This window comes from Thermobia domestica, chromosome 12 (genome assembly GCF_964235325.1).
Source record: "Thermobia domestica chromosome 12, izTheDome1.hap1.1, whole genome shotgun sequence".
In the NCBI taxonomy this organism is placed as follows: domain Eukaryota; kingdom Metazoa; phylum Arthropoda; class Insecta; order Zygentoma; family Lepismatidae; genus Thermobia; species Thermobia domestica.
The window spans coordinates 21,677,272-21,961,992 of record NC_137465.1 but is presented as its reverse complement, the minus strand read 5'-3'; the positions used below and the strand labels follow the sequence as shown (position 1 = coordinate 21,961,992).

The 284,721-nt window shown below is 36.0% G+C and overlaps 1 protein-coding gene across 12 annotated transcripts; it reads left to right on the top strand.

The window, feature by feature from the left end:
- Positions 1-54,150: 54,150 nt before the first annotated feature.
- On the top strand, positions 54,151-276,881 carry LOC145666354 (tsukushi-like). 12 transcript variants are annotated; one of them, XM_081733494.1, is made up of 4 exons: positions 54,151-55,272; positions 72,303-72,388; positions 93,746-94,263; positions 103,923-105,397. In XM_081733494.1, exons 3-4 carry the CDS (start codon positions 93,809-93,811, stop codon positions 105,184-105,186), a joined length of 1,719 nt encoding a protein of 572 aa, XP_081589620.1. In that variant the 5' UTR covers positions 54,151-55,272; positions 72,303-72,388; positions 93,746-93,808; the 3' UTR covers positions 105,187-105,397. The 12 variants fall into 12 exon arrangements, 11 of the variants coding, with proteins under 11 accessions (XP_081589620.1, XP_081589619.1, XP_081589626.1 ...); XR_014127725.1 differs by lacking the exons at positions 72,303-72,388; positions 103,923-105,397 and adding exons at positions 161,661-161,858; positions 229,808-229,853 and having other exon boundaries at positions 54,264-55,272; XM_081733498.1 differs by lacking the exons at positions 72,303-72,388; positions 93,746-94,263; positions 103,923-105,397 and adding exons at positions 161,661-161,858; positions 229,808-229,858; positions 275,400-276,881 and having other exon boundaries at positions 54,285-55,272.
- Positions 276,882-284,721: the final 7,840 nt, after the last annotated feature.

Below are 284,721 nucleotides of genomic sequence, written 5' to 3'. Positions count from 1 at the left end.
TATTTAACAAACATTTCAAATATTTGAATTCATTATTATTATACTTAATATTTATAGTATAAAGGAAAAATAAGTTAGGATTTTCTTATCATAAAAAACATGACTACACTAATTAGAAATCCTATCATGTTCAAGTGTATTATACAAAACAAAATAGAAATAAACATTTCACTTTCATTATATTTTTTTTATTGAATTTATAACTACTCTGTTCAGTATAAATCAATTTTCTTCTTTATGAACAGACGTCCACTTCGTCGATACCCTCCGAAGGTTGACAATTTGTTTCCCGCCACCATGGTTCTGTCTGTACAATATGAAATAAATCAGCCATAATTGAATCTATGAGTTTCTGTTCGCAAAATAATTTCCTTTCCAATTTAATCTTTCACCGTCAATGTTCACATCACTGTTCCTATCAAGAGAGACATTTGGAAAACTGGTGTCCATTTCATTAATAATACTCTGTTCATCTACATATGTTTGACTTCCGGAAGTCCTCTGCAAGCAAGATACTGCGATTGTACATGGTTGCGAATAGTATTTATACAAAAATCAAAATATTCGTGTAGCACAACACTGCAAAATTTACCGTTCTCCACAGCATGTTCAATACACGGTAATATTTTCAAGAAATAAAGCCATAATTTGAAGTTAATTACACAGTATTTCGGGAAGCATGAAGCGTTATTTCTCTAACTTCACTAATTTTTCACCCATTAGTTTTCGCACCACCAGTTCGTTTTTTCGTCCAAGGGGCTTCAAATAGTTATCCAATACAAGACGAAAAGACGAAGAAGAAGAGGAAAATGCATGTTTCATCTTGTTTCTACAACCGGTAGGCGTCCAAGAGTATGAGTATAGCAACATACTATTTTAGAAAGGTTTAGTATCCCTGCGAATGTTCCCACGGCCAAAATTCTCCCACGCGCTAACCAAGTTCCTGATCTCTACTTCGCACTAAAATTGCCATTCATACTACTCTTAAAATTGCCATTTATACTACTCTTAAAATTGCCATTCACACTACTACTCTACATTCAAAGAAATCATCTTCAGGATGAATTATATCGAAGAACATTCACACGGAAAGTGTGTGTGTGTGTGTGCGTTGGTGAATCCGCCAATCTTTGTAGGTCGATCGGTCTACACAGCAGCACTCTGAGCAATTTTTGCAAAGCGAGCATTTTGTAGTGGTTGCTCGAAAACTTTTTTACTTTTAACGCGTGCAAGACCATTATAGGGGTCCCCCCGCGAGTTCTTTTGACTCCGCTCGTTTATACGTATACAGCCGGTTGTGCGTGAAAAGTGTGTATTCAGACTGAAAAATTTCGTTTCTCGATCGGTGTGTATTCCGACGCAGTGCCATCTACGTGTGTATTGCAAGCAGGAACTAGAGCAATTCAAACTCGCAGCTGCTGCGTTCACCATTGTTGCCAATCAAGTATTTGTTGAAATGTTAAAGAAAATTAGCAGCTTTAGCAGACGACACGGTAAGAATTCGGATATAATAAATATAACGCAAAAATAACCCTATGCCTAAAATGTTTTTATTATAACTGAGGGGAGGGAGAGGTGTGTATATATAAAGATAAATCTATATAGGTAAAATCGAAAATCACTATGTTTGTGACTATAAATCTGCTGAACCGCCTGACCGATCTCGATCAATTTGTAACATGGATGAGGTTCGAGGTTGTGCTGGTTTTAGCCTATTCACTTTGATAGTAGAACTGGGGGATGGGGGAAGGGGAGGGGTATAAAAATAAATAAAAATTAATAACTCCCGAACCACTCGACCGATCATGATCAAATTTTCAACATGGATGAAGTTCAGGGCTGGGGTCGTTTCTATGATTTAAATTTGGCGGAGCAACGTAGGGGCGGAGAAGGAGGGGGAGATATGTAAAAATCAATTTATATAAGACTGAAAGTGACTATTTTTGTAAGTTAATAAATCTTGAACTATCCGACCGATCTCAATAAAATTTTCGAGATACATGGAAACATTTTTGTAAATTCACTTTAACGGTAGATCATACGAAAGCGGGAGGGGAGGAGAACTTATAGATAAAAATTAACAAAACTAATAACTTTTAAACCACGCATCAATCTCGATCGAATTTTCAACATGTATGAGGGTCGGGCCTTGAGGGCTGTTTATCGTGTCACTTTGACGAGCCAGCATAGGGGAGGGGGAGAGGGGATATATGTAAAAATAAAAATAAAAATGACTTCTTTGTGACTTCATCACTCTTGAACCACCTGACCGATCTCAATAAAATTTCCACATACATGAGTTTTGGGGGAGGGATTGCTTTATGCTATTCACTTTGACGATGCAACGTAGGGGAAGAGGAGGGGGTAGAAATTTTAAAATGATCAAAATGACTTATATTAGTGTTGAATCCATAGTTTTCGGGGTCGATGAGAGAAACAGTGACACTTCTGATGCTGTTTCAATCGAAGTTCAGCCCTCATACTTGGGGAGGGGAGGGGGAGGATACAACGTAAGGGAGGGGAATAAACGTTAAAAATGATCGGAAATGACTAAAATTAGCGTCGAAACCGTAGCTTTAAGATTAGCTGAGATGAACAGTGACAATTCTAATGCTATGTGCCGCAGCACGGTTAACGGAGGGGAGGAGTTATATATAATAATGGTCGAAAATGACCAATATTAGTGCCTAATCCATAGTTTTCGGGATTATTCAGATGAACAGTGACATTTCCGATCCGGTTTAAATCCAAACCAACCCCACCAGTTGAAGGAGGGGGAGTAAGAGAGATATATAAAAATGATCGAAAATCGCCAGTATCAGTGTCGAATTTATAGTCTTCTGGGTCGCTTAGATGAACAGTGATATTTTAGATCCTGTTTAAATTCAAATTTAAACCTTCGACTTGGGGAAGGGGGAGAAAGTGGTTTAAAAATGATTAAATATGACCCATATTAGTGCTGTGCTGAATCCACATTTTTTGGGGTCGCTGAGATGAACGTTGACATTTGCGATGGCATGCGCCGCAACATGGGGGAGGGGGTTATAATGGTCGAAAAGACCAATGTTAGTGTTGAATCTATAGTTTTTGGGATCGCCGAGATGAACAGTGACACTTCTTATGCTGTTTAAATCCAAATTCAGTCCCGCATCTTGGGAGAGAGGAAAGGGAAATAAATAAAACGCATAAAAGTAACCCATATTAGTGACGAATCCATAGTTTCCGGGGTCACTGAGATGAGCTGTGACACATCCGATGCTGTGCCGCGCAACATTGAAGAGGAGGAGGGGAGATATATAAAAATGGTCAACATTTTCCGATATTAGTGTCTGATCCGTAATTTTGAGGGTCGCTGAGATGAAGAATGACACTTCCGATCCCGTTTGAAACCAAATTCTGCCCCGTAACTTGGGAGAGGGGGAGATAATAAAATGAAAGAAAACGATTAATATTAGTGTCGAATTCATGGTTTTCGGGGTCGCCGAGATAATAATGTTCATTCCGATGCCTTTTAATTCGATGGCATTCAAAACAAAAACAGCATATATCACGGGTACTAAACACATGATGCCGTTCCGATGCCGTTTAATTTGATGCCATTAAAACAAGAAAAACAAATATTCACCTGTACGAAACACATCAGGTACGAAATTGTGCATTTAAGTATTCATTTCACCCAGCAAAGCGGGTAAATATATGCTAGTAAAACTTCATAATTGTGGAACCACTGAACCGATCTCATTCAAATTTTCAACTTGGATGAAGTTCGGACCTGGGATGACTTTTATCATTTACGTTTGACGGTGCAATGTAAGGAAGGGGTGTATATATATTGACAACCCAGCCACTCAGTGCCTAGTTTGGGGATGCAATTTTGAGTGCAACTGGATGCCTTCCACTCACCATCTAGAATGAGTGGGATAAAACTAATATTCATATGCGAGAGGCTTTCTTAACGGGGATAAATTCAAATAAGAATACGTTAACTTCATTAAATTGATATCACTATATTTCTCATAATTAAGATTTTACTGTAAGATTTCGTAATGCATTTAATGACGGATATTAGGAACGATTTGCCAGACGAGTATAGCAACGGTCGAGTATTGAGCCTTTGAGCCCTGAGTCGGCGTAACACATACCTGGAAAATCTGGTGTCGCTCCAACGATGACCTGGTGTCGAACCTAGCTCCTTTATGATGATACTCCTGATTGCTGAACTGCGAGGACGAGCATTGAGGTATGAAATCCTCTCAATAGCTTATCTGGACGTGACGTTCTACGTTGTTAATTAATGTAGTTTACGATGAATTTCCTTTCGCTGTCATCTGGCTGTCTGGCGATTTTAAACTCAGTTCTCCAACAACTCGATTTCCAAATACTGATCTCCAAATACCGATCTGCCAATACGGATCTCCACTGACCAAATTGGTATCCAAAGACTGATCCTCAAGACACCAAGGACTGATCCTGAACCTCTCTCATCCTCTGGTTTTGTTGAGCTTGATCCAACCTACGTCGTCTGCTTGTCGTCTGCTTGTCGGCACGTGCGACCCGTTTTCACATGGAAAAACAAATTCCTTCCATGTGTCAAGACTCAAAAACTGCAACTCTCGACACACTCTGATTTCTCGATTCTAAGCAATTTCCGCATATCCGTGATTTCGTGAAATTTGTGAAATCTTACAGATTCTCTTTGTACAATGCATAGAATCTGGCTAATGCGAGAATAGACGCATTGTCTACATTTCCTTCCTACATTGCCAGACTCTCAACGAAGACATTCTTATTGACATTTATTTACAACAGACTGCTGACACTGGAATTAACAACATTGTGCAGCTTGCATTATATTTCATACATAACATTCAATCACCTTAACCTTAATATACGATTCTTGTAACGCAAACATTAAAATAAAATTGAAAATATACAAAGTAATTAACTCGAAAAACGAGTGTTGCCACATGGCCCCCCTTAAAATCTTGGTTGCTTCGCAAACCAAAGTAGACCTCGTAAGAGGGCGATTTTTCATGAACACCCTGTACAATATACAAAATGAATCAGTAGTAAAACATAAATGTTAATTTGAAATTAAATAAAACATGAGTAACTTTGCAAAATAGTAATATAGACAATAATTGATATTCCTTCACCTAAAATATTAATAATATATATATTTCAATCTTTAATCATTTACTTAATTCATATAATTATAGGATACAAAACTTTTCAATGAATTACTTGCTCATCGCATTTGCACAAGCACTCTGTGCAAAATTATATATATGTTCATTTACAGGTACTCTTGGTTAATCTCTCTTCGCAACAGCGCTTTTAGGGTTTCGTATTACAAAAATCTTCCACTACTCTTTCTGTCCATACGTGCCAACTGCCGCATTTATTGGCCGTATTAGTACTGGTTAATCATCATTTATTTCCACTGCCATTAGATTGGAAATCTAGAAAACAAAACTCTTAACATAGTATTAAAACATAGTACGATGATATCTTTACGTAGCACTGTAAAAAACTGAAAATATAATTGTTTTATTTTCATCATAAAATTGAACCACAGATATTTTAAAGTTGACGGAAATAAAATCTTGCTGCAGGGCGTTGGCTACGCTGCTAAAAGTTCCAACTTGGTAACTGCTGGTTCATCATTTTTCGACCAAGGTTAATCTTATTTCCGCTCCAGCAACTCTGTTTGCGCGTCACTCTTGTACGGATAACACTGGATGTTAATATGCACTACCAAATATTTCGTTATTTGTCTTAAAATATTGTGTTTTATAGCACAACTACATCGCACGGATAAAAAACTCACTTTTCATGTCTTTCGGGCACTCGGTTTTCCCGTGTTTGTCGAAATTTTCAAGAAAAACGTCGGTTTTCGTGGTTTCATAGTGTCCCATTAATGTATTGGTGTGTTTCTCATCTTCTGTAGTGACGTGGTACAAGTGTGTGTTTTCCCACTCAGTTTCGGTGCTCTTACTACAATCTGCTTTACTACGATCTGGCAAATTATTACAAATAGTGATATCAGTGCTTTGTGGCATAGTTTTAAGTGTTGGTTTGTTCTTATTTAATATTGTGGCGTAGAGTGGTGAAACTTGTGAAAGTACGTAAGTCTCAGACTCATCTCTACCACTTACTTCTAAATCTATATTTGATCTTACATTATTTTTACTATTTCTTACACTATTTTCGTATTTTCTCTCTATCCTATTTAATCTTATCAAAATATAACACGTAATAATTACTATTACAACTAATACTCTTCCTAAAACTAACGCTGATACTAATAATAATATTGTATTGATGTCCATTTCCTTCGTTTTTGGATATTATCTGAAATAGACGAGAAATAGATAAAGTCGGGATAGGCCTACTTAAAATTCGTAGAAAATTACATTTATTATAGTTATTTAAATAATTAATATTCCTATCTTGTGTCTGCTTACACTTTTTGCGTCCTAAAATTCGCATATTTTTGAAGCAGTCTCATTTTGTTCTTTCTGTGTCGAGCACACTTGCTACTTTCTCAGTAATTCTCGTGCATGACCGTTAAAACTTTAACTATGTGTGAAATCCCTCTAACCATAACTCGGAGATTCTGTTTCACACTTAAAAACTCATCTTTTCACTCTTTTTCTACCATAAATATAGCACTAAATTATATTCGCTATATCTCTCTATATTTAAACTTTTATTACTTATTTCATACGTATTTATGTAGTTTAGACTTTATTTTAACCATCTACGTGATTAAATATCATTAATTTTATTAAATAGTAATTTTTCTGTAATTTTAAAAATATATTTCATAGATTTACGCTCGGACTGAGCTTTACGCAAAGCCTACGAGGTTCTCTGCGCGGCGGGATAATCACTGAATCCTTCGTGTTCGTTCGAGTTCACTCGGAACACTTCGTATTTCGTCTGCAGTGTTCCCTGAGACCTGGAGTGGAGACTAACCTAGCCTCTCACGGGGTCTTGTCTGTACTCTCGCGCCGGGTCTCTCTGTTCATATTCTTACCTCTTGCTGTTCAGAACGTCCAAAAGCTCTTTGACGCAAATCCATACTGAATTATATATGAGCATTGCTCGTAGCGTTTGCAAATTACATTCCACAATAAATTAAATAATTCTAATGATTCTTTTCAATCAATATTGATTGATTATTACTAATTGTAGTAAAATATATTATTTTCTTTTTTTTCTTTTCTAAAACTTAGAAAAATTTTTGGACTTTTAAAAATAATTAGTAAATATATTATTACTACTTAAACTAAACATTCTTCAATACTCTTTGTGAACTATTTCTAGCTTTATCTATGCTTATTCACATATTTTAACCCTTTAATTTACCATGTACATACTACATAAAATTCGTTATTCGTTATTTTATAGAAACACTCATAATATTTATGCATAGATATTATCTACTACTACCATAATAGTAATTTATTACTATTTTGTCTATTCTTATCTATTATTAACTATTTCTATTGTTATTATTACTAATATTATTACTTTCTACATTTATTTTCCTTATCCCTTCTTGAATGTTTGAATGTTTTTGACTTTATCTATCTTTGTTTGATGTTACTATCCTAGATTCGTCTAGGTTATCTATTCTCATCTATTTCTATCCTTATTTCACTATTTTTTTCATTTCTTTCACACTTAAAACGGAAATGGGACATCGTTCGGTACCGTATTACAATACAACCTATTCGGTTTGGGTAGTAAAACCTATTATGGACTATTATAGACTATAGACTTTATTTACTTGACTTCATACCTTCATTTGGTGATGGTGTTTACTATTGGTGATGGCTGTTTGGTGAGTACGGAATGCATGATTTGTATACACTTTTGACACTTTTTCATGTTTGTTTACATTCGACTTCATTGTTTTTTTTTTCAAAAATTACCAATACTTAATTCTAATGTTTACAACGTGGTTTACAACCTTTTCTAGACTTTTCCGTTCTAGTGCACGGAATATTAAAACATTTTTATACAATATGACACTAAATGATTTTATTATTATTGTTATTATTATTATTATGGTTCATTGTTTTCTACTTTATATTTTCTTATTGATTTATACAGTCTACAGTACAACGCTATTAATGCAACGACTGAAACAACTAATACTAATATGATGGCTGCTATTACATACATCATGTAATTTGTTTTGATTATTAATAGTGGTACAGTGATATCCACTTTCAGTTTTAATAAATTTTCCGCTAGATTATTGAGTTCTTCGTGGTGTATACTAAAATTTAACTGCTTGAGCGTCCAATTTCCTATCAAACTTAGATGTTTATTATTTACGCTTATTACTTTCCTCGTTGGAATCGCCAATTCTCCAAAAATTAGGTTATCAAATGAACTGTAATCAATGAAGTACGAACAATTATTCCCAAAATTTACCTTCGTCGATGTAACTTCATGATGTTTTCCTAGTTTAGTTACATATCCTTCTACCAATGATGAGTATAATACTCCAGCATGAGTATATTTATATACTACCTTGCCTAGGTATTTCTCCGTTTGTTGTTCGCAACCACTTAGCGATCCATTGACAATAATGTTGTTCAAGCACTTAGCTGCATCATCTAATGATATCTGTTCGCAAAAATACAAGAAACTCTTGAATTCGCATTTCGATCGATCTAGGGGGCGCGGTGGCTCAGTGGTAGAGCGTTCACCTCTGGTGCTTGGGGTCCCGGGTTCGATCCTAGCCCCCGCCAAGTGAACTTTGTGGTGGACAAACACCGTGCTCGTGGGTTTTCTCGGGGCTCTCCCGTTTCCTCCCACTTTCTTCATTCCACCATTTCACTCATCTCTCATCATCACCGTCTCCTTTAGCCTAACCGGCATAACCGTGGGACGTAAAACTTAAAGATTTCATTTCATTTTCGATCGATCTAACGTATGATACATTCCATTAGCTAAGTATACCACTTCCGGTAACTTGTAATATATTCGAAAATTGTTCATTAGGTAACCCATTGAAATTACATTAAACATCTTTGATACAGTATTTTCATAAACAATAGGCGTTTTTAGCAATAAGTCGATGTTGTTTTCATTATAGTTGTATTTCATTAAGTAAATCGATGACACTCGATAAAACATTCCTATGTCGAAACGATAAATTGAATGCTTCAAAATATCATGACTAGTTATAAATTTGTTCACATCTAAATTCGATAAAATATGATAGGATAATTGGTTACTAAGTATGTCGTTAAATATTTTATTAACTCTCTCTCTCTCGCTAAATGAGAAAATAGATTGGTTAAAATTTTCCTTTGAGCTTGCTGCAAGTAGCAATACATCTCTTGCAGTTTACTCCTTACATTCTGAAGAACATGATGCACCTTTACTACCACACCATGCATTATTGATATTTCCTCATTATGTGATATTTTTAACTTGTGAATTTCTTCAGCTAACACGTTTTCATGTTCAGACAGTTTCTGAATCGATGTTGACAATTGCTGCGTGTGTATTAGGTTATAGGCTGACAAACCTATAGACCCAAATCCTAATAACATAGACCAAATTGAACGTTTAGTTCTTGTTGACTCCATGCATTTAGAACTGCCGTTTATAAACACAAATTGACATGGTATTGAATTTATTATATTAATTCTAAATTGTCTTTCCCTTTCTGCGTACTCTTCTAAAATATCGTATGATTCACTACAAACTTTGTGCATAGGCACAGCTTCGTGAAAGTTTACATGTAATCTGATAGTTGTATAAACCATATTTGACGCATGAACCGCCAACGAATCTTGCGTTAGAGCTATTCCTACGTCCTTCATAGTTAATTGATGATGGTCGTCTGACTTTCCAAAATGAACCATAACTATCAACTTTATCCATTGTTGATTCCATTTTATACTGATTCCTTTTCAGTCTCGAATAAAAGTCTGTAATTAGTAAAACCTAATATTAATTTTTCTTGTTGCTATTCATTTATTTATATATTTGTGTTTTAACCTACTGTTAACAATTTATTTATTCTTATGTATTTTATATTTTATTTTATTTTCTAGGTGTCAACTGATTTTAATTTTAATTTAATTTCACATTCCATACATTTATTTATTTACTCAAAACTCTAGTAACTACAATTCAAAAAGTGTCTATCGATTCGGGAATTTTCCTGATGGAGATTAGCATTTCCTCCAATCTCGGGTTTAGGGTTTGGTTGAGAAAGTGCCCCCTTTCTGACACTTCATCGGTAGACCCAATTTGTACCATAGTTACATTAGACCCTATGTTCCCCATCAGGATGCCGCGGTCGGCAAGAGGGATTGCCGCCGTCGACGGTGGCAGGCCGCCGGTAGGCAGCCGGCACCCGTCCGCGGCGGCACGACGATCTACTTGTTCAAAATTGCCGACCTTTTGCCGAGGCGGCAAGCGGTCGAAAATCGTAAAAAATAATGCCCTTTGCCAACTCTTTGCCGACTGTTGCCGACCGCCAGAGTCGGCAAAACAGTCGGAAAGACCTCTTTCCGACCCTCTGCCGACTCCTTATGCCGGCCTCTTTTCGACGGCGGCGCCGGCGCATTTACTGCACCTTTCCGGCTGTTTGCCGACTGCTCGGCAAGGCAACTTTCCGACGGCGGCGCCGGCGCATTTAATGCTCATTTCCGGCTGTTTGCCGACTGCTCGGCAAGTGAACTTCTCGACGGCGGCGCCGGCGCATTTAATGCTAATTACCGGCTGTTTGCCGACTGCTCGGCAAGGCAACTGTTCGACGGCGGCGCCGGCGCATTTTATGCGCCTTTCCGGCTGTTTGCCGACTGCTGGAAAGGACCTCTTTTCGACGTCGGCTTCCCGATTCTCCCACTGGCGGCATCCGACTTCTTGCCGCCGTCGAAAAGTGGCCCTTTGCCGACTGGAAATCAACGCTTCAGGAAGGCAAAATTTTCATCAGCTTTTACATTAGTCTTGCCTAAGTCTTCCTCCATGCTATGATTTCTCGACAAGGAGCACCCTTGGAAGTTCTTGAAGTATAAACTTGCATTTTTTTGTGTGTCCCAGTACAAAATTTGTTCTTTTTGCTTTTTTGCAGCACTTTCAGCCAAAAAACAAGAAATTGAATGGGACATGGAAGTATTATATACTTTCAGAACTAGCAATTGTGCCCTTCATGAGAAATCATAGCACGGAGGCAAACTTAGGCAAAGCTACTGTAAAAGGTGGTGAAAATTTTGCCTTCCTGAAGGGTTGATATCCAGTCGGCAAAGGGCTACTTTTCGACTGCGGCAAGAGGTCGAATGCCGCCTGTGGGAGAATTGAGAAGCTGACATCGAAAAGAGGTCCTTTCGAGCAGTCGGCAAACAACCGGAAAGGCGCATAAAATGCGCCAGCACCGCCGGTGGAAAGTTGCCTTTCCGACCAGTCGACAGACAGCAGAAAAGATGCGTAGCACTGCAATGAAAATCATGGCGGATCCCCACCAGTAATAAAAATGAAATGAAATCTTTAATTTTACGTCCCACGGATATGCCGGTTAGGCTAAAGGAGACGGTGATGATGAATAATGAATGAAATGGTGGAATGAAGAAAGTGGGAGGAAACGGGAGAACCCCGAGAAAACCCACGCATACGGTGTTTGTCCACCACAAGGTTCACTTGGCGGGAGTAGGGTTTGAACCCGAGACCCCTAACACCAGAGGTGAACGCTCTACCACTGAGCCACCGCGGCCCCCCCGCACCAGTAATATTGCACTCGGTACATACGCAGTACATTTCTACAATTCTCAGTACGATTTAAGTGCTATATAGAGGAAAAGTATCTGGGAATGACTTACAAATGCTTAAAAGCGAACCAAAAATAACAACTGAGCAGCTAATAATGAACGTTAAGAATAATTCAATTAACATGTCTGTGCGCCTAATGTGAAAAACTTATAACAGTCAGTACATTTTCCCCCTGAAAGCACATCTTTCACTATCACGACCACTAGGAACAACACTGTTCTATGCAATCAAAATTTGCTTGTTGCAAACGCTTTCTTCGAAAAAAAAAAAAAAAAAAAAAAGCCGCAGCAATCCGTCGGAAATACGGTCTTTTTAGGTTGTCGTTTTCCCATCAACTATTGGAAAAGGATTTTAAACGTCAATGATTTTCTAAATTTTTTTAAAGTACAGGGGTCACACTCCCAATGGAAAATGAGATTTAAATAAAAATTAATGAAGTAAAAATTATAAATAAAAATACTGTAATAAAAGGTATGTGGTGGCGGAGAGATTCAAACCGAGCCTACACGCAAAAAAAAAAAAAAAAAAAAGAAGAAGGTTAAAGTAAACAAGAAAAAGGTGGAGAGTAACCATGTTAGTTTGTCAATATATGGAAAACAGAGACGTGTATCCAAGCAGCCAAGGCAAAATGTCTCTGCATTTGTTGTAACTTTGGTATTTAAAAAAAAAAAAAAAAAAAAAGTGGCCGGAGCGATCACTTGTCTGCTTACACCCATGACTATATTCGAAGAAACCAAACACTGAAATGCACTAAATACAAGTTCTAACGACTAAGCTGTCAGTTCTAACTCTGTGCCTTAAATATTTATTTAAATACACTTTAAAAGTGGAAATCATATTAAGATAAAATAACAATTAAGTAGGTAACTAATTGTTCATTTAATGCGTTCCTATATGATTTATACATTAATTGTATACAATGAAACAGAAAAATGTGAGAAAATAATTTATATCGTAAATGAAACAGCCACATGCACAGTATACTCATAGTGCATACCCATTATATAGAGAAAAAAGGTTAATGAAGTTATTTACATAAAAAATGAAGTGTTTTAACATAATACTTTGCAAAGATCCTTTGTTTTAAAGGAATTCTTTAAGAGAATAAATGAAGGGAAGATCACAATTTTTTCTGGTCTATATTAGCACTAAAAACACACCAAATTGTATTAACAAAATACAATGCACATCGTATTAACTTATATACATTAGCCTATGTAATGAACCTTATCATCATTTAGAAGTTATATGTAATATACCTTCGGATGTACTACTACTTTTTTTTTTTTTTTAAACAGAAATTTGTAGCATTCCATAACATTGAGTTTTAACACGGATAGCCTTCATACAGTATGTAAAATCAGAAAAGCAAATATATATGAAGTGATTACAATGTTCAAAAAAGCACTATATTATTCTAAAGAATTCCTGCTATCCATATTTTGTCTTGAATAACTCAGCCATTTTTCTTTTTTAGCCCATTGATATATACGAGGAAATCTTCCTCTGTTTCTTTGAGATTTTAAGGGTTTTACTTTTTATTATTTTTCTTCAGGTCTATTTAAATGTCTCTTACTTTGTGGAAATAAAATTCTGTGTTGTATGTTTTTAATATTCATAAATGACATCTAATTTAAATAATAATATACTTATATATACTAAAAGATCATTTTGACAAAGCAAGGGACATTTAAATAGATATTCAGAAGAAATCAGTAAAATCAGAACATCAAAAATTTTATTCATTTCAAAGAAAAGGAAGAATACTTCCCCTACAAATCAATGGGATAGAAAAGAAAGGAGGCGATGGTACTGAACCTCACCGTTAAGGAGCTTGTACTCTGAGAAATATAATTACACTTTCTCTCTTAACTGATTCCACGAAAAAAAAAAAAAAAAGTTAAGAACAATATCAAACAACAGTTGTCTTTATAATTGAAGAAAACTTCAAACCTATGAAATAGTAATGTAGAATTTAAATAGCTCAGAATCAGGATTGTGAGGATATAGAGAGATACAGAAAATTTTACAACACTGCATAGAAAAGATGAAGTAATAATAAAAAAAGAATTTAACGACAAAAACTGGGATAGGGAGACTAAGGTAATATTGGCAAAACAAAAATCAATTTCAAAGCCGTAATTCTCAATATTCGCTTCAAAGGTAAGTGATGACCATAATTCCCGTGTGATTTGAAATAAACCGCATTAAAATGGGAAATGTTTTACAAATGTTATGATTGAATGAAATTCACCCGTTCTAAAAGGAAAAAAAAAAAAAAAAACTGTAGTCCCACATATATCCTACCACTCTTCACAAATAAGTTTAAGGATGTTAGTACATATGATTTTTGTCAATACTCTCCGTTAGTGGCGTAGGGAAGGGGGGCCCAGAGAGGCCGGGCCCCCAAAGAGGTCCGACAATGTAGTTTGATGTTTGTAATTTTTTAGATATTTTTGTGTTTATATATTTTTTGTTTGGAATTGTTCCATATGTACCTATAACAGCACTTGCCCCACCAAACACACATCCTGGCTACGCTACTGCTCTCTGTGGGTCTTCTTCCATTGCAACACTTCTGTATTTCTTGAGCAACATTTCCCCTTGCTTCCAGAAATAAATGAACTATCTAAAATAGAACAAATATAATGCTTTGTAAAATATACTCTTCAATGTGTACGGCGTTGGCACATCACGTATATTTATTACAATCGAAAATATACTTCATCACACCAAAACCAAACCAAACTACACAGTGTAATAGACCTTGTTGCAATGAACCGGCTTCAACGCTATATGTTAGACGCTATATGTTACAAGAAAACCTGTAAGAGTAATGAAAACTATAGTCACTGATGAAGAATTCAATTACGTCGAAACAGTTAACTTTTACTTAACCTTTTGTCACTTGCGCTGTTGGAAAAAAGCAAACAGGTGAGTAAAAACTAATGATTTTTACGAATGGGGTCGCATTAGCGGAGTCACCCTCACTGCTATTCCTCAAGTGGCTCCTTCCCCTCTTTCACCCTAAAGCTCGCTGACGTGCTGCAATTGTAGTAGCTTCCAGTACAGGTTGAGGAAATAGTTTCGTCTGCGTTTGCTTTTTTCAAGCGCGCGAGTAGTTCCGTGATAACACTAGCAAACATATATTTTTATGGAGTTTGAAATTTTCCAACGCGCGATCGTTAATGTGATAATTATTGTTTATGAGTGAAGTTTTGTTTTTCTAAGCAACGTCTCGCTTCTTGAATAGAAGTGAGATAGAGAAGTGGCTTGACAATATTAGTGATGAGTCTGATGTTAACTATCGAAAATTAGTGGCTGCTGAAAGTGATGCGAATTGAAGTAATGAAAAAGTGAATGAAGATGATATTGATCATGATAGTGAAGCAGATAAGAACAGTGTAGATGCAGATTCAGATGCAAACGATATGGATGTGAATTACAGTTACAGTGAAAATATTGTTTCATTGGGAAAGACAGGAAAACAAACTGTAAATAGTAACTGGCAGCATCAGCAAAGACAAAGTGTAAAAACATTGTGAAAAAGATGCTAGAACAGAAGTTTACTGCTAAGGGTATCACTGAGTAAACAGTTTTTTTTTGTTTTTGTTTTTTTTTCGAAATTTATCGATATAGCCGTGATTGATGAAATTGTAAAATGTACTAACAATTATTTGGATAAATTACGAACAAGTTTCGGCGAAGAACGCACTGCAACTGTACAGCAACTTCAAGAGCAAAATTAATGACTTTATTTCGACGTCTTTATTTGATTCCCAAAAGAAAGGAGCACGTGATGATGTACGATCATTGTGGACATGTGACGGAACAGGAATTCTAATCGTAAGAGCAGCAATGAGTTACACGAGCTTTTTACTGCTACTCAGGGCATAAGATTCGATGATTTCGAAAGCCGATCTCAGAGAAGAGATATTGACAAGCTATAGACAAAACACACTGACTTGACACCTAGTTTTCTGTTCCAAGCGTTGCTATCGGCTGAAGGAATTCACTCCCTTTCGCCAAGGCTCTCTCGTTTAGCAACAGCTGAACCCTTATTGGCTCAACGCGTGGATGTGTCGATGGTTTGAACTTTAGTTCGCATTTTTGCCACGGATCAAGACATTTTGACAGCACTATAGCAACAATTTCAAATATCCTAAGTATTTACTCAACAATTGCATGCATTACTTCAAATAAGTTTACTAAATATATTGTTTGTATCTCAAAATGTCAATGTTGGAAAAAAGCAAACGCGCGAGTAGTTATGTTACTAAATTTGGCGCGAGTGACAAAAGGTTAATCTTTATTACAACAGTACGGTCGCCACCCCAAACGAGAATCAGAAAAGAAAAGAAATCCTGCCGTATATCCAATGGTAGGAATTTGAGTTTCTTGAGAAATCTTTGAAACATTACCTTGAAGCTGCAAGTTAAACAATAAATCCCTAAGTCCCTCACCAGACAAAAAGATGTATTAAAATAGAATATTATATTTAGTGAAGATAGCATTATATTACTTTGAAATAGAACTTCGATACGCGTCAGGGTTTTGCGACACTATTGTATTGGCAATTGAGAATTTTGTATTCGGCTGAATACAAAATATTACATCTTAAAATAAAACCTTGTTAATGGAGCAAATAAAATGCACATATACTTAAATAAACTACAGGTAAAATCGATCAGGTGAGCAAAAAGGATAAAAGTTTCAAAACAAATACATTTTATGTTCTCCTAGGAGTCAATTTGAGTAACATATCTAAAACACAAACCATCTGTAATAAGAATTCAATCGAATGAACATAACTTTGAGAAACGCTATAAAAAAATATCACAAAACTATAACTTTACATTTGTTCGTTTGTCTGCCGAGCTCCTTTATGGCTGGGCGTGGGTGACCCGGGTTTGCTTCCCGGAGAGAGCTCACGTGGTTCGGATTCTACTTTAATCAGTAGGTCCCGTCTTATATAGCCTCGCTGCTGAAAGGGACGTTAAACACAAAATCAACTCAACTTTCGGCCTTTTAAGTTAAAATTTTCAGAGTACAATCACGAGACACTCTAAATTCCCTGTTTAGATTTTGGCGGCATACCAACGTAATATATCAAAATGGCGGCCATTTTGTCAAATGAACGAGTATCTACGCTACGAAGCGCAATTTTCAGTCTTTTAAGTTGAAATTTTGACGGTAGAAGCACAAGATATGGTAAATTTGCTGTGTAGTTTTTCTCGGCGGTCCAATGTAAAAAAAAAAAAATCAAAATGGCGGCCATTTTTTCAAAACGGCAGTGAGTAGACAATTGTTGCAAGTTGTGACAATGACAATATTGAAATATAAATCACATTTTAACACTTTTACCCCAAAGACATTGAAATATTTCGAAAAAAAAACAATTAAACCCGAAAAAACCCAATTAAACTCGAAAAAACCCGAAAAAATGGGCCCAGGTGGGTTTGGCTTTTTCAAAAAAGCCCGGGTCTTTTCAAACCCTCGTTCATGATGAGCTTTCCTCCTCAAAAAAGTTTTAATAGTAGTCGCTAATGGTTTTCTACAGATGTTAATGTTAAATTGTTAAATTTTTTCAAACTTCCGATGTCCAAGGTTTTGTACCTACACATCGTGAAACAGTGTCAGGAGGAAGGGTTAACACTCGGAAAATGAAAATGAAATATTTGAGTTTTACGTCCCACGATTATGCCGGTTAGGCTAAAGGAGACGGTGATGATGAGAGATGAATGAAAATGGTGGAATGAAGAAAGTGGGAGGAAACGGGAGAATCCCGAGAAAACCCACGCACACGGTGTTTGTGCACCACAAAGTTCACTTGACAGGAGCAGGGTTTGAACCAGGAATCCCATGCACCAGAGATGAACGCTCTACCACTGAGCCACCGCGGCCAGCAAAAAATCAAAATAAGACAGTCTGGTGCAGGTGTAGTTTTGGTGCACTACATTTTGGAAGATTTACAGGTAAAATTCAATACTTTCCATGAAAAGACATGTTTATAAGGAACGAATTTCTACAGGTAACTTAATTACATACAATGTAATACAACTGTATCTTACGTTTACTAATGTTAAACCATTACAAGTGCTTTACGACGAATAAAACAAATGAGTGCATATGAAAAATGGCTCTATTAGATGTTATTTTCCACGGGCGGCTTATTTCTGCACCGTGTACACCGGCATCATATTTCTGCACAGTGTGCAGAACCTGTATTTTGTTTACAAGTGGAGAGTTACTAGTATGAAACAACAACAAGTGTTGTTGAAACTTGTATTATTCTCAAAACGCACTTCCTTCCACTACCCTCACTTCTCCGCATACACACTATCGCAGACGTGCCTGCTCCCTTAGGACGTATTCCCGCGCGGGCCCACCAGCGTCGCCCTATCTGACTCGGTTCGATAGCATTCGTGCTATTTAGTGGCCACCCAGCACAGATTGTTTTGTGCTTTTTTGCGCTGTTTTTATGCTAGACATCTGGAAGCCTTATTTATACGCAAATCGTAAAAGAATTATAATTTTTCAACAATTACTTCTAGAGGTCCCCTTGAATTTTATTTATGCCAAGTAAAATATATTCCGCCCATTTGAAACCGACTAGGGGACAATAAAAAAGAAACTGGTGAAAGAATTATAATTTTTCATTTTTTTTTTTTTTTTTTAGTATTGCGCCACAAGTAAACCTGTACACAAGAGCGTTTAACCACTACCTCATTTCTCCTTTTTTTTTTTTTTTTTTAATTGGAAGTTTTCGCTCACATGTGAAACAAGTCCTGCAGTATATAATCTAGTGGATCTTATTAGGTTACTAAAGATACACTAAATACTAGAGAATACTAAAGGAACACAAACCTTGTCATGGCACAAGCATTATGAGAAATTGTCCACGTTTCTCTAAGATAATTATCTTGCTTTTTGGTATTTCGGCTTAAAACTTATGTACAAATCCGAATTTGTGTTCGTTCAGGTTTATTTTCGGCGCACCACCCGGAATAATTGATGAAAACTTTTCATTATTTCACCAATTTCCTTCTTATTGCTTCTAAAATATTTCCACTGGGCGACATGAAAATATCACACCTGGCATAGATAAAATTATTAACTGCTTCTAGCAGCCATGTTATCCTTTAGCCTCCAGTTGGTTACCGATTAATTTTCTCAGTGTACCACTCACCGCGCTGACGTTTTCCCCTGGAGTAGGATTTCTGCTTGGAAATAGCGTTCCTTTGATTGTATTATAAGAGTGCAGCCTGTATACCACCTCGCTTTATTAAGTATTTTAGCCATAAGAAAAGGTTGCGGGTCACTTTCTCACTCTAGTATGCAACAACTATTCACAAAAGACAAAATCAAGCTAACATCTCTAGTAGTACGTCAGAGCACTTAATCTAAAAATTATTTAATCTAACCTAACCTAATTTAGGAATTTACTGTTGCATCGCAGATCCAATTTGAAAATCGAAAAAAAAAGTACCAAAACGTACTCCGATCGGTTATATTTGGTTGGATTAGATTAAGTTACGTTCGATTACTTTACATTAGCTTAGGGGCATAAAAACTACAGTGCAAAAACACGAACGAACCTGTGCTAGTCAGGGGCAGATCCAGGACGGATTTCTGGGGGGGAGGTAGGTTGTAATACTACTACTTTGAGCTACTTTTAAATACTCGAAACTCTGGAATGGGTTTTATTTATATATAAAGTAAGAAGGATTTCTGTTTGGGAGGGGCAATCGCCCCGATCCCTCCCCCTGGATTCGCCCCTGGTGCTAGTTGGCCACTAAAGAGCACGAATTCTATATAACTGAGTCAGAGCAGGGCAACGCTGATGGGCCCGCGCGGTAGCGCGGGGGTGTGTCCGAAGGGAACAAGTGCGTCAGCGACGGTGGGTATACGCGTAAGCGATGGTAGTGAAAACATATGGGCTTTGGTAATCATACATTTTTCAATATCACTTTTTATGGTTTCATACTAGTAACGCTTCAGTTGTAAACATAAAATACAGCTTTCGTACACTGTGCAGAAATACATTGGCGTTGAGTTAGAAGACACTTATCTTAAAAACTAAGACATGTAAACTTTTGCAATTTCAAGAAGAAAATAATGTACTACAGTTTCTTAACTGTCCCTCGTTTTGTAAATAAAAATTAAGTGAAACCTTTAAGTTTTTTGTCCAACGGTTATGCCGGTTAGGCTAAAGAAGACGGTGATGATGAGTAATGAATGAAATGGTGGAATGGAGAAAGTGTAAATAAACAGGAGAACCCCGAGGAAACCCACGCAGACAGTGTTTGTCCATCACAAAGTTCACATGGCGATGGCTGGGATCGAACCCGGGACCCCAAGTACCAGAGGTGAACGTTCTACCACTGAGCCAGCGCGGACCCTACAATTGTAAGCGAGTTCTTGATATACCGGTAACTCTTTACTTTGGGCAAGGCAATGATATCCTGTCAGTACATAGTATTGCCGAACGAGCGTTAGCGAGTGAAGGCGGGTTAGAGCCCCGCAGGGCACGTTGTTTTCTGTCTTTCCTTTTTGGGAACTGTAACTATAATTGCGGGAACCAGTTCAGATGACTTGGTTATTGTCACTGCCTTGCCTAAAGTAATGACTTGCCGATATACCTTAGGGGGTTCGTGAAGGTAAGCAGCAAGGCAACAAATAGAATCGAAGTTAATACACAGGTTGGGCTAGGTAGTACCATTTAAATTACTTTCTTTGATACCCGCCCCCCAAAAATTTTATATGCCAGAGACGCCAGTGCGCGGGAACATACTATAACCGAATCTTTTTCATGCGCAGCAAAAATTAACATATGTAACACAACATATAAAATTCATGACAATTTGAAATGTATATGCATAATATTAAATTAACTCACCAAATGTATATTGCTCTCTCCACTTAATACTCAATGAATTTTCCATAAAACGATGAGCGTCCTGCTCCTTCGGGAACTGTTGCAGCCTGATTTATATTTTAACGCAATATATTTATATTTATAAACATTTTATCGCCATTTGGAAACTCAACCCCAACGAACTTTATGTTTGAACTCTGGCCCACACTGCATCACCATGTGACAAATGAAGAACGCGAACCGAACATACAGGCAGCGCAACCAGACTACGATTTCTGCAATCAGGCTCTTCAGCGGCAAAGGCGGCTCGGCGCCTGTCCGAGCATCTTTTCAAGGTCGGTCCATCCGCTGTTTGCCGACCTTCTTTCGGCTCCTTTACTTGTCGGCACGCCGCCAACGTTTCGGCGTCTTTCCGACAATATTTGCCGCGGTCGCCGTCCGCTGTTTGCCGTCTCCTCGCAAAATGTTTGTCAAGGATCCTCTCGTACTTGTAATTTATTTTAAGTATTTACTTCTCATATACCCTTTACGTGCAGTCCCTTTACTACATTTCTTTTCATGCATTTACCTTTTTCGTGGTCGGCACGCCGTCAACGTTTCGACGTCTTTACAACCATCCTTTGACGCCGTCGTTCCGTCCGCTGTATGCCGACTTTCTGCCGACTCCGTTTTCATAAGACATATTTTATGGAATTAGTGCCCACCCACAAGAAAAACCTTCGGACAGTTTCAATTTTTACTTCATCATTAAAGAAGATACAGGCTCTATTCATTTTCCAAAATTCGACTCTTTGCCGCTGGTACGCGTTATTGTAACTTTCGCCGACGTCGTGCCGACGTCGCTTTTCAAGAAATTGCCGGCAGTCTCTTTTTGCAGTCGTCGTCCGACTGTCTGCCGACTGTTTCGAGAAAGCTTTATACGAGGGAAATATAAGCCCTAATTCGTATTTTAAAGCAACAAATTACCTTCTAACTCTCTTTGTTTTCTGTTGGTGAACGAATCTCTTTTTGCTCGTCGCGGTCGAAAATCGAGCGGAAAGACGCCGGTGTCCGGCGCCGGCAATCCGACCGCGGCATCTGGTCGGCATGCACAAATTGTCCGACTATAGGCGGCAGGATCCTGATGGGGTTAAATATTCCCAAAAAAAATTTTTTCACCAAATTTAAATTTACTCTTCGCCATCCGATGTTTGATCTATATCACCAAACTTTTCACCATTTTTACTCTCTACAAACAATTTTAATCGTCTTAAGTCTATAGTGTCACTCTTCTTTTCACCCTTTTTAGTTTCATACTGCACTTTGTATGAATTATTATTAATTTTGTCCACAATTACCCCTTTTGTATTGTAACGGTTTCCGAAACATGCCGGCAAACCTGCTCTTGGCATTTCTCTAATTAAAACTTTTTGACCGATCTCAAAACTTGGTTGGTCAAACTTTTTCTCTATTTGCTTCTTCTGAGATCTAAATTTTCTCTGCAAATTTTTATACGCCAATTGTCGTGCCTCTTTTATGCTCTGAAGTCTCACCTCATTGTCGACGAACTCGCAAGGAATGTCTAGGTCCTGCTCAAGAAACGTTCTTGGTTCGACTCCATGCAATAGATAGTACGGCGAAAAACCAGTACCATCATGCACTTGCGTATTAAAAGTAAATATCAAACTTGGTAGTATCTCATCCCAGTTTGAAAAGTCTTTATCAATGTACTGCTTCATTACTTGTTGTAATGAGCCAATGGCCCTTTCTGCGCTTCCTATCGAATAATGAGCACTTGTATTCGCAAAATGCAATGGCATTCCAAATTTCTCTGACATTTCCTCCAAGATTTTGCTGCGGTGAGATGACAACCTATCCAGATGGAGCTGAGAAGGGACCCCATGTTTCGTAATAAGATCTTCGAATATTACTTGAGCAACGATCTCTGCCGTTACTGCGGGTACCGCTCTAGCGATAACAAATCTAGTAGCATTATCTACAAATACTAGAACATACTTATTTCTATTATTACGAGACAACTTGAAAGGACCGACCTCATCCATTACAACTGACTGGAATGGAGCATAAGAGGGATACGTCTGCGCGTGAAATGGTACTCTTCCTGTTTTCCTTTTCTGTATCTGACAGCTTATACATTCACCTATTTTCTCCATAAAGAATTTCTTCATATTCGGAAAATATATTAACTTTAGTGCACGTTTGTAACACTTCGTGTAAGAGAAATGTCCACCACCATACACCGAACAATGTAGGTTCTTAAATACCTGTTCTCTTAATGTATAAGGTATACATAACAATAACTTTGTACCGCCTGCCATTCGTTGTGTTCTGTATAGCCTGTTGTCCTTCACCGTATACCATCGAGCTTGTTTTTCGGCTTTTACGTCTGCATCTTCTGGATGTTCAATTGCGTGCATTATCGGACCGAAAAATGAATTTTTCGCTGTAACTCGCCAACATCAATATCCTTGTCAAAGGTCAAATTGACTTGTAAATCTTCGGAATTCACTTTCAACGTTTCTAACTCAATATCATCCACTGTTGGTTCAATGTCGGTGTTCCTGGACAAAATATCACTAGGATTCTTTTCTCCAGGACAGTGCACCGGTGTGTACTTATACTGGGCTAAATCTAAACTCCATCTCACAAGTTTCGGAGCTAACTTCGGCGATGTTTGTAAATACTTTAACGCCTTACAGTCGGTATACAGTTCGAATTCTTTATTGAACAAGTAATAATTAAATGCTCTTAAAGAACTTATCACTGCCAATATTTCTAACTCCACTATATGTCTGGTCTTTTCTTGTGGACGTAACACGCGACTGTAATACGCAACTGGTGTCCATTCACCATTAGCCTGTTTCTGCAACAAGACGCCACCAATCGAACTAGTCGATGCGTCAGTGTACACTCTCGTGTCCAAATCTTCCCGAAACGGGGCTAATAATGGTGCATTCATTAACGCCGATTTCAATTGTTCAAAAGCCTGCTGATGTGATTCAGTCCATTCAAACTTGTGACCCTTTTTCAAAATTGGTTGAAACGTTGACGTGATTTTGGCATAGTCCTTGCAAAATTTTCTAACGTAATTCGTTAGTCCAAGAAAAGATTTTAATTGCTTAACATTATTCGGGGCCTTACACGCTTTAATTGCCTGTATTATCTTCGGGCTAACCTCATATCCTGCGTCACTGACAATGTGTCCGAGAGCCAAAATTTTCCTTTCTATGAACTGACATTTCTCTACTGATAGTTTGAGACCGTAATGCCTCAACCTTTTAAAAACTGATTGTAGTACGTCTACCATTTTCTCCTGATCATTCGTATAAAGAAATACATCATCCATATAATAGGAAACTGACTCCGGATTTACGTTTGCCAGGGTCATCGCCATTATTTTTGTATATATAGCGGGCGCTTGTAAATAACCCATCGGAAGAACTCGATATGAATAGGCTCCTACGCCTGGTATATTGAATGCGGTATACTCTCGTGACTCCTCAGAAATAGGCACTTGATGGTAAGCCGACTTCACGTCCAAAATGCTAAAGTATTTATGTCCTCCCATGCAAGTTAAAATTTGATGCATTGGAGGCAGCGCAATGCTATGCAACTTCACGCATTTGTTCAAAAATCTACAGTCGAGAACTGCCCGAATACCTCCTGACGGCTTTTGTATGAACAACATAGGAGAGTTATAAGCACTAGCACTTTCTTCTATTATTCCCTGTCTTAACAAAATATTGATTTGTTCCTTCACTTTATCTCTTAGCGCGATGGGAATGGGATATTGGTGTCTTCTAAACGGGACTTTCGTTTCCAACTCGATGTGGTGCTCGAAATGTTTAACCTGACCTAATTCATCATCTTGCCATGCAAAAACATCCGCAAAATTATAACATAAGCTCTCAATTCGGTCCTTAATTTCAGGTTTCGTCTCTGTTCCAAATTTCAATCGAGATTTGTCAAAATTCTTACGTGATCTTAAAATACCGTCTATATCCTCATTCGATAATCCTTCGCTCTTCAATTGATCTTCATCTACACATTCCTCAGCTTGTCCTAACGTTACATTTGGCCTTAATAAAATCGATCTATTGGATGGATTAATGATTTCAATCTTATTATTCTCAGCCGATAAAAGTGCGCGCGGGATCAATACATTGTATTGGGTTTCTATCTTTCTGTCTGGCTCTAACAAGTATTCCCTGTTATTCCAAGAACTAACCAAATTAACTTCCACAGTAGTCTTAGTCCTAGGTAACAACCGTACCTTATGACCTAGTACCCATCTTGGTCTAATACAATGTTTTATACCAATAGCTGCATTATCGGATACAGTTACAGATTCCTGTTCTTCCCTTTTCCTATACCTTGGCTTTCTAAATCTCTGCAACGTCAATTTATTCAGACCGTAATTTATTTGGCAATTCTGGCTTTGTAGAAAATCATTCCCGATCAAAATTTGATACGGAAAATCCTTCACTACACGAAATTCCAAATGAAATGTCTGTCCAGCCATTTTAAATCTTACAACAGCGATCTTATTCACTACTAACACATTCTGTCTTATTCCACGAATACGTGTTGGTCTAGGTGGAACTAGCTTTTCATTCACTATAGATATTTGCGACCCTGTATCGATCAATGCTTTATGACTTCTCCCGTCGACTTCTATCGGAACGTACAACATGTTATTCTCGGTTAATGTAGAGGCTACTATTTCTCTAATTTTCGATTTACCTCCTGTAAATGTGCCTCTGTCATTTACAGTATTACTCAGTTTAAATTATTTGCGCTCGTAGCCTGATAGTACGTTGGGCCATTAATTTGGTTTGGTACAACTGGTACGTATTGTACTTGACCGTTCACTTGACTATGATTCTGGCACCATGATGGACCATTAGAACCGTTAGCACAACAACTATTCCCTCGTTGTTGCCAAAAATTCGTTCTTCTTCCATTTCGGTTACCACGCCAATTATTATTCCTAAATCGTCTTCTGTTATTGTATTCATTAGGACCTCTATTTCTATTATAGCTATTATTATTATCCCGATTCCAATTCCTATTTCCATTGTTTCTATAAAAATTCCGTCCTCCATTACGAACATTTCTGTTTTCTCTAAAATTACTACTATTCTTCTGTTGCTTCGAATCTCTGTCGCTTTTATCTTCTTTACTATTCCGGTCCTGAAACTTAGTCGCTAATGTTAACTGTAGTTTTTCTCTAGCTCACCCAACTGAGTGATACTTGGTGGTTCCTGCTTAATTTTAACATCTTCCCTATTCCTAATCTCTTTCTTCAAAAGCAATTTATCTACTTCAACATCACTATCCTCATCTTCTACTTGTTCTCGCATTTTCTTAAGAAGGTCTTTGACGGTAATTTTTCCATTCTCTCTTTTGACACGTTTCTCTACTTTACACTTATTCTTTTCGACTTTCTGGAGATCTTCCACAAATTTGTCTATCGTCGAATACGAGTTAGTTCCTACTCTTTCCATGAAGTATGGCTGAAGGCCACCTACTATTATTCCTATTTTCTTTTTATCGTCCATGCTAGCATCTAATCTTTCGCACAATACTAACATGTCGTACACATAATTTATAATGGTTTCATCCTCAAGATGCAACCTCTCTCTTATTCTTTCTTCTATATCTAATGTCACGTTCGTTCGTGTAAATTCCTCTATTATACTTTTCTGTAATTGTTTGTAACCAATATCGCTAACATTCCTCCTCTTCAAAAATACCTTCATCCACTGCCTACCATTTCCTTTAAACACGCTTGGTAACAGTTCCTTTCTTTTGTCCTCACTCACGCCTGCCATTTGACACGCGTCGTCAAACTCGTCGAAAAATCCAACTATATCATTATCTACCTTTAAATCAAACTTCGGGAGTTTGTTTACGTCTGAATAGAACATTACGCCTGTCGCCATCTTATTTTCTTTTGAACTACTTGAATGCTTATCACCTATTACACTACTTTCAAACGGAAAGATGGATTCAAAATCTTCTGTGTACGATTTTGCTACAGGACTAGACGGAAAGTTTTCTACGGGTCCTAATTTCAAACTAGGTTTAACACTTTCTTGCTTTTTCTTACTCGAGGTAGCAATATTAAATAAGCTTCCGACTTGTACTCCTCTCGCGGCTCTTTGTGCTCTCGTACGAATACTTTCGTTACTCATTTACTTACTAATTACTTTAATTATTTATTCATATAAAACGTATACTTCGAGCTACTTTAACTAATTGGTCGGGAGGGTCGGATAAATTTTCTTCTTATTGCAAAACCTTAAATTCACATTACATAAACTAACACCTTATAAATAAGTACCTTAAACTAATTCGAGAAAATACGTTCAACATCCTTAATATTAAACTTCATTGTAGAGAGGGTGGGAAGGGTGGGCTTTATTTACGAATAAAACGTAATATAATATCATTCAAACTACGCCAACATGAAGGGTGGGAGGGTAGGGACTTATTATTTACTGAGAACTAAATAGTTCCGCCGGTAATCGAACCCTGAGCATACTCCACCATGAAGGGTGGGGAGGGAGGGCTTACTTACTTATTTACTGTATACACTAGAATCGAAACACAGCATCTCCTACCATGACAACCCAGCCACTCAGTGCCTAGTTTGGGGATGCAATTTTGAGTGCAACTGGATGCCTTCCACTCACCATCTAGAATGAGTGGGATAAAACTAATATTCATATGCGAGAGGCTTTCTTAATGGGGATAAATTCAAATAAGAATACGTTAACTTCATTAAATTGATATCACTATATTTCTCATAATTAAGATTTTACTGTAAGATTTCGTAATGCATTTAATGACGGATATTAGGAACGATTTGCCAGACGAGTATAGCAACGGTCGAGTATTGAGCCTTTGAGCCCTGAGTCGGCGTAACACATACCTGGAAAATCTGGTGTCGCTCCAACGATGATCTGGTGTCGAACCTAGCTCCTTTATGATGATACTCCTGATTGCTGAACTGCGAGGACGAGCATTGAGGTATGAAATCCTCTCAATAGCTTATCTGGACGTGACGTTCTACGTTGTTAATTAATGTAGTTTACGATGAATTTCCTTTCGCTGTCATCTGGCTGTCTGGCGATTTTAAACTCAGTTCTCCAACAACTCGATCTCCAAATACTGATCTCCAAATACCGATCTGCCAATACGGATCTCCACTGACCAAATTGGTATCCAAAGACTGATCCTCAAGACACCAAGGACTGATCCTGAACCTCTCTCATCCTCTGGTTTTGTTGAGCTTGGTCCAACCTCCTTCGTCTGCTTGTCGTCTGCTTGTCGGCACGTGCGACCCGTTTTCACATGGAAAAACAAATTCCTTCCATGTGTCAAGACTCAAAAACTGTAACTCTCGACACACTCTGATTTCTCGATTCTAAGCAATTTCCGCATATCCGTGATTTCGTGAAATTTGTGAAATCTTACAGATTCTCTTTGTACAATGCATAGAATCTGGCTAATGCGAGAATAGACGCATTGTCTACATTTCCTTCCTACATTGCCAGACTCTCAACGAAGACATTCTTATTGACATTTATTTACAACAGACTGCTGACACTGGAATTAACAACATTGTGCAGCTTGCATTATATTTCATACATAACATTCAATCACTTTAACCTTAATATACGATTCTTGTAACGTAAACATTAAAATAAAATTGAAAATATACAAAATAATTAACTCGAAAAACGAGTGTTGCCACAATATATATTGGCTGTTGTGGTGGACAAATACCGTGCTCGTGGGTTTTGTCGGGGTTCTCCCGTTTCCTCCCACTTTCTTCATTCCACCATTTCATTCATTTCTCATAATCACCGTCTCCTTTAACCTAACCGGCATAAGCGTGGGACGTAAAACTCAAAGATTTCATTTCATTTCAATATTGGGTGTATCAGACCACCAGTCTTAGGTATTTTTCTCAGCTCGTGGTGCATGTAGGCACTGGAAACCAAAAATTCATGACAAATGAAAAATGAAGAATCAAATGGTGATACTTCCATATCCAGTGGCGTAGCGGGAATACACCAACGGGGGTCAACTCCAAAAATTTTAATGAAACTGGTATCAATTTTGATTTCTTTAGAAGTAATATTGAAAAAAATAACTTTAACGGGAAACACTTTTTGTTATATTCTACGGTCTGGGATTTACATCTGTTATTTGTTGAATTGCTACTATCAGACCACCTGGTACAGGCATTTTTCTGTTCTTAGTTCAAGTACACACTTCAAACAAAAAATGAATGACTAAATCGTATGTGAAGAATATAATGGTGATACCTCCATATCCAGTAGCGTAGCGGGAATACATCAACGGGATTAATTTTAATTTTTTTAATGGAAACTGGTACCAATTTCGTCTTCTTTAGAAGTATTACTGATAAAGAAACAGCTTTTATGGGAAACACTTTTCGTCATATTCTACGGTTTGAGATCTACTTATATTATTTGTTGTTGAATTGCCACTATCAGACCACCCATTTCAGACATTTTTCTCTTTTCGTAGTGCACGTAGACACTTCACGGAAACTGAATGTCCAAATCGTATGTGAAGAATCAAATGGTGTTGCTTTTATATCTGTGTTGCTGCTTCTATAATGGTGCTGTTGAAATCCATATTTAGCCAATCCAGAAGAGGGGGGAAAGGGAAATACATAAAACGGATACAAAATAACCCATATTAGTGTCGAATGCATAGTTTCCGGGGTCTCTGAGATGACCAGTGTCACATCCGATGTCGTGCCGCGCAACACGGAAGAGGAGGAGGGGATATATATATATATATATATATATATATATATATATATATATATATATATAATGTTCAAAATTTTCCGATATTAATGTTGACCCGTATTTTTTATGGTCTCTGATATGAAGAATGACACATGTGATCCCGTTTAAAACCAAATTCAGCCCTGTAACTTGGAAGAGGGCAGATAATAAAATGATCAAAAATTATTATTAGTGTCGAATTCATGGTTTTCCGGGTCGTCGAGATGATCAATGTTCATTCCGATGCCTTTTAATTCGATGGCATTCAAAACAAAAACAGCATATTTCACTGGTACTAAACACATGATGTACGGAATTGTGCATTTAAATTTTCATTTCACCCAGAGAAGCGGGTAAATATATGCTAGTAAAACTTCATAACTTTGGAACCACCGAACCGACCTCGTTCAAATCTTCAACATGGATAAAGTTCGTACCTGGGATGACTCTTATCATTTTAGTTTGACGGTGCAATGTAGGGAAGGGGGATATATATATATATATCGGGTGTAACAGACCACCAGTCTTAGGCATTTTTCTCAGATCGTAGTGCATGTAGACACTGGAAACAAAAAATATCTGATCAAATGGTACATGAAGAATCAAATAGTGATACTTCCATATCCAGTGATGTAGCGGGAATACCTCCACGGGTGTCAACCCCAAAATTTTTAATAGAAACTGGTATCAATTTCGATTTCTTTAGTAGAAATATTGAAAAAGAAATAACTTTTACGGGAAATCCTTTTCGTTAAATTCTACGGTTTGGGATCTACGTCTATTATTTGTTGAAATGCTACTATCAGACCACCCGGTTCAGGCATTTTCTGTTCGTATTCCACGTAGACACTTCAAACAAAAAATGAATGAGTAAATCGTATGTGGAGAATAAAATGGTGATACTTCCATATCCAGAGGCGTAGCCGGGATACATCCACGGCGGTCAAGTCCAAAATTTTAAATGGAATTTGGTATAAATTTCGATTTCTTTGGAAGTATTATTGAAATAAAAACAACTTTAACGGGAAACAGTTTTCGTTAAATTCTGCGGTTTGGATCTACGTCTGTTATTTGTTGATTAATTGCTACTACCAGTCCTCCCGGCACAGAAGTTTTTCTACGTTCGTAGTGCACGTAGACACTTTAAGAAAACTGAATGACCAAATCGTATGTGAAGAATCAAATGGTGTTGCTTCTATATCCAAAAGAAATCCATTAACATTATGTGTACTTTACAAAGTTTATGACCTGAGCAAATAATACCCACTAGAAATGAAAATAACACTACAGAGTCATTGTATAATGCTTTCTGTATTGAAAGCCAAGACCATTAATGTCGCCTATACAGAGCTCTATATTTTTCTCCATATTAATATGTACGAAATAAGAAGTTGAAAATAAATTGTTTTAACTGCTCATATGCCGCGAAAATCTTACGGAGTATATTTCAACAAAATATTCCCTCGAAAAACTGAAGTTGGCAAAAAACGTGGAGATTGCAACACTTTTAGTGTTTGTCTCAAGCTCTAATATGAAAGCAGGATGCAAAAATAACAATAATGGGAATAAGAGCAACAGCATATTATTGAAACTTCAAAATTGCACTGAAGCTTAAGAGTTCCCGAGCCACTACACTCACCCCAATGCAACGCTGGTCGTGCCACGTGGCAAAGGTGATACACGAGGTTGTACTTCCTCACAATGAGTTTATTAAGTTGCGCAGAAAAGAAGTGCAGTAGCCCAAACGATTCATGTGATCGAATAATTCCCACTCAATTCATATGATCGAATAATTCATTTGCGTAAAAGAGATGCGCGGAAACCTAACTGATTCAATGAGCGAATCATTCCCAACCAATTCACTTGCGCAAAAGGGATGCGCGGACGACCAATTCATATGAACGAATTAAATGATCGAATCATTTTAGTGAATCAAAGTAAATGAATCGATTCTCCGAAATGAATCGTTTTGCCCATCACTACATGTGACAAATGAAGAAAGCGAAACGAACATACAGGAAGCGCGACCAGACGACGATTTCTCCAATCCGGCTCTTCAGCGGCATAAGCGGCTCGGCGCCTGTCCGAGCATCTTTGCCGAGGACGGTCCGTTCATTGTTTGCCAGCTTTCTTTCTGACTTGTTGGTACGCCGGAAGCATTTCGACGTCTTTCCGACATTTTCCGCGGTCGGCTTGCCCGCTATTTGTCGTCTTCTCCCAAAATGTTTGTTAAGGATCCTCTCGTACATGTAATATTATTTTAAATATTTACTTCTCATATACCCTTTACGTACAGCCCCTTTGCTACATTTATTTTCATACATTTCCTTTTTTATGGTCGGCAAGCCGTGAGCGTTTCGACGTCATTACATCCATCATTTTTCGCCGTCGTTCTGTCCGCGGCCGACTTTCTGCAGACTCCGTTTTCACAAGACATATTTAATGGAATTAGTGCCCACCCACAAGAAAAACCTTCGCACAGTTTCAATTTTTATTTCGTCATTAAAGAAGATGAAGGCTCTATTCATTTTCCAAAATTCGAATCGTTGCCGCCGGTACGCGATATTGAAACTTTCGCCGATGTCGTTTTTCAAGAAATTTCTGGCAGTATCTTTTTGCAGTCGTTGTCCGACTGTTTCAAGAAAGCTTTATACGAGGGCGGAAACTTTATTTTGAGCTCTAATTCGTATTTTAAAGCAACAAATTACCTTCAAACTCTCTGTCCCCTTTTGGTGAACGACTGTGATTTTGCTCGTTGCGGTCAAAAAAAGCGATGAAAGACGCTGGTATGCCTTCCTAGTTGACGAGAAAAACAGGAACTTTTAATCAATACTACACCATTTCTCGAGAATGCAGACCTATAGGGAAATCGGAACAGACAGGGAAGTAATGAAGGAATCCAGAAGTAGAAAATTAACTAACGTTGCGGAAGTTCTTTGGTAGGAAGAATATTTGCCTCATGTGTCATCGTTTATTGTTAACAGAAGAAAAGGAAGAAAATTACAACTTGCTCATCGAGCCTTGAGACTACAATAGTTAGAGAAAAAATAAAATCTTCTTTATGCAGGTTCATCACAGGGAATCGAATCCAGGACCTCTAGGATGAGTTACGGAATATGCCCAACCCCTGAAATTATGTGCAATATTTTCCAGAATACATGGAGGGAAAAGCCGAACCATAAAAACCTCTGAAAAAACTAAAACATTCTTTAAATGTCTCGTTTCAAGCACAATTCAAATAAAGAGCGAAAATTACAGTAAACATAGTACGGCATGATATACCTAGATTGCAGCAGGGAACAGCCTTACAACAGAGAAGCACTTTGTCGATCTCCATAGAATTTGCCCATGACATTAGTGCGCAAGAAGAATGGCTCTTATCGATTTATAGTTGGCCTTCGGGAGGTGAACTCTCACGTTATCGCCTCGACCTTTCCAGTACCGGCCATGCATATCTAAATAGAAAGTGTTTTTCTTTTCGGTATTTATTCGTAGACCGAAGAAGTATGTATCTGCAAATTTCGTCCAATCATGTCAGTCCTTCTAGGCTAGCTGTAGGACCAGACCTATAGGATTTTATTAGCACATACAGCCCCCTGCACTCCCGACAAATAAACCAAGATAAATTCTTTAAAATTATTTTCGTTCTCAAGATATTAGCGAAATTAAATTTTGCAAGCTTTATTACATTCGAGTAATTATTTTAAGGAGTATGCCCCCTGTTACCCGTTATATATATATATATATATATATATATATATATATATATATATATATATATATATATATATATATATAATAGATTTTTTATTCTAAGCCAAAGAATTATGGATTCTAGAAGTTTCGTTACAATCGTCTCAGTCCTTGTAGGTTAAGTAAGACCCGACTTATAGGATTTTATCGGGATATATACACCTTCCGCTCCTGCCAAATAATCAAAGAAGAATATTTTTAAATTATTGTCGTTCTCAAGACACTAGCGAAATTAAATTTTGCAAGCTTTATTTGAATATATATATATATATATATATATATATATATATATATATATATATATATTTCTTTTTTTAAGTATGCCCTCTGTCACACCTTATACATGTAATAGATTTTTTGTAGTCTAGAACAAAGAATTATGGATTCCTAAATTTCGTTTCAATCGTTTCAGTCCTTCTAGGCTAGCCCTAAGATCCGACATACAGGTTCTTTTCGGGAAATACGTCACTCTAAGGTCCCTCCAAATAGGAAAATTAGAATATTTGAAGATTATATTCGTTCTCATGCCGTCACGGGGATTAAATTTTATCTCATTTGGATAGTTTCATGTGTACGCCCCCTATCACATTTTATATACGTAAATAGAATTGGTTATCTGTTAATTATAGGCCGAAGAGCTGTTAGTCTTGCACGTTTCGTTCAGTGGCGGTTTTAACGGGTAGACCGGGTAGGCACAGGCCTACGCAAAAATTCTGAAAAATATATAAATGCTAAAAAATACAATAAAGAGTAAATATCTTCCACTATTTCTATTAATGGTAATTACTTATTTAATAAATAGAATCAACCACTAATATAAAAGTAATTGCCTACTGTCATTAAGCAATCAAATTGTATATGTGTCCATACCCAAAATTACAATCCTAAAGTAGCCCCTGGTTCCGTTCCAAGCGTCTCATCCTAGCCTTGACCCAAGAACCGAATATTTACTAAAGAGTATTCGCTAGAAACGTATTAATAAATATTTTAAATAAAGTTGGAAAGAAAATATACACTTCTCTGTTGAGATTCCACTACTCTTGCGTAGATTTAAGTAAGAGCGTCACTTAACATTATTCTAACTATTAAACTACGCACTCGAACACAAAACATAGCACCAATCTCCATAACAAACACGGCAGCAATCAGGCGCGCGCTTTGCAGTATCGGGAATTTCCCGTAAAGTGGTCAGCTGTGCTTAACGCAAAGATGCCAACCTGCAGTGGACGTTTCTCCTCAATGTTGTATTTCAACGTGTTTCCTTTTTGTGTTCCTTTGCTTCTTTCTCTTTTTCCCTAACTTTTGTTTTAGGAAAGAGATACGTAATAAGTCTACATAATGAGCCAGTAGGAAACGAGAGAAGAGTTGAGCTATTGATTAATATAAACGCATAAACTCAACAATGTATAATGTTAAAAGACATTTGAAGTAAAAGAACAATTTAGAAAATTTCCCCCAAAAAAATCACACTAAAAAGGTTCCCCATCCTATTTCCAATTGATTCGGATACTTCTCCAAACTTGAGAGCAAATCCCGCAAGTTGACAACACTGATTGAGGAAAGATAACTGTAACCCCTTCGTCTCCACCTCACCTCTTTGTGTGTTTTTCGAAGGGTATGAAGTTTTATATACATTGTTGGTACTGAAAGCTTTTACACTCTGCAGGCGTTTTTGGTTCCAGCCCAGGACCCAACAAACATAGAGAAACACTACATGGGATATCTTGAAAACTACTTAATATAAGCTTCAGATGTCTCCACCATCGTCAACAAAATATAATGAATAACATGTCCAAGCTCTCTACGAGCATTATTTCTGGTCGAAGAATTGATCCCAACGAGGTCGGTTTGACAGCATGTGCCTGACGAGTTACGTATATATATATATATATATATATATATATATATATATATATATATATATATATATATATATATATATATATATGAGTGTGTGTGTGTGTGTGTATGTGTGTGTGTGTGTGTGTGTGTGTGAGAGACATAAAATCTCAAGAGCTGCTTCATGAGTCATCACCTGATTTGGTCAAAATATAGAGTCGAATGTTAGGAATTGTGCTTGTTTTAGAACCATCTTTTTAAACCGTAAGTGGTTTAAATAAACGATTTCCGTCCCGATCATTGATCACCATAGAGCAAAAACGGTAAGACGTGCCGTCAGTCGGTTTTCTACGACCTAATAACATATTTAATCTCTGTTATCTGTTCTCTACTAAAACTGGAAATGGTTCAAATCAACTATAATATCTAGCGTCAATAGATATTGAACTACATGGAGCTAAATCTGTACAAGATAGATAAAAGCAATTTCCTCTAATCAAGTAAGTCTCAAGTGTCTCGAGAGTAATTTTTAACTCGTCCATTAATCTTAAACTGATACCATAGATCGTAGAAATTAACTACTTCCGGTGCCAGTATTAACTTCAAAAAACAAGAGCCAGAAGTATATTTTTGAGTTTGCATTATTTTCAGAGTTCTACAAATAGCTGCGACCTATGATTGATGGCTATAGAATAAAACTATATAATAGATAACGAGAAGCTATTAAGCGTGCTAAGAACATATTTCGTATCCAGTCTAATCCCTCCACTAAAACCGGAAGTGGTAGAAATCTATTACCGTTTCCGTTTTCGATATTATCTATGGAAATACCAGGGGGTCTACACCTGGTACTGCTTCGCGTGGTGTATACAATTTAACCTGTCAAGTTGGCCACCTGCTTATCTTGGTCTGGTTGGTCTTGAACCTGCATTCTCCCATAAGAGATTCGTTACTTATTACTCTATAAGTTGGCCACCTGTCTATCTTGGAAGTTGCCCGCATCGAAGCCCATGATGATAATGACAAATTTACCTCCGTATCTTGGCCTCGCAAAATACCGTTTTGTTATTTTTCTTAACTTTTTCGAACTTACATACGAGAGGCAGATGTTCTGTATTTGGGACTGGAGACAAGAAGCATAGATTCCCACGATTTGTTCTTGGACGTCAATGGCCAAAACACTACCCCGATAAAGGGGTGTTGAAAGAAGATGAGAATAAGAAAAAGCACGTACAGGAATTCAGGAAATTGTTTAGCCTGTCTGTTTTGGTAAAACCATTAGGTATATCGGCTCATTTTATCAGTGGGAAGCTTTAGCAATTCCGGGAAATTCTCAAGGTCAAAGCTAACCATATCAATTGTCACCTATTGGCACCTGACGACATGTCGAAAGATAGCGGAAATTCTGAATTCCCTTAAGATTTTCCCAGTGCATATCTGCCAAAAAGAATAAAAGAAATACATCTAGAATGAACCACGATAAAATGTTTGTCACTGTTTAGTCAGTTTAGAGCAAGAAGAAGAGAGAAAGAAAAAAGTATTTCCGATTTCTGTGTGTGTGTTCAGTGGAAGGGGACGTGTTGAGTTCATGAATTCATAATGTATTCAAAAGTAGGAAGTTGAATGAACTGTGCGTAAAGAAGAAAAAGAAGTGTTAGATTTGATAAAGGTGTGAGTCAACGCTCAATATCGGTACAATTTGGGGTATCAAAATCTACGGTAGGGAACATTAATAAAAACAGGGACTCAATTATTAAAGCCTGGAAAGAAAACTGCAATAATGATAGGAAAAGAAAATTACGAAAAACTTATCACGAAGTAGTCAATTCGTTAACCCTTGAATTTTTTCATAAGTGTCGAGAGATGGACATTCCTGTTATAGGGCCGATGCTGCAGGAAAAACCAAAGGAAATTTCCCGAAGATTTCAAATTGAAAACTTTCATGCTAGTAATGGGTGGTTAGAATCATTTAGATCCCGCCATAACATTAATTTTCGTTTCCTTTCCCGTTGATCTGCAGGAATAGACACAAAAGTAGTCGAAGACTGGAAGTTAAAATTGCATGAAATTAAAAGTGGTTACCCATTAGAAAACATATTGAATGCTGATGAAACGGGATTATTTTACCGCCAACTCCCACGGAAAAGTTTGGTACAGAAAGGCGAGAAATCCAAAGGAGGAAAGCTTGCTAAAGAAAGATTAAGTATCCTTTTGAGTTCTAGTACTACTGGTGTAAAGTTGAAGCCATTAGTGATCGGTAGTGCCGCACGTCCAAGGGTGTTCAAAGAAAAGCAAATCGACGTTAAGAATTTGCCAGTTCATTGGTACTCGAACAAAAAGGCATGGATGACATTGGATAGTTTTGAAAACTGTCTTGAAAATTTAAACAGTTCAATGAAAAAGTAAAAAACGCAAAATTTTGTTGATTATTGTAAACGCAACCAGCCATCGCAAAAAAAAAAAAAATGACTTTAGCAATATCAAAGTGAAATTCCTCCCTCCACATGTAACAGCAGAAGTTCAGTCTCTTGACCAGGGAATAATTAAGAACATGAAATCTCGGTATCGTCAGCACATGCTGCAATATGTTGTAACTGCAGATGAAGCTAGTATCAATAAGGCGGACTCTGTAAAGTTAATAACAGTGTTGGACGCTATCCGTTGGTTAGTCAGTGCCTGGGATCAAGTTTCAATGGAAACAATAAAGAAGTGTTTTGGTCGTGCAAGATTTTACAGCGAAGTGCAAAGTAGTGAATCTGGTGATGCAGAGATTGTTGAAAGACTAAATGAAGTCATAAGTACGTTTCCGTTAAACACTCAAGCAGATTTAGTGCCAGTGGATGAAATAAGTCGAATCGACGATGTTTTATTTGTTCACGAGGAAATCCCAACTACACCAGAAGACATCTTAGAAACTATAGTAAAAACAAGGCAGCATAAGATGTCAGTGTCTGAAGATATGAAGATGATCCGGAGTCGCAAGAGATAAAAGAACAGGTTGCACTAATGAGTCATGCAGAAGCTTTTCAAAGTGCGTCTCAACTTCTTGTATACACATCCACTTATGAACCTCAGTTTACAGATGAGAGTTACATTGGATTTTTTCAAAAATGAAAAAGCAGACAAAAATAGTTGACTATTTAGCAATAGACAAGAACAGTAACAAAGGAAAAAAGGTCGTATAAACTGAATAAAAATGTTCAATTTATAAACTTGTTTCCATTTTTTTTAAAGCTGAATAACTCAGTCTGCTACAATATTAATTTCAATGAACTGCGTACATGTATTTCTATTTTGTGGTTGTTTGTGTTATTGTGTTTTCAGTGCGAATAATTCAGTGTACCAGACTAGTTTTCAGGAAGGGAAAGGTATGTACACATATTAAATAAATTGTTGTTTTTTCGAGTTCTGCATATTGTTATGATTACCCAATATACATTATTTAAAAGTAGCTTTCGTGCCATTGCTTATTAGAATTTTACAATCAAGTAATACTAGAAATCCTATTCTAAAAATACACCAATCACACTTATTTTCTGTAAGTTGGCTACTTTTCAATGGAACCGATGGTGGCCAACATTGATAGGTTGCACTGTAAATGGTACTGCTTCGCGTGGTGTACACCTGGTACTGATAGTTGTTATTTGAACTTTTTCAGAACCCGTGATCTAATTTTTAAATCAAATAAGGCAAACTAGAGGTCATATGTAAACTAGTTTTACAGATAATTTAGCAGTAGAGCACAAATTATTTACCAGTTTGCCCATTCAGCACTGTTGAGACTTGACTAAGGCAAACAAAGTATAGTTCAGAGAAAGTATAGTTCACCTGGAACCAAGTTGAAGCCATTCAATTACACAAAGAACATTATTGTCTTTATGTTAAGTTTAGTGCCCCTAGTACTTATGATAATTTTTTGCGGAGAACACCTGAAGAGCTGATTTTTAATCATTCCGATGGGACAGAAAGTTTCATCCATATTTCCAGCGAACTGAAGATGTCACATGAGTGCGAGTTTGAGAGTTGGCCATTGAACTCAGTCTGGAAGTGATTCACGCAACATTAAGTCCTTATGGAACTATTTCTAAAGTAATCAATGGACAATGGTCTGATAAATTACATTTTTCAGTGTCTAATGGAGTTCGTGTTTTGTATATGACTCTAAATAAACATGTTCCCTCTAAAGTGACATTTCAAGGTCATCGTGCTACAATTATGTATCCTGGTCAGCCCCCTACTTGATTCTATTGTAGCAGTAGTTCGCATGTTTTTTAGTCATTGTAATAAACGTCAGCCTCGTAATCTACCTGGCCGACATTCGTCTGGTACTTTACAGGTGACTAAGTTGTTCGTGGGACTCTTACCTCAAACGCCTCAGTATTCAACCTCTACTTCGTCTCGTCCCACCACGGCCTCGTCAGAAGCTGTGAATATGACTGAACTTGAACCAGGTGTTCCTAACACACGAGATGTGCAACTTTTACCCTCCTTACGACCACCAGATTTACAAGCGTTATCTCCTGTTACTACTATTGCTATCATACCACGTTCAGATATTCATACTAATGTCACTCCTACATAAGTTTCGGAGAGTTCCCTGCCTGCTCCTGTGCCTCCCCTTTCTGTTACTTCATCAAGTATACCCCTCCATAGTGATGATGTGTCTGCTAACTCAAGTGCTCTCCTTGACAACTTTATAAGTGAACATTGCGCTGACAAACTATTGCTACCTACCGTCAAAGACACAGGTGGTCGTAACAAAAAACGAAAAATATCGACAGCCAAGCAATCGTCACGTGATCATCGTGTACTTACTTCGGACGGTGGTAAGTCTTCTTCAGAGGCACCAAGTGAAAGTCAGTTGTCTCTCAAGGTTACTTCAGCAGTTCCTACTCAACCATAGTGTTTACGTTTTTGGTGTTTTATTTTCGTATTGATTTATCTGTTCCTCGTTCCCCAAGATGTTTGCATATTGGAACTTGTTCATTCCCCTAGTTTTTTTACTCCGTATGTTATGTTTACCTTTTATTTTGCAACACTTAACTTTAACAAATCTATCAGCGTTCTTAAATTTACTGCTTTACAGGATTTTTTACGTTGTCGTTCCATTGATGTTTGCTTCTTACAGGAAGTTGGTACTGCCACCTTTGTGAATATTCAAGGTTACAATGTTCATAATAATTTCACTTACAATGCTACAGGTCAAGGATACAGTTCAAGGACGCATTCTTGCTCGTCAAGGATACAGTTTGACAATGCTTTTTACCATTCATCTGGTCGCTTAATTAGTGGTATGATACGAGATGTCAAAATTTTGAATTGTACTCACCTTCGCGGAATAATCAAAGGACTGCCCGCACCGAATTTTTCGAAACAGTAGTTGCCCAGAAATGTGCCAAAAATTATGCTGGGCATATTATCGGGTGTGATTTTAGTCGTGTCATACATCAATCACAGCAAATTCTGGCCTACGATTATTGTGCTACTCTGCACAGGTTAGTAACAGACCTTTGTTTAAAAGACGGTTAGCTTGCGTTACATCCGGCTTCCCCAGGTTTTACCTTTTTCACGTATACAAGCTCGTCCAGGATAGTATTTGGTTTCTCAACCTCTGCTTTCGCATTCTACTTCATATGCAAATTTCCCCCACATATGCTTCTGATCACTTTGTACCATATTTAAGTATTATGTTAAACGTTAACAAAATACCAAGAGGCAGAGGTCTCTGGCATCTCAATACATCTATTCTAGTGGAACAATTATATGTACAAGAGTTTAGCGATACCTGGCATCGCCTCGTTCAGCGGCGTTCTCCTCGTAAAACTATTGCTGACTATTGGGTATACAATGTTAAACGCACATTTCGTTATATGTCTATTTCTTATTGCAAAGCTAAGGTGCAGGGTTTCAATCAAATGTATAATTTTTATTATGGTCTGCTACATAATTTATATTCTCTGGCTCTTCAAGGAGACCAACGAGTAGCATCCATTAAAGAGGTGAAGGCAAAACTATTACAAATCCATCGTCGTCAGCGAGCGGGAATTCATAATTGTAGTAAAACTCTATCCATGGATTCCGATATGTTTGTTTCTGTATTAAGGTCTTGCGTGAGCGTCAGTGGTCTAGGTCTCAACTTATTGCAGGGGCACTGGTGAACAGGTAGAATCCGTCAGTAAGTTTTCTGATATACAAGCTATCATCCTTCGTTACTACCGAAATTTATTCAATTTGCAGGATGTTGTTGCAGCACCCCCCATTGACTACTTTGCCCATCTGCTGCATAGATTAACGGCGGAACAAGGACAAGTGCTCACTCAACCATTTTATCAGGAGGAAATGGTGCAAACCGTCCTCACAGTTCAGAATTTTAAAACGCCTGGAATAGATGTACTAGGTGTAGAGTTATATAAAAAAATTCATTTAATGGGGCCCATGCTTACTGAATGGGTGAATTATGTACTGCAAGTAAGCATTTTGGACGAATCCTCTCGGACTGCTGTCATTGTGTTAATTCCGAAGAAGACTCATCCTCGTACAGTGGAGACCTATATCTTTACTCATCTGTGATTATAAAATTATTAGTCGATGTATTAGTGCCCGACTACAACCTGTTATTGCCCAGCTTGTTGGGCGTATCCAACATAGTGGCCTACCACATAGACGTGCCCAAGATATTGTTGCTGCTATTCGCGACGTCATCATCTACCATGAAGATATTGACCAATGTGGTGCAGCCTTAGTTGCCTTGGACTATTCTAATGCTCTTGATCGAGTGAATCATACATATTTATTTTCTTGTCTTCAAACCTATACATTTGGCGATGACTTCTGTAATTGGATTAAGCTGTTATATTGTAATTGGACAATTAAACTCAAAATTAATGGATACCTCAGTTCTGCATTTCACATTAGTAATGGCACCCAACACGGCGGTCCCTTGAGCAGTCAGTTTTTTATTCTAAGTTTAGGGCCATTTCTATATAATGTCCGAAATGCTCTTCATGGTGTCACGATGTGTAATATTTCTGTGCGAGTTTGCTTATTTATGGATGATGTTACATGTTTCACAACTGGTCACTCCGAATTCAATGTTTTACTACAGCACGTACTACTCTACGAATCAGTAACCGAAACTAAGCGTAACCCTAATAAAACGTACGTAATGCCTCTGGGTAAGTCACCCAATATTACTACTACTTCCATTGGTCAGCTACAACAGTCATTTAAAATCTTGGGAGTGACTTTCAGTTCTAGTGTGGTGGACATTATTGCTAATAATATTGGCCTTAAAGTCAACCGGATAACTTACGTTCTTGACCAAGGTCGATTTCCAAATCTTAGCCTCTTATCTCGCTTAAAATATGTGCGTTTGTATGGGTTATCTCAATTATATTACTTTGCCCAAGTCCTGCCTTTTTCTGCGTGACATCTTGCAAAAGTCCAGACAATTGTTGGTAATTTTCTGTGGAAACCTATGATTTTTCGTGTTTCCTATCAAATTTTGTGCAACGATTTCCAAAACGGTAGATTAAATTTGAAAGATGTCAAATTGCAGACTAAAGCCCTATTGCTCCAATGATGTTTACGTTAATTTATAAGCACCCTGATCATCCTACCACTCAGCTTCTCATGCACTTATTACACTGTGTTCCATTAGAAAACCCCTTCTATCTAGGACATCTCCCACCTCAATATACTTATCAGAAACCGGTTTTGTATTATGTTTCTTATCGATTGTTAAATCATGATTTAGACGAAGTGCCCTCTGTCGTAACCCTCGAGAATACAGAGGCCACTCGAGGGTTTACGCCTCTGTCAACAAACTGTATTCGACTCTTCGCCAATCTTGTAATCATGCTCCTATATTGTTACTACGCATCTCCATCATAATTGGCAACGTATATGGCGTGTTTTACATGCCCCTTATTTAACTTACCGTGCAAGATTCGTATGGTTTATTTGTGTGCATCAAATTGTTGATACTGTACCCCGATGACATTCACTTGGATTTAGTGACTCTGATCTTTGTGATTCTTGCAATGTAAAGGACTGTTCGACATCGTCTTACAGAATATGGAGAAGCAACAGTGGTGTGGCCCCAGTTCTGTCGCTATATGGCCAAACTTGCGCCGCACTACTCCCACGGCTATACAATAGACTTAATTATTTTTCCCGGCATTACTTTCTCCGAGGACAAAATATTAAGCTGTTAATTGGTTGATTGGCAACACTGTTTTATATTTGTTAGCAGAATCTCAGAAACTTGTTCATACTTCCTATATTATGTTTTTTATGCCCAGCAAACCCAAATTCCTTTTGCGTTGCGCAATAGGTTATTCGCAGTTTTTTTGGTGGGGGGGGCGGTATCTGCATAATGTATCTCAACCTGTATCTGCCCATTTGTATCACCTTCCTTATTTTGTTTATTGACTTGTACTGACATTAAGTTGCTATAAAAAATGGTAAACCGTTAGACTCCAAATCATAAGTTCGCGGGGTCGATTCCCATCTGAGTCAAGTCTCCTTTTTTTCTTGTATGAAATTTTATTTTCTGCAATGCATAAAAAATTGTATAAAATAACTACATTAAAATACATCAGTTTTATATATATTCATATAATTATTGCAGAACATAAGTAATTATCATGTTCAAAATATAACGTCTGAGTTGGGTATTCACATTACGTTGGTATTATATATGTGATTGTTAAATACAACTTAAGAAGATCGAATAATAGTAATAAATAAGTTAAGTAGTGTATTTATTTGCAACAATTGTCATATAGAGGTTACTTCTCAACACTCTTATTACAGCAGGTCATTTATGTACTTGAAAAATTATTCAAAGCATAAAGAGAGGGTATAAACAGAGAATCGAAAGTCGGAACGCTTGCAAGAAATTCCTGCATCCCAAAGGTCACATGAGAAGGCTGGAATTGTCCTTAAGAAGCATGCCACAACAGAAACTCTTTACTTAGATGCTGTTGTAATATGAAAGTGGTGATGCCTTGAATTGCTCTCTCTCTCTCTCTCTCTCTCTCTCTCTCTCTCTCTCTCTCTCTCTGTTATCTTATCTGTATTTATATACATAAAAGAGGATGTATTTGTGTGTTTCAACATACTTCTGATATGCCTAGATCAATTTTAACCATATTTCTTACAGTCTGGAAAAGAGTACTGTAGTGATATATATAAAAAATGCTAGAAAAGGATCGATATTAGTATCGAATCCATAGTTTCGTGGTTGCTTAGGTAAATAGTTCAACTTTCAATTCCCCTTAAGTCCAATTAAGCTCCCATTAGCACCCACGATGATTACATAGGGACGTAAAAATATCGAAATTAATCGATATTAGAGTCGAATCGTAAGTTTTCAGCGTCGCCAACAAAGCCGCATTTTCCGTTAGTCAACTAGGCCTGTGCCTAGAGGGCAACATGTTTGAAGAGCGCAAAGTTAAAAATTAAATAATACTGAATTAAATAAATTCCATACTTTTTCGTATGAAAAAGTTTAAAAATCGAGAGGAAATATTCCATTTCATGAACAATCCTCTTTTACTATTTTAATATGTTTAATGATAGCGTAAGAAATCTAAAAGTAATTCAGAACGTATTCCCCATTGGTTATATTTTGTTACGTAGTTGTAGCTTAGCAACCAGTGAGTGGTATTTAACTGTAATAATTGTTAATTCACTAACTAAGCATACTTGACTTAAGATTTATTTTTATGTTAGGGATGAAGGGGTGGAGAAATATGTAATTATTTGGCGTGCCGAGAACAAAAGAGCGTAGAGACACCGAGCTTCTAACTGCAGCACTGCTCGCAAAATTAGTAGGTAGAAGTTTTATTTGCATTTAAGACCAAATTCAGTCCTAGCGGTGGTAATATTAATTTGCTCTGCTATGAGGAAAGAAGGCCGACAGTATTCGGAGTACTGCGGCAGGGCAAGCCTGTTTGGCGCTACTCGAGCTGTTTGAACCTAGCTACATAAGGGGAAGAACCAAGTCAGTAGTCATTCCAAAAATGCAGGAAAGTGGTAGAAGTTAGGGGAGACGGATCCAACCATATTATAGTTCATCACGATATTATTGTTCATTTGCGAGCTTATCGTGAAAATTTTAGGGGTGGAGTAAAAATATAGGGGGAGCCAGGCCCACTAGACCACCAGGGGATACGGGCCTGGGAAGAACACAACAATATAGATCATCACAAGTTTAATTATGAACATCACGTCGTCTTTTGAGTTGAGTTGATTTTGAGTTTAACGTCCCGTTAAGCAGCGAGGCTATATGAGACGTGGACCTACTGATTAACGTGGAATCCGAACCACAAGAGCTCCCGCCGGGAATAACACGTCGTCTTTTGAATAACAATATAGTCGAATAGGGGTATCAAATACATTTTATTAGCCTATTGGCCCCAGGGGTAAAAGTGAAGGAGAATGCGGGGACGCTGTATCCCCACCTCGAAAATAATTAAAGCGTCCACCCAGTTCCGAAAAAAACTATAATGGATATAGATAGGCAGGGGAACGCCATGGCGTCATGCCGCTACCTACCGTCTTCCCACCTTTGAAGATCCACTTTTACCACTGGTTGGCCCGGTATGTCAAATGAGAGGTAATTTGCATGGTGTAAGACACCATTACCCTTCACACCATTCCAAATAATTGCCCTTATCTTGCAAACTGCATACATTTTGATCTTACTACTGTGTTGGGTATCCAGGAGAACTCCCTGATATCAAAACTAAAGCGTCTATCTCAAGAAATGGTACTTCAAAGTTTCTGCAAAATCTGTTCAATTTTGAACTTTTAACGCTCATAATTCGAACACGCTTGCGATCGAATATTTCTCCGGTTGCCTAATTGTTTCATATGTAAAAAGGCGTCGACTGACCATAATATCGGAACGAAGTCAGAGTAATATCCAGCGACCTTCTCTAGTTAGTATTTAGGTTTTTGGTGGACACACTCCATGTGTGTGTATGGATTTTCTCAGAGTTTCTCTTAGTGCTCCTACTTTCTCATTCTACCATTTAATTCATTCATATCATCACTGTCTCATGCCTATATGGCATAACCGAGAGACATGAATGTTTTTTTCTGTAACGTCCTATCATTGTGCTTCGAAGGAAAGATAGAAGGTGATGATGACAACGAATGAAATGGTTGAATGAAAGAAAGGGAGGAACCCGAAGGAAACTCCACTTATGGTTTGTCCACAACAAAACTCACTTGGCGCGAGCTGGGATCCAGCCAAAAACCTGACTCACCAGAAGTGAGTGATCTATGTCTACCTCTTATTGATCCAATATTCTAACGAATATTGTCCGTGAATTCCGAATTGTAAGTGATTTACCGCTTGCTGTTTCAACATAAGAATAAGGAGTGGAGATGGAACACATGCTTGGGGCGCTGAATCTATATCAACAAATAATTTCTTGTTGTCGCTTACCGTTTTGCTCTATGTAAATTGAAAGTGTGATAAGGGACAATGCAGAGTGACTGGATGAAGTAGCTACAATCATTGGCATAAGTCTCTGTTCAATCTGTAACATTATCCACGCTGTGCTCAGATTTCGAAATGTGTGTGCCAGGTAGGTATCACGCCAGTTGATAGACGAACTGAAGCAGCGATGTGTTGATGTGTCACGAGATTTTGCCACGCCGCAAACGAGAAGGTAGTGACTTTCAGAAGAGATTCGTTACTGGGTATGAAACATGGGTGCACTATTACATTCCGGAAGTAAGAAAGCGAGCATGCAATGGCAGTGTCCATTATCGGACACAACCGTCTACAGGGAAGTTAGTACTTTCTTCTGGGACTAAAAGGGTGACATTTTGGAGCGTTACTGCATAGGGAACGCATAGTCAATAATATCTTGTATTCCGATCTCCAAAATGGTCCTAAACTTACTATACGAAGTAACAAGGACTTCTGAAAACAAATTTCCTCTATAACATAACAATACTCGGCCTCATACTACTGTCTGCGCAATGGCTGCGATCATTGAAAATCTTAATTTCGTTCTCCTTTCGTACCGAATCTCGCCTCAGTGGTTAAAGGCACTAAAGATAAAGAAGTTTCAATCTGATGAAGAAGTGCAAAGCATGGTGTATGACTGATTGCGTATCCAATAAAAAAAAAAGTCTTTAGAGGAATTGGGACACCTTGTAAGTAACGGGAAACGTATATTGAACGTAGAGTGGATTGTGTTGAAAAATGAAATTCATTTGTTCCATGTTCACTCAATATTTTCTTTCTTTAAGTTTTAAAGGTTTTTTGATACCTCGTAACACCAGAAAATTGTTGTTTCCGTAAGTACCGGATATGAAAATGGGGATACAATTTTAACAACAGGTTCCAAGAACCTGAGAAGTTCTAATAACCGGATCGGGCGAACTAGGTGAATGACACCATTGAGTAAAGCAATAGACCACTATGCTCTGTCAACGATCATGAACGTCCGCAGCGGAGGCAAAGGGACAATCGCTTTACCCTGCTTTTTCGAAAGGTGTTTGGTTGTTTCAAAACGCTTTTACCCAGAAACACACACCAAGGAACATTATATTTGGTTACACCTACTAGAATATTTAATATAGACCTATTTAATGTAGTCCACAAAGATACGCAATATGCCTCAAAAATAACTGTTTTGCATCATGCGTTATGCGCATCAATGTATGTCAGGGTTTTGCATCTTCCCCGACCTCGGAAAAATCCTGCGGGTGTTTCTGGATAAAAGTGTTCTTATTCGGCAGATGTGCATAGTATCAAGTATGAACCAGTACTAAAAGATAGCGTGAAATTGTTTTGAGTATATGCCACTATAAACAAGAATTACAGAATCCATACTTGTTATTATTGTTGAAGATCATGAGATATATGAAGTACAGCAATCAAGGTGCCAAAGCATGTACTTGCAAAACACTTGGAGAAATGAAGACGGTTAAGTAAACTAGTAGGTTTTAATAAAATTAGCTGTAAATAGCTCGGTAGATAGATCACCTCTGGAGCACAAGATCTCTGGTTTGATCTCACTTTTCGCCATGAAGACTTTCTGGGTAAAAGATTAGCTTCTGCTCTAGATTAATTAGTCACATGTGATTAACTTCGACAAATACTACCTCCTAATCAGACTCTCTGAATACAATTTTGGTAACCATCCTTTAGTCAACCCCGTAGTCAGGGGTGTAGCCAAGGGGGAGCCCATCGGGGCCAGCCCCCCCCCCCCGCAAATAATTTCTTGCCCCCCCCCAAATGACCAGCTTTTAAAACATCATAGTAAAATTATCTCGCTTCATTCATTTAAAAGTAACAAAGTTTATTGACAATTAATAATTTACGGTAAAATAGTATGGAGAAATACTGTTTTACCATACCGATCGAAAAATAGTATGGTATCTCTACCTTATACCTATCGAAAAATAGGATACTTTTTTGTGACAACAGATTACACAATTTACTGCGATTTATATTTGACAGTTTGAGGACAAACATTTTAACAAGGTACTATAAATACAGCCATAAAACAAAGGTACTAAACTGATTTGTAAGTACAGTATATTTTCATATGCTTTAACAAGTGTTTTAAAAGACATAGAGGATGGAACATTTTGTGAGAAACAATGTTTTTATTTAATTTGGATTCCATTCGCTCTCTCTTTTATTTCTACTCAGTGTAATAAAATAGTATTTTGTTAGTCACGAATAATAAATAAATATTTTTGTCAGGAAACCGAAAAGAAATTAAGTGAAATTTCAAAGAAAATCAATCTTGTGTAGAGAGGTTATGTATACAAGGTCTTAAATTTAAATATAAAGGTAACCAAGAAAAGTTTAGTTGCTTTTTCACCCACCACCTTCGAACATCGATATGTCACCTAACCTGGAAGATCAAAAATAGTCCCCATCAGCATCGACGACCTTCTGAAAACGTTCTAGGAGGCCATGAAATCCATCGCGGTAGAACTTGGTGGACCGTGAAACGAAGAAGATATCGGGTGCATTTTGGAATTTAACTAGGGATTTGAACTGGCGTCCTCTAAGGTAATTGTCCAAAGAATGGAACAGGTGATAATTGGACGGTGCAATACCCGGGAAATATAGTGGTTGCAATACTGTTTCCCATCCAAGGCGGAGAATGGTGTCCTGAGTCATCCTAGCCACGTGGGACTTAGCGTTGTTCCGTAAACGAGGACCCATTTGCAATTCAGAACTGATGGCTCCAGAGTTTTGAGTTTTTGTTGAGCACAGCTCAACTCCTGACACTACACAGTTGCATTCATACTCTGACCAGCTGGTAGCAGTTCCCGATGCATGATGCACCAAACACACATAAGGACCTTCTTCTGGTACAGTGCTCTTTTCGGCTGTTTCGAAATCGCTTCATGGGATGCTAACCAATGATGACGGTGCCATGGAGCTTCGTATAGGACCCACTTTTTATCACATGTCAACACCCTGTCCAGAAATGGCTCCGAAATAGTAAATAAACACAGGCGACTGCCGCGTTGCCTTCTGGCCCGGAGTCAAAAATTGTGAGACCCATCGACCCAACTTGTAGTGCTTCACAAGTTGATGGATGTGTGTAGTGCCCTTAGTAATTGTGTTATTTTATAATGGTAATATTTTTAAGTAGTATTGTTAACTCTCTTTGTAAGATCTGGCAACATTGATACTTCCGCTGTACTAGGGAGAAAGAGATTGTGTACCGCATGGCTTCTCGATATCTGTAAAAATGAAGCCTAAAATTATAGTTAATCTAGGCCTCTCGTAGCCATCCTCCTTTTATTGGTAATCAACAGTTTTGACAGAGCAACATTGAGAGTAAGTGAAGTTTTACGGTTACTTTTTCATCATAATTTTGGTGTACAATTTCCAAGAGGAATTTATAAAGAAGAGCAGGTGGTCTCCCACGTGTTTTGTTACAGCTACAAGTTTTTGTCTGTCAGTGTGTGCCTCTCCATTAATTATATTTTAAGTTTCTGTGTTCGTCCTAGTGACATTCTCCATTTAATACGATAATGGCAATTTTCGTGAAGTTTTTCTTAGTTGTGATAATGTATGAAATCATAATGAAGCACTAAAAACTTCTGTGGGAACCCGCCCCATGCACGCTCTGTCCGGTATCATATCAGTGAAGGAAGCAATGTATTCAACCTCTAGCACAGAATCATCAAGAGTCCAGATCTTTACAAGGATTGTAACGAACCAGCAATGTACCTTCCCAGGAAGTAACTTGGTTTTCACGTACAAACGACTTAAAAGCTGATTCCCATTCATATATTTGCTACAACACTACTTCCTTGAACTTAAACATGTACTTCAACAAAATATGGCTTCTTTACATTCTAGTGTACTTGTTACAGTACCAAGTACTGGATTCTATAGCTACTCATGGCATTTTAGTAGCAAGCAGCATGTTTATTCCAAACCAATATCCTTTCATATGTGCTGTTGTGAACCAGTGCAGTCTCTTAAGTGAGCAGTGTTAGTCTATTAACAAGCAGCTTGTAGAGTGGTGCAGGATTTATGCCAAACGCATATTCAGTTGGAATAATTTAGAGGCATTTTAGTGGCCCATAGCCCAGGTGAATGAGCAGCATGAAGAATCTACCTGTTATTTTCGCCGCCGCTCGCTCACTGTTTAGTCGAGCGACAATGCAGTTCTGGGACATGTTATTTTACACTACAATACATTTCTCTGGAGTTTTTCTTACTTTTTCCATTATTAAGGAGTTACCTTGGAGCCCCCTTTGGTTTAGCTCAGCCCAGCCTTGACTCAGGATCAACTGGTAGTGAGATGAGTTGCTTTTGTGTTAGTGTTTCGTATATGAAGATGGGCAGTTTAAAGGTGTTTTCCTGATAAAGGTTGCCTTCCTAGCAACCACATTCGTCATTTTTGATGAGTATGTTGTTTTTAGTTATGTTCAATTATGTTTGAGCATGTTTGTGCGTATTAAAGCTCATCTTTGATATAGCCTGTTAATTTATCAGGCCCAGTTAAGCTCTTCGAAAGCTTACTTTTTCTAAGCCCTCTTTAGTGTTTATAATGTTCAGTGCTCTCTGAGTTGAGTGAAAGTGGCATATTAGCCAGTGCTTTCTCATAATAATAGTGAATCCTCCGGCTATCTCTCCAAGCTCATTTCAATGGTGTTCTTTGAAGAACTGTGTTTACAAATGTGGTGCACTACTTAATTAATAGCTGTTTCGTGTTCTCACCGGAGCTAGGTGTCCCTTATAATCTCCATATAATGTTGGCCACTCGCATTTTAGTGCAGTTGTGTTGTTTACACAAAAGTGTTTTTATCTTATCTTATCTTATTGAGCATCAATCCTGAATACTTGCATCATTCATTAGTGAGTATGCTTTGTGCATATTCTCAGGTAAGAATCACAATGTTGAATAAACAAGCTTAACGCTATATGTGTTCATGGCAGCTTCACTCTCACCGGGGTGGAGCATAATGTTGCCAGTTCAATCAAGAAAAGGGCACAGAATGCCCATATGTGGAATGTAAATCTCATAGTAACAGGTAATCAGTCTCAATGGGTTATTAGATGAATGTGTATAATTTTATTGCATACCTTTTCTTAGTGGTAACAATTTTAATATTGAGTTTTGCACTTATGTTTGGATAGTGCACATGTAGGCGCGCACCCGATGGTGGGTATACGCTGGCTAGTACCTTATAGCTATATTATTATCCTTGAAGTCTAGTTGCAGTGTACAACAATTAACAATTATGATACGATATTATCTTTTGCATAATAAATTTAAACTATTTCTTTCATCATCTTCAGAAGTGACAATTCTTCTGGAATTTGGTAAGAATCTAACTTGCATATTATTATGAAGTGTGTTAATGTTTCAATCATCATACAAGGGAGGAGAAGATGGTTGTCCCTCCTCAATTGTTTATAGCTGCAAGAATTTTGATGTAATCATGCATCAGTAACTGAATACTGTTATAGTTATGCACAAAAGTATAGCGTTTGGTCCCGGACAGTACCGTAGTTCTTGATTAAGCATAATAAAAACTCTCTAGAATATAGTTTATGGAGAAAATAATAATAATAATAATAAGCTTAAATAGTGTTTTTAGTTTTCCAGAAGGAAATCAAAATTGTCCTTTCTTTCAGGCCTCAAAAACACTAGCAGCAAAACTTTTTTTGGACTTTGTATATTGTAGCGTCCCCCCCTCAAAAACGACGGGCCCCCCTACACCAGAGATGTGCGTCTACGCGTAAAAAACGATAATTTACGTTTACGTGTCAACTATGCGTAGACAATGTAAACAACGTAGACTATGTAGAATATGTCAACAACACGTAATTTAATATGGCATCGTGGACAATAAAGGATCTTTATTTTGTCGTTACCTTGCAAAATTGCGTACAAAATAAAATGCCTAGACCAGCGAATAGTAACTTTCGAATACTTAGTTTCGTCATGAAGGAAAATGAAAAATATTATGCATTTTGTAAAATATGCAAGAAAAAATTGGCAAATACAGCATATTCAAGACTGAAAGTTCACAGGTGAGAATTGGTTTTGTAAATTTCATTATAAAAGCAATGCTCGAAGTGAAAAAATCTAAGGAAGTGGTATGTGCATAGCAGAGTAAACATACAGATTAGATAATTCCCTCTACTTTTTATGTTACTCGTTTCCATAATCTTTCGCTGCACGCATATTTGCGGATCCCAAACGTTTCAGATATCCTCTGATCTGATTGGTTGATACAGATATGATATCACAAGACATGATCTACATATAGCACAAAGTAAACGGCAAATGATGTCGGCTCTGGTAACTGAGTGGGCTAGCGCAACAAGCTAGTAAAGAAAGTGTTTTTGGCGTGGGTTCAAATCCTGCCTACGGACAGTTTTTCTCTTACTGCCTTTAAAAAATTTTATAACGCTTCTTTCGTTAAAATAAGATTAAAAATAATATTCAAAAAGTGATTTAACGATCATTTTTTTAAATTTTTCATTAAAATAAGTTTGCCCTTGTACTCTATAGATCCACAGCAAATGTAGTAGTAGTACGTTCCCCTTGTAGTATATAGATCCACAGCTAATGTAGTAGTAGTAGGAACGGGTTAGAAGCTCCGCAGGGGTTGTTTGGGTTCTGTTCTCGACATCAAATTGACAAGAATGCTGAAACGTTTGGGATCGGCAAAAATGCTCGCTGCACCGAAGCGAAACAACTGAATGAGGAAATATGAACAAACGAGCAACGAAATTGTTCCTTACATTTGATAGTGGTTGTCTACATAGTCTACACGGGAAAAGGTGTCATGTAGATTACGTATAAATTACAGTAGACAATCGCGTAGACGTAAAATTATAGTTTACGGCACATCACTGCCCTACACAAACCTGCTGGCTACACCCCTGCCCGTAGTATGACTTTAATCAGACGTCAAAAGGACTCTGCATAAGGGCCATAACGTATAACTGCCGTTTTCTAAGAAACTTTTGCCATATAAATTATATAATTTTCCCCTAAATGCAAATTGAGTTGCCCTTTGACCAGAGAACAATGGAATTTTAGCCATAATGTATTAAATCTCTAAAGTAGAGATAAGTTTTACAGCAAGGATTACAACTAAGCTTATAAAACACCAGTTTTGAGCGTACTGGGAGTCTGTTTTGTTTAAAAGATGAAATGTATGTAATGATTTTGTATTAGTATAGGCATTCTTAATCTGCACCGTAAAGACATCTAGTTTGAGAGATACGCATAATGTTTCATGAGTTAAAAAATCACTTTAGATTAAAGAATATAATAATTCATATTAAAAGCAGGCAGTATTGAGTAAGTTGGAAATAAAAAAACATGTTTCTCTTTGTTGTAAATCAAATATAAAATGCGATTGTGTCTAAACATTTCTCTATCCGTAACTCATGTGGCAACATCGCATGTGTCACAATGTGCTCTACCATCTAGTGAGAAAGTTTTACCCTAATGGGGTGTTTACACTTAGTCGATTTGCGTTCGATTCAGTTGAATTGACGTCACTTTCAACTGAATCGACCGTGTAAACAGAAATTCAACTTAATCGCTTGTTGATCGATAGCGACTAATCGACTAGCAACTGAATTGAAAGACGTTCTATTTTCTGTGGTCGATTCTACTTTCTTCTGCTATAACACCGCAAATTGTACCAATTACTTTTTGCTTGGACATCTTTAAAACTGCCAGTCGATTTCGAATAGACCACAGGAGAGCGAGTCGACAAGAAGCATTCAATTTCGGTTGAAACAATTGAACACATCCATCGATCTGATTCGGCCTAGTTGCTTCGATTTAGTCGCAAATACTGCGAGTCGATTAAGCCGTGCGACAAAATCGACCAAGTGTAAACGCCCCAAAAGGGTGACTAGAGATCCAGGCACCCAGTTATATATATATGGAGAGTTCGTCAGTGGCCGTTACGGCGAGTACATCATGTTTTGTGTGCTCTGTGAGGACGAGAGTTGAGTGGGCCTTTCTATACATATACACTACATTTAAACTCTTTTTTCCATTTACACGTTCATACATTCCCTTCTTTTTTCACCACTTTTTTCAATTCATTTTACACTCCTACTTTTCTCTACCTTTTGCCCTGTCCATTCTGGCCTTCAGCCCACTTTAACTGTTCGAACTTCTCTCCCAATTTTAACCTTTACCCTATTGTGGCATACTTCTCTCCTGATTTGACTTTTTCCCGATTGTGACATTACTTTTTTTCACGTATTTTTTACTTTATCATACTTATTACTTTGTACATGTCTTTTACCTTTGTACTCATCTTCTTACTTTGTATCAGTTTTCCACTAATCAAATCATTACATTTTCACGTTTAACAACCTTTGTAAATTGCCAATAAGTCTTTTTCAAGACAGTGGCAACGTCTTATGCGCCACTTATATGACGCTTCTACAAACAAACACCCAGTCATAGGAATAAGTACAACGTGTACAATTTATTTTTAATTTCAAACATCCTGCTCAAAGAGGATGATCCGCTCTCGTCCTAGATATCCGTAAGCCAGTTTTATATTTATCACCTATATGACGTTTGTCTGACAGTGAGACACTTTTCTTTAATCGTTAGTGTTTTTGCAGAAGAAGAAAAGAAGAATGGCACGTTAATGTTCACGGTGAGTTAATATAAAGTATATATTTACAATGTGAAGACATCAATTTTTATATATTCATAAATCACTTAGTGATTCACGCTTCTTCTTCTTTGTTTTTGGCCTATGTTTAGCAGAAGGGGTCCAGGTCTTTTCTCTAAAAAATGTTACAGTTTTGGTAATTTCTGTTCACATTCGGTTAGTTTAGGGTAGGGTTGGTTAGTTTAAGTTAGGTTAGGCTAGTTTAGGTTACGTTAGATTAGTTTAGTTTATGTTATATTAGTGTAGGACTCCCGCAAAATTTTCCAAAAAAAAATGATAGAATTTCGCATATTTCTACTAATATTACGTTAATTTAGGTTAGTTCAGGTTAGCTTACGTTAGTTTATGGTAGGTTAGGTTAGATTTGGTTACGTTATGTTACGTCTAGGTACTTGCTTCACTCATTTCTCCTGTAAATTTTGCGTTTTATACGTGCTTCTGGACCCCTTGTACTAAACATACCCCTTGTTTTTTAACCCTAAAGGTCCTTGTTCTGTAGATTACTTATCCCTGCGCCTCATGATAATATCTTAGCACAGATCAAGTTTATGGTGTCCTCCAGAAATATTTGCTTAAAATACATTTTTGCCCGTTTTGCGTGTAAATATTGAGACCAATCAAAGTAAGAAGAAGCTATAATGCAGAATACACAGATGAAGTTGAGCTAAGTGCCCACGAAGTAGTTCGAATGTCATGTTACTGAGTCACGGAAATGCAGCGCGAATCTCGTGTAACGGAAGTGCAGCTTGAGTGTCTGTCCATAAGACAAGGGCTGCACTTACTCTGCATTCGCTCATAAGCTATAATAGTGGAAAAAAACAAACACCCATCCGAGCCTTTTAGCCTAGCCTGATGTTTAGTTGATAGATCTCAGGCTTTTTGCAAAATTGCAAAAACGTAAACATTTCATTACTATTGGAACATTCATCTAAACAAAATCTTTCTTACGTGAACGCGATAGATCTGAAAATCTAGTAATGCAAAAATGATAGATCATACAGCGATGGAATATTTCATCTTTTCTCTTTATTTTGGTTTATTAATTTCATTTTGGAAGAATACGTGTGCAGATTGAGTATACGTGTCCGTGCGGAAATTCATGTAATGTCTCTGAGTATTCTTTTTCTGTATCTTCAGCAATCAAATCTGAGGTGTGCACGTGCACTCCATAGTGTATTTTCGCTTTAAGTTTTCTTGTACAAAAATGCATGCACCATCATGTCCTTGGACGACAGTAGAAAGCACAAATATTCTCTAAACGAGTCTAGGCAGGGACGCAAAGACGTTTACGCACGGTAACACGGGGTACGTCTGTAGATAGCAGTCACATCAACGATGTTAAATATGCGCGTAATCGTGGATTGTGAAAAACCCGTTATTTCACAACACAAATATATCTTCTTCTTAAAAGTCCTTATACTGAGCTGTGCACTTGCCTTTCCCGCTGCAGATTCCTTTCAAGAGGTCTTATGCAGAACACAAATCATCTTGTGCTAAGTGGACACTAAAAATCACGAATGCTGTCTAACCGAGTTAGTGCAGTAGCGAATCGGATGGTTCCACGGGGAAACGCGGTGGTTTATCCGAAGGGAACGGGTGCGTCAGCGATGGTTGGTATAAGCGTAAATTAGAATTGTGGAGAACCACTACTTTCACGATACAAAGATATCATTTTGTTAAAATCATTTGCTTATTACTTTCATCGCACGTCATGCAGTTCTTTATAAATCTACCAGTACTTACCTTATAGTTCAGTACGTGCATACCAGATTAGACTTTTATTAATGTATTTTCACGTAATTCCTCATCTCACAGGTAAGAGCCCAAAAAACTGTTATTTACTTACCTACTTCCATACTAAAGTATTATTACTAATTTCTTCTGTAAATTTTTCAATTATATGGATCCGCATAATCAGTCTGCTCCGAAATACGAATGGCAATATTGGATAAAAGTAACAATAAGTGAAATGTTAAAGAGACATATATGGAGAAAAGAAGCTAGTACACTGTATTTTACTTACTATATTCGTTTATAGTAGTTTTAAACTCCATTTTCAGCATTTTTAATCCACTGCGTTGTATCAATTTATGAGCTCACTGTGTTGTTCTTGTGAAGTCTTTCCGTAAACAAAAAAGAAATCGAGGCATTTTTCTTTATAAAGTGCGACTTTTGTGATGGGATTTTTTGTATAAAGGTGTTTCCTTCGGGTAAGCCTAGTAATTGTATATATTCGAAATTTTCGCGCATGGGTCCTTTCTGTACAATCCGTCACTCGCCAGTATTTTTGTTCTTAAATTCTAAAGTAGTTTGCTGCTGGTAGTTTTGTTGTACAGTCTGCAAAAATTCACAAAAACCACTGAATCTTGTGAAATGCCTCTGCATCAAAAACATCACCGGCACTCTCGCTAAATTGTTCCAGATTTAGAGATATGACATCTTCAGACATATTTTCTGGCCATTTTTGCCGTAAGACAAAATGCACATCGCTATCGTATGAGAATAACAACAGAACATTAAGGAGCACTTCGTAATACAAGAAAAAATACGGCAACTGACAAAAGGAAATTTAAAGATAAAAATTGACAATATTTTAATCACCTTTTGGGGAAGAAATTTGTCACAAGATCTACGTGTATAACTAATTAAATAAGATTTCAGTTGCTTCATTGATACCGTAACATTTTATTTGAATCTAACATTCCTTGTTGTAAAATGTATAACACTACCATGGGAATCTAAACCCTGGATAACACAGAATCTATATGAAGATGATCTGAATGCACCAGAAAAATGTACAATGATACAATAATTAAAAAATCAATATATCAAAGGGTTTGCGGAGAGCGCGTTATATGTAAACACTTGTAATGTTGACTCTAATTTAGAGATAATTAAAAATTGCCACATAATGTAATATTTCATAATAACGGACCTGTTCAATAAGTATAGCAATTTTTGACAAATGTGTAGTAATGATCCAGCACTGTCCACTTCCAAATTATTATTTAAAAAAAAAATGCAACAGTATTTCTGTATCAACATCCAGTTATTAATACAGAAATAATAAAAGATTGTTAAATCGATGGAAAATACTTAGCTGTTGTAGTTGGCATATTCGCCAAGTATTGTAAATAAAAGCATTAAATATATTGCTGACCCCTGTGTTTTCTCATAAATATGTCATTCTTAAATGGAGAATTAGTTAGCATATTAGAATTTACAAAACTAAAACAAATGTATAAAAGATGTTGACAAATTAGTACTTGAAAATTGTAGACCTTTTTATTTCTCTCAATTTTCTCCTAAATTCGGGAAACTCCAATTTGTGTTTGGGTAACATCCTTGTAATTTAAAGAGGATGTTCTAACAAACGAGTAATATGGCTTCGTTAAAGAGAAATCTAAAACAACTGGGATATATATATATAGTGGGATAGATATATATAATAAAAATGGTTCATAAAATTTAGATAGTAAGGAGAGATATATAGGTGTTATTTGTTTCAACTTTGCCAAGCCTTTGAGTTAGTTGCACATGGAAATATTGCAACCTTTTCGAAGAAAAAGACTGTACAAGCAATAAATAAAAAGAGCTCGAAACATTACTGAAGGAAAACAAACCCTTTAAACAAAAAATTACATTTACATAAACTTTTACACACATATGTATATTTTTTAACGATCCTTGTTTTGGTTCCGACGATTATTCTCTTCTCGACCACTGTTTTCCTTTGGAACAAAAAGCAACAGTTTGCATACTACAGCATAATCCCTAGTGTGCGATCATTAACATAATCACCGTAGAATAAATAAAACATTAATCACCATAGAAGTGATCATAAACATAATATTTAAATAATTGAATCTACATGAAATCGTATTTTTTGATCACTTGTCCCAGTCGTGAATAGATTTACCAGAAAACAATAACCACAATGTTTTGTAACATTCTTTCCTCTGTTTACACTGTGGAGAAGTAACTGAAGAAAGTAGTAGAGGCTACTGAAATCATCCCACAAATAATCGAGTTGGGCACGGTTACAAGGACATATAAAACCTAGGGGAAAGTCGTATGTTAGTTATGACCTTGACGGCATCCATCTTGAAATCCGCCATTTTGAATTAAGATTAACATTTTAAATGGGAATAGTATAATATGATACATAATTTCGGGCTAGAATTTAATCAGGAAGACAATGGTGAAGTTAGTATTAAGATACGCCTATTTGGGGAAAAGCTGCAAGCATATTAATTCCTTATACTTTGCGCGTAACTCCCTTACCTCCGCTTCTAACCCGCATATTAATAAGTACATTAAAGCTTCCATAATACATATTATGCGTAGAGGCAAGTTGTATGGTAAGGGTAACGTTGACGGGTTCCATCTTGAAATCCGAAATTTTTGAATTAAAATTAAAGTTTTGAAAAATGAAAACAAAAGCACGTGTCGCCTCATTTTAATAGTAAATTTTTCCAAAAACCAGAGGCATGGTGGAAAGACTACAAGGTGGTTGCATGCATATGTCGCCAGGAGCGCTGTCGTGGCTGTGACGTCATCTGGTTTGCAAGAGACAACGGGAAACGGCGAGGCTTTAAGTGGCAAGTGGAAATTCTTTGTTACTTTGTTCTTTTAAATATCGGGAATGCTTAACTGTGCAGTGTACGGCTGTAGTAATTATTACAGAAAAACTAAATGAACTAATATAAAATACTTTAGATTTCCTCAAGAAGAGGGGGGATGTCTCCAGAAATGGATTTTAGCTTGCAGGAGAAAGGACAAAATAAACCTAAAATATGATTAAGATTTACATAAAAATAATAATTAAATGCAATGTTAAATGAAATTCTATAAGGACGATTTCATTATGTACTTTCTTTTTAATATTAATAGTATGTAATATTAGTATATAGGGCTACACTAGCTTGTGTTGACTCTGTATAAAAAAAATCCAATAGTACGATTTAAAAAGACGAACTTTGAGGCAAGACCCGGATTCGAAATCATGAGGGAGGGGAACCGACAGAGGTGATCATTTCCTTCTACATAAGATATCGAAACAAAATTTTCCTCACAGAGGCAGGCATATAACTCGAAAAGGGACGCACGGTGACCTAAGGGGCTTACATCTCTCGAGTTACGCAAATGGAGAGCATTGAACGCGTTAAAGTAGTTCAGGTCCCATTTCATTCTGGAGGTCTGCATTCCTTGTAGCCTCGGTGCTTAAACAAGACGTTGCACTTCAAATTAACTAACGAATGAAAGCTTTGTAATAACGATTAACGGTTACAAAGATATATAACAACGTATTAGATCAAGAGAATAAAGTATCCACTTACCACGCCAGGGCAACATTGTCGGGACATTTTTACACTCAGATTTTGAAATTTTTGTTCATTTTAATCATAACTTTGTATAGTTTACTTTACACATATTTAGGGGTTCCCTCCAGAATTACAAAATTAAGAATGACTGCAGTAAATTTTAAAATATGGTAGATTCTCAACCAATCAAGGAAGCACGCTGGCTCAGTGCTAGAACTCTCACCTCTGGTGCAAGGGGTACTGGTCCGCTTCTCGGTCAAGTGAGTTTCTGGTGGACAACATCGTGTCCGTGAATTTCTCGGGGTACTCCCGCATTCTCATTCCACCAAATTCCACATAATCATTCACTTGCATTTATCTTTTGTTTCACCTGCATTTATCTTCTGTCCACGGGACAGAAAAGAGAAAACTTATCCAGAAAATTAAGAAAATTATGTAATTTTATGGTTTATATGTTTTCTAGTCTAGCTGTAACACCCCTACATCGTCTTCACCTACGCCTAGTACTTTGTTTCTTGCTTGAAATAGTCATGTTGCAATTTCTTTGTTTGAGGTGCTTTGTATATATAGATATTTATTTCTATATATTTTTAGAACACAATAGTATATGTAACGTTTTATTTCGAACCAATGTTTAATAATACAGTTTGTTATGGCGTAAATTTTGACACTAATATTCAGAGAACTGTCAGTTTCACCAAACCTTTTGTTCAGATACAAATTCTATAAATAAGCGATCAGCGATTTCAAATAAGATGATTTTTTTTTATAAATCAAAAACGATAATTAAAATATTAAATACTCGCGTCCCTGCTCAATAAAGTTTTTAACCTCTCCTGAGATTCTGACGGAACTTACATTGGAGCAACCTCTTAAAAAAAAACTGTCCAAGCATATGAAAAACATACGTACGTGCATTTCTGTTTACGAAAACAATGAATTCTCCCATGGGATATTCTAAAAATTTATGTGGGGTCATCAGTAAAGAATTCTCTTTCAAGCAAAATAATAATAATAGTAAATCAAAATCGATCGATGTGTTACGAAAATATACTTGAGCATACATAAATATATAATAATGAAATGCATTAACGACACACTGTGTTATAGATTATTCAGGCCTTTACATACTCGAGTGTATTACTTCAGATGTTTAAAAAAGAAAAGAAAGAAAAAGCATAAAATGTAGTGAGTAATATTGGCTTGTTCAAGCTTCAAAGTTGTTTAATATGAACTGATATTGCTATTTCTTTTGCTGTTGTAAATATCTTCCTTTGAATTAACTTAGCTTAAGCATTGATTACATTACGTTTATATAATTATTGTTTGTACTAAATTTTTTACTTCTTTAAGCACTATAAATAAAAGAGAAGTTTGCCTGTAAGATATCAGCGAGCAAGCGCTTGTTATAAGTTCATCTAACTCTCGGTGGTCACGTCTGAGGCCAAGATGACGTCATGCTAGTAGTCTTTCCACCATGGCAACAGGTATGCTTATTTTTGTTCTATAGTTGGCCAGTATGAATTTAGGACTGCTTCTAATGTTCACCAAACGTCCATTACTCGATCTTTCAAATTGACAACACTCCTAATTTTCATGTTTTAAGATTCCAACTGGCACTTTGCAATTGTTGCCATGGCTGATGTTTTCTAAGTTTATTACATTTTTTTTAAGAGATGCGATTTGTCAGTTCATGAATAGTGTTGGGATAAGCAACCAGCAATCTTTCTGATTTTTGAAGATTTGCAATGAAATTATTTATTTCCTACACCTGTCCTTCAAAACCTCAACCTCGTTTACTAGCATGAATCATGACACAACGAAACAACTCCATCTTTGTATTGAGGTAATACCGAAGTTCTAACTTGTAATGGATAGTAGATGAGAGGAGACGTCAAATGAAAACTCATTTCAAAAAGGAAAACGAAATATTATTGTTGTGTAAATCAATCGTCTTTTGTTTTACTTTATATTTATTTCTTTGTTGTTTATTTATTTATTTATTTTCTATTGTGAAGTAGCTGTTTATTAGATGTGAAGTGACCATGTGATAATTGTGTAAACATTTAACTTACTTCGCCAAATTCAATTATTTTATTAAATTGCGACTATGTTCTACACAATGATGAACTCTTTAAAATCCATCGGAACAAAACTTTTATTAAGATTATACTTTTCCAGACAGCTTCTGTAATCACATATTTGTTAATGATCACGACTAGTTTCCTTATTGCCTTTACGCATCGCCTGATACTTCCCCATTCACTGAACTCCAAAGTCATCATTTCGCAGCCAGACAAACGCACGGATGACACATCGACAGGCAGTATTCGCCACGAAGTTTAGGAAGGTGTAGGATCATCGGAGGCAAGCAGATCCTGCCGTTGGAGGACGACCGACTTCATGTCCCGAGAATACCATTCTGCCGGTTCATCGCCGCAGGCACATTTTGAGTTTGACATCTGAGTAGTGGCATGAAGGTGTAGAAGAGTATCACTGTAAAAGGCGCATCGTCAAGGGAGAACTCGACGTCCCTGGCAGTCCAGCAGGATTAAGATCCTGTTGTTGGCTGATTGCAGAACACCAAGACTCCTCCAGGGATAACCATTCCTCATCCAGATGACCAGGACGACACCATTCTAATTGGATTTGTTAGGCTAGTGCTCATTCCTTTATCTTCGTTAAATCTTTTTCTTTCTCTGACCTATTTCCCACAACTAGTCATTTTTCAAAATTAAAATATTTGAATTTCATTTAAATTCAACCATAATTTTACAGTTGAGTACTGTGTTGTGTATCAGTTTCATCCCCATTTTGTTGCATTCATTTAATAAGTATTCTGAGCTACAAATGATGGCACAGAACCGGAACACTATATGGTAATTTTTTTAGATAGACAAAAATGTCATTCGTTTTCTAGCGATGTTGTCGGAGGTTCATATTTTTAAGATTTATAATCACTTTTAGTCTGGAACTGGATTAAATTACACCTCTTTATAAACAAGTTACCTGTTTTCATATTATGTTGATGGTACAAACAGCGTGTTGAGAGTAGTCACATTATGCCTCTTTGATATTTTCTATCATTGCTGCTGTTCCTTTTAAGTTATATTTATTAAAAATTCTTTATTGTTTGTCGTTTCACAATATGTGGGCTAGATTTCCTGATAATTTTGTGTTCATATAACAACAATTTGTTATTTCATTTGTATTTCTTTACGTCACACATAGGCCCATAGGCTTCTCATGTATTCTGGTTTGAAATAATTAATTCTTAAAAGTTCAGAAAGATTGCTGGATGCTTATCCCAACAGTATTACTAAACTGACAAATCGCAGCTCTTAAAGAAAATAATAAATTTAGAAAACCTGAAACATGGCAACAATTGCAAAGTGCCAGTTGGAATCTTGAAACATGTGGTGAAAATTAGGAGTGTTGCTAATTTGAAAGATCGAATAATGGACTTTTCGTGAATATTAGAAGCAGTCCTAAATTCATACTAGCCAAATATTGAACAAAAATAAGCATACCAGTGGCTTTTTGGGAAAATTTGCTATTAAGATGAGGTGTCACATGCTATGGTTTTTATTTCTCAAAACTTCATTTTAATACAAAATGGCGGATTTCAAGATGGCTGCCGTCAAGGTTACCCTTACTGTATCACTTGCCTCTAGGCACAATATGTATTACCGATGCTTTTATGTATATATTATCATTATTACACGGGTTAGAAGCGGACTTACACGCATCATAAATATAAGCAATCAATATGCCTGGATCTTTCCCCAAGTAGGCGTATCTTAATACTTCATCGTTGTCACCATATTACCCTATTCCCATTTAAAAAATCTTAACCTTAATTCAAACTGGCGGATTTCAAGATGGTTGCCGTCAAGGTCTTAACAACCATACGACTTCTCACTAGGTCTTATATGTATCTACATGGTTGTTCTTTCATTAACACTCCGTTTACAAAGGATAGTAAGCGAATATGCAGTAATCTCCAATAAGCACATCACAACTCTTAAAAATTATAAAAAATCAAATAGAAAATATGCACTATGGCAAAAATTTCTGTCATCGCACATAGTACATACATGTCCTCTATCAGAAAAGAACATTTCATTGTGATCGGAGCCAGACAATTGAGTGATGTCCTTTGTTAGTTGACAGTTTGATTATTGCTGACAAACGGCTCTGAAAATACACTGATGGAAATAACGTAACGGAAGTTTACTGCGATCATTGTATCTTCCCATCTGAAGCCAAGTCTGATGTTACTTCAGCAATTCTTAAATTAGGTCTGGCGCGGATTAAGAGAAAATATAAAAGATATACATTATCAATTGAACTTTCCAGAATGAAAATGTAGTAACATTACTAATTTAACGTCTCACGATCATGACCTTCAGGCTAAAGGAGATAAAGATAGATGAAATTACTTTCGTGTGCTTTCCATTAAGCTAGCATTGAAGGCAATGAAAATTCAGTTAATTATTATTTGCTTTGAGATCACGCCTAGATAGGGGTTATTCGCGATCAAAAGTGTTTGTAGTTCTCGGCCAACGCCAAGTTCCATGCGGTAGTTGCTAACTGTATCATATGAATGTATAGTCCCTAGGTATTAAAATAAAATATAGTATTTGATTTAGTAAATGTTATTTGTTTTTTAAAGGTAAGAGTCAATAGTTACGAAAGTACTAGGTTAAATAAACAAAGAAATAGTAGTGAAGTAAACAATTTGTTTTACTACGGCCGTGTCCAAAAGATACAAGTGTGCATTCGAAGTACGCTTATTTCCGGAACTGACGTCACCTAGTGTGCGTCAAAAGGTCCAAGTTCACAAGTCTGCGAGTGCATAGTACATAGTGTGCGAGGATGTACACTACGTTAGCACACTTGCGTACTTAAAATGGCAGTTCTTCGTAGTGGGAACAACAATAATGTCAAAGTGACTTAATAAAATTTTAAAAGACATATTTTTAATACTTTTGTTTAGGTGAATATATTTGTGGGCCGATCTAATAATAATTTACTTGATAAATATACCAATTAGTGATTTTACAAGTGGAATATAAAAATGTTACGCAAATAACAAACGTATTTACGTTGTGTTCTTTGGGTATGCAATGGAGTATAGGAAAAGCAACCAAATGTTTCTTTAATAATGCTATAAAGCCATTTGTTTTTAAATATTACATGGTTTATGTAGCTTAAGTGAAATAATTACACTATCGGTAATGGAGCTATATGCACGTAAATGACAAATTTTAATGGCGTATGAATTAAAATGTTAAGCTCTAGCATAGAATAATGAATACCTAGATTATTTATTTCTCTATAGCTAAAGCTACAGCTGCAGGTGCAAATGTTAATTCGTAGGTAGATAGGCCTAATTTTCTAGTTTTGATTCTAAACAAATTCCTTTCAAAGCTACCATATTTCCTTGCGCTTGAGAAACTGTAGACCTAATATTCCAATTACCATACATTTTGCATTTTTGATAGCTGCCCAAAAGTGAAATACAGATCAGATGTTTCTTTCTCCACATTTATCAAAGATTTCACAAATTCCTCTTGGTAAGTCTTTACTTTGGCCACTTCATTTTTTTTCTTTTTTGATTCTTCGATTCAGCGATTTGATCTTTCGGTTCCGGTTTTGTGAACAGGAACCAACATAGTAACTAACTTATAAGTTAGTTACTGGGTTGGTTCCTTTCTGTGCCAAAGTTTAATATTTAATTCACATAGTATTGCCGAGCGAGCGCTAGCGAGTGAAGGCAGGTTACAGGCTCACAGGGCACATCTTTTCAATCTTGGTTACGAATCGGTTCATTGAACGATTCATTGAATGAAATGGGCAAAGTAAAGACTTGCCTTCCTTTTAATTCATATAATCCCATTACGGTACCCATTATGAATTGATTATGAACAAATCATTCCTTCCGTATAGTTGAACAATGAGAGCCACTACATTGCATACTGTATTTTTTCATAAAAACGTCTCTTAATTTTCATAAAATTCTTATTAGATTAATAGCAGTTTTTTATGGTTATATTTGGACCAGGGTTGCCACACTCGAGACTTGCGATGATGCCAAACACTATGCTAGATTTTTGTAAATTATGCCAGATTTTCAAATTATCTTTCCTAACTAATTTTAAAGACCCGCCTCTACTTTTCTTCATTATTTTAATGAAGTGTTTCAACTGTATTCATGTACAAAGCTAATATGACGCTGTCAGGAATGATGGTAAATGGCACGTTATAGAGGAGGATGGTCGAATTTATATTTTATGAATGGATAACATTTTAAGAAACATATACACAACATGCCGCTTCCGACATAACCCTAAAGCATTTCTTTTAGCAGTATATTACTAGCTGTCCCCTGATGCTCATATCCCCTCCGCTCTCAAGTTGTAAATTGAAAAGAGACAGAAACATTCCAGTTAACCACACACTCAGATTTCAGTTGACAGTAATAAAACTATGGGTAAGTAGTAAACAGACTTTTGTAGAATCACGTTTTGCTTATTTTTGAACATTTCTGTGAATTCAACAGTACAACAGCGGAAATACTGACTAGTTTTATTACTCCTACTATCGTTCAACTAAAAGGGATAATTCCCACGGTCGTTGAACTATCTAAATTTTCGTTCTTTTTTGTTCTTCAGAGGGGAGAATGAAATTATGCTAGATTTGGCCAAGATGCTAAAGTCAAGATGCTAGATGCTAAATGCATGTGAATTATGCTAGATCTAGCACCAAGATGCTAGATATGGCTTCACTGATTTGGACGACAGGATTTGTTTCGTTACTGAGTAAGCATTTTCGTAGTGGGAAGCAAGGAGAGACAGCGGATATATTTCAAGAAAGGTGTAGGGCGCTGAAAGCATAATGAAGTGCACGCAAATGTTGAAGTGTATACAATGTACAGAACTCATTTTAAGCGGAATTATAAGATAGTAATCTTATATTTTTTGTTTTCTTAACATATTACTTTAATTAGGGTTATCCATCTTGAGTACACGTGATCCTTATAAATTGGTATTTCACACCCGTTAATAGTGACATAATAGTTTTTTCTTGTAAATTTTGGTCCTCATGTTGTTGAACTCCACCACCTCTTTCCTTGTCATCCTTGTAAGTGTTAATTTTGGTGTACATTAACAATATGGAGGCACTATTTTAAAAATTTACGGGTAAAATCTATAGACTCACAAAGAGAGAGTAACATATAAGGAACTTCAACCTCAGCATAATATGGTAGAAATAGTCTAATCAGTATGCCTGTAACTGAAGCAATACAGTATAACGACGACAATTATAGTGTCCTTCTTGTGTATCTACCGTACATAAAGGAATTATACTCAATATGAATTCTCTCCCAAAGTAGTTTTTAGCCACAATATTGTAAATAGCGATTTCCCCTCGGTGTCCTAACGCTCTTGCAAATTGCCTACTTTCACCTGCAATAAAATTCTTAATCTGCTTCGCAACAGTGTCATCAGCGCCCTAACCACCAGTGCTACTTTTCTTCCGGGGAATTAATAAATATTCCATCGTGCAAGCATGCCTAATAAAATAGAACCGCCAATAGTTTAGTGGTTTTTATGCTGATAAATATTTGCAGATACTGCAAAGCTGAAGCTGTTGGCATACATGAAAGAAACTCTTAAGTCATTTTATGGTTACCCCATATTGTCAATCTGTACGATATATTTAATTTTAAAATGAAAATAAAAAAATGAAAAAAAAACATGTTAATTTTTCTAGTACGCGAAGCTCTCCCTTCTATTGTTATCAATGTTCCATATTCCACCACGATGAGGCGCTGTAAACAAGTGTGGATCAAAAGCTAATTTGACGAAGTGTACACTATTTAGTGTGCACTCCATTTGTAGACTTCGAGTGTGCATCCTCGAAGTGTGCACTATGCACTTTTGGACACGGCCTAAATTTTATACATAAATATACAAGTACGAAAATAAAAATGAATACTTTGTTTTAAACCACGGGAATTTAGTGTTAAATTGCAGATTTTATTTTAAAAGGCAGTAAACAAAAGGGGAGGTAGAGTTTGATGCACAGTAAGAGATTAAGTTTCTTCATTTATATACGAATCTGCTCACGTATGTACATTAGTCTCCAGTGCCGCTAAAGGATCGGCACGGTTTAAGAGCCAGATACTAGATTCATTAATAATACGTATGATAAAGGGTAATTTAGTTCTTACGCAAAAAGAAACGTGCTTCTTTTTCTCTGTTGAAGGGGAATAAGTTAATAAAACATCCGTTGCGCTGCCCCAAAGCGGCCATATAGTTCACCATAGTTGCGATGATTATTATTATTTTGGCAAACAATAACTTTTACCTTGGAATTCTTACAGTGCAATATGAAGGATCTACATATGTATACCTAGAGATCGCATGTTCGATTCTTATATGTAAGTTAACCGTTGGAAACGAACCTCATTGATTCCCGACTCCGCCAATGCACACTATCCCACCGACGCTCCGAAAGCATCTTAAGTTATAACGTTTCCATAATCAGATCTAAACCGTAATTTTTAAAAAAAATATTCTTAGAGGAACCCCTTCACGCTGATCTACTGGCCAGCCCGTGTGCCTTTAGAACACATGTTCCCGGGTTCGGTTTGCGGTGAGAAAATTGTATTTCACAATCATCCACTGTTATTAATTAAGACTCCTTTAGCCTAAAGGACATAATCATGGGATTTTAAAATAGAAAACAATAATTTCATTTTCGCACGTTTGAGAGGCTGCGCCGTTGCCGGTACCGTGTTCGGAAGGCTTCAGGAAGAGCCAATAATGATATTGAAGTATATAGCGCACCTTTTATATACGTTACGGAAAAATATTTCTACGTAGACAGAACTATTACTTAGTTACCAGTGCACTTCCAATCACAAAGAGTGAAGTCTTATTTTCGGAATTATTCCGCTAATTCCCGTCTGTTTTTAATAAGCAGAAGTAACTTATCAATAATTACAAAGCACCTACAAAACTTCTTTAGAGGTAATTAATTGGTAGCCATACAAGAGAATTCTTATTTTGATCCCTCGCATTAGTGGTTCTTGGGCAAATATAGAACAATGCGCCGAAGGCACCGGGAAAAGCTAAGTGTTGGTAGTTGCAATGCCATTGCATATTCTAACTACATAAAATTAAACACTGATGAATCACAGCTTTTGCAGAAATTCTACGTTTCCTCAATATAGACCCTCCGCAATGACGTAACCCTTCGCTGCGGGTTTATCGAAAATTTACATTTATTATCATAAAATTTGTTTCAGGGATATTTACGCACATGCATTACTTTATCACATATTTTTACTATACGCAAGAGACCACATCTGACCAATAATTCGTCTCTCCAGTACTTGGGAAGTATTAAGTAGATACTGTAAGCTACCGTACCTCCTCGAGAATAATCACAGAGGTTTTAAAATATAGTCATATCAAAGTTATCCTTACAGTAATATTTTAATTAAGGCATTTGTGCTGTATGATCGGGAAACACGAAATTCGAAATAAGGTAAAATGTTACATTTGGTTAGATTGCATTATGTTATGTTAGGTTGAGTTACAAGTCAGTTACCTTTAAAACAGAGACATGTAAGCTTTTATAATTTGTAGCATAAAATCACTATTTACGTACAAATAAGGCGTTCGGCTGTATCGCATAAAAAAGTACAGTTCCAAAGGAACAAACCAACGTGTACTAAATGGCTACTAAAAAAACAAATGCTATCAAACCGAGAGAGAGCACGTAAAGTTGATGAGTCTTGGTGATAGCGCATTCGAAGTGAGCAGGTACGTCAGCGACGGTAAGCGAACGTACACGCGTAAACGAGTGTAGTAAAATCCAGGATTGTTTTGTTTAAAACAAATTATTAAAACTTAGTTTAAACAATTGATTTTGTTTGAAACAAATTTTATATGTTTTAAACACGTGTATATTTAATGCTTGTTTTAAGCATATGTTTATTTTATTTTTGTAAAAAAATATGTCAAAGAAAAAATCTGTCATAATGTGCTCCTTGTTCAGAAGGCTATGTACTTTCCACGTGAATGTTTTGATTTCTCGTTGCTGCAGCAGGTGGATGTGACCTACAATTTATCTTGTCTCCTTCTTCCTTTGATTTTATCGTTTATTGTATTGTTTAAAAGCTTAGTCGAAGATTCGACTACTTGTAGAAATGATCAGCGTCGCAAATCTGTCTTCAATATTGAGGGGGTCGGATAAGAACGCTCTTTTAGAGATATTTAAAATGTTTATTAAGTTGAAAAACAGTGCTGCGAAGGACAAGGGGATTAGAATTGTTTTCATCATTGGGATGCAGTGAGCCATCATTGTTATCACTGCTAGAAAATGATGGAGGTGCACTGAGAAAAAAAAATGTAGGTGGCATACTTAAAAACGTAGGTTACATTCGTAATTCCTGTAGTTTCTGGACTTAACGTACAACCGTATATAACATCCTGCAGCAAACGTATAGCTGAAAAAGTATGGATTATACGTACTGTCTGCATAAGTGCAATGACGTCAGTCGTGTGACGTCATCTGCAGTAACAAGTATATACGGAGGTAATATCTAGCTTTGTGACGTCAGGACCGTATGTAGCATGTGGGTTAAGAATGACGACACATACTGACTATCAGGACGGAGCATAATTTCAAGAAGTATGCAATATACGTTCTGTACGTATGTTTCTTGCGTTCAACCCCGAGACAGCATCTATATTGTACTTATGCCCCGTACGCATGACTACATACAGCATACGTATTGTACGTATGTATTATACAGATTTTCCTTATGTCGCTCACAGCTTGTTCAGATACAACATACAGAATATCAATATGCGCCATACAGAGTGCACATACGTAGCTTACAGACTGTCTGCATGCAGCATATAGATTATACTTATGTCGCGTACAGGTTGGCCATATGTAATGTATGGATTTGATGTATGTAGCTAACAGGTTGTCTATATGAAACATACGGATTTTACCTCTATCGCATACGTATTGCCTTCTTGTAATATATGGATTGGACATATGCAGGATCTAGATTGTACGTATAGTGCACCATTATTAAAGCGCTGCAACATACTGCAAAATGCATGATACATTCTTACTGTAATGTTGTCAAATATTGTTTTACTTTGTATGAAAACAAAAATAGCTTAAAATATGGTTGATCTCCTTTGTGCCAATAATAATAAAATTCACAATACTACACTTTTCAAATCTTAGTTTGGAGCAGTGAAACTGTCCAAAGGAATGTATTTACCTGCAGGGTGTCCTATAAGTTTGGACTTCCTGCTAATTCGTTGGAAAGCTACTGCAAAGCCAAGTGTTGAAAAGTGACACAAGCGTTAATTTTAAAATTATGGGCACAAAGGAGGTTAACCATATGTTAAACTATTTTCGTTTTCATACAGAGTAAATCAATATGTGATATATTACTGTAAGAATTTATCATATGGTTTGCAGTTAGTTAGTTGCAGCACTTCAATAATAATGCAAAATGCACAGCCATATACAATCCTATATTCAAACTCAAACGAACAAGATTTACGTACAATCATTTATTAAGCTGTTATCGTCCATTGCTTGTACGATATAAAGATTATTTTACCTCATTCTTTTCCTTAATAGTATCTTCTTCTAAAGTGCAGTTGTTACCACAAGAGGCCTCAGTAGAATTTTCCAGAAATAACTTCTCTGTACATTTTAATTAACAGGTAAGTTATGTTTTTTTTTTTTTTTTTAATGTCGCAATAATTAAAAGTATGGTGTCAGCCGAAAACGTGTTCGCTCAAAAGATTATTCCTACTCAGTACTCGCCATTAAAAATGCAACACCAAGAAGGGGACAAGATAGCTGCGCCAAAGTTCCCAGGCCGATACCTAATAGTAAGTGCATAATACTGTTAACGTCCGCTGTATTTGCTGTGTGACAACGTAGTGACAGCGGAGGCGCTGTGCAGCCATCGACTAAACATATTTATCCTTCCCTGCTATAGACATTCTGCAAATTTGGACTTTCCTGGATGCATCCTTCTTAGTGCAACATTTTAAGAAACGAGCAGTTTAACAGTCTCATACATTGCTTAAAGTGAGAGCAATGAAAAATGAAATGAAATCTTTAAGTTTTACGTCCCACGATTATGCCAGTTAGGCTAAAGGAGGCGGTGATGAGAGATGAGTGAAATGGAAGGAAGAAAGTGGGAGGAGACGGGAGAACCCCGAGAAAACCCACGAGCACGGTGTTTGTCCACCACAAAGTCCACAAGGCGCGAGCTGGGATCGAACCAGGGACCCCAAGCACCGGTGGTGAACGCTCTACCACTGTGCCACCGCGCCCCCTGCGAAAGAGCAATGATTCTCAGAATTACTTGGAAGATATATATATATACAATAATTTAAAACGGTTATTTTAAACTTTGCAATTCAGAGCACGAAAAGAAGTATAGCTAAAGGAATACTGATTTTAGCCAGATAGTAACTAGTAAACTCAATCACACTCAGTACCATTAGTTGCTTGGTGTTATCCGTAAGTCAGAGATCATGGTATCTCATTTCGTGTAGATTTTTGCATTTGTTTAATGCTAAAAATGTATTTTATCGCTAATTGAACCCAGTACCATATATATACCGACAGGACGTATCTTAGTCACAAGGTGACATGAGTGAAACACTAAACTATTCGATTGACACCTGCGGCCTTGTCAACACTAGAGAAAGTTACAAAGTGATTAAGTAAATAAGGAACATAGTTCATACAAAGTATAGCGATGTATGAAGTCTCCGTTTCATACGACTTGGATAAAATATACATCTAAAAATAGCAACAAAGAAATATATAATGATTTCTCTTGATAATTTGGATTAGTCCAGAATTCGAACACAAATACGTTGGTAAGTCCAACTTTTTTTTCTTTCTTCTTTCTTCGGATTCCCAATGAAGTTGACTACTGAAAAGCTGAGTTATAGATTCTGTATTAAAACAACACCTTCGCTAGAAATGTTCAGTATACACATTGTCTTACATACAGAACAATATATTAGTTATTAATGCATGTCTGAAATAATAGTGCTTCGTATAGAATTTTACTTCTTCCAATCGTAATAGCACAAAGATAAAAATATTGCAAGGGATAATGTTCTTATTACAGAGAAAAAGAGTTGAAATGACTTAACACTAACAAACATTTTCTTTAAACAGAGATAATATTTTATTCTAATTTATGGAAGAAAGAAATAATTTGTAGTACAGTATCTTTATTAGGGTTATCTATTCGTACAAAAGAATGTAAGTACAATTGGGTCTGTCTTCAGAAAGGACGTGCTTTTAGCCACAACCTACACTGCTTCTTTTGACGGTCTTTCAAGCAGAATCCTGGTTTGATGCACGAAATACCTGCAACAAAAATCAGAAAATATTTAAAATGTTACATTCAGTGTGCTTAACTTGGTTGTACTTGACAATACAAAATATCTTAACATTTTTGAGATTAAATGGACAAAATCTGTTCGGTCAGGTATGGACTTTTGGGTTGCACGTAGAAAAACTATGAAGTGTTTATTGATGCTGAACAACAACTCAAAATGTATTATTATTCAAAAGTAAGTGGGTACCCCAATGGTGTTCGGGGTACCATGGGATACCTAATGTCTGTACTTTTTAGATATATGAAAATATATGTCTCTAAAATGTAAGGAACTGACATCTGTTTACCGAAAACCTCAACTCGGTAAGCCTTATGGATATCGAGATAAAGAGCGACACTATAGAAGTGTGGGGTTTGCGTACTAGATGGTGCAGTTTCGGAAACGTAATTACGAGAGCTTACAATAACCTCAAAAGTAGTTTCAATTAAATACATTACACACACACCCTGATGGGGATTTTCGGGTACCATGACTTTCGCAGAACTCTCATTTCTAAACATTCTAAAATATGTCTTAATAACGTTAGAGGTGTGTGTTTACCGAAACCGCAAGTCGGTACGCCTAACAGTTACCGAAATATGGTGAAATAAAAAGCGACACCATAGGTACGTGGAGCTTGCATATTAGACAGTACAATTTAGAAAATTAAAATATGACTATCAAGATATTGTCAAATAAAGGGAGGATCCATACAGTTATGGGGTTTTCGTGTTAGGTGGTAAAATTTCCAAAACCAGTCATGGAAAGTTAATAAAAATCAGTAGCAATTTCATTTTAATGTAATTAGGTATTTCCATGGAGTTTAAGAACATCATGGGGTCTACCAAGATTAAATTTTAAAAGCTTTGGAAAATATATTTTGACATTTGTAAAGAGTATTAGAAATATGTATTTACCTAAAACTTCCAGCTAGTACATCTAGTAGCTAGAGAGACACCATACAATAAAAACGTATTAGATCTTGAAATTTCAGAAAACAATTATTGATCCTAACAAAAGCTAAATAAGATGGTACTTCTATGGGTTAAGTGAGTACCTCAGACAGAGTTAATTTTTTTGTCAATATCTAATATAGCAAGCGAGATATAAGGAATTATGCATTTTATGACGTAAAAATAGAGACGCACATGGATTTGTACTTTTGAGTCTTTGCTGTAAGAAGAAGAAATTTCAGAAAATAACCGTATATACCTTAATAGACAAATAAATGGGCGGGGGCACGGTGGCTTAGTGGTAGAGTGCTTACCTCAGGTGTATTGGGTTCTTGGTTCGATCTGCAGCCGTCAGTTTGTAGTGGACATCGTATTCGTGGGTTTTCTCGGGGTACTTTCTTTCCTCCCACCTTTGCACTCCATCAATTCTGTCAACAACATTCACTTGCTTTAATCATAATCTCCCTGAGACTAAAATGCATAATCGTGGGTCGCTACACTGAAATATTTCCTTTTATTTAATTTTAAAATTAAATAGAGAGTTAAGTATGATCTATCTCTATGGGTTAAGTGAATACTCCAATAGTTTCTGCAAAAAAAGATTAGTTAAACACCCTACCACTAAGCTACTGTGTCCCCGCCAATTGAATTGTCTATTAAGGTATATACAGTAGTTTTCTGAATTTTTTTCTTCTAGGAAAGACCCAAAAGTACAAATCCATAAAGATCTCTATTTTTACGTCATAAAATATATAATTCCTTATATCTTGCTTACTATCGTAGATATTGACAGCAAATTTTCATTCTTTTGCACAGCTCGATGAACCCTTAGAATTGCCTGAAGAAAACCTAGGACTGAACTAATCTTTCGATCGAAATTGTACTGAGGTACTCATTTAACCCATAGAAGTACCATCTTATTTAATTTTGTTGCGACCAATAATTGTTTCCGAAATTTCAAGATCTCATACGCTTTTATTTCACAGTGTTTCTCCAGATGTTAGATGTACTAGCTGGAAGTTTTGGGTAAACACATATTTCAAACACTGTTTACAAATGTCAGATTATATTTTCAAAAGCTTTTAAAATTTAATTTTGGTAGACTCCATGATGTTCTAACACCCCATGAAGATATCTAATTACATTAAGGTGAAATTGTTACTTGTGTTTATTAACTTTCCATGACCGATTTTGGAAATTTTAGCATCTAACACGAAAACCCCGTAACTATGTTGGTCCTCCCTTTATTTGACATCTTGATAGCCGTTAGTTATATTTTAATTCATTTTCCGAATTGTAGCGTCAAGTATGCAAGCCGTACATACATATGGTATCGCTTTTTATTTTCCCATATATTGATATCCATAAGGCTTACCGAGTTGCAGTTTTTAGTAAAAAAAAATCAGTTCTTTACGTTTTAGAGACATTATTTCCAAATATCTAAAATGCAGAAATTAGGTACCGCATTGGAACCCCATTGGAGTACCCACTTACTTTTGCATAGCAGGGTAAAAACGCCAGTGGTTGTCACTTTAAGGTTGAAAATATGCTATTTTGTCTCTTCTCTGAGCATCGTGAATCTGTGGGAGCTGTACCATAGTTGGAAAGACTCACTGATCCTTCCTATAATGACCATGTAGTCAGAATTAAAAAAGGAATAGCCGTTGAAGGAAAAACAATATTTTAAAATCCTTGCACCAGTAGTCGTCACCTTGAAATCAAAATGTTCCAGTAGTAGTCAGGATTTTCTACCAGTGTTCGTCACTCAAATAACTTGACATAATTTATTCAAAAACGCACTGTGTATCAGTTTAGGGTTAAGATTACATTACAAAGTAATAAGCTTAATAACTTTGCATCACTTTTAGCACTCAAGAAAGAAAATAAAAACGTTTTTACATACTTTTTAAAGCAATTTTAAAAAGAAAAATGTTAACTGAATTCAAAAGTTAACTGTATATCACTTTCACGTTAAGAGTACAATATTAAATACTATGTTTAATAACTATACGTCACTTTAAACACTCAAGAATAAAAAACGTTTGTACGTACATTTTAAAAACAATATGAGAAACAAAATAAGTTAACTGAATTCAAAATTTAATTATACATCACCTTAAGCTTAAGAATACACTATAAAATACTAAGATTAATAACAATGCATTACTGAAGAATGAAAACAAAAATGTTTTAGCTACCTATATTGTATTTACATGTTATTTCTCATTAATTTTTTTTTTATAACTCATGATCAAGTCTAGGGATGCGCAAGAGAAAAGATTTGAGATTGTCTCCTCTCGAAAAGGTGCCGCAAAAGTTATGTCTCGTCTCGAAAAGTAGATCCGTTTCTTGGAAGTTCTCTGTCTCGTCTCGAATTTCGTAACAAAAGTTCTGTCTCGTCTTGTCTCGTGCGCATCCCTAATAAAGTCCATAGCCAAAAACTTCATTTCGGAGGGGGTTCGATAGGGCTTTGCGATATCCGAATTTAGATATAGATAATCGATATCGACAATCTATCGAAACTTGTTCGAAATATCGAAAGATACAGCAATATCGAAATATAAACAATATCAAAAATCGAAAATATAGATATTTGAAAGAGATCAAAAATATGGATATATCGATCAAAATTTCGATATCGATGTTTTGATATTTAAAAATATCAATCGTTCGATCTAAATATCACAGCCCTAGGCTAGAGCTGTTGTCACCTTTAAAATTTATGTGAAAATTGCTGACTAATCTTTTGTAAGTACCATAAGACGGGATTATTTTGCACTTCAGGATTAACTTTGTACAAAATACGGCAAAAGTTTCACAGTCCTCTATCGGTAAAATGATGGACTGTAAAGAGAACGTTTCAACTGTCACCGTAAGATAGAACATCTAACTGGATTTTGACTATTTGGTTGGCGGTTAACATCAGTTCTAATTACCTGAAGGGTTTGTTGTTGTAGAGGTATGGAAAGCAGTCACTGTAAAGGCCGACAAAATTTGAAAGGTATCACCTACAAGAATTTTCGTCAAAGTCAAGTCAGTTTCGTAGAATACTCTGTGTATAATGGGACTTTGAGACAATAGTTGAAATTGAAGTGTGAAACGTTTTAAAGTCATAAAAAAATAAAACTGGAAGAAGGCTGTTTCAGCCTCTAATCGGGGCTACTTTCCACCGATCAAACGTAACCCCTCAGATAGGAAATTATTACTACTGGTACCTCCTGTCATCTAACTTTAGGAAAATTTCCTATTCAGGTAGATGTCGAATGGATTTCTTGTTGGAAAATAAATTACGAACAGCGGCGGATTCAGAAAAATAGTTTGAGAGGGACTTCACACAGAAAGACTTCCTTTATTTAGAAACGACTAGACATTTTGAAGGGCTTAAAGCGTAACGCATAGGAATGACTAACATCAGATTTTAAAAAAAAAGAAATCCTGCAATTTGGGTGGGCTTCAGCCTGAAAGCCCCAAATCCCGTAAATCTTCCACTGATTACGGTTGGGATGATATTCTTGGATATAAAGAGCAACCAAGGCAAATCAGATCTCGAAGATTTTTGCTGTTCTTGAGTTGCCATTTTTGTGGGACATACTAAACTATCAGAATGTGCTTCCTATGTCGGTACCAGAAAATACATACTTTTCTTTATAAATATCGATAATTCGTACTAAGTACTGACACCGGTACCGTAAGTCCAACCTCAATATATGTAGACTGCATGCAGTTTTGTGTAGGAAGTGAAATGTATAAATAGAGGAGAGAAAACATTGCACAGAAACATTATGTTCGTATGTTGAAAATACTTTTTTGTATGTGTTAAAAGTATCTTCATCTATCAGGTTACTTTGCAACAAAGTTTATATGAAATGAAATGAAATGAAATTTTTGAGTTTTACGTTCCACGATTATGCCGGGTATGCTCAAGGAGACGATGATGATGAGAATGAATGGAATAGTAGAATGAAAAATGTGAGAAAATGGGAAAACCCCGAGAAAAACCACAGGCAGTGTTTTCCAACACAAAGCCCATTTAGCACGTGCTGGGATCGATCCAGGAACTTCACGCAGGAGAGGTGAACGCTCCACAACTGAGCTACCACGTCCCCCAAAACACAACCTCAGAATATATTTCATATAGAGTAGAAATAACAATATGTTGTAAAAAAAAATGGACGGTCTGAAAGGGATGTAAGCTAAAAAAAATACAATTGCTACACGATTTATTTAGTAGCATTGTTTAATTTCCTACGGTACTGAACATCGCAACACCAATATCATTATGTTATCCTTTCAAAACTATGCCAACTGCAAAGTACCTGCTTTGCTTTGTGATGTCCGAAGAGTAAGACGACTGAAGGCGAAAGCAGGCAAGTAGCATACAAATTTATGATGTTGAAGGCATTATTTTTCACAGCTATGGAGAAAAGAGATAGAAACAAAAAATAACGAAATCTTTGTTTTACGTCCTACGAATATGCTATGTAGGCTGACGGACACAAATGAGTAATGACAATTGATGATCTTGGAATACGATTTGGTGGAATAATGAGGGAGAAAAATAATCATTGATTAAATATTAAATTGAAAAGAAATAAGAGCCTGACGCTCAAATACTTATCTATCCGGCACCCATCTTGATCCCCCTAAAATATCATGAAGTGCTTGATTGATTCTAAACCCAATAATAGTAAATACAGAATATATAATTTACGCACCTTGAAATGTACAAATTAATGATTGTAATCCCCAGCTTTCCAATAGACCTTTGATTCTCCAAATGAAGATTCGGATATCTTGTTTCTTCTCAAGCAGCAATGGGTTACAATAATCAGTTGCAGTCCAAAGCCAAGTCACTAAGTTAAGCATGAATATAAAAGAATTCATTAGTTAGATGCATACAAAATCCTACGCATGTAAATCCGAATCTACTTGTATTAAATTGTAAATTTAAACAAACTAAATTATATTACAGTTATAGTGACATCAAACATATATTAAATAAGATATACAGGGTGTCTCAAAAGTCCCCTGACATAGGGTAACTCGGTTATTATCAGAGTTACATCAAAATGTCGGAGGGGAAAGCATCTCCAAATATGATGTGTCCAATCTAAAGTGAAGGAATTTTTAAAATCGGATGGTCCGTTTGCGCTGTACACTCTTTATGCGCCCAATGTGAAATGAAAATGCAACGTTGCCATTTACCTGGACCCACAACATAAGTGAGTGAAGTTACTGTCTTTTACGCTAACATGTCGATGGCCAGCCCATGTTTCAAACAGTAACTTCATTCACTTATGTTTTGCGTTCAGGAAAATGGCAACGTTGCATTTTTATTTAAAATTGGGTACATAAAGAGTATACAGCACAAACATCTCGTCCGATTTTTTTTTTTAAAAAGTGTTCACTTTAGATTGAAAACGTCATATTTCGAGATTTTTTTCCTCTTACATTTTGTTGTAACTCTTATAACAGTTGCCATATGCTAGGGAACTTTTGAGACATCCTGTATACATCATAAGAAGTTCCTTTCTAAATTCTACACGGATGTGGTTACATTGAATGTGAGGTGGGTAATACACAGTAGGCCTTTTGGGAGTACGTCACACGGACGACCGTAATTTTGTGTTCAAAATTTTTATTATGAACTGGTGGCCCTATATGATACATATGGCCACGGGCTAGAATTTTCTCAGTATGTCAAATATGCAATCAGATTTCATACAGCTTAATTTGGTGAAAAGCTATTGCCAATTGAACGTTACATTTACCTCTTTCTTGCAGATGCCATTAGCATGTGAGGAATGGATCGAAATAATCAAACTGTAGGGCGGGAGGAGTATATGTCCAGTGGTTGCGGATTACAGAGTCATCCACAATGTGACTCTGTGTCACATGTTTCAGTGTCACAGTAATTAACTAAATTTGAGAAGACGGGCACATTCGTGGACATACGTCGTAGCGGTTCAAATTCGCGGGCCCTTTTTCCTTCCCCATTTTGAACCGGTACATGAAAATGCTATTTTCACCATGTTTGCCTGCGCCGATTTTGAAAATTCCTTTACTAATCGATTTCTCTCGCCGAGTACTACAAGAATCAGTTAAAATCTTGCGGGCCCTTTTTTCTTCCCCATTTTGAACCGGTACATGAAAATGCGATTTTCTCCATGTTTGCCTGCGCCGATTTTGAAAATTCTTTCACTAATCGATTTCTGTCGTCGAATACTAAGAATCAGTTAAAACCTCACGGGCCCTTTTTTCTTCCCCATTTTGAACCGGTACATGAAAATGCGATTTTCTTCATGCTTGCCTGCGCCGATTTTGAAAATTCCTTCTCTAGTCGATTTCTCTCGTCGATTACTACAAGAATTAGTTAAAATCTCGGGGCCCTTTTTTCTTCCCCATTTTGAACCGGTACATGAAAATGCGATTTTCTCCATGTTTGCCTGCGCCGATTTTGAAAATTCCTTCACTAATCGATTTCTGTCGTCGAATACTAAGAATCAGTTAAAATCTCACGGGCCCTTTTTTCTTCCCCATTTTGAACCGGTACATGAAAATGCGATTTTCTTCATGCTTGCCTGCGCCGATTTTGAAAATTCCTTCACTAGTCGATTTCTCTCGTCGAGTACTACAAGAATTAGTTAAAATCTCGGGGCCCTTTTTTCTTCCCCATTTTGAACCGGTACATGAAAATACGATTTTCTCCATGTTTGCCTGCGCCGATTTTGAAAATTCTTTCAGTAATCGATTTCTGTCGTCGAATACTACAAGAATCAGTTAAAATCTCGTGGTCCTTTTTTCTTTCCCATTTTCAACCGGTACATGAAAATACGATTTTCTCCATGTTTGCCTGCGCCGATTTTAAAAATTCTTTCAGTAATCGATTTCTGTCGTCGAATACTACAAGAATCAGTTAAAATTTTGCGGGCTCTTTTTTCTTCCCCAACCCAATATTTTTGTATATTTTGAATGTATTCAAGTATGGAACAAAAGTATTTAATTAATTCCCTTAGTAGGCTTCTCAACTTAATATTTTTCAACTTAAATTTTATTTATTTTAATTATTTAGTTTCTTGTGACTCAATATTTAATTGCAATCGTTCATTGGGGAGAAGGGTGGCCATTCTCAAGTATATAAATATAGTATTCTTAAAATTTGTGTTCTCGTATTGTTAGTTTCTTCTACTAGACCTGGAAATTGCAAATTAATACCTGGAAAGCCTGGAAAATTCAGGGAAATTGTGTTCCATATTTATGTATGAACCCTGCTATTTACAGGGTTTTTTGAATAGGGAGAACTGTACAAAAGGGTGTTTTGGGAATGATATAACAGTAGGTTTCTGGGGGTGTTGTTCGAAATGAAATGAAATCTTTAAGTTTTACATCCCACTATTATGCTGGCTAGGCTAAAGATGACGGGGTGTTGTTCGGTGGGGAGGTCAATGTTGCCAATTTTGGGAAGTCACTAAATCAGGGGAATTCGACCTCCACGATAGAGTAGGGTGACCATAAAATTTTCAGTTAAAAACGAGACATGTTCTGGCAACCCTAGACTTTTAGATCTACCTTTGTTCTTATCAGTGCCTTGATATCAGAGTTCCTCCTCTCTTTTTTTGTTACAGAGCGGGGTCAAGTAATTCGATACTTATGAAAAAGGAAAGACACGTTGAAGTTTGTTCAACACACAAACTGCTAAAGCCTGTGCTGCCTTTCGAGCAGTACTGCGAACTATAGAGTATGTTTAATATAGAGAATTTCAGTTCAATTCTTGCTTCTTTGTTATTATTAATTATTAATACTTTCAAAAGGAGTAAAGGTACTTGGTTTGTTATTTACTTCTTTCATTTGCATAAAACGGGACGAATACTACCTTTTTACATCTACTGACGGGACGGCCGGGACACACCCCTAAAATGGGACTGTCCCGGTCAAAACGGGACGTATGGTCGCCCTACGACAGCGACAAAAAATATTTTTTTCCGCTTGGAGACTTTTTTTCGGTGATTTTTAAATGACGATTTAGATACTTACACATTTAGCGACCTATTGCTGGAAACAAAATGTTCATCTGTAGAGAAGCATTATTAGTTCAAAACAGTTTTTACGTTCTTTTTTCTTTGTTTGTTTGTTTTAATCAGCGCAAGTGATGAAGAGTTTGGAAATACAGCGTACTCACTGCTCCACAATCCTGCATTGTAATGTTACCCTTGCCCTCTAACGAAGAACAACTACAAACTTGATGTCCTTTAGTTCGCCGAGTTTCCGTTGAGACACACACGTAATACATCATTACCGATAAAAACAAGATTAGCTATAGATGCGTGAATAAAGGCGAAGTGGGTGTTTCTTATATTTGTCCTTTGGGGTCTTTTAATTATTCTGCACTTTTTCTTTTACAAAAAATTGCTTAACGTAAGAACTGTAGTGTTAATTATTTCGGAACTATTTTGACTCCACAATATCAACAAAAGTACCCGAAACAATCTGAAATGATCCCTGAATTCAAGGATTGGTTGCGTCCTGTTTACAAAGATGTGAGTAGAACCAGCGGCGCAAATCTATCTTCAACATTGTTACCATACTTTTTTTTTTTTTTTGCGATGTCCAAAATACTTATGAAGTTGAAAAACAATGTTGTGGAGGATCAGTGTTGTCTTCAGCGTTGGGAGGCTGCAGATTTGAGGCTTATTCTGGGAGACGTCTATTTTATCTCAAGTTCCTTTGTAGCAATCAGACAAAAGTCATCAAATTTCTCCCCAAAAATACATTTCAAATCGGATTATTGGGGAGAAGTCCCCCTCAGTTCGAAGATTGGAGGGGACATGTATCCGTCATCCCCCCCGGGATTTGCGCCAGTGAGTAGAACATATTGTTTAGTTTACATCTACAACTTTAAAACAATGCTTATAAACAATGAATTTCTCGATTATTTTTTATAGCGACTTTTCACCCAAAATTGCAGTCGTCACCTCTCGTTTCACAAACTTATTGTAACATTTTGGCAACACTGGTTGCGGGGAGAGCTATAATGGAAATGAAAATGAAATGGTTATGTCGGTTAGGCTAAAGGAGACGGTGATGATGAATAATGAATGAAATGGTGGAATGAAGAAAGTGGGAGGAAACGGGAGAACCCCAGGAAAACACACGCACACGGTGTTTGTCCACCACAAAGTTCACTTGGCTGGGGCTGGGATCGAACCCGGGACCCCAAGCACCAGAGGTGAACGTTCTACCACTGAGCCACCGCGGCTCCGAGAGCTACAATGGATGAGTCAAGTTATTTCGACGCTTCCGCTGTGAACCTAAGTACAAGATTCCAAAAGTCATTTTTTTTTTGGTTCCAAACAATATGTCTGCTGGGTAAAAGCATAGACAGGAATGTGTTTCACTTCATTTGCATGAAAATGTGTTGCCTTTCCTACCTTATCTTTAATCCCATAGTAGCTTCTTTCCGAAAGTTAAAAAAATCCAATTCTTCCTTTCTTAATAGTATTTATGACTCAAAGTATTACGTAAGCATTGTATGTTACTTATGTAGCTCTCAGAGACGCAGCTATGGGCGAGCAAGCAAAGCACGTGCCCCGGGCGCGTGGTTGGAGGGCGCCTAAAAGAGAGGTTATATATCAGTACTTTTCCTGGCGGTATTTAATACTTTTCATCAGAGTGCGAAATCATGAAATCAAAGTGAGAGGAGACTGGAGGAGTGAATAGAGAGAGAGAGAGAGACAGACAGACAGAAAGAGAGAAAACGCTCGCACTTTTACACTTCAAAGTATATTAAGTCTTATTTACTTTTTCTGTCACCCTCCTCCCCCTCCCCTAAATTCTACTGTCAAAGTAAATAGCTAAAAACACTCCCAGGCCAGAACCGCAACTACCTTGGAAATTTGATCGAGATCGATCGGGCGGTTCAAGAGATTTAGAAAAAAATGAAATGCAACCTTTGAGTTTTACGTCCCACGATTATGCCGGTTAGGCTAAAGGAGACGGTGATGATGAGCAATGAATGAAATGGTGGAATGAAGAATGTGGGAGGAAACGGGAGAACCCCGAGGAAACCCATGCATACGGTGTTGGTCCACCACAAAGTTCATTTTGCGGGGGTCCCTTCGGGGGAACCCGGGACCCCAAGCACCAGAGGTGAACGCTCTACCATTGAGCCACCGCGGCCCTAAGAGATTAAGAATCACAAACATAGTCACTTTCAATTTTGTAATATATATATATATATATATATATATATATATATATATAGTGGCGGATCCAGGATATGATCAAGGGAGGGGCTAAACCATAATTTGCCGTTTTATCCAGTGTAAAGCTGAATTGAAGCCCATTTTATCCAGTGTAAACCTGATCGTCAAGGGGGGGCTATAGCCCCGTAGCCCCCCCTTAGATCCGCCCTTGTATATATATATATCTTGCATCACTGACTGATAACTAAAATGCTTGGATTGTGTATATATATATAAAAGTCGCCCCCTGCCCGGACTCGGAATCGAACAATTGCATCTGTAAAGCAGTGCTGAGTTGATTTTAACGTTCTTTTCAGCAGCAAGGCTGTATGAGACGTGGACCTACAGATTAATGTGGAATCCGAACCACATAAGCTCCAACTGGGAATCGAACCCGGGTGTCCCACGCCTAAGGCGTGTACGCTAATCACTTAGCCACGAGGAAACTCATCTGTAAGGCAGTGTAAGCAACAACAACAACAACAAAAACACATTGGATGTCTGCGCAACTGAGGATCAAAACATTCTCAATGGAGTATGAGAAATATCAAACGTCAATCAAAGTGTGTTTTTGCTTTTACTAGCCATAGAATTTGAACCTAGTACTATACTGCATTAGTCACACCGTAACGAAAGGTGAAATTCAAACGCCTGGCACTCGTAGCTGTTGAAGCTGTGTTGTAGTAGCTATATCACGCGGCCTGCGTTGGTACTCCTCAACACAAATACATCACCGCACAAAGCCAGGAAACATCACACAGAAGACAGGGGCACAAGCAGTGCCTGACACTTCATGAACTCAAACCCGCCAAGACAACTCAACATGACCTTCAATTACGTTCTAGAAACCAAACCAATGCTAAGGCACAAACTTACCAACTTCCTATATGAAAAAACAAGAAAAAAATTCTAACTTTTTGGTTCCAAAGTGATGACATAACAATGATACTAAAAAGGTTTTAATTCTCAGTAACCTAAACATTGATTAACTAGGGGACACAACAAGCAAAAATAAATAAATAAAAATAAAATTAAATTAAATTAAAAAATAAAAACTTGACAAGTAAGCTCTCCTTGACTACTTTATTCTTAAAAATTTCAGTGAAGTTGTAAAATATGTCAATATCTTCGTAAAACGTATATATATTTCAATGTAAATAAGTTCTTTAAACAAAGAAAGAGAGCTTACCTCTGACACGTTGGGTTCCTGGTTTGATTCCTGCTCCCGACAAATAGGCTTTTGCTGAACACTGTAGGTGTGGTTATTCTTAAGGCTCTCCCGTTTCCTTACATTTTCTTGATTCCACCATTATCATGTATCTCATCGTCACCTTCTCACTTACATTTATGTACAATCATGGGACGTTAAACTAAAAGCAAAAAAAAAATCTTGCAAGTATACTAGTAAAAATAAGTTTTCTAGACTACACAAGTGGCCCCGCGTAGCGTAGTCGCTAACGCTCTCGCCTTCGGTGCGAACGGTCCCGGGTTCCATCCCGGTGGGGGAACTCGGTCGAAAAAGTATCAAAAGATTTTAAGTCCAGCCATCCTGAATGAGGTTTCCTTGGGTTTTCCTCATTCACAGCAGGCAAATGCTGGAGTGGTACCTAACATATAGGTCCCAGGCCGTTTTCTTCCTTCCCCAATCATTTCTTCCCTTCCTTTCCCCGGATAGTGTGCTCACCGAGGGAAGTCATCCCTCATATGTGACGGGCTAACGAAGCCATTGATGCCGAAAGCCCAGACATCTAAATCCCAAATCTTCACTACACAAGGGAATTTTCGCGCTGAAAACGGTTTCTTAGCAATTATGTTAAGCAGTCCTGTAGTAACTCTGCACCAAGTAATAAATCGTCACATATAAAACGGAATGAATAAACACATAACATTCATTTTGCTACCTTGTAACGTAAAATGTTTCAGAATATCAATGTTCAAAGATTTCTCAAAATTCAGATTCACCCATTCCATTCTCCTCAATCATTAACGAGTTACAATAGTAAGAATTGTAGTCATAAACTATATTACTTACTTAGTACTATATTAAAGCAAGTTACACTAAAAGAATATATAATTAATGGAATATTTAACTAAAGTAATAGTTAACTATTGTACTTACCCAGGCTTTTGTTTCCTTCCTCTCTTCTTTTCCGTTTGTAAACAACCTCGTTTCGCAAGCAAAAGACGGTAGTTCTATGACGTCAACCATTTCGAAAGAAAGAGTGTCTATAGGCGGTCTGGATCTCACACACAGATGGACGTATATAACATATAGCTGAAGTATTTAACATACGTATAAGTATGTAAAATACAGAAGATTGTTAGATGTCAGACATCCTGCAGAGACATGATGTAATATCTAAGCGGGTAAAAGGCAGTACCTGTGTAGTATATGGATAAAGTACGCTCCGTACAGATTTCCTTAGTAAACATAACGAATCCTTGTATTTGTACAACATACCGCTGTCCGGATAATGGATTTTTCTCAGTGTGGGCTTATTCTGAGGAGACATCAATTTCATCTCACTTTCCTTTGTAGCAATCAGACACAAATCATCACATTTGTCCCAAAAAACACATCTCAAATCGGATTATTGGGAGATATTTCCCCCCAGTTCCGAGATTGGAAAGGACATGTCCTCCTCATCGCCCCGGGATTTGCGCCAGTGCAAATGATATTAAACAATGAATTAAAAAAATATCTTCGAAACAAGTTTTTGTGTTCTATTCAGTAAACAAAACAGTTCAATGCTAAATTTCCGTTCTGAAATTAAATATATCACGCATTTGTTGATACAGTGCATGTTGGTTATCAGTCTTCCTACAATTTGGAATCGTCTAACATGAGTTTTACAAGAACGAGAAGGACATCATATCGAGAAAATCAAAGAAACTAATTTTATGCGTTTCGAACAAACTTAGGTTGCAGGATAAATGTGGCTCCAACTTAAGAATTAAAAAAGAAAAAAAGATACGAGGTATGCACAGCACAAGGATCCAAGTCCATTTTCAAAAAGGTTCATTTTTGCTCAGCAAGTTAGTATTTTCGTAGCGAAGAGTCCGAAATAAATTAAACAAAACCCACGTGAAAGCTTTAGTATGAGCTAGAGTTTCATAGGACAACCGCTAGACAAGTGCGTTTGTGGAACGGGAGATCAGAAGGGCTAATTTCCATCTTTCTGTGCCTAAATTTAAGATATTAACATTATATTGTGTACTTTGTAGCGTGGGAAAGATTGGCAAGTCAAGGTCCAGATGTCATAGTCAGTGATGCATAATTACGTTAAATAAGCTCAAGGAGTGTAAAAAAGAATGTACCGACGGAAAACGTCATACCTTCGAATCCAAAACAAAAGAAAGACAAACTACGTGAAAAGCTACAATCTAGAGTTTTATATGATTGCCGCTAGAGAGGGGCATCCGTTTAAAGGTCATCCGCCCTCCTACCCTGAAATTCAGATTTTAGAGTAGTAATGGAGGCTTAGAGACCTGTTGCTGAGAAAAGTCGTACAGAACAATTTTGAAGACTTTACACCGAATAAATACGAATTTTGAAAGGTTAGAATCCATTTCCATTCTCGAAATTGGGTCTAACCAGCTTTCCAGTTTCGGTCATATGTATTTTCAGTGAGAGGACCTTATAATTGTTCTGTTATAGTATGCTTATGAAACGGTTTCTAAATCTGCCTTACTGCCCCCAAAATATGAAATTCAGAGTGCGGTGGGGACAGTTTCCCTCCTGCGCCACTGAATCCCTTTGTCTTTAAGTGTGCCCCCTCGAACGGCGTGGAGCTTCCCTGTTAAGCAGTTGTCCCCTGCCCTCCACAAGTTACGGACCTGACAACTTGAAGTGTGTTTCAAACATTACTCTTCGGAAATTTATTATTTTAAAATGATTATATTGCAGGATGGCTCCTGATACTGGAAATACTTGAATTATACTGGAATTTAATTTTGATACTGGAAATACCATCCATTGTATCCATTTTGTATCCATTGAGTTTGTAAATTTTTCCAACGGAAGAGTTGTACACATTTTGTAATTAAACATTTAAAGCAGAGGTTGGAGGGCTGTGAAGGAAGTTGGGAGGCCCTTTAAAAATGTTTAAAAAATCACTGTATTTCAAAAAAATCATGGTTAACTAATTTTTTTAAAAATAAAATATTCTTTTGATGATCAAACAATTGCAAACCTGAAATCATCAAGAGTGTGATTATTCCTAAAAGAACTTTTAAAAATCATCGTATTAGGTACTGCAGTTTTTCTGATAGTTATCTCAATATACTGGAAATATGCTGGAATTTTGAAAATGAAACTCAGTAGACACTGTATTAGCATTGGTGTTCTGTAATAGCAATCAAAGTTTGCAACTACAATTTTACAATTTTAACTGCGACTACTCCAGTAAAAATTATATACATGTGTGTACAATTCCGATAACCCAATATAATTATTTGAGACAAATGTCGCAAGGAATGCCATATTAAATCCAATAGCCATTCGAAAGTCGTTCTACAAACTACTGGTGGTACACAAATTAAATTAGGTAATATAAGAGAAAAAGGTGCCTTATGAGTAATAGCTAACATAAATAGAATGTCGGCATTTTGAATTCGATATGTACACTGAAAAGTCATTTCCAAAACCGTTGGTGCCACGAAAACGATATTTGATATATTGAGGTGCACTATCATTAGTGGACTATGAAAATATTTAATATTCTTTTTTTAAGAAAATTATCTGAAATCCAACATAACCATTAAAAATTCAAAAAAAGAACTATATAAAAGCCATTATAGTAAAACGATTTGATTTCTGGTATCAATGTTGGACTAATTGGTATATACAAGATCATCGGCGCAATTCTGTCCTCAGCATTGAGAGGGGGGGATTTAAAAAAAAACAATGCTGTGGAAGATGAGGGAGCAGAATTGTCTTCAACATTGGGAGGAGGGCAGATTTGAGGTTCATTCTGGGGGCAGGACAAGAAACATTACGATAGATGAATCTGATTTCTGAGGTGAACCTGTTGTGTGTTATATATAAGGCGATGTAGATGAAGTACACCCATTTCCTGAGAATTTCTGCCCGTATGTATAGCTGAGACTATATTCCAGTATGTGGAGACGGACATATCCTTCTCTTTCATTTATTGCAATCTTTTTCTAAGCAGCAGGAGCAAAATTAATACAGATTGATTTCACCTAAATGCGCCAGACACGAAGTTTAGATTGAAATACGATTTCTTTCTAAAAATGAAGCAAGCCAAGAGACGTCAATTTCATCTCAGTTTCCTTTGTGTCAGTTGGACACAAGACGTCACATTTCTCCCCACAAAGCACTTTTCAAATAGGATTATTGGGCTGGACACTCTCCCCGATTCCAAGATTTGGAAACATATCCTCCTCAACCCGAGATTTGCGCCAGTGTACTGGATGAAACTGATACTTGTTGCAAGTAGAGAGTAAAAAGTCTCAACAAGTAAGTTATTACCCGATTTTCAAATATATGTTTAAGATCATGTCTCAAACTGTTCAAACTGTTTTCAACATGTTTGTTTCCGTGTGTGTCGTAAAACATTCTGAACAAGTTTAAAACTTTCCTAACACATGTTTTTAGAACTTTTTTTCAACCATGATAAAACAGATTGGTTTAGGGCATGGCACGAGTTTTAGTATAGCTTTGTTATGTTTGCATACAGCTCCAGTTCTAAACATAAAATACAGCTTCAATGCACTGTACTGAAATACATCGCCGTAGTGCCCACGTAGCCGGGGAGGTTAGTTAGTTTATAATTCAATAAATCTCAAACATGATATGTTACAATCTTGACTATACGCGCCATTCTCACTGCCTGACCCACTACTAAACCATAACGAGTGTATCTCTCCGTCCAATAGTCCCACGTCCACTTACATCATCAAAAATAACGAAAACAAACATCTTCTTTCACCTGACTTCACTCATTCTTCATCAGAAATCAAAATAAATTATCCAATTAACGCGGTAAATTTCCTTTCGTCTGGCGATACAGCAGTTATCCCTTAATTAAATTTAAAGGGTTTACGGAATGGGTGTCAGTGTGGCAATTCCATTCGTTAACTGCCTGTGTTTTATTGTTCACTCACCCACCTAGTTTTAGTCGAATACATGCTATGGAAGTGTTACTAGTGTAAAATCATTACAAGTGCTTTACAACGAATAAAATAAGTTAATACATGAAAGGTGACTGTTATATATACTAATTTCCACTGACGGGGTATTTCTGCACAGTGTACAGAAATTGTATTTTCTGTATACTTGCTGAGGGTTACTAATATAAAACCATGACAAGTGCTATTGTAACTCGTATCATAGCCAAATCCCACTTATTTTCACTGCGTCGTCTACGGGTGTACCCACCATCACTGACACATTTGGTTGCTTCGGATGCACTCTCACTAGCTTCGGCCTGCTAAGGAAGGTACAATTATTTCAAGTGAGATAAGAAAAGTCTTGGGAATACGAACATATCGTAACAAAGTTGAGTAAACTTATAATACTTTGAATTGTTTCTTAAATGACAATCATGGATACTATAGACATGACTGGATACTGTCTTGTCCAGTGTAAATCCTCCATAAAAGGATAAAAATTATTAGTCAACTAATTTTTTATTTTAAATCGTAATTTGTAGAGATGTCTTCACATTTAAATGCTTTACAAATCTTCAATAATAAATGCGAATCCAAATTTCCTTAAGAACCTTTGTACCTACAATTTTCTTCAAGGAGATAGTTAAAGTTAATTTATCCATCTCATATTTTTCATTCGTACAAAGCTTGATAAGATAAATAACTCTCTACGTATATCTCTGTTTATTGCAAACATAAGTTTCAGAATCCCCAAGTTATTAAATAGACTACAATTCACTTGTATTGCGCTGACATCGAAACTTCACTCTTCCCATAATATGTGATCTTATACCGCCTCCTGCTTTTCAACTGTTTTACTTTTCTCAAATCTTGTGTTTCTTCTTCCTCATGGCTATGATGCCATACTCCAACGTCACTTCCGCTTCTCGACAAACTAGTCTAGAAAATGTAATGTCATATGAAACTCAGAATATAATCCAAGATTGCTAACTTTATACAAGTATGAAGTAAAGCATAAAATAAATGTTGATTTGGAACACGTCTCTATATATATGATCGCAGTCTCTGTAAGATGGCAACGCAGTATATATACGTGATTGCCACTCAGAGTGTTAATATGTTGTATGAGTAATTAACTGTAGCAGTGATGAGTTTCGAAGATTTTAGTTCAGAGAGTGAAAATAATACTCCGAAAGCAGTGGTTTCTTTGGTTGAATCCTATCAGAAAATTCTTCCGTGGAGGATTTCGCAACTCCGGGAGGAGGCATTCACTGTCGAAGCAGAAATTCATATGACAATTTAGGAGGAGATCGTTTGGCAACTATGTTATGAAGTACGTCAAATCTGAATCAAATAAATATTTATAGAAGAGGAGGAAAACTACACTACTGTATGTAAAGTAAAAAATAACTCTTTTCTACTTTCAAGTAAGAAAGATAACAGTAAACTATAAGAAAAAGACTACTAATACGAACAGGAATTTAAGTTGAAAATAGTTTAAGTAGGAAAATGAATAAGTTCTCTCACTCATTTATTTTACTTTAATATTCAAAAGAGATGGAATTTGTCGTTAGCATATATGCCGAAAGATATGTTCGGTGTTAAGATTTGCTGATATTGATTTTGATGTTTTAAATATAAAAAATATCATTATATCTCAAAACAAAAATACCATGAGAAAGAATATGTTTTTTATGAAATGTTTGTTTAGTCAAATTTAGCGTACAACCCTTGTACTACTATGTTCTTGCGTACGTTTACGGTAGATTACGTTACATCTACCTATTTAAGAGCTGCAGAGAACAAGTACTTCTTTCGTTAAAGTATTACAATGCGCCTTAAAAGTGTTATCCCATTTTAAGTGGAAAATTTGTATAACATTGCTTTTCATCTTTTATTCAAGAAATATAAAATAGTAAGTTGGCAGACGAAATTTCAGTTTTGGCTTTTTCTGACCTCGTGCAACACTGATCGTACATTGTGAATTCGTAACTATTTACAAAGAAAAATAACTAACATTTGTATTTCCATAAAATGTACTTAAGTATAGCAAAAACATAATATTCTAGTACCCTGCATTGTTGTGTTTACAGTATCAGAATTTCCATATTTGTTCTGGTTATGGATTTTTGTTATTTAGGTATATCCATATTTTGATATCAGTAGTAGCAAAATTTCGATATTTAAAACACTGATTTCAGTATCTATTACATTCCTAGTATAACAAAATAATTATTTCACCTGCTAACTCAATTTCACGAAAAGTATGAATAACCATTGTCTTTCCCCGGCCCGTTTATAAATTTTAAAACTAACGATACTTTTCTTATTGCTTTCAGATTTGTTTGCTTGAATGCTGCAGGTTTCAAATCATTAAGGTGAACACTTTTTGTGTTAGCAAAATGGCTTTTCATTATTTCAACTTTGCTTCTAACGAAGTTGAAATGAAAACAGAGAACGTTCCTATTAAAGCTGAAACGGAAACAGAAAATGAGTCGCTTGAAGAATATAAAGTATATACTAATAACACTATTGATCATAAAGATCCTCTTACAATACATTTGGTATGTAAGGAAGAAAAAAGTGCAACGAAGGGAGAAAATATTTGTTCTGAAAGTAATGATGAAACAGTATCAGATTGGAAAGTAACTTCAAAACCGATATGTTTGCTCAAGCGTTTATCAACGGCTGTTGTATTTGTAAATTCCAAGCGTTTTCGCAGTAAGATCAAGACAAAATCCACCGATTTTACACACACCACGGAAGAGATTGCCACTATCGGACGTAAGAACGAGCACGAAGAGGACGTTCAAGAAAATGATAACCTTCAAGGAGATGACAATTCTCAGGCTCTCAGGTACGTTTAAATACGTTTGTTCCTTCAGAAATGTTCTGTATTAATATTTCTTTTCAACAGTTGCAATACTACGTTAAATATACTTTTTATCGTGTACCTTAAACTTAGTTATTTGAACCGCAAACATTTGAACCCACAAAAAATGCAGCCGAATCCTTAGCCTTGAAATATGTGTTCAAACCTGACAGTAAATTTTTAGAAATCTCTTCCTTATGGCCGTAAGTGATAGGATTGAATACTCACGGGCTTATGAGTAACGTTATGAGACATTATTTTTACAAACCTTTACCTTACGAGAGATACAAATCTTTCTAAGTAAAATGATAACTCAGCAATAATTTAAATAAGATTCTTCCGTATTTTGACCCAACGCTGATGTGCGTAATAGTTGATAAGTAATTTGCATACTTTATCATCAATAGAGGTCAAGTATCTGTGTATTTTGGAATTCAATCTAATAGATGTCTTGTAAATTTATCTTCCATTGCTGTTTCATTTGTACTCTCCATCTTGATTTTACACTTTCACTGAGAGTAATTACACAGCATCGTTTACACGAAAGGAAAAAGTACATAATTTTAAATTACTATCACTAACATTTCACAACCATTTGTACTTTCGTTTTATTGTATTGTATTTTAAGACAGATTTTAACAATTCATTCTCAGGCAGATTGTTAATGAATGAAACGAACAATAACGGACCTAAATTAGACACCTGGGGAATTCCATAATATGCAATATAATCAGTTGATTTATACCCTTTGTAGATAACTGTTTGTTTACGATTATTTAAATATGAAAAGAATTTATCAAGGGAAAAGAGAAATTTTATTCACCATGCTTATACATCAATATTTTGTGTTTGATGCCGTGAAATGCCTTTTTAAAATCTATATAAATTACATCAACCTCACATCCTACATCTAACCAATTTGCTATAAAGTCTGTGATAAGTTCATTGTTAGTTGTTGAAAAGCAGCTGAAGCACTGTTATTTTTTCATGTAGATCAGGATCTGTATTAATTATTTTCGCTTTAATTATGTAACACATATGTGGTAAAGCGTGATGATTCCGGATCCGGTGCACCCCCTTTCTGTATGGAAGCAGTGGGTCAAAGCGTAATGGGAAATTGTACTAAAAATTTGATTAACTGAAGCAAACTATCCCCCTTTAGATGTGGTAGAAAGTTACGTTCTTCCTAGCTGTATGCAATAAGTAGTGTATGTATCTTGAGGAAACTTCTGTGTAGTATTTTCCTTTCAATGTTGTAACAACTCTTTTAATAAATAAGTAACGTTAGTGTATTATTTTATGCCAACATTTATCTAATAATTCAATGCATGAATAATAACCATTTTCTCTGCTGTAATTATTTATGAATGAATTTATTATTTGAATGTGTTTAAAATTAACGTGTTTTTTCAGCATTGCGGGCGTAGACTAAAATGTATGTTTGAAACATACACGCATAACAATTATACTGTTGTTTATTTTGTGCTAACTATAGACCTAATTTCCAATGAAATATATTCATACACTTTTAATTGAGTAGATCCCTCATATATTGTTGTGTGCCAATGCTAATTTTCGGAGTAGATCACTTTCGTTAATGGCCATAGAACACTTTTCCATTACTTTTTCTATGGTTTTAATTAGCAGAGTTCGATGAACTTTATAAGAACATAAATCATATATGGTATGAACAGACGGATTGTCTTAGGTAATCTCTTAGTACTTTCCTAATTTCACAGTCCTTCCTATTTCTGTGTTCTATTTGTGGTGTTTTATCACTACAGACATTGCAACACATCATCTTTGGGTTGTTCCATACAATCTGGGTCGTAAATTTTAATGAAATATGGTATAGAAGGACGTATCTGATTCAGATGTACGTCCGAGAATTTCGGAACTCGTTTATGTAGTGACCAACCAGAAATTCCACCTCTAATTTCATAAAATTAGTTATACATCTTAGCAGAGTTGGAAATCAAAAGTCTCCACGTTGTGTTTTCAGTCTGAGCATTAAACCAGTTTTCTCGTAGTTTAGTTTGTCCCTCTACTGCTGGATACTTGTTTTTTTATATATACAGTACTTATGACATGTAAACTTTTGTGCTAACTTCCGCTTAATATGTTGTCTATCAAAGCGTTAAGCCACTTGTGTTTTATGATTGACTATTTTTTGCTTATGTAACACCGAGCTGTTGAACGATACGCTATAATGTTCTCGTGGTCTCGGAACTACACATTGCAACTTATGCAAGTGGTGAGTACAGTTGTAAAGTTTTCATGACAAACTGCTTACTAGCTTTACGAGCACATGGCGCGTACCTCGCTTGGATGACTGTACGGACGCACCCTTTATCAATAGTAGTACGAAATCAAAGATAACACTACCATTTTATGTAGAGAAGTGGTGAAATAATACTGAGAAAATAGTAATAACACATGTTGCGCAAGATCAGAGATATGCATCGAGGACAATTTCGTAGCTTTTGGAGAGGAACAGAATTTAGTCCCCAGTACAATCCATGAAATTATTACTAGTTCACACATCTGCGAAACCAATACCGCAGTATGACCTGGGGTATTGCTAACTTCTTTCCAAGGCTGTGTTCTTCACCAGGGATTAAATCAAGAATTGGGAGTACGTGTTAACGTATCTCCTTTAAAAAGATAACTTGCTTCTTTCAACAAGGCTTTAGTAGCTTATAGTGTGTGTGTTTGTGTGTTTTATGAAACGAGAGAAACAACGTATTTCAACGTATAATATTGTTACTATGGTAATATATATATATATATATATATATATATATATATGTTATATGCTTGTTTGTGTGTGTATGTATTACCGCTGAAAAGTTCTCGAACAACTCCGCTTTTCGTAAGCGTTTACTGTGATCCTATTAGTTTGACTCGATAACTTTACCGCTTTACATCAGATGTACTACTGCCTAAAGAGTAGAATTTCACAACAGTTGAGGTTTGAGAGGTACTGTAGATGGTATGTCAATTTATAATTCTTAAAACCAAAAGAGACAATTTGTTATATGTAAATTGCACAGTATAAACAAAAGTGTGTATGCTGAGGCAAGATGTTTTTGTTTGGAAAGTGTAGACATGGAGGGTTAATGCAGTGGGGAAAATTTGGAAGAGAAAGTAGTTTTCCAAATTTTGTAGGTATTTATACATTATAGATATGCTGGTTTTAAGAATGCTGAGAACGCCATTCTCTGAAATACGTTTGCGACGGTCAATATACATCCCTCTCTGCTCGATTGTCGCTCAGTGGAAGCGTGTATGTAATGCTCGTAGTTACTATTTCAACGAGCAACAATAGAGCATAGGAAAACATCCTAAATTATGGCATTTTTGTCGTTCCAACGTTAACATATCAACAAGTTATAAACAGCTGTAAAATTTGGAAAGCTACATTCTGTTTAAATTTTTGTTACTACAATGACTGTCTATGTGTACACTTCCCAAACATAACTAAATTATGTTGCCCCGGCTTCCACACTTTTCTCTATACTATGCAATATCTATATCAAATTGTCTTTTTTTTTTTTTTTGGCTTCAATTTTAAGACTTGTGATTTGACATAGCTATAGTACGTCTCAAACCTCGATTCAGCTGCTGTCAAATTTAATGCTGTAGGCAGAAGTACCTCTCATGCCAAGATAATAGGATCACAGTAGAAGCTTTAAAAATCGGGGGTGTTTGAAAACTTTTGAGCGGTACTGTATATATATATATATATATATATATATATATATATATATATATATATATATATATATATATATATATATATCGGGTGTTGCAAAATAAGTGTTACAACTCTTGGGAGGTGACTCCTGCCACTGAGACAAGAAAAAAAGTTCTCTTCAACATTCTGCTATCGGACATAGTTTCAAATCTACAAGGTGCCGAAAGCGTGGGAAAATGACTTTCGGACGCCAATAGTTCGGAAACTATCCAACATAAAGAGGGCGGGTAAAAAATTCACTGAAGAAGTCATACCTGCTCTATTGAATTTTGCATGTTTCACAATCCTACCGTGCATGCGCAAGGGATTCCCCAAAGGAACGTAGGGAGTCTGGGATAATCTGCCAAATGAAACTTGGTCTAAATGGAGATGAATTGATAGGCTTTCTACCAGGTAACAATAATTCGTTGGTCTTAATTCGATATCTGGAACAAATACAAAATGGCGGACACCTTTATTTCCGTTGTGTGTGGTTGCATAATCGCCAGGTACGGATGCTGGCCAACAGTGACGTTCTGAGTATTAATTGTAGCGAATTTGTACTCAAATGCTCTAGAAAGACATCTGGAGTGTCGGTAGAGCATAACAGATGAAGCAGGGTGATTCACATGTGTGGAAACACTTATCGAAAAATGCCCAGAAATGCACTCATACTCAGTAAACGTGAGTTCAAAGCGTCGGAAATGTAAGGATTAGCGTCAAGAACATGAAAGCCAATTCACCAATAATATTCCCTCAAATCGATGCAATATGATGTGCACGGATGCATACCAATAAGGATGCAACAACTGAGACTAAGTTCAAATTGTGCAATGGACTCACTAAGAAACTGGATAAACTAAAGGAATGTCACTAGTGGGATCGCATAATCGATATTGAAATGTGTCCAATGTGTGTGTTGATATCAACATGTAGCTAATGGACAAATGTCAACATGTCGCACTACTGCTGGGACACCATCTCACGTGCGAAAACTAGGAAAATAACGTTGTACATTCTGCTATTAAATCTGGTGCACCTTTTGGTAGAACGTAACTAGAGCATGATTGTATCAATGTCCCTCTTTGTTTCGGACATTGTCCCACAGTCGACACATATGAAAAAAAATCTCTTAATGTATGGTTCAATTTCTCATAGAGCGTGAAAATAACAAACTTGTATCATGTCCCACGTCTTCTGAGACATATGACGTACTCGAAATATAGAAAAATATCTGCAGAAGTTCGTATCTTACACACAGTGCACATGCCAAGACAAAGAGGAAAATAAACCGATTTGGCACATTTAGCACTACAGCTGGAACACCATACATATGGAAAATAAAACGACATGAGAAATAGGAAGAAACATCTTAAAGCTCTGATTGTTTACAACTGTGCAGTAGGAGTAACAAAATGAAACACACACGTATGTCGGGAGGCTGTACAAGAGGGCTTGTCAAACAAAGTGGGTACTCCTCAAAGAAACGAATACAGAGAAAGTGAGGCTCCTTCGAACCTCAGGGCTAGAGCGCTCGCTTTTGCTCGCGTGGTCGCAGTTTCCAATCCTACACGGAGCCCACGGTCTCAGATTCAAGACCCGAGTAGTTATTTTCCTATTTTTCGCACGTGGGACGATGTCCCGGCAGTAGTGGGACATGTTGACATTTGTTCATTAGCTACATGTTGATATCAACACACACATTGGCCACATTTCAATATTGATCATGCGATCCCACTAGTGACATTCATTTAGTTTACCCAGTTTCTTACTGAGTCCATTGCACAATTTGAACTTGGCCTCAGTTGTTGCATCCTTATTGGTATGCAACCATGCACATCATATTGCATCGGTTTGAGGGAATACTATTGGTGAATTGTCTTCCATGTTCTTGACGCCAATCCTTACATTTCCGACGCTTTGAACTCACGTTTACTGAGTATGAGTGCGTTTCTGGGCATTTTTCGTTAAGTGTTTCCACACGTGAATCACTCTGCTTCACCTGTTATGCTCTACCGACACTCCAGATGTCTTTCTAGAGCATTTGAGTACAAATTCGCTACAATTAATACTCAGAACGTCACTGTTGGCCAGCATCCGTACCTGGCAGATTATCCGGGACTTCCTACGTTCCTTTGGGGAATCCCTTGCGCGTGCATGGTAGGATTGTGAAACATGCATAATTCAATAGAGCAGGTATGACTTCTTCAGTGATTTTTTTACCCGCTCTCTTTATGTTGGATAGTTTCCGAACTATTGGCGTCGAAAGTCATTTTCCCACGCTTTCGGCACCTTGTAGATCTGAAACTATGTCCGATAGCAGAAAGTTGAAGAGAACTTTTTTCTTGTCTCAGTGGCAGGAGTCACCTCCCAAGAGTTGTAACACTTATTTTGCAACACCCGATATATGGATGTGTGTGTGTGTGTTTGTGTGTGTGTGTTGAATAGTGCATGTAGGCTCTGTCTCTCTCCTGTGCTCATCGGACATCTTACTCTTAGTAAAAGTGAATTCTCTTTTTTGTGTATTTGCAAAACCGAGATAATTGAACAGGAAAACTACTGTGACATAAATAGCATGTCCAAATGGTGATCTCATATAATACTTTAATGTATTAAATCTCTCCTGATAAAAGGCGGCACCCTGTTTTAGAACGGAAGACGGCTTCAACCACGGCTGAAGAGACAGCTCCACCCTCCCTTTTAAAACAAGACAGCTTTAACGTCAACACAATTATATGATAGACAAAAAGTTCTTTTCAAAAATTAATGAAACCTGCTTTTCTTTTGTAATATAGAATTTGTTTTTCCTTAAATATTCACTTGGCATTCGATGATTTGGTATGGTAAACTTAGGCAAACGTTAATTTCTATTTTCTGATTACTATACAATATACACCTTGCATTGCGGGCATGTCGTTCGGTATACTCTTCCGAAAGGTCACTTCAAGTTGCACGCCTTCGCTTGACCGTGGTCGTTGGTAAGAAACAAATTGGTTCTCCTAATTTTTCGCTAACAGTCTGTTGAACATTGAGGCTTCGCTCGATTTAAAACACTAATACAAAATATGTCAATAAATAAATAAATAAATAAATAGCTTCCGTGGAATCTTTCTGACTTGAAATCTCTATCCCTGATAGCTGTTTGTTGTATTGTTGAGCATTTTCCGTCCTTCAGAGAAAGGTATCTGGAAACCAGAAAGGAATTCCACATTCGTCAGTGATCCTTGCATCCCGTTCAGTAAACATATATATATATATATATATATATATATATATATATATATATATATATATATATATATATATCTCCAAAGTTTACAAGTTTGTGAAATTCTGAAGCTTAATACCAAAGATGTCACGTTGTAGGACAAATTTTCTTTGGATAAATAATAACGTTTGTGATAGTGTTTTCTGTAATTACGTAGATATTGGAATAGACCTATAACTCAGTTATAGTTGCTTTTTTTTAAGGCATGAACTGCCAACACTGCTTGAATCGAGTAGGAAGAAGACCAGCGTCACCTGATATCTTCTTTTCTGTAAAAAATTTACCCGTTGACAGAAGGATGATTTTCCCACCTATCTTTATTTTAGTGCACAACATGATATTGTCAGAAGTGCACGCTATCGTATTACATAGTTGTGTTAATAACACACAGGAAAGAAGACTGAGGAATTTCGAGAATAAAGTATAGAGTATGATACTTAGCGAAAAGTGGAACTAAGAGATTATTTTCCGTGCTCTAGCTGTAGTTGACCTTTAGAATACAAAGATTTCACATAATATTACAGAAGAAATTAATTGGAGATGTCTAAGATGGGCTACGTCGCTTGCGTCAATAATACGCATGAGAATCGTAGATTTTTGTTAAAGGTAATTTGCGGTTTCGTAGGTGAAAAAACAAAGAAAATATAAAACGGGATTCTATAAAAGTGGTTAATAGGAATCCAGGGTGACTTGGTTTAGTCCGTACTGCATCACTTGATGTGTGGTGAATGTCTCTATATTTTATATTAATATTATATCATATAGTACTTTTATATATTAAGAAAACTATGGAAATTAACCTCATCCCTTAAAGCGTAGATACTTACCCACTGTTTTTAGTAGATATATTATGTAGCAATTTTCATCTCCACTCGTCAGATACCCTTTTCCTGGCGTAAGGTTCCAACCCGTTCTGTTACTTATACGGTCCTCATTCTATTGACAATAACGTAAAAACTAGGCCGGTGTAGAGACAGTGCTAACTGCAGTACATAATATAATAGCAAGTAACTCTTTCCTGAGTTACTAACAGACAAACTGGATGGCAAGTTTACATGCAGAGAAATAATATGCAGATTTTTCTTCTTCTCCCTCTTTAATGCTTTATTTCCACAAACATTGGTGCAAGCAAGAGTTTATTTTAAAGCATAAGCGTATGTGCTAAGTTTTCTCTCTTTACAAGAGAGACTTGTGAGGTGATATCTGCAGGCATACATTTTTATTCATCCTCCTCTTTTTATGATACCAATTTCAGTGAAAGTAGCATGGTAAAAGCCCAGTTGAAGTTCGGCACTAAGCGTTTAATAACATCTATTTTGAACTGTTCACTGTCTTAATTTTATAATTCAATGTTTATTTCTTTCATTTTTTATATACAGAGTAACATTTTCTTAACAATTCCTTTTACGTTTTGAAGTAATGATGAATATACACTGAAGGTTTTCAAGATGCAAATAACTCAAGATACAAATACAGCGTGACAGACACAGCATGCAATAGCAATGTTGCAAACCCAGTAAAAAAAAGTTTTTCTTCGAATGGCATTACATCATGTAATTACAAATTTAATCTTGCATATAAAGCGAAAACCCACAACACAACGCTTATTTCTAAATATTCCAAAATGACGTTAGAAAATAAGAACCTTGAAACTCCTGAATGCCTCTGTTATAATTCACGAGAGGAATGAGGAAATGACCTTAGCCTCGAATTCTACAATCATAATATTAGTTTTTTCTTACATATAGGCGAAAACCTACATGGAATTGAAAACTCAGCGTTTCTAAGAGGCATTATTTCTTTAAAGTGTTTAAATATGTATCACGTTTAACCATATATATATATTTGTATAGACATAAAGGTCGTAACGCGGATTAAAATTTATTATCTCACTCCATTGCGAGAGTACTAGAAACACTAGTAAATATGGTTTACTGATAGAAATGACGTACTTTGTGCAAAGTTGTAACAATTGGTATAGCCTTCCTTTGTCATTATAGTAACAGTTCCTGGTAGTTGTAATTGCAGCATGTTTTCGCAGTTACTAATTGTCTTTCATAAAGTTAATGACAAAATGCATAAACATCTTGACTTCGTACTTTCGTTTTTACCTGTATTAATCAGTATTCGTTGTATTTTTCCTTGTGTGTAACCAAATAGAGTTAAGCTTCATTTCGAATATATAAATGTAAATGTAATTTGAGAGTAAAAGAAAGGACATTCTTTTTGAACATTAGAAATATAAAAACTTCTCGATAACACTCGGCTTCACGTTTCTGGGAGATTTATTGTAATACAATTGTGACAGACTTCAGTGTGTCACGAAATGTAAGATATGATTTCGTATGAATGTCTCAACATCCAGTAACAAATAAAATAGAAAACAATTATCTTCCTCTTGTTGCTTTATTTTGCATGCAAGCCTTAAAATTTCATTCGCTTTTCATATTATCTCAATATCCGCAGCTCTGTTTGTTGAGTACGCGCCTATGGCGTGGGAGGCCCGGGTTCGATTCCCGGTGGGGGCTCATGTGGTTCGCATTACACCCTAATGAGCTACACACACCCCATATAGCTTCGCTGCTGAACGGGACTTTAAACTCAAAATTAACTCAGATTTGTATATTGAATTTTTTACAGGCTCAACAAACGTACGTTTTCCAGAAGAGTGAATACCGTTACTAAATCAAAGAAAATAGTTTCTCATTCAGAAGCGAAGACTCCTATTTGTAAGGGGTTATACAGAGGATATACTCGATCACATATGTCAAGACACGTGTCAAAACATAAAAGTGAAAAACATCTCATATGCCAAGTGTGTGGAAAGAGATTTAATCATAGTTCATATTTGAGAACTCACATGTTATTACATACCGTTGCAAAACCTTACACCTGCCAGCAGTGTGGAAAAGCATTTACTCAAAAATCAAATTTGACAAAACACATGTTAATCCATACTGATAGAAAGCGTCATACATGCCAAGTGTGTGAAAACGGATTTATCAGAAAATCATGTTTAAGAAGACACATGTTTATACATACAGGTGAAAAACCTTTTACCTGCCAGCAGTGTGGAAAGACGTTTTCTCGAAATGAAAATTTGGCAACACACATGTTAATCCATACGGGTATAAAGCCTCATCCGTGCCAAGTGTGCGGAAAGGGATTTACTCAAAAATCAGGTTTGGCAAGACACATGCTAATATATACTGGTGAAAGACCTTATGCTTGCCAAGAATGCGCTAAAAGATTTAACCGCCGTTCAAGCTTGGCAATGCACATGTTAACACACACTGGTCAGACACAGCACATTTGCCAAGAGTGTGGAAGCGGATTTACTAAACGCCCATATTTGGCAACACACATGTTAATACATATTGGTGAAAAACTTCATATGTGTCATCAGTGTGGAAAGCGATTTAGCGTACGTTCTTCTTTGGCAAGGCACATCTTAACACACACAGGTGCAAAACCTCATACGTGCCAGGTGTGTGGGAAGGGATTTACTCGAAAATCATGTGTGGCAACACACATGTTAATACATACTGGTATAAAGCCTCATCCGTGCCAACTGTGTGGAAAGGGATTTACTCAAAAATCAGGTTTGACAAGACACATGCTAATACATACTGGTGAAAGATTTTATGCTTGCCAAAAATGCACAGAAAGATTTAAGCACCGTTCAAGTTTGGCAAGACACATGTTAATACATACTGGTGAAAGACCTTTTGCCTGCCAAGAATGCACAAAAAGATTTAACCGACGTTCAGATATGGCAAAGCACATGTTAATACACACTAGTGAAAAAGGTTATATGTGTTATGAATGTGGAATGCGATTTAGAATACGTTCTACCTTGGCAAGGCACATTTTAACACACACAGGTGCGATACCTCATACGTGACAGGTGTGTGAGAAAAGATTTACTCAAAATTCAAGTTCGGCAAACCGCATGGTGGTGGAATTAGTGATGGGTAGTGGGAATATTTCCGGTGGGAAGAAATTTAAAAATGGGAATATTCCCGGGTTTTTTCCCCTGGCCTATAAATTCCCGGCAAGCAATTTATTTCCATTTCTTTATTTTCTCTTCCAAATTATAAGAACCATATAACTAATTACTTTATTTTAATATATTATGATTTAATTCTAGGTTTTAAAGAATTTGGAGGTTAAAAGTTTAAAATTATTTGACTACTTTATATAACTATTTAATAATAATATATTTTTGTACCATTTTCATTTGCACTAAAAAGAATGGTAATTGTTTAGAATTGGGAGGCCAAAACTAGCAAAAAGTAGGATGATTTACGAAAGAAATGAGTTGATAGTGAAGTTCAAGTAGTCAAGAAAGTATCGAACACAATTTTTTAGGACAGTAGGGGATTTATACAAAACGGAAATGTAAGTGGAAGTGATTTATGTGAGAAAAAAAAGTGAATTGTTACTAACGAAAATAGAAAACAACGTGCCATGCGGGGCTCTAACCCGCCTTCATTCGGTAACGCTCGGTCTGCAACGCTGTCTGAATTTAATGTTGGTAACACAAACGCATCGGAATAGAATATCGCAAAAAAGTAGGTGCAAAAGCTGGCCCCCAAGCTAAAGAACAGCCAAAATTAGCAAAGTACTAATTTACAAATGATGAAAAGGAACCATTTTGTAAAGTAATTTAGAATTATGCAGAAATAGAGATGAAGTATTATTAATAAACCCTGAACCACCATTAGTAATGGACGTCGGTCTGTCTCCTCTCTCTTACTCGAATTTCTGAAGAATTACTCTGACTTCTTTTAGTGAATTAACGTATGGAATTTCGAGAAATAGGTAGAATGAAAGGTCGTTTATGGTAATGTTACGCGCGAAAATATAAAGATAAGTATCTTGCAAATTTTGTGTACATAAATATATATGCGCAAATGTTGATAAACTGGTGAGACGTATCTTCTAGCATTTACCCAATCTAATTAGATTATAACATTTATAAATTTAATGTGTTTATAATAGCAGTAATAGAGTCAAGTTGAGCAAATCCACTTACATATAAATTTAAACTGTTACTATATTTTTTTTCACACATATTTAATTGATAGAACATATTGTAAATAAATATACATTTATGCGTACTTTCTAAATATAATGAAGTGTTAATAAAGTAACATAGTACCGTTCAGAATACACATTTTGAAGAATCCTCTGTGGACAGCAGTAAAAATATGCAGTGGTATAAAAATTAATTCAACTTTCAAATCATAGTATAGTAATAGAATGCAATTTTCTTTCTGATTGAAAATAAATTCCCATTTTTGGAATCTTCTCGGGGAATATTCCCGAAAAATATCTTCCCGGGAATTTACCCATCACTAGGTGGAATGCCTCATAAGTCCATGGTGTGTGGAAAGGGGTTTACTCAAATTCAACTTCGGCAAAACATGTTAACGCATGCTGGTGGAATGCCTCATACGTCCTTGGTGTGTGGAAAAGTATTTATTAAAAATTCAAATTTGAAAAGACATCTGTGTCTTTAAATACATACTGGAGAAAAAAGTCAAGCTTGACAAAAGTGTGGAAGAAGATTTAACCAAGGTTCAATATCGGTAAGGCAGATGTTAACGCACACATGTTAATAACTTCATAAATCCGAAGGGTGGGAAAAATCATACAGTTTGTTACACTTTGGCAAGGCACGTGATAATACATACTGCAGATAAATCCTACGCGTGAGTGAACAGAGACTTAGCAAACGTTCAGCTTTGGGATGGCACATGTCACCCAAAAGTAAAACAACTCATGTGTACTGAGAATGAATGTGGGAAAAGGAATTACTAAAAATTCAAATATAATTCAGACAAGACACTTTAGTACACAGAGATGAGAAAGAACATAAGTGCAAAAATCTGGAAAGCAATTTATTGAAATATTAACCAAAGTATGGAAATGCAAAGATCATGTCTCGCAATATATTAATCACACACGCAGAATCCTCGCAGTTGCCAATAGTGCGGGAAAGAATTCACTAAATGTTGGTAAAAAAGGCGTAAACACATAGAGGTGAAAAATATCAGATGTGCCAAAACTGCAAAGAGATGGCTCCAAAGTTCATTTTTTGTAAAAAAAAAAAAAAAAAAAAAACTCATACCAAAGGGTACCGTCAGAGGTGCCAACAGTGTGGGCATAAAGTTTACTTGAGCAACAAGTTGTACAACTGTCAATATATGTAAGTCAGTAACATCATAAAAGGTCGGTTTAGTCAATGTGCAATCTGTGGAACAATCATAACGTGTGCAGATGAAGTATTTCATATATATATATACAAGGGCGGATCCAATGGGGGGGCTATAGCCCCCCCCCATGAAGCTCAGATATACACTGGATAAAATGAGATTGAATCCTGCTTTACACTGGATAAAACGGCAAAATATGGTTTAGCCCCTCCCTTGATCATATCCTGGATCCGCCACTGTATATATATATATATGCATGCCAAGGTGTGCAGTGGAATATACTAGAAGTACGTATTTGCTAAGACACATTAAAATATGCAGAAGAAAACTTAGAAGTGAGTAATATGGGAAAGGATTTATTAAAATATCATGTTTCGCACACACGATATTCAAACAGTATAACAAAGACGCGAAATTTATCTGGAAAATGGGGGGAAATAATATGGTAAAACATTATTTTTGTAATTTATATTAGCGTATCATGTAAGAAGCATCATACCTGGGGGGCGGTGCCTCAGTGGTAGAGCGTTCACCTCCGCTGCTTGGGGTCCCTGGTTCGATCCCAGCTCGCGCCGTGTGGATTTTGTGGTAGACAAACACTGTACTCGTGGGTTTTCTCGGGATTCTCCCGTTTCCTCCCACTTTCTTCATTCCACCATTTCACTCATCTCTCATCATCTCCGTCTCCTTTAGCCTACCTTGCATAGCCATGGCACGTAAAACTTAAAGATTTCATTTTATTTTTCATTTGCATCATACCTGCCAATAACAAGAGAAACATGGTCAATATGCTTAATAAAGCTAACACAGAGCTACGCAATGTGTCTCGAAGGCGTAATTATATGCAATAGGTATGAAATGAATTCACCAGAGTTAGCGAGGTGTGCTCATAGTGTTACAGACCTGTACAAATATATATATATATATATTTATCTGGGATATGGTCGCATTTCGTTCTTACTTTTTATGTTTCAAAAATATTATAACATTAGAATAGTCATGAGAAATAAAACATGGTCGTAAGGATATCTTATTTAATTTTCTTAAAATTTCACATGTTTGATATTGCAAGACAGTCTTGAAAAGAAAGGCTAACCCAAGTCATGGCCCCCTTGTTAGAGCAGTCAAATTAAAAGTAAATTCTACTTACATGGAATGTTTTCCATTTGTGTTCCACATTTAGGCCATTTCTTTAGATTCCGTAGAAAGTGTAAGTGGAACTATAATTTCTTCTGATATATATATATATATATATATATATATATATATATATATATCTATATATATATATATATATATATATATATATAATGTGTGTCTGTATCTAGTACGATAATTTCCGGCCGGACCTGAACGAAATTTAATGAGCAAGTAACTTCGTCTAGGGAATAAACGTTCTTTTTGATGCCCGAGATCGACCAGGAAGACAATTAATTTAAGTCGTCTCTGTTCATATGCCAATGTTATTTCTCGGTAACTACTTGCTAGATGTGAAGAAAGTTTGCTGAACAAAAGCCCATTCTCTGAGAAACAAAAATCGGTATTTTTGAAAGCTCTTTGGCCAAGGTAAGACTCTGTTCTCCTTGTACATAGTATTTTACCTCTGCGCAACGACTAGCCGAATCTTAACGAAATTCCGTGTCTAAAGCATGAAGGTCATATTTGGTGGGTGAGCGAGGGAAAAGCTACCTTCAAAAACATATTCTGTGTACCACAGCTTTGTACGCCCAGCGCTTTTGAGTTTGATTCACAGGCTGTGTTTCCCTCGTAATTTATAACAGTCATGTACAAGAAACGATGTACAGTCATGCCAGAAATACTATTCACAAAGTCTTCATTTAACTATAAGCAGTATTAATTTTTTTTTTCGATTTCTTTCTGTAACTGTCAAAATTTACTAGCTGTATTTGCAAATAAAAATTTCAAAGCAAGAAGAAGGATAGTTAGTTATATCTTACTAGTTCTTAATTAGCAGAATTGTTAATGCACACCATTTGGCATATATGGCCTTTGGTGCGAGTGGTCCCGGTGACACTAGGTAGAAAAATTGTAATTGATTTTCAGGCCACTCATCTTGCGTAAGGCTTTTCCTGAGTTTCCCTCATCCACACTAGACAATTGCTAGGGTAGTACTTAACATAATAACTCCAGGCCGCTGACTTCCTTTTCACGCATTACTGCCCAGAAAACAAGACATATTGGCACCTGAGGCAATGAACTGACCACGCATCTCCCAGTTGAACAAGCATTATTTTACCGACCATAGATGTGCATGAACTGCGAAAGAGCCTATAGTACTTCCCAGTATCTATTAGCAAATTCTATAATTTCTCCATACCGAGTAGGTAGGAACAAGACCGTCTAGAGAGGAGTATAAGGCAACTGCTTCCGCATTTTAAAAACATGCTTTTATCATATTTTTTTTTATATTACTAACAAAAATGTGGTACGTACGTCAGTGGACAATCTTGCTGCTTCTGGCAAAACCCGAAATGATGCTACTGTTCTGTAGCGAAGATTCACATATTTGATTGGGATATTTAGATATTACACAATATATTAGTACTGAGTGCTAAAACTTTCCATATGGGCGTTTCAATAGTGTATATAACATTTTTCTCTTTACGGCTGACCCAGCTTATAAATGTGCGTTCGACAAAGGTTATGTGTAGCCGCGGTTGAATATTGAATTCAATGTCGACGGCAATTTGATCATTGTACTTTACATTTTCTTTAAGAGAGAAAAGGTCTAAAGCTTAGCCTTGGGCCTCTGAGTATTTTGATAAGGATTTATTCACGGTCACCTTTTGGCTTCAAGCGTTATACTTCTGACTCTCTCAGACCACATGTCTAAAGGTCTCTATATAATGGCGCCAAGCTTCAGAAGCGTTTGAAAGGTCCAAGCGATCACGGAAACAACCTGTATGTATGATATGGAGCCCAAACGACAGCACACAACTTTCTATAAATACTGACGTTTACTTGGCCTCATCTAGAAACAAAGAATTGTTGCGGTCATACTTTCCTGATTGGATGTGCCTCGAAAAAGATTCTGTAATTTCGTCTGTTCCAATTTCTCTTTGTGGTGTAGTAAAACATGATCAGCCAAGATGTGTTTCTATAAAGAATGGGATTGAAGAGAATGAACTTATTTTGAATTTGATTATGAAGAATTAGATGCGAGGATCCTAGCTCATATTTCTCACATGACACTGACATCGAAATTAAGCAACGTGGTTATTTCTTCAATTGATACCGATGCTTTTTATCACTACCTACAGGAGAAGTTCCGGACTACAAGTACTTTGGATTTCCTTTCGAGTAAGGAAATCCTCGCGGTACGTTCCACTTTACTCATTTAAAAGCAGAGTACTGCTTGCTGTTTTAACAGCTTTACCAGCTATTTATTTTTTAGCCGGCTGCGAAACTACAAGCAGCAGCTTTGAAAGCAGCATAATCATGTTAGGAAGACCTCTTGTTAGATCTTGGCAAAGGGCCACTAAATGAGAACACGAAAAAAGCATAAAAAGTTTTGCTTCGTGCACTTGGTTCAAGCTTAGGTAAAAGCGATAAATTACGTTTCCATTAGTTCCATCAAAAAATCGAAACTTGGTCCCTACTTTAATATCTATCAGTCTTCATATAAAAGGAAGCTATTCCAACGTTATAAATGGATTCATACTTTGGAACCATCTGAGAAACTCAATCCGATGGATGGAAGGAAGATGGTATTTTAATTCCACAGGTAACAGATGACCCATCGGAGCCTGATTTTCCTAAGCAATGTAATTGCCAGATATGCTTCAGAGAAACTGTGTGTTCCTATAGAAAATTGGAAATATTGTGCTATGACATTTGTAAATGTTAAAGTACTAGTTTGCGCCAACGCAGAAACCCTTATTTATAATGTTTAAGTTTTTATCTCGACTCTGAAAGATTTGCAATATTCATTTTAATTGTTGGCACTATGTTAATAATTTGTATCAGTATTATCCGCTTAGAAGTATTTGTTCAAAATAACATAATACTTCTATTTTAAAGGTATGTGTCGGTCTTGTAATCCACTTTTTTAAAATTGTACCGAAAATACGCCATTGTTCCATTTTCTCAAATTACACTATAATTTAGAACTGTGAGATTTACTTTACAGAGGAGTAAAATGAGCAACAAAGCTGTAAATTCGGACCAATGGGTACGGAGATAGACAAAAATCTAGTAATTTGGCTCCAGTTTTAAATATGACAACCAAACGACTATGATCTGGATCATGTGACCGTTTTCATACTAGTATAGCTGTTTAACAAACCCCACAACAACACTTAGCGTGACATAAATCTTTGCACGTGAGATGACCTAGCGCCTACAGTACAGAAATATTGCTACAAGGTGAAAACATCGAAAAAATTTCGTATTTTTGTAACAATAATTAAAATCATACATACTCTTAGTTTTCCTTTAATATATAGCCTACTTTGAAACTAAATGCAACATGTTGTATACCGTTTTAAAGCTTATTAAATTCTGCTTTTTTATGTGTCTTATTAAAATGTTGAATTACTAGTCATTTCGAAATAATTACGAAAATAGAATAAAATTTTTTCTTCCATTCTAATTTCTCCAATTTTTTGGGAAAACGACACAGATTTTGCGAAAACTGCAGGAATTGTTGATTATAATTTTCTGTTTTCGAAGGGAAAAAGATTATCAAAAATGATCCATAAGTGATCGAATTATGAGCGTTTCAAGGTCATGAGCCACCATCTTGAATCTAATAGGGTGTCCTAACGACCATGAAAAAATCACGTGACGAAAAAATTAACTTTCTTTTAATTGGATAATAGTATCCATTAGTCAAAATGCGGGCACATATAATGTACACCTGACGTGGTCTAGCGCCCAAAAAGTTTTGGTTGAATGAAATATATTGGAATTTTTGGATATTGGATTATATACTTCATTTAAAGATCTAAAAATTTATAGCAAATCACTGATTTTAAATACAGTTGTTACGATTTATTTCGCTTTCTTCCTTTCCTCAAAATTTGGCCTAGGTTGAATATTCTCCTGGGTACTGAAGGTACTCCAGGCTATCCAACCGTAACTTAAATTGTATTTGCACAACGAAAAGAAAAAAAAACTTAAGTTAAAATATAAAAGAGAAATAAAATAACATCTGCAATAATGAAGAAAGGAAGATTTAAAAAAAAATCTATAAATAAAATTAAACTATACTTTGAATCAGGATCTTTTCTCCTGTTGAGACCACTGCGAGAAGCACTGTAACTGTTGATAATATCCATAAAGTTTAATTCTTTCCTTCTGAAGACCACTTGCCAATATTGTTAATCCAGCTTATAACTAAGGGATATTCAGATCTCCTAACACAATGACGACTACTTCATAGAGTACAAACTAAATTTATTGTTAGAACAGAAAGAAAAAAAATAAAACTACAATGACAGAGCTCTCCTTCCCGCACGGAGAGGAAAAAGACTGAAATACATTGCAAGTGGAAAAAAAAGTATAATTAGGTTGAAAATTTAGTTCCAAATTCCAAATTTTGTCTTCACCAAACCTACCTTTACGACAATATCTACGCGAACAGAACATTTACTTTAATGCACCTCTTAAGTTTCCAAAAAAATTAGTTCAGGTTATATTTAGTTTCATACAATATAAACTCGGTCTCGTCAATCCAATTCTTAATGCAAGTACATTTTTGCATTTTGGAGATTTAGAATTACATAGTACAAAATTACAAGTTCTGTTTATATCGGGTTGACCAAAAAAAAAATTGTTATGTTGCCTGAATTCAATTTCGTCACAATTTAGTATTAATTTTTACAATTGTTTTTTTTTAAACACTATTACATCATTCGAAAGGAACGGGGGTGGTAACATTTCTTTCGCCTGCTGACATACATCAGGAATACAAAATAACTATTACAAAGGTTTACGGCATACTTATTAAATCGGTTCACAAACTGAATACAATTTTCACCCAACAGCTTTCCTAATGGCTGAACACCCTATGAAAGTGGCAGCGGTGGAGATAGAGAATGGCCGGGCCTACATAAACGCACTGAAGAAATAAAATATTATCTGCCTTCGAGCGGGCAACCTGTCTATCTCAGGCGCAACACGTCTCTAAATACACACTTTCTTCATATATTTAACTATTTCTTTGCCCATGGCTCATTAAATCGCAACTTCTCTAGTGTCACTTTTGTGTAGCACAAATTTTTAACTACTGATCGTATCTGCCAAATATTTCTTTAAGTTACAGGGTGAGCGGACAAGCTTCAGGTAATTCCATTATCACAAGCATTTATGTTAACAACATGCCAGCAGGATAGAGAGAGAAAGCAGTGAACGTTCTAAACATCACCCCCGGTTTATCATTCCATACTTAAAGTTTACTAGAAGGGTCCTATTAACCACAAACAACAGAGCCAATTTCAGATTTTGGTACGCAATAGTTAACAATACTAAAACTAACCTAACCAACTAACGAACAAGGAAATCAATTCACACAAAACGAAAGAGATTTGAACGAAGATTTGATATGGAGAGGTGCTGAGCTAAGCGTAGATTTTTGTTATTTGAAGTTCCAACCGAGACAAGTGGAAGTGGAAATGAAGGGAGAGGAAGGACGAATTCTATCACCCAGGCGACTGGGGACCCATGCTTGACCGGAAAGATTTACTTTAAACAATCATGTTTCTAGAATCCATTACTCTAAAGAAACTCATATAATATTACTTTTATCGTTGAAAAAAAATTACAATAAGCAGGCGTATATATTAACTTATTTTTGTTTGATATAAAAAAAATAAATTTTCGAAAACCGAGAATTTAGTTTCTAGTTCATAGTTTTGATGGAATTTATGATAATTTATAGAATTTAGTCACCAATTGATCTGGATTGAAGCAAAAATTTAACCAACCATAGCAACCATCTTCTCAAAAAAACTTCTACACCTGGAACCTTCCTAGTCACATGGTCTTCTAAATTTCAAAGCCTGCTTCTCAAAATATCGAAAGTAGCTGCATCCCAATTTCAAACAAGAGACTATTGTTACCTGAGAGGTCTTGAAGTGCTTTTCAGTCCTGGATATTACCGTTCCTCTGGACAGCAAACGCCATCATAGCTAGTACTCGTGCATATGGATACGGAAGGAAAGTTCTGTTATTTCACCTTACATGTTTGTTTTAATCTGTTTATAGTAGTTAGTCGGCCTTCATTTCTCACCCTTCGTCCACTCCTGAAATTCACTAACTACCGATCACATTATTACGTGGTTCGTAGGTGTTTAGTTGAAATTTATTTCATCTCAGTTCCCTGAGATGTTAGCACTATTCCCTAGTCACGCGGAAAAAGGACGCTATCCCCTCCCGGCGAGGATAGCTTCACTTCGCCCCCCTTATTTTTAATTGGTAGGTTTAAATACCGGAAGATGTTGGAAATGTTAACATACTTATCCACCTATTAAATGTGGTAAAATAATTACGATTATAATAAAAATATCTACATTATAACTACTTACTTGAAATAGTTTAAAATTAAATTTTACAAAAAAAAACTTGATATCCTTTGTTTCTTTTTATTTTGGTTTTTCTCACTTGGTGGCAGCACATTCACGCACAGCGAGTACTATAAACGAACACTTGATGTGGCTTTGGATCGAACTCGAAGGGCGCCATTTTGGGTCCTCAGATCCCAACGATCTCATACTAATATAAACAATTATACATGAGCGGAAAAGGGACCGTCTCATCTTCGGGGCCCACCGAAGAAAAATAAATTATCTCGATCGAGATTATTTATTTTTCCATCTTGATTCCCAATTATTTAATTCGAGTTCACACGACACCAAAGCTAACTCTTACCTAAATCGTCAATGAAGGTCAGGTAGAAGACAACAAACACGACATAACATTTAACAAGCCTTACCAATTAAAGGAAAAAAAAATGACATCCTATTACTGATAACACACGACATAAGTAACAAAGGAGAAAAAAAAATCCTAACCTATACCTACAAAGATATTAGCTAAGAGAAAAGAAAAAAAACGTCTTAAGCTATAAAAAAATTTCAGGTTCCACTGACAATTCACATTAACCCGCACGACATAAAATTACACATAAGACTCAGTCAATGAAATCATGTGCTAGACATCAACATCGCATACACAAATAATATGACATAAGACTATACCTAACCAAAAAAAAATTAAGTACACGAGAATGGAAATACACTACTAATGGAAGAAAGAAAGAAAAAAAATCAATATGATTACATGACATGGAAATACACTAACAATGAAAGGGAAAAAAAACGCAATGTGACATGACAACGAATTTATACCTATCTTAACGTAAGGAATATCTTCCTACCACTAACAAAATCACAGTATAAAACAATCACATACCATAATAAAAATTCAAAGACCTACAACTTTTTTTTTTACTACATATCCTATAGCCTGTTTTTGGTTTCTATTTCCTTTACCTTCTAATCGTTACGTAATTTCGTCTTGTATGATGTGAGGATAATCACGGAGGAGTTCTAATCTCTTCTCCTTGGTACAGTCAAATAATTTTAGGTTTTGAAAGTTTTGGGTTCCTATACTTTCGCCTTTCAACGTATAAAGAATGGCGCTGTTTTTCAGAATTTTCTGGACCACATAAGGGCCGACATAGCATTTCATAAATTTATACGTTTCATGCTTAACTGCAGATGAGAGGTAATGGGTTTTTACCATCACAAGATGTCCCTCTTTCAGGATTACCTCTCGCCCAGTTTTCTTTACCCTTTTTCTTTCAACTTTTGAGGTCACGTCCGGGTGAATTTCAAGATATTTATCTCCAATATTTAAATTATTTAAATTTGAGGGCCACGGAAATGATTTCTTAAAGACTTCCGCCGCTGAATACGATAAGAACAGTTCAGCAGGCGTACAGTTTATACTACTACATAAGGAATAGTTTAAAAGTTCCTGCGCGAGCTTTAATACCTGACTCCATTGCGTTTGTCTCTCCTGACACTCCAGTCTAATAATACGATTAAGTTCTTTATGGCTGCGTTCCGCTAAGCCATTCGCATTCGGGGTGTAGCTGGAAGTAAGAACATGCTTAATACTGTTACTATTACAATATCCTTTAAAAAGCTTAGAAAGGAACTGTGGGCCACGATCAGAGATAATAGCCCTGGGATAGGGGAACAGATAGAAATATCTCCTTACCAACACCGCTATTATCTCCTTAGCGTGAGCCGTTTTAAGTGGAAAGAAACACACGTACCGAGAATAAATGTCTATTATTGAAAGAATATAATAGAAACCATGACTTCCTGGTAATTTCCCCACGATGTCCAGTCCTAATCGTTCATGTGGCATTCTTGCCTCTATGCTACAATCATCCTTTGCAATAATGCGGTTCGCGAATTTTGTTTCTGCACATTTTATACAATTTCGTATGTATTGTTTTATACTAAGTTTTACCCCTTTCCAGTAAAACAATGATCGACAAAACGACCAACATTTCCTCACTCCGAAATGTCCCTTGGAATGAACTAACTCAACGATTTTTGTTGTAAGTTCCTGTGGGATAACTAACAGCCACTGATTAGTTTTACGATTTTTGATATAAAGGAGATCCTGATGAACCAAAATATGATTAGATTTAGAAACGTTATCCAAAGAGGACCGAAGTTTAACACAAAGGGGGTCGGTACGTTGTTTTTCCTTAATTTCGTTAAAGTCTAGAGCTGAAGAATCCTGTACCGTAAGAAAATTTACATACCGGAGCTCTTGTTCCTTAGTTACCTCAGGAGGATTTCGGCTAAGTATATCAGCAATTTGATTGGACCGGCCGGATAAATGTTCGAAAATTAAATCAAAACGTTGCAATTTCAATAAAATACGAGTGGTACGAGGATCCAAGTTTTTCATTGTAAACGCGTGCGTAACGGCAGCGTTATCACAATGAATATACGTAGTTCGACCCAAAACATATTGAGAAAAATGTTCGCAGAGGAACAGAACGGCTAAGAGTTCAAGTTGAAAGATTGATAAAGATAATTCATGTGGTCGAACACGACGACTAGCATAAGCTATCACCACAGGGTCTGCTTCCGGAGAAGGGTATTGGCACAAATAGCCTGCTAAATTCTCTGCACAAGCATCAGAATAAATATGATAAGGAAGAGAAAAATCCGGTTGGCCTAAAGCTGGAGGTTGACTAATGATTTCTCTTAATTTGAAGAAAAGTTCTAGCAATTCGGGTGTCATCTGAAATTTCTTATCCTTTTTAAGAAGGTCGAAAAATGGAGCTGTTAGCCCTGCGAAATTAGCTATGAACTTGCGTCTCCAACCAATTAAACCTAAAAATTGCCTGACCTGTTTCTTGGATTTTGGAATAGGAAAACATCTTATGGGTTCGTTGTGACGCGGGTCTGTCTTAACTTCCTGGCCACTTATTACATGTCCTAAGAAGTGGATTTCTTTCTGCAGGAAACTACACTTCTTGAAATTCAAAGAAAAATTAGCCGACCTAAAAATTTCAAAAACACGTTCCAAATGTTCAAAATGTTGGTCTAAAGTGATGCTAGATACGAGAACGTCAACTAGATAGACCGTTACGTACGATTTCGTAAAATTTTGAAAAAAACTATACATTACATTTTGAAAAATAGATGGAGCACTTTTAATTCCCATCGGAAGAACAGTCATTACATATTGTCTGCCTAAGTAAACAAAGCTGGTACAGTTATACGAAGAAGGATGAAGTCCTATTCCGTAATAGCCTGACGAACAATCAAAATTACTGAAATAGCATGCTTTGGCAACACGATTGAGGATGTCCCCAATCGGCTCCACTTGTATTTTAGATGAAATTACCTTTTTATTGAGATATCGCGTATCAAGGACTGGGCGTACACCACCAGAAGCTTTTTTCACACAATGGATCGGGTTGCGGTAAGGAGAAGGTTGTTCTTTAGCGATCCCTAACTTAATCCATTTTTGGAGTTCTTCGAAAGCTGCCTGCATAGACTGGGGAACAGGATAATACGGACCGACAATAGGCACCTCATCCGTCAATTCGATCCTGCACGGGGGTGTTCTAACTCTTCGCGGATACTCAGAAAAGAGATATCTATTTTTAATAAGTAAATCTTGTAAGCGTTGTTTCGAAGAGGAGTCTAGATCGTCTCGAGAGGAAGTATAAGTTCGAATTTCATCTTCACTGAGATTAGATTCAAATTCCGTCACCGAACTAGTTTTATTCTCCAACCTAACCGAATCTGTCAATGAACCCACTTTAGACTGATCTATACTATTAGAAGTTTCGCTTACTACCGCAACTATCTTTTCCAGTGACTTTTGAAAAGGACTAGTTTCGATTTCAACCATCGAAATAGAAACCGAAAGTATGTTCGGGTTTGTGGTTTCAATAACAATATCCTTCCCGGAATTATCCTTCAATCTAACTTCTCTTCTACATCTATCAATCACTCCTTGGAACTTGTCCAAGAAGGGACAACCCAAAATTAAATCAGTCCTTAAATATTTTATGACAAAGATTGGCACATCAAAAATCCGGTTCTGAATATTTAGATTAAAAGTTTGAACACCCTGCACAGAAAATTTCTCCTTGCCGGCAAAGGCGCCCAAAGTCAATCCTGAATATGGTCTTAACTTAGCAGATGGGAATTTCTGCTTAAGTTTTCTCCATATCTCCCAGTCCATCAGGTTCAGATCTGAGCCACTATCTATTGTACAATTTAACGTTACACCCCCAATATTACCACTTACTACCGGAGACGATGAAAAATAATGTTCACTAATTGGTTCTGATATTTCGTCTTCTACTACAAAATTTACATTGAAATAAACTGATTGTTGATTAGTATCAAAAGTCTGAGAAATTTCATTAGGTTCTAACGGTATTAAAGTTTTAGGAATAGTTTCTAATGTCTGATCAATTATAATTAATACAGACCCTGTCCATAAGACCCGTAGGAATTTTGAGGTGGACTAAGTTTCTCTTCAGATCCAAGTAAGACACGTCTCAGTGATGGAAAAAATCTTGGGTGATCATCTGGCAACCCGGGCATAAGTGGGCAAATTGGAAATTCAATATGGCGACCATGCGAAAATACCATATTTACCTAAAACACGAATATCTCATCATTAAACGAAGCTAGAAACTTCATTCTTGTACCGAATTCAAGATAATGAACACTGTAATCAAGAAACATTCGTAACGTCGAAACATAGTGCCGCCATTTTTAAATATGGCGGCAGGTTTTTCGAAATTTCGATTTTTTTCGTACAATATTATCATTTATTCGAAGATAACTACGAAACTATAAGAGATACCATAAACATACCTCAAATAAACGGGATAGAGCATAATGATAGCTTTCCAACGGTACCAATATCTTTTCTCTATCTTTAAATTTGACGGAGTTATTGAAATTTTAGTAGCTCAAGGTGTTTGGCTTCAGATTAAGTTAAGAAAGGTTAAGCGCTAAAGCAAAACTATCCATGATTTTTCTGCACAATTTTTAATGCTGATAAATTACTCTAAGATCTTACAGTGAGATTTCTAGGTAAAAGTGCAAATGGTTAGTAGTAGTAATAATAATAATAATAATAATAATAATAATAATAATAATAATAATAATAATAATAAATCGTGTTGCTAAAATAATAATTCAACAATTTCAGTAGAAAAAAGCAATATAATTAAAAGTGATGTAAAGTTAGTACACTAATACAAATAATAATAAAAGCACCATATTTATAATATAACAAAGCTTTATGAAATTACTTGGTTTTGGTTTTCTTACAATCCTGGGATGAAATATTTTGATCGGTCTTGTTGAGGGAAACTAATTAAATGTTATTAATAAGTTCGTTGCATATTTTGTATACATGGATTGAGTTACAGTTCGTAACGTTACCGATTATTACAAATCATTTTGCACTTACAGAAGGTCGTACAACTAACAATTTTTTAAGGCAATTGCATCGTCCTGTAGAACAGCTCTTGCAAGTACATGTTCGAATAACATTTTCTGGTAGCTCATTAATGCTAGTATCCGGTGTGAGCGATGAATCATCTGCATTGTATGTCCATCCAAAATCCGTTGGATCTAATGGTTCTTCTGCGCCTAACACTGTAGAATACGAATATACCATGTAAAAGGATCTTTTCAGGAGACCCTGTAATGACGAACTGGTGCAAGGTAATTCCTGTAAGCTATGAAGACTACTTTGATTCATAATTTCAAATCGGAGAGTGTCAAATGTCTTAGATCTTGAGCCTGATTTTACAACCTTGACCAAATATTCTTCAGCAAGTTCCAAGCACTCAGCACTTGGAGGAAGACTTCGTCCAAATTTGCACATATACTTTTCCGGTTCTGCCTTAAGAATATATACCAAAAAACAAAAAGTAAATTAATGGAGGATAGTCGACTACTTTTTCAGAACATTCTAAATAATGGCTATGGCCTAACCCTTTCTGAGATTCCTGATTATGTTAACAAGCAGGCTGGAGAGAATTTAATTACTAACAAAGAGGTCAAACTTTACATGAAAAATATATTTGGTGATACTATTCAATTTTGCCAACCTCTACAAAGAAACCAATCCCAACTTGTTTATTCATCAAACCTCACTATTGATGAAATAGCTGACAAACTCTGTTCTGTTTCTTCTGTCGGAGAGGCTGGAAAGCTAATTAGAAAATCACTTCTGGAAACAGACTTCAACCTAGACAATGAATTTGGAGATGCGAATCAACTAGAAAAATCATGGAAAACAACACCTATTCTCCAACCGCTAATTGACTTTTTCTCTCATGTATTCAACGTGGATAAATTGACGCTATTTTCTCACAGCAATGTTAACAGTCAAGCATTTATAAGCTCAGACGAAGAAGAAGCAGAATGCAGTGAAATTGAAGACAACAACGATAGAAGAGAAACTCCTATAACAAATCGAGTTAAAGTCCTTTTCCAGATAATGTTTTATAATGTTCATAAGGGAAAAAGGAAAACCCCTTTGCATTTAATGACTGGCCATTCAATTCATGAAAAATGTAAGAGCAAACAGCTGATAACATTATTCAATAAAGCTGGGTTATCAGTCAGCTATAATGAAGTTATGGAATCTCGTCATAATCTTGCACAACACACTATGATGGCATGCTCACAGAACCTTGCACTTCCAAGTCATTTTGTCAGTAGTAACTTTACTGTAGGTGCTATGGATAACTTTGACCACGAAGAGGCAAGCCTTTCCGGTCTACAGGGTACGCATGATACTGTTATGGTATTATTCCAGAAAACTCCAAGTGTAAATCCTAGTAAGCCACCACTATCTGAAGTAGCTCTTAACAAACTCAGAAAACGAAATGGTGTCCTTTTACCATGTCAACAAATTAGATATTACCAGAAACCATCAACACCGCTGAACATTCCACAGGATCTTAAACTCATTGAAGATGCTTACACTTTGCCGTGTGATGAGATCAAAAAAGAAGAGGTAGTGATAAGTATGTTGCAAGCTGTTGGAGGATTGACAAACAAAAAAACATTCACATAGTCTGGAATTCATGCTGTTATTTCAGAAGTTGATGTTCCACTACAACAAGTTGGTTTTCTCCCTATTTTGCCTTATCCAGTAACATCTTATGATACTGTATATTTATGTATGAAAAACTTTCAAAGCTTGCTTTCAGTTCTCGATCAACCAGCTCTGACAATTTCATGTGATGAAGGCGTTTTTCATATTGCAGCAGAAATTCAGTTAGTTTCAAATGAATTTCCAAACCTAGTGCTGCTCTTGGGATCTTTCCATATGACCAAAATTTTACTTTCTTGTATTGGTAAGTACATAAATGGGAGTTGATTAGAAAATGTTCTCATCGAAAATCACGTGTTTGGTGTTAAAGTTGCTGAAAGTGTCCTTCAAGGGAGTAATTATGTAAGGTCACTCAAAGGAATGTTAATGTTAGCAGAAGTTGTGGAGAGATTAAAGTGGAAAGCATTTTTGCATACTTCTGACGATGATTATCAGTTATCTACAAGAGTTGCAGAAGTTCTTACTGCTATGAATCACTCAACAACAGAAGATGCGCAAGCAAAGTTTAAAGAGCTGATTGCAGCATCATAGGAAGTTTTGGAAGCCTTAAATGTTTTCACTGAAGAGCAGATGAGGATGTCTGAGCAGTGTCAATTCCTTGAGGGGTTCTTACATCTAATAAGTCTTTTAAAGAACCTCATAAGAGCTGACAGAGAAGGTAATTGGAGTCTCTATCTTCAAACACTAAAAGATATCCTTCCAGTTTTTCAGGTATTTGACAGAATAAACTATTTGAGATGGGGTTCACTATTCTTTGAGCAAATGCTGAATCTTGAAACACGCCATCCTGAAATATATAACAAGTTCAAACAAGGGCATTTTTTGTACGAAGGACAAGTGGAAATTTTAACGCTGTGGGTATTGACATGGCTCTCGAACAGACAATAAATCGTTCTCAAAAATCAGCTGGAGGGATTATTGGCCAAACAAAAAGGAAGGAATATATTGCAGAATGGGAGCTTGCTTGCCATGAAGTACTGCTCATAGGAAAAACATTTCAGTCTGTTCTTAATGTTATACCGTGTGATTATGAGTTAAAAATGCATCATGAATTAACGGGAAGGCTCAGAAATAAAATGGAAGAAAGCATCCAAAACATGTTCCAGTACATTGAGAGCAGAAAAGAATCATATATTGTGAATGGCAAAGTGAAGCTTCACAACCTTCTAACCAATGAGTGTGTCCCGGAATCGAGTGCTAAGAAACTTTTACAATTTTTGATGACTGCCGAAGAAGCTTTTGCCACATTCCAACAGGAAAGGTTTATATCTCGCTCGAAATCACTGATGGCACCCATTCACAGACAAAATCTTTCCACATTTCGAAATATAACACAACCTATCATGCAGATGAAAAAGAAAACTGTGAGAAGCGTTATTAAGGATCAATTACTGGTTCAAAGAAAAGTAGAAATTGCCAAGGAGAGAGGATTGTCGATGGCAGAAATTCTTAGTTATGATATTTCACCTTCACCCTTACTAGATGAGAACGGCGCCACTACGAAACCCTCAAAGTCTCAGCTTATGAATATTTTGATAAAAAGATTAGATACCACGGCCATAAATTTCCAGAAAAATGATCCTCTCGAAACCTGTGTTGTAGTTGATGTATTGAACCAGTTTCAAAGACTGAAAGTTAAAGGAAATGTCACATTTAAAGACTTGTTCACATCACTTGACACCATTGTAAATAATGCCTGCAAATTCAGCCGTATCGACTATGTGTTTGATAGCTATCTTCCAACATCAATCAAAAGTGCTGAGAGGGAAAGATCTTCTGTACAGTCACTACCATTGACATCAATAAGCACTACTACAACACCTCCTGTACAGATGGACAGATTTTGGGCATCATCTGAGAACAAAGTTTTGATTCAGGCTGCTCTGGCTGAATTTTTGAAGACAGTTACAATAAATCGAGATTGGGAAACTATTCTCAGTGGCATCTTGCTTGACGGTGGTCCTACTCCAGCTGTATCAATCAAAGATAAGAGATTCACGGAAATATCAGGAACTCTCAAAGTAGCTGTTGAGGAGGCTAACATACGCATTATCCCTCACGTTTTCCATGCGGTTAAGCATAGGATGCAACGAGTTGTAGTGCTCTCAAATGACACAGATGTGTTTGTTTTATTGATTCATTTTTACAAGATCCTACATGAAAATGGACTTTCAGAATTATGGATGCGAAAATCGAGATCCGATATTATACCAATTCACACACTTGTCAACGAAATATTTGCAGCAACAGATGCCCTTCTTGCAGCACACTTTCTTACAGAGTCTGATGTTACCAGTAAGATAGGTAACAAAATATCCGCTCTTAAGGCAGAACCGGAAAAGTATCTGTGCAAATTTGGACGAAGTCTTCCTCCAAGTGCTGAGTGCTTGGAACTGGCTGAAGAATATTTGGTCAGGGTTGTAAAATCAGGCTCAAGATCTAAGACATTTGACTCTCCGATTTGAAATTATGAATCAAAGTAGTCTTCATAGCTTACAGGAATTACCTTGCACCAGTTCATTATTACAGGGTCTCCTGAAAAGATTCTTTTACATGGTATATTCGTATTCTACAGTGTTAGGCGCAGAAGAACCATTAGATCCAACGGATTTTGGATGGACATACAATGCAGATGATTCATCGCTCACACCGGATACTAGCATTAATGAGCTACCAGAAGATGTTATTCGAACAAGTACTTGCAAGAGCTGTTCTACAAGACGATGCAAATGCCTAAAAAAATTGTTAGTTGTACGACCTTCTGTAAGTGCAAAATGATTTGTAATAATCGGTAACGTTACGAACTGTAACTCAATCCATGTATACAAAATATGCAACGAACTTATTAATAACATTTAATTAGTTTCCCTCAACAAGACCGATCAAAATATTTCATCCCAGGATTGTAAGAAAACCAAAACCAAGTAATTTCATAAAGCTTTGTTATATTATAAATATGGTGCTTTTATTATTATTTGTATTAGTGTACTAACTTTACATCACTTATAATTATATTGCTTTTTTCTACTGAAATTGTTGAATTATTATTTTAGCAACACGATTTATTATTATTATTATTATTATTATTATTATTATTATTATTATTATTATTATTATTATTATTACTAACCATTTGCACTTTTACCTAGAAATCTCACTGTAAGATCTTAGAGTAATTTATCAGCATTAAAACTTGTGCAGAAAAATCATAGATAGTTTTGCTTTAGCGCTTAACCTTTCTTAACTTAATCTGAAGCCAAACACCTTGAGCTACTAAAATTTCAATAACTCCGTCAAATTTAAAGATAGAGAAAAGATATTGGTACCGTTGGAAAGCTATCATTATGCTCTATCCCGTTTATTTGAGGTATGTTTATGGTATCTCTTATAGTTTCGTAGTTATCTTCGAATAAATGATAATATTGTACGAAAAAATCGAAATTTCGAAAAACCTGCCGCCATATTTAAAAATGGCGGCACTATGTTTCGACGTTACGAATGTTTCTTGATTACAGTGTTCATTATCTTGAATTCGGTACAAGAATGAAGTTTCTAGCTTCGTTTAATGATGAGATATTCGTGTTTTAGGTAAATATGGTATTTTCGCATGGTCGCCATATTGAATTTCCAATTTGCCAACTTATGCCCAGGTTGTCAGATGATCACCCAAGATTTTTTCCATCACTGAGACGTGTCTTACTTGGATCTGAAGAGAAACTTAGTCCACCTCAAAATTCCTACGGGTCTTATGGACAGGGACTGGACTAAATGGGGTCTTCATCCTTACCGCAGCCAGCTTCCCCCATTTCCAAAAGTGACTGCCTTTCTAGTTTTCCGGGGCCGGAGCCCGTCTGTCTGGGGTCGTACTATTTCCGTTTATGTTTCCCGAGTTATTGGTAAAAATTGTGTTATCACTATTTCTCTCATTACTTTGACCGGAAGTGTTTTCTGATGACTCATGCCTATAGTTCGAATTTCCATTTCGACTACCACGCCACCTTCGTCGGAAGTTACGATTCCTTCCTCGGTACGATCCAAAGCCTTGATTGTTTTGCGCGTTTTGACCATTCCGATTATTTCTATTATCATTACCGTATCCTAAATTATCTCGGTTAGTACGTTGACTGTCGAAGTAGCTAAGAAAATCAGTTTGACTCCCACTTTCTACTTGTTGAATTTTATTTTTGACGACTTTAGCCTGTTTGGTAGAAAACCGTCTCGCAGGAGGTCTTAAATCACTCGCATGCGCGTTTGCGTGACCCGACAGTGCTGCAATCTTAGCCATCAATTCATCGATGTCTGAACACGGGCTTACCATGAACAACCGCGAATCCTCAGCCGGCAAGCATCCCAGTAAAATATCTATCAATTCGGACTGGTCTGGCACTTCAGTTATATTAAAATAAACCTCAACTATATACCAAGCAAACTCAAGCAATGTAGAAAATTTCGACCTATCGAATCTTAGAGCTTGCAAAGCTTTCTTATGAATCCTTTCCATACTGGCAGAACAATACTGTTTCTTAAAAAGTTTTACAAAATCTCCATAACTTTTAATATCGCGTGCCACTGATTACAGCCACGCTTCGGCCCCCCGCATCAAACATTTCGACACTATTAAAAGTTTTTCGGCATCAGACAATCTATACATATCCAAACATTGTTGTAAATTTCGCAAGAAAGATCGGCCTGCACCTGCTGTCACCTCTCCACTAAAAACCGGAAAATCTTTAAGGTCTTTAGGTTTGATAATAGACGATGAGAAAATAGGAGAATTTTGGAAACCACTATTAGGTGAAAAGAAAAATGGGTTAGAAGTTACTGGATGAACATCAGGTTTTTGGCCTTGCCATTGCCATTGAGATTCCAAATTCGGGGTGGTTGTCATAAAAGAAGATCCGAAACAATTTCCTAAGTTAGTACCCTCAAAAATCTTGTTTTGCCAATTACCTGCCATATAATGATAATTATCATTACCACTCGACAGAGGAGGAGTCGACAGGTTGTATACAAAAGGATTGTTAGTTGGGATATTCCTATTCCGGTTACTTGTTTGAGCAAACCCGGTTTCAAAGTTCACGTGCGCTCTTTTTCTAGGAATTTCGTGATCTACAGACTTGTCACTTTTACTATCCTCATGCAAAGCTAATTCTAACTTTTCTTATTGCTGTTTCAATGCTGTTACTTCATTTCCTATTTCGCCTTGATACTTCTCTAATCTTTCATTTGTTTTGGAATTCTGTGATTTCAGCTCGCCCACTGCGCCCTCAACTCCATCCTGCTTACTCTTAACTTCTTGTAAAACAATATTCTGCGCTTCTATCCTCTCAGGCAATTGTTGCAAACGCATATCCTGAGATTCGAGCCTACTTAAGGTTCCCTTCATATTATGCTCAAGTGTTTGAATTCGTAATTCATTACTCTCGACCTTCGTGCTAACTATCCCAACATTATCCATTAATTTCTGGCTTGCTACTTGCAATTCCTCATGAGCTTGTATTTTTACTTGCTCCAACTTAGAGGATAATTGCTGCACGGTTATAGCAGTTCGTTCAATTTTAGACTGCACCTCAGTAATTTGAGTCCCAAATTTCTCGAACCCTTCGTCGATTTTCTGGTTAACTTTACTCACCTCCTTTTTACTACTAACTACCTCGTAACTAATTTCGTCTATCTTCTTGAACAGCTTTTCCATCATTAACATAAGACCGTCTTCTCGCGAGACAGACGACACAGTACAATTGTCTCGTAAGACAGGTGACGAGGTCGCAATGGGTGCATTGTCAGAAATACCGTTACCAAGCGTAAACTCCTTGTTTCCCTTTTCGGGATCCTCGTCATTGCCATTGTTAGGCTGAGGTAGCTTAGCCGCTTCGCACCCTGCACATACCCAGCGGTAGGAATCAGCGCTTACTAAAGCAAACATGCTAGAGGTATTCTTCATACCTACACAATCAAAATGAAACCAGCGAAGGCAACTCTCGCACATCACGGCTTTCACTTTCTCTACTCCTTCATTACTGACTACTTGATGCGCATTATCACAACATGCATATTCTTTTTGCTGAGAACCCGAACAAACGCTATCCCCATCGGAGCCACTTCCACGAGACGCCATTTTACAATCGCTTTACAAACACAGTTAGCATAAAATAAAACAAAAAGACATTGAAACTTTCACTTCAAGAACACTATATACTTATATAAACACTCATAAGATATTTCCAGTCAAGCCTCCAGTCCCAGCACCGGAAAACAAAACTCACCCACCATCTCTCCACTTCACTTCCACTTCACCTGCTTAATATTTGAATTATCCATTAATATTATTACACGTTACTTCTCGAGCAGTACTCAGACAAGAGAAACATCCTAAGGCTGGGTCGCCACTTTTTAATGTAACGATTTATTTCGCTTTCTTCCTTTCCTCAAAATTTGGCCTAGGTTGAATATTCTCCTGGGTACTGAAGGTACTCCAGGCTATCCAACCGTAACTTAAATTGTATTTGCAAAACGAAAAAAAAACTTAAGTTAAAATATAAAAGAGAAATAAAATAACATCTGCAATAATGAAGAAAGGAAGATTTAAAAAAATCTATAAATAAAATTAAACTATACTTTGAATCAGGATCTTTTCTCCTGTTGAGACCACTGCGAGAAGCACTGTAACTGTTGATAATATCCATAAAGTTTAATTCTTTCCTTCTGAAGACCACTTGCCAATATTGTTAATCCAGCTTATAACTAAGGGATATTCAGATCTCCTAACACAATGACGACTACTTCATACAGTACAAACTAAATTTATTGTTAGAACAGAAAGAAAAAAAATAAAACTACAATGACAGAGCTCTCCTTCCCGCACGGAGAGGAAAAAGACTGAAATACATTGCAAGTGGAAAAAAAAGTATAATTAGGTTGAAAATTTAGTTCCAAATTCCAAATTTTGTCTTCACCAAACCTACCTTTACGACAATATCTACGCGAACAGAACATTTACTTTAATGCACCTCTTAAGTTTCCAAAAAAAATTAGTTCAGGTTATATTTAGTTTCATACAATATAAACTCGGTCTCGTCAATCAAATTCTTAATGCAAGTACATTTTTGCATTTTGGAGATTTAGAATTACATAGTACAAAATTACAAGTTCTGTTTATATCGGGTTGACCAAAAAAAAAATTGTTATGTTGCCTGAATTCAATTTCGTCACAATTTAGTATTAATTTTTACAATTGTTTTTTTTTAAACACTATTACATCATTCGAAAGGAACGGGGGTGGTAACATTTCTTTCGCCTGCTGACATACATCAGGAATACAAAATAACTATTACAAAGGTTTACGGCATACTTATTAAATCGGTTCACAAACTGAATACAATTTTCACCCAACAGCTTTCCTAATGGCTGAACACCCTATGAAAGTGGCAGCGGTGGAGATAGAGAATGGCCGGGCCTACATAAACGCACTGAAGAAATAAAATATTATCTGCCTTCGAGCGGGCAACCTGTCTATCTCAGGCGCAACACGTCTCTAAATACACACTTTCTTCATATATTTAACTATTTCTTTGCCCATGGCTCATTAAATCGCAACTTCTCTAGTGTCACTTTTGTGTAGCACAAATTTTTAACTACTGATCGTATCTGCCAAATATTTCTTTAAGTTACAGGGTGAGCGGACAAGCTTCAGGTAATTCCATTATCACAAGCATTTATGTTAACAACATGCCAGCAGGATAGAGAGAGAAAGCAGTGAACGTTCTAAACATCACCCCCGGTTTATCATTCCATACTTAAAGTTTACTAGAAGGGTCCTATTAACCACAAACAACAGAGCCAATTTCAGATTTTGGTACGCAATAGTTAACAATACTAAAACTAACCTAACCAACTAACGAACAAGGAAATCAATTCACACAAAACGAAAGAGATTTGAACGAAGATTTGATATGGAGAGGTGCTGAGCTAAGCGTAGATTTTTGTTATTTGAAGTTCCAACCGAGACAAGTGGAAGTGGAAATGAAGGGAGAGGAAGGACGAATTCTATCACCCAGGCGACTGGGGACCCATGCTTGACCGGAAAGATTTACTTTAAACAATCATGTTTCTAGAATCCATTACTCTAAAGAAACTCATATAATATTACTTTTATCGTTGAAAAAAAATTACAATAAGCAGGCGTATATATTAACTTATTTTTGTTTGATATAAAAAAAAAATAAATTTTCGAAAACCGAGAATTTAGTTTCTAGTTCATAGTTTTGATGGAATTTATGATAATTTATAGAATTTAGTCACCAATTGATCCGGATTGAAGCAAAAATTTAACCAACCATAGCAACCATCTTCTCAAAAAAACTTCTACACCTGGAACCTTCCTAGTCACATGGTCTTCTAAATTTCAAAGCCTGCTTCTCAAAATATCGAAAGTAGCTGCATCCCAATTTCAAACAAGAGACTATTGTTACCTGAGAGGTCTTGAAGTGCTTTTCAGTCCTGGATATTACCGTTCCTCTGGACAGCAAACGCCATCATAGCTAGTACTCGTGCATATGGATACGGAAGGAAAGTTCTGTTATTTCACCTTACATGTTTGTTTTAATCTGTTTATAGTAGTTAGTCGGCCTTCATTTCTCACCCTTCGTCCACTCCTGAAATTCACTAACTACCGATCACATTATTACGTGGTTCGTAGGTGTTTAGTTGAAATTTATTTCATCTGTTCCCTGAGATGTTAGCACTATTCCCTAGTCACGCGGAAAAAGGACGCTATCCCCTCCCGGCGAGGATAGCTTCACTTCGCCCCCCCTATTTTTAATTGGTAGGTTTAAATACCGGAAGATGTTGGAAATGTTAACATACTTATCCACCTATTAAATGTGGTAAAATAATTACGATTATAATAAAAATATCTACATTATAACTACTTACTTGAAATAGTTTAAAATTAAATTTTACAAAAAAAACTTGATATCCTTTGTTTTTTTTATTTTGGTTTTTCTCACTTGGTGGCAGCACATTCACGCACAGCGAGTACTATAAACGAACACTTGATGTGGCTTTGGATCGAACTCGAAGGGCGCCATTTTGGGTCCTCAGATCCCAACGATCTCATACTAATATAAACAATTATACATGAGCGGAAAAGGGACCGTCTCACAGTGTTCTATAAATTTCCCTGGAGCGCATACGAAGTTTCTCAGAGGTGCTATAAGAATTAATATCATTCTGATAAAGAATTAATATCATTCTGATAAACAAATCCAATATTCAACATTTCATAACTATCAACATACTTAAGAGTAACAATTTCACCATACTACCACACACGAAAGACATTTTTACATGGACGGCCAATTGTAACGTATTCACTATATTATTATTATTTACGCACATAAGTACCCCGAAAAGGCGATAACAGTGGAATAGATTGCACTTTCAAATTATAACTATGAAGTTTTTCTTTTGTATAATTTGCTGGAAAACCAGTAATATAAAAACAATATAAAATATTAACAACTTCAAGTGTATAGTGAATATCTTTACACAATGGCTTAGATCGTTTGGAATGAGAAGCTATACTTACCACTAACAGCTGTTAAAAATATGTGCTTCACAAAAGCAACCACATGCTTTAAAATTGCAAGAGTTTCTCAAAAGTCTATACCGTTCCAGTTTCCACGAACACTAATTCTTGCGCTCAATGATTTCAGCGTAGTATATGATTTATAAAGAAAATTATTATTAATTTTACGTTAAATGAGAAACAAATTTGTCACTTAGACTGACTTCAATCATGGCATTTACGGTCCATAAATGTTACAGTGATTTTCTTATGTTCTTTCTCCCAATAAGAAAAATGTATACTTACAATCAGAATTAACATCAAGAAAACTAGCCACATTTCATTATATTTGTATGGTTTACCATTATTCTATATTTAACTTGGTTTAAGACTAAAAGGTAGGAAGGACACCTTTCTTTGAAATTTACACCTATGGAATGAATTGCCCGCTCGTAGAGTTCGCGGCATAGAAATCTTTACAAATCTTCTAAGTCCAAAATAATAACAAACTTTTGCCCCGTTTTCTTATGCATCCAGAAATACATGTTTCAATCGACTAGTTGCTTCTAGTACAATCCAAATCCAACTCATCTCCTCCTCCACCTCTCCTTGTCTAAAGCAGTGTATGACGTAGTATACTCTTTCCATTCAAACAAAAAAAAAAAACAGGAATCAAGTTTACAATCTTATAGCTCTAAAACCGTCTTTTTCATTCGTTTCTTGTGAAATGTGTTTTAAGAGCCTACTTTAAAAAAAGTCACACAATCTTCCCATAGCTTCATTAATACCTTTAGTTTCATTCTTTCCGTTCTTTAAAGACTGCAAGCTAGTAAGATGCTCCGTAAGAAATCTATGGAAATTGTCAATAACGGCAGTAAGTTTTGTGCTTCCTAAAGTCTGTAATGCACGCACAGAGCTCGAGAATACTGACAGAAATAAGTGTTATTCAATGATTCATTTCATTTCTTTTCAGTAATTGCAAGCAAATGTTCCAATAGCGTCATTTGGGCAGCCAGGAGGGTGTAATTTCCCCTCCCGTGAGCTTCATTAATACATACCGTTTGAGCAAATGTATAGTAATACACAAATAAAAAAGTGAAAAAATTTTTGTCGGCGGAGACTCCCTTCCCCCTCCCCCCACCTGAATAAAATCTAAAATGACACTGTTTTTAGCAATAAACCTATAGAGTTACGATAGCATTGCTAGAGAGCTTACATTTGGTTTCAAGAGTCGAAGGTTTGATCTCAAGCCATATAAGTTCATGGGCGACATTGAGAGACACAGAGAGAGATTAAATATGGAGACAGAGAGGAATGATTTATATACACAGATTTAGAACTGGGTAAAAGTGATCGGACAGCATTCGTATTATGACGAAAATTGTGATTTTGTGAAACAGAAGGGAAGGTTTCGAACTGCGAGGATCATATTAGGCAGTTGTCGAATTAAGGTGGAGAACACTTTTGAGAGCATCAGATAATTACGAATGGTGAGAAAGATCTTGAGAACTGATGAATTGAGAATTTAAAAAATCTCGAGCTTCCGAGACGGGTTTTGGACCGCAAACCTTGTAGTTATCCAACCATGACTTTATCTATTCTGCTACGGAGAACTGTGTACTCATGCACATACGTTTTCCTTATCTACGTTGAAAGCTAACTTAATGGGATATTCCAAAGGTTGACTTGGTGGATGCGTCGTTCAGATAGGATATAAACCTTTTATAACTTAGTTACAATGAGAATAATGAACTTTTCCTTGTTCAGAACACTTCTTAGAGTAGTAAAATTTGTTACTGTTTTGTTAATTAGGTTACATTTGATAGAACCATCTGATAAAGTAGTGCCAAACCCTGCGCGCCATTGTCTGTTAGGTGAATCGTTAATGTAAGTTACTCCTACGTGTATAGTCCGAGCTTCGAATCAAGACCATTCTTATTGATTATTTTCTCTGAGCTACGGTCATACTGTGCATTCCACAAATTCAATTTTTAAGTAATGTAGTCACACCTAGTTTAATTCGAAATTATTTTCAAATATGATATTTGTTATTACATGCGTTTCTTTAACTTGTGATGTTTCAAACTTGATATTAAATCTTACAACCTTAATACAACTCATTTCCCTACGGCATATCATCATGAATGTTTGCACAACGACGAGAGTCAGGCGTTAATACAAAATTCAGTTCTTACTGTAATATATATATATATATATATATATATATATATATATATATATATATATATATGTATATATATATATAAAGTTTGACTCAGAAAAGAACGTACAGTTCAACATTGACTCTTGGAGGAATTTCAAACGAATTTACTATACGTATAAATTACGAGAGTCACTACGAAAGTTTTGAGATGTGAAATAACTTACATACATAAAATCAATTTAATACGTACATTTTCTCAAAGTATTCACCATTACACTGTACATACTTTTGCATCCTCGAAAACCACTTTTTGAAGCAGTGTTGCCAGTCTTTTTCTTCAAGTGTTGAAAGTTCATTCTCGTAAGCCACTACAGATTCTTCAGGGCTGCAAAATCTCTTCCCACGCATGCGATCTTTGATCCTGGGGAACAGAAAAAATCACACGGGGCCAGGTCAGGGCTATACGGCCGATGAGTCATAAGTTTGACCTCCGTTGATTCTAAAACTGAATTGTGATGTTGGCCGTGTATGCGGACACGTTGTCATGATGAACCAGGATATCACGCAATCCAGTTCTCGGACGCCGTTCCCGAAGCTTCTGGAACACTTTTGTTAGGCAAACAGTGGTGTACCACTGAGCAATAACAGTCCTTTGTTCTTCAAGTGGAACAGTTGCAACATGGCCAGATTTAGAGAAGAATGTTGCGACCATCTTTTCCCCCACACTTCGCGGTCGCTTCACTTTCGTGGGTGGATTTTCGTCTGGAAAGATCCAAACTGTAAACTGGCGTTTATTTTCAGGGTCAAATTGATAGATCCAAGTCTCATCACCAGTAACAATGTCAGAGACGCGTCGAGAATTGCCTCCATCAAATCTTGCAAGCATTTCTTCACACCATTCTATACGCATGCTCTTCTGCTGTTCAGTAAAAGTGTGAGGCACCAAACGAGATGAAACCTTCGTGAGCCGAAGATGATCATGAATAATTTTTGTTACTGCTGGCGATCCAATGTTCACTGTAGATTCAATGTCCTTGAAAGTTGTTCGAGGATTTTCTCGAATCATTTGTTCAACAGCGGCAATGTTTTCATCTGACATAGCTGTTGCCGGACGTCCAGCTCTCTCTTCATCTGTAAGTGATGTCCGGCCTCTTCTGAATTCACCAAACCACCGAAAAATTGTAGCACGGGAAGGACAAGGTCCACAAATGGCCCTTGCAAACGGCCAAGGCTTTGTGTCTCGTTCAAACCACTTTTGAAATCATAAAGGATCATTGCCCGAAAATGTTCCCTTTCGAGCTCCATTTTAGACAGCCGAATACTGCTCAGATCAACAAACAAGTGTAGGCAATACGGCCACGCCGATAAGCGAGGCGAGTTGAAACTTGCTTCGCTTCTTCGCTCTGGATACCACTACCGAACGCAATTGTTGAAATTCAAATACTGTGCCAGAACAATGCGTATCTCAAAACTTTCGTAGTGACCCTCGTACCATCTCAACAGTGGGGGCAAAGACACTGAAACCATTCTAGGGAGGGAAAGGGGTTATAAGAAAAAAAGTAACAGAATACAAAAAATATTGGTGTCAATTTCATAGTTTTCTGGTTTGAAGAGATGAATATGGCTACCAGATGGCACTCCTCAGTTGTTTGTAGCCTTGCATAAATGGAAAATTGTTTTAAAAGTATATTTTACATTCAAGTATGATTGTTTTTAAAAAGCTTGTCCTTCAACATAATGTTTTATAATTATTTTCTACTATATTTCTTATTTATAATAACATATTTTCTATATATATTGTATTCTATGTTATACGTTTCTTATTTACATTTTACGTCTTACATTTGAAGAGGAGCTTATGACAATTCAGAGCAGCAGGGACATACACAGAATGCAGGCCTTGGCAATCCAGAGCTCCTGCCCCACGAAATCACTACTTTTCTGTAAATTATATCTAATTTTAGAGATGATGATAGACATTTTAGTAAAACATGACCTCAAAAAGCCTTGCCTACGCCCCTGAAAAGCAGTGAAAATTTTAGAGAGTGAGCAGTTAGTAACGTTTCCCCAGAAATTATATCTCCGATAATTCCGAGTGTAATATCAGTATTTGTGCATTATCACTTTTCACCCGCAGTGTATTGAAACGTACTAAAAAGAAACTGTTCTAAAGTCTTCACTGGTTCCCCTATGACCTCATGCCAATAGGGTCAATCTTAGACATATCCACATCTGAAATATCATCTTTTATGTCAGTGATTCCGAAAACTATCCATTCGACACAAATATAGGATATTTTCGATTCTTTTTGCCTGTCACTCTCCCATTGTCAAGTCTATGCCAACCAAGCCTTGATTTGGACTTACGCAGCATCCACAGTATCACTATTCATCTTTGCGCATGAATTCAACACTAATATCGTTCGTATTTGACGTCTTTTACATGTCATCTTCACATCTTGGTAGGGGTGGTTTCAGTGTCTCGCCCCCATACCTATTGAGAAATTTCAACAAACGTAAGTATAAGTATAAATTACCATTTGAAAAATAACTGTACAACTGATCTTTTTCGGAGAGGAATTCGTTAACTACTTTTTCGATATCAATATACTGTCTTTTCTTAAGTAAGATCCTATACTCAAACACAAAACATGTCTTTGAAAGCTCTAATGGAAAACGAAACTAATCGTCGTATACATGTTACGTTCTTGAAGAGAAAAAGAGCAAAACATTGATTGCACAAACGTATTATGGTATCATATGCATGCAAATTTATAACTTGTAAAACGTGTTGGGTTGATAGATGAGACGTTAGTAAACGGGTTTTCTGCTAGCGGTCCTACGTTCGAATCTCGTCCAATCTTGTTGCGTTTTTCTTTTAGCTACACTGAGTTTGTGTATTCCAGATCTTCAACCTTGAACCAAATCTAATACCAGTTAGTGAATTAAAAGTAGTTGACATTATTTTCAAACACGAGACGTTATTACATCCTTTTCATTAGCTTACAGTACTCAACTTTTATATGAACTTTTCCATTCTTCATTTAACTCATTTCTTGACGTGTTTTGTTACCAAAATTCATTAATCATGACGGAAAAAATTGCGTTACCAGTTAATGCTGACTGCTTTTAAAGCAAGTGTAAAGTATGAGAATAAAATTTGTCATATCTGTAGCTTCGTGTGGAGAAGAAACAAACTTGTGAACCAAAGGTTTAAGAACAACTCAAGTTATTAATATAAACTTTCCCGGAGATTATTCACTTATATCATCATAAAAGAAATACGAAAGACGTTCTGAAACGAACAAATATAACATACAACTTTGCAAGTGGAGGCAAAGAAACGTAACGTAACAAGACTAAAGACGGATCGTTTATAGCGTAGTGGTCGTGGTTGAGTGGTCAAGGTACTGGATCAGTAATCTAGAGGTTCGTGGTTCGAATCCGCGTCGGGCACTTTTTTACTTTAGGATTTTTCATGGCGTTTGATCGACGATGAAACAGGTTTTATTATATTCAGATATTTAAATTCTCGGATGTTTCAATACTTGAACTATCAAATCTTCAAGGATAATAATATTAATAATAATACTTATTATTATCTCGTAGAAGATTAAATGCTAGGAGCTAATTATCGCTCCGGTCATACCGTCACAAGCAGAAACCTGACATTTGGCAAGAATATTTCTGTTTTCTTTAATGTTGCCCACGAGAAGAGAAATTTCTCATCTTGTTTCTAAAACAAACAAAATAACATGAAAATTAACATTTTATATTCGAGATGGGATAAGGGTAACTCAAATTATCATGTCGCTTTAGAGATGAGAATCGGGACAAGACGAAAAGTATCGTAAACATTTCTCGTCTTGTTACGGTTCTCGAAATTGTGTATGTCCATTCTTTAAGTAACAATTGCTCTGTAGACTGAATCTTATAGGCTTTTTGTTACTTTGTATTTTACAGCTCATTGAATTATGGTCTGTGTAGGTGTTTTTTTAGCAAAGCTTTTATAATTACCTCTGCATATCCTAAAAATTAATTTATTATATGCCTTACTGTTGAGTGATATTCATTTTTTTCTATTACAGTTATTTGTCTTAAAACATACAGTAGAACACTTTCTACATGAAACGTAAACGGAAAGCTTTTGTTTAAAATGTGGGTAGTTGCAGAGGTGTATCTTGAAGGTACGGAACCCATTTCTCCCAAAGCCCTACGTTTAAGTAAGGTTTTCCAAATTTTAGGGCTACTTTAAAACTTTTAATACCACTATTATTATTATTATTATTATTATTATTATTATTATTATTATTATTATTATTATTATTATTATTATTATTATTATTACTGAAGTATTGTTAATTTAGTGGTTCACCCTCTTCCACCCAGCTCCCGCCCAGTGGGCATTGTGCTGAATAAACACCGTGTGTGTAGTTTTCCCGGATTTAGCTTCCTCCCAGTTTGTTTTTTTCAATATTTCTTTCATTCTCATCATCGACTTTTTCTGTAGCTTAGCCGGCATAACCATTACTTAAAAACAAATTTTTGCATGGCTCTTCTGAGTTCAGTATCCTTAGTTTCTACATGAAATTGGCCTGGAAACTTTCCGTTTAAAATTTAACTAGTTGTAGGGACGTATGCAGAGGGTATGTCCTGATGGTCCTGACAATTGTCTCCAATCCCGACTATTTTCTAACTTTTTCCTAACGCTAGGGGCGATTTTACAGATTTTAATATAATCTGTCTCCATACGGAATTTGTCTTCTATATTATTATTATTATTATTATTATTATTATTATTATTATTATTATTATTATAAGCCACTATTAATATTATTATTATTATAAGCCACTATTATTATTATTATTATTATTATTATTATTATTATTATTATTACTGAATATTTGAGACCAAAATATTACGTCCTATTTCAATGCAAATAAGCAAACTGAAGTTAAGAAAAATCAAAAGAAGTTTCTTGGACCCTTAATAAGGAGGAATGTCCTTATAAGAGATACTTTGGAAGGAAAAAAGGGTGTCAGCTACTGGACAATATGAAACTCGAACCTTCGGATGCCTTAACAGAAACTAAGTAGGATTTGTCTTCATCACGATACATAGTAACGCCCTTTATTTGGGTAAAATACATTGGACTATGTTTACGTTATATTGATATTTTAACAATATATATATATATATATATATATATATATATATATATATATATATATATATATATATATATATATATATATATATATATATACAAAAGAAAATAGTTCATATTTACCAATTTTAGTTGTACGAATATATGGAACGTGTTGAAAATGACAAACGGAAATATTATTACTACTTGTAGTAAGAGTAGAAAAACTTAGAAACAATTCCACAAAGTCGTTTCAGACAATTTATAACTCATACTAGACCTTAAGGATGACGTTTTGTATTCATGAATTGTTTGCGAAACACGACAAGTTTTCAGACAGTAGGAATCGAGAGTGTAGACTGTGATGCCATGTTAGTTTTCCCCCTGTGAAGGAAATCTTTTCATCTCTAACTTGTAAGAACGAGGGACATTGACTATGTTTTATGTTATAATACATCAGAAATATCAACTTTGTAAATTATAAAGTATTTCTGAATTTCGTCGGAGGGACTCGAACCGCGGACCCCTGACTCAAGAAACGACTGCTCAAGCCACTATCCTAAGATTGTTCTTTTAAGTAAGAGTCAAGAAACACTCGTGCATATAACAAATTGCAAACGTTTACGATTGCAATATTTTATTAACGAGGAAACACCGATTTCGGTCATGATAAAATATTATAGTCCAGAGAATTCAAATTTAAATTTTAAAATAAGACTTAAAGTATCTCCGTAACTTATCTCTCTTATATTTGGTTATTCACGTTTTACATTTATTTCCAGTAACCCTGAACGAGAGGGACACGAACACAAATGCATCGAGGACATTTAATATTTCAAAGGCTCTCCCACCGGGAATCGAAACTGAGACCTCCCTACTGAACTATCTGATAGGTGAGGTCCCTGGTTCGTTTCCAAGACAAGTAAGCTTGAGACGGACAACATCGTGCTCGTGGGTTTTCTCGGGGCACTCCCACTTTTTCATTCCACCAATTCGTCCATCATAATTCACTTGCTTTAATCATAGTCTTTCTCAACCTAACAGGCATAATCGTGGGACATTAAACGTAAAGATTATATTTTCAAGCTGTTAACCCAAACCAATCCGAATCGAAAAACAATTGCATATTATTGCTCATTAACGTGTTTTCACAAAAATATGTAGAAAAGAAACGGGGAATCGTAATTCCATTCAAAAGTGAAACAGCAGATTCATAATACCTTCACCTAAAACGAAACACGATTATGATTCCCCGTTTTTTTTTTCTACATATTTTTTTTTGTTTTGTTTTTGTGAAAACATTTGATGAGCAATAATATGCAACTGGTTTTCGATTCGGATTTGTTTGGGTTAACAGCTAGAAAATGTATTCTTTATGTTTAATGTCCCACAATTATGCCTGTTAGGTTGAGGAAGACTATGATTAAAGCAAGTGAACTATGATGAACAAATTGGTAGAATGAGAAAGTCTGAGTGTCCCGAGAAGACCCATGAGCACGATGTTGTCCGTCTCAAGCTTACTTGCCTTGGGAACGAACCAGGTAACCCATTCGTCAGATAATTCAGTTGGCGGTGTCTCAGTTTCGATTCCCAATGGGAGAACCTTTGAAATATTAAATGTCCTCGATGTGTTTGTGTCCCTGTCGTTCAACGTTACTGGAAATAAATGTTAAACAAGAATAACCGAATATAATACAGGTAAGTTACGGAGATACTTTCGGTCTTTTTTTTAAAAAAAAATTAAACTTAAATTCTCTGGACTATAGTATTTTATCATGACCGAAATCAGTGTTTCATAGTTAATAAAATATTGCAATCGTAAACGTTTGCAATTTGTTATATACACGAGTGTTTCTTGACTCTTACTTACAAGAACAGTCTTAGGGTAGTGGCTTGAGCAGTCGTTTCGTACGTCAAGGGTCCGCGGTTCGAGTCCCTCCGATGAAATTCATAAAAAATTTATAATTTTCAAAGTTGATATTTCTGATGTATTATAACATGAAAATAGTCAATTTCTCTCGTTCTTACAAGTTAGAGTTGAAACGACTTCCTTCACAGGGGAAAAACTAACATGGCATCACAGTCTACACTCTCGATTCCTACTGTCTGAAAACTTGTCGTGCTTCGCAAAATATTCATGAATACAAAGCGGTCCTTAAGGTCTAGTATGAGTCGTCATAAATTTGTCTGAAACGACATTGTGGAATTGTTTCTAAGTTGTGGAATTGTTTTTACTCTTACTAAAAATAATAATAATGGGTGACATCAATAAAAATAAGTAACTACTCCTGAGAAGTCCTGCTCGAGAATCGGAGCAACTACACCTGGAGTAATCTCCTCCCTCAATTTCCTATCAACAAACAAGCCACTACTCAGGTCTAGACCAGAGATGGTCATTTTTCGTAACCCTCCCTCACCCTCATTTGACGCCCTTCACCCTCACCCTCCATTGACGCCCTCCCCTCACTCTCCCTCACACTCACCCTCCATTGACGTCCTGAACTTCACCCTCCCTCACACTCACCCTCCATTAACGCCCTCATCATCACCCTCCATTGACGCCCTCACCCTCCCTCACAGTCACCGTCCATTAACGCCCTCACCCTCGTCCTTGCTCACACCCACACTCAAATGACGCCCTCACACTTACCCTCAAGCAACTAAATTAATCAGGACACGACAAACTTAAATGTGCCCAATATAGTACGTGTAAAATAGTACGTACGTGTAATTCCCCTCTAAGGTGTGGAATTTTCAAAAAAAAAAGCTAAAAGAAAAGTTACTTTTTATAGTAAATTGGTGTTCCAAGTTTTATCTTCCTAACTTCAGAAATCTGGGAGATACAGTTCCTTGAAAAAAACTACCATTTACTCTTTTAGGATACACGTTTCCGAAAATCCTTCCTTATCCCTTGTTTTTGTGACAAAAGGAGCATTTTATGTAAATTGCACATTCCTCCCTATAGAAATATGGTCTGGCTGATAATGAGTCACTCATTTCTACTGTTCTATATAATAGCATAGTATTGTTATTATTACTGAAGATTTGAAAATAAAATGCTGCATCTGAAATCCCAGAAAAGGCCAGACAAAAAGTACGTATGACAGACAAGCGGAGATGAAGGAGGGCGGAAAGTATGTAGGAATTACGAATTGGGAGCGCCAGGTAAAACGATGGGAACCACTGGGCCCTAGGATAAATTTGATAAGATTATTTATTTTAAAACTGAATGGCGGTTAACAGGAGAGTTCTCTCGTATCTATACGAATAGCGTACGTGCCTTTGGCGTGGGAGACACGGGTTCGATTTCTGATGGGACCTCATGTGGTTCGGTCCAAACACAATTTCAGGCTAAATTATACTAAACTTTACTAAATTGACTTTACTATACTTTTAAAATTAACTAAATTGACAAAACGTCCGGATTTCGAGGGGTGGTCCGGTCCTCAAGGACCTACCCCCGGCGTACGTTTTTGGCTATGCGCACAAAATATCCACATTTTTTAGAAATAAAGGGGACCGCGGTGGCTCAGTGATAGAGCGTTCACCTCTGGTGCGTGGGGTCCGTGGTTCGATCCCAGCTCGCGCCAAGTGAGCTTTGTGATGAACAAACAACGTCTGCCTGGATGTTCTCGGGGTTCTCCCGTGCCCTCCAACTTTCTTTATTGCACAGTTTCATTCATTTCTCATCATAACCGTCTCCCTTAGCTTTGGCACATAATTCGTCGGACGTTAAACTAGATATTTCATTTTATTTCATTTCATTTCTTTAGAAATAAAGCTTGACTTTTCGTGCCTTTATTCCAATATGTCTGATTTACAATTGGTAGAGAACATAGATTTAAAAAATCTAAAATAATGGTTGCCAAATGCTTGTTGATATTCAATTTTTGGTGAAAAGAACTTAGGAGATGCAGAAAGAAGATATTGAAGTTATGACTTGATATAACACCATATTTATAAATGAAGGATGGAACATACTTCGGATACAAGCAACTTTAAGGACGAATAAAGGCAATTACTCTTCATTACGAAATTCATTCTCAAACTCATAATTTCAGGGAAGCTCAGGCCCCACGGGTATGGGCGTAATCTGTACGATCATTGACTGTTTGCACCCAACAAGTAGTGGCGTAACTAGGATTTTTTAAAAGGGGACTGAAAAACCATTTTGGGGCCTAGGTACCCAATACTCTAAAATTCCATTCTTTTGGTATTTTAGGTTTATCTTTAATCAAGAACATAACACAATTTGCGAGCATTTGGGGCAAAAGAATTGTGGTTACTAATTCAGTCTTGCACATTTTTAGCAACATAGTCATGTTTGTTTTATTCTATATTAAATTAAAGCTATTGTTTTCAAAATAACTCCACAAGATTCGAGACGAGGCAGGGTTCTTCCAACAGAAAAAGATACATTTTTCGAGGCATCACTTTACACAACATATTTTCGTGGCGAGACAACCTCTAATCTTATCTCGTGCGCATCCCTATTTGCATGAAATAATATTAGAATACAGTAAAAAAAAAGAAAATATTAATTACCTTATAAAGTAATCAAACCTTAAATGTCACCTACTTAAAATTTGCCCTGTGAAATAGTTCATATTTTAAGGGGGCTATTCATATAGTAACAGAATATTAATAATCAACGATCAATTATTCTGTGAAGATGCTGAATCGTTTGAAATTCCCCCAAGAGTCAATGTTGCACTGTACGTTTTTTTTCTGAGTCAAACTTTCTAAATATATATACATACATTACAGTAAAAACTGAATTTTGTATTAACGCCTGACTCTCGTCGTTGTGCAAACATTCATGATGATATGCCATAGGGAAATGAGTTGTATTAAAGTTGTAAGATTTAATATCAAGTTTGAAACATCATAAGTTAAAGAAACGCATGTAATAGCAAATATCATATTTGAAAATAATTTCGAATTAAACTACGTGTGACTGCATTATTTCAAAATTGAATTTGTGGAATGCACAGTATGACCGTAGCTCAAAGAAAATAATCAATAAGAATGGTTTTGATTCGAAGCTCGGAACATACACGTAGGAGTAACTTACATTAACGATTAACCTAACAGACAATGACGCACAGGGTTTGGCACTACTTTATCAGATGGTTCTATCAAATGTAACCTAATTAAATAGTAACAAATTTTACTACTCTAAGAAGTGTTCTGAACAAGGACAAGTTCATTATTCACATTGTAACTAAGTTACAAGAGGTTTATATCCTATCAGAACGGCGCATCCACCAAGTTAACTTTTGGAATATCCCATTAAGTTAGCTTTCAACATAGAAAAAGGAAACGTATGTGCATGAGTATAGTTTTCCGTAGCAGAATGTATAGTCATGGTTCGATAACTACTAGGTTCGCGGTTCGAAACCCGTCTCGGAAGCTGCAGATTTTTTAAATTTTTAATTCTTCAGTTCTCAAGATCTTTCTCTCCATTCGTAATCATCTGATGCTCTCAAAAGTGTTCTCCACCTTAACTAGACCACTGTCCAATGTGATCCTCGAAGTTCGAAACCTCCCCTTCTTCTGTTTCACTAAATCACAATTTTCGTCATAATACGAATGCTGTCCGATCATTTTCCCCCAGTTCTAAATCTGGGTATATAAGTCATTCCCGTCTGTCTCCATATTTAATCTCTCTCTCTCTCTCTCTCTCTCTCTCTCTCTCTCTCTCTCTGTGTGTGTGTGTGTGTGTGTGTGTGTGTGTGTTTCTCTCAATGTTGCCCAGGAACTCATATGGCTTGAGATCAAACCTTCGACTCTTGAAACCAAATGTAAACTCTCTAGCAATGTGCTATCGTAACTCTATAGGTTTGTTGCTAAAAGCAGTGCCATTTTAGATTTTATTCGGGGGGAGAGTCTCCGCCGATAAAATTTTTTCACTTTTTTATTAGTGTATTACTATACATTTGCTCAAGCAATATGTATTTATGAAGCTCAAGGAAGGGGAAATTTCACCCTCCTGTCCTGCCCAAATGACGCTCTTGGAACATTTGCTTGCAATTACTGAAAAGAAATGAAATGAATCATTGAATAACACTTATTTCTGTCAGTAGATATTCTCGAGCTCTGTGCGTGTATTACAGACTTTAGGAAGTACAAAACTTACTGCCGTTATTGGCAATTTCCATAGATTTCTTACGGGGCATCTTAGTAGCTTGCAGTCTTTAAAGAAGGGTAAGAATGAAACTAAAGGTATTAATGAAGCTGTGGGAAGATTGTGAGACTTTAAAAAAAAATAGGCTCTTAAAAGATATCTCAGAACAAACGAATGAAATAGACTATTTTAGAGCTATAACATTGTAAACTTGATTATTTTTCTCCCGTCTGAATGAAAAGTGTGTACTACGTCACACACAGTGCTTTAGACAAGGAGAGGTGGAGGAGGAGATGAGTTGGAGTTGGATCGTACTAGAAGCAACTAATCGATTGAGGCATGTATTTCGGGATGCATAAGATAACGGGATAAGAGTTTATTATTAATTTGGACTTAGATTTTTTGTAACAATTTCTATGCCGCGAACTGTACATTGGCATAGCGATTATTTTAGTTCAGTCACTCGCCAATAGAGGCACCACTCCCAAAATACAATTTGGGATTTTAGCAAGACTCCATCAACCACCATTCCTTGTCCCCAAAAGACATCCATCCCTTGTCCCCAAAAGAGGAGCCTTGTCAAAAATAATGTTCCAGGCGACCATACTAACATTGCGGACGAGTGTTATTAATTTTTGTAGCAATAATACTCATGTGCTTCAAAATCCTTACCAATAATCATTGGAGAAAACGTCTTCAAAAATTTAACGTTGAATATCCTATAAGGAAATTGAACTTTTGGGCTTACTCCCTAAAAGAAGGGATAAGAATGAATTTCTCATTTATTGTTAAAATTTGAAAATTTTATACATACATCAATAATAATGCCAATGTACACAAAACAATCTTGGCCCTCGCCAGGAAGTCTCTCCGCGCTATTATTGGTTTCAGTAGAGAAGAAGCTACGTTGAACCGTTGCCTAAATTTATGGCCGTAAAATTCAACTTCTACTAGCACACTCTCTAAGGAAGACGTTGACCCACTCGCTAGACTTAAATACAATGGATCTTTCTTAAACTTTGCTCCCCTCTCTCTCCACAAATTTGTTTCGTTTTCGTCAACAAAACTGAGTAGACTGCCAGAGTCGCAGCACAAGAATACCTTTCTATTTAATATTGTTGCATTTATTAGTGGCTCTGTTCTCTACCCTTGAGATTCCTTTTTTGCTTTCGATGCAATAAAAAAGAATTCTTTCTTTTTCCTGACGCACGATGTTTTTTTTTTATTTTCCGTAACTGCAGATTTACTGCTACCCATTTTACAGAGTACTGTTATCCCTCAATGATGTTTTTAACCTTGACAAACTTTTTGAAGTTCGCACTCCATTCTCTGGAGTTACAAATCTCGTAAGATACGACTCATCGCTAAAGCACCATGAATTTTTTGCAAGGTAAAGATCTATGTTTGCTTGTGCGAGAAAATTAGCACTAAGCGCTAATTCGATAGAAGCGTGAGAAAGAGCATAGAATTTATGCGTAAATCTCTTCCTTTTAATGAAGAAAGTTGGCATACCCACAAGACTACAGTTAGCTTCGCCTGTAGCTAACAAAATCTTTTTATTTACTTTTTCTGACGTCGCTCCTTTCTCTATCCATTTTCTTGTGGTCTTAATATCAATCAATGAAATAAACGATCCACTGTCCAAGTTAACAGTCCTTAGTCTGTCCGTAAAATATCCCAAAAAGATGAGGTGCATCTTTCCCTCTAGCAAATTTTCTAGGAAGTTTAGTGTCCGTAGCTGCAATATTTTCTCTTTTACTGATGTTCTCAACTTTTTTCTTGCAGGGGCAAACATAGCTTTTGTGCCCAAATCCTCGACATGCATGACATTTTATTTCAGCTTTACTTCTTCCCTCTTGCTTACTTGCTATCTTTTTATTTGTTTGCCTTCTAAAATAGGCTGGATTTAATGCTTGTGGCCTAATCGGGGGGACCGACTCAGTGCCTATCTCTTTGCTACTCACTGCAGCCATTTGGATAGTTTCTTCCTTCCCTGCGCTATGTTGCATAGCATAATTATAATCATCTAATAAATACGCTTGAATTTTCAAGGCGTATTCTTCCAACTCCCTTCAGTTAGCAAATTTCCTTTCATGAAGAAATTGTTTATAGTTGGTTGAGTTGAGTTGATTTTAGTTTAGCGTCCCTTTCAGCAGCGAGGCTATATGAGACGTGGATCTACTGATTAACGTGGAATCCGAACTAAATGAGCTCCCGCCGGGAATCGAACCCGGATCTCCCACGCCAAAGGCGCGTACGCTAACGGCTTAGCCACGAGGGAGCTCCTTTTATAGTTAGTTATTTGATTTACTTCCTCGATTGGGTTTTTCATACGAGAGATAAACAATGCCATTTCTTTAATGAATCCTGAGAACGATTCGTCCGGTTTTTGAATTTGTGTCGCTAATTGAGCTTCTATTTTGCTTTTATAATTAAAGCTAAAATATTCCTGCAGTAGACTATGCCTGAAAGCAGTAAAATCCGTAAATTTCGACTTGAAATTAAACCATTTACGGGCATCAGAAACTAAGGCATTTGGAATAACTCTCTCTAGTATTTCATTGATTGACATATTTTTACTCTTGGCAGAATCAATCAATTCATCGAGGAAATTAGGCCCCTATATGCACTCAGGCTTCCTACTTACCTTTCTCCAATAACCAATGGAGAAAGGAAGAATTTAATCTAACCACTAAGTATCCTAATACATTAATCATTAATTTCTCTCTAATTTTGTAGGGACCTGTGGAAATACGGGTTACAGTAGTTAATTACTCCTGGACCGTACTCCTTGCCTTTTAAAGACTGTACCTTGACTGGCCTAATACGTCATTGTCTGGCCTAACCCTGTCTCTGGGACTCCAAGTTAAGTCCACAAAAGGAATAAGGAATATATTTAATTTAAGTATATATATAATATATGATAGGTTTGTATTAAGGATAGGTTGTTAGCCTTTACTCCATGGCTTTGACTAAAGTTCCTCAAACTCAAGAAAAAAAAAGGAATTTGGTAAATTACTCACTCTTACACTTTCTTTGAATGAAAGTTGCAGTGAGAAAATCTCTAAGTATTTACAGCATCTAAATATGCTAAAATTACATATACAAGGGATCGAACCCAAACGCATTTGAATTCAGATTAAATGTTCCTCCACCACTAGGACGGAACCAATTCCTCGAGTCTATACCAGCGTCACTCACCTTCGCCTTAGACCCTTAGTAGTTTGGTGGATAAGTTAATACCCTAATATTTTATTTCTATATTCTCTCTCTCTCTCTCTCTCTCTCCCTCTCTCTCTCCCTCTCTCCGATTTTCGTCTGGTCCGGCGATACAGCAGTAATGCTTTATATTGTGCCCATTATAGATAGGAGCGCACACACACACGCAAATGAACTTATATTTGTAGAAAAGTCGACATGGAATTCACACGTTTGTGAGTCTTTGGCATTCATGTTCATTTTAGTTTACTTATTGTGTAGGACTAAACCAATTAATATTTTTGAAGAAAGAAATAGAAACAGACACTTGCCTTAAACCAGCCAAATCCTGCACAAAATAGTTTCATCGGCGCTCGTTTAATCACTGCAAGTTTATTAGATTGGTGCAGAGAACATAATATCCACTAATTAAGCATTATTTCACAGAAATGTATTGAGGCAACATCATATGTGTATTCATTTCCATTTAGTTTTAAAAGATATAATTGGAAAAACTTTTAAAATATAGCCTTGGAAAGTAGTGTTATTTAAATATTTATGTTTCAACTGAGGATTAAGTTCATTATTCATCGTTACTAAAAGGTGTTGCATTATTACTAGTTAAACTAATCTCTTACTTGCGAAACTAATCTGCAAAACATTTTGTGTATCTGCGGTCAGTGGCAAATTGAGAATAGTAATTTTAAAGCATTTTTTCGTAAGAACACCTTTTCTTTCTTTTCACAAATCCTAAAATTATTTCCGGGAGGGAGGCTTGAAATTCATGGCCACACAAATCTCTTACTAGTTACTTCCTTTTTTTAGGGGGGATCCCAGAACTTTGGGGAGCTTCAGCATCGTGATCTTCATTGAGGGTAAAGATCATAAGATTGTATATATAGGGGTAAAAGTGGATCTGAGAAGATAGGGGGACGCATGACGTCACGCCGAACCCCTCTGCCTATCTTTGCAAATTGTTTTTTTTTCAGAAAGTGAGGGGACGGCACAGATTTTATCTGGAAGGGGGGACAGCGTCTCTCCGCGTTCCCTTTCATTTATACCCCTGTATACAGGGGTGCCCGCAAAGTGGGGCAAACTGCGTCATTGAAACATTTGGGGGGTTAAAAATCTATATAAATATGTTTGAGGGGGTGTAAAAATTAATCGAAAAGATTTTTTTTTCATGGAAGGATACCTATTGTAGCGACCACTTCCCCCTACGCCAACCGAAACCAAGCCAAGAGTTAAATAAAACTAATAATAATAATAATAATAATAATAATAATAATAATAATAATTCAAACTATCAGCTTGGGCTCGGTTTGTTCCGGACTGAAGGAGCAGTCTTTACGAGACACATTCACCACGGTGCAAATCAACTCGAGAATTTGGTTGAATTATCCAATATACACACAAATCAAATAGACAGTAAAAAATATTGAACTAAACACCAAATTTTTAATATTTCAGTATCAATATTTATTCAACAAGTTAACGGGTGTGTATATAAGCTGAAACGTTTGAACAACGTATATACACAGCAAATAACACAACCAGAAGTTAAAAAAATATTTATATAATAACCGGTATATGGATAAGGTCTGCGAATAGTCAGATTATAAATATCTCCTCAAAATTAATCAAATGACAATAAATTAATTTCCAAGAAAATTTTAAGCAAATCCAAATAATTAATTCAGTATAGCCTATTTCGTCGTTCAAAATCTATTCAATTCAAATATCATTAATCACATGCAATTCATTGGACGCATACTACTCATACTACTTTCTGCAAACTTCTTGTTAAAATTTCAGAGAATAATACTCGAACCCAAACAATATTCCAATGCTATTTCTAATATTATTCAAAATCAGTATTAATCCTGATTAAAAGCTTCGGTCTTCAAAATAAGTTTTAACAGTATTTTAACTCTACGAGAAAGATACCTTCGCACGCAACATAAGAATTATTTCTCATCAAATTTGCAATATTAATATACTTTCAGTTTAAATAACCATATTATTCATCAGAATAGCTTTGTTACTGCAAGACAAAATCGGCAAGTCTAAGGCAAGTCAAATTGTTTTTAATTTAAAAAAAATAATTCATTCGAATATCATATGCAGCCAAATTTAACACTAAAAGGGAAAAATAAGGAAAAATAAATGTATACTAGACCAAACGATACCAAATCTATCTATTCATTCAAGCTCGGAAAAAATTGGCATTCAAATTTATCTCACGTCATGAAACTAAGAAACCGAGTCAGAAAGCAGTATATTAAACTCTGATATCTCCAAACAAACTATTGCAGAAAAATCCTACTTCTCAACCGCACAAACATAAATTATACACAAAACTCACACACTACTTAGAAATACAAAAATTGATAACTCACCATCGTTGACGTAATCTTTTGCATTTATTTTACCTTTCCATTTCCATCATTCAGATCATCTGGTACTGAGCTGGACGGCTAATTGTCTGATGCAATTGGGTCAAATTAACGGTTTCAAAACCAGTAGCAATCAAACATTCCTAAATTGTTTTTTTTTACGAATTAATGCCAAAAGAAGAGTCGGATGCAATATCCTATCTATCTGTAAGCGAAGTAAATATGCAATACCAATAAATTTGTACCACCGGGTTAACTAAAGCCCCCGCTGATTTCACTCTCTCAGCCAAATTTGGTACATGCAGGGATTAATGCCTCCGAACTGAGTTTAGTTCGACAAAACTGATAGCTTTCAATACCTAGAATAATCGCCAATTAGCTATAACGCTCACTATTCACTCTTGAGGCACTTAGCCGAGATCTCCGACATCCCCCCCTAAAAGGGCTGAATTGGCTCCTTCCAGACAATATGAAAACACTTCACAAACTTCATTTAACACTTTATCTTTAAAAAATAAGCATGGAATCACTTCTAGGCGTAATATTCACCACTCAATAGATTGCTTGTTGCACTGACTTCAAAACGCAATTTGCCCACTCTATGCATTTGATCTCATGCTCTACTTTTAAAGAAAACACACAGACAACTCAATGCGAAGAATTCTACAGAGCACAAAAGCCGTTCAAACATCTAATACGATTTAATATACTTCTGGAAATATAACCAAACTTGTATGATCACATAACGAAAAACAAGAGTAGTTCTTCGTTGGAACGTTAAGGCCTATGCAAGAAACAGAAAGCCCTGCATTCAAATAAATCTGATACGAGAACACGTAGAAGCAAATGTACCCCGATAAAAAAACACAAGAACAGTGAGCTTCACAACGAGCTCACTATCCTCGTAGACTTGATCGGCGATAGCAACGCTCTCCGGCCAAACGAATTACCTCCCCTACCTTGCCTCCAGTAACAGAACTAATTATTTTTTCTTTCCTTTCTTTTACAAAAAATAAACGTTCTAGAAAACAACTTGATCAGTAATCTAACAAATATAGATAGACTATTATTAAATATATTTTTATCGAATAACATTCCAGCAGTTAATTAACATTCCAGCATTCCATACACTATATACATAGTTTCCAACTCTCTCTCTTACAAACATTTTCCCTTTTTCTTTTTTCCTTTTTTTGTTTTTGAGAAGAATCCATTTTTTTTATGTCCCAAACAATATTCAAACAATGGTTCGCCTCATCCACAGACTCGGGAAAAAAATTCTGGAAGCAGAATTCTGTTTAATCAGAGACAAAGAAATCTAAAATATAAGAAAACAACACATTAATTATGATCAAACATGTAGATATTTACCATATTCATCCGTATATACATATTATACAACTTTAGAGTGAAATGAATAAGTCAATCTTTTACAGTGTGATTTTAAAACTTTCTAAAAATTTCATCCGGAATTATGGCCATAATTAATAAAAATATTTACAATACATATAATAACATTTCTGTAAATTAAATTGTAAATATATAGTTGCAACTCATACGTATATTTTGCAACATAAGTAGTTTAATCTGAAACTATCGATTTCTCATCCAGTATTCTGTCTTCGATTAATGTCTAGATTCTCTATAAACCTTTACCTCGGATGCATGGCTTCTCTGATATGAATCAGGGTCATTTTCCTTAGAAATCAGAACAGTATTTGGCGTTAGAAAGCGCCTCACAACAAATGGTCCCTGCCATTTATCACTCAAAGACTTAGCGATTGGGTTTCGGAGAGAAGATTTAACATGGGCTTTTATTAATACCTTATCGCCAACTTGGAAAGATACCTCTCGTCTTCGTTTCAACATTAGGCGTCTCCTGTTATTCCATGCCTTCTCCATATTCTTCATGGCTTGATGCCAGAGCTCTTTGGTGGTTTTTCCACCTAAATCCAAGTCCGAGATAGCCCATCGGTTTTCTAAGGGGGTGTAATTCGGACGTCCTAAAAATATCTACATCTTCAAACCGGAATGTTCACGTATGTTTAATGTATACTGCAAATCAGGAATAACTGACGACCACAAATGTTGCTTATCGGCAAAATATGCCCGAATAGATGACTTTAATGATTTTATAAATCTTTCCGCGGCATTCCCACCGGGATGATAAGGGCTGAGTTGTAAGTGCTTTATGCCATGCCCAAACAAAAAGTTTTTGAAATTGTCGGAAATAAATACTGAAGCGTTGTCTGTAGACATAGCTTCAGGATAACCTAAACGACTAAATATGTCCGACATTTTTCTTGAAATACAACTAGAACTCAAATTTCTCAGCTTCTCAATGACAACAAACCGGCTGGCATTATCAACACCTATCAGAATGTATTTATAACCCATGGAATTGGGAAGAGTCACAATGATGTCAAACATCGAATGACTTCCTATTCTCTTATTATACTCCGAAACTAAGAGACCCATTTTTCTCTTAGTTTCTCTTATTGTCTTCCTTTGACAATTGGCACCTGTGGCAAAACCTGACATATTCGCTGAAAACCTCTTTCATTTTCTCCCAAGTAAATTTCTTCATTAGCTTCTTGAGAGTACGGTACGTCCCAGAGTGTCCACCCAGTAATTTATCATTATGATAGTATTCTATCAACACTCTAGTTAGATCTTTAGGTACAACGATCTTATAACGATTGTTAACAGAGTTCGTTCTTTTCATTAATATCCCTTTATTTAGCATATAGCCTTTAATGGGCTCTCCTTTGCCAATTCTCTCCATCAAGGAATTCAGAATAGGATCTGCCCTTTGTAATTCATCAATGGATTCTTTTATTAAAGGTAGTCTCCATTGATGTGCCAATCTCAAGTTTTTATTAAACACGGGTAAACCCATTGGACCGTCAATTAAATTAAATTCAAAAGGATCATATACTCGTGTAAGAGTATCTGCTATCAAATTATCATTCGATCAAACATGCCTTATTTTAAACGAAAATTGGCATAATGTCTCCACTAATCGTCCATACTTCATTAATCTTTTTGAGTTACTAAGAATCCACGTAAGCGCTTTATTATCAGTGAGGACATCGAATTCCTTCACAAAATACATCCTGAAACTAGCGATAGTCTTTACGAGACTGATGAACTCAATCTCATAAATACTACGATGCTTGTCAGCTTCTGAGAGTTTTTACTAAAATGCGAGACAGGTTGTAATTCCCCTTTGTCATTATATTGTGAAAGGCACCCGACGATGGATTTTCCAGACCCATCAAGATTCAGAACGAAGCGCTTGTTGAGGTCTGGTGTCTTTAGAACTACGTTTTCCAATAATACCTTATTCAATTTAACCAAAACCTTATCGTGTTCCGAGGTCCAAAAAAATTTTTCTTTATTTGATTTGAGCTCACTCAATGGACCCATAAGCTCCTCTCATCTCTGGAGCAAACTTGGAATAGTAACTAAAGAAACCCAATATTTTCATCAATCCACGCCTGTTCCTCGAAGGTTGAATATTTTTTATTGCGGAGACTCGTGCAGGATCGATTTCCATTTGATCACCCGAAATAACGTATCCCAGCGTATCAAACGTATTTAATCTTCGTTTGAAAAAACATACATTTGTCTGGGGATACCGTTATATTATGTTTTCTAAAACGATCCAATACTTTAAGAATGGTATTTTTATGCCCTTCTACAGAGTTAGAAAAGATTATTACATCGTCGAAGTACGTTTTGACCCCTTTCCCCTCCAAATCTCCCAGTATCTTAGACATCACACGGGATAAGATGTTACTCCCGGTTTTAATTCCAACTGGGACTCGAGAATATTGGTATAGTCCCTTCGAGGTGGCCAAAGTGGTGATGGCTCTCGAGCTTTCATCCAGTTCTATCTGATTATAGGCCCTCCGGAGGTCCAGCTTCGTATACAGGCGCATATTAGCTATACAAGCAATACACTGCTCAATATTTGAAGCCGGGAAAGGGTCATTAACAATCAATTCATTTCCTTTAACATAATTGCCCACAATACGATATGTACAGTATTACTCTTGTTTTTAATTAAAAAACAACTGCTAGCATAGTTTGAATGATCCACTTCGACGAGTATTCCTTGCCTAACCAAATCCTGCATTTGTTCCTCAAAAAATGTTTCCTTGTTCTTAGGAACAGGAAACGGATTCTGTTTGAAATGTTTATTTTCGATCAGGTATAGCCTCCCAACAAAACCTTTTATACAACCAACATTCTCCGAAATAACGTCTGAATATTCATTCTTAATCAGATCAATGAAAGATTCGACATCTGAATCTCGATAACTCCAAGTGTCAACTGGTTTTTCCGCCTATATGCTCGATTGGTTTTCCACCTGCTCGGTTCAATCAAGCAAGTCCCTTTCACCTTTTACAGGATTCGCAAAATACTTTTTATTCCGGTTCAACAAAGCATGTAAATTTTCGGGTTGTTCTACATCAACATCTGTTGTCTCGGATGAACTCCTAACCTCCTCTTTGGAATTATCTTCTCCCTTGGTCAACATCTTTCCATCTGATTTTCCACACGAATCCATTCGTTCGTCGTCTAACATAATCTTATTTTTCCTGTTTGATTTCTTCTTCTTCCCATTTGCCGTTCTTCGCTTGGATTTTGTATCCGAAGACGACGGGAACTTCTCTTCAGCAACAGGAGTATGGACATCTCGACTTCCAAACAACAAATCATCATGCTGAAGATTCGAGATCCTATCATCGCCTTTATCTAAAGGTGTCGAGATCATAACCAAGTCCCTATTTTCAGGTGTAGTTTTCAGAGGAACCGTTGATGCATCAAGAATCTCTTCATCTTCCGAAGACCTATTTAATTTCAATTCACCACATTCTCCTCGAACTGAAGCATCCCTTCCATCCGAATTGCGACGGCTTCTAAGTAGATCACATTCAAGTCGATTACGCAATTCAAACAACTGCGTAGAACTTGGGGCATCAATGTAAAATAACTGTTTTTCAAGATGATGAAGATCAATATCACACTTAATTCCCATCTCGCGAAGTCCTATCTCAAATGTGTCAGCTCGAAGAAAAATAGAAGTCAAACCGGAATCTTTTTGCTTAACATTGTTCATTTTACGGTTATTAAATTTCTCAATTTTCCTTCGGCCACGATAATCTCCTGAATTCTGGACTTGCTGCAAAGGTTTAGTTAATTCACGATGATAATTTAATCTTAAAATTTTACGCCCATTCCACAGAACCAAGTGTTATTATCATAGTTAAGTACTGCAGAAGTTGTTTTCAGGAAAGGCATCCCTAAAAGACAACTTCAGGGTAGTTCATTCACCACACGAAAACTCACTACTTGAAAGTGCCCTGATAAATTGATATTTAACTTAACTTCCTTACTTATGACAAAGTTCATCCCAGAAGGGGCATTGACAGTTCGCACCTCAACTTCCTTTAGGTTGTGTTCGACTCCACACTTCTTGACTAAATTGAAACTCGAACCACCATCGATGCACACGTTGGTCGGAACATCATTTATCTTTCCAAAAACAAAGGTTGCTACAGTATCCTCAATCTCCGCAGGAATATTTGTTGCAGACTTAATATACCCGCGCGACTGAACCGAATTGTTTTTTGATTCGACACCTGGGATATTCGAAATGCTAAATTTATCCTTCATATGATCTGATTTATCCTTATTCCCAATAGGCACCGAACAACCAGCTGATTTAAAACTCGAACCAACAGAAAAACTATTATTAAATATAGCTCTCTTACCTATTCCTTTATTGACACTCATCATCTTATATTCCAATTGGTCTCTAAAGTTGAGTACATATCTTTCGGAAATTTCCAATAATTCCATTCTATTACTAGGAATATAATAGTTCAACATTCTAAACCTATGACTAGGGTTCATTCCATTAACTATTATTTGAACCAAGTCCCTTTCATTCTGATAAAAATTTAGAACATTCATCGAGATGATGATCGCTTTGACATAATCATTGGACATTTCAGTCAATCCTTGCTTTCGGTAAACCCTTTCACTAATAAGCGAATGAAAACAAACCGGACTGATAAACTTAGTTATTAACAAGTTCTTAAAATGTAACCAATCCTAATTATCATTTAAAGCAGCTGTCACGTATTTCAAAACAATTCCATCACACTTCGATAGTAAAATGGATAAAACCATGCTAAACGAATAACAAGTATCCATCAGGATTTCCTCTATCTTCGCTAGTAATTCAAAAATCTGTAAACTATCATTACCATTTACATTCTTGAAACCAGATAACTTATTCTCTAGACCAGATAAGGATTTCTGATGTGTGTATTTCAACATCATTTTTTGTTCTAGATTTAGATCAAAACGAACTTGATTTAACTGAGGATTATTATTACCAAACTCATTCACCCTAAATAATCGATCTGCATTTCCGAAACCTACTCCAGCGGTTGGATTCCTACTAACATTCGATGGATGACCTATACGAGGTGTAGAACTAAAAATATTTGAAACCCGTCTATAATAATTACCGAGTTCTAAATATCGATTATTATTATTATTATGATTAGAATCTCGTTTGACTAACATTCTGAAATGGTGACTCTAATCTCCCATTCGAAACAGATGGTTCCTGAAAAGTAACTCTCGGGTCAACTCTTGTACTACTATCGCTGGGAACATTGACAATTCAATTATAATTACAAGGTCCAGTTGAACCTCGACTAGAATAATCCAAATTATTATCTGACGGCAATAAAGGATGGCTATAATTTATTCTACCTCGCAAAGGGGGAGTAAGTTCCATATTATTTCTTCCGAGACTCGAACTCAAATCAATACCTGGATATCCAGTAGCATCTACTGTTATAAATTCATTTTCAGGAATATCAATGCTAACAAAGTCACTATTGTTATACATAATGCAGGAACAAACACAAAAGGCTATATAAATTAAATACCAACAATTAAATCTAAACATGTACTATCACTAACAATACATCAAACTACTAAATTCAATGGAAACCGATACTACGCCTCAAATTCTCCGCCAAATCCCAGATGAGAAAATCGAATATTTTCAGAAAAAAACAAATAATTTAACATAAACAATCAAAAATCAAAAAAAAACAGAATGAATTTTATAAAATTTCAAAAAAATTGGAATGCTAATGTGGGAGGAAACCAACCTTTTTCATACTATCAAACACGTTTTATATCAAGAAAAACTAAATAGACTAATTAAACAAGATATAATATCTATTCTGACCAAACAAAGACTAACAGGCAAACTTTTTTTTTAACAAAACCTATTTGTTTTGATCATACACTGTTCTCATGTTTCTTGTAGCGACCACTTCCCTCTACCCCAACCGAAACCAAGCCAAGAGTTAAATAAAACTAATAATAATAATAATAATAATAATAATAATAATAATAATAATAATAATAATAATAATTCAAACTATCAGCTTGGGCTCGGTTTGTTCCGAGCTGAAGCAGCAGTCTTTACGAGACACATTCACCACGGTGCAAATCAACTCGAGAATTTGGTTGAATTATCCAATATACACACAAATCAAATAGACAGTTAAAAATATTGAACTAAACACCAAATTTTTAATATTTCAGTAACAATATTTATTCAACAAGTTAACGGGTGTGTATATACGCTGAAACGTTTGACCAACGTATATACACAGCAAATAATACAACCAGAAGTTAAAAAAATATTTATATAATAACCGGTATATGGATAAGGTCTGCGAATAGTCAGATTATAAATATCTCCTCAAAATTAATCAAATGACAATAAATTAATTTCCAAGAAAATTTTAAGCAAATCCAAATAATTAATTCAGTATAGCCTATTTCGTCGTTCAAAATCTATTCAATTCAAATATCATTAATCACATGCAATTCATTGGACGCATACTACTCATATTACTTTCTGCAAACTTCTTGTTAAAATTTCAGAGAATAATCCTCGAACCCAAACAATATTCCAATGCTATTTCAAATATTATTCAAAATCAGTATTAATCCTGATTAAAAGCTTCGGTCTTCAAAATAAGTTTTAACAGTATTTTAACTCTACGAGAAAGATACCTTCGCACGCAACATAAGAATTATTTCTCATCAAATTTGCAATATTAATATACTTTCAGTTTAAATAACCATATTATTCATCAGAATAGCTTTGTTACTGCAAGACAAAATCGGCAAGTCTAAGGCAAGTCAAATTGTTTTTAATTTAAAAAAAATAATTCATTCGAATATCATATGCAGCCAAATTTAACACTAAAAGGGAAAAATAAGGAAAAATAAATGTATACTAGACCAAACGATACCAAATCTATCTATTCATTCAAGCTCGGAAAAAATTGGCATTCAAATTTATCTCACGTCATGAAACTAAGAAACCGAGTCAGAAAGCAGTATATTAAACTCTGATATCTCCAAACAAACTATTGCAGAAAAATCCTACTTCTCAACCGCACAAACATAAATTATACACAAAACGCACACACTACTTAGAAATACAAAAATTGATAACTCACCATCGTTGACGTAATCTTTTGCATTTATTTTACCTTTCCATTTCCATCATTCAGATCATCTGGTACTGAGCTGGACGGCTAATTGTCTGATGCAATTGGGTCAAATTAACGGTTTCAAAACCAGTAGCAATCAAACATTCCCAAACTGTTTTTTTTTTTCACGAATTAATACCAAAAGCAGAGTCGGATGCAATATCCTATCTAGCTGTAAGTGAAGTAAATATGCAATACCAATAAATTTGTACCACCGGGTTAACTAAAGCCCCCGCTGATTTCACTCTCTCAGCCAAATTTGGTACATGCAGGGATTAATGCCTCCGAACTGAGTTTAGTTCGACAAAACTGATAGCTTTCAGTACCTAGAATAATCGCCAATTAGCTAACGCTCACTATTCACTCTTGAGGTACTTAGCCGAGAACTCCGACATCCCCCCCCTAAAAGGGCTGAATTGGCACCTTCCAGACAATATGAAAACACTTCACAAACTTCATTTAACACTTTATCTTTAAAAAATAAGCATGGAAACACTTCTAGGCGTAATATTCACCACTCAATAGATTGCTTGTTGCACTGATTTCAAAACGCAATTTGCCCACTCTATGCATTTGATCTCATGCTCTACTTTTAAAGAAAACACACAGACAACTCAATGCGAAGAATTCTACAGAGCACAAAAGCCGTTCAAACATCTAATACGACTTAATATACTTCTGGAAATATAACCAAACTTGTATGATCACATAACGAAAAACAAGAGTAGTTCCTCGTTGGAACATTAAGGCTTACGCAAGAAACAGAAAGCCCCGCATTCAAATAAATCTGATACGAGAACACGTAGAAGCAAGTGTACCCCGATAAAAAAACACAAGAACAGTGAGCTTCACAACGAGCTCACTATCCTCGTAGACTTGATCGGCGATAGCAACGCTCTCCGGCCAAACGAATTACCTCCCCTACCTTGCCTCCAGTAACAGAACTAATTCTTTTTTCTTTCCTTTCTTTTACAAAAAATAAATGCTCTAGAAAACAACTTGATCAGTAATCTCACAAATATAGATAGACTATTATTAAATATATTTTTATCGAAAAAGTTAATTAACATTCCAGCATTCCATACACTATATACATAGTTTCCAACTCTCTCTTACAATCATTTTTCCTTTTTTCTTTTTTTCCTTTTTTTGATTTTTGAGAAGAATCCATTTTTTTATGTCCCAAACAATATTCAAAAAAAATGGTTCGCCTCATTATGAATAGACAATTGGGGGAGTGTGTCATCGACATAAGGGGGTGGGCACCACCGCTGTTTATATATATAAACAGTACACTATGGATGAGTTTTTCTAAATCTATGTGAGTTTGACGTGTAAAAGCACACTAATTACGTAATCTGTAAACTTATCCTATTGCTGTAATTTTAAATATGAAAGTTTGTTTTTAATTGTTGCAACTTTATATAAAAGTGACAGTAATTGCCAATCGAGTTGAGTTGAGTTGATTTTGAGTTTAACGTCCCGTTCAGCAACGAGGCCATATGAGACGTGGATCTACTGATTAACGTAGAATCCGAATCACATGAGCTCCTGCCGGGAGTCGAACCCGGCTCTCCCTAATCTCCAATCGGATACGTTTGCAAATTATATAGTGCCTATATTTTAACATCTTAAAATTCATATACGGGCAAAGAGCTCGTTCGTGGGGCATTGTTTTAGTTGTTTATATATTGTACGATCTTTACCCGCAACCTAAATTACAATGGAGGCCAATGGCGGATTTACGAAGGGAGCTTTCTAACTGAAGCCTCCTTAAGATCCTGCAATTTAAAAGAACTTCGAAGTAAGTGTTAGTGATTTCATAAACTTCAAGCCTCCCTCCTCAAAAATAATTTCAGGATTTCTAAAAAAAAAAATCCAAATTATTACTCTACATTCGCCACTGAATTGCAGATCCGCAAAATGTTTGCTGATTTATTAATTAAGAGATTACCTTCGCTATTAATAATGTAACGTAACAATCTCGATTGAATGCTTGTTTCAGGAGAGTGTTTTTAACATGTTTGGAGAAACGAGTATCTTTGAATTTTCCTGAAGGCGACCCATAGAATATTATTTTAGTAATTTAAAAACACTTGCGAGTGAGTTTTTTGGAGAGTGTGGAAAAAAATTCAAAATGATTATCGCTCTCCTTGTCTTTCTAAAGTGTAGTGTGTCCTAACCGGAACTTAATATAAAGGAACAATAATAATAATCCTTCTAAATTTGTAATTTGTGTAAGGAACAAATTAACGGAAGATTTTCTGTCTTTCTTTACTCTGCACATATAGAATGGAGAAATTGTACGCTATTCTTTTGTTTACTGCAAACGGAAGAAATAGAAGTTGTTCAAGTAAATTGGATCGAGCAAGATAGGTGTGCATGGCCGCCATTTAAAGGCACCGATAGAATAAGAAAATGAATTTCGGAACGCCAGGAAGCAGGAAAAGATTGGGATAGGTACCCTGCGAGGATTGTGAACTTGTACGGTGAGTAATTGAACTGTATTGTATGGTAGGCTACATTCGTATTACTTTAAATTTTAGTATACTGTATACGCCTGTGTAATATTCTCACTATTATCACCAAATTATCTTTCTTCTGGGACTTCCTGTGGTCGGTAGGGTCGCTCAAAGAGTTCAAATTCGAATTTTATTTTGGGGTTTTAGGCAACGTTGGATGAACAAAGGACCAGGGAAGAGCTTGGGAAGAGGAATATTGGAAAGAAGTCGCATAAAACCTATTCACAAAGTAACACCTCGCCAGGCTTGCAACCGGAGGGGGCAAGTGGGGCTGATAACCCCTAAAGTTTTCGTGGCCCCTCCAGACCTCTATACAAAATGCATAATTAGATATTTGTAAGAGAATTTTTAATGACTTGCCCCCCCCCCACCCAAATCTCTGTGGCTGCACCCCGCTACTTTGTCATTCAAGACTCAGATACAGGTCAGTAGTTAAACTATTTTGACCTGATGGGGCAACTTTACTGCAAGCCTGTATCTGCGTACTGCATAACAGAAAAGCAGAATGTTACCTTATGAATAGCTTTCTGACTTCTTTTTCAGGCCCCTTGTTCATCCAAAGTTGCCTAAAAGCCAAAAACAAAATTCAAATTCGGACTCTACGGACGAAGGGAGGCTCCATAGGACAAAACGCCAGATAATTTATTTTGTCTTTTGACTTCTATAAGTAGTAGTTCCTGTAGAAGGTGTCCGCGATTTTTAGAATACCCTATATATACACACACGAGTTTGTGTGTGTGTGCATGGGTGGGTGGGTATTGTTAAAGTAGTTCTGACAATTTCACATCGTCATCTTAGGTAGTTACCAGTTTAAAAAACATGCATAGATATTCTCTTCACAAATGGTTGAAAAGCAATAAAAAAAGAGTCGCGTGAAGTTGGCCCAACCACATCGTAGAAATACAAAAAATTTTATGTCAAGATTTAGTGCTTAATTAGTGCTAATTAGTGCTCAAGACCGCAGAATTAGTGCTCAATTGGTTTTCGAGATATATTGATTATTAAGATGGTTGGGCCAACTTCACGCTTTCTAAAAGTTGTTTCAAAATTCAAATTAAACGGTATAGATAATTAGTGCTTAATTAGTGCTTTTCATCCCACATGGTCCCAGAATTAGTGCTCAATAAATAAGGGTATACGGGGCATATGTATTTTTGGGGTAAATGTGAGTTGGCCCAACCACTTCGAAAGAAATAAAAAATTCTCATGTCACGAATTAGTGCTTTCAATCCCGCATGGTCCCAGAATTAGTACTCAATTTATTCTCGAGATATATTGCTTATTAAGATGGTTGGGCCAACTTCACGCTTTCTAAAAGTTGTTTCAAAATTCAAATTAAACGGTATAGATAATTAGTGCTTAATTAGTGCTCTTCATCCCACATGGTCCCAGAATTAGTGCTCAATAAATAAGGGTATACGGGGCATATGTATTTTTGGGGTAAATGTGAGTTGGCCCAACCACTTCGAAAGAAATCAAAAATTTTCATGTCACGAATTAGTGCTTAATTAGTGCTTTCAATCCCGCATGGTCCCAGAATTAGTACTCAATTTATTCTCGAGATATATTGATTATTAAGATGGTTGGGCCAATTTCACGCTTTCTAAAAGTTGTTTCAAAATTCAAAATAAACGGTATAGATAATTAGTGCTTAATTAGTGCTCTTCATCCCACATGGTCCCAGAATTAGTGGTCAATAAATAAGGGTATACGGGGCATATGTATTTTTGGGGTAAATGTGAGTTGGCCCTACCACTTCGAAAGAAATCAAAAATTTTCATGTCACGAATTAGTGCTTTCAATCCCGCATGGTCCCAGAATTAGTGCTCAATTTATTCTCGAGATATATTGATTATTAAGATGGTTGGACCAACTTCACGCTTTCTAAAAGTTGTTTCAAAATTCAAATTAAACGGTATAGATAATTAGTGCTTAATTAGTGCTCTTCATCCCACATGGTCCCAGAATTAGTGCTCAATAAATAAGGGTATACGGGGCATATGTATTTTTGGGGTAAATGTGAGTTGGCCCAACCACTTCGAAAGAAATCAAAAATTTTCATGTCACGAATTAGTGCTTAATTAGTGCTTTCAATCCCGCATGGTCCCAGAATTAGTGCTCAATTTATTCTCGAGATATATTGATTATTAAGATGGTTGGGCCAACTTCACGCTTTCTAAAAGTTGTTTCAAAATTCAAATTAAACGGTATAGATAATTAGTGCTTAATTAGTGCTCTTCATCCCACATGGTCCCAGAATTAGTGCTTAAAAAATAAGGGTATACGGGGCATATGTATTTTTGGGGTAAATGTGAGTTGGCCCAACCACTTCGAAAGAAATCAAAAATTTTCATGTCACGAATTAGTGCTTAATTAGTGCTTTCAATCCCGCATGGTCCCAGAATTAGTGCTCAATTTATTCTCGAGATATATTGATTATTAAGATGTTTGGGCCAACTTCACGCTTTCTAAAAGTTGTTTCAAAATTCAAATTAAACGGTATAGATAATTAGTGCTTAATTAGTGCTCTTCATCCCACATGGTCCTAGAATTAGTGCTCAATTAATAAGGGTATACGGGGCATATGTATTTTTGGGGAAAATGTGAGTTGGCCCAACCACTTCGAAAGAAATCAAAAATTTTCATGTCACGAATTAGTGCTTAATTAGTGCTTTCAATCCCGCATGGTCCCAGAATTAGTGCTCAATTTATTCTCGAGATATATTGATTATTAAGATGGTTGGGCCAACTTCACGCTTTCTAAAAGTTGTTTCAAAATTCAAATTAAACGGTATAGATAATTAGTGCTTAATTAGTGCTCTTCATCCCACATGGTCCCAGAATTAGTGCTTAAAAAATAAGGGTATACGGGGCATATGTATTTTTGGGGTAAATGTGAGTTGGCCCAACCACTTCGAAAGAAATCAAAAATTATCATGTCACGAATTAGTGCTTAATTAGTGCTTTCAATCCCGCATGGTCCCAGAATTAGTGCTCAATTTATTCTCGAGATATATTGATTATTAAGATGTTTGGGCCAACTTCACGCTTTCTAAAAGTTGTTTCAAAATTCAAATTAAACGGTATAGATAATTAGTGCTTAATTAGTGCTCTTCATCCCACATGGTCCCAGAATTAGTGCTCAATAAATAAGGGTATACGGGGCATATGTATTTTTGGGGTAAATGTGAGTTGGCCCAACCACTTCGAAAGAAATCAAAAATTTTCATGTCACGAATTAGTGCTTTCAATCCCGCATGGTCCCAGAATTAGTGCTCAATTTATTCTCGAGATATATTGATTATTAAGATGGTTGGGCCAACTTCACGCTTTCTAAAAGTTGTTTCAAAATTCAAATTAAACAGTATAGATAATTAGGGCTTAATTAGTGCTCTTCATCCCACATGGTCCCAGAATTAGTGCACAATAAATAAGGGTATACGGGGCATATATATTTTTGGGATAAATGTGAGTTGGCCCAACCACTTCGAAGGAAATCAAAAATTTTCATGTCACGAATTGGCGCTAAATTAGTGTTTTCAATCCCGCATGGTCCCAGAATTAGTGCTCAATTTATTCTCGAGATATATTGATTATTAAGATGGTTGGGCCAACTTCACGCTTTCTAAAAGTTGTTTCAAAATTCAAATTAAACGGTATAGATAATTAGTGCTTAATTAGTGCTCTTCATCCCACATGGTCCCAGAATTAGTGCTCAATAAATAAGGGTATACGGGGCATATGTATTTTTGGGGTAAATGTGAGTTGGTCCAACCACTTCGAAAGAAATAAAAAATTTTCATGTCACGAATTAGTGCTTAATTAGTGCTTTCAATCCCGCATGGTCCCAGAATTAGTGCTCAATTTATTCTCGAGATATATTGATTATTAAGATGGTTGGGCCAACTTCACGCTTTCTAAAAGTTGTTTCAAAATTCAAATTAAACAGTATAGATAATTAGGGCTTAATTAGTGCTCTTCATCCCACATGGTCCCAGAATTAGTGCTCAATAAATAAGGGTATACGGGGCATATATATTTTTGGGATAAATGTTAGTTGGCCCAACCACTTCGAAGGAAATCAAAAATTTTCATGTCACGAATTGGCGCTAAATTAGTGTTTTCAATCCCGCATGGTCCCAGAATTAGTGCTCAATTTATTCTCGAGATATATTGATTATTAAGATGGTTGGGCCAACTTCACGCTTTCTAAAAGTTGTTTCAAAATTCAAATTAAACGGTATAGATAATTAGGGCTTAATTAGTGCTCTTCATCCCACATGGTCCCAGAATTAGTGCTCAATAAATAATGGTATACGGGGCATATGTATTTTTGGGGTAAATGTGAGTTGGCCCAACCACTTCAAAAGAAATCAAAAATTTTCATGTCACTAATTAGTGCTTTCAATCCCGCATGGTCCCAGAATTAGTGCTCAATTTATTCTCGAGATATATTGATTATTAAGATGGTTGGGCCAACTTCACGCTTTCTAAAAGTTGTTTCAAAATTCAAATTAAACGGTATAGATAATTAGTGCTTAATTAGTGCTCTTCATCCCACATGGTCCCAGAATTAGTGCTCAATAAATAAGGGTATACGGGGCATATGTATTTTTGGGGTAAATGTGAGTTGGCCCAACCACTTCGAAAGAAATCAAAAATTTTCATGTCACGAATTAGTGCTTAATTAGTGCTTTCAATCCCGCATGGTCCCAGAATTAGTGCTCAATTTATTCTCGAGATATATTGATTATTAAGATGGTTGGGCCAACTTCACGCTTTCTAAAAGTTGTTTCAAAATTCAAATTAAACGGTATAGATAATTAGTGCTTAATTAGTGCTCTTCATCCCACATGGTCCCAGAATTAGTGCTCAATAAATAAGGGTATACGGGGCATATGTATTTTTGGGGTAAATGTGAGTTGGCCCAACCACTTCGAAAGAAATCAAAAATTTTCATGTCACGAATTAGTGCTTAATTAGTGCTTTCAATCCCGCATGGTCCCAGAATTAGTGCTCAATTTATTCTCGAGATATATTGATTATTAAGATGGTTGGGCCAACTTCACGCTTTCTAAAAGTTGTTTCAAAATTCAAATTAAACGGTATAGATAATTAGTGCTTAATTAGTGCTCTTCATCCCACATGGTCCCAGAATTAGTGCTCAATAAATAAGGGTATACGGGGCATATGTATTTTTGGGGTAAATGTGAGTTGGCCCAACCACTTCGAAGGAAATCAAAAATTTTCATGTCACGAATTAGTGCTTAATTAGTGCTTTCAATCCCGCATGGTCCCAGAATTAGTGCTCAATTTATTCTCGAGATATATTGATTATTAAGGTGGTTGGGCCAACTTCACTCTTTCTAAAGATTGTTTCAAAATTCACGGAATAGGTTGTTGGCTTAATTAGTGCTTTTCATCCCACATGGTCCAGAATTAGTTCTCAATAAATAAAGGCATACGGATGATATTTAGAATTGGGTTATAATTGAAGTTTCTTAATTAGGCTATACTTATTCCTATAGAAAATATTCCTAAACATATAGAAAATATTTTTGTAACCTAAAGATTGTTTCATACATTTCATTTGTAGTATTTCTTCTCTTATAAAAAACATGTACCCATAGATGATGTGCTGCGACCTTTCTCTGTCCTCGCAGTGCAGTTGACCCTTTCCCTCGCGAGGAAATTGATTCATTGCCCTCACTCTGTTTGGGGTACGGAAACTTGTCTTCGTCCTTGCGTATTCTCCTCCTCGCAGTGGCCCTCACACTCGTTCACCCTCAGCCTCGCGAAGGAAGTTGTCTGGGGCTCTTCCTCGCCCATGTCCTTGTGTTGGGAATTTGTCCTCTCCCTTGTGCAATCTTTCCCCTCCCTGTGGAAGCTTGTCCTCGCCCTCGTGTACCCCCACACTCGCGTCATTGTGGGCAATGAAATTTGAGAATGAGGATGGTCTCAAGAGGGTCACCATTGCGAGAATGAACACCTCTGCATGAAGTTACATATTTTTTTTATATAAGAATTTGGGTACCAACACTTAAAAACTACTTATTGTCTCTAGGATTTTATAATAACACCGACTCAATGCTAGATATAGTGCCTCGTGTATTTGACTCGAAAACTTTGAACCCCTCCCAACATTTTTTTGGGGGGGTGCGCCTGGATTTAGGGCTATGCGTTTGACGCCTGTAAGAAAACGTGTCACTTCCAATAGAAGTGCCTACAATAAGAATCGGATAGTTCAACTTAATACGTGAGGATAGTTAATAACAATGAGCAACAGCCTTTGGCGCGGGATGCTCGGGATCGATTCCCGGCGGGAACTTATGTGGTTCGGATTCAACGTTAAGTTATATGTCCACGTCTCATATAGTCTTGCTGCTGAAAGTGACGCTAAACTCAAATCAAACTAGAAACAATTATCAACATCGGCACCTTTGCTATCTTAGTCAGCGTTTTTCAGCTCAAGAATGTACTATTGAATCAAAAGCAGTTTAACGACATTTTATCTTCATTTAATTTTTTCTCCCCCTCCCCTGCAAAAACAATTATCTGCCAACAGTTCACTTACAACTGCATTAGAAATAGTATTTTATTCTGATTACAGTTGCATTCTGTTATGCATTTGCAGCATAAGAATCATCACCATTTGACATCTAAACGCTAATTAGTTTTTAAGTATGAGGTATTTGGAAAGGAAAAGGACTCCATGACTTACATTAAGTAAAACAATATTGTTACTACATGCCTTTCATTGCTCCAACAATTGGATTTGGTTTTGCTACGTTTCTTTATTTGAAACGCTTGAAACGCTAACAGTATTGAAAAATGAATGCAACATTATCAGAAGTTTGCTTAATTTTCAGCTTACAGTAAAAAAGATGAAAGGAAAATTACTATAATATGATGTCTGACAGTGGAAGAAAATGAAAAGAAACATAGACACTAGAGACTAGTAGGAAAAAAATAGATTTTTATAACATAATAGAATATATGAACGATCATAACTTATACAGTAAGTGTAATATTAGCAGTGCAATAACATGAGAAAAAAATTCCTTAATATTGGTTATATTTTATGTTATCAGACATACTTCAGAATGCAAATGTTCCAATTCTTATAATACAATAAATTTTCATAAAACGAAGTAGATCATTTTCATTATTCTACATAAAAAGTATACCCAAATTCATGTTATAATTCAGTATCTAATAACGAAAATTAATTATAAAAGTAATAAAAAAGATTTTTTTTATAATACAGTGTTCTCTTCTTTCTTGCCTCGACCATAGATTGGTGGGCAACATGGAAATTTTAAAACTTTTCTCTCCCTTACGAGAGCTGATTTAATACTTTGATAAGGTCGTAACTGCATCTAGATTCCTTGGTCTTCCTCGTTTTCCTTTTTCCTTTCGCACTATCCACAGGATGATCCAATCGGATTGCCGAATAAGATGGCCAAGCATATTGTTTCTTCTTTTTCGTATTATCTTCACGATCTGTCGTCCTTCATTAAATTCCTTTAGTACGTCTTCACACACACAATAATACAGTACCACAAATAAAATAGTCTTAATCATATTTGCATTTTGTTTGTTTACAGATGATTAGACAAAAATTTACATAAAACATTTTACCCGAGAATTAACCCTCTGTTATAAAGGTAGGTTCGCGCAACGCCACTGAAAGGTGGGGTGTATTGCACCCCATCACCTCAAATAACTTTGGCTATATTTTTAGCTCATTTTTAATGAGTTGGGATATAATATTGCTATTATATGATTTTACTATTATATTATTGATTGTTTTTGCTTTTTTGCTTTCTAACCCGTGGAGTCATCTAGTAGTTACAACTATAAGTCATACACCCCATCTTTACGACGGAGAGTTAGGAAAATGTTAAATTATCATATTTCATTCACCAAAGTCACCAATTGAAAACATGTAACTTTAGACAGACAGACACTGCAAGGGCGCACTTACGGAGGGTCTATCGGGTCCGGACCTCCCCCAAACTTCGTAATTTAATATATACAATATGAAGGAAAGGTAACGGAACTTTTTCTTTACAGATAACCACTAACTCCATCTATTGAAGCAACTTATCTGCTCAACAAAACTGCAATCATGAGAACCGATTAACAGTGTCAAGTTATAGCAAGAAAAGTGAGTGTATCTGGTGTCACCTTGTTACAAAAACATGATGGAGCAAAAAGCCAATATTAAATTTTGTTTCAAGCTACTCAAATCATTTAGACAAATATCGGAAATGATGAAACAAGTGTATGGCGATCGGTGTTTATCTCGTATACGTGTGTTCGCGATTTCGGGACGGTCGTGAGTCCTTGGAAGACGACCCAAAACCAGGCAGACCGGAAAACAAAAATCTGGTGGAGCAAGTGCGAAAAATGATGCGAATTTGACTGAGATGGATGGCGGAGGAATTAAATACAACAAAAGACATGGTTCACGAAATTTTACCAAAGGCTTTAAAGAAACAAAAAGTCTGTGCTCGATTTGTTCCGCACACCTTAATTGCTCGCGTTGAACATTGCAAGGACCTGATTAAAACAGCCGGATGGAACAAAACATTCCTGAAATCGATTGTAACTGCTGACGAGACTTCTTGCTTCAAGTACGACTCGCAAATAAAACTCTAAAGTGCTACTTGGAAGTCCCCAAGTTGTCCGAATGTGAAAAAAAAAATGCGTTTTCAAAAGTCACGTGAGAAGACAATGTTGATTTATTTTTTGGACGCGTGTCTAGTTAGACCAACCACCAACACTAAAACGACCGGAACATATCTCAGAATTATGGGCTATTTATGGGCTAATTAGTTGCTCTAATCCCAATTTTTGGGCTCCTACTATTTAGCGGGAAATAGGAATCAAAATGGGCGAGTCTTGCTCGACATCAAGCTAGAACCCCCATATGCTTATAATGGTCCGATCGAAAATATTCAAACGCCAGAACTGTGGGCTATTTATGGGCTAATTAGTTGCTCTACTCCCAATTTTTGGGCTCCCACTATTTAGCGGGAAATAGAATTCAAAATGGGCGAGTCTAGCTTGATATCAAGCTAAAACCACCCATGCGGTAACGATGCTCCGATCCAACAAAACTCAAACGCCGGAATTATGGGCTATTTATGGGCTAATTATTGCTCTAATTCCGAGTTTGGGGGTGTTACCGTTTAGCAGGAATTCTTCATCAAGTTGTGGGATTAGTGCTATAACACTTCGATCAAATAATTAAATGCCGGAATTATGGGTTATTTGTGTGCTGGTTAGTTACTCTATTGTCGATTTTGGTTCATCTATCGTTCGCATGAAATCTCATCAAGATTTGTATTGATTTTTAGATAACATGGGATGATAATTTCAAAGTTGCAGTGTGGAAACGTCGATGTCTATTAACTGAAAATTGATTTATTTGCATTCTCAGAGAATGCAAATATATATCTCTACTAGTAAATCCATGAATTGTCTTTTCACGTTTTTATGTTCATTATATTCATTATGAATAAAGTGGGAGGAAATGGGAGAGCCCCGATAAAATCTAAACACATGTTGTTTGTCAACCACAAAGATCCCTTGGCGCGATCTGGGATCGAACCAGGGATCACACGCACAATCGGTAAACGCTCTACCTCTGTGCCACTGTGCCCCCAGCAACGGCGAAGAGGCATTTCTCCACAAAAAAATTTACTTAAAAAATAATGATATTTCACTATATAAATTCTATATATACACTACTTACTTCCAAACATAATGAAGATAAACACGTGAAAAAAGAATTCATGGATTTACTAGTAGAGATATAGATTTACATTTGCAGAGAGTGCAAATAAATCAATTTTCAGTTAATGAACATCGATGTTTTCTCACTGCAACTTTGAAAGTATCGATCTTGCATCGTTTGGCCTAATCCTCGTTTCGCCTAACCAATTATCTGACACTTTTATGACAGCTTTATGTCCGCCATTTTAGGCGAAATAAGGATACTCGTTTGGCCTAATCCTCGTTTTGCCTAAAATGGTGGACCATTAAAAAATCTTGGAGATAAAACTGGAGGGAAATTTTTCGAAAAAAAAATATTCCCTACTATGTGAAGAGCTGAGCAATACAATTAGTTTTCCCATAACTAATTTGTAATAGGACTATTTGCTTTCGGAAAAAATGTTTCGACAATTGTACAGTTACTTTTCCGTTCCATTTTGAGAATATTAATGCCCCCACAGGGTGTATAGTGACTATATTTGAGATGAGAGAAACACAAAAAGTTACACCTGTTATTAATTTTGTTTAAAGGTGAGTGCTGTTCAAAAGTAACTTTTAGTTTGCAGTTTGTTTCCAAATATCTGATATTGTCAAATGGTACTGCTAATCGGTACGTAAAGGAAATATAGTTTGTGTGTTTCTTCTTATGTAGGTGTAAAAGTTGTTTTATTGTAGGTTTTGATGATCTTTCAGACGATTTCATTCCAGTTTCAACGCTTTTTTGAAACTGGTAATGCATTATAGGAGATCCGATTGTGATTCTATTGTAATTAAAATTCGTATGAAATTTGTAACTATTTCGAGCTATATCTGACAAAAGATCTCTAAATTTGCTCATAACTTAACAATGGACAATTGTGATCGCAATGAGTGATTTGTGACAAATCGCTCCGCTGACAAATTGCTCTTTGGATAATTCCACAATTCAAACATCTTAATGCGTTACTGACAAAGAAAGAAGAAAAATATATTTCATTTCTTATTATTACTTTTGAAATTACAACTTTTGAGTTGAATTTCCACTCGTTTCACATACTACCGGGAATGTCCATAGCATAAGTCTCTGAGATGCACAATGAGATTGAAATCCGGGTTTCTCGGTGGTTGTTTCAGCAGGAAGAAGTTGAATGCTACTCCAAACAGATGGTGGCCAACCGGGATCTGTTACGAAGGTGGTTGTCCTGCTGGGTGAGTGAGTCGGCAGACATATCGCATTTGTAGTCAATTAGTCCCGGTTTCGAGTTCAAATGGAGGACAATTTCTCTCGGATGTAAGGCGAGAAGCGATTTGATTCCGCTTTAAGCTTATGTGACCGCTTCCAGCATAACCCGGTTGTTGTATAATAACACCAAGATGAAACAAACTTATTTCTCTCCATATGTGATATAAATACATACAGCAAATCATTTAAACAAACAAACAAAAAAAAAAGACCTGGTTTAAACTCAAAAAATAACGGGTTTAAACAAAAAAACGGGTTTATTGTTTTTTTTTAAACTGTTTTTGCCAACCCTGCATCGCACCATGCTACTCGTTTTTATGGTCCAGTCACAGCATTCTGTTGCCAGTGTAAAACATTAACCGTAGTGACATATAATGACAAGTAGTAACCTCGTGGGTTATCGGCTTCTGAAGTCCATAAGATGAAGCGAACGTTGTCTACTAACTATCCGGCTGAACCCCTTATTCAGTTGGGTGTCCGTCTTGGCTAAGGTTTACTGGTGTTCGGTGCAGTGAGCAAAGTTATGAAAACATTTTTATACCTTGTTCTCTTACATGTGAGTTTCTTTTTACATTGTTAAATTACTGTAGATTTCCAAATTATGCAGATTCAATATTGAAACCGGAAATATATCTATAACTTACGGCAGGAATAGAGTAATAATGTGAGACATGCAACCTGTTTATCGGAAACTGAATTCTCATCAAAAACGATATCTCATTATCTCTTACGATTTTTAATATTTAGGAATCAATATTGAAACCGAAAGTTGTACTAGTTCTTACTTTAATAGAAGACTCAAGCTGAGATGAAATCTATTCTTAAGATTTGGAATCCATACCATAAATCGTTTGGATCGTTAGAGAACGTGTCGATATGTATACGATATATGAGTAGGCCAATGACAAAACCCGTTAAATTCACTTTTTTTTAAAAAAAAAAAAAAATGAGATAGTGGTTGCTTTGGAAACCTTACTTGGAAAGCTATTATTTCCAAATAGTATTCAGTAGAAAAAGCCATTTTAACTAGTTGAAAATTGAGATTGAAATATGTGCCAATTACCAAAACTTGTTAAATCCATCATGGCAACAGATGCAAAACCAGTTAAATCACTCTTCCATATTCAGTTTCAATAAGCTCTTAAATCCCAAACCTGCAAATAACCTAATGAGAAAAGCAGAATCAAACCCGGTTAATTCCATATTTCAAACAATTTGAGGTTTCGTACTGTATAGGATTAGTTTAGTAATCTGAATATTTATTGCAACTCTTCGTAAATCATTCGAAATTTTATTTGGCAGAATTTGAAGTGTGTGCTTTCATTATTTTTTAACTTTTGGACTGAAAATTGAAAAAAAGAAAATGAAATCTTTAGTTTTACGTCCCACAGTTATGCCAGTTAGCTAAAGGAGACGGTGATGATGAGAAATGAATGAAATGAAGAAAGTGGGAGGAAACGGGAGAACCCCAATAAAACCCACGGTCATGGTGTTTGTCCACCACAAAGTCCACATGGCGCAAGCTGAGATCGAACCAGGGGCCCCAAGCACCGGAGGTGAACGCTCTGCCACTGAGCCACCGCGCACACTGGACTGAAAATGGAGACACTATACGTCTTAACCTAACTGTTCGTGAAACTTTTCTGTGCTTATTTGGTTTTCTTTAATAATTACTAGACAAATGCACGCAAAATCGAAAGAAAACGATACTCTAAGCAGCAATGATCATAATTTTGTTATCAGACAACACCAAAATTGTCTAGAAAACGTACAAGACACATGAAAAACTGGAAACGAAATGTAGCCAAAAAGACAAGGTGAGTGGACTATCTATGGTTAAAAGTCGTTTGTTTTGTATTTCAGGGTAACTCTTTACTTTGAACAGAACATTGTTGGATTAGGTTCTTCTCTAAACGGTCTCTTCAGCTTCAGCAGAACCTCATTCTTAAAACGTCTCGTGTCAATTATCATTCAAAATATTATAAAATGCTTCTGGTACAACATGTTAAAAAGTTTTGCCACTTATTTACCATTTCTCTTTCTGCCACTGTTTTGCTCAAACTCAACATTTGTACATTTTGTTTTGCTATATTTCAAATTCATATATTGGGATAATTGGCAAATTAATATTCACCCTATGTCAGTCCATAAAAGGTTACAAACTCTTCCAAAATATAGTCATTCAGTTTAGAAATGTATAGGCCTACAGATAGGTATAATTAACTCCGCTTGTAGTTACGAAGGGTTTGACGATTGAAAGCAGCTCAAAGCTCACGTTTTACAAAGAGGTTTTTGAGGAATAGAAAATCGAGAAAATGGTGATGCACCAGAGGACGACGGCGATATGGATTTCCATTTAGTAGATGATGATGGAGAGGAGGTTACATAATTCAATTTTTTGCACATTTGGATCCATTGTTTTCAATTTAGAACAAAATTAATGTAGCATTTATATATCCATATTCATTTGTGCTAATCTTGTGCAATGTATAGTTGATAATAAATTCCACCCCCCACCCCACCCCACCCCAATATTTTAGTATGCATAATACTGATTTCTGACTCTGACTCCCTTTCTTTTTCATAGGTTTTGTATCTTGAGCCTCAACAAAAATGGCCGCTCGTCCAGATACAAAAGCTGTTATGTCCATTTACATACGCAAAACCTGTTTAATCCAAACTATTTCCTTCAATAACGTAATTCACAGACTAGTGTTATTATACAGCTTTCGACAGACCAACACTCACATTGTTCTTAATTTTTTTTAATGTTCTCTAGTTTCTAATGTTATTTTACAATTATGACGTGTTTAAACAGTTGTTCTCGATTTGTCACAAATTATAAAATTTGAATTTAACGGGTTTTGCTATTCCCCTACTCATATATATACGTATATATCCATGGTCCTAGTAAATACATAAAGGAGTTTTGGTAATCCTAACTCCTCGAAAATAGTTAATATAATATTAATCTATATATTTTGCATTTCTTAATTCTTTATATACTAGGGAATTTTCTCTTATATAATATCCCTCTAGTTGAATTTTCACGATTTTTTCATTGTCCGCCATTTTAGGAGTAACGAGGATTAGGCCAAACGAGGATCCTTTTTTCGCCTAAAATGGCGGACACAAACTTTATCATTTATCTGTCATGAAAGTGTCAGATAATTGGTTAGGCGAAACGACGATTAGGCCAAACGTGGCAACACGGAAAGTATCATACCACCTTATCTAAAAATCAATATCAATCTTGCATGAGATTTCTTGCTAACGATAGAAGAAAAAACTCGACATTAGAGCAACAATTTAGCATGCAAATAACCCATAATTCCGACGTTTTGATTCTTTTCATCGGAGTATTATAGCCCTAGGTTTATTGCTAGAAGTTAAGCCAAATCTTACAATTTGATAAAGAATTCCTGCTAAAAGGTAGCAGCCCCAAACTCGGAATTACAGCATCAATTAGCCCATAAATAGCCCATATTTCTGACGTTTGGTTTTCTTCGATTCGAGATGTCTAACCGTAAGAAGGGTTCTTACTTCATGTCAAGATAGACTCGCCCATTTTGATTCCGATTTCCCGCTTAAAAGTAGGAGACTAAAAATCAGGATTAGAGCAACTAATTAGCCCATAATTCTAGCGTTTGAATTTTCAAGATCAGACAATTGTAACCGTACGTCTTTTCTTTTAGCTTGACTAATCAAACACTAATCAAACAATAACTCATAACGTGAAAATTTCAATTTTCTTGTAAGTGCTTAGGACAACGTCATATGTACCCCAAAAATAAATATGTCGGATATGTACTTTCTTATTAAACAAAAAGTCTGGGACCTCGCGGGATTGAGAGCAAAAATCAGGTACTAATTGCTGACATGAGAAATTTCTATTCTTTTCTAACAGTAAGTAGTTGGGCAAAATTCACATTTACAACAAACGTACATATGCCCCGTGTACACATATTTATTTAGCACTAATTCTGGGACCATGTAGGATGAAGAGCACTAATTACTTATCCAGTTTAATTTTAATTTTGAAACAACTTTTAGAAAGCGTGAAGTTGGCCCAACCATCTTAATAATCAATATATCTCGAGAATAAATTCAGCACTAATTCTGGGACCATGCGGGATTGAAAGCACTAATTAAGCACTAATTCGTGACATGAAAATTTTTGATTTCTTTCGAAGTGGTTGGGCCAACTCACATTTACCCCAAAAATACATATGCCCCGTATACCCTAATTTATTGAGCACTAATTCTGGGACCATGTGGGATGAAGAGCACTAATTAAGCCCTAATTATCTATACCGTTTAATTTGAATTTTGAAACAACTTTTAGAAAGCGTGAAGTTGGCCCAACCATCTTAATAATCAATATATCTCGAGAATAAATTGAGCACTACTTCTGGGACCATGCGGGATCGAAAGCACTAATTAAGCACTAATTCGTGACATGAAAATTTTTGATTTCTTTCGAAGTGGTTGGGCCAACTCACATTTACCCCAAAAATACATATGTCCCGTATACCCTTATTTATTGAGCACTAATTCTGGGACCATGTGCGATGAAGAGCACTAATTAAGCACTAATTATCTATACCGTTTAATTTGAATTTTGAAACAACTTTTAGAAAGCGTGAAGTTGGCCCAACCATCTTAATAATCAATATATCTCGAGAATAAATTGAGCACTAATTCTGGGACCATGCAGGATTGAAAACACTAATTAAGCACTAATTCGTGACATGAAAATTTTTGATTTCTTTCGAAGTGGTTGGGCCAACTCACATTTACCCCAAAAATACATATGCCCCGTATACCCTTATTTATTGAGCACTAACTCTGGGACCATGTGGGATGAAGAGCACTAATTAAGCACTAATTACCTATACCGTTTAATTTGAATTTTGAAACAACTTTTAGAAAGCGTGAAGTTGGCCCAACCATCTTAATAATCAATATATCTCGAGAATAAATTGAGCATTAATTCTGGGACCATGCGGGATTGAAAGCACTAATTAAGCACTAATTCGTGACATGAAAATTTTTGATTTCTTTCGAAGTGGTTGGGCCAACTCAGATTTACCCCAAAAATACATATGCCCCGTATACCCTTATTTATTGAGCACTAATTCTGGGACCATGTGGGATGAAGAGCACTAATTAAGCACTAATTATCTATACCGATTAATTTGAATTTTGAAACAACTTTTAGAAAGCGTGAAGTTGGCCCAACCATCTTATTAATCAATATATCTCGAGAATAAATTGAGCACTAATTCTGGGACCATGCGGGATTGAAAGCACTAATTAAGCACTAATTCGTGACATGAATTTTTTTTTATTTCTTTCGAAGTGGTTGGGCCAACTCAGATTTACCCCAAAAATACATATGCCCCGTATACCCTTATTTATTGAGCACTAATTCTGGGACCATGTGGGAAGAAGAGCACTAATTAAGCACTAATTATCTATACCGTTTAATTTGAATTTTGAAACAACTTTTAGAAAGCGTGAAGTTGGCCCAACCATCTTATTAATCAATATATCTCGAGAATAAATTGAGTACTAATTCTGGGACCATGCGGGATTGAAAGCACTAATTAAGCTCTAATTCGTGACATGAAAATTTTTGATTTCTTTCGAAGTGGTTGGGCCAACTCACATTTACCCCAAAAATACATATGCCCCGTATACCCTTATTTATTGAGCACTAATTCTGGGACCATGTGGGATGAAGAGCACTAATTAAGCACTAATTACCTATACCGTTTAATTTGAATTTTGAAACAACTTTTAGAAAGCGTGAAGTTGGCCCAACCATCTTAATAATCAATATATCTCGAGAATAAATTGAGCACTAATTCTGGGACCATGCGGGATTGAAAGCACTAATTAAGCACTAATTCGTGACATGAAAATTTTTGATTTCTTTCGAAGTGGTTGGGCCAACTCACATTTACCCCAAAAATACATATGCCCCGTATACCCTTATTTATTGAGCACTAATTCTGGGACCATGTGGGATGAAGAGCACTAATTAAGCACTAATTATCTATACCGATTAATTTGAATTTTGAAACAACTTTTAGAAAGCGTGAAGTTGGCCCAACCATCATATTAATCAATATATCTCGAGAATAAATTGAGCACTAATTCTGGGACCATGCGGGATTGAAAGCACTAATTAAGCACTAATTCGTGACATGAATTTTTTTTATTTCTTTCGAAGTGGTTGCGCCAACTCACATTTACTCCAAAAATACATATGCCCCGTATACCCTTATTTATTGAGCACTAATTCTGGGACCATGTGGGAAGAAGAGCACTAATTAAGCACTAATTATCTATACCGTTTAATTTGAATTTTGAAACAACTTTTAGAAAGCGTGAAGTTGGCCCAACCATCTTATTAATCAATATATCTCGAGAATAAATTGAGTACTAATTCTGGGACCATGCGGGATAGAAAGCACTAATTAAGCTCTAATTCGTGACATGAAAATTTTTGATTTCTTTCGAAGTGGTTGGGCCAACTCACATTTACCCCAAAAATACATATGCCCCGTATACCCTTATTTATTGAGCACTAATTCTGTGACCATGTGGGATGAAGAGCACTAATTAAGCACTAATTACCTATACCGTTTAATTTGAATTTTGAAACAACTTTTAGAAAGCGTGAAGTTGGCCCAACCATCTTAATAATCAATATATCTCGAGAATAAATTGAGCACTAATTCTGGGACCATGCGGGATTGAAAGCACTAATTAAGCACTAATTCGTGACATGAAAATTTTTGATTTCTTTCGAAGTGGTTGGGCCAACTCACATTTACCCCAAAAATACATATGCCCCGTATACCCTTATTTATTGAGCACTAATTCTGGGACCATGTGGGATGAAGAGCACTAATTAAGCACTAATTACCTATACCGTTTAATTTGAATTTTGAAACAACTTTTAGAAAGCGTGAAGTTGGCCCAACCATCTTAATAATCAATATATCTCGAGAATAAATTGAGCACTAATTCTGGGACCATGCGGGATTGAAAGCACTAATTAAGCACTAATTCGTGACATGAAAATTTTTGATTTCTTTCGAAGTGGTTGGGCCAACTCACATTTACCCCAAAAATACATATGCCCCGTATACCCTTATTTATTGAGCACTAATTCTGGGACCATGTGGGATGAAGAGCACTAATTAAGCACTAATTATCTATACCGATTAATTTGAATTTTGAAACAACCTTTAGAAAGCGTGAAGTTGGCCCAACCATCTTAATAATCAATATATCTCGAGAATAAATTGAGCACTAATTCTGGGACCATGCGGGATTGAAAGCACTAATTAAGCACTAATTCGTGACATGAAAATTTTTGATTTCTTTCGAAGTGGTTGGGCCAACTCACATTTACCCCAAAAATACATATGCCCCGTATACCCTAATTTATTGAGCACAAATTCTGGGACCATGTGGGATGAAGAGCACTAATTAAGCCCTAATTATCTATACCGTTTAATTTGAATTTTGAAACAACTTTTAGAAAGCGTGAAGTTGGCCCAACCATCTTAATAATCAATATATCTCGAGAATAAATTCAGCACTACTTCTGGGACCATGCGGGATTGAAACCACTAATTAAGCACTAATTCGTCACATGAAAATTTTTGATTTCTTTCGAAGTGGTTGGGCCAACTCACATTTACCCCAAAAATACATATGTCCCGTATACCCTTATTTATTGAGCACTAATTCTGGGACCATGTGGGATGAAGAGCACTAATTAAGCACTAATTATCTATACCGTTTAATTTGAATTTTGAAACAACTTTTAGAAAGCGTGAAGTTGGCCCAACCATCTTAATAATCAATATATCTCGAGAATAAATTGAGCACTAATTCTGGGACCATGCGGGATTGAAAGCACTAATTAAGCACTAATTCGTGACATGAAAATTTTTGATTTCTTTCGAAGTGGTTGGGCCAACTCACATTTACCCCAAAAATACATATGCCCCGTATACCCTTATTTATTGAGCACTAATTCTGGGACCATGTGGGATGAAGAGCACTAATTAAGCACTAATTATCTATACCGTTTAATTTGAATTTTGAAACAACTTTTAGAAAGCGTGAAGTTGGCCCAACCATCTTAATAATCAATATATCTCGAGAATAAATTGAGCACTACTTCTGGGACCATGCGGGATCGAAAGCACTAGTTAAGCACTAATTCGTGACATGAAAATTTTTGATTTCTTTCGAAGTGGTTGGGCCAACTCACATTTACCCCAAAAATACATATGTCCCGTATACCCTTATTTATTGAGCACTAATTCTGGGACCATGTGGGATGAAGAGCACTAATTAAGCACTAATTATCTATACCGTTTAATTTGAATTTTGAAACAACTTTTAGAAAGCGTGAAGTTGGCCCAACCATCTTAATAATCAATATATCTCGAGAATAAATTGAGCACTAATTCTGGGACCATGCAGGATTGAAAACACTAATTAAGCACTAATTCGTGACATGAAAATTTTTGATTTCTTTCGAAGTGGTTGGGCCAACTCACATTTACCCCAAAAATACATATGCCCCGTATACCCTTATTTATTGAGCACTAACTCTGGGACCATGTGGGATGAAGAGCACTAATTAAGCACTAATTACCTATACCGTTTAATTTGAATTTTGAAACAACTTTTAGAAAGCGTGAAGTTGGCCCAACCATCTTAATAATCAATATATCTCGAGAATAAATTGAGCATTAATTCTGGGACCATGCGGGATTGAAAGCACTAATTAAGCACTAATTCGTGACATGAAAATTTTTGATTTCTTTCGAAGTGGTTGGGCCAACTCACATTTACCCCAAAAATACATATGCCCCGTATACCCTTATTTATTGAGCACTAATTCCGGGACCATGTGGGATGAAGAGCACTAATTAAGCACTAATTATCTATACCGATTAATTTGAATTTTGAAACAACTTTTAGAAAGCGTGAAGTTGGCCCAACCATCTTATTAATCAATATATCTCGAGAATAAATTGAGCACTAATTCTGGGACCATGCGGGATTGAAAGCACTAATTAAGCACTAATTCGTGACATGAATTTTTTTATTTCTTTCGAAGTGGTTGGGCCAACTCACATTTACTCCAAAAATACATATGCCCCGTATACCCTTATTTATTGAGCACTAATTCTGGGACCATGTGGGAAGAAGAGCACTAATTAAGCACTAATTATCTATACCGTTTAATTTGAATTTTGAAACAACTTTTAGAAAGCGTGAAGTTGGCCCAACCATCTTAATAATCAATATATCTCGAGAATAATTTGAGCACTAATTCTGGGACCATGCGGGTTTGAAAGCACTAATTAAGCACTAATTCGTGACATGAAAATTTTTGATTTCTTTCGAAGTGGTTGGGCCAACTCACATTTACCCCAAAAATACATATGCCACGTATACCCTTATTTATTGAGCACTAATTCTGGGACCACGTGGGATGAAGAGCACTAATTAAGCACTAATTACCTATACCGTTTAATTTGAATTTTGAAACAACTTTTAGAAAGCGTGAAGTTCGCCCAACCATCTTAATAATCAATATATCTCGAGAATAAATTCAGCACTAATTCTGGGACCATGCGGGATTGAAAGCACTAATTAAGCACTAATTTGTGACATGAAAATTTTTGATTTCTTTCGAAGTGGTTGGGCCAACTCACATTTACCCCAAAAATACATATGACCCGTATACCCTTATTTATTGAGCACTAATTCTGGGACCATGTGGGATGAAGAGCACTAATTAAGCACTAATTATCTATGCCGATTAATTTGAATTTTGAAACAACTTTTAGAAAGCGTGAAGTTGGCCCAACCATCTTAATAATCAATATATCTCGAGAATAAATTGAGCACTAATTCTGGGACCATGCGGGATTGAAAGCACTAATTAAGCACTAATTCGTGACATGAATTTTTTATATTTCTTTCGAAGTGGTTGGGCCAACTCACATTTACTCCAAAAATACATATGCCCCGTATACCCTTATTTATTGAGCACTAATTCTGGGACCATGTGGGAAGAAGAGCACTAATTAAGCACTAATTATCTATACCGTTTAATTTGAATTTTGAAACAACTTTTAGAAAGCGTGAAGTTGGCCCAACCATCTTAATAATCAATATATCTCGAGAATAAATCGAGCACTAATTCTGGGACCATGCGGGATTGAAAGCACTAATTAAGCACTAATTCGTGACATGAAAATTTTTGATTTCTTTCGAAGTGGTTGGGCCAACTCACATTTACCCCAAAAATACATATGCCCCGTATACCCTTATTTATTGAGCACTAATTCTGGGACCATGTGGGATGAAGAGCACTAATTAAGCACTAATTACGTATACCGTTTAATTTGAATTTTGAAACAACTTTTAGAAAGCGTGAAGTTGGCCCAACCATCTTAATAATCAATATATCTCGAGAATAAATTGAGCACTAATTCTGGGACCATGCGGGATTGAAAGCACTAATTAAGCACTAATTCGTGACATGAAAATTTTTGATTTCTTTCGAAGTGGTTGGGCCAACTCACATTTACCCCAAAAATACATATGCCCCGTATACCCTTATTTATTGAGCACTAATTCTGGGACCATGTGGGATGAAGAGCACTAATTAAGCACTAATTATCTATACCGATTAATTTCAATTTTGAAACAACTTTTAGAAAGCGTGAAGTTGGCCCAACCATCTTAATAATCAATATATCTCGAGAATAAATTGAGCACTACTTCTGGGACCATGCGGGATTGAAAGCACTAATTAAGCACTAATTCGTCACATGAAAATTTTTGATTTCTTTCGAAGTGGTTGGGCCAACTCACATTTACCCCAAAAATACATATGTCCCGTATACCCTTATTTATTGAGCACTAATTCTGGGACCATGTGGGATGAAGAGCACTAATTAAGCACTAATTATCTATACCGTTTAATTTGAATTTTGAAACAACTTTTAGAAAGCGTGAAGTTGGCCCAACCATCTTAATAATCAATATATCTCGAGAATAAATTGAGCACTAATTCTGGGACCATGCAGGATTGAAAACACTAATTAAGCACTAATTCGTGACATGAAAATTTTTGATTTCTTTCGAAGTGGTTGGGCCAACTCACATTTACCCCAAAAATACATATGCCCCGTATACCCTTATTTATTGAGCACTAACTCTGGGACCATGTGGGATGAAGAGCACTAATTAAGCACTAATTACCTATACCATTTAATTTGAATTTTGAAACAACTTTTAGAAAGCGTGAAGTTGGCCCAACCATCTTAATAATCAATATATCTCGAGAATAAATTGAGCATTAATTCTGGGACCATGCGGGATTGAAAGCACTAATTAAGCACTAATTCGTGACATGAAAATTTTTGATTTCTTTCGAAGTGGTTGGGCCAACTCAGATTTACCCCAAAAATACATATGCCCCGTATACCCTTATTTATTGAGCTCTAATTCTGGGACCATGTGGGATGAAGAGCACTAATTAAGCACTAATTATCTATACCGATTAATTTGAATTTTGAAACAACTTTTAGAAAGCGTGAAGTTGGCCCAACCATCTTATTAATCAATATATCTCGAGAATAAATTGAGCACTAATTCTGGGACCATGCGGGATTGAAAGCACTAATTAAGCACTAATTCGTGACATGAATTTTTTTTATTTCTTTCGAAGTGGTTGGGCCAACTCACATTTACTCCAAAAATACATATGCCCCGTATACCCTTATTTATTGAGCACTAATTCTGGGACCATGTGGGAAGAAGAGCACTAATTAAGTACTGATTATCTATACCGTTTAATTTGAATTTTGAAACAACTTTTAGAAAGCGTGAAGTTGGCCCAACCATCTTAATAATCAATATATCTCGAGAATAAATTGAGCACTAATTCTGGGACCATGCGGGATTGAAAGCACTAATTAAGCACTAATTCGTGACATGAAAATTTTTGATTTCTTTCGAAGTGGTTGGGCCAACTCACATTTACCCCAAAAATACATATGCCCCGTATACCCTTATTTATTGAGCACTAATTCTGGGACCATGTGGGATGAAGAGCACTAATTAAGCACTAATTACCTATACCGATTAATTTGAATTTTGAAACAACTTTTAGAAAGCGTGAAGTTGGCCCAACCATCTTAATAATCAATATATCTCGAGAATAAATTGAGCACTAATTCCGGGACCATGCGGGATTGAAAGCACTAATTAAGCACTAATTCGTGACATGAAAATTTTTGATTTCTTTCGAAGTGGTTGGGCCAACTCACATTTACCCCAAAAATACATATGCCCCGTATACCCTTATTTATTGAGCACTAATTCTGGGACCATGTGGGATGAAGAGCACTAATTAAGCACTAATTATCTATACCGTTTAATTTGAATTTTGAAACAACTTTTAGAAAGCGTGAAGTTGGCCCAACCATCTTAATAATCAATATTTCTCGAGAATAAATTGAGCACTAATTCTGGGACCATGCGGGATTGAAAGCACTAATTAAGCACTAATTCGTGACATGAAAATTTTTGATTTCTTTCGAAGTGGTTGGGCCAACTCACATTTACCCCAAAAATACATATGCCCCGTATACCCTTATTTATTGAGCACTAATTCTGGGACCATGTGGGATGAAGAGCACTAATTAAGCACTAATTATCTATACCGTTTAATTTGAATTTTGAAACAACTTTTAGAAAGCGTGAAGTTGGCCCAACCATCTTAATAATCAATATATCTCGAGAATAAATTGAGCACTAATTCTGGGACAATGCGGGATTGAAAGCACTAATTAAGCACTAATTCGTGACATGAAAATTTTTGATTTCTTTCGAAGTGGTTGGGCCAACTCACATTTACCCCAAAAATACATATGCCCCGTATACCCTAATTTATTGAGCACTAATTCTGGGACCATGTGGGATGAAGAGCACTAATTAAGCCCTAATTATCTATACCGTTTAATTTGAATTTTGAAACAACTTTTAGAAAGCGTGAAGTTGGCCCAACCATCTTAATAATCAATATATCTCGAGAATAAATTGAGCACTACTTCTGGGACCATGCGGGATTGAAAGCACTAATTAAGCACTAATTCGTCACATGAAAATTTTTGATTTCTTTCGAAGTGGTTGGGCCAACTCACATTTACCCCAAAAATACATATGCCCCGTATACCCTAATTTATTGAGCACTAATTCTGGGACCATGTGGGATGAAGAGCACTAATTAAGCCCTAATTATCTATACCGTTTAATTTGAATTTTGAAACAACTTTTAGAAAGCGTGAAGTTGGCCCAACCATCTTAATAATCAATATATCTCGAGAATAAATTGAGCACTACTTCTGGGACCATGCGGGATTGAAAGCACTAATTAAGCACTAATTCGTCACATGAAAATTTTTGATTTCTTTCGAAGTGGTTGGGCCAACTCACATTTACCCCAAAAATACATATGTCCCGTATACCCTTATTTATTGAGCACTAATTCTGGGACCATGTGGGATGAAGAGCACTAATTAAGCACTAATTACCTATACCGTTTAATTTGAATTTTGAAACAACTTTTAGAAAGCGTGAAGTTGGCCCAACCATCTTAATAATCAATATATCTCGAGAATAAATTGAGCATTAATTCTGGGACCATGCGGGATTGAAAGCACTAATTAAGCACTAATTCGTGACATGAAAATTTTTGATTTCTTTCGAAGTGGTTGGGCCAACTCAGATTTACCCCAAAAATACATATGCCCCGTATACCCTTATTTATTGAGCTCTAATTCTGGGACCATGTGGGATGAAGAGCACTAATTATGCACTAATTATCTATACCGATTAATTTGAATTTTGAAACAACTTTTAGAAAGCGTGAAGTTGGCCCAACCATCTTATTAATCAATATATCTCGAGAATAAATTGAGCACTAATTCTGGGACCATGCGGGATTGAAAGCACTAATTAAGCACTAATTCGTGACATGAATTTTTTTTATTTCTTTCGAAGTGGTTGGGCCAACTCACATTTACTCCAAAAATACATATGCCCCGTATACCCTTATTTATTGAGCACTAATTCTGGGACCATGTGGGAAGAAGAGCACTAATTAAGTACTGATTATCTATACCGTTTAATTTGAATTTTGAAACAACTTTTAGAAAGCGTGAAGTTGGCCCAACCATCTTAATAATCAATATATCTCGAGAATAAATTGAGCACTAATTCTGGGACCATGCGGGATTGAAAGCACTAATTAAGCACTAATTCGTGACATGAAAATTTTTGATTTCTTTCGAAGTGGTTGGGCCAACTCACATTTACCCCAAAAATACATATGCCCCGTATACCCTTATTTATTGAGCACTAATTCTGGGACCATGTGGGATGAAGAGCACTAATTAAGCACTAATTACCTATACCGATTAATTTGAATTTTGAAACAACTTTTAGAAAGCGTGAAGTTGGCCCAACCATCTTAATAATCAATATATCTCGAGAATAAATTGAGCACTAATTCCGGGACCATGCGGGATTGAAAGCACTAATTAAGCACTAATTCGTGACATGAAAATTTTTGATTTCTTTCGAAGTGGTTGGGCCAACTCACATTTACCCCAAAAATACATATGCCCCGTATACCCTTATTTATTGAGCACTAATTCTGGGACCATATGGGATGAAGAGCACTAATTAAGCACTAATTATCTATACCGTTTAATTTGAATTTTGAAACAACTTTTAGAAAGCGTGAAGTTGGCCCAACCATCTTAATAATCAATATATCTCGAGAATAAATTGAGCACTAATTCTGGGACAATGCGGGATTGAAAGCACTAATTAAGCACTAATTCGTGACATGAAAATTTTTGATTTCTTTCGAAGTGGTTGGGCCAACTCACATTTACCCCAAAAATACATATGCCCCGTATACCCTTATTTATTGAGCACTAATTCTGGGACCATGTGGGATGAGGAGCACTAATTAAGCACTAATTATCTATACCGTTTAATTTGAATTTTGAAACAACTTTTAGAAAGCGTGAAGTTGGCCCAACCATCTTAATAATCAATATATCTCGAGAATAAATTGAGCACTAATTCTGGGACCATGCGGGATTGAAAGCACTAATTAAGCACTAATTCGTGACATGAAAATTTTTGATTTCTTTCGAAGTGGTTGGGCCAACTCACATTTACCCCAAAAATACATATGCCCCGTATACCCTTATTTATTGAGCACTAATTCTGGGACCATGTGCGATGAAGAGCACTAATTAAGCACCAATTATCTATACCGTTTAATTTGAATTTTGAAACAACTTTTAGAAAGCGTGAAGTTGGCCCAACCATCTTAATAATCAATATTTCTCGAGAATAAATTGAGCACTAATTCTGGGACCATGCGGGATTGAAAGCACTAATTAAGCACTAATTCGTGACATGAAAATTTTTGATTTCTTTCGAAGTGGTTGGGCCAACTCACATTTACCCCAAAAATACATATGCCCCGTATACCCTTATTTATTGAGCACTAATTCTGGGACCATGTGGGATGAAGAGCACTAATTAAGCACTAATTACCTATACCGTTTAATTTGAATTTTGAAACAACTTTTAGAAAGCGTGAAGTTGGCCCAACCATCTTAATAATCAATATATCTCGAGAATAAATTGAGCACTAATTCTGGGACCATGCGGGATTGAAAGCACTAATTAAGCACTAATTCGTGACATGAATTTTTTTTATTTCTTTCGAAGTGGTTGGGCCAACTCACATTTACCCCAAAAATACATATGCCCCGTATACCCTTATTTATTGAGCACTAATTCTGGGACCATGTGGGATGAAGAGCACTAATTAAGCACTAATTACCTATACCGTTTAATTTGAATTTTGAAACAACTTTTAGAAAGCGTGAAGTTGGCCCAACCATCTTAATAATCAATATTTCTCGAGAATAAATTGAGCACTAATTCTGGGACCATGCGGGATTGAAAGCACTAATTAAGCACTAATTCGTGACATGAAAATTTTTGATTTCTTTCGAAGTGGTTGGGCCAACTCACATTTACCCCAAAAATACATATGCCCCGTATACCCTTATTTATTGAGCACTAATTCTGGGACCATGTGGGATGAAGAGCACTAATTAAGCACTAATTACCTATACCGTTTAATTTGAATTTTGAAACAACTTTTAGAAAGCGTGAAGTTGGCCCAACCATCTTAATAATCAATATATCTCGAGAATAAATTGAGCACTAATTCTGGGACCATGCGGGATTGAAAGCACTAATTAAGCACTAATTCGTGACATGAATTTTTTTTATTTCTTTCGAAGTGGTTGGGCCAACTCACATTTACCCCAAAAATACATATGCCCCGTATACCCTTATTTATTGAGCACTACTTCTGGGACAATGTGGGATGAAGAGCACTAATTAAGCACTAATTATCTATACCGTTTAATTTGAATTTTGAAACAACTTTTAGAAAGCGTGAAGTTGGCCCAACCATCTTAATAATCAATATATCTCGAGAATAAATTGAGCTCTAATTCTGGGACCATGCGGGATTGAAAGCACTAATTAAGGACTAATTCGTGACATGAAATTTTTTGATTTCTTTCGAAGTGGTTGGGCCAACTCAGATTTACCCCAAAAATACATATGCTCCGTATACCCTTATTTATTGAGCACTAATTCTGGGACCATGTGGGATGAAGAGCACTAATTAAGCACTAATTATCTATACCGTTTAATTTGAATTTTGAAACAACTTTTAGAAAGGGTGAAGTTTGCCCAACCATCTTAATAATCAATATATCTCGAAAACCAATTGAGCACTAATTCTGCGGTCTTGAGCACTAATTAGCACTAATTAAGCACTAAATCTTGACATAATTTTTTTTGTATTTCTACGATGTGGTTGGGCCAACTTCACGCGACTTAAAAAAAGTCAATTTCGAAGTGGCTCCGACGAGCGAAAGTGAGACAAGACGGAAGAGAACGAAGGTTGGTTGTTATAATTTATTAGGCACGTATATTTTTAAGTTATAAATTTCAACAAAAATTCGAAAGTAGTGAAATGATATTAACGTTGTATTAATAGATTGCTCAGAACATCAGATAGACGAAGAATATAACGTACAGAATGGAAACAGAAGTTTAATGTACTCCGGCAACAAGCTCTACGATACTAAGCAGCTATGTTGTATTGAAGAAATAGTATACTTGCTTACTGTTGCCCGTTTAACTTTATTTTTAAAAAAATGTCAGGATGTTTACTTAGTGTTTAACAATACTTTCGAAAACAAAATTCATATTTTCACCAAACAGTTTCCTATGCATTTGTATTTATGCTCCATAAGTAATAGATAAGATACGAAACTATAAATAAATGCATATAAATGTTTTATTTTTGGATACAGAGAGTTTTGCACTGCCACCTGTACATACATTATTTCGGAAAGGTGGGGACAGGGCCGGCCTTAAACCGATTGGACCGACTTCTCCCAATCGGGCCCCACGTCTAAGGGAGCCCTGTGCTAGTGCCGTCTACTCTGCTGTCCAGTTTAATATATTTTCCAGTGTCGTTTTAACAGCATATTAGGTTCCAGAGTAAACAAGTGTGTTGTGGTCTCTATTACTAACTATTGCTCCTAATACATGCCTTAAGCTCGTGGGACCTCCAATGCTTGCGGGGCCCGCAGCCAAGAGCTATTATACCGTTAAGATGGCTCTACTACTTACTCTCGGTTATCAAGTACACACAACAGTATATTACAATACAAGTACATCCATAGACTCCACAAGGGAGGTTATGGCCTCTCTCTAACAAGGAAAAATAGCTTTTATTAAGTTTCCACGCATAAGCAAAACTTTTCTAAATATATTGCTGCAGTTTTTTTTTTTTTTTTTTTTTTTTTTACAACTTCTGTTGTAAAAATAGATATTACGTCCAGAGAGTATTGTGCAAACCCTCAACACCCCGTATATTTCCTTACATACACCTCTGGGCGTAAAATATTTTGTTTTCTTTGAGTTTGTGTAAAAATGTATATCATTATACTGGGTGCACATCCTCTTTTATTTTGAACACCCCACTAAGTAAAAGTTCCTCTTGTTCTTACTGAGTATGCAATGTGATACTACCGTAAATACCGAGATGGTATCAAATAAGTCAGCCTCATCCGGTTTTTCTTCTTCTTTTTTTTATAGCGATGTTCAAAATATTTATGAAATTGAAAAACAATGCTGTGAGGGATTAGGGAAGCAGAGTTGTCTTCAACGTTGGGAGGCGGGCAGAGGCTTATTCTGGGGAACATCAAATTCATATCACTTTCCTTTATGGCAGTCGGACACAAATTATCACATTTCTCTGCAAAAAAACACATTTCAAATCGGATTATTTGGCGGGACATTCCCCCTAATTCGAAGATTGCGGGGACATGTCCTCCACACACACACACACACACACACACGGGATTTGCGCCAGTGCTTATTATAGCTATATTAAAAATACAAAACCAGAGGACAAACTTTGCTCTCCTGCGAAAAATCCCGTGATTTTATTATTTTTTAAAAAAATCAAGTCAGGAAAACCGAATGTATACTATTTTTTTAGTAGTGCATTATGAATAGGTGGCTGCTTATGAAGGTTTGCCTTCTGACTCGAATAATCCAATCGAAAATATGTCACCCATCTTCCATGTTCCTTAAGGTTTGTGATCGTCTCATCACCATTTCGTTTTGTCTGCAGTCGATAACGATTTCAAGCTGATTATACCTTTCATAAGTAGCTACCTACGGTATTCTTACTAGCGTACATTAGGTTTTTCTGGCTTGAATTCTTTTCAAAAAGATCTTCAAAGATTTGAAACATTACGTGACTCTCTTCCTATTTTAAAAGTCAAGAGAGATACAAGATGACCGACTTCAAGATGGCGGCCATGATAAGCATATCCTCAAATAAATGTCTACTTCCTCCCAGTGTCAGTTAACGTGTCTTTTGTTTTTCATCACTTTACCCGTTTTACAAATAAAATGAAATCTCCATATCTTAAAATGTATTCTGACTCCCGAACAAAACCGCACTCGGTGTCTCCTATCCGTGGACAATTTGAAACTGTTAGAACGTGATGTGGACGACTTTCTCTGTCGATTCGTCACTATGGACTAGTGTTGGGTACACCACTACAGCCAGAAACAAAACAACAATCCAAACAATGGAAGCATCCCTCCTCCCCTACCCCAAAGAAGGCAAAGGTGATCCCCTTCGCTTGCAAAGTGATGGCCTCTGTTTTTTTGGAATTCCCAAGGTATGATATGCATTGATTACCTGCAAAGGGGACATACCAGTACAGGACAGTATTATAGTGACCTTTCGAAAAAAAAACTTCGAGTCCAAATTCAAGAAAAAGGGCCGCAAATGATCTCCAGAGACAATCCTCCCGGCCACACATCAGCAGTTGCCATGGCTACTATTCATGTATGCGGCTTTGAACTCGTTCCTCATCCACTCTGTTCTCCAGATCTGTCCTTTCAGACTTCCACTTGTTCCCTAATCTAAAAAAAAGGCTCTAGCAGGTCGACGTTTTGCAAGCGATATTGACGTCATGACAGCCGTGCAGGGGTTTCTGTGGTCACAACCTAAGGATCTTTTTTCTACTGTGATAAGAACACTGCAGCACGGTTGGAGGAAGTGTGTTGCTGTCAAATGGGATTCTGTGGCCACAACCTAAAGATCTTTTTTCTACTGTGATAAGAACACTGCAGCACGGTTGGAGGAAGTGTGTTGCTGTCAAATGGGATTCTGTGGTCACAACCTAAGGATCTTTTTTCTACTGTGATAAGAACACTGCAGCACGGTTGGAGGAAGTGTGTTGCTGTCCAATGGGATTCTGTTGAAAAATAAAGATATTACCAAATCTGTACTTCTTATTGTTTCCTCAAGGCTCACCCGCAAAATATTCCCAATCGGGCTCCGCACTACCTAAGGCCGACCCTGGGTGGGGATATACACGTACTTACAGTATATACTTTTCTGATATTCAAGAAAATAATCCCCCCTCTTTTAACACATACATATTCTTTCGTTACTACAATGCGATGGAAAGTCTGTTGCTTATCCTGAGCGTAATAATAATAATAATAACCCCGACTTGGCAGTGAAACTTGAAATTTGTGTATACGACAATATGATTCATTGTATTCTGCTTGAACAGAATAAAGTATGAAAAAGAAATACATTTTATGGCCCACGGCTGCAAGAAACAATATTTTTCAGAAACCCTGAAACTGCCGCTGCTTTTTTTTTTTCAGCATGCTGATGTTGATAGTAAACTAAGATATTGGTAATACTCACTTTTGTTCCAAATTGGGTTTTGATTTGTTCGTGATTGAGAATTGAAAAGATTTAACGGCCGCCATTTTGAAATTTTTTAATAGATCATTTTGATTTTCACCCAAATAAGGTGTTGCGAATACCCATGTTTTGTAAAATTTTGTTCCGATATGTTGATAGTTGTGGGAATTACGAGTTCTTAAAATGTATGGTGTCCACATTCTGGAAAGTCAAGGAAATGGGTTTCAGCCAGGGAAACGAGAAGAAACTTAAAAAAAAAAAAAAGTCGGGAAAATGCAGATGGGGGCTTCGGGTTAGCTTTGATCCTATTTTATTCCTTTGTAATTAATTTTAAAATTTTGTGTTTTCTTTACATTTCAAGTTGATATGAGCAAAAATATACTAATTTTATTTACATAAAATGTACTAATTTGGATATTAGGATCTAAAATATCCTAAATTTGATTTTAAAATCCTTGACGTTCCTAAATGTCTTAAATGCTTTTGAAATTGAAATTATTTTTAACACTAAATAATAGTCGTAACTTTTTATGGTGAATCTGTTTTCCACATCACAATGACAACGCTTTCTCCAAGCGTTTATGTTCCTTTGTAATTTGTGGTGGGTGAGGACAATAAACAGAAGTGAAAATACTAGTATTTCCTTCTCTGTGCCATTCTGGGAACGTGAAATGTTGATGTCACGCTCTACACTATTTCAAATATAGGATTTTTTCGATAAAAATACATTCAATTTTGTTTTAGAGAAGTAAATAGGCTATGCTTTATGCTGTACCAGATTTCAACTAGGATTAAGGAGATAACGATTTTTTTCATACCCTATAATACTTGTTAGCTTAAAGTTGTAATTAAAAAAATCTGCAAATGCAAAGTTTGAAGTGCGCAATTACTTACAAAGTGTTAAAATAACGCTCTGAAAAGCACTTCTCTAAAATTCTAATGTATACTTTGTGGGACTTTGAGTTCCGAAGTCTAGGGATTACATACAAACATTATAATTAGAATGATTTCATGGGTGCTTTGGAGGTTGATTCCTGCAAGACCACTGAACATATTAGATTAGTGGAAAGCATGCAGTGTTGCACCCACTTATGATACTCCTCAGTGGGTACTTTTTTCCTTCCTGGCGGCTCATTTTTTATTTGACGGTAGAAAACTTCGAATCTCTTGTTGGTTTTACGTATTTTTTCACCTTTCTTCCAACAACGATAATATCTAATTCTAGGTTGTCATAAGAGAAAAAAAAAATTAAGGACACGCATTCCTCAACTGCTTTTGATTGTACTGTTTATTTCTTCTCTCTTTTTTCACTCATCTAGCATTACAACGTTCCATAATTATTCATATCAATACATTCTTCGTATTGTACAGAAGAAACGGCTCTTTCAAACTTGCTATTTTAAGCGTTTAATCTTTCATAATGCTTGAGTAAACACATTTCAATAATAATACATTTTGTAACTTGTACTTTAATTTGGAATTGTAACTTTGTATAGCTTTGAGTCTCGTTTGTATAGTTTAAAGCCAGAAGGTCCCAGGTTCGATCCCGTTCCCAGTCACGTAATTTTTACTCTTTAAAGTTAAATATAAAAAAACTTACGTAGCAAGTTCATAATTAGATTTTAATTTTGGCCGTTGTGATGTTGATTATACCTAGAATTAATTTTCCCATTTTCTTAATTTCAGAAAAAAGAAAAATGGAGCACAGGAAGAAAGAATTTCATGAGGTGTAATGTAATATAATAGTTAAATATTATTGTTAGGTTGTAAATTAATTCAATAGACAAAGGTATTAACTTTTTATACTCTTACTAATAATCACCAATGATGTCAAAACAACTTCCAAACTACTTCAACCATTTAAATAGACTTGAGCAACTGACATCGAAAACTATACAATCAGCTCAGCCACTTTTGGCTCATATCAAATCTATTCATAATCTCAACCACTTATGGTTTATAACAAACCTAATTACCACTTCAGCCACTTCTGGCTCATCTCAGACATCAACTCAATTACACATATAAACAATCACCTAGTTACCCTTTTTATTTTCTAAACCTAATTACGTTCTTCTTTTGTTTATACTTTTCGTTACCCGTTAGCACTTTTCACTCCCAACATCTTCCTTGGTATCACCTATAAACGAACTGCACCACCAGACTCCCAACATCCTCCCGGGTACACATAAAAATGAATTGCGCCGACTGAAAAAGCCTAACCTAACATCCTTCCGTGCATTATCGAAAAAAAAATCAAGTCTTATTTAATCATAACAAAAGATGATAACCAAGTTCACAATCAAGATGTTGTGTTACTATCCCTCATTAGATTTCTTTCTTCTTCTTTTTTTTCTCCAATCTTCTCACCCGTTGTTCCATTTCCAAAATCTTGTTAGTCATCGCCTGCATTTCCTGATCCCTAGACATAAACTCCATAAACATACACTGTAACACTTCCTGCTTTGGGTTCAAGCTTTCCACCTCTTTCTTCTCGTTTGGTTTACACTGTCTGGTATTTTGAGCTTTTTGTCCTCTTTCCCTTTGTCTATATATTCTAGATCTGTCAGCCTTATTTAAGTTTCTGCTACTGACTCCTCCATTTTCTGCCCTAATAAACCTTCCTACGGCATGGTCTGTTGCTATGTTTGAATTTGGTGAACCATTTTCTCTTGTTTGACTACATTCTTGACTGTCTTCAGCCGATTGTAGAAACATTGTCCCTATATTTAAAACCTGATTAGCGTCATCCACTCTTTTTACTTCTAAACCTTCTGTTCTAACAGCAGCTCTTTTAGTATTTTCACTTCTTGACTTGCTGCTACTTTCTAGGAAGTCTTCCACTTTCAAATATTTCTTTTCTGTCCGTCCTGATCTTAATATGCAAGCTCTTGCAAAATGGTGTAACCCGGTGCAACTGAAACAACGCTTTCCATAAGCTGGACACTGTCCTGTTATATGTGATTTCCTACATCTTTTGCACCTAATTGGACCTTCGTTTGTCTGACTCGGAGAGCGAAATGACGACGAATCTTCAGTTCGTTGATTCAACCCTCTTGGCTTACCTAGACCCCTCAATGTGTAGCTAAGTGATTTTGATTAGCTTTCAACTCCTTAATTTCTGACTGTAATTGACAAATTATTAGGTCCCGTTTCCTGAACTCGTTCAGCAGCCATACATGAAGCTCTTTTTGACTTCGACTTTTTATTTGCTGTAACATATCTTCAGCCGTAGATTCTTTGCCGTTCGACTGCGCCATTTGTTAGGTTGTAAATTAATTCAATAGATAAAGGTATTAACTTTTTATACTCTTACTAATAATCACCAATGATGTCAAAACAACTTCCAAACTACTTCAACCATTTAAATAGACTTGAGCAACTGACATCGAAAACTATACAATCAGCTCAGCCACTTTTGGCTCATATCAAATCTATTCATAATCTCAACCACTTATGGTTTATAACAAACCTAATTACCACTTCAGCCACTTCTGGCTCATCTCAGACATCAACTCAATTACACATATAAACAATCACCTAGTTACCCTTTTTATTTTCTAAACCTAATTACGTTCTTCTTTTGTTTATACTTTTCGTTACCCGTTAGCACTTTTCACTCCCAACATCTTCCTTGGTATCACCTAAAAACGAACTGCACCACCAGACTCCCAACATCCTCTCGGGTACACATAAAAATGAATTGCGCCGACTGAAAAAGCCTAACCTAACATCCTTCCGTGCATTATCGAAAAAAAAATCAAGTCTTATTTAATCATAACAAAAGATGATAACCAAGTTCACAATCAAGATTTTGTGTTACTATCCCTCATTAGATTTCTTTCTTCTTCTTTTTTTTCTCCAATCTTCTCACCCGTTGTTCCATTTCCAAAATCTTGTTAGTCATCGCCTGCATTTCCTGATCCCTAGACATAAACTCCATAAACATACACTGTAACACTTCCTGCTTTGGGTTCAAGCTTTCCACCTCTTTCTTCTCGTTTGGTTTACACTGTCTGGTATTTTGAGCTTTTTGTCCTCTTTCCCTTTGTCTATATATTCTAGATCTGTCAGCCTTATTTAAGTTTCTGCTACTGACTCCTCCATTTTCTGCCCTAATAAACCTTCCTACGGCATGGTCTGTTGCTATGTTTGAATTTGGTGAACCATTTTCTCTTGTTTGACTACATTCTTGACTGTCTTCAGCCGATTGTAGAAACATTGTCCCTATATTTAAAACCTGATTAGCGTCATCCACTCTTTTTACTTCTAAACCTTCTGTTCTAACAGCAGCTCTTTTAGTATTTTCACTTCTTGACTTGCTGCTACTTTCTAGGAAGTCTTCCACTTTCAAATATTTCTTTTCTGTCCGTCCTGATCTTAATATGCAAGCTCTTGCAAAATGGTGTAACCCGGTGCAACTGAAACAACGCTTTCCATAAGCTGGACACTGTCCTGTTATATGTGATTTCCTACATCTTTTGCACCTAATTGGACCTTCGTTTGTCTGACTCGGAGAGCGAAATGACGACGAATCTTCAGTTCGTTGATTCAACCCTCTTGGCTTACCTAGACCCCTCAATGTGTAGCTAAGTGATTTTGATTAGCTTTCAACTCCTTAATTTCTGACTGTAATTGACAAATTATTAGGTCCCGTTTCCTGAACTCGTTCAGCAGCCATACATGAAGCTCTTTTTGACTTCGACTTTTTATTTGCTGTAACATATCTTCAGCCGTAGATTCTTTGCCGTTCGACTGCGCCATTTGTTAGGTTGTAAATTAATTCAATAGATAAAGGTATTAACTTTTTATACTCTTACTAATAATCACCAATGATGTCAAAACAACTTCCAAACTACTTCAACCATTTAAATAGACTTGAGCAACTGACATCGAAAACTATACAATCAGCTCAGCCACTTTTGGCTCATATCAAATCTATTCATAATCTCAACCACTTATGGTTTATAACAAACCTAATTACCACTTCAGCCACTTCTGGCTCATCTCAGACATCAACTCAATTACACATATAAACAATCACCTAGTTACCCTTTTTATTTTCTAAACCTAATTACGTTCTTCTTTTGTTTATACTTTTCGTTACCCGTTAGCACTTTTCACTCCCAACATCTTCCTTGGTATCACCTAAAAACGAACTGCACCACCAGACTCCCAACATCCTCTCGGGTACACATAAAAATGAATTGCGCCGACTGAAAAAGCCTAACCTAACATCCTTCCGTGCATTATCGAAAAAAAAATCAAGTCTTATTTAATCATAACAAAAGATGATAACCAAGTTCACAATCAAGATTTTGTGTTACTATCCCTCATTAGATTTCTTTCTTCTTCTTTTTTTTCTCCAATCTTCTCACCCGTTGTTCCATTTCCAAAATCTTGTTAGTCATCGCCTGCATTTCCTGATCCCTAGACATAAACTCCATAAACATACACTGTAACACTTCCTGCTTTGGGTTCAAGCTTTCCACCTCTTTCTTCTCGTTTGGTTTACACTGTCTGGTATTTTGAGCTTTTTGTCCTCTTTCCCTTTGTCTATATATTCTAGATCTGTCAGCCTTATTTAAGTTTCTGCTACTGACTCCTCCATTTTCTGCCCTAATAAACCTTCCTACGGCATGGTCTGTTGCTATGTTTGAATTTGGTGAACCATTTTCTCTTGTTTGACTACATTCTTGACTGTCTTCAGCCGATTGTAGAAACATTGTCCCTATATTTAAAACCTGATTAGCGTCATCCACTCTTTTTACTTCTAAACCTTCTGTTCTAACAGCAGCTCTTTTAGTATTTTCACTTCTTGACTTGCTGCTACTTTCTAGGAAGTCTTCCACTTTCAAATATTTCTTTTCTGTCCGTCCTGATCTTAATATGCAAGCTCTTGCAAAATGGTGTAACCCGGTGCAACTGAAACAACGCTTTCCATAAGCTGGACACTGTCCTGTTATATGTGATTTCCTACATCTTTTGCACCTAATTGGACCTTCGTTTGTCTGACTCGGAGAGCGAAATGACGACGAATCTTCAGTTCGTTGATTCAACCCTCTTGGCTTACCTAGACCCCTCAATGTGTAGCTAAGTGATTTTGATTAGCTTTCAACTCCTTAATTTCTGACTGTAATTGACAAATTATTAGGTCCCGTTTCCTGAACTCGTTCAGCAGCCATACATGAAGCTCTTTTTGACTTCGACTTTTTATTTGCTGTAACATATCTTCAGCCGTAGATTCTTTGCCGTTCGACTGCGCCATTTGTTAGGTTGTAAATTAATTCAATAGATAAAGGTATTAACTTTTTATACTCTTACTAATAATCACCAATGATGTCAAAACAACTTCCAAACTACTTCAACCATTTAAATAGACTTGAGCAACTGACATCGAAAACTATACAATCAGCTCAGCCACTTTTGGCTCATATCAAATCTATTCATAATCTCAACCACTTATGGTTTATAACAAACCTAATTACCACTTCAGCCACTTCTGGCTCATCTCAGACATCAACTCAATTACACATATAAACAATCACCTAGTTACCCTTTTTATTTTCTAAACCTAATTACGTTCTTCTTTTGTTTATACTTTTCGTTACCCGTTAGCACTTTTCACTCCCAACATCTTCCTTGGTATCACCTAAAAACGAACTGCACCACCAGACTCCCAACATCCTCTCGGGTACACATAAAAATGAATTGCGCCGACTGAAAAAGCCTAACCTAACATCCTTCCGTGCATTATCGAAAAAAAAATCAAGTCTTATTTAATCATAACAAAAGATGATAACCAAGTTCACAATCAAGATGTTGTGTTACTATCCCTCATTAGATTTCTTTCTTCTTCTTTTTTTTCTCCAATCTTCTCACCCGTTGTTCCATTTCCAAAATCTTGTTAGTCATCGCCTGCATTTCCTGATCCCTAGACATAAACTCCATAAACATACACTGTAACACTTCCTGCTTTGGGTTCAAGCTTTCCACCTCTTTCTTCTCGTTTGGTTTACACTGTCTGGTATTTTGAGCTTTTTGTCCTCTTTCCCTTTGTCTATATATTCTAGATCTGTCAGCCTTATTTAAGTTTCTGCTACTGACTCCTCCATTTTCTGCCCTAATAAACCTTCCTACGGCATGGTCTGTTGCTATGTTTGAATTTGGTGAACCATTTTCTCTTGTTTGACTACATTCTTGACTGTCTTCAGCCGATTGTAGAAACATTGTCCCTATATTTAAAACCTGATTAGCGTCATCCACTCTTTTTACTTCTAAACCTTCTGTTCTAACAGCAGCTCTTTTAGTATTTTCACTTCTTGACTTGCTGCTACTTTCTAGGAAGTCTTCCACTTTCAAATATTTCTTTTCTGTCCGTCCTGATCTTAATATGCAAGCTCTTGCAAAATGGTGTAACCCGGTGCAACTGAAACAACGCTTTCCATAAGCTGGACACTGTCCTGTTATATGTGATTTCCTACATCTTTTGCACCTAATTGGACCTTCGTTTGTCTGACTCGGAGAGCGAAATGACGATGAATCTTCAGTTCGTTGATTCAACCCTCTTGGCTTACCTAGACCCCTCAATGTGTAGCTAAGTGATTTTGATTAGCTTTCAACTCCTTAATTTCTGACTGTAATTGACAAATTATTAGGTCCCGTTTCCTGAACTCGTTCAGCAGCCATACATGAAGCTCTTTTTGACTTCGACTTTTTATTTGCTGTAACATATCTTCAGCCGTAGATTCTTTGCCGTTCGACTGCGCCATTTGTTAGGTTGTAAATTAATTCAATAGATAAAGGTATTAACTTTTTATACTCTTACTAATAATCACCAATGATGTCAAAACAACTTCCAAACTACTTCAACCATTTAAATAGACTTGAGCAACTGACATCGAAAACTATACAATCAGCTCAGCCACTTTTGGCTCATATCAAATCTATTCATAATCTCAACCACTTATGGTTTATAACAAACCTAATTACCACTTCAGCCACTTCTGGCTCATCTCAGACATCAACTCAATTACACATATAAACAATCACCTAGTTACCCTTTTTATTTTCTAAACCTAATTACGTTCTTCTTTTGTTTATACTTTTCGTTACCCGTTAGCACTTTTCACTCCCAACATCTTCCTTGGTATCACCTAAAAACGAACTGCACCACCAGACTCCCAACATCCTCTCGGGTACACATAAAAATGAATTGCGCCGACTGAAAAAGCCTAACCTAACATCCTTCCGTGCATTATCGAAAAAAAAATCAAGTCTTATTTAATCATAACAAAAGATGATAACCAAGTTCACAATCAAGATGTTGTGTTACTATCCCTCATTAGATTTCTTTCTTCTTCTTTTTTTTCTCCAATCTTCTCACCCGTTGTTCCATTTCCAAAATCTTGTTAGTCATCGCCTGCATTTCCTGATCCCTAGACATAAACTCCATAAACATACACTGTAACACTTCCTGCTTTGGGTTCAAGCTTTCCACCTCTTTCTTCTCGTTTGGTTTACACTGTCTGGTATTTTGAGCTTTTTGTCCTCTTTCCCTTTGTCTATATATTCTAGATCTGTCAGCCTTATTTAAGTTTCTGCTACTGACTCCTCCATTTTCTGCCCTAATAAACCTTCCTACGGCATGGTCTGTTGCTATGTTTGAATTTGGTGAACCATTTTCTCTTGTTTGACTCCATTCTTGACTGTCTTCAGCCGATTGTAGAAACATTGTCCCTATATTTAAAACCTGATTAGCGTCATCCACTCTTTTTACTTCTAAACCTTCTGTTCTAACAGCAGCTCTTTTAGTATTTTCACTTCTTGACTTGCTGCTACTTTCTAGGAAGTCTTCCACTTTCAAATATTTCTTTTCTGTCCGTCCTGATCTTAATATGCAAGCTCTTGCAAAATGGTGTAACCCGGTGCAACTGAAACAACGCTTTCCATAAGCTGGACACTGTCCTGTTATATGTGATTTCCTACATCTTTTGCACCTAATTGGACCTTCGTTTGTCTGACTCGGAGAGCGAAATGACGACGAATCTTCAGTTCGTTGATTCAACCCTCTTGGCTTACCTAGACCCCTCAATGTGTAGCTAAGTGATTTTGATTAGCTTTCAACTCCTTAATTTCTGACTGTAATTGACAAATTATTAGGTCCCGTTTCCTGAACTCGTTCAGCAGCCATACATGAAGCTCTTTTTGACTTCGACTTTTTATTTGCTGTAACATATCTTCAGCCGTAGATTCTTTGCCGTTCGACTGCGCCATTTGTTAGGTTGTAAATTAATTCAATAGATAAAGGTATTAACTTTTTATACTCTTACTAATAATCACCAATGATGTCAAAACAACTTCCAAACTACTTCAACCATTTAAATAGACTTGAGCAACTGACATCGAAAACTATACAATCAGCTCAGCCACTTTTGGCTCATATCAAATCTATTCATAATCTCAACCACTTATGGTTTATAACAAACCTAATTACCACTTCAGCCACTTCTGGCTCATCTCAGACATCAACTCAATTACACATATAAACAATCACCTAGTTACCCTTTTTATTTTCTAAACCTAATTACGTTCTTCTTTTGTTTATACTTTTCGTTACCCGTTAGCACTTTTCACTCCCAACATCTTCCTTGGTATCACCTAAAAACGAACTGCACCACCAGACTCCCAACATCCTCTCGGGTACACATAAAAATGAATTGCGCCGACTGAAAAAGCCTAACCTAACATCCTTCCGTGCATTATCGAAAAAAAAATCAAGTCTTATTTAATCATAACAAAAGATGATAACCAAGTTCACAATCAAGATGTTGTGTTACTATCCCTCATTAGATTTCTTTCTTCTTCTTTTTTTTCTCCAATCTTCTCACCCGTTGTTCCATTTCCAAAATCTTGTTAGTCATCGCCTGCATTTCCTGATCCCTAGACATAAACTCCATAAACATACACTGTAACACTTCCTGCTTTGGGTTCAAGCTTTCCACTTCTTTCTTCTCGTTTGGTTTACACTGTCTGGTATTTTGAGCTTTTTGTCCTCTTTCCCTTTGTCTGTATATTCTAGATCTGTCAGCCTTATTTAAGTTTCTGCTACTGACTCCTCCATTTTCTGCCCTAATAAACCTTCCTACGGCATGGTCTGTTGCTATGTTTGAATTTGGTGAACCATTTTCTCTTGTTTGACTCCATTCTTGACTGTCTTCAGCCGATTGTAGAAACATTGTCCCTATATTTAAAACCTGATTAGCGTCATCCACTCTTTTTACTTCTAAACCTTCTGTTCTAACAGCAGCTCTTTTAGTATTTTCACTTCTTGACTTGCTGCTACTTTCTAGGAAGTCTTCCACTTTCAAATATTTCTTTTCTGTCCGTCCTGATCTTAATATGCAAGCTCTTGCAAAATGGTGTAACCCGGTGCAACTGAAACAACGCTTTCCATAAGCTGGACACTGTCCTGTTATATGTGATTTCCTACATCTTTTGCACCTAATTGGACCTTCGTTTGTCTGACTCGGAGAGCGAAATGACGACGAATCTTCAGTTCGTTGATTCAACCCTCTTGGCTTACCTAGACCCCTCAATGTGTAGCTAAGTGATTTTGATTAGCTTTCAACTCCTTAATTTCTGACTGTAATTGACAAATTATTAGGTCCCGTTTCCTGAACTCGTTCAGCAGCCATACATGAAGCTCTTTTTGACTTCGACTTTTTATTTGCTGTAACATATCTTCAGCCGTAGATTCTTTGCCGTTCGACTGCGCCATTTGTTAGGTTGTAAATTAATTCAATAGATAAAGGTATTAACTTTTTATACTCTTACTAATAATCACCAATGATGTCAAAACAACTTCCAAACTACTTCAACCATTTAAATAGACTTGAGCAACTGACATCGAAAACTATACAATCAGCTCAGCCACTTTTGGCTCATATCAAATCTATTCATAATCTCAACCACTTATGGTTTATAACAAACCTAATTACCACTTCAGCCACTTCTGGCTCATCTCAGACATCAACTCAATTACACATATAAACAATCACCTAGTTACCCTTTTTATTTTCTAAACCTAATTACGTTCTTCTTTTGTTTATACTTTTCGTTACCCGTTAGCACTTTTCACTCCCAACATCTTCCTTGGTATCACCTAAAAACGAACTGCACCACCAGACTCCCAACATCCTCTCGGGTACACATAAAAATGAATTGCGCCGACTGAAAAAGCCTAACCTAACATCCTTCCGTGCATTATCGAAAAAAAAAATCAAGTCTTATTTAATCATAACAAAAGATGATAACCAAGTTCACAATCAAGATGTTGTGTTACTATCCCTCATTAGATTTCTTTCTTCTTCTTTTTTTTCTCCAATCTTCTCACCCGTTGTTCCATTTCCAAAATCTTGTTAGTCATCGCCTGCATTTCCTGATCCCTAGACATAAACTCCATAAACATACACTGTAACACTTCCTGCTTTGGGTTCAAGCTTTCCACCTCTTTCTTCTCGTTTGGTTTACACTGTCTGGTATTTTGAGCTTTTTGTCCTCTTTCCCTTTGTCTATATATTCTAGATCTGTCAGCCTTATTTAAGTTTCTGCTACTGACTCTTCCATTTTCTGCCCTAATAAACCTTCCTACGGCATGGTCTGTTGCTATGTTTGAATTTGGTGAACCATTTTCTCTTGTTTGACTACAGTCTTGACTGTCTTCAGCCGATTGTAGAAACATTGTCCCTATATTTAAAACCTGATTAGCGTCATCCACTCTTTTTACTTCTAAACCTTCTGTTCTAACAGCAGCTCTTTTAGTATTTTCACTTCTTGACTTGCTGCTACTTTCTAGGAAGTCTTCCACTTTCAAATATTTCTTTTCTGTCCGTCCTGATCTTAATATGCAAGCTCTTGCAAAATGGTGTAACCCGGTGCAACTGAAACAACGCTTTCCATAAGCTGGACACTGTCCTGTTATATGTGATTTCCTACATCTTTTGCACCTAATTGGACCTTCGTTTGTCTGACTCGGAGAGCGAAATGACGACGAATCTTCAGTTCGTTGATTCAACCCTCTTGGCTTACCTAGACCCCTCAATGTGTAGCTAAGTGATTTTGATTAGCTTTCAACTCCTTAATTTCTGACTGTAATTGACAAATTATTAGGTCCCGTTTCCTGAACTCGTTCAGCAGCCATACATGAAGCTCTTTTTGACTTCGACTTTTTATTTGCTGTAACATATCTTCAGCCGTAGATTCTTTGCCGTTCGACTGCGCCATTTGTTAGGTTGTAAATTAATTCAATAGATAAAGGTATTAACTTTTTATACTCTTACTAATAATCACCAATGATGTCAAAACAACTTCCAAACTACTTCAACCATTTAAATAGACTTGAGCAACTGACATCGAAAACTATACAATCAGCTCAGCCACTTTTGGCTCATATCAAATCTATTCATAATCTCAACCACTTATGGTTTATAACAAACCTAATTACCACTTCAGCCACTTCTGGCTCATCTCAGACATCAACTCAATTACACATATAAACAATCACCTAGTTACCCTTTTTATTTTCTAAACCTAATTACGTTCTTCTTTTGTTTATACTTTTCGTTACCCGTTAGCACTTTTCACTCCCAACATCTTCCTTGGTATCACCTAAAAACGAACTGCACCACCAGACTCCCAACATCCTCTCGGGTACACATAAAAATGAATTGCGCCGACTGAAAAAGCCTAACCTAACATCCTTCCGTGCATTATCGAAAAAAAAATCAAGTCTTATTTAATCATAACAAAAGATGATAACCAAGTTCACAATCAAGATGTTGTGTTACTATCCCTCATTAGATTTCTTTCTTCTTCTTTTTTTTCTCCAATCTTCTCACCCGTTGTTCCATTTCCAAAATCTTGTTAGTCATCGCCTGCATTTCCTGATCCCTAGACATAAACTCCATAAACATACACTGTAACACTTCCTGCTTTGGGTTCAAGCTTTCCACCTCTTTCTTCTCGTTTGGTTTACACTGGTATTTTGAGCTTTTTGTCCTCTTTCCCTTTGTCTATATATTCTAGATCTGTCAGCCTTATTTAAGTTTCTGCTACTGACTCCTCCATTTTCTGCCCTAATAAACCTTCCTACGGCATGGTCTGTTGCTATGTTTGAATTTGGTGAACCATTTTCTCTTGTTTGACTACATTCTTGACTGTCTTCAGCCGATTGTAGAAACATTGTCCCTATATTTAAAACCTGATTAGCGTCATCCACTCTTTTTACTTCTAAACCTTCTGTTCTAACAGCAGCTCTTTTAGTATTTTCACTTCTTGACTTGCTGCTACTTTCTAGGAAGTCTTCCACTTTCAAATATTTCTTTTCTGTCCGTCCTGATCTTAATATGCAAGCTCTTGCAAAATGGTGTAACCCGGTGCAACTGAAACAACGCTTTCCATAAGCTGGACACTGTCCTGTTATATGTGATTTCCTACATCTTTTGCACCTAATTGGACCTTCGTTTGTCTGACTCGGAGAGCGAAATGACGACGAATCTTCAGTTCGTTGATTCAACCCTCTTGGCTTACCTAGACCCCTCAATGTGTAGCTAAGTGATTTTGATTAGCTTTCAACTCCTTAATTTCTGACTGTAATTGACAAATTATTAGGTCCCGTTTCCTGAACTCGTTCAGCAGCCATACATGAAGCTCTTTTTGACTTCGACTTTTTATTTGCTGTAACATATCTTCAGCCGTAGATTCTTTGCCGTTCGACTGCGCCATTTGTTAGGTTGTAAATTAATTCAATAGATAAAGGTATTAACTTTTTATACTCTTACTAATAATCACCAATGATGTCAAAACAACTTCCAAACTACTTCAACCATTTAAATAGACTTGAGCAACTGACATCGAAAACTATACAATCAGCTCAGCCACTTTTGGCTCATATCAAATCTATTCATAATCTCAACCACTTATGGTTTATAACAAACCTAATTACCACTTCAGCCACTTCTGGCTCATCTCAGACATCAACTCAATTACACATATAAACAATCACCTAGTTACCCTTTTTATTTTCTAAACCTAATTACGTTCTTCTTTTGTTTATACTTTTCGTTACCCGTTAGCACTTTTCACTCCCAACATCTTCCTTGGTATCACCTAAAAACGAACTGCACCACCAGACTCCCAACATCCTCTCGGGTACACATAAAAATGAATTGCGCCGACTGAAAAAGCCTAACCTAACATCCTTCCGTGCATTATCGAAAAAAAATCAAGTCTTATTTAATCATAACAAAAGATGATAACCAAGTTCACAATCAAGATGTTGTGTTACTATCCCTCATTAGATTTCTTTCTTCTTCTTTTTTTTCTCCAATCTTCTCACCCGTTGTTCCATTTCCAAAATCTTGTTAGTCATCGCCTGCATTTCCTGATCCCTAGACATAAACTCCATAAACATACACTGTAACACTTCCTGCTTTGGGTTCAAGCTTTCCACCTCTTTCTTCTCGTTTGGTTTACACTGTCTGGTATTTTGAGCTTTTTGTCCTCTTTCCCTTTGTCTATATATTCTAGATCTGTCAGCCTTATTTAAGTTTCTGCTACTGACTCCTCCATTTTCTGCCCTAATAAACCTTCCTACGGCATGGTCTGTTGCTATGTTTGAATTTGGTGAACCATTTTCTCTTGTTTGACTACATTCTTGACTGTCTTCAGCCGATTGTAGAAACATTGTCCCTATATTTAAAACCTGATTAGCGTCATCCACTCTTTTTACTTCTAAACCTTCTGTTCTAACAGCAGCTCTTTTAGTATTTTCACTTCTTGACTTGCTGCTACTTTCTAGGAAGTCTTCCACTTTCAAATATTTCTTTTCTGTCCGTCCTGATCTTAATATGCAAGCTCTTGCAAAATGGTGTAACCCGGTGCAACTGAAACAACGCTTTCCATAAGCTGGACACTGTCCTGTTATATGTGATTTCCTACATCTTTTGCACCTAATTGGACCTTCGTTTGTCTGACTCGGAGAGCGAAATGACGACGAATCTTCAGTTCGTTGATTCAACCCTCTTGGCTTACCTAGACCCCTCAATGTGTAGCTAAGTGATTTTGATTAGCTTTCAACTCCTTAATTTCTGACTGTAATTGACAAATTATTAGGTCCCGTTTCCTGAACTCGTTCAGCAGCCATACATGAAGCTCTTTTTGACTTCGACTTTTTATTTGCTGTAACATATCTTCAGCCGTAGATTCTTTGCCGTTCGACTGCGCCATTTGTTAGGTTGTAAATTAATTCAATAGATAAAGGTATTAACTTTTTATACTCTTACTAATAATCACCAATGATGTCAAAACAACTTCCAAACTACTTCAACCATTTAAATAGACTTGAGCAACTGACATCGAAAACTATACAATCAGCTCAGCCACTTTTGGCTCATATCAAATCTATTCATAATCTCAACCACTTATGGTTTATAACAAACCTAATTACCACTTCAGCCACTTCTGGCTCATCTCAGACATCAACTCAATTACACATATAAACAATCACCTAGTTACCCTTTTTATTTTCTAAACCTAATTACGTTCTTCTTTTGTTTATACTTTTCGTTACCCGTTAGCACTTTTCACTCCCAACATCTTCCTTGGTATCACCTAAAAACGAACTGCACCACCAGACTCCCAACATCCTCTCGGGTACACATAAAAATGAATTGCGCCGACTGAAAAAGCCTAACCTAACATCCTTCCGTGCATTATCGAAAAAAAAATCAAGTCTTATTTAATCATAACAAAAGATGATAACCAAGTTCACAATCAAGATGTTGTGTTACTATCCCTCATTAGATTTCTTTCTTCTTCTTTTTTTTTCTCCAATCTTCTCACCCGTTGTTCCATTTCCAAAATCTTGTTAGTCATCGCCTGCATTTCCTGATCCCTAGACATAAACTCCATAAACATACACTGTAACACTTCCTGCTTTGGGTTCAAGCTTTCCACCTCTTTCTTCTCGTTTGGTTTACACTGGTATTTTGAGCTTTTTGTCCTCTTTCCCTTTGTCTATATATTCTAGATCTGTCAGCCTTATTTAAGTTTCTGCTACTGACTCCTCCATTTTCTGCCCTAATAAACCTTCCTACGGCATGGTCTGTTGCTATGTTTGAATTTGGTGAACCATTTTCTCTTGTTTGACTACATTCTTGACTGTCTTCAGCCGATTGTAGAAACATTGTCCCTATATTTAAAACCTGATTAGCGTCATCCACTCTTTTTACTTCTAAACCTTCTGTTCTAACAGCAGCTCTTTTAGTATTTTCACTTCTTGACTTGCTGCTACTTTCTAGGAAGTCTTCCACTTTCAAATATTTCTTTTCTGTCCGTCCTGATCTTAATATGCAAGCTCTTGCAAAATGGTGTAACCCGGTGCAACTGAAACAACGCTTTCCATAAGCTGGACACTGTCCTGTTATATGTGATTTCCTACATCTTTTGCACCTAATTGGACCTTCGTTTGTCTGACTCGGAGAGCGAAATGACGACGAATCTTCAGTTCGTTGATTCAACCCTCTTGGCTTACCTAGACCCCTCAATGTGTAGCTAAGTGATTTTGATTAGCTTTCAACTCCTTAATTTCTGACTGTAATTGACAAATTATTAGGTCCCGTTTCCTGAACTCGTTCAGCAGCCATACATGAAGCTCTTTTTGACTTCGACTTTTTATTTGCTGTAACATATCTTCAGCCGTAGATTCTTTGCCGTTCGACTGCGCCATTTGTTAGGTTGTAAATTAATTCAATAGATAAAGGTATTAACTTTTTATACTCTTACTAATAATCACCAATGATGTCAAAACAACTTCCAAACTACTTCAACCATTTAAATAGACTTGAGCAACTGACATCGAAAACTATACAATCAGCTCAGCCACTTTTGGCTCATATCAAATCTATTCATAATCTCAACCACTTATGGTTTATAACAAACCTAATTACCACTTCAGCCACTTCTGGCTCATCTCAGACATCAACTCAATTACACATATAAACAATCACCTAGTTACCCTTTTTATTTTCTAAACCTAATTACGTTCTTCTTTTGTTTATACTTTTCGTTACCCGTTAGCACTTTTCACTCCCAACATCTTCCTTGGTATCACCTAAAAACGAACTGCACCACCAGACTCCCAACATCCTCCCGGGTACACATAAAAATGAATTGCGCCGACTGAAAAAGCCTAACCTAACATCCTTCCGTGCATTATCGAAAAAAAATCAAGTCTTATTTAATCATAACAAAAGATGATAACCAAGTTCACAATCAAGATTTTGTGTTACTATCCCTCATTAGATTTCTTTCTTCTTCTTTTTTTTCTCCAATCTTCTCACCCGTTGTTCCATTTCCAAAATCTTGTTAGTCATCGCCTGCATTTCCTGATCCCTAGACATAAACTCCATAAACATACACTGTAACACTTCCTGCTTTGGGTTCAAGCTTTCCACCTCTTTCTTCTCGTTTGGTTTACACTGTCTGGTATTTTGAGCTTTTTGTCCTCTTTCCCTTTGTCTATATATTCTAGATCTGTCAGCCTTATTTAAGTTTCTGCTACTGACTCCTCCATTTTCTGCCCTAATAAACCTTCCTACGGCATGGTCTGTTGCTATGTTTGAATTTGGTGAACCATTTTCTCTTGTTTGACTACATTCTTGACTGTCTTCAGCCGATTGTAGAAACATTGTCCCTATATTTAAAACCTGATTAGCGTCATCCACTCTTTTTACTTCTAAACCTTCTGTTCTAACAGCAGCTCTTTTAGTATTTTCACTTCTTGACTTGCTGCTACTTTCTAGGAAGTCTTCCACTTTCAAATATTTCTTTTCTGTCCGTCCTGATCTTAATATGCAAGCTCTTGCAAAATGGTGTAACCCGGTGCAACTGAAACAACGCTTTCCATAAGCTGGACACTGTCCTGTTATATGTGATTTCCTACATCTTTTGCACCTAATTGGACCTTCGTTTGTCTGACTCGGAGAGCGAAATGACGACGAATCTTCAGTTCGTTGATTCAACCCTCTTGGCTTACCTAGACCCCTCAATGTGTAGCTAAGTGATTTTGATTAGCTTTCAACTCCTTAATTTCTGACTGTAATTGACAAATTATTAGGTCCCGTTTCCTGAACTCGTTCAGCAGCCATACATGAAGCTCTTTTTGACTTCGACTTTTTATTTGCTGTAACATATCTTCAGCCGTAGATTCTTTGCCGTTCGACTGCGCCATTTGTTAGGTTGTAAATTAATTCAATAGATAAAGGTATTAACTTTTTATACTCTTACTAATAATCACCAATGATGTCAAAACAACTTCCAAACTACTTCAACCATTTAAATAGACTTGAGCAACTGACATCGAAAACTATACAATCAGCTCAGCCACTTTTGGCTCATATCAAATCTATTCATAATCTCAACCACTTATGGTTTATAACAAACCTAATTACCACTTCAGCCACTTCTGGCTCATCTCAGACATCAACTCAATTACACATATAAACAATCACCTAGTTACCCTTTTTATTTTCTAAACCTAATTACGTTCTTCTTTTGTTTATACTTTTCGTTACCCGTTAGCACTTTTCACTCCCAACATCTTCCTTGGTATCACCTAAAAACGAACTGCACCACCAGACTCCCAACAATTATATATATATTCATATATCTATGTAAACTAAATAGGTTCAGTATATATTTTCTTCTACTAGGTTAAAACAAACTTGTTTTAAAAAGTATTTTTTATTTTAGTAACAGTATTATGCGTTTATAATCTCAACAATAATTCTTATACAAAGAGATATAAAAAATTTTTGATAACAATCTTATGCGAAAAAAAGATCATTACAATCTTATTCAATATGTTAGAAAAAGAAATGTTGTGGACCAGTCTATCTACAAAGAAATTAATTCTTTTAAGTTTAACGTCACACGATTATGCCGGTTAGGCTAAAGGAGATGGACTATCTACGAAGACTCCAATATGAAAAGCACTGTTAAGATGTAATTAGAGGTAACCCAATAAAGTATATTGTTATCTTACTCGTTTGTTTCTATCTTACGCCTTTCTTATACTTGAATTTATATAATTTCAATAATTTGAAACCTTATCAACCTTTAAGGTATGTCATATTTTGATTGAAGTTAATATTTCTCCTATGAATATGCAAAAAAAAAATTTTTTTGAGATAGTGTTAAAAAGTTTCGGGAATTTGTTTAAATACGAGAAGTGAAGCGTAGCTGTCTTGTCTGTTGTCCATATAAAGGAAAAGAGAAAAGTGATATTTTAGAAATGAATTATGGAACTAGAATGAAACGAGGGAGGTTTTTACATCGAACTTAGAAATAGGTAAAGTGGGCGGCGGGGAAACGAAGGTGTTTAGATAGGGGTTTCAGTTCGTGATATTTAACTTTGTTAAGGCTGTTGCTACCTCTTTGTCAAGTCGAGTTTTCCCCTATCTAATAACATTGGAACTTTTTTCGAATTTTTCTCAGTAACCAATGAAAAAATCCGTACAAAAATTTGCATGGAGTCAGGTCAATAATAAAGGATTCCTTATATGAGCTTATAATTTTACTAAAACCCTCCAATTAAGTTATTCATTCCCCCCTTTTTTATCATGTGAAGATTCGCAACAACGCATTGACGACACTCGGTTCTCTCTTCTAGCAGGTTGCGGAGGGTTACTTTGAGGTTGAACATTGTCCACAGCTGCAAGGGGGCCCTTTTCAAGAATGACATATTTATGGCATTTCAGTGAGGAGGCGTTGGAGTACGTTTTCTTTCCTGAAAGCAGAAAAAAATAAATAAAAACAATGAGAACAAATCCATTCATCTTTTACATTAGCTTTTCCCCCGTTCATGGATAGACAGTTGTAAGCAATTAGAAGCGAACTGTCTCTATTGAATAAAGATACTTGTAGTGTATACGAAAGCGAATATCACTTTATTATTATTATTATTATTATTATTATTATTATTATTATTATTATTATTATTATTATTATTATTATTATTATTATTATTATTATTATTATAACTTTTTTAAATAAGTGGCATACAAAACATATAAAATTAATACAAAGGCCATAATATGCGTGGCTTTGACAAATGTGCAGAATTTGTGAAGTTCCCACATGAAAGTCGGAAAAATACATAAACCTTCCATTATTTCCATTTCCTCCCTTTTCTCTGTAACATCAAAACAAGAAACCCCTTTGCCATTTTCGTCTTCAGCACCCTTATCCAATAATATCTGCTTATGTCTCCGTTACACAATACCTACTAAAGTTTGGAGAATAGTGTAATTTTTAGATTCACCCTTTTCTCCGCGACAATTCAAAACAAAAACTAATCTCGCTGTTTCAGTGCTATTTTCGTGTTTAGCACTCTAAAATTGTCCAAAAATGGTTATTCATAACTCCATTAGAAAATCTATATTGAACAACGTTATTTACTAAAGCGTTTCTAGGAGCAGATTTTTATGTATAATCACTATATCTGTATCCGGTAACTGTTCTTTGTCTTTTCTTTCCACCTGAAACAAATTTCAAATGCATTATTATCATATTTCATGTTTAATATAAATTACTGCATATGTATAAATAACTGCCTTTGCAGTTATTGTCACAACTTCGTATACTATTTTAAAAGCAAAAAAAAAAAAAAATGTTCCGCACACTTTTATACTAATTAAACTCCAAGAAACTTAATGGAAACTACCACAGATTTCATATTACAGAAATAAAACTGTTAATTTGCCGACATCTCAAAGTACGTTGGGTATGGTTACCATACATTAGCATTTTTACAGACATGTCCGCATTTTGAGAGTTATAATTTCCATCCACATACATTTCCTGACCAAATTGTTTCGTTGTCTTGAACATGGCTAAATCTAGTCACACCGGGACTCTACTTCTTACTATTGTGTTTAGTATAAGCTTTCCGCATATTACCCAGGGGAGTACACGTAGAAGTATGCTCACATTTTGACATTTCAGAATATGGTAATCCTAAAATTGGCTATTTGACCAACTTGACCTTAGTTTTGTAGAAGTTTCATTTTCTCATTGATCAAGACATGCATTACATGCTACCGTGTAAATTGATTATCTATCTATCTTGGGATTCGGCTGCATTGAAGCAGTCTTATTTTCGAGTGTTCCTTACCTTTGGGCTCCTATTTACGTTTATATTGAGCACACGGTATAATATTTTCTTCATCTCTTAAAAACCTTGTACGAGAAGAACATCTATTACTGTTGTTTTCAAAGGTCAATAAATCAAAGGTAGAAAGAGGGAAAAGCTGCTCATTAAAACTAATTCTCCCAAAAATACGAGAGACGCTAGTAGTGTTCCTTGGTTTCTATGTCAACTGTAAGTGATTTTTGAACATAACGTTACCAATATTATACGACATTGCAAATAATTTTGTATTCCAGTTGAAATGGATTTATTGAGCTTTAGATAACCTATTATTTTCTTATTGGAAGACAATTCCGTCTGGAAAACTCAGGAAATTTATAACAAATAAGGGCCCGTTCATATTGCAAAACGAAATAAAAAAAGTTAACAGCATAACTCCTTGTTGGTTATCTATCAAAAGTTTAAGTGTTTCACAGTAGGGATCGCTGCTTTACTTACTTTGCTACTTAGATGTTGTTTCGAATTTTCCTTGAACCAGAGATCTTATTTGCATGTAGCGTTATACGTGGAAGAAATGAAACTTTGAAAAAAGGATGTACCATAGATGTGATTTCTATATACTTGCCACCTTCAAATCATCCCCAACGGGCTTCCTTGTAGTTAAGCAGAAAGTTAACCCTAACTGTATTCATAAATAACACTCGAAACAAGCTATAAACGGCACTAGCTAGGGATGCGCACGAGTCGAGACATGTCTCGAATCTTGACTCGAATTCTAGTCGAGACATACTTTATAAAATTCGAGACGAGTCGAGACAAACTTATTTCTCGACTCGAATTTTCGATTCGAGACACTAGTCGAGTCGAGACGGCTCGTAAAAATCTCGACTCGACTCTAATGTCTCGAAAATCTTTCTATAATTTGTAATATTATTTTGAAGAAAGTATTCACTCAGAAACAGTTTTGAAACCAATTTCTGGGAGCATCCATGTGTCTAGTGGAGTTCGAGCAAGGCACCACAACGGCCCAGGCGTCACACTGTTTGCAGACTACGTACACCCCTTCATGACGACCATGTTTCTCAACGGTAGTGGCATTTTTCGACAAGATAATGCACCATGCCACAAGGCCGGGAGTGGGATAGAGTGGTTCGAAGATCACAAGGGCGAGTTCCAAGTGATGTGCTAGCCGCCCAACTCGCCGGATCTGAACCCAATCGAACACATCTTAGATGTGATTGAATGTGACGTCAGAGCGCATCGCCCCTTCCCCGGAATTTACGGGAATCAGGTAACCTGTGTGCATATGTGGTACCAATTCTCTCCAGCGATCTACCAAGAATCATTGCGTCCATACTAAGACGTGTCGCCGTTGTTATCCGTGCCAAAGGTGGACATACTGACAATTAGGTAGATAGTCATAATGTTCTCGCTGATGTGTGTGTATATTTTAACTTGTATATTTTTTGTCTCGACTCGAATTTCATTAATGTGGTAGCTTGATGAAACAGTATTCCATCACATATGTTTATCCTCATGTGAAAATGTTTTAGTTGAATAAGTATGACATTGACAAAACGGGTGTACTTCAATAAAAAGTAAGGCCTGTATTTTAAAATGAAGCATCAAAAGATAATGTATAAAATTAAAATTATTCTGTTAATAATATATGTTGTACTATTTGTATAATACTGTATGTGTTGTAGCCATATATGAAATTTCACTTCCACCGTTTGGAAATAAATATTCCATGTGTAGAATGCGTAAGTTTCAAGGTTATTATTATCAGGTTACACTATATCCTGTAACCAAGAAATAAATCCCTATTCATATTTCGAAAAGTTATAATAATAGAAAATGATATTTGTATCTACACTGTCTAGTGGAGCCTATTTCATTATGTATAGATGTCTTTCTTGTGTAATAAAAGAATCCCTGATACTACAGTTCACTTTCTCCTACAAATGCGCTCTGTAATAAGGGTAATGTGTGGTCAGTTCCTCAATTTCCCAATTGATTCGCGATACTGATTCAATACCGAAAAATTTGTCATCACTACGAATAGAATTCGACAGCATTCACGCTAAGAACAAATTTGTGTAACAAAGAAGGTTCATTTCTAAGTTTTCTTCGCATGTGGTAAAAAAAAAATGATTACTATTTAGCATAAAAATTCTATAATAGTATTCAAAGTTGTTAAAGCGATACATATTATAATTATTAGTCCAAAATGCTACCTTAACTGGTTTACCTGTTTCCGTGAGGTTACAAAAGTGAAAGGGCGCTAGTGTATTCAATGTGAAAACCCAGCTGGTGTCGGCACGAAAACAATGAATTGATTTTAACGTCCCTTTCAGCAGCGAGGCTATATGAAACGAGACTACTGATTAACGTGGATTCCGAACCAGATGAGCTCCCGCCGGGAATTGAATAAGGATCTCCCACGCTAAAGGCGGCAGGGAAACGAGCATTACCGGCAAGGGAGAACCGATGTGGTGACCTCACATTTTAACTAGGTTACTAGTGTCAAAGCCGCACCGAGATTCCCTACTCCTTACAGGCTCTTGTTCCACGGATTCCCTATTATAATAATAATAATAGTAATATTATTATTATTATTATTATTATTATTATTATTATTATTATTATTATTATTATTATTATTATTTCACACAGGAGATTGATCTGGTATCACAGCCGTCTGTTAATTTATATTTGTATAACCAATCACTAAATCTAAGACTTTGAAATACACGAGATGCAAGAGGCACCTTGCTATAGGTTTGAAAGTAACCACAAAAACTTTCAATAAGACTGGACGAATATACTAAAAGCAATAGGTTCAGCAAAGAAAATAGAGAGTGCTCACTCTTCTGAGAGCCATAAATCTGTCCTCGAAAAAGGCGACAGGGATAGAAACATTCATTCCGCAGATGCGTTATGGACAGAGTTTTAAAACCTGTTTTAAATGGCTAGCCCGAATTTCTCGCATGCTGCTAACACAAACAGGAAGAAAGAGAGATCGCACTGTTGCAAATCTTCACATGAAAAAAAAGGGGGGAATGAATAACTTAATTGGAGGGTTTTAGTAAAATTATAAGCTCATATAAGGAATCCTTTATTATTGACCTGACTCCATGCAAATTTTTGTACGGATTTGTTCATTGGTTACTGAGAAAAATTCGAAAAAAGTTCCAATGTTATTAGATAGGGGAAAACTCGACTTGACAAAGAGGTAGCAACAGCCTTAATTACATTTTGTGTTCTTATTTTCGGGAAATAAGGAAGCATTATTGTAGTTTTTAAACTAGCTGTAATTAATTTCATAGGGCACATCCTATTTCATACCTATTCAGATTTTGATTAATGACTACAAGATGTAGGGTATTTTAAATTTTATTTGCACTTGTGCAGCCCAGTGACCTCCTAGTAAAGGAGATGGCTCAGTGATGCATGAATAAATACAGTAGGACGTCGATAATCCGAACGCGGTCCCTAGAAGCTAGTGACAATACACTAGTTCAATTTTCTTTCTGTGAAGTCAGTGCTTTTACATAAGCTCATTCATATCTAATTGTTTGTCATACATATTTTTTTATTTTTGTTTTCCCTTAGGTCCACACAAGTTAAGTTTTAAGTATGAGTTACAAGAACAGTGTAATTTAGCGTACGAACAAGTTCTTCAGAACTTTAACTGTATGTAGCTTTACGTACGGTATTGTAGCTACTGTATGTAGTGTATAATCACTGTATCGATAAAAGAGCATACCGTACAGTATATTTAAGCCTAAAAGGCATTTTCTTGATCATTTTCGAAAATCCAACACTTCGAAAATCCGAACTACCTGAGGTCCCAATTAGTTCGGATTTTCGACTTCCTACTGTAGATGATATAACCTGCGTTAGAAAAAAAGATTAATTCGTGTTAAATTTAAACTAGATGTGCTATTAATACCGAATCTTCGAATAATTTTATCTTTCAGTAGATAAAAATCGAAACCCAATTATTTTTGTGGTACACAGACCCAGAATTTTGACTGGAAAGGAACGAAGTCCGAAACGTATTTTTAAAAAAATTATGAGAAAAATAAACACACTGCTGAACAAGACTGCACTTATTTAATATAAAAACACATTTACACGTGACGTTTCGATTTTCTACCCAAGATCCTCATCAGATGAGGATCTTGGCTAGAAGATCGAAACGTCACGTGTAAATGTGTTTTTATATTAAATAAGTGCAGTCTTGTTCAGGAGTGTGTTTATTTTTCTGATTTTATTTGCAAGACGTATGACTATGATTGTGTGTAAGTTAAAAAATTATGACCATAGTAATGTCTCATTGTTCCTTGTTTGCACATAGAACTTTATAGTATAAATGTTGACTTGTATATGTATTGACTTACAGTAGAAATTGATGGAACAAGGTTTATTTAGAAGTCACTTTTTTATGGTGAAAGTGGTGTTAGAAATATATTGGTTCTAGATAATATGGCTTCCGTAGCGGGCTTTGAGTGAACAGTTCTTCTGTAGCAACCCTTTAGAACATTCAGTCCAAGTCCATAATTGGTCCGTCCGGGTACTCACAATTTGTACGTTCAGGTTCCAGTGACATCCATATATGGACATCCTCCATGTCAATTTGAAGTCCATAATTGGTCGCTTTTAGCTCCAAAAATGGACATAATATGTACGTTGTGGACGTTCAGTGGATACATGACAACTGTCCGAAAATGACAGTCCTGTGTATATCCAGTGGACGTCGTATGGACCAAAAGTCCACGTCCTCTGAACGTCCATTGGGTGTCTGTACGTCCATAATTAGTTCGTTTTGGTACCAGAAATGGACATAATATGTACGCTCTGGACGTCCAGTAGACGCATGGCAACTGTGCCACCTGTACTGTCCCGTGTACATCCACTAGACGTTGTATGGACCAAAACCACACGTCCACTGGACATCCTGTAAATCCATGCCCGAACGTTAAATGGACGTACATTGGACGTCGCTGTGCTGTGTGGGTGGTCCTAATACAGTAGACTAAAATAGTGATGTCGTCATTTCCTCCTCGTTACCATGCTGATCGCCATGTTTTTTTCTAAACAAATACACGAATCGAAAGGAATACTGTTAAGTCTGCTGTTAATAATCAAATACTGTTAATTAGACAACTGTAAAATATTTTGAAGATAAAGTAAAGTTAGTAAAAAAAAAAAAACAGATTAAGAATATGGGGCCACTATTTAGAAAATTTACGAGTGAAATTCAGTTATTCATGAAGTAACTTCTAAGGAATCTTCTACATGGACCACATTTCTACGTAAAATGAGAAGATAGAAATTGCATAACAAAAGCTAGCAATGATAAGCAATGCACAAAAGCAATTATACGCAATGTAGAAGCTCTAAGGTAGAGACTGACAAGCTGTCGGCACAATGAAACTGAAACAAATATACGATTTGTCTACAAGGAAAAATCACTGTCTACTTTGAAAATAATGTTAATTATGTTGGCGCATTCAGATTTCTTACACCTACGCTTTCAAATATGACTGCATAGTTACAGTGGCTACAAAATAAAGAAACAAACCATCAAAACAAAAAAGGACACTAGACTTGTAGTCATATACGTGCTGAGAATTTTTAGTCTGGACCGATTTCTGGTCGGTTAAGTTTTAAACACTAATTCTGTAGCCCTACACATATGTAATGTAATGTGTGATATTGATGGTACTAAATAAACATTTTCCAGAGTTATTTCAGTTTGTTATCCGATAATAAACAATTTAAGTATTTTGACACTTTATGTACCCTCCAAATGTATAGATAAATTCACAAAATCTATGGTATCAAAGGAAACATTCCACTTTCAACGCTTGTCATATTTTACCATATTATTTACCAAATTGCTTGCTTTTCCTATCTTTTTGTAGTTTCATTCGTTGGAAATCTTTTTTACATATACAAGTATTTCTTTTAATCTAATGTTTGCAATCCAGAAGTTAATACGTCCCTGTTTTTGCTTTGTAATTACGTTCTTAGGCCATGTTGTTTAGAAAATAAAACTGCGATCACCATGGCAACGAGAAGGATGTGACGTCACACTATTTCAGTCTATTTATTTACGTAAGAGGACTACCTATGTTACATTCAATAACTCTTCAGCGATGCATGGACATTTTAAACTTTATTTCATTAAGTAAATTCACATATCTTTCGCAATAATTAGAACGAAGAATATTCCATAAGTACAAAGGAAATTAAGTTGCGGAAAAATTATGCTAGATGTTGCGGTCAATCCTTTGTTCGCCCAGTCAATTATTACCCTGATTTTGTACCATTTTTATGAAAGCAATGCTTTCAAGTAATTATTTTATATGGATTACTGCACAAGAGTGGATTGCCACATATAACAATTCAGTCTACCAATATTGTTAACGTGTGCCTGTGGCAGGAGCGCATCTATTGAGTCCTCCAGGTTCAGACATTCTCCCCAAATCTTCTTAACTCGACATATCTTTGTGCATTTGCTTAGCAGTGAAATAGTGGACATAGACTAAAAATTTGGGCTTACTCATCATCTGTGCTATTTCTTTTCTGATAAAAACATCATTTTTCGTGAGAGTATGCTGCCAGGTTATCATAAAATAAGTATCGCTGTTCAGAGGTGGGAGGCCCGGGTTCGATTCCCGGCGGGAGCTCATGTGGTTCGGATTCCACGTTAATCAGTAGGTCCACGTCTCATATAGCCTCGCTGCTGAACGGGACGTTAAACTCAAAATCAACTCAACTCAACTCGCTGTTCAGAGAATTCTGGAGAAGTAACAACTAGACAGAATATAACCAAACTTGGTAGGAATATATTTGAGAACATGCAGAAGCATTGGTGTAGAAAATAAAATTAATTACAATTTGCGCCACCAGAGGTGATTGTAGCAAGTAAGTGCAGCGTAGAACAAAAAATGACACTAGTGATGCTAAATGATAAGAAAGGGGTATTTACCTCTTCTGTTGGTCTCGTGGCATTTGTGGTGGACAAACACCGTGTGCGTGGGTGTCCTCGGGGTTCTCTCGTTTCCTCCCACTTTCTTCATTCCACCATTTCATTCATTTCTCATTATCACCGTCTCCTTTGGCCTAACCTTCATAACCATGAGACGTAAAACTAAAAAAAAAAAAAATATATTACCAATGCTATTAATACCCCGTGGTCAGTGGCGGATTTACAGGAGGAGGGGTATTATGAGCTGAACCGTCCCCTTAAAATTCTTGGATATCTTACAAAAACTAAGTTGACTGTTAGTCTTTGTTGTGCTCATAAAATACAAGCTTCTTCCAAAATTCCAGGTTAGATTAGTGTCAAATCTCACCTTCACAGGTTATTGTGTTTCTGTTCAGTGTTAATTGTGGTATGGAAGACAAATTGTATTACTGATATTCAATGAGAGAAAGGCCGTAATTATACCCCCGCGCCACGCATGCCATTGATGTATACTTGATGTATTAATATCCCCGTGGTGCAGTGATGTGTTACGGGCGATGAAGGTGATGTGGGGTTCTGCCTAAAGGGAAGTCTTTGACGTGAAAGTCCCTGGGCAAGAAAAACAAGTGGTGACTAGTACCGTATGAGATGATGATGACGTTCTAAGACGGGACCTACAGCTTAACGTGAGATCCGACTCATGTGTGTCTTCACCAGAAATCGAACTCAGGTCCCATTAAACATAAGGCAAAGAGTGTAGGGGGAAAAAGAAACAAACGGAATCACCATCAATTCATTTCTGGCACATAGTGGCGCTCAAACACATATTACAGAAACATATGCAGGCGTGAGTAAGCACTTTTAGAGGTAATTACAGCCCTCTTATTGTTTAGCATCACTAGTAGTGTTGCTTTTCTTTCACGCTGCACTTACTTGGCGTTGATTAATTTTATTTTCTACACCAATCACTTCTGCATGTCTCCAAATATACTCCTATCAAGTTTGGTTACATTTTCTCGAATGGTTACGTATCCAGAGGTCTCTGAACAGCGACACTTACTTCATGATAACCTGGTAGGTGCCAGTGCTTAAAAATTACTTTGATAACTGGTACGTGCCAGTGCTTAAAAGTTACTTATATTTTCGGCTGTAGAATAACCTCGTTCGATCTAACAAAAACATACTGTCTTGTATTATTGGAACCTTTTCAAACCTTGGACCCCTCCCGACAATAATTTCTGGGTGCACGTCGGGCATGAGGTACATGATCAATTTACAACAACTAGCGATTTTATACGTTTATGCGGCAAGAGGGCAAGGTGGCCCAGTGGTAGAGTGTTCACCTCCGGTGCTTGAGGTCCCTGGTTCGATCCCAGCTCGCGCCGTGTGGACTTTGTGATGGACAAACACCGTGCTCGTGCGTTTTTCGGGGTTCTCCCGTTTCCTCCCACTTTCTTCATTTCATCATCACCGTCTCCTTCAGCCTAACCGGTATAAGCGTGGGACGTAGGCCTAAAACTAAAGATTTCATTTCATTGTTTTCATTTATGCGGCAAACAAAACTCATGTCTGGAATATTTAGAACGGAATACATTAAATTAACATTTGCTCAATATTAAATACTAGTACTATTATTATTATTATTATTATTATTATTATTATTATTATTATTATTATTATTATTATTATTATTATTATTATTATTATTATTATTATTATAGGAGCAAGTTCCTTTTTCATTAAACAACCTTACAATTTTGTGTCAGTTTTAATTTAGTTTGATAGAATATACATAGAAAGCCTCTTACTGTAACACATATCAGAATCTAGAAATAATTTAATTAAAAGTGCTAATCGTTACATCCAGTAGCGGATGTAGCATGGGGGAGGGGGACTAGACCCCCCTAGTTTTGCAAGTGGCAAAAATAATTTAAGTTTATTATTGATATATTTTTGAAAGTTTATAGTAAGTTCATGATATACCTATCATAGTCTACCCTTAGTTTTTACCTTCTCGATCCCCCACTGGTTACCTCCAAGCCGTTCTACCGTCTATAAATTGCCTAATAATTCTAGTGACATCCATTGGCGTCAAGTAGGAGGCAGTGCAGCTACCGACAACTATTATTCTGACTGGGCACTATTGAGAGACTGACACATTACAGCGTCTTGCGTTTATAAAATAAGGATTAAAAGTTTCTAAATATTTTTGCCTAAATGTTTATGCAACCGGAAACTCTTACATGTTTTGAATTTTGCATACTAGGCTCACTCAGAGAGACATGATTTTGCCATACAAATAGGATGATATAAAGATATCATTCAACTCTATCCATCACTACTCTGCAACTCACTAAAGGAATAATAATCAGTTCTGACCAGAGTATATACACTCATTTATTAAAAACTAAATTACAGTGTAACAGTTTCGAGAACTTAACGTTGTCTTCATCAGACACTAACTCACGTTAAGTTGTGAAAACCGTTACACTGTATTTTAGTTTTTAATAAACAAGTGTATGTACTCTGGTCAGAAGTGTTTATTATTTCTAAAGATATCACGTTTGATTTGTACTAATGCACAGTGTAACTTCACGCAGAAGAAACAGGGAAGTCTAATGCTGAACGAGAAATTGCCAATTCCTTTCCTAATTCAATCGTTTAGATTGCAACTTTCAGCTTATGCTTCTCCTTGTATATTTCAACCTATCCCCATAACTTGTATAATTAATGCCTTCATTAAAGCTATTTAGAATCAGCTTAGATTCTCCTTTTCTTTACTTTGGCTGTGCAACTCCAAATATTTGACTTATCAATTCTCTAAACTTAATATTTGTTTTTCTTATCGTTCTGTACTTTCTACCTGCATTTTGTACGATCTTAAAGTGAACAAGTATTTGTTCTAACTATTATATATATATATATATATATATATATATATATATATATATATATATAATATGTGTGTGTGTGTGTGTGTGTGTGTGTGTGTGTGTGTGTGTGTGTGTGTGTCAAAACATACACATCTAACTTAATAAACGTTTAATTCAAGATGAATATATTTTAGCATATACTGTGGCTCTTATTGTATACAGCAATTTCACTGAGAAGTAACAAAAGCACAAAATCGTGTAACTTTGTTTTACCATGAACTAGGAGGAGGTTTTTTTTCTTACACAGTGTACTCCTCTCGGTAATATCCACAAAATGCCCTCCCAACACATGGAAGCGGCGAGGGAACATGTGTGCGGTGCACATATAACAGAAGAGCCGTAACGCTCATTTCATGGCCCATACACACGGTGGACCATTTATGTTGAAAGTCTCTTGTAACTTTACGCTAATACAGCGGTTCTCAACCATTGTGTCGTGACACATTAGTGTGTCACGCAGTCTCTTAGGGTGTGTCGTGAAATTTTAGAATTTAAAATTCATGAAGAATTTAATAACAATTAGTTAAAATCAACTTTGAGGCAGATTCTACTAGTCAACGTCTCCGGCGGCAGCAATAATGCTTGGTATAACATACAGTCATTGCATTATAAAATCTTATAGGGTTGCACCATCATAATTTATTATTATTACTAATAAAATATCAAACAAGTGAGTCGCGATGTCCTGGAGTATAGTCAGTCAAAAAAAGGTTGAGAACCACTGCACTAATAGATTAATTCTTTCAGACCGAATGTCCTTTCCAATTTATATATAGTTTATCATGTTATTTTTATAGTGTAATACTTTAATTGAGGTCATTTGGTACCTTACATGAATGCTAGAATGCACTATTAATTTTTAGAGGAAACTTGACATCTGATCGATTTCCTTTCTGATTCTATGAAACACGTAAATATTTATTAGAACGAATTTTAAAAATCAGGTCTGAAAAGGGTTTTAAAAAATCAAATGTTGCACGATGCAAACACCCCAGGGAAGGATATTGCCTGAGACAATCTGCAATGTGATCGGACTAACAATGTTGCCAACATATCATATATTTACATTTATCTTATGACACTGTGCCAGGTTATGACATAGTTCAATATATAATCTACTAAACAAAAACTTACACTAGCACACTCATTGAAATGAAATAAAATCTTTCATTTTTACGTCCCCACGTTTATGCTTAGGCTAAAGGAAACGGTGATGATAAGAAAAGGAATGAAAGGGTTGAATGAATAGTGTAGGAGGAAACGGGAGAACCACGAGAAAACGCACGCACATGGTGTTTGTCCACTACGAAATTCACTTGGCGCGAGTCAGTGACCCTACGCAAGCCACCACGGCCCCTGCCACATTTATTATCCAGGGTTATGAACCAAGGACGTTACAGTATCAAAAATACTTTCACACAAAAAATGAAGGTCTCTACAACAGTAATTGCTCAAGTGAGATAAACTGGGCAACGTACACGCCAAGCACTTAATGGGGTAATATTACAGTCTACTACAAATGTTAATGTAATACTCACTAGATGACAGGGGCGGATCCAGAGAAGAGGAAACTTTCTTCTTTTCCAGGATTTCTGAACTTCCTCGAACTTCCTAGTTGCAGCATAGAAGTCAGCTAACACCTTATGAAACTCGTTGTGATATATTTACATGCATACATACTTCTTGCATTTGTAATGTGATGTCTACATTACCTCTTTCTTCTCTTTAACCAACCATATTATTTATAATTTCCGTTTTATACCATTCTCAAAATAAAAAAATGGATACTTTAAAATACTGTTAACATAATACGACGTATCTCAAATAAATAGTAAAAACTTGATTAGAAAGCGTGAATTGTGAAAAGTGACTTGAGTCTGATGAACAATTGGCAAATTAATAACTCCATGAAGTTTTGTTATAATTGCTACTTCCAAACATAGAAGCTGGTTTCTCAGGGGATGCTCAGGCTTTGATATTTTTTTAAAAATAGATTCAATAGACCAATGATTCCCAAATTCTTCCTGAGAGGTAATAAAGACTATCAAGATCAGCTGAAATAAAATGAACTGTGAAATTATTTTTAAATTGCAAAGACAAAAAAAAAAAAAAAAAAGAATCTTTTAATTTATTTTGATACGATTTCCTAAACTTGATACCGAACAGAATTTCTAAACATTAATAATTTGCTTTTGAATTTCAAACGTGTTTAGTAATAGTGAGCAAACTAAGGAGACAGAAAATTATTAAAATAATAATGATTTACAGTAAATCTTTAGAATAATTGAGGATAATTTGATTGAAAATAGAAAATTATTCAACTGCCTTGTAGTTTATGCAGTAATTTACATTATTAAAAATATAAATTAACAACACCAAACACCAAGTTTTTTTTAAAGAAATAATTATACAAAAATACATTCACTGATTGTTGTGCTGCTCGATCCTCGATATGCCGAAACTGTAAAGGGTCTAAAATAGGTATTGATATCAACACACATGCATCCCTATCTAAACTTTAGAATGAGATCACATGCACTATAGTTTATTTTTATTATTCACCGCAAGAAAGTGTTATTTCGAAGTTAATTCGAACTCAAAAACTCAATGGGACTTCAGCACGCATTAAATAGTTCCAATGGATACTTGAACCCCGGGACACCAACATAGCCGGCGCCTATGCTTTCGAAAATGTTAACGTAATGTTAGGGAAGAAAAACATTTTAACATTTTCCAAGAAATACGTCATTTAAGCAGTATAGCAATCTACACTCATATTTTTCACACCTCCGGGAAAGTTTGAGATACCATACTCCTCTAAACAGTTTTATTACTTTTACGTCCTTTGGCAAGACACTAATCTATTGATCGGATGTGATTCCTATCTAAAGACTTTTTTGATAATAAAGCCTATCGAAAAATGTAAATTCTCAATCCCTTTCTTCTAATTCCAAATACACTGACCTGCCATTAGAAGAACGCACCTAGTACCGAATGGTCTCCCTTCTGTTCTTAAGAACTGCAACGACAAAGCGAGATAATGACTCCAGCAGCATTCAGACGTCGTCTGAAGGTATTGCAAGCCATTCGTTCTCTACAGCGGCTGTTAGGGGCTGTCTGCTCTATACAGATCTTTTCACGAGATCCGCAACTTTTCCACTGGATCCAAATCTGGATTGATGGCGGGAGGGACACTGCATTAACTGGAAGTGATTAGAATGTTTTTCGAGCCACTCTGCGGTTCTCTGGAACCTGTGAGCTGGATAATTGTCTTCCTAGAAAATGCCCGTTCCGTTGACATGGATCATGACTATTAGCAAGTGTACATGATCCCCCAGGACGTCTACTGACAAGTTTGCATTCAGGGATCCTGGTACGCGGACTAATGGTATCAGTGATGCCCAACTGAAGAGCCCCAGGAAATAATACACCCCTACCACTTTTCACAGTACCTACCTGACGTGTAGAATCCATGCCTTAAATGCATATTTCAACATGTAGATTCGAAATGTGATAATCTGACGTACTGGCATTTGAAAAATACTACTTTGTATTGGGTTGGCAACACTGTTCACTTAGTGGTACTACAGAATATTGCAACAATGTCACCTTTTCAATATTTGCATTGTTCAATATTTCAGCTTCATTAATCTATTAGTTTATATGTATTTAGGTAAAACTCTTTCCTTATACCCGAAGAATATGGCGGAGAGCTGTTAAATCAAAAGTAATAAATTAAAAATTTTACTTTAAAATTTTTACTCTGCGTTTATCCCTTTTTTGCCAAGGAGACGGATGATAATGAGAGTAAAAGTTTATACATTGTAGAACGACAAGAACGAAATCAAAACAGAAAAATAATCAAATAAAAGTTCTTTTTTTCTGGAACAGTCCAATGGTCGCTTGTGTCAAGCCTTCGTAGTAAATTTGGCACGTAGCCAAGGGGGGTCCGGACCCCCCTCTTCGAGACCAGAAATGAAAAAAATTAAGGAAGGACAAATCGAAATGAAATGAGAAAAAAAAGAATTGGCGTTAAAACTTAAAAAAAAAAACTACAGAAAGCTTTTGGTTGCCCTTTCTTATGAGGAGACTTGCAATACATGGTGGCGAGGTGAGTGGGATATACTGGAAGAGTCAGGGAATTTGAAATTTCCGGAAGTTACACAATTCTTAGAATTTCTGCTACTAGTCAGGGAGATTTCAACATAATGCCGGTTGTGTAACAGCGTGGACATTTTTGATCATAATTTTTCGTCATCGCATCCTTGCAGTGTCAAACATGTTATTTCAAAAACAATTTTCTACTACTCCTTTAACCTGTCATTTGGAACAGACAGTAGTTGAAGGAATAATATAAACAAAAATATATGTGGAAAGAAAGGTCTGTTAACATTTGATTCAACACAGAAAGGAACATAGATATTGTAAAATATTTTACAAGACATTATTGAGTTTGTACACTCATGTCCAAAATTATTGTCGCATGGCTATAAATATGTTGTTGTAGAAGAAGTATAATTCTAGAACTATTCTTATAAACAAATGAATAACATTGTTGATAGTTTTAACTTTCTTAATAGAAAACTCGAATGAAAATACGATAGAAACTTACAATTCGGATTACATGTTAAGTTGTTGGTTCTTGCCATTGGGAACATTTGTGTATCAGACTGCTTTAAAAAAAAAAAAAGTCAGGTTTTTATTAACTAGAAATATATGGACCGCTTGTATGCCAAATAGGTGTAACTCTCAAATTAAAATTTTCCAGGAGAAAACATGAAACTTATACATCTCATATAAATCACATTAAGAAAATATTATTCACTACTTCATAATTAAGCTTTTCCTTGCAACGATAAAAGAAATATGAATTTTTCACCAGATAAACTTCAAAGGTCTCTCCTGAAAAAAAAATATCCGTTTTTGGAGTAAAACCAACTCTAATAATGCATTTGGAGTTACTTGGCATCCAAGCGGTCCATAATGTACACTCAAGCAGAATAAAAATAATAAATTTTCACATTTATTAAAAATCTACTACGTTTTCTAAAATATCCTTGTAAATAAATGCGTATGGCAGCCTGTTTTATCGTACTGATAACCAATGCAATAAAAAATATTGAAATGACAGAGTGATGACATAGCATATACCGGATGATAGTGATGATTCATAAATTGATACGCAATGCCTACATGGAAAGATTTAATAAAATTCGATAAAAGCTAAGTGCACTTGAGACTATTATGATACTGATTAGATAAGAAATACACACAAGACTGATAGCTTTCACATTCTGTTGCAGGCTATTTTTGCACATCAGTTTCAAGAAGTTAAATATTACGTTAAGGAAAATGTAAGTATTTTTTTTATTAGTAAATTATGTGTGTTTTAATTTCAAAGGAACAAAATATAATTTTAATTCCTATATTATTTAATGTAATATTTATAAAATTATTTAGAGAAACATCCTATAATGGAATTCGTTTTGCTATACACATGTGGTGTACAAAGAAACGCTGTAACTAAGGTTTTCATAGAAACCGTTGAGAAATCAATTTTAATATTTTAATAGTTACTGTACTTAAAGGTTAAAGGTATTGGTTTTGGTAGGTGAATTCATGGTTTGGAATTCTCCAATAGGAACAGGTGCGACCTAGGGTTGCCAAATCTGGAAAATATAATTACCGGTATCCTCTCAAAATTCTAAGTGTAAAGTATCTCTGTTCCCACCCATCCATGGGAAGAAAATGTACTATCGTGGACAAAAAAACATTAGCACCTGTATTCTGCATAGTACATTCACTAATAAGCTTAATAGATGCAATGTGCTAAAAATGAGAAACTGAAGTCGGTATTGATCGTTTTATTGTTTTTACCAGTAACGTCCACTTTTTTACAATTATCGAAACAGATGAACAAAATATATTAACTCTTACGTGACAATTTTGGATTTACAAAATTAAATTTACTGTTTAAATTTATACTTCAACTACAGGAAATTGCTTTAAGAAGTCCTAAGGAAGGAAGTTGAAAGTTTAAGGGAAGTTGTCATATGCAGCAGCTAGGGATGTGAAGCTACACAATTCAACAAACATTGTGGTAACGAAATGCCTAACAATTATTTGCCAACAATCGATGGACAATTTAAATTTATCCCTATATTTCTGCCGCACAATTATGACAAGTTTTTACGCTTCTGTCTCTATTCTTGAAAACAACGTTTTACAATAAAATCTAATTGTTATCAAATTTCTTACGTTAACAAACGAAGAAAGTGCCATAGATTTAATATATATATATATATATATATATATATATATATATATATATATATATATATATATATATATATATATATAGCTTAATGTATAATACAAGGAAATTTGTATTTGTAAAGGCACTGCTGAAGAATTTCGATATTAGACATTTTTTTCTGGATTATAGATTTCAAAATACTGGTCATAAAGGGGTTGGTAAGAAGTTTGTACCGGTCACCGACCTTAATCAAAATAACAAGAATATTTCCTGCCAGGCCGGTGAAATACCGGCCAGTTAGCAACCTTAGCGCGACCACGACAGAACTAAGCTGAAGCAGCCTTGCAAAGGACAGCGCAAACATTTTGTTGAAAGCTTATGCCTACTCATTTGTTAACTTCTTACTAATGTTGATCACGAGACGAGACTAACCAAGACGAGAAATAAGGTTTTTTTCGTTTCGTAATTTTCTGTAGAGCTTTTGTCTAGTCTCGATTCTCAAGGATTTTCTCCCCATTTCGTCTCGACTCTTGGAAAGCTTGTCTCGTTTTGACTTGACATTTTCTCATCTTGTTTAGCAAATTTATGTATAAAATGTGTTACCTGATTTTTCCTTAATTTCATCTATAAGTTTTCAGAATACTTCCATATTATGGAAATGCGCCTAAGAAGATTATAATGTTAACAGCACGTCAGTCTTACTCAACATGATAATTCTTGAACGAAAGCCATTTAACAAAACTTTACTTTGTGCTCCGTTGGCAACACTGCATTATATATGGTGTTATTGAGCATGTATGTGAGTACAATGTTTGCTTACTATACTGTTGTGTAAATGTAATTTTGATTTCTTAAATAATTTTGAAGTTCTTTCTGTGTCAGTGTATCTTTTGCATTGCTATGTTCACATGATTCTAGATCCTTCTTTCCTCTGTATCTCCTGTGTTTTTGGGTGTCGACCGGTAAAACTTTGGATTCCCCAGTTTTCTTCACTCCTCTCTCGATTGCACAGTTTGATTGGGCAATGCTACTATCAATATAAGATGTTCCCTTATCAGAAGGGAAACATTGAACGATAATTTTCCAGACTTTGGAATACCGGGAGCGTTAGTTAGATTGATTAAAGCGTGTTTAAATGAATCCCCAAAGTAAAGTTGGAGTAGCAAAATTGTTATCCATGAGCTTTCACATCGAGAATGGCCTAAAGCATGCGTTGTCGCTATTATTATTCAACTTTATCCTCGTGCTCTAGGCACTGGGGCACGCTATAAGAAAAAGCAAAAGCAGCTACCAGTGCCTAGAGCTGAACAGCATTCACCGGGTTATGGTGTATGGTGATGATGTAAATATCCTAGGAGATGATAGAACAATAGAAAGAAATGCAGAGGTCTTAGTAAATGTCTGCAGAGACATGTGTTTAGAAGTAAATGCAGACAAAACTAAATACATGAAAGTTCATCGGTAAGTAATACTACAAATTATGAATGTGTCAAAATATCAAATAATACTTTCGAAAAAGTGGATATTTTCAAATACCTAGAGTTAGTGTTAACGAACCAAAACAATATCCACAAAAAAAATTAAATGTCGACTGAAAGTAAGGTATTCGTGTTATTATTCAGTTCAAAATCTTTTGTCATCGCGAATTCTGTCGAGGAATTTGAAGCTTAAAATATATAAAAAGATAATCATCCCTGTTGTGCTGTATGGTTGCGAAACGTGGTCGCTTAATTTAAGGGAAAAACACAGACTTATAGTAGTTGAGAATGAAATCGTAGAACGGATATTCGGACCCACGAGGAATAGAAATGGCGAATGGCGGAAACTTCACAACGAGGAACTGTATAATTTATAACGTTTACCAAAGATAGAGTCATCAAGTTTAGAACGTAAAGGTGAGCAAGCCATGTAGCGAGAATGAAAGAAAGCAGGAATTTTCAAAATTTTAACTGGAAATTCAATCGGAAAATGACCATTAGGAAAACCTAGATGCATACGGAAGGACAGTAATAAGAGGATCTCGCAGAAATAGAAATACAAAGTAGAAACTGGATCCAGTTGGCTTAGAGTAGAAGTCAATGGAGAGCTTTTGTGGATTGCCGAGTTCCATAGGACATAGAATTATTAGTTCTTTGCTAGGAGCTGTTGTAGAGACGGAGCGACGGAGCCTAGTATTTTTGAAATGGGAAGTCTTGGAAGTGTCTGAATCGAAGTAGAACGAACGACTGATGCTACATCGAACCCAGAGGGTCATGTTATATAAAATAAATAGTTATGTGTCTCATATCAGCTTTGTTTCATTGTCTGAAATTAATTGTAATGTTAGGTAGGTAAAATGAGACGAGCTTTGTTTGTTCCCGACCTGTGTAAATTTTTCGTTGATATTTTTTGTCTCTATAGGTTTTCTGAGGATGCTCTTCTTAACTCATTTCGCCAATTCTTTCAGAATCACGCACTTGATTACAGAAAGAAATATGCAACGTGACTTATAGTCTAAATTGCAGAATAGTTCAAACTAAAGATTTCATTTTGATATGAATTTCCTTATTAAGTAAAAAATTAACATTAAAAATATTAAAACTTCAGTTCATTGTGTATAGTAATTTAGGCATTCATTTTTTATCAACACTAACAACAAGAATGCAAACTGAATGTATGAAACATTACTGTTAACTATAAAGTCTCATTTGTGTTCACGAGTCCGTGAATGTAAAACAATAAAATATTGAATTTTTAACAGATGACACGCCACTATTATTTTTGAATCTTGCCCATTTATTGTACAGTTTAAGTTTAGACCGTTAATATTATATAATACAAAATTCTGAATTGGATATATGTACTTAAATATTTTCTAAAAATCATCATTTGCGTTTAACATAACTTAATTAAAGGTTAAATATTAATATTTGGTCATAGTCAAGCTCGGCTTGTGTATAACCCGCTCTCCCCAGTTCTTTGTCACCGGAACTGGAAGTCACTACTACTGCTACTGTTCCTGCTACTGCTACTACTACTACTACTACTAGTAGTAGTAGTAGTACTGGTACTGGTACTACTACTACTACTACTTATATCAGGAACAGAACCCAACCAACCCCTGCGGGGCTTCTAACCCGTTCCTACTACTACTACCACTGCTACTACTACTATTACTACTACTACTACTACCGCTACTACTACTACCACTACTTACAGTAAAGCTTCCTTACCACAAGATTTACATTTAAATCTTTATAACATGCAATTCCGATTCATTATGAACTAATGTGAATCGGTAGAATCACTATGATTCGTTTAAAATCACTGGGGGGAGCGGGCTATACTTATTCCTCAAGCTCATAAGGTCATTAAATTTCAAAGTGGGTAAAATGGGGGATAGCGGTTTGATATGTCAAGTTCAATCAATAACAATTTTTTTCAATGGTTTCAAGTAGACATAGGGTGAATCATCTTGTTTATTGGACAAGTAGTGTGGTCACCCCTTTGGAACTGGGAAGCCTACATGAGTAAACCATTTCTTTGATATATACTATTACGGAAGACAAATTTTATAAAGGATTACAATACCTCGAAATCGCTTTGCACAAGAATTTCACTCAATGTGTTTATTTCAATAATAATAAATTCTGGGTTATTACCTAGGTTAATACAATACATATCACCGGCGATAAGCCAAGATAAGAAATTGATCTCTTTTTTTTTAAAAAAAAATAATGATTTCAGAAAATTCAAGTTTAAAATATTTTATATCACAATAGAATTATAAACGCCAGCATTTCCAAAGCAATAGCTGTTTCACAAATTAAACATAGAAGTCTATCGTATATCTACAACATTAGCAGCGTCTAACGGGTGAGACATGTGACAATTGACAGATAAGTTGAATGAAAAAATACGCGTGAGTCTAAAAGTTAGCCCACAAAAAAAAAAAAAACACCAGTTGTTGTTTCAGTGAAATAATAACTTTACAATTCTATACCAATGAAGGTTTAAATAAACGTGATATGTTACATATTCGATTAGATTTTAGTAGTATCTCCCGAACTGGGTAAAAATTAATTATGAATTGTGACAGATGCGACATAATTTTTAAAAATCTTTGTATATACTACATCATGTTTTTTTTAAATGTATTTTATTATATTTCGAATAACCACCTACGGCTATGTAAAAAAAAAACTTAGTTGAAATATATGTTTTTAACTTAAAGATTAAGAGTTAAATGATAATTTTAAGTTATTGTATTTTATCAATCGTAATATTTATTGTCCAATTGCAAAACTCATCATAAAATGTTAGATTGGGATAGATGGCATATAAAGTTAATAACAGTTTCACCTTAAGAAGTGCTTTTGTGCTTGATATTGTTGGCTACGAATGTCGTATTTCTTAGTGCCAGAAATAATGGTATTTGTCGATTTTCTCGGAAACTATACATGAGAATTTATCCTTTACAAAATATGTCATTTTGTTTAGCTGGATGTGATACATCGAATGACACAAACATGTATATATCGGATATTCTAAAAATGGCGCCCACGTATCTCAAACCACTATTCTTCAGCCAAAATATAGCGAAAATGTTATATGATGTTATCTCCTACAGGGCCTCCTTCAATCACTATGGGGAATCAAAATTTCAGAATGTGGCAACGTCGCTGATATTAACTTGGAGCCATTAGAATTAATCTACGAAAACAAGAAGCATTTGAATCGATTGATACACTAATAAGTGACCAATATTGACTTAGCTGCCATCTGGAAAGAATCGATACAACTATTTGATAAATTGGTAGATTTAATCTATGGTTCTTTTTTGCGACGTTGCCACATAGTGCAATTTGTGTCCCCAGACAAGGACTCGAAATATATATATATATATATATATATATATATAGAGAGAGAGAGAGAGAGAGAGAGATTGATTAATTGATTGATTCCAAGAAGCTGTTGATCGCTTGGAGTTGAAATCGTCATTAATAGGGAAGTGAATTTCCTTCCCCATTCTGATTTAGAAATTATGTATCTTCCTTGAAAATTTAAAAATTCTCCGATTTCTACTAAACAATAAAATGGCAAAGTAAACGGGATAGAAATTTCTAAGAAAGAATATATTTCGTTTACTTCTATAATGCGCAGTAACACTAAAAACTTCATTCTATAAAACTCTGTAATCTGTTATTCTTGCTTAGATAAATTTACTAAGATAATAGTTCACCAGATAACTTCCTAAAGTAATAAACTCATAATATTATTTCACATAGAAGTATTATATAACATCATACTTTCGACATAAACAAGTGTACGACATTCGAATGATAATCTCAACACATGTAGTGATGTCAAAAATACTGTTGAATATATGTTGTCTTTATTTAAATAAGTTAACTTGTAACTTAGATATACCATTAAAAGTCAAATATCAGGCCAAATTATATTTCTGTAGAATTTTAGTTTCAATTTATTCCTATTTTCACATTTTTTTTTTAACTTAACAATGATTCAACCCGTAGGGACACACGCATAATTTTTTTTCCAAGGAGGAAGCAGAAGACTGATTCCAGAAGGGATCAAACGACCGACACTCAAGCACAATGGCGAATACATAGACACACTTTAAAAGCACACGAGCGTATAAAACACCATCTAAAGCAACAATTATTTATGATATATATCCTTATTAGCTACAGTAAATAAACTATTGTACTATAGTATTTAGTATAAACATTCTGTTTTCTGCAATAGACAGTAGGAGAAATTATCTCAGCCGAGTTCGTTAGTGTCCTTATGGATAACAGTGAGTTACATCCGACTGTTATTCCATACAATAACTCTTGACAGAAAGTGATATTTTAAATTTTATTTTTGGCAAAAGATATTTACAGCCAGGGCCGTTGCGTGGTCGAGGCGACCGGGGCAATTGCCCCGGGCGCCGAGACCAAGGGGACGAAACGACAAATCAACAAAATTTAAGGAAATCAGATTATGTTGATAAATGAAATTTTTTAAAAATAATGTTAATTCAGGTATTTTAATAATGATCAGGCCACGCCTAAGTAAATGTATTTATTTCATAAGGACAACACAACAAGCTTAATGCCCAGTTATAGTGTAGTGTACATAACTATCTAAAATACAGTATTATACGTATTGATTATGCATACACAAATATACGTTTAATTATGCAGAAGTTATTGCAGAGTAGCACTCGATTTCAATCATTCAAAACCATGTTTTCATTAACTTTCATGTTTTAAGTGCAAAAGCCATTCACTTTTAAAAAAATGGCATAATACCAACTTATTTTATCTTACATTCCATATTTTAATCTAAGAGTACAGAATTAAACTCTGGTTGTTCTTCACAACACACTGGAGGTGTAGGCGCCTGGGAATTCTCACCCCGGGCGCTTACAACCCACGCGACGCCACTGGTTACAGCAATTATTTTGGTCACGTTCGTTAATAGACTCAATCCGTTCACATCTTCACGGGTAACGTTGCTTTTAAGGATGGTTAAATGCGTGTCATATTTTCTACTATTGAAACAAAGGTGTGTAATTGTAGAATGTTCAAACTTACTCATCACGCTTTTAGATGGCAACAAAATACACCGGCGAATAACCAACCAAACGAAATGGAAATTTCACATTATTCTCGTTACTGTCTTCAGCAGAAAATATTCAGTGATTTCCAGATACAACTTATATTACCATTTTAGGGGCCGCGGTGGCTAAGTGACAGATCCTTCACCTCTGGTACATGGTGTCCCAGGTTCAAACCCTTCACCCGCCAAGCGAAATTTGGGGTGAACAAACAACGTGTGCGTGGGTTTCCTCGGGGTTCTCCCACTTTCTTCATTCCACCATTTCATTCATTATCATCATCACCGTCTCCTTTAGCCTAACCGGCATACGCGTGGGACGTAGAACTCAAAGATTTCATTTTCATTTTTCTCTTGTCATTTCACTTGGAATTATTACAGTCTACAATAATGAGCGATGGAAAAAATGGGAGCAAAATGGCCAGGGACTACATTGAATTGATTTTTGAGTTTAACGTCCCTTTCAGCATCTAGGATACATGAGACGTGGATCTACTGATTAACGCGGAATCCAAACCACGCGATCTCCCACCGGAAATTGAAGCCGGGTGTCCCACGGTAAAGGCGCGTAAGCTAACCGTTTATCCACGGAGAGCTCGCCAGGATAAAAGTACCATGCTAGCATTCGTTTGGTGGAACTGAATAAAACCACTGGAAACCATCAGTCAGAATGGTCGGACACTCACTCGGTAGATATACAGATACAGATGCAGCTACTAATATATATATATATTATCGCTTAAAAATTATAGATGTAAAGGTTTTTGGAATGATGTTTGTGTTGACATATGTTCAAAGGTATTACCAATAGTTCCTCTATGAGGATTAGGAAAAACTCTACAGACACTTGCTTTCATGTCTGGTGGTAGTTACAGCGTGATTCGGATGTGGGATCTCCCAATTCCGATACAAGTGAATTAACTGTTCTGTACTCTCCCTTCGACTTTTATCAGCAAACCTAAAACTTTGTTATTATATTTGGGAGGTTAATTTTTAAACTAGGTACTATATAGACACTACATAGAGCGGGTAATATACAGGGCGTTTCAAAACATCATTGACAACGTTGGGAGGTGATTTCTAAAATAAAAATAAGACCAAAAATATGTCAACTTGATATAGAAATGTTTCCTTTCTGCGTACGTACTTACATGACATACTATGGTAAGCGCCAAAAGTGAAATTTTACACGAGAGCCATTTAAAGAAATTTCAGTACAATTGAACCGTTCTACACATGCAGCTAAAAGAGAACTATAGATCCAAAATAATTGTTATGTGTAAATGATATATGATGGCTTTTTCGCAGACCTGTAGCGTGCTTATTTAATAGGACGTCATCACGCTAGAAATATGCTTACATGGACATACGCCTGTTCCTCATATATTCAATCTAATGTATTTAGTACTTATGCCTCATTTATTTATATCTTTATTAATATATGAATGGTTAAATTAATTTTTTTTTATCTTAAACGAACTGGTGAGCTTGTAGGGACGGGATATACAGTTTTTAGTAGAGTGGGCTCTGAACCACTCTATTCAATAGACTCCGGCGGGACCTGAACCCATAACCACGCTCTCAAAATGTGACCATACTAACCCATTGGCCTCCCTAAGATCTATTGATACATGACTGAAATTTCTTATTTTAACGTTGAGTTTTATAAATGTTTTGAGTTTATTTATTTATATATTTATTAGGTACTCGTACAAATTGCCTGTACAATGGAATTTAATAAACGCTGTAAAATAAAATTGATATTGCTAACAAAATTACTAATAACTACAAGTTCAGTTATGACAGTTTTTCAATAAGTTTATTACAAATTTTACTAATAGTTTTGAAAAAAATGTAAATGATAAAACAATGCTGAAATATTGACCAGAGTGAAAGGTCTTGATAACATTTTTGACAATAGTTGTCACAGATGACAGGTGTTGATCCTGAGTACAGATGCATCAAATCCTTGAATTTGTCGACCGATATTTGCGAGGAAGATAGAGTAAGTTGTGGCATTTGTGTTTCAATGCACCCAAAGTATTCCTTTTCAGCGATAGCTTCTCATAATGTTGACTGAGGTGACTCGTTTCATGAAAATTTCTGCTAAGTCCTCTTTGGTCATCATTACCTCCCGGACCATCGTCAAAAGTACTTTATTGTCAGAATTAAATTCTCTGACAGATGTAGTACGTACACCATCCAAAATACACCTATAATCTTTAAAATCTTCAAATTGTGTTGAGTGTTTGTGGTACGGAACCAATCTTAATAAAGGTTCCAATTGGCATGGGATAAAGACGCCTCCAGCATGTGTCAAGGCTGTTGAAATTTACATAGAGGGCAAGTATTGGAATATTCATGTTAACAGTTTAAGTATTCACATTTCTGTTTGTATATTGAGTCAGGATCAGAATCATCTCTATTAGGTAACTGAACACTTTCCTCCTGATCTTCAGAATAATCGTTCTCATTTTCATCTTCACACTGTTACTTTCCAGTGCGTTCTTCTTTCAGTACGTTCACTGCTACGGTTTTCTTCAAAACACAGATAGGACCATCAATAGATTCTGACTCGGATTGTCCCTGATGCTGAATCACGTACTGAATATTTAGTTTCAATCATACTTTCGTTCTTATTTTCATTTCCACACTGACTGTCACTTTCGTTCTTATCTTCGAGGTTCTTGTCTTCTTTCAGTACGTTCACTGGTGTGGTTTTCTTTAAAACACTGAAAAAGACATCTATAGATTTTGATTCGGATTGTTCTGATACAGGATCCTGTGCTGAATATTCAGTTTCAATCACAGTTCGATAGTATTATCCTTTTTCTGGCAGCCAATATATTTTGTCTTTAATTCGTTTGCAGAATTCATTGTTATCAACAGCTTCAACATCTTTGGATGACACTACATTCAAAGAGGCATCTTCCCACCTCACTAACACTTCCATGGTTATTGTCCAGTAACCAGTAGAAAAAAACAATACGTGGTTAATTCTCACTGTCTCTGCTTGACTATGTTAATACTTTATATGCCTACAAGTGTTCCCGGATTTTTTTCTATAAAAGTGAAATGCATCATTCCTTTCCGCTATCGGAAGGAGAGCAAATGTTAAGAAGCCAACATCTCAAGGATACTGAAGACCCAAGGTAATGTGTACCTATCAACATCACCTTGATACAACCGCAGAAGGACCTACAGGAGCAGGTGCAGTCCTATTCTTGCCCTAGAGACTGTTAGATTGGTAATTCAGCATATGATCAAATATACATCAGACCAACAATGAAAAACATATATCATAAATCAATAAATAATAACAATTTCAAATGGAATTTTTTTACAATATAATATAGCAATATATAGAAAACAAAAATCTCGACGATAATAATATTCTTTCCTGCTAAAGCAGCATCCAAGAGACAATGTGAATATATTCATCTAACGTTGTAGTTTAGTAAAATAATCTTTAACTCAATTTGCCATATTCAGTAACGGTAATTGTTTCAATCCAAGAACTATCAATTTTTACTCGAAAATTTACAAATTTGTAGTTTTCTGTTTTAAACAAAACCAGAGCTAGAGAGAGATGAGTACATTCCTTTGGTAAGTCTCAACAATCTTTTAATCATGGTAATTAAAGTTCTGTCACAATCTGAAAGCAGACTACTACTTATTTGGGGGGGAGGCGAATCTCAAATTTCAAGAATTCCGAATAATAATAATAACCAAGAATAGAAATGAGTAACGTTCGATGCTGTCCAAATTATCAATTTGAATTTGGTGGCCGTGGCATATCTATAATACTCACCTACGACAACTAATCAATGAAACCAATTAAATGCAATCTCAAAGATATCAATAATAACAACCGGGATCAGATTCTGTCTTTCTAGAGGACAACTAACCAATTGCTGAAATAAAAATTCTTTACACATATTCAATACATACTTAGGGTTTCGACTCATTCACCAAAAATAATGCTGAATTATCGATCATTCATAAATAATAAAGTAGTGGGGAATAAACAACATAGCCTAATCACGAGCCAGTTGAATTCAAATGCATAATGAACAAACGCATAAAAACAGACGAAGGACAACCAAACGAAATACATTTAAATTGCAACTCACCTTACTCTATCTTCTTACTTGAATTGACCTTCAGCTCTTCTCCACATTGATCAACATGTCAACTCCGCTCCACCAAACAAGAATAAATCGCTCTGTGAGCATTTTTTAATTATTATAAATGACAAAAACTTAGGTCGAACTGACATTAATGGGACACTAACTTTCGAACAACCAACCACACTTCTTATCACAACAAAACACTCGTGGTTCGGAAAAAATGAATATCCTTTGGTAAATCCCAACAATCATTTAATCATGGCAATTAAATATCTGTCACAATCCGAAAGCAAACACCTGCACCTTGCTCTGCAGTCATACAAACTCATGGTTATAAACCAAAACTTAGATGTCTAATGTGCTAGATGAGACGCTAACTTCAACCAACAAGCAACGCTTTTTATACTCAATAATACTAATAGCGACTCGGAAAAGAGTACTGTTATCTTTTGCTTTTTAAAAGGAAACGCATTGAACAAACCAAAACTTAGGTCAAACAAACCTTGGGGACGTTAATTCTCACCAACAAACTACTTCTAGTCTTTGGGACGTTAAACATTCACCAACAAACTACTTCCAGGACGCAAAGAAATTTCACGGCATTATAACAAGTCACCATGAATATTTATTTCATAAATCACTTTAGAGATACTCGATTCAGTACTAATCTATTTCTGATCTCATTATAGCCCATTCGCACCTTTCACATGCGGTCAAACTGCAACTTTCGTAACTTCTCACACACAACTCTTTCATTTTTCTTCCCTTTTTAATTCACTGTGAAATATTGCACTGCTTGCACTTTTATTCTTGTTTCGTGACACACTCTCTCATAATACTACAACACCCAAAATTGTCGAAGGACCAAATGAAAAATTCGAACAGAGCAGGAACTAGGATCCATACTTTCGAAATACGAAGACAGAGCGGGGCACACCTGCACCGCAGGAAAATTCGACACACAATTCACGTCCCAGAAGGGCGTGATTTGCCTCGAGAGAAACCGGCGCTGCTAGCGTCAAGAACGAACGCATCAAGCAGACCCCCGTAAAGTTAGCGACCAAACGTTTAATAAATAGTTCTGAGTAGCACTCAAAGAGTTCTAGAGTTCTTGCTAGGTTAGACCAATAGTTCTGGGTAAATAAAGATTTTATAGCGATTTTAAAGTTTCGCTGCTAACTTCACGGAAAACCAAAAATCTTCAAATGTCTATATTTTTTTAGAGTTCTGAGTAGCACTCAAAGAGTTCTAGAGTTCTTGCTAGTTTAGACCAATAGTTCTGGGTAAATAAAGACTTTATAGCGATTTTAAAGTTTCGCTGCTAACTTCACGGAAAACCAAAGATCTTAAAATCTCTATATTTTTAGAGTTCTGAGTGGCACTCAAAGAGTTCTAGAATTCTTGCTAGTTTAGACCAATAGTTCTGGGTAAATAAAGATTTTATAGCGATTTTAAAGTTTCGTGAAGTTAGCACCAAAACTTTAACCCTTAACAGTTCACTACCTTTGAAAATTATCAAAAAATTATGATATTTGCAGTAGGTCGTCTATTTGGTTTGTATATTATTTGAAAGTAGTTTTCTAAATTTTCCCGCCAATAGTTTTCGGGAACTGAGTTGTGTCCAAATGGTTACTTTGCACAGTTTTCCGTAAAGTGATTTTTGAGTACTTGTAGCCATATAGTAATAAAGAAAAGTAGTCTCATAAGAAAGGAGAAATAAATGAAACATGGTAAGAGTTGTTTACTTTATAGGATTTAATATCTAAATCTTGAATATTAATGTATAAGAAAATGAGTCCACATAGAAAAAATAATAATATTTACATTTCGCTGAAAATACAGATTGAATAAATATGATATTCAAATATATGCGTAGTTTTATAGAATATTCTTCTTTTTTATTTCATTTTTTATATTTCTAAATTTGAATATATCAACGTAGTGTAACAGTGACTTAGGGGTCTAGAAAAGATATCAATTACCAAGTGACAAAATCATTCCTTATCGTGATACATATACTTACAGATGGAACTGCATAAAGGAATTCTTTAGTGAGCTTGTTACTCCCGACTTACAAAAACGACATCTTCCCTTAGATGTGTGGGCTGGCCAGTGAGCAATAAACTCTTTCCTTGTATTATCACATGGTCACGTAGCAACAGGTCGACATATTTTCACTTGAGGTTCGCCCAAGCTTTCTAAAGATGGTCTCTCTTGTTTGGGCTTTCTGCATGATACTAGTGCAGATGCAATATCAGCCCGAACCACTTTAAGATGTCTGGATGATTTCCCAAGTACGTTACACTCTCTTTTGTAAGGTAACCAGCTGTTTACAAGAACTAAATCTAGCATGTACCCAAAAATTCTAAGACACCATTGTTTTGATTTCATTGGTGTACGGCAGAGTTCTATGAACATGTTTGACTTGTCTACACTTCTCATGTGTTTGCCTCAGAAGATGAGGGAAAAAAATCTTATCTTCTGCCTCCTAAACGATTTTGTCTCATTGTTGGAAGAGTTGAGATTTTTATTACATCCTTCAAATATTGCATTAATTTAACACTTGTAAAAAGTTATCAATGTACACGACTAAAAACTCAGACTCCTCTATCTTGAATAGGACGTTGATTTCCCATAATTTTTCAGCAAGACGGAGCTCCACCTAACTATGCCTTATGTTCACGCCAATGGCTCGATAGACCACTTCCGGGACATTGGAATGGGCGATGGAGACGGATAGAGTGGCCCAGATTTTACATCACTAGAGCTCTTTCTCTGCTATCATCTAGGGAACCTTACTTACTAAGAATCTATCCATGATATCCACCATCTGACGCAGAGAATTTTGCAATGTTGTGAAACCTTTGACATGCTGTTGCTAATCCATGCGGATTGGCAGAGGCGCTTTGCAGTTTGTCTTGCTCAAGAAGGATAGCACATAGAGCAAATAATGCTGTAATGCCAAATTTTTACACTTTGTGACAAAATAACTTCTGAACCAATAACGGTAGGTTCTGAAATAGTCTGTATCACTGTTTCCCTGAAATTGAGGTCGTATCAAATGATACCCCACATATCCCCTTCCATTTTAAAAATCCAAAGTTGGATGCAATATTACGGCTTCCAAGATGGCCGCCAGGGCAACCATGTCAAACAATATGGTCCATTACCCACCCGAAAAACATATAACATGAACCAAATGTGAATGCTAAGATGTTCCTGTGCTACAGGAGTCTTAAGTGACTGATACCTCACTCTGTACTATATCTCAGGCAGAGGTGCCCACAAGGGGGAGCTATGACGCAAACTGCGTCATTGAAATATTTGGGGGGGGTAAAAATTTATATAAATATGCTTGAGAGGGTTTAAAAATTAATCGAAGAGATTTTTTTCATGGAAGAACACCTATGGATAGGCAATTGAGGGGGGATGCGTCATGGACATGAGGGGGGGTGGGCACCACTGTCTCAGGTATATAATCTGGATCTGAATCACTGAAAGTAAAATCAGGTTCTGAATCCGAGGTTCCGAAATCCGATAGATTAGAAGAGAAAGAGATCACTACTGTTGGCCTTATGCTTAGTTTCCTTCCATAGGATATATCAACGCAGGTAAGTTCTTCATCCATTTTTGACGAAACACAGTCACCTGGAAAAATGTAAATAGTCTATCACAATATTTCTCCTTTGTATCTGACATGAGATTTCACAGTAAAACTTATTTATACACACATGTAGATTTACATATATATATTTTCCATACTGAGCCTCTATATGAAATTTAGAATTTGACTAATAAACAGAGTACTATGTTTCTTTTTCACGTTATATTTTCTATAAAAATATCAAATGATACATCAATATAAGCTAGTCCAATATATTGTATTTTTTCTTGTACAAAGTATACGTTTGATCCGTTACCGGACAATGTAACCAAATGGTTACGTAGTATATTTTTATCGTAAATAGTAATCAATTTTTGACATTATTCCGTTTTCATACTTGCACATTGTTGGGCAATGACTTACAAACAAGAACATATCGAGAAAAATAAAAACATAAACTTCTTACCTTCAGTATTTATTATTTTCTGTCTGCTTCCAGCACTGCTTGCAAAACAACAACATATCCACACACTAATTCCCGCATAAAATTCACCAGAGTTGTCACAAGGGGCCAATAGCTGCTCTCCCATCACAAAAAGTATGTACACAAATAACTACAACGAACAATACGGAAATATAACACTCTTCAACCCAATAGGCAAAATCAAAAAATGTGTAACCAAATGGTTACGAAAACTTGTTAAGGGTTAAAATCGCTATAAAATCTTTATTTACCCAGAACTATTGGTCTAACCTAGCAAGAACTCTAGAACTCTTTGAGTGCTACTCAGAACTCTAAAAAAATATCGATTTATTAAACTTTTGGTCGCTAACTTCATGGGGGTCTCAAACAGTGCAAGGGACCTTGAACTGCCAATCGAACCAAATGAATTTGCTTTTCTCTCTCTCTTTACAAAACAGAGTACAAGTTTCTTTACCTGCGTGCAGTTAGCCCCCCCTCACGCTAAATTTAAAATTATTTTTATGTCAATCGTTTGATCATCGTTTGATCAGGTATGATCAACAATTTTTAACGTTTGATCAGCTTTACTATCAGAAATATAAGCGATATTTAGTAGGGGGGCTAACTACACGCTAGCCCCCCCTTCACGTCAGATTCGAAATTTTTTGATGTCAATCGTTTGATCATCGTTCGATCAGGTTTGATCAACAATTTTCAACGTTTGATCAACTTTAGTAACAGAGATATAAGGGTTCCAAAATGGGGGGCCAGCCCCCCTTCACCTCCGATTCGACCTTTTCTTATGTCAATCGTTTGATCATCGTTTGATCAGGTATGATCAACAATTTTTAACGTTTGATCAGCTTTACTAACAGAAATATAAGCGATATTTAGTAGGGGGGCTAACTACACGCTAGCCCCCCCTTCACGTCAGATTCGAAATTTTTTGATGTCAATCGTTTGATCATCATTTGATCAGGTTTGATCAACAATTTTCAACGTTTGATCAACTTTAGTAACAGAGATATAAGGGTTCCAAAATGGGGGGCCAGCCCCCCCTTCACCTCCGATTCGACTTTTTCTTATGTAAATCGTTTGATCATCGTTTGATCAGGTATGATCAACAATTTTTAACCTTTGATCAGCTTTACTAACAGAAATATAAGCGATATTTAGTAGGGAGGGCTAACTACACGCTAGCCCCCCCCTTCACGTCAAATTCGAAATTTTTTGATGTCAATCGTTTGATCATCGTTTGATCAGGTTTCATCAACAATTTTCAACGTTTGATCAACTTTAGTAACAGAGATATAAGGGTTCCAAAATGGGGGGCCAGCCCCCCCTTCACCTCCGATTCGACTTTTTCTTATGTCAATCGTTTGATCATCGTTTGATCAGGTATGATCAACAATATTTAACGTTTGATCAGCTTTACTAACGGAGCTATAAAAGTGAGATAAATTTGAGAAAGTAACAATGATAAATTGCCACCTACCAGGGGAAACATTCGGTTATCTACCCAGCTACGCAAATCTGTATTCAACAAAGGGGGGGAAGTGACGGAGAAGACCGATAGCAATTTTTTAAGATGTTTAAAATGTTTATGAAGTTGAAAAACAATGCTGTGGAGTATCAGAAAACTAGAATTGTCTTTACGGATGCGCACGAGACAAGATTTGTGGCTGTCTCGTTTCGAAAATGTTCTGTCAAAGTGATGTCTCGACTCGAAAAACGTTTATTTTTCTATTGGAAGAGCCGTGTCTTTACTCGAATTTTGTCAGGAAATTCCTGTCTCGATTCGTCTCGTGCGCATCACTAATTGTCTTCAACATTGGGAGACCTGCAGGGGCAGATTTGAGGCTATTCTGAGAGGACATAAATTTCTTCTCACTTTCCTTTGTTGTAATCGGGCACAAATAATCATATTTTCCCCAAAACACATTTCAAATCGAATTCTTGGGGGGACAGTCCCCCTCAGTTCCAAGATTGGAGGGGACTTATCCTCCCGGAGTTTCGCCAATGTATCTACCTATGCAGAAATTAAAGTAAATCGGAATTCCGTGCTAAGAGGATGGACCAATAAAAATCTCTTCCCTGAAGGAAAATGAGTGCAGAAAGTTGGAGAGTATAAATTCTCTTCTCTTCGTTTCAAGTGATTCAAATAGCGCGTTGTTTCACAATAATGAGAAAAAGGGAGTCAAGATAGGTATGTAAAACTAACATGAAAAGAGTTTTTTTTTTTAACTCTCTTGGACCATGGAGTAGTGAAGAAACTCCTGAATCAGCAACATCAAATAACAGCTAAAGCATCTTCATGCATCAATTTACGGTAAGTACCGTATTGTGATCTTTCGTGTACAGTCGGAAACAATAATAAGTAAAGGTGGAGGTATAAGAAACAATAGGTCCAACCTATACTTAATATTGTTTCTGACTGTACATCTACTCTTGCTTACTTCTTACTTATTTCTGTATAATTTCCTTGTGTGGACTGCTAAAAAACTTTAAACGTTTAGATACTTGTGTGCCCAAGGACGTAGACATTTCGAGACCTTAGGCGACCAATATTTCGGCGTCGCTTGCCCCCCCTCCCTTCGGTGCCTTCACCTTGATGAAACTTACACCTTTCTTACTATCTGTTAATAATTATGTTTGCAAGTTTCTACAAACATTGGAAATTATATACAAAAATACATGTTATTATCTTTGCTATTTTATTTCAAAACTTAACTTTCATATTGATGTATGTAATTTATATCAGATTGCACTACTGTAATACAAAAGCAATGCCGAAGGCGTTATTCAAAGTTATATATTTTTTTGCATTTTGTACTTTTAAAGATTTTACATAAACATTATTCTTCTCGTGCTAAACCGAGTACTTCTACCAATAGGTATATAGTATATTATAATTTATACACTATGTTAAGTGTGGCAAGTGCAAACCATTATATCTTTCACTTACGAGTCGCCATCGCTATCAATTTTACTTTCTTCTCTACCTAGGACATTGCTTAGCTTGCTTGGTAAGAACTAAAATATATTTAATTGTTATTTATTTGTAACGGTGTTCGTCCGATGGCATTTTCTTTGATAAGAACACCAGTGACCGCCATGACGTACAAAGGAGCCGCAGGTTCCCGTCTACGCTATTTTTAGAATACCTGTATATATGATTAATATTTTTCGAAGGCAAAAGTAAGGCTATTTTTTTGAAGAGATCAGGGGTGTAACCTGCAGGTTTAAGTAGGAGGGAGTAGCTGTATTGCTATATGTCAACAAAATTTTCCCCAGGAGGTCGCCCCCAGACAATGGGTGGAGAGTATAGTTGTATAGAAATACACTATTGTTTAAATGACATATGATGACAGGTAATGGCTGGTGTACTATTGTTTGTATAGAAGTTACATAAAAGAGAATAATAAAAGATGTCAAAGTTGAAAAGATAAATGATTTTAAAAAACATTGGAAACTTGTTGAACAATGGGAAGCTTGTTATAAAGAATAATAGAACTATAGAATACTTTGCAGTTGTATGAAAAGAATAATAAAAGAGAAACCTTGCAGCTGTATGCGTTAAAGAATAATAATTTAGGTGATGAACAATAACGGATTGTTATAAAGAAAAATAAAAGACTTTTTAAATCAGTGGCGGTAACGCGGACGCGGCGCAGGAAGGCGAGGGGGCGCGAACGGAAAATACCGCGGGCGCGGGCGCGAGCGCGTGACGTCATTTGAAATTTTTATTTAAATATTGGTTTTAAAAAATAGGGATGTATAGTTTTGTTAGCGATGGAGAACCGTCAGTTTGTTGAAGACGTTGATGTGAAGCACAAGTTAGACGCTGAGAATGAATATCCAGATTCTCCAGATTGTACAATCAATGAAAATGAATTAGAAAAATATGAAAATGATAATATAAAAGTTTATGCAAGTGATAGTGAGGATGGAATAGATAATGAAGTGTATGAATTTTCGGAGGATAACTCAGATTTTGAGGCGGAATCAAATGACGAAGTGGTATCAAATGTGGATACGCCGCCATGTTCACCTGCTTTATCAGAATTAAGTTGGAACTGTGAATGTGGTGTTAACTACGTGGATGTGAACTGTGTAAGAGACTGCATTGCGAAATGGAAACCAAATGATTATTTAATATGCTATGCATGCTATTGGCATGATACATGCGAATGGTCTCATGAATGTTTTTATTGTAATGAAGACGTTTTAGACATTCGTGTTTGGTCTGTGTTAGTGAATCCTCGTGTACAGGAGGAATTATTTGATATTTATGCAGAAACACATACAGTTATTACAACATTAACAAGAGATTATTTTAATATTACATTTGGTGAACTATCAGTGGATGTGAATGTACGAAAAGAACTTTTAAGTATTTTTCTTGAAAAAGACAGATCGAACGATTATAGTGAGGTGTGTTAAGAAATCGTACTGTACATAATGTATTTGGAAAATAATTTTTGTGTATCATGTAGTGAAGAACATATTAGTGAAGTTTGTGTTTTAAAAACTATAAGTGCATACTTACGCTTTAATAATAATATTGCTTGTGAACAATGTTTGCTACATCTTGAACATCAATGTTTATTTCATCATGATATTAGAACTTTTGCTGTAGGATATTTATCCAACGATATAACTCTTATTGATTTATTTGAAGTGTTTGAAGAACATCATAGTGAAATTTCAAGTATAAACTTTATACGCAAAGCGCGTGATTGTTTAAAGAACACTGAATTAGTTGGACAAACTATACCGTTTTTCTTAGAACGTAAACATAAAATTTCACCATGTGTTAATGAATACATTATTGACATACAAGGTTTTAAGATTTCAAATCATGAATTTATTATACGTGAATTTTGTTTAACTGCGTGTGATGATACAGTAAATTTGCATTGTTTAATAAAATCACCAGTAGAATACAATGTACTTCCGTTAGGTTGTCAAAAACAAATTGAATGGTTAACATTAAACTTACATGGATTAACTTGGAATGATAAATGCGGTTATACTGTATCACACATACGTAACCTTATATATCAACTTTGTAAACAAGATGCAACCTTTTATTGTAAAGGTGCAGAAAAAACACTTTGGATTAAAAATATTTTTGCACTAGCTAATGTTATTGATTTGGAAAGTAAGCAGTGTCCACCATTAAACACATTGCATGCAAACGTATTTAATGATTATTGTGCTTTTCATGAACAAAATATTAAACTTGACAAAAAATCAGGATTTGCATTTCGTAATGCACAACAATTATGTTATTGGTGGAAGTTTCAACGTACTATAACATTAACTAATGCATTTGCAAAGTTGTAAAAAGGAAATGATATGTTCTTGTAAATAAAAATACAAGATTTTAAATTGTAAATAAAAAATTTTATTAAACTAATCTACTTGTTTTTTCTTTTTCATTATATTGGTTACATGATGAATACAATTTTATCATTTTGTTTAAGATTATTTTTTCTGAATAAATTTAAACATTCGTTAAAGCTTTTCTTTCGTACAATATGATGCAGAAAGTACAACACAAATTGTCCACACAAGATTGAATTATCATCTTGATATGCGGAACTATTTGTAAAATATATTTTACAATTTTTATTTTAAAAAGTTTTTATTTCTTTTGGAAATGGTAAAGCTAAGCTATCGAAATAGTATCCTCTTTGATTTTCATCAATGAATACACACACCCAATGTGTGCCACCTGATGATGAATTGCTTGAATTTATAATAAGTCCAGCCGGTGGTTGCACAGTTTTTGGTATTCTATCAATAGGATAAATGCCATGCACATTTGCACCAGTAAGTTTATCACGAAGTAACACTTTTATTAAATCATCCGTGTACATAACTTTTGTTTTTAAATTCACATCACTTCACTTCACTTTACATCACTTTATACGCGTATATGTTGGAAGACCTAGTGGAGTATATGAAATATTGTCATAAAACGAAATAATATGTTTAAAATATTCATGACAGATTTTTTAATAACTTTTCCAATAACGATGAATGGTGCTAACGCATGAAAATACTTTTGAGGAACTTCATAGTATGATACCTTGCAACTCTTTGAATAATCAAGCAAAAAATATTACAATATACAATGTTTAACACACTTTGTACCAGTAGGGCGCATGTAATTCATATGCTTAGAAGTGAACACTTATACTTCTTTTATTAAAATGATACTTTTAAAAAGTATTATCAGTATATATATTTCTAACTTTATCAATTTGAATTAATGAATCAAACTTAGCGTAAACAATACATGTTATAGGTTCAGTGAAATTTTCAGAAAAGGAAACTTTAACATTTACAGGTGCATCACGCACAAGGTCCCACGTACAATTATCTAATGTTGCTGTAGGTGATAGAATAAATGCATAAAGAGTATAGCCGTGTGGATATTCTTCAGGAGTAATAGTATGTGCATCATCTTTATAATATAAACCAGTACCTGAAAACAGAGAATGGTAACTTAGAAGGTACAAATTGTTTTTAAAATCGGGGGTGATGGGACTGGGAGGAAAAGATTTTGATCCAACTTGTAGCTGCAGTTTGTTAACGTTAAAGTGTTGAAAATGAAATGGATTTAGTTCAGATTTTCTATTAAATGCCGAATTGGAAACAAATCCGATAACAACACCTTTAGGTACGTTACCCAGGAAAATATTATCAAGATTGTACGAATTAACGTTTGCAGGAATAGTATGCGATCTTGTTTGTACTCTTGTAAGGGGATATTTTGTTGTTTCATGATTCATGTTAGTATTGATTTCCATTGCCAAATGAGGTGCAACATCAATGCGACGTATATGTAGAGTAACATCTTCAAGTTTTACTTTATAAGAAGTATTTGCAGGAGATAATAAACAAAAAGCATCTTTACTAAGATGTAATTTTATACGAAGACCTACTTTATTTACAAGTGCTCTTGGTAATCCAGCAATATCTGTATACAAACGCCAATACATTTCAAATGATTTACTATTTTTAATATAATTAACACGTTGTTGAAAACCTACATTAGCATTACCTATGGTATCAAATTGTTTAGCGGTATCTTTATACCACATACCTAATTTCAAATGTGTATCAGAAGCATCAGGGGAGTAATTTAATAATGTTTCAAGGTACGCACGATAAGGATAAAATCCTGATGAAGAAGTAATTAATTTATCATTTAATGAAATGTCAATTTGACTAAATAATGAATGTAGGAAATTAATTGTTGGTGCTACAACATCAGTGTCAGCTAATGCTGTGTCATCAGGTTTTGTAATTTTACAACGTACGTAAAGATAAAGATATGCAGTATGACTAGGTCTTCCAACATATACGCGTATAAAGTGATGTAAAGTGAAGTGAAGTGATGTGAATTTAAAAACAAAAGTTATGTACACGGATGATTTAATAAAAGTGTTACTTCGTGATAAACTTACTGGTGCAAATGTGCATGGCATTTATCCTATTGATAGAATACCAAAAACTGTGCAACCACCGGCTGGACTTATTATAAATTCAAGCAATTCATCATCAGGTGGCACACATTGGGTGTGTGTATTCATTGATGAAAATCAAAGAGGATACTATTTCGATAGCTTAGCTTTACCATTTCCAAAAGAAATAAAAACTTTTTAAAATAAAAATTGTAAAATATATTTTACAAATAGTTCCGCATATCAAGATGATAATTCAGTCTTGTGTGGACAATTTGTGTTGTACTTTCTGCATCATATTGTACGAAAGAAAAGCTTTAACGAATGTTTAAATTTATTCAGAAAAAATAATCTTAAACAAAATGATAAAATTGTATTCATCATGTAACCAATATAATGAAAAAGAAAAAACAAGTAGATTAGTTTAATAAAATTTTTTATTTACAATTTAAAATCTTGTATTTTTATTTACAAGAACATATCATTTCCTTTTTACAACTTTGCAAATGCATTAGTTAATGTTATAGTACGTTGAAACTTCCACCAATAACATAATTGTTGTGCATTACGAAATGCAAATCCTGATTTTTTGTCAAGTTTAATATTTTGTTCATGAAAAGCACAATAATCATTAAATACGTTTGCATGCAATGTGTTTAATGGTGGACACTGCTTACTTTCCAAATCAATAACATTAGCTAGTGCAAAAATATTTTTAATCCAAAGTGTTTTTTCTGCACCTTTACAATAAAAGGTTGCATCTTGTTTACAAAGTTGATATATAAGGTTACGTATGTGTGATACAGTATAACCGCATTTATCATTCCAAGTTAATCCGTGTAAGCAGAGCGAATGAAATCCGAACTGAAAAACTGATTTTAAAAAACGTTATCTTCCACTACATTTTCCATCTGATAAAAAATAAAAAACACTAGTTACATATAAAAATATATAATATCGTTACTAATTAGTTTAGTATCGTTGTTTAATGGTGGTATTTGAAGTACCTTGTTAAAACACTTGACTTCAAACTGTCCAATATGAATCGCAGTAAATTGAAGACTTCGGGGCAAAAAGTGAGAGTGTAAAGGAGATAGCTTCACAAGGTTTTCTCGCCATCGGATATTCTTCAAACTTGACACATACTAGACCGAAAATAAATAGACACATTTTTGTTTCTTTCGGGAAATAAGTTAAGGTCAAAGGGCGCCTTTTCAAAAAGGGCCTCCTTGGTTAAAAGGGCTACATTAAAGAAATGAAACTCTGACGATGGAAAGATGACTTAAAAATAGAAAATACGTAATTTGTCGTTTTTGCGAGAATAGAGTTATAGAGGGCAATGGCCCCCTTCAAAACAATAAAGGACACAACCCTTAAGAACTTGGATTTCCGTGGAATTGCTTGAAACCGTGATATGTTCTAGATGTTATATTCCTAAGAAAACGTCTCAATAGGCACAACTACAAATCACTGACCGTTTGGCCACTACAGGGCCACTTTTTTGAAAACAGTCGAATATAACCACATTCTGAATTTTGGTAAAGTGACTAAAGCCGTGATGTGTTGTAGATATTGTGATCCTGAGAAAAATCTTAATGGGCATAACCACCAATCATTGATCGTTTGGCCACTCAGGGCCACTTTTTTGAAAGCAGCCGAAGATAGTGATATTGTGGATTTCGATGAAAATGACTGAAACTGTGATATGTTCTAGATGGTGTTATCCTGAGAAAAAGTCTCAACAAGCCAAGAAGCACAACCACCAATAACTGCCTGGTTGCTACAGGGTCACCTTTTTGGAAAAAGAAGGTAACAGTATTCTGAGCTTAGGTGGAATTGCTTGTAACCGTGATAAGTTGTAGATATTATGACCCTGAGGAAAAGTCTTCACGGGCACTCACTGACCATTTGGCTGATACGAGACCACTGTTTTGAAAGCAACCGGAAATAGTGATCTTGTGGATTTCGGTGAAAATAACTGAAACTGTTATGTTATAGATATTGTGATCCTGAGAAAAGGTTTTAATGGACACAACCACTAATCACTGACCGTTTGACCACTACGAGGACACTTTTTTGAAAGCAGCAGAGCCGAGGATAGTGATGTTCTGGATTTCGGTCAAAATGACAGAAACCGTGATATATTGTAGATTGTCATCCTGAGAAAAAGTCTCAATGAACACAACCACAAATCACTAATCGTTTGGTCACTACAGGGCTACTTTCTTGAAAACAGCTGAGTACAACGATGTTCTGGATTTCAGTAAGATTGAGTAAGTCTAAGATATGTTGAAGATCTCATCATGAGAAAAAGTCTTAATGGACACAACTATCGAATTATGACTGTTTGGCCACTACAGGCTCAGATTTTTTAAAACAGCCGAGTATGATGACATTTTGTATTTCAGTGTAAATGAATGAAACTGTGATACGTTGTAAGTCGTGATCCTGAGAAAAAATGTCTAGGACATTCTAGAGTTTTTCTTCGTCTCGAAAAATGAGCATCTGAATGTTATCTACCGGTATGCTTAAATAATATTGGCCGCTACTCTTCCATCCCTTTTTCGGGTTGTGAGATAATTTTGAACTTTTCATGATTTTATACAATTCTACCAGAATTCCAGGTATCCTTACCTTCTTCTGTTTTAAAAAAAATGTGGCCCCGTAGTTGCTAAATGGTCACTGATTGGTGTTTGTGTGTATTAAGACTTTCTCTCAGGATCACAATATCCACAACATATCACGATTTCAAGCAATTTCACCGACATCCAGAATACTGTTACATTCTGTTCTTTTTTTAAGTGGCCCTGTAGTGGCCAAACCGTGATTGTTTGGTGGGTGCGCACGTTGTGACTTTTCTCTGGATCACAATATCTACAACATATCAAGGTTTCAAGCAATTCCACCGAAATCCAGAATGACGTTACCTTCTGCTGTTTTCAAAAAAGTGGTCCTGTAGTGGCCAAACGGTCAGTGATTGCTGACTGTGCTTATTGAGACATTTTCTCTGGATCACAACATTTACAACATATCAGAGTTTCAGTCATTTTGGTCGAAATCCACAATATCAGGATATTCAGCTGCTTTTAAAAACATGGCCCTGCAGTGGTCAAACGATCAGTGATTTGTGGTTATATCCGTTAAGACTTATTCTCAGGATCACAATATCTACAGCATATCACGGTTTTAATCATTTTTTTTACCGAAATCCAGAATGTCGTTATCATAAGCTGTTTTTAAAAAAGTGGCCCTGTAGTGGCCAAACGGTCAGTGATTTGTGGTTGTGTCCATTGAGACTTTTTCTCAGAAACATCATATCTACAACATATCACGGTTTCAAGCAGTTCCACGAAAATCCGATTTTCGTAAGGATTGTGCGGGGTCCTTTGTCATTTCGAATTGGGCATTGGCCCTATAACCCTTTTCTCGCAAAAACGACAAAACCGGTATTCCCTACTTTGAAGTCATCTTTGCATGGGCAGAGTTTAGTTTCTTTAAAGTAGTCCTTTTAATCAAGGGGGCCCTTTTTTGAAAAGGGGCCCTTTGCCCCTTCAACCTATTTCCCGAAAGAAACAACAAATACGTGTCGATTTATTTTCGGTCTTGTATATAAGTGCCAAGTTTGAAGGAAATCTGATTAAGAGAAACGGAAAATTATTATTTATATATAAACATTAAAGCTGTCGTTTGGGGGGGAAGAAGTCATTTGGGGGGCTGGCCCCGTTAGGAGCTCCCCGTGGCTACCCCTGGAAGAGATAAAAAACAATGCAAGCCGTTCTCACTGTCATGGCACCCATGCAGAGGGTTCCTCACACCCTTTTTTTATGCTAGTCACTTTGACCCAGGTGGATGAAACAAAGATCAGCAGTGTGTCAGAAATAGAAACATCTAGAACCGGTTTTCTTTTATCTTCATTAAAATAATAATAATAAATACAAATTTCCACTTGTAGAATGCAGTAATTCCGCGTGAGTCGATGAATGCTTTAACATTGTAATTGAATCTGGAACACTATCACAAAATCATTGGTGCATCGTTACTGGTTCTTAGTGCAACAACCCCTAACGTTAGTGGTTCATTAGTGTATGTGCTACAAGTAAAATATCATTGGGGTCATGATGAACTTGCCCACACTTCAAGCACTAATGAAAAAAAATGTGCAATTCGTTAGTGCATCATTAGTAATTCTAGAAAAAAAAACAGTTTGTATGGAATTTGATTTCTGAAATTGTCCCCCCCACACCAAAAATCTTGAATAAATCCCAAAATATGGTAACGCTAACATTAGTGCTCAGTGCGTTTAAGAAAACTAACGATGCACTTACGATTGCCGTTAACCCATGTAACCTATCAGTAGTAGGGGTCCGCGTATGGCGAACTGAGTCAGCAAAAATTTTTGTGACGTCATAGGTCAAAGGTCAATGACCTTGGCCCGGGGTCAATGACCTAGGGGTACCTAGGACCACCCCCTCTAAATTTTGGCAGGGGTACCTTGGCCCACCCCCTAAATTTTGGCAGGGGTACATAGGACCCCCCCCTTAAATTTCGGAAATTGCCAAATCTAAAAATTTGGTATGGTAGCCTAGGACCATAGTATGTACCTTTATTAGTATTGGGTGTCTATGTCGTTCCCTTTCATGGGTAAAAAATTGCCAAAAATTGAATTTTCGGAGGTTTTTGACCTAATTTATCCCCTTGGATGAGGTATTATTATCCTATATAGTTATATGGGCGTATACAGGGGTCCATTCCCTTTCATAAGACATGGGTATATTAATGCACCCCTTGAAAAATTTGGGAGGGGTACCTTGGCCCACCCCTTAAATTTTGGAAATTGCCCAATTTAAACATTGGGTATTTTAGTACTGGACCCTAATATGTATCATGATAAATTTGGGTGGTCCACCTCATTCCCTTCTAGGGGTACAAAATTGCCAAAATATAAACGTAAGCAATACGTTGTACCACGTGTTTGGTCTTTTGGCCCAATTTATCCTCTTGGATGAGGTTCTATTACCTTATATGGTTATATGGTTATGTATAGGGGTCTATTCCCTATCATAAGACATAGGTACATTTGTGCACTCCTTTAAAAATTTGGGAGGGGTACTTTGGCCCACCCCTTCAATTTTGGAAATTGCCAAATCTAAAAATTTGGTATGGTAGCCTAGGACCATAGTATGTACCTCTATCAGTATTGGGTGTCTATGTCGTTCCCTTTCATGGATAAAAAATCGCCAAAAATTCAAATTTCGGGGTTTTTTGACCTAATTTATCCCCTTGGATGATGTGTTATTACCTTATATAGTTATATGGGCGTATACAGGGGTCCATTACCTTTCATAAGATATGGGTACATTTGTGCACTCCTTTAAAAATTTGGGAGCGGTACTTTGGCCCACCCCTTTAATTTTGGAAATTGCCAAATCTAAAAATTTGGTGTGGTAGCTTAGGACCATAGTATGTACCTCTATCAGTATTGGGTGTCTATGTCGTTCCCTTTCATGGATAAAAAATCGCCAAAAATTCAAATTTCGGGGTTTTTTGACCTAATTTATCCCCTTGGATGAGGTGTTATTACCTTATATAGTTATATGGGCGTATACAGGGGTCCATTCCCTTTCATAAGATATGGGTATATTTGTGCACTCCTTTAAAAATTTGGGAGGGGTACTTTGGCCCACCCCTTAAATTTTGGAAATTGACCAATTTAAACATTTGGTATTATAGTACCGGATCCTAACATGTATTATGATAAATTTGGATGGTCCACCTCGTTTCCTTCTAGGGGTATAAAATTGTCAAAATATAAACGTAAGCAATACGTTGTACCACGTGTTTGGTCTTTTGGCCCAATTTATCCTCTTGGATGAGGTTCTATTACCTTATATGGTTATATGGTTATGTATAGGGGTCTATTCCCTATCATAAGACATAGGTACATTTGTGCACTCCTTTAAAAATTTGGGAGGGGTACTTTGGCCCACCCCTTTAATTTTGGAAATTGCCCCTTTTACATGTTTGGTATTATAGTATAGAACCCTAATATATATATTACTATAAATTTGGGTGGTTCACCACGTTTCCTTTGATGGGTACGAAATTGTCAAATTTTAGTACAACCACGTGTTTGCTTTTGGCTCAATTTATCCCCTTGGATGAGGTCCTATTACCTTATATGGTTATATGATCATGTATAGGGGTCCATTCCATATCCCCTTAAATTTTGGAAATTTTCCAATTTAAGCATTCCGTATCATAGTACATGACCTCAACATGTATCATGATAAATTTGGGTGGTCCATCTTGTTCCCTTTCATGGGTAAAAATTACTAAAATATAAACATAAGCAATATGTTGTACCATGCGTTTGGTTTTTGACCCAATTTCTTCCCTTTGATGGGGTTCTATTACCTTATATGGTTATATGGTCATGTATATGGGTTCATTTCCTATCATAAGACATGGGTACATTGACGCACCCCTTGAAAAATTTGGGAGGGGTATCTTGGCTCATCCACTCGGTTTTAGTAATTGTTTTAATATAAGCATTTGGTATCATAGTACAGGACTTCAATATGTACCACTATAAATTTGGATGGTCCACATCGTTCCCTTTCAGGGGTAAAGAACTACCAAAAATCGAATTTCGGAGGTTATTGACACCTATTTAGCACGTTATATGGTTTATTACCTTTATATGTTTATGTTCCCTTTTAAATTTGGGAATTATCAAATAACAAAATTCGGTAAACGTTTTCTAGGACCCGTTGGTATTCCTCTTATGGCCAAATATTCAAAATTTAAATGTTATTGACCGGCTTTATTATTGAATAAGTACAGGATTTATTACTTTTTTTCATAAGACACAGGTGTATTTGTGTACCAATCTTAAATTTTGGGAGGGGGTACATTTGTTATTGTCATATCAATAATTGGTAATTGTTCTTTGGGTAAATCATTGTGATCACGTGATCAGTTATTGACCTATGATGGGATTAGGAGTCCAGGATATTGGTACATTGAAACTTTGTAGGATAATTTGAGAATGCGTCATTGGTATTGATTATTACAGCCAAATATAAACGTAAGCAAGACGTTGTACCACGTGATTGACCTTGATGAGGTAGTGTACAGGGATACATAGCTAACCTTATTGAAACTTATGACTCATAGTCTTAAGGGAATACATGCTACAACACTGGCAAAGTTATTGTTGATGCAATTTGATTGGCTGATCACTATCTTTCGTGCAATCTGATTGGTTGATCACTATCTTTCGTGCAATCTGATTGGTTGATGAGTTTTAAATCTTTGCTGTATTCAGTTTTTAAGTTTTGTTTTACATTTAAAAATCTTGTTTTCGTTCAACATTTTGCACTCAATGATAAATATGATCAAAGCCGTTTATTTGTTAATCGAATAGTTAAAAACCGGATAAAGTTTGACGGTTAACCGTGAAACGTAAAAATTTTTTAGTTTGAAATTTTTTTTTGCTTGAAACATTTTGTTTGAAAATTCTTGCTTTCAAATTTTTTGTTTGAATTTTTTGTTTTAGAATTTTGTTTGAAATTTTTTTTGACAACTTTTGTTTCAAAATTTTTTGTTTAAAATTTTTTTTTGAAATTTTTTTCGTTTCAAAATTTTGTTTGAGATTTTTTCGTTTGAAATTTTTGTTTGAAATTTTTTCGTTTGAAATTTTTTGTTTGCAAATTTTTGTTCGAAAATTTTGTTTAAAATTTTTTGTTTAAAATTTTTCGTTTCCAAATTTTTTGTTTGAAATTTTTTGTTTCAAAATTTTGTTTGAAATTTTTTTCGCTTCAAAATTTTGTTTGAATTTTTTTTTGGTTTGAAATTTTTTGTTTGAATTTTTTTTTCGTTTCAAAATTTTGTTTCAAAGATTTTTGTTTGAAATTTTTGTTTCAAAGTTTGAGTTGACATTTTTAAAAGTTTGTGCACTTATTAGTAAAGAACTGGAACTGTTTAGAACAAAAACCTTTGACAACATTGTGGTGCAATAGTACACGTCAGAACCTGGGGTTGTACTTGAAATGAAAAAACACAATTCATTGAAATGGATCATTTTATTACACTCCACATACATCCATACCAGATAGTGGTTCTGGATATTGTCGATACAATGTATTTTGAACTTCTTGCACTAGTTTGTCTTTAGCGTATAATTTTAATTCCAGTTGAAGGCTTTTAAGATCTATTGCAATATCAATTGATGGAAACTCAATGTCCATTTGATCACATATAAACTGTTTATCAATACAGGTATGCACTAGCCGGAACTGTTTAGAACAAAAACCTCTGGCAACGTTGTGGTGCAATAGTACACGTCAGAACATGATAATGCAACGTCATCAGTTTTGCATCATATATAAGTATCGTTCGAGTTAGTATTCATGATAACGTCATCATGGTACTTGTCTGCAGTTTCTAAACACACGTGATGTGATGAAATCATTTACCAAGATTACTGATTTACAACAGAATGTACCTCATAGAATCTTAGCTAGCCAAATGATCCCTACAAAGTTTGGATTAAGAATCGTAGTGAAGCTTGAAAATGAAAAGAATATAATTTTACCAGCAAGATATTTACCCATGGAAGCATCAAAACAAGAAGAACTGCTGCGTTTCTTAAATACTGGATTTGTATCTTTATGTTACAAAGGATTCTTGGGTCGAAGTCATCAATTTGAATTTAGTACACAGCCAGATTCGTCAGCAATTGTGATGAAATCATGAATTCAAACGTCAGGACGTCAGTTGTAGTTGTATGAATGTGGTTGGTCGGCATGACGTCAGCAACTGTGATGAAATCATGAATTCAAATGTCAGCACATGACGTCAGCAATAACTATAAACCAACAAATACAGTGTCGTCCCACGAAATCATTTGAGCAAGTGCTTTACAGGAGGAAAGATGTGTACTTCTAACGATAAAGAGTTCATCTTCGCAAGCTATTATCCAATAAATATATTTCAAACAAAACATGTGATGATTGGTATCAGTGCTAGAACATTTGAACCTGTGATTCGATTGGGCAAAGCAGAACAATTTGGTGTACAACTGACCTGTGAAGAATGGCACGAATCGACCAAATGAACGATTATTTTCATGATGAGCTAAATGTGACCATAGTCAAATCATTAGGCTCAAATCATGAAGTGGTGCTGCGTACAGTCCTCGAAGAGAAGATGGTGTTGTTACGTAAAAAGAGTACATTCCATGTCCCTCGCAACATGGTATATCTAACACAAACTGAATGGAACAAATTCATCAGCGTATTTCCGTGTGTGAAACATGCAGTGAAAGTGTGCAACAAAACTAGTATATTCCTGAAAAAGTACTATTTTGAAAAATGTGTTATGCATATTGTACAACATGTATCTAGATATTGTGATGGTTGTCAACATCGTTCGTGGGTGCATAACTGTATTGATAAACAGTTTATTTGTGATCAAATGGACATTGAGTTTCCATCAATTGATATTGCAATAGACCTTAAAAGCCTTCAACTGGAATTAAAATTATACGCTAAAGACAAACTAGTGCAAGAAGTTCAAAATACATTGTATCGACAATATCCAGAACCACTATCTGGTATGGATGTATGTGGAGTGTAATAAAATGATCCATTTCAATGAATTGTGTTTTTTCATTTCAAGTACAACCCCAGGTTCTGACGTGTACTATTGCACCACAATGTTGTCAAAGGTTTTTGTTCTAAACAGTTCCAGTTCTTTACTAATAAGTGCACAAACTTTTAAAAATGTCAACTCAAACTTTGAAACAAAAATTTCAAACAAAAATCTTTGAAACAAAATTTTGAAACGAAAAAAAAATTCAAACAAAAAATTTCAAACCAAAAAAAATTCAAACAAAATTTTGAAGCGAAAAAAATTTCAAACAAAATTTTGAAACAAAAAATTTCAAACAAAAAATTTGGAAACGAAAAATTTTAAACAAAAAATTTTAAACAAAATTTTCGAACAAAAATTTGCAAACAAAAAATTTCAAACGAAAAAAATTTCAAACAAAAATTTCAAACGAAAAAATCTCAAACAAAATTTTGAAACGAAAAAAATTTCAAACAAAAAAATTTTAAACAAAAAATTTTGAAACAAAAGTTGTCAAAAAAATTTCAAACAAAATTCTAAAACAAAAAATTCAAACAAAAAATTTGAAAGCAAGAATTTTCAAACAAAATGTTTCAAGCAAAAAAAAAAATTCAAACTAAAAAATTTTTACGTTTCACGGTTAACCGTCAAACTTTATCCGGTTTTTAACTATTCGATTAACAAATAAACGGTTTTGATCATATTTATCAGTGAGTGCAAAATGTTGAACGAAAACAAGATTTTTAAATGTAAAACAAAACTTAAAAACTGAATACAGCAAAGATTTAAAACTCATCAACCAATCAGATTGCACGAAAGATAGTGATCAACCAATCAGATTGCACGAAAGATAGTGATCAGTCAATCAAATTGCATCAACAATAACTTTGCCAGAGTTGTAGCATGTATTCCCTTAAGACTATGAGTCATAAGTTTCAATAAGGTTAGCTATGTATCCCTGTACACTACCTCATCAAGGTCAATCACGTGGTACAACGTCTTGCTTACGTTTATATTTGGCTGTAATAATCAATACCAATGACGCATTCTCAAATTATCCTACAAAGTTTCAATGTACCAATGTCCTGGAGTCCTAATCCCATCATAGGTCAATAACTGATCACGTGATCACAATGATTTACCCAAAGAACAATTACCAATTATTGATATGACAATAACAAATGTACCCCCTCCCAAAATTTAAGATTGGTACACAAATACACCTGTGTCTTATGAAAAAAAGTAATAAATCCTGTACTTATTCAATAATAAAGCCGGTCAATAACATTTAAATTTTGAATATTTGGCCATAAGAGGAATACCAACGGGTCCTAGAAAACGTTTACCGAATTTTGTTATTTGATAATTCCCAAATTTAAAAGGGAACATAAACATATAAAGGTAATAAACCATATAACGTGCTAAATAGGTGTCAATAACCTCCGAAATTCGATTTTTGGTAGTTCTTTACCCCTGAAAGGGAACGATGTGGACCATCCAAATTTATAGTGGTACATATTGAAGTTCTGTACTATGATACCAAATGCTTATATTAAAACAATTACTAAAACCGAGTGGATGAGCCAAGATACCCCTCCCAAATTTTTCAAGGGGTGCGTCAATGTACCCATGTCTTATGATAGGAAATGAACCCATATACATGACCATATAACCATATAAGGTAATAGAACCCCATCAAAGGGAAGAAATTGGGTCAAAAACCAAACGCATGGTACAACATATTGCTTATGTTTATATTTTAGTAATTTTTACCCATGAAAGGGAACAAGATGGACTACCCAAATTTATCATGATACATGTTGAGGTCATGTACTATGATACCGAATGCTTAAATTGGAAAATTTCCAAAATTTAAGGGGATATGGAATGGACCCCTATACATGATCATATAACCATATAAGGTAATAGGACCTCATCCAAGGGGATAAATTGAGCCAAAACCAAACACGTGGTTGTACTAAAATTTGGCAATTTCGTACCCATCAAAGGAAACGTGGTGAACCACCCAAATTTATAGTAATAGATATATTAGGGTTCTATACTATAATACCAAACATGTAAAAGGGGCAATTTCCAAAATTAAAGGGGTGGGCCAAAGTACCCCTCCCAAATTTTTAAAGGAGTGCACAAATGTACCTATGTCTTATGATAGGGAATAGACCCCTATACATAACCATATAACCATATAAGGTAATAGAACCTCATCCAAGAGGATAAATTGGGCCAAAAGACCAAACACGTGGTACAACGTATTGCTTACGTTTATATTTTGACAATTTTATACCCCTAGAAGGAAACGAGGTGGACCATCCAAATTTATCATAATACATGTTAGGATCCGGTACTATAATACCAAATGTTTAAATTGGTCAATTTCCAAAATTTAAGGGGTGGGCCAAAGTACCCCTCCCAAATTTTTAAAGGAGTGCACAAATATACCCATATCTTATGAAAGGGAATGGACCCCTGTATACGCCCATATAACTATATAAGGTAATAACACCTCATCCAAGGGGATAAATTAGGTCAAAAAAACCCGAAATTTGAATTTTTAGTGATTTTTTATCCATGAAAGGGAACGACATAGACACCCAATACTGATAGAGGTACATACTATGGTCCTAGGCTACCATACCAAATTTTTAGATTTGGCAATTTCCAAAATTAAAGGGGTGGGCCAAAGTACCGCTCCCAAATTTTTAAAGGAGTGCACAAATGTACCCATATCTTATGAAAGGTAATGGACCCCTGTATACGCCCATATAACTATATAAGGTAATAACACATCATCCAAGGGGATAAATTAGGTCAAAAAACCCCGAAATTTGAATTTTTGGCGATTTTTTATCCATGAAAGGGAACGACATAGACACCCAATACTGATAGAGGTACATACTATGGTCCTAGGCTACCATACCAAATTTTTAGATTTGGCAATTTCCAAAATTGAAGGGGTGGGCCAAAGTACCCCTCCCAAATTTTTAAAGGAGTGCACAAATGTACCTATGTCTTATGATAGGGAATAGACCCCTATACATAACCATATAACCATATAAGGTAATAGAACCTCATCCAAGAGGATAAATTGGGCCAAAAGACCAAACACGTGGTACAACGTATTGCTTACGTTTATATTTTGGCAATTTTGTACCCCTAGAAGGGAATGAGGTGGACCACCCAAATTTATCATGATACATATTAGGGTCCAGTACTAAAATACCCAATGTTTAAATTGGGCAATTTCCAAAATTTAAGGGGTGGGCCAAGGTACCCCTCCCAAATTTTTCAAGGGGTGCATTAATATACCCATGTCTTATGAAAGGGAATGGACCCCTGTATACGCCCATATAACTATATAGGATAATAATACCTCATCCAAGGGGATAAATTAGGTCAAAAACCTCCGAAAATTCAATTTTTGGCAATTTTTTACCCATGAAAGGGAACGACATAGACACCCAATACTAATAGAGATACATACTATGGTCCTAGGCTACCACACCCAATTTTTAGATTTGGCAATTTCCGAAATTTAAGGGGGGTAGTCCTATGTACCCCTGCCAAAATTTAGGGGGTGGGCCAAGGTACCCCTGCCAAAATTTAGAGGGGGTGGTCCTAGGTACCCCTAGGTCATTGACCCCGGGCCAAGGTCATTGACCTTTGACCTATGACGTCACAAAAATTTTTGCTGACTCAGTTCGCCATACGCGGACCCCTACTACTCTATCTATGTCAGTTAGTATGAAATTTGATATTTCTGAAGTCGGACCACCCACCGAAAATCTTGAATATGTCCCACAATAGGGTAATACTAACCTTGGTGCTTAGTGCGTTTTAGTGCACTAATAATGCACTAATGATGTGATAAGTTTGGTGAAAATCTGTCTGCATAAAGACGGGTAGCGAGCAAACTTCATATGAAGAAAGACCCCCACCAAAATCTTCAAAAACTCGTAAACTCTGATAGCTCTAACGTTAGTTCTTAGTGCACTAATGTGCACTAACGATGCACTTCCGATGGACGAGGTAAGGGACCAACATCAGACACGTAAGTTGATGGTTTGTTCATGGTAGATTGCGTAAGTTTAAGGTCAATTTTCTCGAAATACTGGGAGGCCACAAATTTTTAAAAAAGTTGTGCAAAAGTGTACAAAATTCATACATTATTTTTGTTTATTTAAGTCATCGGTATGAAGATTCCGCACTCCAAGTTGATGGTTGAGTTCGAAATTTTAGAGCTAATTTTCTGGAAACACAGGGGTGAACAAAATTATTTGAGTTTAGTTGATTTTGAGTTTAACGTCCTTTCAGCAGTGAGGTTATATGAGGAGGGACCTACAAAATTGTACGAAATTCGCATATTATTTTTAGCTACCTAAATCTCGAATCCGGTGATTCCGCACTCGAACGTCAAGTTGGAGTGCGGAATTTTGATCGCAAATTTCTGGAAACACATGGGTGTACAAATGTTTTTAAAAGATGTACAAAATGTGTACAAAATTATGAACATGTTTAATACATGATTTGTCGATTTCGGACTCCAAGTTGACGGACCTTTATTAAACGTTTAATAGTGTTTATATATTTAATTCGATTATATAAGTCACGCATTTCCTTACTTTTAAAGATTTTGCATAAATATTATTCTTACCATGCGAAGCCCAGCATTTCAGCCAAAGGGTTTTTATGTAATTGTTCCCTTTCTATTACACATTCTTATTCATTGTTTGAGAAGACACTTAAAATACACTTAAATACACTTAATAGTGGTTTATTTCTAGCAGTGTTACAAGTCTCTGTAATAAAGTTAATCAAACGTTGGCAATTGTTGTTCAAACCTGAATAAACGTAGATAAAACAACTGAAATAAGAAAAGACCAAATCGGAGGTGTAAGGGAAGGGGCTGGCGCTCCATTTTCTTTTAACCCTTCTTTCTCTGCTAGTAAAATTTGTCAAACTTTGAAAATTGTTGATCAAATTTGATCAAACGATGATCAAACGACTGACATCAAAAAATTTCGAATCTGACGTGAAGGAGGGGCTAGCTTGTAGTTAGCCCCCCTACTAAATATTGCTTATATTTCTGTTAGTAAAGCTGATCAAACGTTAATAATTGTTGATCATCCCTGATCAAACGATCATCAAACGTTTGACATAAGAAAAGATCAAATCGGAGGTGAAGGGGGGCTGGCCCCCATTTTGCAACCCTTTTATCTCTGTTACTAAAGTTGATCAAACGTTCAAAATTGTTGATCAAACCTGATCAAACGATTGACATCAAAAAATTTCGAATCTGACGTGAAGGGGGGCTAGCATGTAATTAGCCTTCCTTACTAAATATCGCTTATATTTCTGTTAGTAAAGCTGATAAAACGTTAAAAATTATTGATCATACCTGATCAAACGATGATCAAACGATTGACACAAGAAAAAGTCGAATCGGAGGTGAAGGGGGGGCTGGCCCCCCATTTTGGAACCCTTATATCTCTGTTACTAAAATTGATCAAACGTTGAAAATTGTTGATCAAACCTGACCAAACGATGATCAAACGAATGACATCAAAAAATTTCGAATCTGACGTGAGGGGGGGCTAGCGTGTAGTTAGCCCCCCTACTAAATATCGCTTATATTTCTGTTAGTAAAGCTGATCAAACGTTAACAATTGTTGATCATACCTGATCAAACGATGATCAAACGATTGACATAAGAAAAAGTCGAAACGGAGGTGAAGGGGGGGCTGGCCCCTATTTTGGAACCCTTATATCTCTGTTACTAAAGTTGATCAAAGGTTGAAAATTGTTGATCAAACCTGATCAAACGATGATCAAACGAATGACATCAAAAAATTTCGAATCTGACGAGAAGGGGGGGCTAGCGTGTAGTTAGCCCCCTACTAAATATCGCTTATATTTCTGTTAGTAAAGATGATCAAATGTTAAAAATTGTTGATCATACCTGATCAAACGATGATCAAACGATGATCAAACGATTGACATCAAAAAATTTCGAATCTGACGTGAAGGGGGGGCTAGCGTGCAGTTAGCCCCCCCTACTAAATATCGCTTATATTTCTGTTAGTAAAGCTGATCAAACGTTAAAAATTGTTGATCATACCTGATCAAACGATGATCAAATGATTGACATAAAAATAATTTTAAATTTATCATGAGGGGGGGGCTAACTGCACGCAGGTGTTTCTTTCTCTACTTTTTTTAAGAAAAGCCACGATCAATGAAAGTTAATTACAAGCTTTTTATTACCAATTCTTTCTTAAGCTCACGTCTATTATTAAGAATGAAAAGAATGAAAATACATTATTCCTTCTTCAGTCCCAAACCATAGTAACGGGATCGTTACAGAAACTATAAAAGCTGATTGTTTTGAACAATCAAAGTCGGCTTTACAAAGATTTTAGTAGCAACCCTCAAATTATACCGCATAAAATGCTGCATTGTCACTGAATGTAACTCAGTTTCAGAAGCATTTATTATATATTACTTGGAATGTAACTACCTATTATATTACACACTTTACATGACGGAAAAACGTAAGCGGCACTAATGGCTCTTACGTCTTTACGTAAAATATTAAGCAATACAAGAGTGTCGTTTACGCCATTTGAACATTTCTTACTGGAGAGAAACTGTTAGAGATAGAATTACGCCAATTCGTCAGATGACAGAGTAAAAGGAAAAATTTACATTGTACGATTGATCTATTTTATCCTAGAACAGAATAAACCCTCGGAGGGAGAACTGCCCCTACGGTAGACACATCCATTAGCTGTATGACATTATATACGAAAATTATTGAAATATGAAAATTGCGTGGGAGTTCGCAACTGTCCGACGTGTAATTACACAAATTTCTTGTAATTTACAAATAATCCACAAGTAATGCACGTAATTTCCCTCTTCTCATTTTCTTTTCAAGTTGTAGAATAAATCTTTGGTGTGCTTATTCCTAAAGTAATGAACTATTGAACTTCTTATTCTTTTGGCATTTTCACCTTCTCTATTACATATGTCACCTGTCCCAGTTGAAATTTTATAGTCGAATTTCCTTCATAGTGCGCTTCTATTTTTTATGCCCTCTTGCAATGTTGTGAATTATGTAAAAGTTAGCTAAGAATCCGTGAAAATACCACAGGGGGAACAGGAGAGCAAGTGCCCTCCCTGGGTGAAGATATCTGCCACCAATCTACCCACACACATCTAGACGTGTTGTATTACAATGTAGGTCAACTAACATAAAGTTATTCTATTCGGTATTCAAATATTTGCTGCTCCTAAAATGTTTCTCTCTCTCTCTCTCTCTCTCTCTCTCTCTCTCTCTCTCTCTGTTTGAACACTATCCTCCCAAGAAACTAAATTTGATGTTACCACTGTTAAAACTCCTTCGGTGAGTTTCTATGTCAATTTCTTCCAAATTTAAATTGCTTTTTACTGAATGTTTTACAAGAAATTGTGACTCAGAAAAGAAGCCTACAACTTAGATCATTATTGTTGACTATGTAAATCTTGTAGAATTAACGTTAAAGTGCCTGCTAAATGCTGTGCATTGCAATGTGAAGTACAGGAATACGAAAGGTTCCCAGTAAATATCCTCATATAGTATTAATATCTAGTCCTCATATAGTATTAATATCTAGACGTTTCAGATATAAATTGAAGTTAACTACAATATTTCCCGACACAGTCTCCTATCACTACATTTTTTGGTATTTGACTAAAAGCTTCTTTTACTAGGTATCGAAAGAATTACTTCCCCTTTCCCTTCACCATTAGAAAACCGTCTAAATCACTTCGTTTTCCATGGCATGCTTAAGACTTCTAAATCGAATATACTTGATTTCTTTTTACATTAATTACACATGCATTTTTTTTTTTTATTATTATTTTCTTACAATTAACCCTCGAGAAGTCACGTTGAAAAAGTAACGCGAGTAGTCGCGCGCGGTCAAAAGGACCGCACGAACATAATGTGTTGCAAATATCGTTTTAAACATTTTTCTTGTATTAGAAACGTAATTTTGTATATTTTCTGATTAAGAGGGAATAACATTTTTATTATTATAATAAGTTTTACAGTAATAACTATTCGAGGAACCTACAATTAGACATGTACTGTTTTTTTTTATTTCTTATTTAGAATAAAATGCTTTTTTTTCGTTACATATTTCTTTAGATAGATAGCTACGCACTGGTTTTATTGAAAGTTCTAAATCTGATGACGATCTCTTGTTTTTGTCAACTCTGGTTCGTCTAAAATTAGAAATGCAATAGTAAATTAGTAAAAAATATACTGTATAAACATAACACTAAAACAAAGCTTCACAGCGCATTTTACACTCAATTAGAGCTCACTCGTAGCTAAGCGGTTAGCATACACTCCTTTGGCGTGGGACTTCCGGGTTCGATTCCCGGTGGGAGCTCATGTGGTTCGGATCCCACGTTAAGCAGTCCACGTCTTACATAGCCTTGATGCTGAAAATGGCGCTAAATTGAAATCAAATCACATTGAATTATTTTACGGTCCTGTTATTTTGAAACTTCACCTATACAGTACTACAATGAATTATTTTAAGTTATCTTCAAATTTACACTGTTCTACACTTCGTCGTCGCTTATTTCATCCTCTCCTGCTCTGACTACATTCGGGGAATCGCTGGTCATTTCTGGGTTTAAGATCTTCAGATTCGTTCGCAGACTCCTCCTTCACCTTTCGTGTTCACTCACTATATATATATATATATATATATATATATATATATATATATATATATATATATATATATATATATATATATATATGCGTGTGTGTGTGTGTGTGTGTTATGATCTTCCTCAGACAAAGCCTCCAAGAGATCATATCGGCTGATTTATCCAAGTAGTCCATTCCTAACATTTCCCTCCGTTGTTTTAAGCTGTTCATTTCTAATTTCCTCTTTTTTCACACTTGGTATCAGTTTGTTAACTCTGTCGACCTCTCTTCCGTCCATCAAAATAATATTTATGTTTATAAAGCTTAAAACATCTCCAAAGCAAAGGTCACGTGCAGAGCGAAACACAGGAAAAACATTACACGGTTAGTCGCGCGCGGTGGAAAGCACCGCAGAATCACTAAACAATCACTATTAGTTAAACTAAACAATGGATAACGGAGTGATTGAACAGGAAGGTGAGGGGGAAGATTAGCCAAACGGAGAAGTCTGTCGGACAAACAGAATGGACACACGATCAAAAATAATTTCTCTGTGGTGCTTTTGACCGCGGCGCGACTACTCGAAGGTTAACCTAGAACATTAGTTCTTAGCCTTTTGACCACTACGATCCTCTTTTTATTAGCTCCGTACAACCTCTTCTTCCTTAAAAATAATAATAATAATAAAATGTGTTAAAGCCATATTGACGGCGACTTACCGATAATTTGTCCGCAACTCCTTGAGAGCCACGGTCTACCAGTTGAGGAAAAACTGACCTAGAAAACCTTACTTAGAGTATCCGAACGAAGAAACCACTACTTTTTTCCACATTTTCAGAGAGTGCTTTTCGTACATTGTTTATCACACATAATATTTACCCGACCGATAGATCTATTGGAATCATAGTTCTTCCTGCCGTGGCTCAATGACAGAGCAATCACTTCTAGTGCAAGAAGTAACTCGTTTGATATTAGACTATGAAAGTTTGTAGTGGATAACATCGCGTCCGTACATTTTCTCTTTTTTCCTTACATTTTCATTCCAGAATAATTTGCTTCCGTGTATTGTCCGTTTCTTTTAGCCTTAATGATACTTCAATTCGTTTCAGTTCTTCCTCTGAGACTTTATTCGACACTGAAACAAAACAGATCGATCAAACATGTCTATCTATCTTTCTTTCGAATTCTAACAATGTTCTTTTATGTCTAAAGATGTAGAGTATGATCAGTGGCGTATTTAAGAAGAGGTCGGCGGAGAGACCTCCGAAATTTTATTTACTATTTTAAAGTAAAGGAAATATATTGCAGAATTTTCACATTTTCAGAACTACAGTTAACAAAACCCCCGAAACAAAATTATAAATACGCCACTATATATGATCGTTGTTCTTTGAAATATCTTTCTTGATTGTTGTATTTATTCCTCATTCAGCTTTTTATAAAACATTCCAGAAATTTTCAAGTTTGTTTAAGTTACCCTTGCGCCACCAGTCCATCATATCCAAGTGAGCAGTAATGGAATCTTTGATTTAAAATTATGGAGTCCCTTTTACTCGACTTCGATCCGAGATATTGTTCTCGACTTTATGTCTGTTTTTACATAATTTCAACAAATTTTCCTCAGGTTATAACACTGGAAGGAAGCATTTCTGCAACCAGGTTAACTCAGGTCTCTTTGACTTATCAGGAACCATTCCCAAACGTTGGTGGTGTTGTTTTGAAACGCCCTGTATAATCCCCACAGGCAATCAAACCAACACCAATTTTGAGAAACTGAAATTCTTGATTCAAACATTTACACGATGCTTCTTTTCTATACCAAAGTATCTTCCTTCAAAAAAAAAAACCTCCATTTTTTATGAGGTTTCGAAAAGTATACGTCATCTTTCTTACTTGACTATCACGTTACTCGTACTAATGAAGTAGTTTGCGTTGTTGATGTCAAAATTCAAACAATTATTCAACTTGTATTTGCATGGAAAATTTTATATATAACTTTATTAAATATTAATGAATGAAAGGGCACATGTCAACTAGTGGGGATTCTGAAACTTATAATACGGTAAATTGTAAATATTTTCTGATTTTGTTAAATACAAAAATCAAATTGTTCTCTGGGACAAATGTTGAACAATGAAAACTCAAATTATATACGTATAGTTTTAGTAACAAACATCATATTCCGGAGACAACTTCGGATAATTACAAGTTTGAATGGAAGTACCTAATTTGTGTATAACGAAAAACTTATGGACATTTAAGTGATTATCAAATAACCTTCTATCAGTCACTTTTATTCTTGTAATTTTTTACGTTCTGATTTTAAGTGTACCTGTAAATATTTCAAGTTCTATTTCTTATCTAGTGCACTTGGTTTGTATTAAGCGTAGTCATTCACTTGCTTTTGTTTCTAGGTGGGCACTGCATTGATTTGAAATGAAATGAAATGAAATATTTGAGTTTCGTCCCACGGTTATGCCGGTTAGGCTAAAGGAGACGGTGATAATGAGTAATGAATGAAACGGTGGAATGAAGAAAGTGGGAGGAAACGGGAGAACCCCGAGAAAACCCACGCACACGGTGTTTGTCCACCACAAAGTTCAGTTGGTGGGGCTGCATTCCTAGTAATAACTGATACTATCGATAACATTGCATCACATTCATCTCTCTTTTTAACAGATTAACAATGGACAAGAGCCGTTCGTGCTTTGCAAATATCCGTAATTTCCGACACTAATTCTACAGCGGCTAATATCCAAATTACATTACGAAAGAAAGAGAGAAAATACAATATTGTGCTTTTAATCAGACACGTTATCAATTTGATAGTGTAAAGTATCTGATTGCTGTAAATATACTCTATACTTCAGTAAATTCAATATTTTTTGGTTTAAAATCAGGACTTTGAAAATATAGGTGTGTCCCAAAAATCATGAAATATATTTTTTGCCGCGTTCCGACAGGTCGCAGCACATTCGCGCTTGTTGAGATAGATGAGCGGAACTCTCCGCTTTACAAAGCACCCTAGGGCAGTCTGCTCCAAGCATTACTGGTGAAGTGGATCGCAGATGTAGTGTACACCTGTTTTGAGACCGCGTCGTGGCGGATAATTTCGTACAACAGTGGGAGATCAAGTTCTGCACAAAACTCGACAAAAACGCTGCAGAAACTCACGAACTGGTTAAACAAGCCTACAGGGTATCTGCTCTTTCGTATGTGCAAGTTACGAGGTGGATTAAGAAGTTTAAAGGGGGCAAGGAAGCGGTGGACAATGTCCCTCACTCTGGACGGCCATCTGCAAGCCAAACAAATGAAAATTTCGTGTGCATTGCTTAATGCTGACCGTGATATGAGAATTCGTCTGTTATCGGACACACTAAACATCCCGAAAACCGTTGCGCATCGCATCGTTAGGGGAGAATTGAACATGCGAAAGGTGTGCGCTAAACTTGTTCCCAATTGTTGACAAACGATGCTCTCAAAGTCACCCTACAGTCATGATCTCGCTCCGGCCAAGTTCTTTTGTTCTCCAAGATCAAGACAATATTCAAAGAACGCCGTTTCGATATCATTGAGATTATCTAAGAGGCTGCGACAACAGCTTTAAAGGAGATTCCCGTCGAAGACTTCGAGGGGACGTTACCGGGCATGCGGGAATCGGCGGGAAAGAAATGTGTAGATGTTCGCGGACAGTACTTCGAAGAATATTAACCTTTTCTACAGAAACTTTTCTTAAAATATATTTCATTAATTTTCCGACACGCCCTGTACATTGTAATAGAGAAATTCAATTGTAGCTTAAAACCAGGACTTTCACCCTAAAAATAAAACATTTTTGTTTCTAGTCAGAAATTACGATAATTAATTGACTGTTCCAAATTTTCGTCAATTGCTTCCGAAATCAGGTAAATCGAGAGTTGAATGTACTTGGATTTAACTTTTGGAATCATGAATTTTCGTTAGTATATCAACTTAGAACAGCTTCTTTTTTATTTTACAGGTGACGCAAGTTGGTTATGTTTAATACGTATAAGCCATGAATATGACTACACTGTCTGCCATATTCTTACTTTTGTTCTACATGAGATCAACCACTTGTAGTGCAGAAAACAATAACCACACTTGTCCAGAAAGCTGCCAATGTATCCAGAATGACCATAAGGTAATTTGTAATGCTGCAACTGGAATTCCCTCATCCTTGGAAGAACATCTTGTAAGTTTAGTGATCAGCGCTGGTACTATTCCTACGATTGGAAATGACTCTCTTGCGAAATATACATCCATTAGTAATCTACGCTTGTCTAATGTCCAAATATCAAAAATAGAGCCTGGTTCTTTTAGAAGATTGGAGCTTCTTAAAAGTGTAGACCTAAGTATCAATCATATTTCTAAAATTGATTCAAAAATATTTCAGTTTAATTCTCAAATTGAAAGCTTTTCACTGAAAAACAATCCCCTTGACATTGATGAAAACGGTTCAGTGTTTCTCGAAGATGTTCCGTCCTTGATCAACTTAAATTTGGCTTATTGTAATATACGGAGTATTCCACAAACGTTTTTCGTAGGGACACCAAATCTCAAAACAATAGATTTGACAAGCAATTACTTAAGTACTTTACATGTGAATACTGTGAACATTCTCGCAAATCTTCAGTCTCTCAAACTTAGCAGAAACCCGTGGAATTGTGACTGTAAACTTAGACGTTTACAAACATGGTATTTTGAACATTTAAATAGAAACGGAAATGAAGTGATACGTTGCAGTCAACCGGTTAATCTTCGTTCTGCTTCGTGGTCCACAGTTATTGAAAGTACATGTGTCAACGTAACGAAATTCCCGGCTAATAAATTAATACCACCTTCGTCATCATCATCTAGTGCGTACGGATGGGGAATCTTCGTCGGTATTTTAATTGGATCACTGGTATTTGTTGTACTTTTTAATGTTTGTTATTTCTCCAGAAAACATACTGATGTAATTAACAAGATAGCGCCATGCCTTCGCCAGAGGCAACACACAAAAAGGACTGCTCCACAAGAATTTAACAACATATCAATGCAGCAATCAGACCAGCCTCTTTTCTGTGAAGATAATCATCAATACGTGCACGGTAATAGTGACTAAGAATAAGGGAAATCGCTAAAATAAGGTAACAACTCTGTGCAGTATAATCGAATATGTAAAACATTTATTTATCAAGTCATGTGAATTAGTTTTAGCCATTTACAAATGGTCTACTTGGGATATTTACTTTATGACTGTGAACAGTGGTGTATGTACGATTTTGTTTCGGGAGTGGCTTTGCTAAATCTATTCCTGGAAAAATGAAAATTCTGCAAGATATTTTATTTACTTTAAAATAGTAAGTAAAGTGTCGGGGGGCTTAAGCCCGGAAGTTCCATTAAATACGCCACTGACTGTGTATATAACTATTTCTTAAAAATGTTTTTATAAATAAAATGTAACCAAAATAAAAATTTCAAAAGATATTGTGTTTTAGATTGAAATATGGCTTTACGCCCTTCAAAATCTACGATGGTTAATTGTGTCTAAGATGTCTGTTTCTTTCGTCGGGGATTCATGCCATGTCTAGCAGAATGATTTCCTTGACGCATATGAATATGGCATCACTGTTCTGGTGCCTTATGCCTCTGGTTTCCAGTTGAAGCCTAGCAACCTGAGATGAAGATGGAGAGGCAAAAGTACTTTATTCTAAAATAGATTTATGTTTGTCTTAATACCTTTAAATATATTTCGTTATGTTACTACATTTCTATTATATTCTGGTTTATGAATATATAATTAGTAACATTAGAATTCCAAATGTCCTCCTAAATAAAAATTGCATACTAGGCTAGGGCGCCGATTTCTCTGTAACTTTGGAGGGCCCATTCAGATGTGTGTTCACTTGCAGACAAGGATCTAAGAAGGCATACATGAGGATTTTAAGACGAATTGAAATTATGACAAATATTCTATACTCAAGAAAAATACATATAACAATCAAATACATAGGGCTCAGATAACGATTGGGGGGTCCGGGCCCCTTGGTCCCCAGGATCGGCGCTCTTGATACTAGGTTAAGTTGGCTTCCTTCTCCCCTCCAGAAGAAGTTTTTTTTTATGTTAGTAATCAGGGCTTAAAATATGTGGCTGTTACGATTCTAACTTACAACACTTTAGCTTGTTAGGTCTGATTTAAACTACTCACTGAGCAAAACAATACGTTTGTTGTAAAAACCTGTAACAGTTGCGCAAACTATCACATTGACTTCATCAGGAAGTATGAATACACATTTAGTATCAAATGTTATATATATATATATATAAGAGACGGCGAAACAATCCCTGAATGCTGATTGGTTACCATAGACTATTACAGCCAATTCCCTTCAATCACAAACCAGAATATAAAACAAAAACAAAACGTGTTGTATCCTTTTTTAGAACAATTAATTCATCGGCAATATATTCTGGCAGCGTTCGTTATTTTCAAACTTCTTTCATTGAATTTTTACTTTATGTCTGATAAGAGAATGACGCCAGAACATATTGCGCCAGAGAATGACGCCAGAACTTAAATGCTCCCTGTGAAAGAAAAAGCAAACTATAATATCCTCTTCCTTTGTTTTTCGCTGAAGTCCGGGACATTTAAGTGGGGCGCGTATTTTGATTTCGTGACGGTCCCGGATTTTTTCGGGACAAATGGCAACCCTATCTGTACTAGGTAAGAATTTGTAGGTTAATGAATTCTAAATCTAATTGTCCTATATTCAATAAAATAGAACACTCTTATAAGAGGATTTTTGCAAGTGAATTCACCGATGACTTACTACATTACGTTAAGAATTGAGCGATTAGTCCAATCATTATCGCACTGAATGCTTGAGCAATGGTTACTGATACTACAGACTTTATACTAATATCAAATACTAGTAGTCTATCGCATTCTCCTCACCACTTCTATTACAGCTGTATTTGGGAAATGCAGTTTTCGAAACCAATAAGAGTACATTTCTAAGAACATACAGAGAGCCTCAACGCTTGAATGGACTGAGTGATTTCTATTCAGATTGAAATGACAACGACATCTACAAATATTAGTTTTTGTAGGATTTACTTAAGAAAAAGAACGCGGCTAAAACGAGAATTTCCTTTCTTTTAAAGTTAGGCCCTCTTGGGTCACGTAAGCAGTACAACGCGATTATTAAATAAAATGAAATGAAATATTTGAATTTTAGTCCAACGGTTATGCCGGCTAGGCTAAAGGAGACGGTGATGATGAGAAAGGAATGAAATGAAGAAAGTGCAAGGGAACGGGAGAACCCCAAAGAAACCCACGCACACCGTGTTTGTCTACCACAAAGTTCGCTTAGCGGGAGCTGTTATTGAACCCGGGACCCCATGTACCAGAAGTGAACGTCCTACCACTGAGCCACCAAGCAGAATAATGATAATGGAAATAATTAATCGATGTTTTTAAAAAATCCGTTATACACGTAAAATTAAACAATTTCAAGTTCTAGTAGTACTATTAAATACAAGCTAAAAGTAGTGTGCAGTTCATTTTTTCGCCTTTTAATGAGAAAGTGGATTGCGTTGCATATTGTGAAACACCGTAGATTTTAGAGCTATGGGCTTTAATATTAAGACCGGAAGTGGTAAAGCTTCCGATTGCAATAGAAACTTAAGGTCAAAGATGGAATCTGTTTTTCACACTTTAAATTCATAGGAAATATTTTTTATTATATTTTTTGGTTCAATAGGATCAGGATTGAAACCGGAAGTTATAGATATTTCTAAAGTTTCCAGTTTTTCTATAAAGATAATGCGGAAATAGAGCCTATTCCTTCGAAACTAAGCCCATATATCAATTTTGTTTTAATTCGAATTCACTTGATGCAATGTGAAAGGTAGCGAATTCTTGAGTTGAGCTGATTTTGAGTTTAACGTCCCGTTCAGCAGCGAGGCTACATGAGACGTGGACTTACTGATTAGCGTGGAATCCGAACCACATGAGCTCCCGCCGGGAATCGAACACGGGCCTCTCACGCCAGGTAGCGAATTCTGTTTTAGAATATACCAAGTATTATATTATAATCATATGGAGATAGTATTATTAGCACTACAACAACTACTAGTAATATTAGTATTACTGCCCCTTTGTGTTCGATATTTAGCAATATATCACTGCAGTTGATATGGATACTTGAAGCTAGCACAGGAAATTTATTTATGACTGATACCGAATTCTCGCCTTCATCATTAATCCTATAACTTTACTTTTGTCTCAGGCTCTGCAAATCGATACAATTGCCCTGTGAATAAATAAGACTAAGGAACAACAGGCAAAGAAACGAGCTGTTATTGAATACCTCTACAAGAAGGATATGACCCTCTCCCCTCCAAAAAATCATCTTGATATGTGTCAATCATTGAGGAATCGTGTAATTTCTGATGGTACTATGAGAATTTTTGTTGCAGATGTCCAAAAATGTCAGATATTCATTGATGATGAACTTAGGTCTGGTGCACCTTCAACAATACTGACCCAGAATGCATCAATGTTATCCATGACATGGTGTTGCAGAATCGAAGTCCTCTGGTGTATTTTAAATACTATTGGCATTTGATATAAGAGGTACATCCTCTGATTAAGTGTTGAACACACATATCTGTGGCAGAGCATGAGGAAAATATTGAGTAGACCTGTTCCCAAATCTGAATTCTGAACATATTGGCAGAGGGTTTAGTGTTTCAGGTATACTTCTTCCTCTCTCACCTCGGAGTTGGTTCGGAGCTAAGATATATCGAATAGTGATGAAGTGTGGCCGCTATTCATTCTGATTTCTTCCTAAACAAACTTTTATTTAGGAAAACATAAACTAGTGCTCGCTTGTGGGCACTTCATTTATCCTTATAAAGTAGATGCAAACAGGTTAGTAAAATTCACAATTCAAGATATTGCTTATATCCACCACTTTGAACCTGAAAGAAAACAAATTTGAAAGCAGTAGAAAAGACTCATTGCCGCTCTCAAAATGCTCACGTGACATTGTTTGGTGTAAGGTGATGGCGAGTGTTTTACAAAATTCCGAGAGCATTCGTATGATAGATTCTCTAACCAATCGTGAAAAGTGACTGGAGGAAACTATCAAGAACTATTAAAGCATTTAAGTGAAAAAGGTAAGATCACCTTGAAAAACTTTAAAAATGGTACTCATACACCAAAACAACATAAAGTTCATACGTGTAACAAACATCTACGAAGAAATAAAGTATTGTCCCGCCAATTTTAATATACACATTTTTTGTGCCCTACTTTAATCATAGTAATAATAAATTACCTTCTATTAGTGATGAAGGGTTATTATGGCTACATCTCAAAAGAAAAAGAACAGCAGGGTCTTTAGTCGATGAGAAATACTAGAAATCAGGGAACAACATGTGTGAAACTGTAAAATACTGGGAAGGACTTGGACAAATTCTTCTTAGAAATGACGTAAAACAGTTCCAAATATTCTGTAGCACTGACACACAAAGAATAACGATGGGTCAAAGTATCCTTTTAGGCACACCAACTACACAATACATCTAGTAAACGGTTAGTCTCAAAGAAACGAGCGCGACTAGGGAATAGCTTATGTACGACTAGAAACCATTCCGCCTGTATGTAAGTAGACATGGATGGTGCAAAGATATTAGTTCATACCTGCGACCATGTAATTCGAGGATAACTATGTGAGATCCTTAGAAGAATCTGATCACAAGTCAAAGATAATATCAATCGGTACAAGGTGCGTGAAATACAGCCCGTTGGGAAGAAAAGCACTCCTACGTATGTTTAGAAACGTATCAAAGTACGAATGTAACAGGGGCACCAGCAGGGAAATATTGAATGAACAACTGCTTCAAGGGGCACTCGTAACAGCCAAAAATTACGTACCAATTGGCGCAAGAAAGACTCACCAGTTCCAACAGCTGCATAAAAGTCAAGCATGAGAAAGGCTTGGCATTTTAGACGTATATGGACGAGTCCTATCCTGTCCTGCAAACGAAGTAGATTAAGGGCAGTGCGTGGGATGACAAAAGAGCTTCGTCAAATATTTCCCAGAAACAAGAATTCGATCTTTGTAGCGTACGATTCTGGTAAACCATAATACCGGTACAAAACCACAACTTGGCAACTACATAACCATTTATAAACTGAATACGGTGAAGCAACTTAAAGCGACGAAACCACTGTGAGAAAAGGAGAGATCGACGTAAAATAATACCTAAAATCGTCAAAGAAGTGACATGGGGAACTGTTGTAGCCCAAGGATCAATAGCTGGTAAACAAAAACCAATAAATTGTAAGAGTTGAGTTTTTCGTGTATTGTGGTGCAGACTGGAACAAAGAGCATAACATTGCACACAGCAAAAACACTCACCATATGCGCGTTACATCATCAGTATGCAAAGAGATTCTGACTTAGAAAACGAGGAGTGCAGTTGGACGCAGCGAATCAAACTTTCGTACTAAGGGATATGATAATAAAGCAAAAAGAGTGGTCGACAAGCTGCAGCCTTGACGTGGGCCACGCTTCTGAAAAATAATAGGAAATAGGTTACCGTTAATCTCTATTTTGAAAGTTGCCGTAGAGTAAAAATTAGTAATATCGTTTCGAAAGATCCAAAGAACCCGTCATTTTTCTAAGGTCTGGAAAAGGAAATTGTGTTCTAGACTATCATAAATGTCTTCTCCAAATGCACTCCTAAAGCTCTGTGAGTATAACGAAGGGCAAATTTACTGAGCGCTAAGTGTTCCTCGCCTAAAACCTACCATGCATGATTTAGTAATTGGCTGCTCTACGTTGAACATTTACATATTTGTCTCCAGCTTCGCACCTTGCTTTTACAGTAACATTTCAGAGGTAAATGAATTTCAACTAGAGTTCAAGAATATTCATACATTCCCTAAATGCTTCCAAGAAAGAAGCTAATATTCTTCAGGTGTAATTAATTGAAAAATTTTAAAATTAATTAAGAAAGTAATTTATTTTTTCTCCATAAAAATTTACAAATGAGCATTCCAAAGAATGATTCGAAAATTTATTGCGGAATTCTCTTGCCCTTGGAAGAATATGAGTAATTCTTTTCCCCTGAAAAGCAGGTCTTTTCTTCCTCTTTCATATAAAGCGCGCAAAATAAGCACAGGACTTAGAATTTCTACCATCCACTCCCGCCGGCCGTCAGTAGATAGATAGAAAACAAGTCTTTTTTCAGTAAGTTAAAAGTATGTTAACATTGTAAACTCTATTACAAAAACAATGAGCGCATTGATCATGGCTGTTTTGAACTAAATGTTTTCTAAATCCAACTTCAGGTTTCTTCAGAAACAGTAAACCGAAGATACTAGGTTTGAGCCTCACGCCAAACTTCGTAATTGGGAAAAGTAGTTTGTTTTTCTTTCAAGTATAATAAGATATGATGAAATGTTTTCAAGTGTAGGAAAAAATAATATTGATCGAAGTACTTAATGATACAATATTTCGAAACTATGTGCACAAGTGAGGACGTGATGGTTTTCTCGCCTACATTTCCATGCGTAAAATGGCAGAAAAGACAGTGAACGTTCCTCTTACATTAATAGGAGAATTAATAAGACAAATGAGGAAAACAAACTTCCCAACGGATTTGATTGTCATTCTCTTCAAAATTCCCCTTATATTTCTTCAGAAGGAAGTCCGCAGGTGGGTTTATGTTAACAAGTGGTGGTATTAGGTAAAGCAGGGGTCTTCTAATTGTAAAGTCATGAGTTCGATTCCCGGTGGGTCAAACTTTTCGGTATTTAAGCATACATTTCTCAATGCACTTATAAATACATAACTCAGTTTTAATATACTCATGCTATAAATTTTAGTACATAAGTAATTAACTTCATTATCTTTAAAATATAACATCTGAGACGTGGTACATACTGACAACACCGGTATATTATATGTAAATGTTAGACACAAATTAAGAAAATCATGTTATATCAACATGTAAGTGTATGTAGTGTATTTATTTATTTATTTTATTTATTTATTTATTTATTTATGCCTTCAACAGAGTAAATAACTCCAATTAAAGAAGGCTTACAAATACTTCTTACACAAATTAGATATATATCAATAAGCAATACAACTATTTATCTCCAACTATTTGTCATACTGAAGTTACTTTTGAATATTCTTATCACAGCATGATATTTACCTTCTTGAAATATTGTCAGAGGCGTAAAGAGATCATACGCATATAAACAAAGAATATCCAAAATCAGATCGTAGTTCCAGACAGAAAACTTACTATCCCAAAAATCATTTTCAGAGGAAATTCACGATTCCTACAAATCTCTTTAAGAGATTAAATTATGCTTTCTTAAGGAAGGCAGAACAGAACTTCTGAAATGCTTTTGTATATGGAAGTTGTGAAACTTTGCTCGCTCTCTCTCTTATAAATATGTTAATTGATATATAATATCGCGTGTTTCAGACACCAAGATAAGACAAAAAATGTAGACCAACGTACATGCATGAATGCTTCCTTTCGGAGTTATAGACTGCCGAAAATATGAAGAAAATTAATTTTAATGGTCACTAACTCTAAATATTTGGGACCTATCGTAGTCGGGACAAGACCCCACTTAGGAATTAGTATGTGCCCTATCCAAATATCCAAGTTTCAGAATCCTAAGGTATCCGCAACAATTTTTATAGAGGTAGTTGGTGAGTATTTCAAATTATATGCTCGTAGCCAAACTAACTCTATATAAAAGTTTTTGCGTGATACCTTGGGATTCAGAAACATATATTTTTGGGATAGCGCACACATTAGTTCCTAAGTGAAGTCTTGATCTCACTGCGGTAGGTGCAATTGGTTTGGAGCTTTTGGGACGTTAAAGTTCATTTTTACATGTTTTCAGTAGACTAACTCCGAAACGATGCATTTGTGCACCCAGGTTGGTCTCTACTTTCTGTCTTATCTTGGTGTCAGGAATCACTTCCCAAACGTTATCAGTGTTTTTTGAAACACCCTATATATATATATATATATATATATATATATATATATATATATATATATATATATATATATATATATATATATATATATACATATAATTTTAATCTACTATTTAGAAAAAGACTTCCATAAAAATTTTCAGATTTTTAAAAACTATTTTAGGGGTTTCTACTAAATTTCAACATAATCCAGTTTTTAATGAAATTTTTTATTAAAATTAATCAGACTGCTAAGCACGAAAATGATATTGATTCTCAATTACATTACGAAAA

What these genes read in the sequence shown, in the direction of transcription:
- LOC145666354 (XM_081733493.1), top strand. An exon ending in GACAATTCTCAGGCTCTCAG is followed by an intron (nt 94,264 to 103,922) that starts GTACGTTTAAAT and finishes AATTTTTTACAG; the next exon opens with GCTCAACAAACGTACGTTTT.